General features: G+C 45.3%; 8 protein-coding genes across 12 annotated transcripts; 4 read left to right on the top strand and 4 right to left on the bottom strand.

Moving 5' to 3' along the window:
* Positions 1-3,252: 3,252 nt before the first annotated feature.
* PPME1 (protein phosphatase methylesterase 1) lies at positions 3,253-49,761 on the bottom strand. 2 transcript variants are annotated; one of them, XM_074954765.1, is made up of 14 exons: positions 49,601-49,761; positions 29,197-29,291; positions 25,577-25,668; positions 21,624-21,681; positions 20,923-20,974; positions 16,098-16,252; positions 15,274-15,364; positions 14,748-14,813; positions 13,824-13,956; positions 12,809-12,938; positions 12,083-12,127; positions 10,807-10,871; positions 9,672-9,739; positions 3,253-8,060 (listed from the first exon to the last, which is right to left on the bottom strand). In XM_074954765.1, the coding sequence occupies exons 1-14, from the start codon at positions 49,696-49,698 to the stop codon at positions 8,042-8,044; spliced, it is 1,167 nt and encodes a 388-aa protein (XP_074810866.1). In that variant the 5' UTR covers positions 49,699-49,761; the 3' UTR covers positions 3,253-8,041. The 2 variants fall into 2 exon arrangements, with proteins under 2 accessions (XP_074810866.1, XP_074810857.1); XM_074954756.1 differs by having other exon boundaries at positions 13,821-13,956.
* A 51-nt stretch (positions 49,762-49,812) lies between these two features.
* On the top strand, positions 49,813-139,871 carry C2CD3 (C2 domain containing 3 centriole elongation regulator). Its single transcript, XM_074954779.1, has 33 exons — positions 49,813-50,147; positions 55,959-56,228; positions 59,816-59,973; positions 60,330-60,544; positions 61,282-61,517; positions 63,158-63,290; positions 64,121-64,249; positions 66,314-66,458; positions 66,847-67,025; positions 67,463-67,687; positions 73,937-74,049; positions 74,760-74,878; positions 75,944-76,066; positions 77,478-77,945; positions 79,029-79,180; positions 80,875-81,118; positions 84,099-84,282; positions 85,495-85,678; positions 87,639-87,811; positions 92,243-92,366; positions 93,667-93,935; positions 95,233-95,322; positions 96,434-97,054; positions 98,395-98,721; positions 104,272-104,410; positions 106,059-106,123; positions 110,273-110,478; positions 111,258-111,358; positions 112,453-112,614; positions 113,221-113,438; positions 115,438-116,503; positions 118,731-118,839; positions 138,900-139,871. Exons 1-33 carry the CDS (start codon positions 50,084-50,086, stop codon positions 139,050-139,052), a joined length of 7,164 nt encoding a protein of 2,387 aa, XP_074810880.1. The 5' UTR covers positions 49,813-50,083; the 3' UTR covers positions 139,053-139,871.
* A 13,637-nt stretch (positions 139,872-153,508) lies between these two features.
* Positions 153,509-168,052, top strand: UCP3 (uncoupling protein 3). Its single transcript, XM_074942892.1, has 8 exons — positions 153,509-153,557; positions 156,028-156,250; positions 157,679-157,889; positions 158,849-159,046; positions 160,445-160,546; positions 161,446-161,626; positions 163,460-163,999; positions 166,329-168,052. Exons 2-7 carry the CDS (start codon positions 156,125-156,127, stop codon positions 163,572-163,574), a joined length of 933 nt encoding a protein of 310 aa, XP_074798993.1. The 5' UTR covers positions 153,509-153,557; positions 156,028-156,124; the 3' UTR covers positions 163,575-163,999; positions 166,329-168,052.
* Positions 168,053-172,070: 4,018 nt separating this feature from the next.
* On the top strand, positions 172,071-183,221 carry LOC141988807 (dicarboxylate carrier UCP2-like). Of its 2 annotated transcripts, none has more exons than XM_074954791.1 (8): positions 172,071-172,205; positions 173,030-173,184; positions 177,036-177,272; positions 178,382-178,589; positions 179,434-179,628; positions 179,944-180,045; positions 180,853-181,033; positions 182,076-183,221. In XM_074954791.1, exons 3-8 carry the CDS (start codon positions 177,147-177,149, stop codon positions 182,188-182,190), a joined length of 927 nt encoding a protein of 308 aa, XP_074810892.1. In that variant the 5' UTR covers positions 172,071-172,205; positions 173,030-173,184; positions 177,036-177,146; the 3' UTR covers positions 182,191-183,221. The 2 variants fall into 2 exon arrangements, with proteins under 2 accessions (XP_074810892.1, XP_074810903.1); XM_074954802.1 differs by having other exon boundaries at positions 177,077-177,272.
* Positions 183,222-184,925: 1,704 nt separating this feature from the next.
* DNAJB13 (DnaJ heat shock protein family (Hsp40) member B13) lies at positions 184,926-201,780 on the bottom strand. Its single transcript, XM_074954815.1, has 8 exons — positions 201,657-201,780; positions 200,859-200,962; positions 197,904-198,065; positions 195,180-195,337; positions 193,890-194,003; positions 189,251-189,364; positions 186,253-186,329; positions 184,926-185,108 (listed from the first exon to the last, which is right to left on the bottom strand). The coding sequence occupies exons 1-8, from the start codon at positions 201,722-201,724 to the stop codon at positions 184,955-184,957; spliced, it is 951 nt and encodes a 316-aa protein (XP_074810916.1). The 5' UTR covers positions 201,725-201,780; the 3' UTR covers positions 184,926-184,954.
* Positions 201,781-203,384: 1,604 nt separating this feature from the next.
* Positions 203,385-230,470, bottom strand: PAAF1 (proteasomal ATPase associated factor 1). The gene is made up of 12 exons (XM_074954828.1): positions 230,400-230,470; positions 230,036-230,076; positions 227,671-227,774; positions 226,228-226,317; positions 221,142-221,240; positions 220,512-220,662; positions 218,626-218,820; positions 213,359-213,450; positions 210,783-210,898; positions 208,452-208,534; positions 207,137-207,219; positions 203,385-203,884 (listed from the first exon to the last, which is right to left on the bottom strand). Exons 1-12 carry the CDS (start codon positions 230,444-230,446, stop codon positions 203,807-203,809), a joined length of 1,179 nt encoding a protein of 392 aa, XP_074810929.1. The 5' UTR covers positions 230,447-230,470; the 3' UTR covers positions 203,385-203,806.
* A 53-nt stretch (positions 230,471-230,523) lies between these two features.
* On the top strand, positions 230,524-233,261 carry COA4 (cytochrome c oxidase assembly factor 4 homolog). 2 transcript variants are annotated; one of them, XM_074942895.1, is made up of 2 exons: positions 230,524-230,612; positions 232,768-233,256. In XM_074942895.1, exon 2 carries the CDS (start codon positions 232,778-232,780, stop codon positions 233,030-233,032), a length of 255 nt encoding a protein of 84 aa, XP_074798996.1. In that variant the 5' UTR covers positions 230,524-230,612; positions 232,768-232,777; the 3' UTR covers positions 233,033-233,256. The 2 variants fall into 2 exon arrangements, with proteins under 2 accessions (XP_074798996.1, XP_074798997.1); XM_074942896.1 differs by having other exon boundaries at positions 230,525-230,647; positions 232,768-233,261.
* A 7,977-nt stretch (positions 233,262-241,238) lies between these two features.
* MRPL48 (mitochondrial ribosomal protein L48) lies at positions 241,239-259,318 on the bottom strand. Of its 2 annotated transcripts, none has more exons than XM_074942906.1 (8): positions 259,259-259,318; positions 256,540-256,592; positions 255,276-255,313; positions 251,751-251,836; positions 250,806-250,978; positions 246,712-246,814; positions 245,549-245,638; positions 241,239-242,203 (listed from the first exon to the last, which is right to left on the bottom strand). In XM_074942906.1, exons 1-8 carry the CDS (start codon positions 259,277-259,279, stop codon positions 242,129-242,131), a joined length of 639 nt encoding a protein of 212 aa, XP_074799007.1. In that variant the 5' UTR covers positions 259,280-259,318; the 3' UTR covers positions 241,239-242,128. The 2 variants fall into 2 exon arrangements, with proteins under 2 accessions (XP_074799007.1, XP_074799014.1); XM_074942913.1 differs by lacking the exon at positions 259,259-259,318 and adding an exon at positions 259,109-259,177.
* Between the last annotated feature and the right edge of the window lie 24,654 nt (positions 259,319-283,972).

Consider the following 283,972-nt stretch of genomic DNA (forward strand, 5'->3'; position numbering starts at 1 on the left):
AAACTGGGTGCCTAGGAGGTGGCTCCTAGAGTCCGTATTTAGGCAACACAACAGCCGTGACTGGGTTTTACAAGCGCTGCTGAGCATCCCCAGCTCCTGTTTGGCTGCAATGCGATCGAGGCGTGCTGAGCACCTCTGGAAAAAAAAAATCAGCTCACTTCTCCGAGGTGCCTAAATCCAGACTTCAGAGCCTCCATTTGGGAGAATCGGAGTGCGGGTCCCTATGGATTAGATAAGCGTGTGACAGTGAGGCAAGCTAGGAGATGTGGAAAGTCGCTGGAAAAAAAGCACATCCTGAAAAACATGCCCATTGGACCTAACCTATCTCATCTCTTATTATTCAGTGTTCATATCGTGGGAGTCAAAGAGGCCAACCAAGATCGGTGCCCAATCGTGCTAGGCACTGCACAAACATAAATGAGCCAGCTACTTGGCTATTAGCCAAGATGGTCAAGGATGCAGTCCTGTGCTCTGGGTGTCCCTTAACCTCTGACTGCCAGAAGTTGCGACTGGATGACAAGGGATGGATCACTTGATAATTGCCCTGTTCTGTTCATTCTCTCTGAAGTACCTGGCATTAGCCACTATTGGAAGATAGGATAGGATACATTGGTCTGACCCAGTATGGCCGTTCTTTTGTTCTTACTCTTTCACAATGGCAGTTCAGTAGCTAATGGAGAATCAATAGTCCTTTTGTTTAAAACGTTGCCAAAAACAAACTAATTATCTCTATGTTTACAGCTAGGAAATCTGGGTTATTCAATGCATCCTGCCTGCCAACCTGAACTGAGCTAACACATCAATTGCAAGGAGAAGTCTAACAAGCAGGAGGGTAGTGCCACCTCGTGGCCACATTACATATGCTAGAGAAAGGAAGAAATGTCTAAGTTCATCTACGTGACAAGAGGAAGGTCCCAGCTATGATCTATGGGTGGAGAGCTGGCTGGGCCCATGGTGCTGTGATCTGTGGATGATGGAGAGTTGGCTGGTGCCATGATGGTGGTTTTCCTTATTTACAGCTGTTTACCACACATTTCCCCCCCTTGATTTGACTTTTCCCTGTAAGGAACAGCTGCTGTTGCAGCAGCAGGCCCACTGTATATTTGTAAAGGGGGTGGGCAGGTGGCCCCTACGATGGTGAATGGCAGGAGGGGAAGTGAGGCCCATTCACTCACAAATGGGAAGAAAGGCGGGGTCTGTACAGTTATGAATAGCAGAGATGCTCCATGATACAATTTCTCTATCCTCATTAAGCTTGTGGTATCACTCACCCCATGACACTCCATTCAGAGGGACACAGTGGTCCATGCTATGGAGAAAGTTTAAGATCCCATTCTAATCCAACTGCTCTGAATGCAGAAGGCTCTGCCAGATGTTTGTAATGCTTTGTCAAAGCTAGTTTTCAATCATGGTTGCGGGCTGGAAAGTAACACTAACAAGGGCAGAGGTCGGCCCTGTTTGCTGCATTTAGATATGCAGTGATGTGCTTTCTAACTGGCAGCCCAAGCACACTCAACCTGCGATAGGAAAGGCAGGCTAGGGACTACCTGGCTGTGCATCACTAAGGATGGAGATCCTGCAATCAGAACTTAGCGAACAATTCGGTGGAGGTGGGAACCAGAAGAAAATCTAGCTCCTTTTCCCCATGCCACGTTGATTCTGCAGGCCAACACCTTATGTTACTCACTGAAGCACCCAGCAGCTGCTCCGACTGGGTATACCCAACACGCCGGGCTATTGAGGCAGTGGGGCCTGTTTCTACAGACACTTTTTTGAGGATTCCCTACATGCTGTACAACAAACAAGGTCTAGTGCATAGGACACTGGACTGGGGGTCAAAAGGTAGAAGCCACCTCATTACTCTTGGAATACAGCTGTCATTCTGGATTCAATGGCGACTAAGAATTGGAACTCTCCCCATTATCACAGAAACTGAAACGTCGCCAGTTACAAACAACCTACCCAACGTAGCATGTCCCCACAGCGAATTTTGCTTAGACTTCTACAGAGTTTGGCTGTCCAGCACAGGCAGGGAGAATGAGAAGATGTAGCCTGTAGCTGCTTGCTCTCTTAGAAAGAAAAGGAGTACTTGAGGCACCTTAGAGACTAACCAATTTATTTGAGCATAAGCTTTCGTGAGCTACAGCTCACTTCATTCGTTGCTCTTAGGGGAGGGGTAATTCCAAATTGTCCTAGCAACACACGGGTGAGTGCACCAGAGGACACAATAGCTTGAGTGGGTTTGCAGTGTGGCTTCCCACATCCAGCTGAGGCTGACCTGGGTGCTCCTCTAATTCCGCAGTGAAGACACACCCTAAATTGCTGGCGAGTTACCAATGTGACTGGAGTGGCGGTGGGGCAAAGTTTGGATTCTCCTTGTGGTTTAGTGCTACATCTTTATTGTTCTACAGTACTTACAGTGAGTAGTGCTGAAGAATTCTGTAGGATAACAGAACAGGCCAAGTGGTTTGAGCACAGGACTGAAATCACGAGATATAGACTCTACTCCCAGTTCTTCCACAGACTCATTCGGGGACCACATGTGAGTCGCTCAACCTATGTGCCTCCCTTTTCCCTTCCTGTAAAATGGGGTTAACTCTTCCCAACCTGAACTCAGTACTGTCTATAATGTTCTCAAGACCCTCAGAGAGACGGCGCAATGCAAGCGCATAGGGTGTTGAGAGAGACACAAGCCAACACACCACAGTACAGGTAACTTAACAGCCAGAGAGCCACATTTATTACTTTCAGATGTTTCTATACAGATGGGGATAACCAATCAGGGGAGTGGAAGAAAAGCACAAATTATGTGGAGAATTAATTTCTCCCTTGATACATCCCTGTCACATTGGATCATGGATAGAGAAGGAAACTCAGAACATTTACAAACACAAGAGACTTCCATGAGTTACTAGAAAATAACTAAGTCTGACAAGTAATGAGAGTGATTTGAGGGCAGACAAGACACACATCCATCCTCTTTAGGCAGTTAAAGAAAAGAAGCAAACATACCACAACTGAATGGAAACAAGGGAGGTTTTTAAACAGAGGCTTTTCACAATGCTTTATTGTTTATACACAAGAGTAATGGGACACTGAACAGGATACAAACAGAATGAAGCTCATACAAACTATAGGACACAGAGGGCATTCAGGAACTTCTCAGGAAGTTAGCAGATAGACACGGCCATTTTTTAAAAGGAAAAAGGTAAACGATGAGAGGTCACAAAGCTCCCCCCCCCACCCCCCCAGCTAGAACTGAATGTAGCTTTATGAGCTCCCAAGTTTGAGCTCCAATGGCTATACACCCAATAAGGCTTGTTCCAAATAGTCAAAAGGCCAAGCACCTACCACCCTCCTGCAGGCTCATACCAGCTTGCAGGCCTGGGTGCTAGACGTGCAGTGTAAACCCACCCGGAGGAACAATGAACAAACCAGACCAGGGCAGACCATACAGCCAGGAGAAAGAGGCAGACGTGTGCACAGTCGAGGGGCAACGGGCAGCACAAACCGGCAATTGCTGCTCATCAGCAGGGCACCAGGCTTTGGGACTATACCAGGGCCAAAAAAAATCATTTAAAGGGGCAGTACCGTACCTAACGCACTCATGGTAGGTTTGTGAAGTGAGATTTATTTCGGCCTTATGTGAGGATCTACGGCCAGATTTTCAGGGGCTCAGTTCCCACTGAGAACAGCGTTCGCAGCTGGATGCTGAACATTTGTGAAAATCTGGCCTCTGGAGCTTTACACTATTTATTTTTAAGTGAACCTAAAAGTAGCAATGGAGCAGAGGGAAGCTCTCTGTGCTGGATGGCCCCACTAGTCAGCACAAACACTCGTTACTTCCTTTTCCACCATGCACCTGCTCTGTGAAATCCACACAGAACTTCCCTGGTTCAGTGACGATAGCCCTGAACGTGAGATCACAAACACCACTGTCCCACTGCAACTCATCCAAGCCACAGCAGTTGTGATGTCACAGGATGATGCATTCCCAGAACGTCTTCATTGAACCAGAAAGTACCAAGTCACAACGTAGGTTTGTGCTGAATTTCTGCCGAGCACAGCACAATCATCTGGCTGGCCTGGAGACGGAAGCTGTCTAGTCCCCGAATGGATATGGCATATGGAGTAATGCAAGCGCAAGTCTCCCCCCTGCCCTTGAGCGATCTTTAGGAGGCGAGAGGGTAGGTCATTCTGCAATGCCGCAGTTCAAGTCTTAGCCCAGTACTGACACATCATCAACAAGGGAGCCAACTTGATGTGTGATACAGAGAAGTCGTCTAAGAACAGGTGCAAGACCACAAACGTTTCACAGCCAGCAGATAGGAACTTTGTCACCACTACCATTGGCTCCATTGGGCAACTGAGTAGGGTTTGTGCTCCCACCACTGAGCTATCCACTTCTTCCCCTGCTTTTTACCCAGCTGGTGTATTCTGATAAACACGACTAGCTTCAGGGATTCTACTCCTCAATTCTAATGACAGGTCACAACCTTAATGTAATGCTGTAGGGTTTGGGATTTTTACTGGAGGGGTCTTATTATTCAGAACAGTTGCTTCCATTTAGGGTGGACAAAATATTTAGTTGGCTTTGGTCTAATCTCCAGCCCACTGTGGTTTTGAAAGTGTGTGTGACAAGGCCAGGTTGAGAGGAAAAGGAAAAAAAAAGAGACAAGCCTTAAAAGAAAATCCAGCTCCAGACAGCAGCCCAAGTCAGCAAGCGTGTTAATGTAAAGAGACAGCCCTTTGATTTTCAGCTGTGCACACTCCTCCTCCAGACTACAGTGTTTCCAAACACCAGACTAGTGTAACTTCCATTAAGATAGAAGTATGTGTAAATGAGCAGCATGCAACTCTATTCCCAGGAACAAAGCAGGGCTGCACATTCCTGGAATACCAGAGAGGTTTGGGTTTTTAAACAAACAAACCTTCTGTGGTCCTCAAGGCTCCTATATTTGGTTCAGATAACCCTGGGCGTTTAGCAAGACTGCTCCTGCATTAAGTCCGATTTAAAAAACCCCCAACCTTAAATAAACCAGACTCTCAAATAAACAAATTGTATCTTGTGTTAGTTAAGACACGAGATTTTTTCCATGGTTAAAGGCTCCATTGATCCTAAATCTAATGCAACCTGAACAGAGGCAAGAGAGATCTCTAAATAGTTAAAGATGCAATATAGAAATGGTACCCCTTTTCATTAATGTCCCCTTCCTCCCCCATATGTTTGCCTTTTACACAGGGGCATTAAAAATGTCACTAAGAAAATGCTGCAGGTGTGTTAGATTCACAAAAGTTGATGTAGTTCAACCAAAGTAGTCACCCCTGCACACAATTTTCTCCCCTGCCCTTTGAATCTGCTTTCCGCAAACCTAAAGCTAGTTGGATCCTCGCAAAGAACATCCATTCTCTGCTACAAGTCAGGACTTGGAGAGCTTGGCGTAAAACATAGCCACACCAGAAGAGGTTGTGAAATATTTATTTTTCATAAAACAAGGTCATAATTGCCAAGGTGTAACAATCAAAAAACATTTCCAGGGAGCCAATGGCACAGTGCATGGAAATGTAGCCCCTCACCTCCCTTGTGGTGTGATAGCAAAGGCTGAAATAGAAGGTATTTTACTCTTTGTGGGGCCATCTGATAAACCAGTTCCCTTCTCTAGAAAGGGAGAGGACAGCACAAGAGGTGAACATGGGGTGTTATCTAATGTAGTAACCCACAAGAGATTTAAGCACATGACAGAATTTGACTCTAAGGAGACTATTCACATGCTTGAAATTAAACAACGAGGGCCTTGGTTAACGCTGCATTCCACTGCTTTGGTTCCCGCCCCTACAAACAGTTTGACAACCAGAGTAATCTGAAAAGGGTCAAGAACCTTGCAAGACTGCCAAGATATGCAGTGGGGGAAATGGAGTTTTTTGTTGGGTTTTCCAATTATAAACTGACTTTTCAATTATTGGAAGCCATGAAACTAATCAGCAGACAAACTGGAATGGACTTAGTCCAGGGTCCGTATTGGTCAGTGAGCAGAATCACATGGTGAAGCAATGCCAGGTTGTGACTGATAGGGAGGGCTATACAAGGAGCCAAAAAATCGCTTGTTTAGTACCTCAGCATCAGTTGCCTAAGTGTTGCATTGGATGCAGAACTCACCTGGAATTGCAAATTCTCGTTTCTAATCCAGCGGTTTCAGGCTCTGGTGGTGGTGGGAGTGAAATACGCAGCCAGGCCACAGCTGAAAAGTCCACCACTGAGGGCTTGTCTACACAACCGTGCGGGGTCGATCTAAGATACGCAACTTCAGCTACGGGAAGTTCGTCACTGAAGTCGACGTACTTAAATCTACTTCCTGCGGTGTCTTCACTGCGGTAAGTCGATGGCTGATGCTCTCCCGTCAACTCCGCTTGCACTTTTCGTTCTGGTAGAGTACCAGAGTCGACGGGAGAGTGCTCAGCCGTCGATTTATCGCGTCTAGACTAGACGCGATAAATCGACCCTCGCTGGATCGATCGCAGTCCGCCAATCCGGTGGGTAGCGCACACAAGCCCTTAGTGTGTGTGTGAATCAGATTGAGGGAGAACTATTGTTCTCCCTCATGGTAAACATTATGCTTGACTGGGCTTTACCTACTATTTGTGCCATTTCCCCCTCATCCCTACCAGCACAGCACAAACGTAAAGGATTGACCAGGACTGTCACAGGATACACCCGCCACCATTACATCTCCATGACCAGGCGAGCAACAGAGCTATGCTTCAACTAGCAGAGTCACTTCATCACGTGGCATGAAACGATCAAAGAATAAAGCCTCATTTTTATTAGTTCAAGAACATCAGGATATTGTTGCAAATAGCTCCAAGTGCAACTGTTCTATTACTCCCGTGGGGGATTTCATAGGAGGTGAAAAGGATCTAACAAATTATCCCGGGCTGGCCTGTGCCCTGAAGAAACTCTCTCATAGTAACTGCATTAATAAAAGACCTGAACCTGATCAGTGCTAAACATCAAATACAGAACAGTGACTTTCCTACACTGAGCAGGGCCTCACATGGCAAGCAACTGCTTGGGCCAGGGTCAGACTGTTGGTGGGATTTCCCCCCAAGTCCCTATCTCTCCCTACTGCTGGCTAGCTCAGCATTCCATCCACTGCCCGGTCTGTCTACTTGCCTCCTAAAAACTGCCCGAGGTGCCAATCTCCACTCACTTGTGTGCGGTGACAAGAGGTGCAGAACCAGGTAGGCAGAAACTCCACAAGCAGAGAATGGCCACTGGCCTGTTTCTGACAGATCATGATGTTACTGGTGATATTGTGGCTTCCCCTTTAAATGTAGAGCCCCAGGCCACTGAGTGCCTGCCATAGAGTGAAGTGCTGAGGCCGGAGACCCCCGGAGTGAACTTGTCAAGGAAGCAGCAGGACCCCTCAAAGGAGCTCATGGTCCCATTTTCCCAGTCCTGCCCTTAGTGGAACTGGAAGGGAAGGTAATTCATAGTGCAGTCTGTTCTCTCCCCCACAATTTACAGGCCCTAAAAATCATGCAGCCGGCCCTGGGGAGATGAAAAAACTCAAAAGAAGCTGGTTCCTCAGGCTTAAAAAAAAAAAAAAAAAAAAAAAAAAAAACCGCAAAAGCTCGAGGGGCCTTTCCCATATAGTTCCACGAAGAAATCCTGACGCCTTCAGATTTGCTGCAATGCCCCTTGGGGAATCCAATCTGCCTGAAGTCCCTTAGTGATTGTGTCCAACAAAGCCTGGGGATTCGCAGAGATAAGAGTGATGTTCTACTGCTCGGGGTTTCAGGTTGTCTTTCCTTGAGGCAGCGGAGAGGAGCCCATGTCCAAGAGACCGACGAGCTTCACAAGGACTCCAATACGAGCTGTCTGCCGGCAAGGAAACTCCTAGAAACCAGCTCTACGGGACTGATCTCCTGCCAATTTCTTGTGATTGCTGAACTGGATAGATGAGAAGGATATGGATACATCACAGTGGCCTCTGGTGCAGTTTATTTACAATGGAACTCAGTGCTGGAGAACATCAGGATATTAACAAGCAGGAAACACACTGGCAGGGGAGAGAAGAATATCACTGTACATTAAATCTCAATGATCCTCTGTAAAATTCAAATCCACACCACCCAAGGTAACTCGCTAATGCTAATAACGCTGAAACTTAAAGGATCTAAAATGTAGGTTAAGTCTTCATGGGCAATATCCCAGTTAGGTGCATGCAGGTAGAACAGCAATTATAGATACACAGCTCTCACTATTACTAGTTTTATCCTGCTCTCTATGGCTTAAAGCAGCAGACCGCAGTAGGTATAACAAACTGCCCATTCCTCAGATGCACCTCTCTCGAAGCTGCTGTCAAGTACAACCATGATAGCAGCAGCAGCAGCAAGCTAATGCCTTATAATCCTCAGCAATAACTTGCCAAAGCCTGCTACAGACTTAGACGCAGCGTAATGTTGCCCTGGCGACTTCTCCCGCTTCCACTGCTTTAAAACATACCCACACCCTGTACCCTTTCCTCAGGCTTCCGATTCATATTGTTAATCGTTCTACATTCCTCCCGCCTTTCACCCTGAAGAGCATGGGATGGGTTCACCCACTCATCGATACCACTTCCCCTAAGAACAGTCACCTCAGGGGTGGAACACGATAACTTTTGTGGCCTAGTAACTCTGAACCAAAGTTTTTCTTCATTAAATCTTCAGGCGGAATTTTGGGACAGAGGAATTATTGCCCATGACATGTGGGTTAACCCGCCTTTTCTTACAGATCTGTAATGACAGGTGGCCAGAACAACACTGTTTCACACCTCATCTGAATTTTGTCCCTCCAGCAGCTCAATGCCCCCTCCCAATAGGTCAGTATTGCCTGCTGTAAATATGATTAGGAGATACTGGGAGTCGACATGCAGCAGCCTGCAGAGTTCATTCACCTTCAGTGTTTCTTCTACATTATCTCGGTTCATCCACCGCACTGCCAGGAGAGGAGCTTTGGCTCCTGAAGTTCATTATGATGGGAGACTACTTTAGACTATTGTGGGTGACACAGCCATGAGATTTGAGAAGCAAAGGATGCAGCTTTAAGCTTTAAATGTATGTTCTTGCTAATGTTTCTTAGCAGGAGGAAACATGCTGGAAATTGCATTTTTCCATGACAGAGATCCAGATTACAAGAACAGCCATAGCGATGCTTAGAAATTGGAAGATCTTCTCCACCACATTACGTAGGTTATTCTTGGGTCCTAAACTATTTACAGTGACTGGGTCTGTTTAACAAAATTCAATGCAATTGCTAGTTTTGCCCCATCAGGGATAAGGATTTCCACCACAAAGAAATAAATCAGCTAGGTCAGGCCCACATCTTCTCCTCCCTCCAAGTCTGAGTGTTTTATTATCACAATTAGTAAGTTCAAATATGAGACGTTTAGAGACGGTGACAGCTTTACACACTGAACATGAAACACAATACTGCCTGTGATCTAGGCTGCATACTGACATGCTGCTTTTAATGTTACATTAAAGCTCCAAGTTGATCCTTACTTCCCTTTCCACCCAACCACTTGTTATACTCATCTCTCCCCACCCTGGATGCACACAAGGAATGCAAGGCTTCCTGCAGGAGTCAGGAAGAGAATCATGCAGCCTGAGGACTCAGAGATCCTTACCACTGAAATCCACCAATTGGTTCTGTAAACCGGTGACGGATCAAGAAAGTTGCAACAGCTTCAGCAACCTGAAGGGAGGTAGGGGGGGAAGGAATCAGAGTTTAAAGGGACATAGTCTACTTGAAGCCTGGTCAGTTTCAAAATTTAAAGTAGTTCAAAGTACTACATCTTCCTCCCATTGTTTTAAACTGTTCCCCCCCCCCCCCCACCTCTGTGTGAAACATCTCACAAAGGGGATAAATGTCTATATAATACCAAGGACCCAGTGAAACTGACCATGCATCAAGTGCACAATTAAAAAAAAATGTTTTTTTCACCATCTTCTTCAGTTACAGTAATTTAGGCATGTACTATAGTAGGTAAAAAAAAGACAATTGTGATTTAAGTTGGTGTCCCTTTAAGGATTAGCTCAGAGCAGCAAATTACTTGTATCACGCTTTACAAATAACTTTTCTTCCAAACATCTCATGGAGATAGGTAAAAATATCCCCATTTTACAAGGGTGAGGCACAGAGTGGGTAAGTGACTCAAAGCCACACAAACAGTTAATAATAGAGCCGAGATAAGAATTCGGCCGTTCATTTCCAGACGTTCTCAGTCCACACCACCATTCTATTTACTGGCACACTAGCGTGAGTGAAATACTAAAGTGTCACTGTTTGTCAGTATGTAAACTGCTACAATAATGTTTATACGACGTTTTCTAAATTTTAAACTACTTAGTTTTAATAAGACATTATCCCTCTACGAAAGCAGCCACCTGCACTGAAGGCTGGAGGGGGAAGGGAAAAGCTGAGGTAACCTAAGAGAAGTTAAGGATGGAAAATCCCATGCCGCATTATAACTACTGTATCATTGAGTCAGTTATATACCACCACTGGCCCCCCGACGCAGGTAAAGCTGTAACGCAGGTGGGACCTGTCTCCCCACAAGCAGACTAAAGTCTTGGCCAGTCCAGGCTCTCAAGGCAGCTTCAGGGATATGATTTAGTCCCATCTGCTCCATCAGTAACCAGGTCCCCTTATAGGTGTGGTGCACATAAGGCCTATGAGGTTTGCCCTCGGTTTTGTATTAGCGATGGACCCATTTTGCATGTAGCTCGTAAACGGACTGCTACCAAAGCTTTGCGGCTCACCTTGTCTGGAGCATCTTCGTGGACTGCATGGCCACACTGAGGGAGGACTTGCATCTGGAACTTTCCTGCAGACCAAACAGTCACTGCAGCTACTTTTAGAGTGAACGTATCCCTCCCTGGCAATGACTCAGACATGTGTTACATGCGACCACAGAAGCCAACCCCTATAAAGGCTAAAGGCAGGGACCGAACTTGTTAAGGTGCAAAAATATTCTGCGCTTTTATGGGCATTTCTACTAGAGATCTCAAACTCTTTACAAGTTAGCCCCACTGTCGTATCTAGCAGATGAGGACTCAAGAAGCTATGTTTGACACCAGATGTCTAACAGCAGCATATGGAGAACACAAAGCTTCTGCAGGAGGCAAGAACTTGCCTTCTTACTTGTGCAGGAGCTCTGAATTAACTACAACCATGTTCACTCACTATCTTCCTAATCCTTAATTCCCTAGAGCTTTGTATTAAATGCTATCCCATCTTCCTGACATGAATGTAGCTGTCAAACCTACCACACCAGGACCTTTATCCAATCATCCATTTTCCCTTCCAATATCCAATTTCCAAAGAAAACAGTGATGGGGATTGGACGGGGAAAGATGCTAATGTAACTGTCAAGCATTATTAGAGGTGGTTGTTGTAGCCGTGCTGGTCCCAGGACATTATACAGACAATGGGCGAGGGAATATTGTTTATTGGACCAACTTCTGTTGGAGAGAGACAAGCTTTCGTGCTTACACAGAACTCCTCTTCAGGTCGTAAGCTCGAAAGCTGGTCCAGTAAAAGATATTACCTCCCCTGCCATGTCTCTCAAGCATTAGCAGAAGTCTGCCAGCACCAGAAAGAGAGATTGTTTCAGGTGGCACCAGGTGGTGCAACTAGGCACAATGGGATGGAATTAAAAGAAAACAGACTGAAAAATCAGGAAAAGCTTCCTAATGGCAAAACTGAAAATCACAGAATGATCCCCACGAGACATGACAAAGCCCCATCACTTGAATATTTAATACCAGACTGAACAAAAGCAATATCACAGCCCTGCATTAGCACCAGGGTGATTGGCAAGATCTAATAACTCCTCTAGCTTCCATTAGAGAGAATCATAGACAAGGGATCACACTGTTACGCCACGGATTAACTACATTCTTTAATGCTGGTTTGTCTCAATACAGATTGCCCTGGCCAGGACCATTTCAGCCTTCTTCTCCAGCTCTCTTTCACTCTCTGCAACATAAGCTATCCCCTGAAAGAGCATTATAGCTAGCAGTATTAAATATTTACCTTGCATCTGTCCAATTGTTAGATCTTTATCCAGCCTGTCAACACCTGGAATAAAGCAAACGGATGTGTTGGGGAGAAGCCAGGGAGAGAGCGTCTAGTCAGGTCCTGCTAAGACTTTGCAAAAGATGTTTGGTGTGAAAAAATGGAATAGAAACAGCATCTTGACACTCACTAGAATGTTTCCCTGCTGCATATCAGGAGCATACAGTGACAGGAGAGGATCGCTGCCAAAAACTTGAAGGAACATTCATCCATCCATCTTCCCAGACATCTTTAAATGACACTCAACTATGGGAGACTCAGTGTTCCCTATCACAGGGGACTGGAGGGAGATAGGGATTGGTCTTGGAATACTGATCCTTTCAACTTCAGGTCACGAGTTCAAATCCAGCCCAGGTCTGCAGTAACTAAGTGATTACTCCCGTGGGTTGGCTTAGGTCTCAATCCTGTTCCTAGCAGAACATTAGCTCAATTCTACAACTGCAACACCTGCCAGACAGCTGGGGCATAGTATCACAATACGCATATCTAATCCCACAATTCCCATGTGCATGTTGCAGAGAGACTAAAATGACTTGCCCAGTCTCTCAAAGTACATAGAAGGGCCAGGACAGAATCCAGACCAGTATCTTAGCCACAGTTTTGCCCTTCCCTCCTCTAAAACACAGGCTGAATGTAATCAAAGTGAACGACAGCTCGAACTAAGGAGAAAAAGGAAACACCTACCCGCTAAAAGCAGCAGCTTTGGAGTAGAACAACTGAGGAAGAGGTTCGATAAGCCCCTGAACCACCCTTCCCAGTACTTTTCAGTTTTCGACAGTTCGATTCGCCATGTATACAGATGTTCTTTCTTTGTCTACAGGGGGGACGAAGAGCTCAGCATTAGTATTCAACCGAAACGAGCGTAGAATAAACTCAGCAAAGCGCCACTTGGAAGACAAAAGTAGAAGCACAGAGTCAAATGCGGACGTGACTCTAACGTCAGTTTGCCCCCCATGTGTGGCCCTAACTAGGCAACCTTGCTCACAAAGACTGGATCACCCTCTTAACCCTGAACGTGCTCGCTCCATGTCACAGTAAGTTAACGGAGCTGCACATGCTGTACCTGGGGCGTTGAGCAAGAGAGGCCTTCCATTTCCAGACTGTCAGTCTGCCCTCTTTCACCGGAACTAAAAATTCACGCAGAAAGACACCTGGACCTGTCCTTCCACGAAGCCTGGGCAAGACACAGTTTTGCAGCACCATGCACGAGTAGCTTTACATGTGGGAAAAAGTCTGTTAGGTCACGTGGTTTACACCACCCAGCAGAAACTGATGAGCCTTTATAATACGATGAAAGAGTCAGGACCCAGCACATAGTGACTTACTGGACAAGAGAGTAGTTCCTTTCTAGACCATGTACAATGGCCACGTTCATGAACATCTAGAAACACTTTCAAGTGGTAACTCACAATGTAGCCAGCAGTCCGAGACCAAGGCCCAAACTCAGACCTGGGGCAAGCAATGAGGTCGCAGGAGTTACTCCTGTTTACACTGAGGCCCTGAATGAGAGCTGAACAATTGCTCACTGTTCCTTCTTTGGAGAACTTTTACATGTCCCATAGGCACCTAGCTCCATGGAAGCATCTCCTTTGCTGGCTGCATGGTTGCTTTCTTGCTCCCTATAGATCGCCAGATACCCTAGAGAGGAAGAGGCTAGTGAAGACATTAGTTCCAGCAGAACACAGTGAAAACTCCCCACCTCTGTATCATCTTCCTTCTTCCTTTTGTTAACAGATCCTCTTCCTTCATAGTCTTCTTCCTCTTCCTCCTCCTCCTCAATAATCCCTTCTACTATAGCTTTAGGGACCTCAGGACTAGCAGCATCTTCACACCTGGTAAAATAGGACTGGAAATTGATTCCTTTTCCATTGTGAAAAGCAACATCTTAACGATTCTAGGAGAGACCACCTGCACCTAAAGGATAGAATTGGCTTTCTCAGAGAGACTGGCTGATCTGAGGCTCTACCACATCAAGGAGAAAGAAAGGAAGTGTCCAGGTCAAATGAGCAAAATTAGGTTTTTTTATGACAATACTGGAATATAAACAATAGAAACACCTGATGCTGCTGGCAAGCATCATGTGTTGTATAGGATTACAGTGCAATACACAGATTACTTTCATCACCACTCAACTCCACCACCTTTGGAGTGCAATGGACAGCTATTTAACAATGCACAGCAGCAGGAGGACAGCAAGTGAAAAGTACTATATTCAGTTGAATTGTCAGGAGGAATTTAGGGGCCAAATTTCTGAAGGGGCATCCAGCTATTCTACTGGTGTGAGCACATCTTTGCATGGGCCATTGCACACCCATTGTTTTGCACTCTATCATTTGCATGTACAATGGCTTTTGCACAGTAAAAAAAAAAAGTATCCTTGATGGGTAATTACATTCTACCCTAGTGAAATTTTGACTGACATTCCTAACCATAGGAACGTGGATGGTTGTAAATGGTTTAGTACTACTTTCCTCACCCTCTGTGGTCAGTCTTGGCAGGTAAGTTCAAGGAGGACCAGATAGCTGCTAGAAGATGGATTTGATTTTTTTTAAAGTACACTTATGCTCTGTTACCGATTTGGGATCTTAAAACATTTAAGAAGGTTTTAGAAAACAAAACCTACTGTTTGATTTGGCCAACCATAGAAACTCTGGCCGATTCGAGATTTCTTATCTGTCCACTTTTTACACTAGAAAAAAAAAAGGGAAAGGGGGAATCAAAATGGTCAAACATCAAGGGTCAATTGCATACGTTAATCTAGTATCATTCAATATTTAATAGGTCCAGTAATAATAGGAGCACTCCCAAGTTCACCCTGCGAGCACTCATCTCGAATACAGAGATGTGTATGTACAGAGATGTGGCATACAAACACTGGAGTTCCCAGCATGCTATGATTATCGAGATGTTTATATGGCTCTCACATCACTGTGATCGAGCATCTCATAATCATTAATGACTATCTTTGGCAGTGAAGTATAATGCCCACTCTGAAGATGGGGGAATTGCATTGGTAGTCAGGAACAGAACTCAGGCCTCTGGTGCGCCAATCCAATGCCTTAACCACAAGACCATCCTTCTTCCAAGATCAATTGCAGAATTAACAATACAATGAAGATTTTTGAAGAGTATACAAACTTGCACATTACCTCCACTCAATTGCATTCTCAATTGACTTGAACGTTTTGGGACGACCCCGTAAGAAATTCTGCATGCTGTTCAACGCGTCCATGGCTGTGCCTAAAAACAAACGTTTTGACTTAAATGAACCCAAACATCTGACAACATCCTTGCAACAGTTCTCAAAGATCTTGGTGTATGACAGTGTGAACTATGTGAGGGAGAGAACTGAGGCAAATTTCATGATTTAAGATAAGTTGATTAACAGAGTTATAGTCGTGAACTATACACAGCTGCTCCAAACCAGCTTTCACACAGTTTTCCCAAAAAACTGGTTTCCAGGTCAGCAACTCTAAATTCTTTGCTTCCCGCATCCACGTTAACAGCTCTTACAGGTATTCTATCATTACAATAAATCTATCAGCAAAACCTCCATTAGCTGTAACAGTATCCGGGCTTGTATAGTTTTGTACACTGCTGCCATTAGAGGGTGAACAGGTCTGATATTTTAGGCAGAGAGCAGTGGTGACACTATATGGTTCAGTAAGACACTCCCCAGCAATCGTGGTCCTGGTTATAAGAATGGGTGTTGCACAGCAATCGTGATAAACAAAATCAAATGGAAAAGTCCAGCTGGGAAAACCAAAACAAAAGGCTAAGGTGATGCTAACTATACCATACAATAGCTGGCGTAAGAGAAGAGAAAGCTTCATACGGTTAACACAACTGAGAAAGACCTCCCAGGCCCAACAAAGTTAATAGGGAAGGAGAGAGGAAGACAGAACATAACAGATGATACTGTCCAAGGAGATAAAAAAACAAAAAACAACAACAACAACAAAAAAAACCTTACCTTCCACGACATCAATCATGCAAAGACCCAATAAACTGGGTACCAAATTGGATGCTGCTGTGTGCACTGCAATGGCCCCACCCATACTGTGCCCAATCAGCATGATTGGAGGTGGGAGGTCCCCGTACATAGCTTCAACCACGTTTCCAACATCTCTGGCAAAGGAAGAGAGACAGAAGGTTGGCATTCTTTCCCAATGTGTTTCTGAAGCAGATTTGTAAAAACACACCAGCAGGGGAATTGAAAAATTCAATATGAAAAACTTACGCTGAACCCTCTGCTTTTATTTCCTACTCTTCCCTAATACGGAGTTTCTTTGCACATTTGCCTTTTAAGTTAGATCATCTGCCCCAATGGTAATACATATGGAAGTCTAGTCTCTTATCAGTGGCCAGGGATTCATGAAAGACCTCAAAGCACATGCTTAACATTAAATAAGTGCTTTCCTGAATCAGGGATAAGGATGTAATTCCCATTTCTGTTAACAGGAGATGCTGTCTAAAGTGGGAGACTAGACCACCCTGCCCCAGGTCTGTGGAGCACAAAACAAACTACAGGTGAGGTGAGGGAACTAATCAATTCTCCTGCTTTCTCAGCCCTAATCATTGAGAACCTAAACAAACAAAAGCCACCAGGATTGCAAGAGGTTGGGCATATAGAACAGAAGCAAAACGTTCTCTCTCTCTGGAAGATAAGCTCTTTGGGGCAGGGACACTATGAACCAGTATGAAGCCAAAGAACCAAGCATATTGTTATATTCAGGTTCTTATAACACTTGTCACTGCAGTATCGGAGCACCTTTTGGAAAGAGTATAGTAAGTAGTTTAAGGGACACAAATAAAAAAATGCATACAGGCTTTCTTGGCTGTAACAAAAATTTTGAAGGAGAAGGTAGTTAAGGACATTGAAGTCAATGGTAAATGGGACAAAATACAACATGGTTTTACAAAAGGTAGATCGTGCCAAACCAACCTGATCTCCTTCTTTGAGAAAGTAACAGATTTTTTAGACAAAGGAAACGCAGTGGATCTAATTTACCTAGATTTTAGTAAGGCATTTGATACCATGCCACATGGGGAATTATTAGTTAAATTGGATAAGATGGGGATCAATAGGAAAATTGAAAGGTGGATAAGGAATTGGTTAAAGGGGAGACTACAACGAGTCCTACTGAAAGGTGACCTGTCAGGCTGGAGGGAGGTTACCAGTGGAGTTCCTCAAGGATCGGTTTTGAGACCAATCTTATTTAATCTTTTTATTACTGACCTTGGCACAAAAAGTGGGAGTGTGCTAATAAAGTTTGCGGATGATACAAAGCTGGGAGGTATTGCCAATTTAGAGAAGGACAGGGATACCCTACAGGAGGATCTGGATGACCTTGTAAACTGGAGTAATAGTAATAGGATGAAATTTAATAGTGAGGAGTGTAAGGTCATGCATTTAGGGATTAAGAACAAGAATTTTAGTTATAAGCTAGGGACGCATCAATTAGAAGTAACGGAGGAGGAAAAGGACCTTGGAGTATTGGTTGATCATAGGATGACTATGAGCCGCCAATGTGATATGGCTGTGAAAAAAGCTAATACGGTCTTGGGATGCATCAGGAGACGTATTTCCAGTAGGGATAAGGAGGTTTTAGTACCGTTATACAAGGCACTGGTGAGACCTCACCTGGAATACTGTGTGCAGTTCTGGTCTCCCATCTTTAAGAAGGATGAATTCAAACTGGAGGAATTCAAAGAGGAGTGAAGTTTTGGAATAGCCTTCCAAGGGAAGCAGTGGGGGCAAAAGATCTATCTGGCTTTAAGATTAAACTCGATAAGTTTATGGAGGAGATGGTATGATGGGATAACATGGTTTTGGTAATTAAATATTCATAAATAGGCCCAATGGCCTGTGATGGGCTTTTAGATGGGGTGAGATCCGAGTTACCCAGGAAAGAATTTTCTGTAGTATCTGGCTGATGAATCTTGCCCATATGCTCAGGGTTTAGCTGATCGCCATATTTGGGGTCAGGAAGGAATTTTCCTCCAGGGCAGATTGGAAGAGGCCCTGAAGGCTTTTCGCTTTCCTCTGTAGCATGGGGCACGGGTCACTTGCTGGAGGATTCTCTGCTCCTTGAAGTCTTTAAACTACGATTTGAAGACTTCAATAGCACAGATATAGGTGTGAGGTTTTTTTTGTAGGACTGGTGGGTGAAATTCTGTGGCCTGCGTTGTGCAGGAGGTCAGACTAGATGATCATAATGGTCCCTTCTCACCTAAATATCTATGAATCTATGAATTCACCATATGTATTGGGAATGGGTGACAGGGGATGATAATTATCTGTTCTGTTCATTTCCTTTGGGGCACCTGGGGGAAGACAGGATACTGGACTAGATGGACCTTTGGTCCGACCCAGTATGGCCATTCTTATGTGTTAGGAACACAAAGAGCATTGTGCCTAGTGCATGACAGTCACAAAGCAAGTCTGACTAGCTTGTTTTCTCTGTCCAAGCCGAGAGATTAGAAAAGCAAGCACATATAGCATCAGTGATGAAGAATAATTTAAAGGTATTAACAGGTAAAAAAATTACTTAAATATCTGATTTTTTTTTTAACCATTTCCTTTGAAAATGCAGGAGGATTTACAAATCTGAAAAGTTAGTGACAGTTTAAAACTCCAGTTTAAAGACAAATTGGAAATAGCTTTCAAATCTATCATTAGGAGGGTAGGAAGGTTTAAAATGAAAGGCTGCCTATTTGTTTGGTCCCATATTAGAGCTGCTCGAGATGTGAAAAACGATAATTGCATATGGCAGCTCCTCAGGACACCAACACGCACATCAGGAGCTGACAGGATGTGAGAAACAGCAATAAGGTACACAGTAAGTCAAAATCTATTTCACAGATGGCCTCCCTGGAACAAACCAAGCAGGTCTGTTAGTATGAAGGACTGTAACCTTCAGGAGAATCTCTCTGCACTAAATGTGGGCATTATATAGTATTTCTAGTGGAAGGTAATTGCTTCTCTCACAGCTTGTCACAAAAGAAGGGTTTGCATTAAGAAGCAGGTCACCGCAATTTGATTAAGCAGCTCTCACCATGCCTGAAAGTCTCATTCTGTGCAGGACATGTTTTCTCGATGTAGTGGTTCCAAACTGGGCATGAGTCACACTTCACCTTCACCCAAGGGTGAAGGATAGGTATGGAAAAGGAATCTTTCAAGGGAAAGAAAGCTGACCCACATCAGGATGGATAAGAAGCGTTATTTGAAATACAGGCTGAAATAAAAATGGAAGGAAAGGGGTTTTCCCTGTATTTAAGCCATGCACGGTACACCCAGATACTACAGTGAGTAGAGTAATACAAGAACCAGACCCTGAGCTGGTGTAAATCAGTGTGGCTTCAGTGGAACTACACCCATTTACACCAGCTTTCCATCTGACCCTAATGGTGTGTATTGTGACCTCTTCCAGGAACAATGAATAAAGGAGAATATGAATAACTGTCTCTTCCTGACAAAATTGGTAAGCTATTGGGCAGAGAGGAAAGTTGAGAATACAGGGTTGGAGGCAAAACAGAAGATCAGGAGAAGCAAGGGTGGAATGAAGGAAGTCTATATGCTTGCTGTTCTTTTCTCAGAGGCATTTAAAAGCAACGAAATGAGTCCACGGGAAGGTCAAGGCTGGGGGCTAGGGCTTAGAACAGACAATCATGGGAGTTGGAAGCACAGGCTGAAGTGCAGTGGAGAAGGTGGAGCTGGGGATTGAGACAGTCACAGGGGAGTAAGATTGGTGTGGGAGCTACTGTGCAAGTGGAGAAATCACGCTCACTGCTGTATTTACAAACATCAAATACTAAGAAATAGTGTAAATGCCACATTTAGGATGAAAAATTAAATTATTCCCCCCCCCCCAAAACCATGACATTCCAGAAGATCAGTGCATTCCTGCAGTGTTAAATCTCTCACAGTGCAGAACATGATAGTACAGTAACAAATAGCTCTCCATCAAAATTTGCATTTAACAGAGAAAAATGTAAAGAATACCACACTACATGTAAACAAAAGTGGCTGAGTGAACACTGCAGTAAAAACTCAAATTCAACGGTTAGCTTTGATGTTACATTAATTTTTTTATGGAAAGAGTTGGAGAATTTTTTTAAAAGCTTAATTGCAGATGGCTTTTAACTGAGGGAGTTCTTTAAAAAAAAAAAAGACTAAAAAGGGGAGAAAAATTCTGATGTGGGTCCACAGCATTACCAACTTTAAATGTTCATAACTTTTAAATCACAAAGGGGAATTTCCTCACCAGATTTACCTTTCACTGAGATCTACAGAACAAGTCAGGTCTGAAATATCTAGCATCGACTGTTGGAGTTATGATTTCAACTTGCGCCTAACCTGATGTTGCTCAAACTTTCCAAACAGGAAGGAAAGTTATGATGAACTAAGGGCAGGTCTTCAGTACCCGCCAGATAGTGATCGATCAATCGCGTCTAGACGAGACACGATAATCGATCCCCAAACACACTCCCCGTCGACTCCGGAACTCCAGCTCGCAAGAGGCGGAAGCGGAGTTGACGGGGGAGCGGCAGCGGTCGACTCGCCGCCATCTTCACAGCCAGGTAAGTCGACCTAAGATACACCAACTTCAACTACACTGAAAAGTGGAACTCAGCTTAAGTTCTAGTGCCCCCTTACATGACTGGCGTGTATGATGTCTTCATAGAAGGAAAACTGAAGGTGGGTAAAAAGTTGATAAGAATGAAAGAACAAAGAATTGAGAAGATAAGGATTTGGGAAAGTCTGAAATGGCTAAAGAGATTGTAAACTTCCATACTTTGACATAGTTTCTGCGGACAGATCTTCAGGATTCCTAACTTTTGTTTCACCTGCGAAGCAAAAAACAGGACACATCAATTCAAAAAAAAGACACTATTAAAGCAGATTAAAAATCTTCAGAATCCTCAGGATTTAAATAGGAGTAACTATGAGCCCAGATAATAATTTTTCTGTATATATTTACTCAGTAATCACAACTGTTTTTGCATCATCTTGGATAATTAAAACTACAAAGATTCATAAAAATGCTTGGCACTTTATTACGTTGTAGTTCAGAGGTGGGAAACTATGCCCAAATAAAGGTCATATATTGGCAATTTAAGACTGCGGATCATCCCTAGGTTCCTACGAAGTGGACTACCTACACAGTCATCTTTTACATGGTCGTTGGGCTCACCAGGACTATTGATCCCAGTATGTATGGGGAATCAAGGTGGAGCATCATATGCAGGCATGTGGAATCTCTACTTCTATATAACAGCAAACACTAGCTTTATTGTGGAATTACATGGGCCACATTCTTTTCATCCCTACCATAGTTATAATGTAGCAATGCTTTGATTATTTCATAGGTAGTCTATAAACTCAGTTTTTTGATGGCGTAATTCAGTTAAATCTAATTTAAACACAAATGTAAAATATAACTAGTAAATTGAAATATACTGGAACATGAATTTGATTGTAAGTCTAATTACTTACCATGACTTCTGAGATCTAAAGCCACAGTCCTACACTGAATCCTGTTAATGATTGCAGACTGCAAGAGGGGACAAAGATATACAGTTTGAAAACTGCCACACCTCATTTAAGAAAGGGGATCACAATTTTAAATGAATCAATGCAAAGAAGCAAAAGCCAAGATGGTGTGTCAAAAAGAAACTCAATTGTCAGTGACCGTGCTGAAGCAAGATTGGACATGGGGCACAGAGTAGCCATGAAATCAAAGTTGAAGCAAGAATCTTTAGTATAAGTGATCTTTAAATTAGTAAATAAAAAAAGCACCACCCTTTTCACCATCAGTCAATTGATTACCAAGGATATTCCCCCCACTACATTCCATATCTCAGACAAATGAGAAATCTCTACAACACCTCTGAAAACTGAAGTGCAGCAATACCATTATACACATGGAAGTGATACGTTCCCTTCCAAGCCCCCACATGTTCCAAAATTAGCACTGCCTCCACAGTAGGCAAGAAGATATAGCAGCTGCTTTACAGCACAGACTCGATTCGCTCTCAAAGAATGGAATTTTACAGTAACACTGAAATATACCAAACGGAGTGTTCTTGTCCTCCTCTGGGTTACTAACAAATCATGATGCTTTTTAAAGTAACACCAGGCTGCAATAAGATCACGTCTCATTATTTGTTCCTGCCATCTAAATTTACATAAGTTATTTCACGCACCATGGTGATTAAGTGGCATTCTGTGCTGAATAAAAGGCTTCAAAAATAGGATTGTGTGTTGTGAAATCAATCGCTGAAATCGTGTCCCAGTGGTAGTGGTGAAATCTGTTAAAAGGCTTTTAACAGAAGGAAGAGCAAGAGAGCACCATCTACTTGATAGGCACAGACTGACAGTTACACTGACCCGATGTTTCGGAACTTACTATATTCAAGTCCAGGGAAAATACACTGCTGGACCAAGGGACTAAAGACAGTATCTCATAACCAGTAGGGCTAGAAATGAATGCTTTATACCATTCAGATATGAGAATCCCTTTCTGTCATTGATGTAGAACATTCATTTCTGACCCAGCATGTCACGAGATATTGGCCATTAAAACGGTGTCTTTCCAATTACTTTTTCCAATGGGTTTCCTTTTCCCAATTCTAAAATAATTGTGGCAGCCACAATCTAGAGAACAACTACAGCCAGAAACGATTTTAGACCATTTAAAAATCAACTTGGAACGCCGGTTTGCCAATGGTAAAAAACGAAGCATTAATTTAACGAGCAGTTTGTGAGGTCATCTGCTAAAAATCACATTGTAAGAGAGTAATCTGAATGATGTGATAGTAAGGGAAGTTCTCTCATGACCTTGACTTACCAGAACAGAACTGCTTTGGTGAGACAAGAACAAATACATCCATGACCATTACATTTACCAATAAGTTGTTAGACCAATGAGCAGAGAGAGAAAGATAGGTAGATTCTGCTTGTAGTAATTTTATTTAGTCTTTACCCATACAATTATTTTTAAATCCCCCCCCCCGCCCATCATCCTAAACAGTTAACATATGAGCAAACTTTCATTAAAAAAAAAATACACACAGGGAACAAGTGGATACTGACAGCAGAATGGAATGGACTAACTGTCTTTGTAGTTTTCTCCAGGTACAGTTTTTGTGAGTCTGGGGCAAAGTCAAATGACATGCATGCTATACACTATTTAACTGCCAAGTCCAGAAACTGCATAGATAATTGTCATACTAGAAGTTACAATGGTATAACTCTGGAGTTTCTTCTACTGAATTTAGTGGGGTAACTCCAGATTTGCTGTGCATCATGGTGTAACAGATAGTAGTATTTAAACCGATCAGAAGTAGAATTTTAGAAAGGATGGAAGGTTTCAGAGTAGCAGCCGTGTTAGTCTGTATTCGCAAAAAAAAAAAAAAAAGGAGTACTTGTGGCACCTAGGAGACTAACAAATTTATTTGGGCATAAGCTTTTGTGGGTAAAAAACCCCCACTTCTTCAGATGCATGGATTTCACTCCATGCACCTGAAGAAGTGGGGTTTTTTAATCCACGAAAGCTTATGCCCAAATAAATCTGTTAGTCTTTAAGGTGCCACCGGACTCATCGTTGTTTTTATAGAATTCAATGAGAAAGTGCTGATTTGAAAAACACTTGCCCCACATTGGAGGTCAAACTTCAGTTGACAAGATGTGGGTCAACTCAGCCTATACATGCAAAAGAACTAACCTAGCCTGTCAAATCATTGTGAGGCACCTTGACCCAATACCCCACATATCTCAGAATTTTAACACCCCACCTCTTAGCTGATGACTATAACATGATTCATGGCGAGGCGTACAACCTCTGTTTTATTCAGTGGCGATCATCTTGGGACTCCGAAATGCTTGCAAGCTGTTCATTCCCATTAGTTGTGTGGACCTTTATTCATAGTGTCTAGAGTGTCACTTTGTACCGGCCTAACTGCACGAGGACCAATATCACGGTGAAAACTGCATGTGACTGGCATGTATCTGGGTTACAGTGGACGAGAAGCTGGATATGAGTCAGCAGTGTGCCCTTGTTGCCAAGAAGGCCAATGGCATTTTGGGATGTATAAGTAGGGGCATAGCGAGCAGATCGAGGGACGTGATCGTTCCCCTCTATTCGACATTGGTGAGGCCTCATCTGGAGTACTGTGTCCAGTTTTGGGCCCCACACTACAAGAAGGATGTGGATAAATTGGAGAGAGTCCAGCGAAGGGCAACAAAAATGATTAGGGGTCTGGAACACATGACTTATGAGGAGAGGCTGAGGGAACTGGGATTGTTTAGTCTGCAGAAGAGAAGAATGAGGGGGGATTTGATAGCTGCTTTCAACTACCTGAGAGGTGGTTCCAAAGAGGATGGTTCTAGACTGTTCTCAGTGGTAGAAGAGGACAGGACAAGGAGTAATGGTCTCAAGTTGCAGTGGGGGAGGTTTAGGTTGGATATTAGGAAAAACTTTTTCACTAGGAGGGTGGTGAAACACTGGAATGCGTTGCCTAGGGAGGTGGTAGAATCTCCTTCCTTGGAAGTTTTTAAGGTCAGGCTTGACAAAGCCTTGGCTGGGATGATTTGATTGGGGATTGGTCCTGCTTTGAGCAGGGGGTTGGACCAGATGACCTCCTGAGGTCCCTTCCAACCCTGATATTCTATGATTCTATCTGATCTGTTTAAGGTTTTTATAAAGTTCACAGATACTTCACTAAAAGTTGCCCTAGAAAAACCTTAGACAGACTAGATCAAGAGATGGAGAGAGACCCACCTACCGGACCCAAGGTCTACAACTAGAGTTGCTGGGTTAAAGGTCAGGGTCCCAAGTACAGCCACACATGCTGCTATTGGTTGGGTTTATAGCCTGTAGGCTTTATATATATAAAAAATTTGTTGGAAGGGAAAGAGTTAAGCCATGAAACTTGCTCCCATTGACACAACATCAGGTTGGGTTTCAGTGTTTCTCAAGCATTGAGGCTTTCTGAATTACCATTCAACCTGGTCATAATGTGGCGTCATCAATGACACACCAGTACTCTCAAGGTAAAAAGTCAGATAGCTTAAAACTTATTCCTCTCCATTAAAGGTTGTCAATATCATCTTCCGGTTATCTGTGGGAAGTCAATCTGGGGAAAAAAGGTTGGTTTAATTGTGACGAGCAAGATCCTGGCATCTCAGATTAAAACAGGTCAGAGGCACGGAGACTGCTGTTGCTTTGATGAAGCTCCAGATCCTAATTGTTGGCAGATGCTCGGCCTTTGATGCGTTTTGTTCATAAAATATATTTATTGCTTGTGATAAAGAGTCCAAATGCATGAGTTGGACAGGCAGATTAAAAGGACCTTTCTGAATGATCTATCCCATGCTTAGCAGGACTTCATATTTTCATGTCATTCATGGATGGAAGACGCAACATTTGTATATATCAACTTACTTACATTGAACACAGCCCAGGAAAGAGCAGAATGGCCTCCGCCATGCAACAGAAGTAAGACAGGGCCCTCTGATCCACTTTTATAAATTCGAAAAGTGTATGAACAGTTAAGGACAATGTTTCTTAATAAAATTACCTGAAACAAACTACTGAGTTAGACCGTTAACAGCACATACAAGGTTGCCACCACTTTATTATTACTCACGGACATAAGAAAGCCCCAATTCTGCCCTTGGTTCAACTTCAATAGGTTTGTACAGAATGATGGCCACTGATGAGGAGGAGGAAGGTGATGGTGATGAGGAAGATAATTGCTAACATTTCAGGTTGTTCAACAAGGGATGGTGTGAGTATATGGATGTTCAGATGTACATTCTGTGTTATCGTCATCTACCTGGCTGGGTTAGAATGTTTGCTAAATGTATTAATAAACTACTGTAAATACAGAAGGGTTCCTACAGTGCGAGTGTTGCAACTGTGCACATCAGGGTTCACAACTGAACAGTAATTTTAATACTGGGCCTGATCTTGGGACAAGAACCTGTCACATCTCAGAGTGATAACTAGGAATTCTTAAGTAATCATATTAATACATAATCTATAGATCAAGCTACAAGTAGGGGCAAAGTTTAGCCCATGCTATCCACCTACCTTCAGTGCCTACCTCCCCATCATCCCATACTCTATTATATTCCTTACCTCCTCATCACACCCCCTCTTCTCCATGAAAATAGTAACTGTACGTAACGTGTATCAAAGAAAGCAAATCAACAGGAAAAAATGAAGTTAAAAGCTTGGAATGCTCAGGATATTGTTGGGGACCACAAACTGGCATTCTGTCTACTACACTCTTCCATCACTTGTCAGAGGAAACAGACAAACCTATACATGTCACTCTGGGCAATAAAATTACCCTTGTGAATCCATGAGTTAGTATAGTGTCTTTGTTAAGGTAGCTGATGTCTCCCTACAGCATATCTGCATATGCTGGAAAGCCAGCTAAAAAAGCAGCAATCACGAGAGCAGTGGTTTTCAACCTGTGGTCTGCGGATCCCAGGGGGTCCCACAGACTACGTCTAAGATTTCCAAAGGGATCCACACCTCCATTCAAAATTGTGTAGGGGTCCGCAAATGGAGAAAAAAAGGTTAAAACCCACCGATCTCGAGGTAGTGTGCGCCAGGGATAGGACACTGGACTGGGAGTCAGGAGCTCTGGGCTCTAATACCCAGCTCTGCCCCAGATTGATTGGACAAGTCACTTCACCAGAGCTGGCTAAAATACAAAATTTCTGTTTCAAGAGAAATCCTGACACTTTGAAAAAGTTTTTTTTTTTTTTTTTTGGGGGGGGGGGGGCGGATTGGAACAAAAAGTAGAAATAAAAAATGAAATGGAGCAGCCAGCGGCACCTGACTCCCAGGGACCTGCCAGAGAGCAGGGAGCTAGAATCCGACAGCCCTGGCACCTGGCTGCATGGCAGGGAGCCTGACAACTGTGAGAGCTCCAGTTTGAGAGGCTCCCAGACTCCCAGCTGCTGAGGAGCTGGGGAGATTACCACTGGAATGTTTCAATTTCAATGAATTGGCATATTCTGTCAAAAAATTTCCAGCCAGCTCTACATTTCACCTCTGCTCTTTTCCCTTCTACCCTTTGAATGTCTCATCTATTTAGAACGCCACCTGCAGGCCAGGGACTGCGTTTACTATGTTTTTGTGCACTGCCTAGCGTAACAGGGCTCCAATTTTGGTTAGAGGCTGTAGGTGCTACTGTAATACAAATAAGTCAGTAGGAACTCTGAAACCTGGGAGAGCTACCTAATCTATGCAGAACACGATTCAAGAGAAAACAATGGACAGTAGTGACAAGTGAAGTAAGTAAAGTCACTATGGAAGCAACCTGAGTAATATTCCTTAATCACCCTGGATTTGTGCTGGAAATGGCCCACCTTGATTATCATACACATTGTAAGGAGAGTGATCACTTTAGATAAGCTATTACCAGCAGGAGAGTGGGGTGGGGGGAAAGAAAACCTTTTGAAGTGATAAACACCCATTTTTTCACGGTCTGTGTGTATAAAAAACATCCTCACTGCATTTTCCACTTTTATGCACCCGATGAAGTGAGCTGTAGCTCACGAAAGCTTATGCTCAAATAAATTGGTTAGTCTCTAAGGTGCCACAAGTATTCCTTTTCTTTTAATCATCTCATGCACCACACACACTTCCGGACCTACAGAAATAATGGCTCTTGGCTTTGGATTGTAATTTGACTTCCTATCAGCCTGGAAAGGATTTACTTTTCCTGTCTCACTTCGCAGCTGAGACCTGTTTAAGTTATACTAATTTGTACAAAGTTTAACCTATAGAAATGCTACTTTGCAGGTCTCCAGCACGTCTTATTCAAGGATCTCAAAGCACTTTATGAACAATAAGTAAGGTTCACAAGAGCCCTGACCGGCAGGTGTTGTTCCCATTTTATAAATGGGGAACCTGAGGTAGAGAGAGAAATAGCTTGGCTAAGGTCATTCAGAGCATCTGTGGCAGAGCCAGGTAAAGAACTCAGAGCTCCTTATTCCTGTGCATTAGCCTTCTTTTTGTTCCCCTTGCTCCTGAAACTGAATGGTTCAAGGGATTTCCTTGGCAGTTGGACAGATTCATCACTTGGCTCCCAATGGACAACCAGAGTGGGCAGAGTAAGAGAAGGCACTCAGGAAATGTACTGTTTCAGAGCATCTCTCAGGCAGTCTCTACTGGCAAGGTTTTTCAGAATCCTGGGCAGAATTTAAAGGTGTCTTCGTTCCAGGAGAAGGATGAGGCAGCACCAGAGAAGCTCTCAACCTAGCTACGGATCTCCTCTCTCTATGGAAAGTGAGTTCCTCCCCCATTCCCAATTAGCATGCAGCCAGTAGTACATTGCTAAAGGGCATCACTCATCCACAGGCTGGATGAACATAGTGAAGCGTAAGAGGAGTTAAGCGTCTTTTACAGAAGAGAGGTTTTCCCCTGGTGAATTTGGTGCTAGTGAAACAGTGTCTCCAGATGCCTGGCTCGCTCTCATCCCAGTACACATACATACTGTAACCTCTCCCACACAGCTGTGCCAATGCACCTCAATCCTGACCTGCACCTAATCGTGTTATCCTTGTCATGGCCTGGACTCAACAGAATGATGATTGTACTAAAAACTGCAAGGTTCTTATGCGATGTTGACAAACCCGCACTAGAAGAGTGGCCATCCCAGGAACTTGAACTAACCCGACAGTCAACTCATTGTGTGCGCGTGTATTAGAATTTGATCTCACATCTTCAGAGGAGAAAGGCTAGAGCATTAATACACTATTACCTAGGTCCCACGGACACTGTTTTGAATGACCAAACATTAACTGAGGTGAGAAAGCAATACCAAGAAGCCAACTTTTCTAGATATTTTCCCTCTGCAACCTAATTGTTGGCACACAGATGTTGCCTGGGGCAGTAGCATTGATTAGCACAAAGGAAAAGATGGGTAATAGAGGGAACAGTTAAAAAAAAAAATGTAAAAGAATCCCTGATAACCTCCAAGATACACAATCCCACCAGTCACTTGAGATCAGGAAGAATTCAGTCTGGGAACAAAATAAAAGGATATATCCTTGCCATTTTCGTTTTCAACCACAACATCTTCCATAGATTCAAAGTACTGGCTCCAAGGGACTGGGGAAAAGTCTCGTTTCCTTCCAGGACTGCAAAACAAAATTTTTGCAAGAGTATAAGTATTTTATAATGCTTCACTTAGAAATTGCCATAAGCTGATGAAACAGCATGTTTTAACAATATACATGTCACAGCAACACTAGACAGAGGGTCAGGATAGAAAATGAAGGATACTTTGCCGTAGTTCCCTCATACAGTATTAACAGTTTTATAGTCATTAGCCAATCCCATTTACCTCCCATTAGGTTTCTTTGTGGCAAATCAGAGAGAAACAAAGGACAGAAATAGGGGAAGCTGTGAAGGTGAGAATGCTTTCCCACTAAGTGATACTGAACAAGACTTCTTAGGATAATGAAAAGGTTACTACAGACAGGTCAGAGTCTATCCTTGATCTTTGTGCAAAGTTCCACTAACATCAGGAGTTCCACTGTTGATCGAGAGTGGCATACAGTCCTAATTTTATGCTTCAGCCCAAGGACCATAATTAAAAATGGAATTTGGCCATCTACAAAAACCGTCTTGATGCTTTTGGCTTGAACAGTAAAGAGTCAGCCACTTAGCAAGGGTGGTCTTTAATCTAGCATGGCATCTAAATCAGGGGTTCTCAAACTTTTGTATTGGTGACCCCTTTCAAATAACAAGCCTCTGAGTGCAACCCCCCCTATAAATTAAAAACACTTTTTAATATATTTAACACCATTATAAATGCTGGATGCAAAGCAGGGTTAGGTTGGTGGCTGACAGCTCGTGACCCCCCCATGTAATAACCTCTCAACCCCTGAAGGGTCCCGACCCCCAGCTTGAGAACCCCTGATCTAAATAAAAATATTCTACATCTGATAAATCAGCGTTTGTGATGAGATCAGAATTGTGCCAACAACAGTCTCCTCTTGTTATACAGTGTAGTTAGTACCAATGAAGATAATCTAGAAAGAGGATGCAAATTTCACTGTGGCTGACAAGATAGTGCAGAAACTATGGAATGAAAAGTTAAATATAGTGAGGTATATGGGGATTTACCTATTTAATGCCTATTAACATTAATGGGAATAGAACAGCTAAATCCCAGGCTGGAAGTTTACACAAGACATAGGCGCTGACTCCGTGGGTGCTCCGGGGCTGGAGCACCCACAGTGAAAAATTTGTGGGTGCACTGCATCTACTGGCAGCCAAGCTCCTCTTACCCCGCCGCTTGGCAGCATTAGCATGTTCGGGGGGGGGGGGCCACGAAGGAGAGGGAACGTGGTGCGCTCAGGGGAGGAGGGCCGAGCGCTTACAAGAAAAAGAGGGAAAGTCGCGGCCTATGACACAAGAGAGAGTTTTAATAAAAAAAAGTTCTCTGGAATCTATTATAATCACATAAAACAAACATGTACGTACACAGGTCAAATATCTAAATGCTGTATGTACTGCAGCATTACCAAAAGTTATACTGAAGTAAAATATGATTAACTCCACAAGAACCAGCAAATTCAGAGTCTATGTTTCCACTTATATATTGTCCTGCTGAGCTTTTGGACTGTGAGAATTTGATCAGTGTGTTAGTAAGTACTCTCCCAACTGCTTCTTTGCCTGTTATTGGAGTGTTATCACAGGAGTAGCATAGATGAAACTAATAGTGAGATAAAAATCAAGCTGTCAACATCTTGCCTAGATTGTTTAGGCAAAGAGATATTACAGGGGCACTCTGTACTAATGGAAAATACCAAAACTTTATTTTTCAAATAATTGGTTTCCCCTGGTTGACAAATAGAACATTCCATAATACAACATACCATTAGGAAGGATATTACTCTAAAAGTGTTCCTCAACCTTTTCAGATTATTCGAAGTAAAAAAAAAATCTTCATGACTCACATAAAAGAATAAAAAAAATATACGGAAGAGTATCAATGCTAAGCCGATATAATTAGTGTGTGTTTTGAGAGGCTGAAAGAATACTTGACATTGAAGGGCAAGGGAATGTCGAAGCAAGTTTTTGTTTTAGATTTTAATAGAGTTTTAAATGTCTTGCAAGCCCCTGGATTACCTTTTGTGAATCCCCTGGAGGTCAAGACCCACTGCTTGAGAAACACAGTTCTAGCTTCACCAAAAAATTGAATGGCCAATTGAGTGATCCAGTTGGCTGAATATTCCTAGGTATTTAATAGCACACATGGGAGAAATATAGCCCAGAAAACAGATGGTTTCACAATTAGATATCTGCAATCACTGTGAAAGTACTCCATGAAAGAGCATTGTACTGCGTAACCGGCACTACGTATACCTGAGAGATTCATAAGGGAGCGGTCATCGGTACAGGGAACAAGAAAGGGTCTCTTTTCATGCTAACACTATTGGCTTAGAAAGCTGTTCTCTAATAGTGGACTAAGAACAGAAGCCCAGACATCAATGGCTGGATTGAACAGATTCAGATAATGTATACAGGAAATCGTCTGTTCCATCAGGTCCAAAGAGACCTTACATATTATTAAAGTGCCAGTCAACTTTGTATGTAAGTAACTGACTCCTTTGGTGGTTTTCTCTCTGGTGAGGGAGATAAGGCATGTCAGCAAGGCAGTGTGTACTACTGATGCCTCTGTGGAATCCTCTTTGTCGCTAGAAAAGACTTGATCACTTGGGCTATTCAGCATTATATTCACACCAAAACATTAAATACGAAATGCCGCCATCTCTCTGGAGCATTCAGCACATAGCACTCCAGAGGCAAAGGTGTTGGGAGGCACTACAGCTCCCTTCTAATGTATGCATTTTCGTTCCTGTCCACCATGCACAGTCCCTTTTGCTGCCCACTCAATCATGGCTCTCAGTTGGTGCAACTTTATGTGGCCAGTTGGTGACTTCCTACCCAGCACTGAACAGCCCCAGAGACTGGAGCCTGAACACAGGCAATAAAGCAAAGCTTGCTCTTTTGCAGTACTGTACTTTTTCAAAATGTGAATATTGTCCTTTATTCCCTAGAGGGAATAACACAATATTAGAGCAAGCAGACTTACTTCCCCCCCTTATAACAAGGATCTAGCCTCCAGCCCTGCTTATTGACAGGTATATCACTAGGAATAGCAAGCAGCAAGAACTAGCAATTGCACTGAGTAAGAACTACACTTTGTGACCTGAAATTGGTAACAATACACTCTGAGGTGCCGAGCTGCTACACAAAATGCAGCCTATTCTGAGTATGAAGCTGTAAAAGAGACACTGCGGGAACGTTACACAGCACAGTAATGCCCAGTTTACAAATCTGAAGAGGATTCCCCCCCCCCCCCCCCAACTGCCATAACAGAAAACTCAACCACGAAACTAGAAATTCAGCTGAGCTCAAGGCCTTTCTCGGTCTCTCTCACCCTTACATCACCACTAAGAATAAGAGAACCTAGAAAGGAAACTTTGCTGACAATTCTGTTGATGATGCATAGGACAAAAATCTCTCTCTGTGTTAAACTCATTCAACAGGACCAACAAGGCTTTGCTTTTGCAAAGACAAAAGCAGCAGAGAGGATGAGTACCAGACAACCATTTTTAACTGTCTTTTTTCCCCTGCTTCTATTCTGGGAAGGGTAATCAGCAGAGAACATTAACAACAGGGCTTGAAACATCCACTTCCCACATTTAGAAGGAAATCTTCCCTGTTGAATGTGGGACATTTCTACAGAATTTTAACTTTTTGTTTTGTTTTTTAAATGAAAAAGACCTGGAGAGGCAGCTTGAGGTTTTGTAAAAATAAAATCTATTTTCCATTCTATTTCTAGATGTATTTCTCTGGATTTCCAGGCTTCAGTATTATTCGCTGTCAAGCGTCAATTAAGAGAGGATACAATCACACACCTATTTTTACGATAATGTGAAATCCTGTTATCTCAGCTTCCTCTCATTTTCTGAATGTGAAAAACAAGATTTGAATGCTGATGTTGAGGATCCAGCTGGCTGAATGAAGCAGAGAGGCGCACACCACACATCTGTGGATGACTGCTCAGCCCAACCTGTAAAAAAGTCAGGTGAACCCATAAAGATCTCCATTCATCCAAGGAAGAAAGACTATCCTTTTTGGGGACTCTATACCAACGGCATGTCTAAATGATGAGTTAGTGCATGGCAAGGTAGGGTGCAAATCTACAGTTCATAGCATGTAGGAGTGCTAACTCAGTCTAGGTGTACCCTGCTGCTATGTGCTAAAAGTTCCCTGGTGCTTTGAAAGAAAATTCTGCAAAAGCAATAAGCAGACAAGGACCCACTGGTCTCAGTGCATATCAGCACTAATGACATTGCTTTATGGGATACTTGACAGATTATAGATGACTTCAGGGAACTCTGAAGGAGAAGAATGGCTAAGTGATAGTCACAGAAACCCTTCTTGTCCCACAAGTGAAGATAACAGAAGGCAGAAGATTTTGGAAGTGAATTGCTGCCTAGGTAAGTGGCATAAGGTGGTTTGGATTTTGTGGAACACTGGTCTACTTTCTGTACAGTTTGTCTGGCTTCCATCTCAGTGGAAGGGGAACCAATCTTCTAGAGGGCTAGACCAGTCAGAGCTTTAAACCAAGAACAAGAGAGGGTGAAAAGAGGGAACAAATGAGCATTCATTTAGCACAAAATCATTATGATGTGAACAAAAACAATCAAGATACAAAAGGATGTGAAGAAAATTAATTATTTACTTGCTTATACACCAATAATAGGAGCCTGGCTAACAAACAGAAGGAATTGGAAGTTCATAGTAAGGAGTATAAATCAAAAGCTAGGAACTGTAGAAAACTGATAAGGAAAGCAAAAAAGGACACAAGGAGAAATCTATGGTCACCAAGATTAAAGAGAATAAGAGTTTTTTTTAAAGTATATTAGGAACAAAAGGAATCCTAACAATGATACTGGTCTGTTACTAGATGGAAATTACGCCATTGTCAATAACGCAAAAAAGACAGAAGCGTTCAATAAAAGTGTTTTTTAAACCAGGAAGTCTGGATAACTTGCATTCAAGAGTTTTAAAAGAAATGGCCACGGAGCTCTCTGGACCATTAATGCTGATTTTCTGTAAGTCTTGGAACACTGGGGACGTTCCAGAAGACTGGAAGAAAGGTAATGTTATGCCAATATTTCAAAAGGATAAACAAGGTGAGGTGGGTAATTATAAGTCTGCCAGCCAGCCATCAATCCAGGGCAAAATAATGGAACAGCCATTATGGAACTCTTAATAAAGAATTACAGGAGGATAGTATAATGAATGTCAATCAACATGGGTTTATGGAAAATAAGTTAGCTTGACAAGATCTGATATCAAAGAGATGGTTAAGGGGTGATAGTCTATAAGTATCTACACAACATCAATTTGATAATAGAGGGTTCGGCTCGTCAATCTAGCAGACAATGGCATAAGAAGATTCAACGAGTGGAAGCTAGATGAATTCAGACTAGAAACCTGGGGGTTTGTGAAATGTTACAGGGGGTTCTCAGGGAAAAATTCCCTAACGGTGGACAGAGCTGTCCCTAAGGTCCCCAGGCAGCACGGGGCCAGCAGCCCAGAGCCCCTGGACTTCCAAGAGCTACGCAGATCAAAGCAAGCATATCTATTATATTGGGAAGATTTAAACTTCAAGACTCCTCATAAGAAATGGAAAGGGAGGTGGATATTTTTTGCTGCTTTTAAAATTAAATAGGCAGCTAGTTTTGTTTTTAAAATTGTTACGAAGAACAAGTTTAAGCTTTGTTGTAACGTGCATTGTTTGCCTGGACTGTTCAAGACCTGAATGCTTGTGCAGGAGGAACTCTTGGAGCTGGCTTCTTAAATACCTATATGCTGTTTCACATCTGATACTCCTTGATGAAACATAAGAGCCTTGTCTTATAACAGGCTTATTCAAAGTGATACAAGCTACGAATGTGAGATCTTGGAAGAGTGTTGCTGTTTTCATAATGTAATAAAAATACTGTAATGATCAAATTAGTAATAAATAGTATCTAATAAGCATGTCATAAAAACAAATTTTATATTTCCAAGATCACTGCTTTTATAATTTATACTCAGGTAAAGGAGAAACATCCCCGGAAATATTTATTTTTAGGAGGGGGTTTGCAAGACTTGACATTTTAGTGAAAGGGGTTCACAGGTTGCTAAAGTTTGGGAACCACTGGTCTAGCATTAAGGCACAAATGTTTAACAGTTCAGATAATTAACCACTGGAATAATTTACCAAAGGTTGTGGTGGATTCTCCATGACGGGAAATTTTTAACATCAGGACTGAATGTTTTTTCTAAAAGATCTGCTTTCGTTCAAATTAATTCACAGAAGTCCTCTGGTGTGCGTTATACTGCAGATCAGACTAGATGATCAGAATAGTCCCTTTTGGCCTTATATCTACAAATACATATTCCAGATAAATCATTGATTCTTGACTAGTAAGACAATTTTATGAAGTTGACTTTATATTTGTGGGGGTTTTTTACATGCCAAGAACTCCTAAATGGTTTTTGATAAATGTTAGCTAAAAATGGTTGGTTGTTTTTTTTTTGCCCTGTCTCTATAGCATTTTCTACTGTGCACTTTCTTTGGCTGGATTGGATATTTTTGGTCAATAGAGAATCCTGTGTGTGACTGCTGCCATCAGTCCTTTTAAATAATATTTATAACTGTGGGATTTAATAAAATTTTAAAAAGAGACATCTCTAACAATTATGGTAGCAAAGAAAACCCTTCTGGAGTGACCTGATGCAATCCCATCTCCTGGAATCTGCAGACAAAAAGCACCACCCTCTGTCCAGCTACTGTGAGCTTTCTCAAGCAGGGCCAGGTTGCAATTTACAAAAAACTCTAGTCAGTTTCATGCCTGCTATTTACAACCTACAAATAACACTGAAACAGCCCAATTTTCAGTGTCTGCTTGGGAAAACTGATGGTGGTGTCCCTAGCCTCTTCGCCAGAAGCTGAGAATGGGCGACAAGGGATGGATCACTTGATGATTACCCTGTTCTGTTCATTTCCTCTGAAGCACCTGGCATTGGCCACTGTTGGAAGACAGGATACTGGGCTAGATGGACCTTTGGTCTGACCCGATATGGCTGCTCTTATGTTCTGAACTATGAGCAGGGAGAACTGGAGCTTTTCATGAGGAAAAGAGGATCAAAGAAACCAAGGTCAGGAGGAAGGGATAGCAATACTTCCTTCCCGACCCCAAACCTGCTGCAGGCAGCAATCAGAAGATGAAGTGAGCTGTAGCTCACGAAAGCTCATGCTCAAATAAATTGGTTAGTCTCTAAGGTGCCACAAGTCCTCCTTTTCTTTTTGCGAATACAGACTAACACGGCTGTTACTCTGAAACCAGTGCAATTTAAGCTAGCAAAAGAGAAAGTTCCTTCTTCCTTCCAACAATCAAGGGAGGTGGGCCTTCAGATTTTTCCAGATGCCTATTAACCAGAGGCTAATATGAAAGACTGAACATCTGAGCAGGACCCAGGGAGAACAGTATGGTAGGAAACCTATTACTTTGACTTTAGTACTGGGCTCTTCGCCAGGAAGTTGCCCTGCATCTCACTGGAGGGGGTCACCTCATCTTTTGCAACTGCCTCTGACTAGGTGAGCTTTTTAAAATGTTAACGTTTAGATAGAGAGTTTTCCAAGGGAAGCAGTGGAAGCCCCACCATTTGAGACATTTAAAATGTGATGGGACAACATATTCTAGCAATCCTCTATTAGCAGGGGGAATGGGACAGAAAAGAGTAGATGTCCTAGGAGTTAATGGGTCCTTCCATCTCTAACGAAGATATATATCTGCAGCTTACTTACTTTTATTAAAAAAAAAAGATTTGTTAAAACAATATTATAGCAGGATTAAGATCTGATACTGGGCTCTCTTACTAGGAGTGAGAAGCAGTATGAAATTTTTCACTAGATGGCTGGGGCCTGCAGAAGGCTGAAAAATATCTTATTTCAAGCGAACACTTGTGTATTACACAGGAGGAAGATGTATCGGCGAGATGGAGCAAACAAGCAAATATTTTACAAAATGGACTGCACAAAAGCAACGGAGAACATGCAGCAGAGAATTAATCTCCACAGGTCTCTGAAAGAATATACTAGATAGAATCCAATACGTCTTTTCCTTCTCTATTTTCCTTAGTGACATATCAAGCAGGCATCCAAAAATCAGATGCAAGCGCAACAACAGCTGTGATTTTGCACCTTTTCATGTTGAAACAGAATTTTTCTGGCCAAATAGTTAAACTGTGATGGAGAATAACTAATTACTGCTTTTTAACAGGTCCAACAAACTAAAACAGTAAATAAAAATGGATCCAATGTAATAACATTTGTAGATTGATCTGAGAACTTAAATAATAAACCAAGCCAACTAACACACGCTATGAATTAAATCAGAATCAAAGAACTAGTTCTGGGCACTTTCGACAGCTAATTTTAACCTACTGTGTGGCTTATCCTCGCCATTGTATAATGAACATGTGCACGTACCACGAGTGAAGCAGCAGACATAACAGGAGTTACTTCTATTCCTATGCAATACTCCATTCCCCAGCAAGAAGCATCCATCTCCTTTTTGACAAATCCTAGGATACATGTTAAAAGGAACACAGTGTGCTAGTCAAATATGCACCACCTACAGTCAAATCCTGTTGTGACAAAAGATGATAAATGGTCCTGGAAATAGTTTGATTCAGTTAATAAAAAGCATGTGACAAATCCTTGTTTTCAGTATTAAACTTGCTATCAAATAACGGATCTGAGTATTCAGTGAATACTTAAAATACAAATAGTGGGGGGGAGGAGGTTAACTAGAACAAGGGGTCTGTCTCTGGAAGGAGCTAGTTAGCAGAAAGAGATGCAGCGCACTCTAAGATGTGAGAAAAATCAAATGTACATCTTGTAGCTCTGTTAAAGCCAGCCAGCACTATGTTGCAGCAGCCATTTTAACCTTTCAGTACTCAGGTTATTATTTAAAATACTAATACGAGCATTATTCATAAATTAAAGTACAGATCAAAGATTCATTTCATTCCTGCTACAGGGCTGTGCTCATTTGTAGTCTCACAGGGCCAAATACTGTTCTTATGACACTGCTGTAAATTTGGAGTAACTCCACCGACACCCGCTGAGTTGTTAGATTTACACTTCCGTCGCACAGCAGAATTCAGCCTCATGTGGCATCACATGTGGATACAGCACCATGGTTTTCCTTTCCCTACCACTCTGAATATCATGTGCTAGGCAACACGAGGGCGCCATCATGCTGGAACACAGCATAGCAATACAAGCAAACCTATTTCCTGACTGTTCTCTTAGTCTCCCTGAATTCAGATACAGTGTAACATCACATTACACACAACCCACTGAGACGCCTCATAAAAAGGCTTTACTGTCCTCCTTGCCTGAGAAATCATCCGTACAAATGGCAGCAACAACTCCTTCGCAGGATGGATAACGTCAGAGTCAGAGGAAGATGTTACGAAGAAAGCATCCGACCACTATTTAAAGGGCGGCTGATTTAGAAATCTCAGTTCCCTCGTAAATCATTTTTCTATTTGCTTGGAGTGATCCAAGTCACTCCACTTCTACCTCCCATGATCTGCTCCACAACGCCTCAGAAGTCACACCCGACAGACTGGGTGACTGATGATAGGCAAGTCAGCACTCCCTCATCAAAGGTCTAGCGGGAGCAAACCGGTCTGCTAACACAGGGGCGGGCAAACTTTTTGGCTTGAGTGCCACATTGGGTTTCAGAAATTGTATAGAGGGCCGGTTAGGGGAGGCTGTGCCCCTGCCCCCTATGCGCCGCGCCCCCCCCCCCCCGGGACTCCTGCCCCATCCAACCCCCTGTTCCCTGACAGTCCCCCCAGGACCCCTGCCCCATCCACGCCCCCCGCTCCCTGGCCACTGACCGCCCCCACCACCCCATCCAAGCCCCCCTCCTTCCTGACTGCCCCCATACAACTCCCCCGCCCCCTGACAGCCCCGACCCCATCCACACCCCCACCCCCTGACCACCACCCTGAATGCCCCTGCCCTCTATCCAACCCCCCCCCCACCCCCTTACTGCGCAGCACAGAGGACCTGTGGCTGACGGCACTACAGCCTCGCTGCCCAGAGCATTGCGCCAGTGTAGTGTAGTAAATTGTTGCACATTCCCACACGGAGCAGTTTAATACACTACACCAGCAGCATGGCGCAGAGGCTACGGGGGAGAGGGACAGCAGGGGAGGGGACGGGGGCTAGCCTCCCGGGTCGGGCACTCAGGGGCCCGGCAGGAGGGTTCTGCAGGCCAGATGTGGCCCACGGGCCGTAGTTTGCCCACCTCTGTGCTAACATTTTAAGCTACTAAATCTAACCAGATTCCATTGGGCCTATTCCCAAGTTTGAAAAAAATTAAACCCAACTCTTCTCCAGGTGAACAGATGCATGAACATGATGGAAGAAGGTATCATATCAACTTAGAATTAAAAAAAAAAAAAAAAAAAAACACATTCCTGTCTATTTTTTGTTCCAAGTAATATCTAAGATGATTATAAACAAAAGATTAGAGAAAAATGTTTCTTTAGATTTACTTTGCACATCTGACAGCACTTTCTTTATGCAGTTTAGTTGTTGCCATGTCTGCCACAGGATATTAGAGAGACAAGATGGGTGAGGTAATATAATAGAATCATAGAAATATAGGGCTGGAAGGGACCTCAAGAGGTCATCAAATCCAGCCCCTTGCACTGATGCATATTTTTATTTATAGTCAGTTTTACTATTATAATAGAATCATAGAAATATAGGGCTGGAAGGGACCTCAAGAGGTCATCAAATCCAGCCCCTTGCACTGATGCATATTTTTATTTATAGTCAGTTTTACTATTTCCCTGTGTGGTCAGTCGTTTTCTCCTTGTTTGCGTGGGCCTTTCACACAGCAACAGGAGACAGAAAAACACAACAGCAAATTGTGACTGTGAAATCTTAAAAACTGGCAGGGGGTGTTGGTAACTACACATTTTACAGCTTCAAAATGTTTACTGTTCCACTAGCCAGAGCATATACAGAGGAGATTTGAAAGCTCTTTGAAGATGGGAAGAAGTGCTAAGCAGTATTATTACTAAGAAGCACTCCATCTATATTATCTAACTGCAAAACTTAACCAGGAACAAACAGCAAGTATTTTCAATCCATGTGAAATTACTAGATATATTCATTGCAATTTTGATCTCTGTTAATCTGTGATGAATGAAGTGAAGCAAGAAACACTAAAAAAGCCAACATGACATCAACTAAAGGATAAGAAGCAACCAGAACTTACTAGGCTTTCATTTTGTGTATTGTTCCAAGTCAAAAATTTTTAAAAAGGGGTCAGTAAGTTGGGTATTTAGGAATCTGTTGTACTGATGTAAAGGATACATCACACAATGTACCAGTATTTTGCAAAAGAACTCAAGGAAATTGTTATCAAAAGAAATTGTAGCCACTTTGGTCTGTAGGCTGAAAGGTCCCATGACATCAAGCATATATCACCCCATGTATGAAGGAAAATGTTTCTGAATATTATGTTCATTAAAAAGAAACATTTTGGAGCCACCTGTCTTCAGGAACCACATGACAGAAGTGGACACTGACAGCACAACAGACCAACATAGGATTGCAAATTGATTTCCATCCTGCTTTTAAGACAGACTTAACTCCAGAAAAATATTGGTGTATAAATATTTTACTTAAATATTAAAGTAGGATAACAGCACTAACTACACACGTTTTTATGAGTATCTCAGAGTGACTACTTAACATTTGTTTATAGTGCCATAGGTGTGCACAGTGCTTTAACTGAAATAATTAAGACAGGTTCCCTGCCAAAGTGCTTACAGTACGTGGACCCAATACAAGGTCCTGTATAGGACGAGACTCCAAGTTATATTTAATGTAAATACAAGAAGAGATGATGGACAAGAAATGGGAAGGTTTACATAAAATAAGGCTGAAAGATCATTTTTGCAAATTGTGTATGTTAGGGTGGGTTTTTTTAAAAAACAAATTACCATAATTAATCTAAATAAAAGGTTGATGGGGGAATGGGTTTAAGTGTTATAAACATTAATCCTCAGAACATCCCTATGAAGTAGGTAAGCAGCTCTATTTTATACATGGGGAAATTGGTGGTTAAGGGACTTGCTCAAAAGTCTTACAACTCCGTGGAATGTCCGAGAATAGAACGCAGCAATCCTGACCACGAGCTAGGAGAGAGAGAGCTCTCAAAGCCAGGTGCACTCTCCAGACAGATATCCTCCTCTGATAAGTCACTCAGTTCTACTCATTTTATTAAAACCTCTTGTCAAAAAGACTTCACAGCAGATACATACAAACACTTCTCTAATAGGTGGACTGCATTTTCAGACTTTTGTTTAGTAAAGTTGTGGCAGTTTTTAATTTACTCCACAGTGCTTCTGTGCTGCAGTAGAACATTTGATACAAACACATATTGCTCAATGTCCTAAGACCTCCGCAGTAACTAAACAAAACATACCACAGATTTTTTCATTATCTCATTTCTACTTCTGTGAAAAGTAGAAGGCAATTCTTAACTCTGATATTCCTTGCTTTAGGTCCAAAGCCATGTCATTAAACACTTCAACGCAATTCAGTTTTTAAAAGAATTATGAAAAAATATTAACAAGGAGTATAGCTTATTGTTTTAAAAGTTTCAAATAAACAAAGTAATTAAGATCTAGAGTAAGTTTTATTGCACATCATTCATTTATATCGAATGGAATAAGTTGAAAGTTACTGAGCCATTTAAAACTATGTGAAAAGTTTCTGCAGAGGTAAAAATAAAAAAAAATACTAATTTTCAAGAAGTAACAAACTATCCACTTAAACATTCCCTCCACCTGCAGATGCCAAAAGAATTTGGTTAATATCACAGAGGAGCAGCTTACAAAATTAAATTTTGTAAGTTATCTGATCTCATGCTTCAGGGTAAAGCTGATTTCCTGTACTCGTCTGATAAGATATTTCATCCAATAAATGGCATTGAACCTCACAGAATCAGGCCTTGGGCATTGTACCTATGCCCTCAACTCACACTGAAGTCAACGCAAGTTGATGATGCTAGCACAGAGGTGGGCAAACTATGGCGCTCAGGCCACATCCGGCCAGCGGCACTCTCCTGCCCGACCCCTGAACTCCTGGCCCAGGAGGCTAGCCCCCGGCCCCTCCCCTGCTGTTCCCCCTCCCCTACAGCCTCAGCTCACTGTGCCTCCGTGTGCCAGCAATGCCCCTTTGCCTTGTATATTGGTCAAACTGGACAGTCTCTACGTAAAAGAATAAATGGACACAAATCAGATGTCAAGAATTATAACATTCATAAACCAGTCGGAGAACACTTCAATCTCCCTGGTCACACGATTACAGACATGAAAGTTGCGATATTACAACAGAAAAACTTGAGAAACAGACTCCAAAGAGAGATTGCTGAATTGGAATTAATTTACAAATTGGATACAATTAACTTGGGCTCGAATAGAGACTGGGAATGGTTGAGTCATTATAAAAAGTAACCTATCTCCCCATGTTTATTCCTCCCCCCCCCCCCCCACTGTTCCTCAGACGTTCTTGTTAAACCCTGGATTTGTGCTGGAAATGGCCCACCTTGATTATCATACACATTGTAAGGAGCGTGATCACTTTAGATAAGCTATTACCAGCAGGAGAGTGGGGTGGGGGGAGAGAAAGCCTTTTGTAGTGATAAACACCCATTTTTTCATGGTCTGTGTGTATAAAAACATCTTCTGTATTTTCCACAGTGTGCATCTGATGAAGTGAGCTGTAGCTCACGAAAGCTTATGCTCAAATAAATTGGTTAGTCTCTGAGGTGCCACAAGTACTCCTGATCTCTTTCAGTGTGGCAAGTCTTACATTCCTAAAAACCAGTGGTTTGTTTCTCTCCAAATTTAACAATCTTGAGTTAGCAACAATTTTTTCCCCCTGAGATGATACATGCCAGCTCCTGCAGAGAGGACATTTTTATAGCATAGTTTAAGCTTCTAAAAATATACAAGACTTTGGCAGAACTTTATAGGAGTGGCAATAGACCTTCTAACAAGTTTCATTCAACAGTTATGCTGTTAAACTTTTTGAGACTAGTAAAAGTTGTTTCAATAGAAACAGCTAGTGCACATCAGGGTGAATGATCTTTCTGTTCATCTGACTAGTGTATGAAAAGGGTAGAGAGTCTCACTATCTGTACTTTTGAACAGCCCATCACCACAATACCTAGGCTGCAGGATTAAGAATCACTACAAGTTACATCCAAAGTAGGATTAGATCCTTTGCACTCCCCTTGTTAACCACTATTTAACATCCTTTTAAAGAATGTAATGTTACCTTAAACATGGGACTAATAGCTAAATTCGAAAATATGGGTGCAGAAGCTGAAGTTATTGAGAGTGATCACTAAGAAATGGTTAGATCCAGGGTTGTCAGGACCTCTGTGTTATATTTATGACGGTCATTAACTCACTATAAGACTATGGGCCTACCATTTAACTACTCTCTGCTATGGTTTCCCCATATGCAAAACTTGGAATAATGGTACTTTCCATCTGCATAAAGCATTGCCAGTTTTTTTTAGAGAAAAGATGGTAGAGAAGTACAAAACACTACTTCTCATACTCTGGGTTTCATTCTGTACCATCATTTTCTACCCGATTTTGTGCCATCATTTCAAATTCCAACTAAATTCATCCTTGGCCTAAGTGAAAGCAACATGCACCCACTTTGGTTTGGAGGTGAATCTGAGACAGTAATGTGCACACCCAAACATATTACCTTTCCATAAGCCCTCTACTTTTCCATTAGTCTGTCACTGTTACCAGCACCATCCTCCCCAGCGCCCAAACCTTGTCTCTGGCCTTTCATATCTGGGTCCTCACCAAATTCTGCTGCTTTACTTTACAACATCTCCACATACAGCCTGCGCAGTGGTGTGATTACTGCTAACCTCCCCTTCTCCAAATCTGCACATCTATAATCTCTCCCCTCCAGGTCATCTAGAACCCCGCTGCCAAGACCACGTTCCTCTGTGACCGCTATAATCATCTCCTTACCTTGGACGCCTCCTTTTCTACCATATAAAAATTCAAGCTGCTTCTCCTCACCTTCAAAACTGTCCTTAACTCCAGCCCATCGCCTCCCCCTCTGTCACTATGCTCCTGCCAAGCTGCTTTCCTGGCCATTTCCTTTCTTTCATCCCTCCTCCTACACCTGGAACAGCCTCACAATTAACATTGGCCAATCTTTCTCTCTCTCAGGGCACATCTACACTACAGCAGTACAGCTGCATCTCCATACTGTAGACACTTCTTGTGTCGACGGAAGGTTTTTTCCATTGATGTAGGTAAACCACCTCCTTAAGGAGCAGCAGCTAAGTTGACAGAAGAATTCTTCTGTCAACCTAACTGTACCTACCCTGGGAATTAGGTCAGCTTAGCCATAGGGCTCAGGGGGTGAATTTTTCACACCCAGGAGTGAGGTAGCCAGGATGCTCTAAATGTTAAGTGTTGACCAGGCCTTCGCTCTCAAATGATACACTTAGACTGGTTTATAAAGCTCACTACCTGTTTGTTCTGTGTTCTGCCATCCCAGACGGCACATTATCACTTCCCAGGAGCAAGGACTTACTCGCCTGGCTGAGTTCACCTACTGCTCAGTGTAGTAAGAGGAGGGCCTGAAACAAAAATTCTTGTATCAGAGGACCAGTCCAAGGCCTGAAGCCTGAACCAAAGTAAATCCTGAACCAAAGTACTTCCAGGTAGCGATAAGCAAAGCTGGGCTGTGAGCCAGAGGCAGGTCCCACTCACAGAAGTTGGCAAGAAAAGGTTGTTAGAGGCAAGTGCACACACACACATAAGTGCTAATGAGAGGAAATTGTGCCAAGACGGCGGCAAGACACTCCATAGACATAACAAGGAACAGGCAGGTGCATCTTAAAGACAGGGTCAAAAGGACAACATGATGGATAGATTCGTTTGAACTATGATGAATTATCTGTCCTGCAATGGTATAAAAGTAGATCCCGAAGCGTGTATCTTTGACCAGCCTAGGGGGCAGTGGAGTGTCCCGCCACTGACTGAGCGGTGTCCATTGCCAGGGAGCACAAATTCGTAGTATGCCCTGTCGAGTCTATAGGGAACTATTACTGTGCTTCATTTGACAATAAACGTGGCTTGGGTTCCTTTGTACCTTACTAGAGTCTGTGGTTTTTGGGGGTTCTCTCGGGGTCTGCTGAGTTAGCTACCTGCGCAGAGCTGGGGCAGCACGCAGAGGGAACACGCATGCAGCCGACTGTTATCATCGAACAAGAGCAGAGCACCACACTGGTAGCTACCGACAACACCCAGCTTCACGTAGACTCCTGCTGGGTAATAATATTTAAGCTAAACTTGCACAGAGTTTGCACCGGTTAAAAGAGCATTTCTTCATTCACAAATAAACACAGCTTCAGAGAAGAATCATAGTTGAAAATGAAGAGATGCCCTGAAATATTTATCTTCACCAGGCTCTGTCCATGAGAGAAGGATGTTGAGGGATCTTAATAATAAAGTGTATTCAATTAGACCAGTGAGTTAAAGGAAAAGGCAGCAGGTAGGCCCCAGTTTCAAACGATGACTATTTCAAGTCATCATTGTCAGTTGGGTAGAAGGAACACTACTTCCCACTTAGACAATGTGCATTAATTAATAGAATCTCTTTGAGTAGGAGTCAAATCAGCTGTCTATGCCAAGCTAAGGAGATGCTCTTTACCGTAAATAGGCGTTCATCTGTCTAGTTCTCTTCATATAGACAGACAGATGGTCTGACAAGTTAGGTCCAGACACATCTCATAAGCATTTGTGAACGCCCTGGTTCGAAACTGAATTTGCAACAAAAACACACAAGAAACACCAAAATTATTAGCGTAAAGTAACCCTCCAGAGAAACTATTCAATCTGCTGAAATACATCTCAAATTAACATGTTAGAATTCCCATCCCATGCCTGAGACCAATGTCCCAGATGTCCCCTCGCCCACAACCGGCATCCTTGCCTCTCCTGCCAATCCCCACCCACCCTGCAATGGGCACCTTCACCTCCTCTGTTAATCCCTACCACCACCACACAACCAGCACCCACGCCTCCTCTGCCAATCCCCCCACAGGATAAGTATAAAATTAAAGAATTAAAGTTAGCTTCAGTTTGGTTAAGTGTTTGTGTGTTGTAAAGAAGGCCCCAGCCAGCAAATTAAAGAAGGCTGTGAGAATAACAAGTAGGATTACTTGTAGTGCAAGAAGGATGTATGGTTTCAAACCTAACTAATAAAATAAAGAGCTACAGTAACAAGACAAAGAAAAACTGTCTTAAAAGAAACAAGCTCAAACCTTCCCTCTGTTCTGCTGGGGAGGGGAGGGATGGCGGGGAAAGGAGAAGATAAGAAAGGCCTTGGGGAAAAAGGAGGCTGTAAATCTTAACTGGATTAAGATTGGAAATAAGGATGAATTGTCTTAAATTGGTTTTTAGCTGAAGTCAGTAATTGGTGATGACATCACTTGTTTGTTAAAGAGTATAAAAGTAAAGTCTTAAAAGGGTTCATTGGTCAGACAGGTTTTAGCACTTTGGAGCCAACCAATAGGTGTCTAAGCACCCCAGGGTTTAGCCCACTTGTAAATATCTCGATCAAATGCTTACAAATGTTTTGTTACTGTTTGGATGTAGTAACTTGCTTATTAGTTAGGCTTTTAAGGCATGTTTAAAGCAATGGTATAAATACCATTTGGCCTTTGGATTTAACAAAGGAATTTATGGTTAAATTAGCATTTCGTGGTTTCCCATATCAATATTAATAATTTCAATTATTATTGCCACCACCAACACCCCCGCCCCGCAACGGGCGCCCTCGCCTCCCCCGTCGATCCCCCCCCTTCCCCGCCCTCCGCCCCGCAACGGGCGCCCTCGCCTCCCCCGTCGATCCCCCCCCTTCCCCGCCCTCCGCCCCGCAACGGGCGCCCTCGCCTCCCCCGTCGATCCCCCCCCTTCCCCGCCCTCCGCCCCGCAACGGGCGCCCTCGCCTCCCCCGTCGATCCCTCCCCTTCCCCGCCCCGCAACGGGCGCCCTCGCCTCCCCCGTCGATCCCTCCCCCCCCCGCCCCGCAACGGGCGCCCTCGCCTCCCCCGTCGATCCCCCCCCTTCCCCGCCCCGCAACGGGCGCCCTCGCCTCCCCCGTCGATCCCCCCCCTTCCCCGCCCCGCAACGGGCGCCCTCGCCTCCCCCGTCGATCCCCCCCCTCCCCGCAACGGGCGCCCTCGCCTCCCCCGTCGATCCCCCCCCTTCCCCGCCCCGCAACGGGCGCCCTCGCCTCCCCCGTCGATCCCTCCCCCCGCCCCGCAACGGGCGCCCTCCCCTCCCCCGTCGATCCCCCCCGCCCCGCCCCGCAACGGGCGCCCTCCCCTCCCCCGTCGATCCCCCCCGCCCCGCCCCGCAACGGGCGCCCTCCCCTCCCCCGTCGATCCCCCCCCCTTCCCCGCCCCGCAACGGGCGCCCTCTCCTCCCCCGTCGATCCCCCCCCCTTCCCCGCCCCGCAACGGGCGCCCTCGCCTCCCCCGTCGATCCCCCCCCTTCCCCGCCCTCCGCCCCGCAACGGGCGCCCTCGCCTCCCCCGTCGATCCCTCCCCTTCCCCGCCCCGCAACGGGCGCCCTCGCCTCCCCCGTCGATCCCTCCCCCCCCCGCCCCGCAACGGGCGCCCTCGCCTCCCCCGTCGATCCCCCCCCTTCCCCGCCCCGCAACGGGCGCCCTCGCCTCCCCCGTCGATCCCCCCCCTTCCCCGCCCCGCAACAGGCGCCCTCGCCTCCCCCGTCGATCCCCCCCCTTCCCCGCCCCGCAACGGGCGCCCTCGCCTCCCCCGTCGATCCCCCCCCTTCCCCGCCCCGCAACGGGCGCCCTCGCCTCCCCCGTCGATCCCTCCCCCCGCCCCGCAACGGGCGCCCTCCCCTCCCCCGTCGATCCCCCCCGCCCCGCCCCGCAACGGGCGCCCTCCCCTCCCCCGTCGATCCCCCCCGCCCCGCCCCGCAACGGGCGCCCTCCCCTCCCCCGTCGATCCCCCCCCCTTCCCCGCCCCGCAACGGGCGCCCTCTCCTCCCCCGTCGATCCCCCCCCCTTCCCCGCCCCGCAACGGGCGCCCTCTCCTCCCCCGTCGATCCCCCCCCTTCCCCGCCCCGCAACGGGCGCCCTCGCCTCCCCCGTCGATCCCCCCCTTCCCCGCCCCGCAACGGGCGCCCTCGCCTCCCCCGTCGATCCCCCCCTTCCCCGCCCCGCAACGGGCGCCCTCGCCTCCCCCGTCGATCCCCCCCTTCCCCGCCCCGCAACGGGCGCCCTCGCCTCCCCCGTCGATCCCCCCCCTTCCCCGCCCCGCAACGGGCGCCCTCGCCTCCCCCGTCGATCCCCCCCCCTTCCCCGCCCCGCAACGGGCGCCCTCGCCTCCCCCGTCGATCCCCCCCCCTTCCCCGCCCCGCAACGGGCGCCCTCGCCTCCCCCGTCGATCCCCCCCCCTTCCCCGCCCCGCAACGGGCGCCCTCGCCTCCCCCGTCGATCCCCCCCCCTTCCCCGCCCCGCAACGGGCGCCCTCGCCTCCCCTGTCGATCCCCCCCCCTTCCCCGCCCCGCAACGGGCGCCCTCGCCTCCCCTGTCGATCCCCCCCCCTTCCCCGCCCCGCAACGGGCGCCCTCGCCTCCCCTGTCGATCCCCCCCGCCCCCCAACGGGCGCCCTCGCCTCCCCTCCCCTGTCGATCCCCCCCCGCCCCGCAACGGGCGCCCTCGCCTCCCCTCCCCTGTCGATCCCCCCCCGCCCCGCCCCGCCCCGCAACGGGCGCCTTCGCCTCCCCTCCCCTGTCGATCCCCCCCCCGCCCCGCCCCGCCCCGCCCCGCCCCGCAACGGGCGCCTTCGCCTCCCCTGTCGATCCCCCCCCCGCCCCGCCCCGCAACGGGCGCCTTCGCCTCCCCTGTCGATCCCCCCCCCGCCCCGCCCCGCAACGGGCGCCTTCGCCTCCCCTGTCGATCCCCCCCCGCCCCGCCCCGCCCCGCAACGGGCGCCTTCGCCTCCCCTGTCGATCCCCCCCCGCCCCGCCCCGCCCCGCCCCGCAACGGGCGCCTTCGCCTCCCCTGTCGATCCCCCCCGCCCCTCAACGGGCGCCTTCGCCTCCCCTGTCGATCCCCCCCCGCCCCGCCCCGCCCCGGGCGCCCTCGCCTCCCCTGTCGATCCCCCCCCGCCCCGGGCGCCCTGGCCCCCTCGGCCGATCCCCAACGTCCCCGCGGTAAAATGCCCGGCTCCCCTCCCCCACCTACCCCATGCGCATCTTGGAGCCGGACTGGCCGCCCCCGCCGGGCACGGCGGGCCTGGGGGGCAGGCGGCCCAGGTGCAGGTGCTTCTCCAGAGTCGACATGACGGGGAGAGGCCGAGACAGAACGGCAGGTACCGCCCCCGCCGAGCCAGCAGCAACTGCACCCACCCCCCACCGGAAGTACCCCCTGCCGCGCCGCGCTGCACCACGGGAAATAGAGTCCACCCCCACTCCGACTCACGGCCGGGGGAGCGCGTCCTCTGCCGGAAGCGTCTGCCCTCGCGCAGCCTCCCCTCGTCGGAAGCGGGGCCGCAGCGCCCCCTGGGAATTGTAGTTCATCTCGGCGGGCTGTGCGCGGCTCTCCCGGGGCTGGCTGACTCTCCCGCCGTGTCCCAGGGGGCCCCGCGGCGAGCTGAGGCGGCGGCGACGGTTGCCGGGCAGCAGCGGTGGCTGAGAGCCGGGCCCGGCGCGGGGGAGCGGCGGAGGGATGAAGCAGAAGAGGCCGAAGGGCCCCGCTCCCAAGGTGGGCGGCGGCGCCCGCAAGAGGCGAGGTGAGAGCCCCGGGGAGCGCCCAGCGGTACCCGGGGGGGGGCGGGAGTACCCGGGGGACGGGGCAGATACCCTGGCTGCGGGGGGGGGGGGGGGCGCGGGAGTACCCGGGGGATGGGGCAGATACCCTGGCTGCGGGGGGGGGGGGCGCGGGGCGCGGGAGTACCCGGGGGATGGGGCAGATACCCTGGCTGCGGGGGGGGGGGCAGGGCTTGGTACCCCGTAGATACCCGGGGCAGGGATCTGGTAGCAGTTGGTGGCAGTAGGGCATGCAGTGGTGGGTGCTCTGGGGCCCATAAGAGGCAGCAGATCCTGTGATGGGCATCTGAAGGGGTGGGGTGGTAGCACCCTCCATAGCATGATTCGCACCCTAAGCACTGTGTGGGATTGGGATAATGGGGTGGCAGTACCTTGGGCACCCTGTCGGGAGGTGGTAGTTGCCTGTGTTGGTGCTGTAGGTGTATGGTGGCTTTGGGGATTATAATGTGGTGCCTCGTGCCCTTGAGGTGCAACAGAGGGCTGGGAGCCCCGTATGGGTCTTGGTGATTACTTAAAGACACTTAGGGTATGTCTACACTACGATATTAGGTTGAATGTATAGAAGTCGGTTTTTTAGAAATCATTTTTATATATTCGAGTGTGTGTCCCCCCACAGAAAATGCTCTAAGTGCATTAAGTGCATTAACTCGGCGGAGTGCTTCCACAGTACCGAGGCAAGCGTCGACTTCTGGAGTATTGCACTGTGGGTAGCTATCCCACAGTTCCCGCAGTCTCCGCTGCCCGTTGGAATTCTGGGTTGAGATCCCAATGCCTGATGGGGCTAAAACATTGTCGCGGGTGGTTCTGGTTACGTATCGTCAGGCCCCCGTTCCCTCCCTCCCTCCGTGAAAGCAGCAGCAGACAATCGTTTCATGCCTTTTTTCTTGAGTTACCTGTGCAGACGCCATACCACGGCAAGCATGGAGCCCGCTCAGGTAACCGTCACCGTACGTCTCCTGGGTGCTGGCAGACGTGGTACTGCATTGCTACACAGCAGCAGCAACCCCTTGCCTTGTGGCAGCAGACGGTACAATAGGACTGGCAGCCGTCATCGTCATGTCCGAGGTGCTCCTGGCCGCGTCGGCCAGGAGTGCCTGGCCAGACGTGGGTGCAGGGACTACATTAGAAGTGACTTGACCAGGTCATTCTCTTTAGTCCTGCAGTCAGTCCTATTGAACCATCTTATGGTGAGCAGGCAGGCGATACGGATTGCTAGCAGTCCTACTGTACCATCTTCTGCCGAGCAGCCATGAGATGTGGATGGCTTGCAGTCCTTCTGCACCGTCTGCTGCCAGCCAAAGATGTAAAAGATAGAAGAAGTGGATCAAAACAAGAAATAGACCAGATTTGTTTTGTACTCATTTGCTTCCCTCCCCCCCCCGGTCTAGAGGACTCATTCCTCTAAGTCACACTGCAGTCACTCACAGAGAAGGTGCAGCGAGGTAAATCTAGCCATGTATCAATCAGAGGCCAGACCAACCTGCTTGTTCCGATAAGAACAATTACTTAGGTGCACCATTTCTTATTGGAACCCTCCGTGAAGTCCTGCCTGAAATACTCCTCGATGTAAAGTCACCCCCTTTGCTGATTTTAATTCCCTGTAAGCCAACCCTGTAAGCCATGTTGTCAGTCGCCCCTCCCTCCGTCAGAGCAACGGCAGACAATCGTTCTGCGCCTTTTTTCTGTGCAGACGCCATACCAAGGCAAGCATGGAGGCCGCTCAGCTCACTTTGGCAATTAGGAGCACATTAAACACCACACGCATTATCCAGCAGTATATCCAGCACCAGAACCTGGCAGAGCGATACTGGGCGAGGAGGCAACGTCAGCGCGGTCACGTGAGTGATCAGGACATGGACACAGATTTCTCTGAAAACATGGGCCCTGCCAATGCATGCATCATGGTGCTAATGGGGCAGGTTCATGCGGTGGAATGCCGATTCTGGGCTCGGGAAACAAGCACAGACTGGTGGGACCGCATAGTGTTGCAGGTCTGGGACGATTCCCAGTGGCTGCGAAACTTTTGCATGCGTAAGGGCACTTTCATGGAACTTTGTGACTTGCTTTCCCCTGCCCTGAAGCGCATGAATACCAAGATGAGAGCAGCCCTCACAGTTGAGAAGCAAGTGGCGATAGCCCTGTGGAAGCTTGCAACGCTAGACAGTTACCGGTCAGTTGGGAATCAATTTGGAGTGGGCAAATCTACTGTGGGGGCTGCTGTGATGCAAGTAGCCCACGCAATCAAAGATCTGCTGATACCAAGGGTAGTGACCCTGGGAAATGTGCAGGTCATAGTGGATGGCTTTGCTGCAATGGGATTCCCTAACTGTGGTGAGGCCATAGACGGAACCCATATCCCTGTCTTGGCACCGGAGCACCAAGCCGGCGAGTACATAAACCGCAAGGGGTACTTTTCAATAGTGCTGCAAGCTCTGGTGGATCACAAGGGACATTTCACCAACATCAACGTGGGATGGCCGGGAAAGGTACATGACGCTCGCATCTTCAGGAATTCTGGTCTGTTTCAAAAGCTGCAGCAAGGGACTTTATTCCCAGACCAGAAAATAACTGTTGGGGATGTTGAAATGCCTATAGACCCAGCCTACCCCTTAATGCCCTGGCTCATGAAGCCGTACACAGACAGCCTGGATGGTAGTCAGGAGCTCTTCAACTACAGGCTGAGCAAGTGCAGAATGGTGGTAGAATGTGCATTTGGATGTTTAAAGGTGCGCTGGTGCAGTTTACTGACTCGCTTAGACCTCAGCGAAACCAATATTTCCACTGTTATTACTGCTTGCTGTGCACTCCACAATATCTGTGAGAGTAAGGGGGAGACGTTTATGGCTGGGTGGGAGGTTGAGGCAAATCGCCTGGCTGCTGGTTACACGCAGCCAGACATCAGGGCAATTAGAAGAGCACAGGAGGGCACGATACACATCAGAGAAGCTTTGAAAACCAGTTTCATGACTGGACAAGCTACAGTGTGAAAGTTCTGTTTGTTTCTCCTTGATGAAACCCCCCACCCCTTGGTTCACTCTACTTCCCTGTAAGCTAACCACCCTCCCCTCTTCCCTTCGATCACCGCTTGCAGAGGCAATAAAGTCATTGTTGCTTCACATTCATGCATTCTTTATTTATTCATCACACAAACAGGGGGATGACTACCAAGGTAGCCCAGGAGGGGTGGTGGAGGAGGGAAGGAAAATGCCACACAGCACTTTAAAAGTTTACAACTTTAACATTTATTGAATGCCAGCCTTCTGTTTTTTGGGCAATCCTCTGGGGTGGAGTGGCTGGTTGGCCGGAGGCCCCCCTACTGTGTTCTTGGGCATCTGGGTGAGGAGGCTATGGAACTTGGGGAGGAGGGTGGTTGGTTACACAGGGGCTGTAGCGGCAGTCTGTGCTCTAGCTGCCTTTGCTGCAGCTCAACCATACACTGGAGCATATTGGTTTGATCCTCCAGCAGCCTGAGCATTGAATCCTGCCTCCTCTCATCACACTGCTGCCACATTTGAGCTTCAGCCCTATCTTCAGCCCACCACCTCTCCTCCCGGTCATTTTGTGCTTTCCTGCACTCTGACATTATTTGCCTCCACGCATTCATCTGTGCTCTGTCAGTGTGGGAGGACAGCATGAGCTCAGAGAACATTTCATCACGAGTGCATTTTTTTTTCTTTCTAATCTTCACTGGCCTCTGGGAAGGAGAAGATCCTGTGATCATTGAAACACATGCAGCTGGTGGAGAAAAAAAAGGGACAGCGGTATTTAAAAAGACACATTTTATAAAACAATGGTTACACTCTTTCAGGGTAAACCTTGCTCTTAACATTACATACATAGCACATGTGCTTTCGTTCCAAGGTCGCATTTTGCCTCCCCCCACCGCGTGGCTACCCCCTCAGCTCTCCCCGTGGCTAACAGCAGGGAACATTTCTGTTCAGCCACAGGCAAACAGCCTAGCAGGAACGGGCATCTCTGAGTGTCCCCTGAAGAAAAGCACCCTATTTCAACCAGGTGACCATGAATGATATCTCACTCTCCTGAGGATAACACAGAGATAAAGAACAGATGTTGTTTGAACGCCAGCAAACATACACTGCAATGCTTTGTTGTACAATGATTCCCGAGTACGTGCTACTGGCCTGGAGTGGTAAAGTGTCCTACCATGGAGGACGCAATAAGGCTGCCCTCCCCAGAAACCTTTTGCAAAGGCTTTGGGAGTACATCCAGGAGAGCCACGAATGCCAGGGCAAATTAATCCTTTCACATGCTTGCTTTTAAACCATGTATAGTATTTTAAAAGGTACACTCACCGGAGGTCCCTTCTCCGCCTGCCGGGTCCAGGAGGCAGCCTTGGGTGGGTTCGGGGGGTACTGGCTCCAGGTCCAGGGTGAGAAACAGTTCCTGGCTGTCGGGAAAACCGGTTTCTCCGCTTGCTTGCTGTGAGCTATCTACAACCTCATCATCATCATCTTCTTCTTCGTCCCTAAAACCTGTTTCCATGTTGCCTCCATCTCCATTGAAGGAGTCAAACAACACGGCTGGGGTAGTGGTGGCTGAACCCCCTAAAATGGCATGCAGCTCATCATAGAAGCGGCATGTTTGGGGCTCTGACCTGGAGCGACCATTCGCCTCTCTGGTTTTCTGGTAGGCTTGCCTCAGCTCCTTAAGTTTCATGCGGCACTGCTTCAGGTCCCTGTTATGGCCTCTGTCCTTCATGCCCTGGGAGATTTTGACAAAGGTTTTGGCATTTCGAAAACTGGAACGGAGTTCTGATAGCACGGATTCCTCTCCCCATACAGCGATCAGATCCCGTACCTCCCGTTCGGTCCATGCTGGAGCTCTTTTGCAATTCTGGGACTCCATCATGGTCACCTCTGCTGATGAGCTCAGCATGGTCACCTGCAGCTTGCCACGCTGGCCAAACAGGAAATAAGATTCAAAAGTTCACGGTTCTTTTCCAGTCTACCTGGCCAGTGTATCTTAGTTGAGAGTGCTGTCCAGAGCGGTCACAATGGAGCACTCTGGGATAGCTCCCGGAGGCCAGTGCCGTCGAATTGTGTCCACAGTACCCCAAATTCGACCCAGCAAGGCCGATTTAAGAGCTAATCCACTTGTCGGGGTGGAGTAAGGAAATCGATTTTAAGAGCCCTTTAAGTCGAAAAAAGGGCTTCATCGTGTGGACGGGTGCAGGTTTACATCGATTTAACGCTGCTAAATTCGACTTAAAGTCCTAGTGTAGACCAGGGCTTAGGTAATAGGGAGTACCTTTATTGGAGCAACAGGTACCCTAAGGGCACGCTTGGGTCAAGACAGTCTCCATGCATACGGTGGGCCCCCTGGAGATGCAGAAGGGATCTGGAGGATGTCATGCTATCATCCAGGGAGGTCATTCACTGAAGGATGGTGGGGGGCATTGCAGGGCAGTGTTGAACAGACCAGTTGCAACAGCAGCACTTTCCGGCTTCCTTGGCACTAATGTTTGCACGGAACAATCATAGTGTCAGTGGTGGTGTGAATGTTAATTGTTGCAACAAATTTTGTATGTGAACACCAGGTGTGTTACAGTCATGCCAAGAATCTGCAATGCACAAATGTTGTAGGCTATAATGTTCTAAATATCTATAGGGTAACCCTAAGTATAGCACAGAATGTTAGACATATCTGCAGAATAAACACCAAGTATTTTTTTAACTCTGTAAAGTGATCTGCATCTCAAATATACTACTTGCATTTATATTTTCGAGAAATAATACTGTGTTATATCTCCACAGGTGTCAGTGATATCTCCCCTTCTACAAGTTTACCACCTCTTGTTGAAGGCCAGTTGCGTTGTTTTCTCAAGTTAACAGTCAGTAAAATCTTATGGATGGTCTCTAAACCGCCTACTTCTGTTCTCATCCGGGTGAGGTGGTGGGGGGAGACATCAGATGGTACGCTGTTTAATCCCAGGAATACTTCACAGACTGAGCAAAAAGCAATGAAAACCACCACCCGCTATGCAATTCGCTGTGGGCCAAAACAGTTTGCCTCCTACCTGACAGGTACAATAGTTGTATCCTCTGTATTAATTTTGCAGTTGAAATTGTTTGTATTATGGCAACTATTCAGTAGACTTTAGCAGGAATTGGGAAGTGCATTAATAAGTAATAAAACATAACTTAATTTTATTTTTACTGAATCTAAAAGATGGTTTTATGTAGTGTCTTATGTTTGATATTTCAAAGGGCATTGCATGTTTATAACCCTCAGGAGAATCATCAAAATAAAAAGCTATCCCATACTACTAGATGTTCTTAAATATACTTTGTAGACTGATCATGGCAAAAGTGTTCAAGAGACAGAGTGAGAGCTCTGTGTCTTCTAGCCAAAGAATTGTCACAATAAGCATCCTGTGTTTCTGCAGCTGAAATGTCATGAAGACAAAACGATCCCATCAAGTGCCTTTTAAAAAAAACAAAAACTTTAAGGCCCCAATCCTCCAGCAAGCTCTGTATCACCTTACACTTGTATGAACCTTTATTGGAGGATTGGGGTCTTAAGTAGTTTAAGTGCTTCTGTGTGATATTATTACTTGTAAGTATGTAAACCATATTTATAGTAATTTCTTAGCAGTATAACATTTCTCTACCTGTTACATGTCCTAGTAATAATACTTTTTATCTAGTGCTTTTCATCCCTAGAGCTCAGTGCTTTACAAAGGAGGCCAAGTATCATCTCTGTTTTACAGATGGGGAAACTGAGGCATACAGGGGAAAGTGACTTGCCTGTTGTCACCCATCAAACCAGAGCCAAGGATTGAATCCAGGTCCCCAGAATCCTTATCAAGTGCTCCATCCACTAGACCTCATTGTCTCGCATATAGTCCCCCTCTCCCTATTTTAATTATGCTTTTTTGTTTTGTTTTTTCGCATTTCATTCTGGTTTTTAATTTTGAAGTTTTAATTATATTTTAACTAGGGCTATCAAGTCATTAAAACAATCACAATTGTGTGATTAAATAAATGAATTGCCATTAATCATGTGATTAATCGTGCAGTTAATAATAGAATACCATTTATTTAAATATATTTGGATGCTTTCTACATTTTCACATATATTTAAATTACAACAGAATACAGAGTGTACAATGATCACTTTATATTTATTTTTTATTACAAATATTTTCACTGTAAAAAACAAAAGAAATAGTATTTTTCAATTCACCTCAGACGCATATTGTAGCGCAATCTCTTTATCATGAAAGTTGAACTTACAAATGCAGAATTATGTACAAAAAAAAACCTGCATTCAAAAATAAAACAATGTAAAACTTTAGAGCCTGCAAGTCCACTCAGTCCTACATGTTCAGCCAATCACTCAGACAAACAAGTTTGTTTACATTTGCAGAAGATAATGCTGATTACAAGGTCATCTGAAAGTGAGAGCAGGCATTCACAATACACTGTTGGAGCTGGTGTCGCAAGATATTGACGTGCTAGATGCACTAAAGATTCATATGTGCTTTCATGATTCCACAGGACATGCATGCACGCTGATGATGGTTCTGCTCGATAATGATCCAAAGCAGTGCAGACCGATGTGTGTTCATCTTCATCATCTGAGACAAATGCCACCAGCAGACGGTTGATTTTCTTTTTTGATGGTTCAGGTTCTATAGTTTCTGCATCAGAGTGTTGCTCTTTTAAGACTTCTGAAAGCATGCTCTGCCCCTTGTCCCTCTCTGATTTTGGAAGGCACTTCAGATTCTTAAACCTTGGGTCGAGTGCTGTAACTATCTTTAGAAATCTCACATTGGTACCTTCTTTGCGTTTTGTCAGATCTGCAGTGAAAGTGTTCTTAAAACGAACAACATGTGCTCGGTCATCATCTGTCATAAATATAAAGGGAAGGGTAAACCCCTTTAAAATCCCTCCTGGCCAGAGGAAATCTCCTCTCACCTGTAAAGGGTTAAGAAGCTAAAGGTAACCTCGCTGGCACCTGACCAAAATGACCAATGAGGAGACAAGATACTTTCAAAAGCTGGGAGGAGGGAGAGAAACAAAGGGTCTGTGTGTCTGTCTATATTCTGTCTTTGCCGGGGATAGATCAGGAATGGAGTCTTAGAACTTTTAGTAAGTAATCTAGCTAGGTACGTGTTAGATTGATTTCTTTAAATGACTGAGAAAAGAATTGTGCTGAATAGAATAACTATTTCTGTCTGTGTATCTTTTTTGTAACTTAAGGTTTTGCCTAGAGGGGTTCTCTATGTTTGAATCTAATTACCCTGTAAGGTATCTACCATCCTGATTTTACAGGGGGGATTTCTTATTTCTAATTACTTCTATTTTTATTAAAAGTCTTCTTGTAAGAAAACTGAATGCTTTTTCATTGTTCTCAGATCCAAGGGTTTGGGTCTGTGGTCACCTATGCAAATTGGTGAGGCTTTTTATCCAACATTTGCCAGGAAAGGGGGGGTGCAAGTGTTGGGAGGATTGTTCATTGTTCTTAGGATCCAAGGGTCTGGGTCTGTAGTCACCTAGGCAAATTGGTGAGGCTTTTTACCAAACCTTGTCCAGAAAGTGGGGTGCAAGGTTTTGGGAAGTATTTTGGGGGGAAAGACGTGTCCAAACAGCTCTTCCCCAGTAACCAGTATTTGTTTGGTGGTGGTAGTGGCCAATCCAAGGACAAAGGGTGGAATATTTTGTACCTTGGGGAAGTTTTGACCTAAGCTGGTAAAGATAAGCTTAGGAGGTTTTTCATGCAGGTCCCCACATCTGTACCCTAGAGTTCAGAGTGGGGGAGGAACCTTGACATCATTCGAGACTGCTACAATGTGAAATATATGGCAGAACGCGGGTAAAACAGAGTAGGAGACATACAATTATCCCCTAAGGAATTCAGTCACAAATTTAATTAACGCATTATTTTTTTAACAAGCGTCATCAGCATGGAAGCATGTCCTCTGGAATGGTGGCCAAAGCATGAAGGGGCACACAAATATTTAGCATATCTGGCATATAAATACCTTGCAATGCCAGGTACAAAAGTGCCATGGGAATGCCTGTTCTCGCTTTCAGGTGACGTAAATAAGAAGCAGGCAGCATTATCTCCCGTAAATGTAAACAAACTTGTTTGTCTGAGCGATTGGCTGAACAAGAAGTAAGACTGAGTGAACTTGTAGACTCTAAAGTTTTGTATTGTTTTGTTTTTGAGTGCAGTTATGTAACAAAAAATCTATATTTGTAAATTGCACTTTCATGATAAAGAGATTGCACTACTACGCTACTTGTAAAATACTATTTTTGTTTATCATTTTTACAGTGCAAATATTTGTAATCAAAGTAATAATATAAAGTGAGCACTGTACACTTTGTATTCTGTGTTGTAATTTAAATCAATATATTTGAAAATGTAGAAAAGCATCCAAAAATATTTAATAAATTTCAATTGGTATTCTGTTGTTTAGCCTTGCGATTAAAACTGCAATTAATTTTTTTAATCACGATTAATTTTTTTGAGTTAATCTCATGAGGTAAATGCGATTAATTGACAGCCCTAATTTTAACTGCAATATTATTGTTGTTCACAAAGGGTTTTTTAATATGTTGTCTTATGCCAGATCTAAGTTAGCTGTTCCTGTCTCCTATAGATATGGGTGTTCTTGTGTTGGAGGTAATGACCAAACCTGACCATCTTCCAATTGGTAGAGCTCAAATCAGTGGACTATCACAACTATCTCCAAGCCACCCAATCAGTGGATTTTTCACTGTTATTTCACCAACATCTGAGAAACTAGGAGAACTGCAGGTAGTACTGAAATCTCTTTCTCCACAACTCACCTGAGCCAGCCAAGATTTTAAGAAATTGGTGCCTAGAATTAGACTTGTAAACCTGTATTTAACCTTAAGTATTTGTTTTTGAAAGTCCTGCTTCTGGGCTATATTCCCTTGAAGAAACTGATTCCTTTGATTGAAAATGTGTAATGTGAACTAACTGCTTGTAAATATTCCAGAGATTAAGCTAGTATCTAACATAACTGTATCAAATACATAGCCTCTTGTACGGGAAATGCAGCATGCTATGTAATACGGAAAGAAAAACAACTGTAGAATGTTTGGCACATTTAATTAAAAAGCACATTCTTCTTACATTGTGTCTTTCAGGTATCTCTAGTCTTAGAGCCCTTGTCTGAAACCTATGACAGTAGCAGCTCCATCCCAGCCACAGATGTGAGTTTAGACATTGCTGCTTCTGCTCAGGGAACCAGAGGAATGACTGAATCCAGCAAGACTCTGTTTCTTGCTCCTGCACAACTGCATGGACCACCTGGTATGGCTGGAAGAGAGTCTGTTAACAGTAGCAGGGCCGCTACTCCAAGGTAGCTTTTTTTTTTCCAGATAAAATAAAGGAATGTCTTTTCATTTCAAATGTTTTATTAAGCATCAGCAATGTGTTTATGACTAAGGCTGTAAGAAAATCATGGGCCGCAATTTTGTTGTGGAAACAGCAACTTTATAAAGCTTCCACAAATTCGAGTGGTGGTGTGACCCCGTGCTCCAGGTCACACCGCCGCTCACTCAGATTTGGACCAACTGACCCTCCATCACACTTACCTTCAAGAGCGAAGCGGGAACACACGGCGTGTCTTTTGTGCTGACCACCCCACAACCACAACTCTAACAAACCAGCTGCTATTTTTGAACCAAACAATCAAAACTTTTTTTACAGCTTTATATATGACTCATGGATTAAGAAGTACATCCATGTGTAGTCTAAATCATGTTGTAATTAGGCATGTAAGAAAAGAATAAAGGGCCAGATCCTCAGCTGGTATAAATCTGCAAAGCCCCATTGACTTCACTGGAGCTATGTAGTTTACATAAGCTGAAGATGTGGCCCATAATGTTTGAATTATAATTTGAGTCAGCATATTTCATAGTTCGAATGTAAGAACGGAAGTCAGGATTTCCTCTGTGCAGCCAAATACAAATATGTCATGTTTTTCTTTGAGGTGGGGGATACAGTACTCTGATTAAGGAATGTGCATAAGAATTTGAGGAGCACTATATTTACAAATCAACTTTGGGTTTTACTAAACTTTATCTTTTTAAATAGAGGAATAGACCACTTGCTCTTTCAAGAGAATTCTGAGAACATAAAGAACAGTTTCTCTGGGTCTCAGCATCGTCTGATTTTACCAGATGAAAATTTAAAAGTGAATCCTCCAAAGAAACAGGCATCATTTCCCAACAGTTCTGATCTTGAATTGCAAGCAGGAACTCTTGTGGGGAGCCACAGTAATGCACATGTGCTGTCTTTGCACAACCCAACTACAAAAGACCTCCTTTCAGGTTTGTAAATATTTGCCATCAGGGTTTAGGTTTCATTTGAAACTGTACAAGCTCATTAATATTTCAGCTAGCTGGCATGTGATACAAGTTGGTGCTCTTGTAAGACTCAAGGCTTCAGGATAAGTGTTTCTTGTAATGTTCTAGAGACAGTATTTGGAACTTAAACTGACAGTCAAAACACTTTTTGTATTTAATATATAAAGATTTAATTTAGTGCTGGTCCTATTGGGATCCAGGAAGTGGGCGGGCGGAAGCCCACCCACTGCTAAAGGACCCCCCTCAGCTTAAGGGGAGGATCCACAGGACCTGGAAGCCAAGTGATTCTGGGGAATAACTAATGAAATAACAGGGACAGGAGTGTGGTCAAAGGGTAAAACGAAGGGAACCTGACGGGGACATCGAGCAGAGAACCCCGGACAGCGCCCACTGCTCCTCGAAGGCGTCAAGGGAGCCAGTGGACGCCACCCAGAGGAACTCTGGCCCAGATGCGTGAACGGACGGAGGGTCGGAAATAGGCCCCACAGTCACAGGAGGCCCCGTTGGCCAACTTCCTCTCCCTGGTTTTATAGATGGCCACTTTAGCCAAGGCCAGGAGGAGGTTGACCAGATGGTCCCTTGACTGTGGGGCCATGGATAGGGAGTGCGTAGATAAGGAGGTGAGGGGAAAAGTACAACCAGAAACGTAACAGGATATCTGTGAGGAGCTGGAATAGAGGCTGCAGCCTGGCGCAATCCAGGTAAACATGCGCCAGGGTCTCCCTCACGCTGCAGAAAGGGGCAGGTGTCTGGGACGGGGTAAACCGCGCCAAGTACACACCCGTGCTCATGGCCCTGTGAAGGAGCAGCCAACTGATATCCCCGGCAGGCTTCGGGACTGGTGGCAGGTGGCCTGATTATCCATAGAACAGGTATAGTATGGGCAGCAGCTGTTCAAACTACCTCATCCTGCCCTACCTCATACTGCCTCATCTCTGACCTGGAGGAACAAGAAGGGAATATCAGTCTCCTAGGCTATTTAATCCTTGATCTTATCTGCTGAGATGGCTATCAAGAGTGCAAACTGTGTTAGTGGGATTTTGTTTTTTCTATGCGATCAGCACTTGTTTGATAAGAATTGGACTTAGATCACTAACTTAGTTGCTATAGGCCACCAAATTAGCTGTCAGGCTTTAGTATTATTAGCTCACTGTCATCCTGAGCTGGATTTAGATGAGTAAACTAGCAATGGAAGCTTCCCATATCCTATTGCCAATTTTCTGAGCCGTCCATTGTATTTACTGAGAAATCTTGAAATTGGACTGCTAGTGAGGAACCTTTGGATGTCAAGCCAACCTTCCATGGGTTAATCTGGCTACCATACCTACCATACCTTCTCCCCACCATCTGGTTCAGTCTATCTAGCACAAGTGAGTTGTGCCTCATACTGCCCTGTGCTCAAGACTGAAGTAGGCTCCCTCTTACTCCCCGTTGTGTTATATGTTTTATGGTATATAGCAAGTTTAATCTCCAATATGTCAAGGGCTCTTTATAATGACAGACATAGATATAAAATTTACATCTGGCATATTTACTTTGTGTGCACATGGCTTTTCTGTTTTAAGTTACATTTTAATTTTGAGTTTTTATTCTTTATTTTCCAGCTCTTCTGGATCAAGGCAATAAACTCCGCAATGCCATGGCTGTTTCTGCATTGAAATCCAGCCCAGATACTGACGTTGAGTTGAATGAAGTGCATCCTTCTGTAAAGAGAGACACTTTCAAAGCAACAGCAAAGTGAGCTTGAAGGAAGGAGTGTGTTTTACTTCCAAGCCATAAATTTCAAGGCATTATCATATTTTCCTATAATGCTGTGATTTGTCTCACATCTTTCAGAATTCTTATTCAAACAGTTGTAAATAAGTGCCTATATTTCACCTCACCAGTTCCAGTCCATATTGATAATGACTTAACGTCAGTGCCATCTGAAGGTCATTAAGTGATCTGTCTGATATGAGTGAGTAGGTCTCTTCGTGATGTACAGGTATCCACAATTGGCAACCTTGCTGGTAGTTTAAGCAGAGTCAAAAGGTTACCTGAGTTTAGAGGCTGAGATACCCAGTCAGACCTAAAAGAGGTACCACAGTTTGAGGCATGTTTGGTAGGGAGACAGTTTCAGCGCTGCTGCCTATGCTATATTTGATTTGTAAATAAGTAGAGGATTTCAGTCTCCCCAGGAATGTTGATCAGGCACCTTTCATGAGCACTTTAAAAAAATAAAAAGAGAAAGAATGAGAAAAAGCATAGAGAGCCTGCAGCTGCTATGTTTATATTGCAGGATTGGGCTGCACTTTTGGCACATTATAAACTATACTTACAGTTTTTGATCCAAACTTTTAACTTTAAGTCAAATCTACCTAGTGTTTTATAACAGAATTTGTCCTTTTTGTACTTAGGGAGTTAAAATGCAAATAGAAACACACTGTATATAGGTTTTTATTTGTGCTAAATGAGAGAAAATCTGTTTATTTGATAGCTGAAATGAATAAAATCTAGAACAAACCAGAAACACTTATTATCCTTATTCCTCCTCCTGATCCCTCTTCACTGGAATAACTGTTATCCAGGAACCTTAAAACCTTGGACCCTGATGTTATATCCACTGCTGAAGATCCACTTCTCCTAGCATCTGAATACACAGTTCAAGAATTTGACTCCCATGCTGAAAAAAGAGCAATACAACTACTACTGGGCAGGTGAGTGCCATGGCATGCATTGAGATGTTATCGTAAACATTCCCAAAATGACCCAGTTATCTATTTCTTGTATTATATGGGATACTTGTTGAGTCAGTGCATCCTCTCCCTCATTTCTGGAAATATTTTGGAGTACTGGGTTATCGGGTGGTGGTAAGAGAAAATATTTTACACTTCGAGTTTGTGCCCACTTTTGTGAGGGTTTTTTGTTCAAGCAATATAGCTGATGTTATTGGAAGACTAAGCACTGTTTCTAGTGCAAATTGATTTGTAGTTACTTATTACTTATATATTGCCTGCAGAGATACTAGGCAAATGTTAGGCAAAAAATATACAATCTAGACTTTAAGCAAAATAGAGAGTGGCACTAGTTATATTTACCCTTTGCCCAATTATTAATTTGCCTCTTCTCCACTCTTAATCCAAAGAGTTGCTTACATTTTTATGTGGCTTTTAAGTGGCTTTTCAAGATAGTATATTCACATGTACACAATATATATATATTTTTAAAACACCATCCTTAACTGTTGTTGATACCTAAATTAACTTTTTTTTTTTAATTACTTTTCCCCTTTATAATTGCTTCCTTTTTGCATTTCACTCAGTTAAATAGTGAAGCCAAGTTAGGCCCTCATCCTGCAAAGATTTATATATTTTAGTACATTTAATAACTTAGAAGTTAAATTAAGTAAAAACTTAATAGACATGAGTGGTGCCATTGACTTCACTGGAGCTACTTGCACACACAAAGTTAAGAATGTGCTTAAATCTTTGCAGATTCAGAATCCTAATCAGTTTCCCTTTCTGGTTTTCTTGCCATTGTGTTCTTGTATTTTCCCGCTTTGAGGGAAAGTTAAAATTTTTTTTTTTATTTTATTTTTTTTTGGTGCCAGCAAAATCAGTGAAAATCTGTCTTTTCACTTTTTTTGTAAACTCCTCTTCTTTTTATTTAACAGTCTAACGTATTGGAGGAATATCCAGTTTTTAGATTGACGCTTGTGAATGGTACCATATTGACAGCCTTGGAAAATGCAGTTGTTGCTCTGTTCCAAAGCTAGGAGCACAAGAAGTGTTCCACTAATGTACCTTTACCCTGTTCCCAATGAACAATGTGAGAGTTGGCTCTCCATGCCCATCCAAATCTGGGTGTCTGAGTGCTATCCTGACGTTCAGATGTGGTGGTGAAGCTGTGTGCTGAAATTGAGAACTTCCTAATGGGAATTGGACTGACATTCACCAGCTCATCTCAGAAAAGGGGCAGGTTTAAAATACCACTTTGTGAAAACTTTTTAAAAAGTAGGTTATTAATAATGTTTTTTGGGGAAAAGGGATGCTTTTTAATTCAGGGCATTGGTAATGGGGTATGAAGCCTTTCACTTCTACAGTAGGTCACTAGCAGATAGCCAGCCAGGTTGGTAGTAACTGAAAGTTGTTGTTGTTATCTGGTAGCTATTCAGTGACTTATTCAACTTGCCACTCCTAAGTCCTGCCCCCTTTTGACAGTTTTAGAAGCAGGGCCAATGGAAAGCAGGCTACCCATTAATCCCTTTAGGACAGTGATACTCAGACCTCAATGGATCAAATTAGCGATCAACATTACCCAAAAGAGCCACAGGAGTTATCTCACAGCAAAATTACTGACCAACTATTCTGTAATTGGTTAATAACATAGCAAATGAATCCTGATTAGTTAATAAGTTAGATTAGTTAATAATTAAATCACGCAGTGTTTTAATATCATGTGCTGCAAAAAGCTGCAGGAGACACATTAAAGAGACACTTGTGGCTCCCAAGCCTCAGCCTGCTTTAGGAGGCTTTAGGAGTTCTATTCAGATCAGGTCTGAGACACATTGTGAGGGAAGCTTGTTTTGTTTCTGCCTGTGCCATATCTCTTACCTGGACTCTTCATTACTGTCAAGCACTATCTTCACTGTTGCTAGTTTGAACATCACAACTAAGTTCAAATCTGGATATAAAGGTGGCTGTTCTATAAACAATGCCATTAGAATTTATATGAAACTGCTATATTAAGAGGGATATTTTTTCCTCCTCTTGTGTCCACAGTGCTGATTTATCCCCTGTGCATATCTGGGATGGGACAGGTTCCCCTCCAGAATCTCTCTCTGCAGGAAGTGAGGTGTATGACAGTGAGCTGAATGATCCTCACTATGATCAGAGTCTCCTGGAGAATTTGTTTTACACAGCTCATGTAAGTGGGGGACGAGGGGAAGATGCTTAGGCCACAGTGCTATAGTAAAAGAAAATCAAGACATCCGATGAGAAGGAAGATAGATGTCTTAGTATCTATAAGGCATTTTTGTAATGTAGCCTATAGAAGTTTGCCAATATATTAAAAATTACATTAAAAACTGATAAAAGAACATTATTAAGATGACAGTCAAGCACTCACGTCGGGAAATGCCAGAACAAAGAATGCCCATGCAGCGTTAATTCTGTCCCCTTGTGAGTATGCTTTTTGATAGTCTGATTACATGATCACATGCTATTTTTCCCAACCTCATTTATTGTGGCTGTTGTGTACCTTTTGTTGGCGTTGATAATAATAAATTTTTATTTTTTCTGATGTCTCTTTTTAGAAGTCTGATACCAGTTTAAGTGACTTCCTCAGTGATGATGAGGATGTTATATCATCTAAAAAAGTAATCAGGACAAAAAAGCTTGTGAAAGGTGACCACGAAAACCACCAGAGGTCACAAAAAACTTTGGATTCTAGCATCTGTGATCAGAAAGAAAAGGCAACAGAAATGAAACCCAGGTGAACAATTCAGTTACAGACTCCTTTGTGCAGTAGCCGCCAATCATAAGTTGCCATTAGCAATAGTCATGCAGTGGTTCTCAACCCACGGCTTGTTGCAGAGCTCAGTTGGGAGGGTATCCTGTCTTATGCAGTTAGAATTGCATGGAAAGAAAACGTCTGCACTTTTCCTTCTTTACTGTAAGTAAATAACACATTTTAATTTAGAAGCCACCTTCTTTATCTGCAACTTACATACTTTGACTGTAAAGGGTGAGTAAAAAACTTTTGTGATGAAAAGTGCAGTACAGTGAAAAAACAAATGTGCGTATTCACGTATTATGAACCATTTAAAAAAAATAAAACAACCACCCCCCTGCCAGCCTACAGTTTTCCCTTAGGGTTTTGCTGCAATGAATGTTTGTCTAAACTGGATTCTCTGCTTTAACCCTTTTCAGCTGTTCTCCTGCTAGACCGCTACCACTTTCTGAAGCTCCCACAGAATACACAGAGGAAGGTCAAGCCATAACCTTAAATGTGGATAGGCTGGCTTTGCTGGGTCGAATACACTTAGCCAGAGTCATAATTGAAAGCTTGAGAATTCCTCCTGAAAGCACCCAGACTACACCAGGCAAGAAAAGCTTTACAGGGAAACCACCAAGACCAGCATTAGCTAAAAAGCGGTAAGAATTATTTTTAGGATTTTTTTTTTTTTCCCCCCAGAGTAGCAGCCGTGTTAGTCTGTATCAGCAAAAAGAACAGGAGTACTTGTGGCACCTTAGAGACTAACAAATTTATTAGAGCATAAGCTTTCGTGAGCTACAGCTCACTTCATCGGATCCAAAGAATGGAACGTATAGTAAGAGAGAGATACATACATACATACATACAGATAAGTTAGAAGTTACCATACAAACTGTGAGAGGCTAATTAGTTAAGATGAGCTATTATCAGCAGGAAAAAAAAACTTTTGTAGTGATGATCAAGATGGCCCATTTAGACAGTTGACAAGAAGGTGTGAGGATACTTAACTTAAGGAAATAGATTCAATATGTCACATCTAGATGTCAAGATGGCCCATCTAAACAGACTCCAATGAGAAACTGCTGAGCTTGAATTAATATGCAAACTAGATACCATTAACTTGGGTTTGAATAGAGACTGGGAGTGGCTGGGTCATTACACATATTAAATCTATTTCCTTAAGTTAAGTATCCTCACACCTTCTTGTCAACTGTCTAAATGGCAGGTTTTAGAGTAGCAGCCGTGTTAGTCTGTATTCGCAAAAAGAAAAGGAGTACTTGTGGCACCTTAGAGACTAACAAATTTATTTGAGCATAAGCTTTCGTGAGCTACAGCTCACTTCATCGGATGCCATCTTGATTATCACTACAAAAGTTTTTTTTTTTTCTTCTGCTAATAATAGTTCATCTTAACTAATTAGCCTCTCACAGTTTGTATGGTAACTTCTAACTTATCTGTGTGTGTGTGTGTGTGTGTGTGTGTACATAGTATGATTATGTGTGTGTGTGTATATATATATGTATATAATCACACTATATGTTCCATTCTATGCATCCGATGAAGTGAGCTGTAGCTCATGAAAGCTTATGCTCTAAGAAATTTGTTAATCTCTAAGGTGCCACAAGTACTCCTGTAATTTTTTTTTTTGGATGCCTTTGTTTGATTTTGGAACCAGGGTTCTCTGAATGCTGGTGCTTTGTTCAATTGACCTTATCTCAACAGGGTCCTGAGGTTCTTTCCTCCTCTTCTCCTTGTCTTAAAAAGTAACACATCTTAGACTTCTAAACAAAATACAATGATAAAATATGCAGCATGGTAGCCGTGTTGGTCCCAGGATATTAGAGAGACAAGATGGTTGAGGAGTGCTGGGTACGATCAAAATAGTGTCTCTCTCACCAACAGAAGTTGGTCAAATAAAAGGTATTACTGTGACGGGATCCCCCCGGGGTGCAGCCTGAGACTGTGGGACCGCTGTGCCCCCTTAACTCTCTCCAGCCTGGGCTGTCTCTCTCAATGCCTTGCTAGTGACCAGCAGCAAGCCCCTCCAGGCGCTGTGATCACTCAGCACAACAGCATGTGGAGCCCCACACCCGGCTATATTGCATGAATGCTCCCAGAGCCACTCAGGAATCACACAGAAAGGCACCAGCCCAACCCCTCCTAGCTCCCGGCGCTGTACTTCAGGAATGTACCGTCTAATTTATTAATTGGTTTACCACTTCAACAACAGAAAGGGGATATACACCAGCCTTTGTCAAACCTGAGCAGATTTGCCCTCACACTTCATACCAACTCACTGGTAAAGATAAACAGTTAAATTAATTTATGGACTATAAAAGATAGATTTTAAGTGATAGGCAAAAAGTCAGAGTTAGTTACCAAAAGAAATAAAATCTAAGCACGCAGTCTAAACTCTCCACCCTATTAGACTGGGCAGCAACTAGAAGCAGTTTTTCCTCACCCCACTGGATATTGCAGTCCATAGTATACAGATTTCACCTTTGAAATCTGGTCCAGTCCCCCCAGTTGGAGTTTCAAGTCTTCAGCATCCTTGTTGCTTGCAGTGTAGGTGGGTGAAGGAGAAAGGCCGAGTATGTGTCCACTCTGTTTTATACCCTCAGTTCATGTGCTTGGAAAACACAAGTCCAGGCATGTCTGGGGGTATTGCTGAGTCTCTCCAAGCAAGGTTGAGCAATTCCCTGGTGTGGCCTCATGCAGGTGAGTCATTGAATTGTAGCTCCCTTGCTGGACAATACACTGTTGATGGGTTGTTTCACACCCTGCCCGGGCATTGGTTACTTTCCTAGCTGTTGCCTCTGGGAAGCTAATAGCTGGCTGATACCCAAAAACATGCTGTAGGTTGGGGAATGTCTACACTGGCAGAGTTACAGCACTGGCAGTTACAGTGCCACTCAGAGAGTGCTGAAGGGAAACCGCTGTTGTGTGTTCACACTGTCAGCTGCCTGTGCAATAGCGTGTTCACACTTGCGACACTTGCAGCGGTATTTGGAGCGGTGCACTCTGAACAGCTGTCCCACAGAGCACCTATTCCTCTTCTGCAGCTAAGAGTTGTGGGAAGGTGGAGGGGGTCACGGGGCATCCTGAGTCCTGTCTCAATGACCCATAATGCATTGGTTCGCATCCCAGCAATCCCTGTGCTTCCGTCCGCATTTGGCGCCGTCTTTCAACGGTTTGTGTGCTGCGTGCTCTGCCTCTTCCATCTGCAGGGATGGATCTTGCACTGTTGACCATTATGCTGCTTGCTCTCACTAACACGTGGTAGTGGAGTTATTCCTTAAACTACAAAGGCAAGAGGAGTGCGGCATAGATCTCGCCATGTGTACTAGCTACTACACAAGATTGCTTGTGGCATTCACGGAGGTGCTGACCGCAGTGGAATACCACTTTTGGGCTCGGGAAACAAGCACCGAGTGGTGGGATCACATCCTCGTGCACGTCTGGGATGTCAAGGAGTGGCTGCAGAACTTTCGGATGAGGAAAGCCACATTCATGGAACTGTGTGAGGAGCTCACCCCAGCCATGCGGCGCAAGGACACAAGAATGAGAGCTGCCCTGTTGTTGCAGAAGCTTGTGGCTATTGCACTGTGGAAGCTGGCTACTCCAGACTGCTACCAATCGGTTGCTAACCAGTTCGGAGTGGGAAAGTTGACCGCTGGACTCATGTTGACAGAAGTGTGCAGGGCCATTAATCGCATCCTGCTCTGAAAGACCGTGACTCTGGGCAACGTGCGTGACAGTTTAGATGGCTTTGCACAAATGGTCTTCCCTAACTGCCGAGGGGCGATAGATGGCATGCATGTTCCAATTCTGGCACCAGACCATCTAGCCACTGAGTACATTAATCGGAAGGGGTATTTCTCAATGGTTCTCCAGGAGCTTACGGATCACCGTGAGTGTTTCATGGACATTAACGCAAGCTGGTTCGGAAAGGTGCATGACGCATGCATCTTTCAGAACACTTACCTGTTCAGGAAGCTGCAAGCAGGGACTTTCTTCCCGGACCAGAAGATCACCGTAGGGGAAGTCAAAATGCTCATTGTGTATTGAGTGCAGTGGGTACTGGGAGTCTGCAGGGCTGGATTGTGACAGGGCAGGAGTGGAATGCTGCGGGTACAGACTGGAGTGAGGAGGTTGATAAGAGTGTGTTGGTGGTGTCTGGGGAGTGCATGGGAAAGAGTTTTGTGATAGTGGCTGCAGGGGAGGGCAGGCATGGAGTTGCTTGGTTTGCAGTGCTAGTAGCGCCTGGACCATGTCCGCTTGGCGCTCCATAAGATTTAAGAGCTGCTCTGTGGCTTCGTTCTGGTGTGCCGCATTCTCCTTTCGGTCCTTCTTCTCACTGTTCCGTCACTCCCTCAATTCTTGTTTTTCAGCTGCGGAGTGCATCATGGCATCACTCAGAAAGTCCTCTAATTCTTTGTGGCCGCTTTCTAAGTCTGTGCCGCCGTTCAGCCGGCGATAACAAAGAGGGAGGCTGGGCTCCCAAGGTCATATATGTGAAGCCAAAATGCAACATTTTACAGAAGCAGCATTGTTTGCAACACACAGACCACTGATTCAGTGATTAAAAAACACAGCCACTTTTCACATACCTGTCACTAACTGGCTGATCCTAGGCAAGCACACATGAGCTAGAAGACCCCCAAAATGGTGAGTAATCGCAGTGGGAGGGGAAATCAGTGTTCCAGGACCATACTGTACACTGGGCACGTGGCTCTTGGGAAGAGCCAGTGCTGTAGAGGGGGCCTTATAATCATTCCTGTCCCCACATTTTCCACAGACTGTGTTCATTATGGAAGATATTTTGCTGCTGAGGGTGAGCAGGGAATCAAGGGAGGGTCTTCTCCAAGACTGCGGCTTCTGCCCTGTGGCTTCTGCGGCTCGTCTGTGTGCAGCAATGGTGTCCCCCCCCCCCCAGTGATGGCAGAGTGGCGTGGAGAAGTTACCCTTAATGGGGCAAGAAACAAAGCAGGTCTGCCAAAGAACCTGCGGCAGCGGATTGCCCAGTATCTCCATGAGAGTTTCCTGGAGATCTCTAAAGCAGATTCCTGTGAAGTGAGGGATTCAATCAACACCCTGTTCCGTTGCTCAGACTAGGCATGTGGGTATGCGCATCATACAGATACAAGCCTGGTTTCTGCAACCCTCCTGTCCCCAACAACTCACTTCAGTGATTCCCAAAATCAAAGCCACTTACCAGGGGCCTCCTCTCCTGTTTGTGCTTCGCCAAGATCCGACAGCTGTGACTGGCTAGCCTCCTCCGGGGTAGAGAAGAGCTCCTGGCTGCATGCATCTCTGACCTCCGAGTCATCCTCTGCCTCTGCTCCCCCTCATATCCTCATCCAAGATTTCCTCCTCCTGGCTCCGTCCACTCTCGATTGGCATCGCGAGCCACCAAAGTATCCACAGTGGCTTTTGCAGTGAAGGTGGAGTCACCACCGAATATCGTGTCCGGCTCTTTGTAGAACCAGCAGCTTGTGGTCGCAGCACTGGAGCAGTGGTTTCCCTCCCGCCCCTTGTGTTAGGCATTCCACAGCTCATTCCCTTTGACCCTGCACTGCAGCGTATCCTGGTCATGGCCCCTTTCTGTCATGCATCGTGAAATCTGTCCGTAGGTATCCTCATTCTTACGGCTGGAGCGCAGCTGGGAATGGACAGCCTCCTCTCCCCAAATGCTGATGAGGTCCAGCAGCTTGGCATTGCTCCAAGCAGGGGATCGCCTGGTGCATAGAGCAGGCATGGGCACCTGGAAAGATGCACCGAGACCACTGCATGTGTCACTGAGCAAACAGGAAGGGGACTTTCAAAATTCCCAAGGAATTTAAGGGGTGGGGCTCACAGTTGCTCATCTGAGGGCAGGGAAGTAGAGTTAAAACCGATGACCAGAGAGGCGAGAACAGGCATTGTGGGACACCTCCCAGAGGCCAATCGCAGCGCTGTAATCGACCAGGGTGTTTACACGGCCAGTGCAGAAAGCTCTACGGCTCTTGTCAGGGTGGTTGGTTGTTTTTTTTACAGCACTGCAACTGCGCAGTTTCTGTGCATTAAGTGGCTTGGCAGTGTGTACACCTCGGGAGTTACAATGCAGAAACTTGCCAGTGTAGACAAGGCCTTAATAACAACCATACAACACAATTCTTATAACTTCACATACATTAATGATCTATATATATACAGGTAAATGACTTTCAGCAGGTCATAACATTTTCCTTGATACTTTACAAGGCATGCTTTATATGTAATATCACAAATATGTACAAATGAGGAATATGGGGGGTTACAGGGTGCTCCCCCAAGGTACAAAACGTCTCAGTTACCTCACCCACCTTGTCTCATTGATAGACTTCAACAAGATCAAGATATTTTAAGGTCAGGTTGTGTATTTCTCTATGGTTTTGAGGAACTGTATGTGTGTATTGTGGGTGTTTGCATCCTGGAAATGAAAGCAAGTTTGTGGAGAAGAAGAATCTCTGAGGGCATTTGGATAATCTGATGTTTGCAGGGTAAAGCATATGAATTGAGATTAGTCTGGGTAATAAAGTTGTCTTAATTGGTTATTTCCTTGATAGAAAATGCATTTAAGCAATCTTAACTCTAATTTAAGAAATGTTGTTCTTGGATATTGTGTAAGTAACAATATTGCATTACATTGAAGAATAAATTCTTTTTCATCTCTTTAGTTCTTTAACCGAGTCACAGTAGCAACGGCGCTCGGATAAAACGTGCAATAAAAAAAAACGGTGGTCCCCTAATATTGAAGGACCTGTGAGCCCAATAACGTGGGCTTGTGGACACTGTGGCTGCAAAGTTTACTCCTGTTGTGTATGGCCTTATTAGGGGCACTACACCACTGTTAGCCTAGGATCTTTAATTCACTTTTTCATTTGTAGCACTTTCTTTGTTGAGTACCACTTTCCAGTGGGAGTCTCCAAAAATGGAACAGGACAGATTTCCCTAACAACAGAAGTGATTCGCATAGCTTCAAGTAAAATCACAGGTGAAGGTAAGAGTTTTATTTTTTCTTAATCTTAATTGTATTGAATTCTACACTTTTTAGAAATTTATTAGCTCTTTCTGATATTTTATTATGCTTTGTGGAAGGAAGACCCAAAACATTCACTTGTGAACCTGCATAGGTTGCATCTGACCCAGGATAGGTGGTCGGTGCATAGGACCACAGGGGCTTTGGAGATGAAATGCTCTCCTGCAGGGAGAAGGGATCTAAACATAATTGAGTTTAATATTAAAAATGAATGAATGAATAAATGAGATGGCAATAGCAGACTTTCCCCCAACGGAAAACTTTCTTAACGCACAGGTATGGCTGAGCATTTGTTACTCCTCCTAAAAGGTAAGGTAAGTTTCCGTTATAACAGAATTGAATAGCTAAAAACTCAAGATAGTCTATTTTAAGGTTCCAGCAAGAACCCTTGACTCTGATCCTCATACTCCATCCATCATAGCTGTCAAAAACAACAAGGAGTCTGGTGGCACCTTAAAGACTAACAGATTTATTTGGGCATAAGCTTTCGTGGGTAAAAGACCACTTCTTCAGATGCAAAAGAAGTGTTTTTTTAACCCACAAAAGCTTATGCCCAAATAAATGTGTTAGTCTTTAAGATGCCACCGGATTCCTTGTGGTTGTTGTTGTGGATACAGACTAACACGGCTACCCCCTCATACTTGACTCATAGCTGTCAATCTTCCTTACAGTGGTGAAATTTCAACAGCGGTTTGTGTTCCCTATTCACTTTGGTGGAATGATGATAGAGCACTGGTGGAACTCTGATCTTGCTTTCAAAATCTACATGAGAAAAAGCACACAGAAAAAGGTACTTGCCACAAGTTAATCTGTGTAAGCAAAACTTTATGTGTTTGGGCACCCAAATACTTTTGTACAATCTGATGTCCTTTGTACATTATCTACAGTGCTGTATTGGAATTGCTCTAATCTCAATCACAAGAGAAAGACAGACAAAATTGATGGCATCCAAATGGGCTGCTGCTTTAAAATATCTCAGTACTTATTACTTAAAAGGGGTTGAGGTATGTGCAGCTGCTTTTAGGGGAATAATATGGTGTTCATCTTGCTATCTCAGTTCAAGACTGAAAAGCCCAAATATGTTTCTCCTTCACCCTTCTCTAAAATCACAATATTGCCGTTTAAGGAGTAGAGGGTGGATTTAAGCATTAACCATCAAACAGACATGAGTAATCCAGCATAACCCGGTGCCGCTGCATGGAAGATGTATACATTAAGTTGAGTAGGCCTTTAAGAACACAGCAAGGTTGAAAGGGGGCATGGTTGGTTTCATTTTCCTGAAGGAGGGGCTCAGCTGCCAAAAGCTTGGAAAACATTAGAGTAACCTGTGCATTTGAAAAAAAATAAAATGTATATTCCTTTTGGATAAATGAGTACACGTAAGTAATCACATTCACGTAATCTGCTGCCTACAGAAAGTCAGGGAGTGGGTTTAACTCAGTTCAGATATTGTTATAATCGGCAATAACATTAAACATATCATTCTCCATTTGCCCTAATAATCATTTTCTAATGGAAAATGATGAATAATTTGTCTCCTTGGTAAGTGTAAAATCATATTCTATCCCTGGAATCTGGGACGCTTATCTTGCAGTGATCCAAAATTCTCACAGAAATTGAGATCTCCCCTTTACCATCATCCCATGCTGATACCTGGATGAGGAACTAATAGAAACCTTAGTTCTATACAAGCTGGGTTTGTATTAATATAACATTGAGACTTTGTGCTGAAAAGGAGAACAATGGTGTAAAGGCTCCTTCAGAAGTTGTCACTTCACAATAACTCCTGGGTTTCTTCCTGATGAGAAAATCTTTCAGAAATCTTAGAATTAATTTATTTTTTTTCTGTCCTCAGCCAGTGCTTATTGGCTCAGCAACTCTTACACTGCAGAAGGTTATTCAGTCTGAATTGCTCACTGTCAGCTGTGAACTACCTGTGGAGGAAGAGGGAGGTCAGATGCAGCTTGGACCTATTAAGGTAAATAAATTCCCATACAATGTTTGAGTTAAATCATCTTTTACGGTTATATTTTGGTGGCTGAATATCTTTTCTTTTCTTTTCTTTTTTCTTAACTTTGATGCCACATCTTAAAGCTGGAGGTTTGTGGCTACAGTAGAGTAGAACCCTGATATATATATTTTACAAAGGCTTTGGGGAGACACCTGTAACTGTCTTAAAATCAGGAGTTCTAATTGTAGTTCCGCTGAGTACAGTGTAGAACCATCCAGTTCAGGTGAAGGGGAGGGGGAGGAGGAGGAGGAGTCTACCTGGGAATTTCAGCCTTGTAGAGTTGGGGAATCCCTGGGGAATGTAAGCAAAGGTTGGTTCAGTACTTTTGTAGTCCACCAGAATGGCAAGTCTTCTATTATAACACTTGAAAAACCCACTGACCAGGGTGAGTGGGCAGATTCCCTTCTCCCAAGAGCAGGGGAAGCTATGGAGCAGAGTGGCCAGGGAACTGATCTACTTGCCACTCAGTAGCAGTGTAGAGATTGAGACCATTGTGTATGGGCTGAGTTAGTGAATGGAAGGATAAGCATGACTGTGTTGGTTACAGGGGAGAATGGAATGGGATAGTGTGAGAAAGGAGAAGAATGGAGGGATGGATGAGAAAGGAGGAATAGCATGGCGGGGGGGAGGAATGCAGTGGATTGTGCAAATGACGAGAAAGAGAGGGAATGGAGCCTGAGGAGGGAGAGATTTGGAGACAAGTAAAATGAATGGGGAAATCAGTGGTGAAAGAGGAAGAGACCGAGAACAGGAGGAAAGGAAGGAGTGTAGAGGTGGCTTAAATGAAGGGGGAAAGAAATAAAGGGAAGGAAATATTACAAAACAGAAAAATTAAACTGGAATAGTCATTGAAAGATGAAGGAAAAGACAAAGAATACCGTAGCAGGAGAGGAAAAAATGAAGGGAAGAGATAGGAAGAGAGAAGGAAGTACAAATGAAAGGGAGGAATTCAATGCCAAAGTATTGTGATCAAATAATGCTATATAATGTGGACAAAAATAATATATAGACATGTCCAGAAAAAGTGCCCAATGAGAGGTAATCTTTTTTCCCTTGGCTAGTTGGTATCAAGTACATTTTTCAAGCTGTATTATTGCATAAGTTTGAAATTGTACAGGTTTTCTTCATGGCTGGGCGGGGGGGGGGCGTATTAGAGAGGCATCGCTTTATTTAGCAAATCTTTCTATAGGATTTCTTGCAGTAAGGGTTGAGATTCATGATCAACACATATCCATAAATGAGCTTTTAGGGTTCTGGAAGGAAAATTAATGTAGTTGTTAAACCAAGTATGCTATATATTTCTGACTTGATATTTCTGGGCCTGTTCTTCATAGAGGGCAGATATTCTGATTAAATATTTTCTCGTTATATAATGCAGGTATCATTGGAGCTAGCAGCTGATAACAAAGACTTTAGCGGTGCCAATGCCAGGTCAGCTAGTACTGTCCAGCAAGCCCCAGTTTATGCCATCAGAAGTCCAGGGATTAAGTTACAAGAAGCTGACAGAAATGTTATACATGCAAAAAGCCCTCGACTTTTGAAAGAAAGCAACCAGGAAACCTCAAAGAGAACAGAAGTACACAGCACAGGGGCGCTGCAGTCACCACCATCCATTCCATTGTCTGCATCCCGTAACTTGATGACACAAATCAATGCATCGGAAGAGGATGGATTATTATTGCATGTATTGTTAATGGTGCCTGATGGAAAGGATTTTATTGCTGGAAACTCTGGAATCCATGGTTCCTGTAATGTGTATTTAAACTGCAAACTGTTCAGCACAGAGGAGGCAACAAGATCTGCTGTCATGTGGGGCACAACACAACCTGCCTTTAGCTTTTCTCAGGCAAGTCACACACCTCTCCTGTTATGCTGTCTAAATTGCATATTCCTGTGAGGGCAAACTTTTTCCCAAGCCCAAGTTTTTATCTTAATACAAGCCATAAGGACTTCTCTGTCTGTCTTTTTTTGATGTGTTAAAGTGCTCTTATTACTACTTTGATCATACCACAGACCATGAAAAATGCAGGTCAGTGGGTCCTGGAATTGCCCAAACAAGACCTTTAAAATTCCAGAGGAAAGTAGGCAGGGAAGCCCGTATATAATAAAGCAAGGAAAAGAAGGCAACTACTCTTTGCGGGGAAGGGAAAGAGATGCTTAGAATGTTGTGTCCAATGTTGTATGGTTGGAGGGATGACTTTATTTCTTTATAATCCAGTATTTTTTTATCTTCACATTAGTCATTAGTCAGCACAAAAGCTAGTTAATGCAATGTTAAGGGGAAGAATACTCAGCCAGGAAATTCCAAAAGTTTTGACTTCTGTTGTTACACAAACTCATTCATGTTTCACATACTGTTGTATTTACATCACTTTGACCAAATTGTTATAGCAGAAATCCCTTTTTTGTTGTTGTTATTTTTTGTTTTGTTTTTCTTGGGTTTTTTTCTTTAAAAATATCAAGAATGTCAAATCTGTTTTCCCCAGTTTTATTGCAGGATTCATTGGGAGTCTTAGAGATGTGAATTGTGGGGGTCCTCAGGCCTTAACTGAAGGTGTTGTTCCACTGAAAGATGTATCAAAGACATATTTTTATCCCAAGTCACTTCACTGGTATTTATGATAAATAGGTGTTACTCCCCCCTGCCCCCCCCCCCAAACAAAAAAGGTTAAAACAATCTAAATACAAATCACTTGCCATCTCAATCACACTTTTTTTTGTATGGTACGTTTTCTAAATCTACCAAAACTGGGTAGACAAGCCTGAACTGAATTTTTTATTTGGGTCTCCAACTAACAGTACTCGGACCACTAGGCAAATCTTCCTCTGTTAAAACAGAATACTCTGTATTTGACAGACAGCTTCCCCTTCTGTTTTAATGCAGTTTGCTTCATTTACTAGTTGTGCAGTAAACTCTCTCCCATACTAGGTGATACCTATTTCATTGACTCCCAAACATCTGGAGAGACTCAAGAACAATGTAATGGTTATTGAAGCTTGGAACAAGATGCGAACCCCTGGATGCGACAGACTACTAGGACTGGTGAAGCTTCCTCTGCATCAGTTTTACATGTCATTCAAGTAAACAGGCTCTTGAACTTTTTGTTCTGTTTTTGACCAGAGTGTGGAGTATGTGCTGACCAGTGGCAGGGGAAAGAAAGGGAATGTATGTCCTTACAGCAAGAGTCTGCTCTGCATTGTAGGATGCAAGAATTGAGGGCCAGACTCTAAAACACGTGTCCTTGGTCAGACTGGAAGGGCTTTGTCAACAGTGCAAAATGTCTGATCCAAATTATTGTTAACCTATATTCTCCACTGGAACTTTGCTAAAGTAGCATTGGCATTAAGTCCCTGATCCTGCAATCAGATCGTTGGAGGTGGATTCAGAAGTCTGTGCAGAGCCCACTTTAAAGGGGCCATACATGAGTGCAGGAGTCTGCCATAGCTGATGATTGCAAGGTCAGGCCCTAGATTTGTAACAAGAAAATCTACAAGACAAGCAACTGTGGTCCCACTGATGTTCACTAATGTGAAGTGTGTGACTTTCACTAGTTTAAATCCACCATTTGCACAGCACTGTTGTGGTGCAGAAACGAGCCCATAGAAATGAAGACTGCTGCAGTGCTGTCCAACTAAACCAACTTAACTTATCTTGTTTGTAAGAAAATATATCTGTAGCAGATCAACCTGACCATTCTCAAATAGCAAGCCATGGGTTTCATAGTTATCATCAGTTACATTGGATTAGCATAGAAATTGGTATGTGCATTATAAACAGTATTCGGTGCCTTCCACTTGTTTCAATCTGTCCTTTCCCAAACTGTGACTGAAATAAGCAGGTGATCTTATCCGTAAGACTACCATGGAACTGTCAGTTTACATAGCACAGGTTAGTGCTTCTTACATAAAAATATTGTCTGAATAGCTCAACTTTTAGTTGTAATTGTCTCATTATCAGGTGGTCTTTCCTGAATGTTTCTTTTTTCCTCTTTTGTTCAGGATTTTGATTCCTTCCTTCCTTCCTTAATTTAATGGTAGCTTTTTTCAATCAATGCCTGCCTAAAGTGATTTAAAATTGACCAAAATAAAGGCCACAAAATATATTATTTTTAATTCAAGTTACTGGTTCATGACATTTCGGTCAAATTAAACAGAGGAGCAAATCCAGTTAGTGCCTCAGTTAGGTGGAAGGTGCTTTATTATTCAATTCAGTGCACATTAGACACTGGGATTTATCAAGAAGTAATACATGTTGCTATGTCTTCCGACTACTAGCACTAAAGGCCTTGGTGTTTCTGTGGAACACTCCATTGTACCCATCTTTTTGTTCTTTTTCAATGGTTTTTAACGAGTAAAATCATACACTCAATGGCTGTTTTTGTAGTCTAGTGGCAGTATGTTGTGCTCCCAAATGGGGATCTTTGGACAGGTCCCTAGCTCTCATCGTTCATTTGCTGGGCTGGCAGTAGCTGGGAGCATTTACCTCATTTCCCAGAGACCACTGCTCACTAGCTGGTGAAGGTAGTTTCTCCTATCCACCAGAAGGGGTATCAGTATGATGTGAAGTCCACAGGTTGAGGGGTGGGGGAAAGCAGGGTCTCCTTATCTGTGATGGGTAATTGTAAGACCAAAGTTTTTTGATTTTTGTTGTTTGTTTTTTTTTAAAGGGTAATAGATTGGCTTGTCTCGTTGCATTGAGGGCTTCAGGTGAAATGAGTTGTCTAAACATGTGATACCCTAGCGGCTTGTTCTGATACCTGTTTTTTCATCTCCAGAGACCCCAAGATTTCTCGCCTGCTACTTCAAGCTCAGTATCCAGTGGTTGCAGTGGACAGCTATATGTCTGTGATAGATGTTTTTACAGGCAATAAAAATGGGAGCCTGAGGGTCATTCTGGCAATGGGTTCAGCTGATCAAATAGTGGCCCTGCAGAGACTAAAAAATGAAGAAGGAACTGTACCTCCCATCATGCTGCGGCCTCCCCACTCTCTGGATCCTCCCTCTGTGAGTCACTCAATGGTATGCTCCCATAACTACTGTTTTAGCTTTTAGAGACTCATTACATAAGAACATAAGAACGGCCATACTGGGTCAGACCAAAGGTCCATCTAGCCCTGTCTTCCGACAGGGGCCAATCTCACCTTGTTCAGTTTATCTTTGATAAACCAGGCGTCCCTCATCTTTCTTTTTTGTCGGAGCCCATCTTACAGTAGGTTGTCACCCCTCATTCCAAACAATGGCACAATTGCTGTGTCTATACTCTACTTTTTTTTCCCTATCCTTTCCCTCCTCCCCTTTTTGTCTCCATTCCCTTTTATCCCATTCTCTTGTTTTCTCCCTCTTTTTTTTCTTTGTTTTAGTTTATTGTTACATAGATACATACATAGATATTAAGGTCAGAAGGAACCATTATGATCATCTAGTCTGACCTTCTGCACAATGCAGGCCACAGAATCTCACCCACCCACTCCTGCAATAAACTTCTCACCTATGTCTGTGCTTATTGAAGTCCTCAAACCATGGTTTAAAAACTTCAAGGAGCAGAGAATCCTCCAGCTAGTGACCCATGCCCCACGCTACAGAGGAAGGTGAAAAACCTCCAGGGCCTCTTCCAATTTGCCCTGGAGGAAAATTCCTTCCCAACCCCAAATATGGCGATCAGCTGAACCCTGAGCATATGGGCAAGATTCACCAGCCAGATACTCAGGAAAGAATTCTCTGTAGTAACTCAGATCCCACCCCATCTAACATCCCATCACAGGCCATTGGGCCTATTTCCCATGAATATTTAAAGGTCAATTAATTGCCAAAATCATGTTATCCCATCATACCTTCTCCTCCATAAACTTATCGAGTTTAATCTTGAAGCCAGATAGGTCATTTGCCCCCACTGCTTCCCTTGGAATGCTATTCAACTTCACTCCTCTGATGGTTAGAAACCTTCGTCTAATTTCAAGTCTAAACTTCCCAATTATATATTTTTATCCATTTGTTCTTGTGTTCACATTGGTACTGAGCTTAAATAATTCCTCTCCCTCTCCGGTATTTACCCCTCTGATATATTTATAGAGAGCAATCATATGACGAGATAACTGGCTCTGTGGATGAAGGGAAAGCAGTGGACGTGTTGTTCCTTGACTTTAGCAAAGCTTTTGACACTGTCTCCCACAGTATTCTTGCTAGCAAGTTAAAGAAGTATGGGCTGGATGAATGGACTATAACGTGAATAGAAAGCTGGCTAGATTGTCTGTCTGGCTCAACGGGTAGTGATCAATGGCTCCATGTCTAGTTGGCAGCCGGTATCAAGTGGAGTGCCACAGGGGTCGGTCCTGGGGCCGGTTTTGTTCAATATCTTCATAAATGATCTGGAGGATGGTGTGGATTGCACCCTCAGCAAGTTTGCAGATGTCACTAAACTGGGAGGAGTGGTAGGTACACTGGAGGGTAGGGCTAGGATACAGAGGGACCTAGACAAATTGGAGGATTGGGCCAAAAGAAATCTGATGAGGTTCAGCAAGGACAAGTGCAGAGTCCTGCACTTAAGACGGAAGAATCCAATGCACCGCTACAGACTAGGGACCGAAAGGCTAGGCAGCAGTTCTGCAGAAAAGGACCTAGGGGTTACAGTGGACGAGAAGTTGGATATGAGTCAACAGTGTTCCCTTGTTGCCAAGAAGGCCAATGGCATTTTGGGATGTATAAGTAGGGGCATTGCCAGCAGATCGAGGAATGTGATCGTTCCCCTCTATTTGACATTGGTGAAGCCTCATCTGGAGTACTGTGTCCAGTTTTGGGCCCCACACTACAAGAAGGATGTGGAAAAATTGGAAAGAGTCCAGTGGAGGGCAACAAAAATGATTACGGGACTGGAACACATGACTTATGAGGAGAGGCTGAGGGAACTAGGGATGTTTAGTCTTAAGAAGAGAAGAATGAGGGGGGATTTGATAGCTGCTTTCAACTACCTGAAAGGGGGTTCCAAAGAGGATGGCTCTAGACTGTTCTCAGTGATAGCAGATGACAGAACAAGGAGTAATGGTCTCAAGTTGCAGTGGGGGAGATTTAGGTTGGATATTAGGAAAAACTTTTTCACTATGAGGGTGGTAAAACACTGGAATGCGTTACCTAGGGAGGTGGTGGAATCTCCTTCCCTAGAAGTTTTTAAGGTCAGGCTTGACAAAGCCCTGGCTGGGATGATTTAGTCGGGGATCGGCCCTGCTTTGAGCAGGGGGTTGGACTAGATGACCTCCTGAGGTCCCTTCCAACCCTGATATTCTATGATTCTATGATCCATATCTCCCCTCAACCTTCTTTTAGTTAGGCTAAACAAGCCAAGCAGGCTCACTACCAGAAAACCATATTTTTGTGTCCATTGGTGGTTCTCTAAGGCCTGGTCATGGACTCTTGCAGCTGAACTGTGTTCTGAGAGGAGACACATGCAACCTGGGCTGGTGAACTGCTATTTTGAGCCTGTAGCCCTCTATGTATGATGCTTTGTCCAGCTGTCTTATGGACCATGTGCCTCAGGAGCAGGGAGGGAAGGAGAACTTAAAGAAGCTGCCCACAACAGCATGAAATCAGAGCAGATCCAGGGTCATATAGCTTCCCCCCAAACCAGTGCTGACCCTCTCCTACATCGCCACTGCTTCCATCTAGATTAGAATTGTCTATATTGTCCATCATTATAATGTCTAAGCCCTGACCCTCCGCACCATGTGCACCTAACACAAGTCTGGTATTCTCCCAGGGGACTCGCCCCGAGTTTGGGAAAGACTTGTATGAACAGTTAGAATTGGGGGGGGGGAGGGGTGTTTCTCATTTTCTAAACAAAAGTTGCTACCATGTTTTAAATGTTTATATAAATTATAGAGGAAATGACTTAATGCAATTTCAGTGTCAGGGTGATGAACCTCATCTTCTCATTCCTTTAGGAATGTAGCTCTTGTACACTATTGCCAGAGGTGCTCTTGTTCACAAAAATTCCCTTTATCGTATTTAGCAGTTGGAGAGAGAAGTGGAAGGACTGATGGAGCATGTATTTGAGATTCATGTGGAGAATGTTAAAGGGCTCACTCCCCTACAGTCCACAGTCTGGGGAGAGGCTGACTGTTATGTGCAGTACTATTTTCCAGTTCAGGAGCCTGACTCCAGTGTGTTACAAGGGACTGAATTATATGAAAATGGTAAGTTTGCTTTGTGATAGGACATTGTTTAAAGCATTGCTTTAGCTAAGTGTTGTTTATTTCTGTTCTAGCTCCCTAGGTACAGTGTCTGTATCTCTGTGCTTCCCTGATATGACTAGTGCTTTCTTTACACAGCAGAAAGCCAATGTACAGCTAGCTTTGGGTCAGCTCAACAAACTAAAAGCTGCACCCTTTGAGGTAGATGGTAAGACTCCCATTGATTTTCAATAAAAGGTATCGGGTCCTATGTCCGTTGATTTTAGCACCTTTCACCTAAAGATCCGAAAGCACTTTACAAACTTTGACCTCAATCCTGCAAAGATATAAGCATATGCTTAACTTTACACACTGTGAGTAATCCAGACTTCATGTGCATAAGACTTTGTAGGAAACAGTTCATAAGCTGACTTACTTACAGACTATATAGGTTTCAGAGTAACAGCCGTGTTAGTCTGTATTCGCAAAAAGAAAAGGAGTACTTGTGGCACCTTAGAGACTAACCAATTTATTTGAGCATAAGCTTTCGTGAGCTACAGCTCACTTCATCGGATGCATACTCATATGCATCGGATGCATATGCATCCGATGAAGTGAGCTGTAGCTCACGAAAGCTTATGATCAAATAAATTGGTTAGTCTCTAAGGTGCCACAAGTACTCCTTTTCTTTAGACTATATAGGGCTTATTTCAGCTGCTGCAGAAGTGAAATATGGCACTTGCTTTAACTGGAACACTATACAAAGTCTTAGGACTGAATGATATATGCAGTTGAAACTGCAGGGGAATTTTAAGTATAGATAATTCCTGAAGGGGAAATCGGGACAGGATACCTGGGTTAATCTCTCTTTTTCTTGCTAAAAGAGCCATGGGCTAATGCTTCTGGCAGTCAGAGGTTTAGGGTTATTAGTGCTTTGTACCTCTGATTTCTGTCTCATCCAAAAGACAGCACTTCCTGCAGCACACTGAAGAACAATTGCTGTGGAATTAGTTCAGTGCTACTTTTGAATCACCAGCACTACATTCTGTAGCATCCAGGTGTTTCTTTTGAGAGTTCCATGGGGAGAAAGTTTGGACAATGAGCTTTTAAGCAAAGTCACTTGAGGTTGTTTTCAGATTACAATCTGAGTGCTTGCCATCTCGTTCCTTGGATATATAAAGTTGGGATCAAATATTTAAGGATCAAATATTTAACTGGCTTTGTTTGACTTTGTAGGAATTAGGTTAAAGCCTTTCCGCTCAGCGACTACTTTGTGCATCCCTGATCCCATTTTTAATGATGAGCATCATCATTCCCTGTTGTTACCTGCTGATGTCCCAGTACAGAGGCTCCTGCTCAGTGCATTCTCTTCACAAGGATTAGCAGGAGGAGGAGGAATCCAGTTTGAAATCTGGTGCAGGTACAGAATAAAGATCCATTTCCTCACAGCTCAGAAAACAAACTAGAGGAGTGACTAACAGTGAAATTCTCTTGTCAAGCAGTAAGTTAGTGATGTCTCTATGGTGTATGCATTTTATTCCTCTGAAACCTGTTTACAGAGATTTTTTGATCTGATTTTTTTCCAGAGACACAGATCACCTGACTCTCTTTGACATCACTGGGAAATTTTACTTTCGCTTTATAACTAGTTTAATGATCTGTTCGTTGGGTTTAAATAATCCGTGTGTCCTTAGGTTCCATTTCTTAATAAAGTGGCAGTATGTGTTGTTTTATGCTGCTATTTTATTGTTTCTTTCCACTATGAGCCACTGGTTTTTAGGAGAATATGGTGTGAATGTTTGCATATGGTGAGTTTTGTCTTCTGTATATCTCACATGCTGTATGACCCTGTACTGCTCATCACAGTCTGAAGAAAATGCTTGGCTAATACATAAGCTTTGCTGCAGCAAACTCAGGTCTCTTGTGAGCCAAATGAGTGTGTGTTAGAGCCAAGGACCCTTCACTGCAAGCATCCTGTGGCCTTTCTCCAAGTTTCAAATCTAGAAACTGTCAAGAAGAACCTATCAGCAGATCTCCACTGTTGGCGCAGTGCTCAGGCACAGAGACTGCTAGGCAGCTAGGTGCCAGACAGAATAGGTCTTTCTGTAATAAAATCAGCACCTCAAGAATACATCCAGAAGCAGATGGGAAGCCAGCACAGAAGAACAGATATAATGTCCCTGTGAGAGTGTGGATTGCTAACCACGCCAAGATTGTTATTTTCTCCCTCAGCTGAATTTTCAGTTGACAGGACCTAGCACAAGTGTAAAGGGAAGCACAAATTTATAATAATTACCACTTCATCCAGCCTCATTCAGACACTCATACTTAGAGCCCTACCAAATTCGTGGCCATGAAAAACGCATCACAGACAGTGAAATCTGGTCTTTTGTGTGCTTTTACCCTATACTATACAGATTTCACAGGGGAGACCAGCATTTCTCAAATTGGTGGGCCTGACCCAAAAGGGAGTTGCAGGGGGATCACAAGGTTATTTTAAGGGGGTCACAGTATTGCCAACCTTACTTCTGCACTGCCTGCAGAGTTTAGGCAGCCGGAGAGCGGTGGCTCTTTGCTGGGTGCCCAGCCAGCAGCAGTGCAGAAGTAAGGGTGGCAGTACCGCAACCCCCCCTAAAATAACCTTGCACCCCTCCTCCCCCACCCCCACACACCTCCTTTTTTGGTAAGGACCCCTACAATTACAACACCATGAAATTTCAGATTTAAATAGCTGAAATCCATGAAATTTATAATTTTTAAAATCCTATGACTGTGAAATTGACCAAAGTGGACCATGAATTTGGTAGGCCCTACTCATACTGAAAGCACAGTTACGTGTGTGTATGTGGTTACCTTTCTCCTGATTTAATCATTATTCACTAAATGGAACGCATTGGCTTTAAAACTGTAATTCATAGCTATAGAGCACAGTTAAAAACTGTCTAGTCATTATTTTCAAATCTTCTTTATTGTTGGTAAACCGGTGCTCCGAGAATAAACTTCATGGTATTGTTACTGATTTTTAAATCCTTTTTCATTGTCCTGCATCAGGCTGTCTTAGTAATTTACATACATTTTATTGTTTGGTCTATATTGTGCTAGTCCCTTCTCTTGTTTTCTTTTAGATGCCAGTTTTTAGTTGCAATATTGATAGGTGACCTTCTGTGTCTGTCACATCAATACAGCTGTAGAACTGTCATCTCTGGAGTATTCAGACTATTCACCTTTTTGTAAAATTGCCGTTGTGTGGGTTTCTATAAATGTAGGAAAGTATCTGAAGATGTGTGAATTAAAGCTGACCAGTATTCAATCTTGAGAGCCAGTAATCACTACAGCTTGTCCAAAACGTCATGGTTGATGTGTCTGTGTGTCTTCCGCAGGTACTATTATCCTAATGTTAGAGATCAGATGGTTGCAAAAGGGACCTTGCCGTTGTCACGCCTGTGTGCCATGGTAACAATGCAACACCGCGAAGAAGTAGGGATACAGACCTTTACTCTTCCTTTAGTCCCAAGAACCGAATGCTCAGAAGAACTTCGTCCACGATCCTCAGGTAAGTGAAGACAGTCTTTTCTTTTAAAAAGTGATGTGTGTGTATCCACTGCCAAGGAGAACAAGAGAAACTCACCTTGATTGAAGCCTAATAATAATCCAGCATGTTGGTCCTACCAGTCCAAGATGTCTAAACTCACTGTTGGAAATCAATGATAAAAACTTCCACTGACTTCAGTGGGTGTAGGGTTGGGCTTATATTGTATTTATTTACTTACTAGAAAACTGTTTGAATGAGCCAGCCCTGGGCCTACCACGTCTCACTGCCACATGAGAGTCTCCAGTTTGGTCTCCCACTTCTCAGACCAGAAGGGAGGAGAGAATTGAAGCAACATGCTTAGCCTGCGGAGCAGGAAGGAGCCTGTCTACCCTGCAGAGGTTCTTCCAGATGATGCAAAAGTAGCACTGAAAAGACTTTTAGGGAAATCCTTTTAGGAATCTTCAGTCAGAACAAAAGTGGTTGTTGTGATGGGTTGCCCCCCCTTAGGATTCCACCTGATGTTCTGAGATACCACTGAATCTGTCTATTATGCCAGCCTGGGTACCCTTTTTACCTGTCTTGCTGAGCCAAGCAATTCTATTAAGCCTCCTCCAGCACACAGGCAGGACCGCACCAAACTGCAGAATGAAACACTGAGATAAGTTCTGTGAAGGCTCAGCTTAAGGGTCTTGCCCCCACACTCAGCTGTCCATCTCCCTTGGGGTGCAGACCCAAAGATTTATTGTGAAATCCGCCTCCTCCCTCACTGTGGAGGAAGGTATGCACAGCCTCTTATCCCCCCCCCTTCAATTATAAATTATAAAACACACAGGGTTATGTTATAAACAAGAAATAAGCTTATTAACTATTAAAGGTGAATTTTAAGTGAATATAAGAGATAACAGACAGAACAAAAACAACGTGGAGTCCGGTGGCACCTTAAAGGCCAACAGATTTATTTGGGCAAAAGATTTCGTGGGTAAAAATGGGCTTTTTACCCATGAAAGCTTATGCCCAAATAAATCTGTTAGTCTTGAAGGTGCCACCACTCCTCATTGTTTTTGTGGATACAGACTAACACAGCTACCCCTCTGATACTAGACAGAACAAAGCAGATTACTGAGCAAATAAAACAGAATACTCAAGCTAAGCTCAATATACTTAAGAAACAGGTTACAAAATGTAATTTCTTATCCTAAATGTTATTTTAGGCAAGTTGCAAAGTTTCTGTGGTTCAGAGTTCCAGTTATTTCTCTTCAGACTGGACACCTGTCTCAGTATGGACCCCTCGCCTTTAGCAGTCTTTCTTCTTGGACAGACAGGCCATGGAGAGGAGGAGTCCTGTTTGCCTTCTTCCCCACCCTTAAATAGGATTTACATAAGGCGGGAATCCTTTGTTTCCCAAACTTTTTTTTTTTCCTCTCTCTGTCTCTCTCTCCCCTCTCCCCCCCCCCCCCCCCCGGGAAGTTACAAGAAGTCCCAGATAATGTTTAGTATCCGGTGACAAGACCACCTGACCTATTAGTGTCACAGTTACATCTCCGGACACTTCCCAAGGGGGAGAGAGATCTTCATGGTTTTGTTGTCCCTTCCTGATGGCTCATCAAATTTGATGGCCTGTCGTCTGGTGGGTGTCTTCCCAATACACACCCAGTTGTGATTGTTACACAGTCTGTATTCCTAGCATAGGCGTGCGCAGCACATTTCATTAGGGTGTGCACCCAGGGAATTTTTTTTTTTCAAAGGCGAACATTTATTGAATACTCAATCATAAAGGACATTATTTTTTTCATCAAACTAAAGAAACTAAAACTTAACTAAACTTAATTTTTTTTTAAATTAACAACTAAACTTTACTTAAAAAATGAGACACAAAATACCAAATTTTTGCTGTAGTGATAACCAGGCATATACAAAGATACAGTCAATTTTCATGATCTTTATCTTTAACCAGATAATAAGCTAACCCAAATTGACCAAAACAGATTAAGGTTTCTTCATCTTCCTGTCCTAGAGAATGAGATGTCGCTCACCAGGTGTTATGGACTTAAATTCCTCAATCACATCATTGTAATTAACTGACGAAGCCAATTCTCGTTCAATGTACAAAATCATGAGTGAGTCGAGGCGCTGTTGGGACATTGTACTTCTTAGTTTGTTTTTTACATATGCTAGTTTCGAAAAGGCTCTTTCACGTGAACAGCTTGTCTGCTCCTTTTCTTATCTTAACAACGAACCGATCCATATTTTAAAAGGGGGTATCATACGATTGAATTAAAACGTAAAGCCACGGGCTTGTTATGCTATTTCAGTAGAGTACACGCGACAAAGATTACAAACCCTGTAGACGCTGCGCTGGGCACACCTGATGCGGTCGCTTATATAGGTCAAAGAATTTTCCAGAATAGTAGTCGGAGGGGATGGGAGGGGAGGACCAATGGTAATGCGGCGCCGCAGTAGTGGGGATGCATGTGGCGAGCGAGCGCGGGCTTTCTATGTAGAGCGTATCAAGTGATTAAATTAAAACGCAAAGCCACCTTTTTTTTTTTTTTTTTTTTTTTTTTTTTTTGAGACATTAGGGCAGGCATGGGCAAACTTTTTGGCCTGAGGGCCACATCGAGGTTCCAAAATTGTATGAAGGGCCAGGTAGGGAAGGCTGTGCTTCCCCAAACAGTTTGGCCCTGCCCCCATCTGACCCCCACCCACTTCCTGCCCCCCCGACTGCCCCCCTCAGAATCCCCGACCCATCCGGCTCCTTGTCCCCTGACCCCACCCCACCCCACCCCCGAGATCCCCCCCAACCACCACGTCGGGATGCCACCCCCCACCAACCCCCCCCCCGTCCCCTGACTGCCCCAACCCCTATCCATCCCCGTGCCTCCTGACAGACCCCTGGAACTCCCACGATCCAATCCCCCATTCCCCGTCCCCTGACCGTCCCCCCCCCCCGAACCTCTGCCCCATCCACCCCCGCGCCCTGTCCCCTGACTGTCCCCGGGGCTCCCTGCCCCTTATCCAACCCCCCCAGCCCAGGCCCCCGTTACCATGCCGCTTACCCCCGCCTCCCCCTCTCCTGGAGCCTCGGCACGCTGCGTCCAGGAGCAGCCCTGGACAGCGCTGCAGCTGCATGGCTCCGGCGGGACCTGAGCTCCTGCCGCTCGGCCCGCCAGAGCTCGCAGCCCCACCCCCTTACCACACGGCCCCAAGCGGCAGGAGCTCAGGTCCCGCCGGAGCCGTGCCGCTGCAGCGCTGTCCAGGGCCACTGCTGGACGTGGCACACTGAGGCGGCGGACGATGGGGGAAGGCGGGGCCGAGGGTGGGAGCCTCCCTGGCCAGGAGCTCAGGCAGGAAGAGCTTGCCAACCCCTGCATTAGGGTGTGCCGGGGCACACCCCATACACACGCCTATGATTCCTAGCTTTAGATACAGAAATGATACATGCATACAAATTGGATAATCACATTCAGTAAATTGTAACCTTTCCAATGATATCTTACAAGACCCATCTTGCATAAAGTATATCTCAGTTATGTCATACCCACATCATAAGAATATTTCCATAAAGAATATGGAGTGCAATGTCACAGTTGTGACATGGAGTCTGAGAGGAGTAAACCACAAGAATAAAGGAGAGGGATTCTTGGAGGGAGTGACCAAGGAGAAAAAAAACAGAGGTTTGCTGGTATGGTGGAGTGAGCTTCTTGCAGAACATATACTTGCATTGGCAAAAGGGAATCTGATAACTTTGAGAGTATTGTAGATGTTAAAATCTTCAGAGGATTTTATATTTCATTTTACTCCCATCCCCCTGTTTGTAAGCAACTGTCTGATATAATCACAACATCTTGGTATTATATAAGTAGTGGGGGAGGGATAGCTCAGTGGTTTGAGCATTGCCTTGCTAAACCCAGGGTTACGAGTTCAACCCTTGAGGGGACCATTTAGGGATCTGGGGCAAAAATTGGGGATTTGTCCTGCTTTGAGCAGGGGTTGGACTAGATGATCTCCTGAGGTCCCTTCCAACCCTGATATTCTGTGATTCTAAATGAGGACTGAATCATAACGAATTCACACAAAAGGGCAGAGTTAAGGTTGTGCAGCTGCAACCTTAACTTTCATTTTATAGATTCATACATTTGAAGGTCAGAAGGAGCCATTAGGATTATCTAGATGGACCTCCTGCATAACACAGGCCGTAGAATTTCATGCGGTAACTCCTGTATCAAGGCAATAACTGGTGGTTGAACTAAAGTGCATCTAGACATTCAATCCTGACTTATTTTAATTCTTAACTATGCAACGATAATGCTGCCTTTTCATAGATTTTTTTTTTATATGAAATTATTTATGTTAATAGAATAAATCTTGGTTAACCTTGGCTGTAATTTAAAAAAAAAATAGATGGATGTTTTTCTTTTCTTTTCTTTTCTTTTTTTTTTTTTTTAAATCCAGGCTTGCTTGATGTGAGTGTGAGGTACAGACATTCACTAAAAACAGCAGGGGGAGTAATAGCTGCTCGAGCCATTTCTATTTCTGTACAAATACACAGAGCAGCTGGTTTGCAAGCAGCAGCCAGGTAATATCTAATTCTAAGACAAGATTTTCTCTTAACATAACTTTTGGGGGTGGGGGGGATAGCGTGCCATGGTGGTGGAACAAATTGTCACTTGTGAACCTTTCATCTGTGGAGATCTAGATTCAAATCTTGTTCTGTTCAGAAGTGAAGATAACTATGAAAAGAACATCGGTGGCTATTTTTGTCCACCGAACCACTGGAGAGTTTAGTACAGTTTGCTCAAGAGAGGCCTGGAACTGAAATAACAGGCAGTGGTGTAGTTCAAGACTGTGGTGCATTAGCAAAGGTCGGCTAGGGAGGAAGCTTGTACAATACCTGCCTATAACAGATGTGGCTCTAGCCATTCCTTTTGGCCCCTCATTTTACTGAGCAGAGCTAAATTCAGCCACGGTTTTTCCAGTATAAAAGACTTTGTATTAAAGGGAAAAGAGGTTGTGCCAACCTTTGTGCTTTGGATCCTCTTCTCATTGATTGGGATTTTGCACTACAGCACATAAACTAAATTAATTAGTAAACTGAACATTCCTTTTTAAAGGAATGCTACTTTAAGAGAACTAAATTGCTTGAAGGTTAGTCTCAGCAGTCTTAGTGCATTATATAAGGAAGGGTTAAAACAGAGTAGTCAGCTCTTTAAGGACAAGAGTGGTTCCCAGCATTCCTGAGCAATGTCCTTTGGCCTGTTCTCTGAGCAGCACTGATGGGCTCCTCAATCAGGCCCTGATTCAAAGCCATTGGACAGACTCCCTTTGACTTCAGTGAGCTTTGGATCAGCTAATCAAAGTTTAAAAAGAGTTTTGGTCTTGCTCTTTGCTTCCTTCTGGAGCAGCTGCTCTGAGGAGTGTTCCTGCTGCCCCCTTTACAAAAGGGGATGTTCTGGTAGCGCTCGTGGACCTGATTTTCAGAGGCACTGAGTACCCACATTCCTGCTGTAGTCACTGGTGTGAGCAATGGTAGGGGCACTAGTATAGACAGGCCACAGCAGTTTTGGCCGCCATTTCATTACTGATCATAGTAGGTCTAGATAAAAAAGAGCTGAAAATTATCAGCAGCCAGTCTACACTAGAATTCCTGCCTTTACTCTCACTGATGGAGCTGCTACAGTGCTAGATCAAGGATGGGAGATTCCCAAAAAGTCTCTGTGTAAACAAGACCTGAGAGCACAGATTGAATCCACTGTTTTGTTCTTATCGTTGTTCAGCTAGGGGTTAAAAACCCCTTCGTTTTGGTGGCATACATATGTACTTCTAACTAGATTACCTGGTGCGTCTCCCTCTCTTTTTTTTTTCCTTATTACTTGAAGAGCTGTGGCAGAAAAGAACCCTTCACTTCAATCCAGTGCAGAAGTGGGAGTTAATGCCTATGTGTCTGTGCACCTCTCCTTCCTACCTGAGGGGGAGAAGCGCACTACCCGAGCTGTGGCTCGGACTTTCTGCCCGGAGTTTGATCACCACACTGAGTTCCCTTGTAACCTCGTCGTCCAGAGAAGCAGCGGAGAAGCATGTTGTCTGGGGGAGCTCTTGCAATCTGCACAGATAGTCTTCTGCATCTACCACCAGAGCATCAAGTCAGGTAAACAAAACACAAATGAGTAGGAATCCTAGGTGACTATTGGTAATGGTGTTATTGACATTAGCTTCTCAGGTATAGGACACACAGTGAATATTCACTGTGTAACTGAAATTTAGGTAAATGTATTTATTCCACTTATACTTTGGCCAAGCCCTTGGGGCTACAGCTGGTTTTCAAGGGGATTTTCAGTGACCACAAGTGGTCGGGATGTCAATTTTACATCTCATCCAAAAGAAGGTAATACAGTAGTGATGCTGCCTGCACTTACATAGCACCTTTCATATGAGGATTTCAGGACCCATTACAAAGGCACGTTAGCCTTGTTACCCGCATTTTATAGATGAGGAAACAAGAGAAGGAAATTAAGTGACTTGCTTAAAGTCCTGCAATGATATTACCTCCCCCACCTTGTCTCTCTAATATCCTGGGATCAACACAGCTACAACAACACCGCATTCCTCCTGAAACATCAGTATTGTTTCCTGCAGCCCCCTGGGTTTCCCCTGGAGGTCTTCCACTGAACTAATGACATTGCCTGACCTTGCTTAGATTGAAATGTGATGAGATCACAGCCTGAAATGGTAACTTTTTGTAAAGAAGGTTACAGATTATTTCTAAAAGTGGAAGATATGTTTCGAAAGTGGTATTAAGTGTCATTGTTTACATCTTATTTAAACGGATTAATTGATTGTTTTCCTCTGGCTGCATTAAGGCACTAGTATCTCAAAAATAGCATGCAATTTTATGATGGCAACTTTTCCTGTTGTCTCCATAGACAGCGGAGACCTCTTCAAGCTTTTTATAGCATTATGTTGTAGAATATTCTAATAATACAATTTAATTAAAGATATCAGTCTTCAGTGATAGGCAAAAAAACTCAACTGTTGGCATGAGTAAGCTACTCAGTTACTCTGTGGACAGTACAATAGCTCTTTGATGCTTATTTTAGAGCACGTTGGTAGTGGAAGTACTCCCTAGAATGCTCCCAAAACGCGACAGTGCTGGAGCACACATCCTATAAGTAGAGTGCACTACTTGTGGATTTCCAACAACTGTGGTTATTTACTCCACCGTTTTTCACTCTGAGTTTGACCAAATATGTGTTGTGCCTCCTTGGTGGACTTTCACATTTCTTTTTTTCATGGAGGGAAGTATATGCCAATGTTATGACCTTAGATCTCTTCTAACAAAATGATATAGCTCTCACTAGGAGACTAATGCTTTATGAATTACTTGTGCATGTTTTAAATCAACCCCAGCTCGATGTGTCTGGATATCTTTGATTTTGATTCTACAGCCACTGGTTCAATGAAAACTCAAACATCAGGAGACTACCTGCTTGGAACAGTCAGGGTGCCAACAAAAGACCTGTTGATCAAAAGATCAGGTAAAGTGGAAATGCCATATTACTGACATTATCAATATAAACAGTACTTCAGTAGTAACATACTGTATTGCTTATGTGGGTTACATGTGTTGCTTCCTATTTTCTGAAGCCAAAGTTCTCTCATAAGCATTAGGGTTTTTTTAATTAGATTCCTTATTAAAATCACATTTAACTGAAGTTCATTGAAAATCATCTGCTGGGATATGCTATGATCTGCTGATCTGCTAGGTAGCCCATGTGAAAATGAGATTCATTCTTGAAGTTGGGAATAGCTATTATATTAGACTATGAATATGTGTTGCACAGCTCTTTGGCTTCTCTCTCATCAGACGTGCACTATCAGCCCTTATTATCTAGAAGTATGTGCAGGACATAAGAAGAAAATGGAAAAATACACACCCACAGTGAACTGACCCAGTAAATATTAATTGCCTGAATTTTTTGGTGCAAGTGCTATGTATTAACCACTCTAGGGACTGAAAACTACACTGGCCTGAAATCTAGAACTTGCAATATTCAGTCAGGGATGTGTGAGATGCAGCAGCTATAAACAAACGCTCATACAATGAGAAAACAACAGGTTGGATTCCCAGATTTCCATAGTGTAAAATGACCACTTCTGGCACTGACAGGTTGGAAACTATCAGGCCTTGAAATCAAGAGATTCTGATTATAATCTTGTTTATTTCCACTTCAGTCTGAATATGATTTTAGCAACCACTTTCTCAAACCTTAAGAGTTTAAAAAACAGTTGGTTTGTATATTCCATCTGGAAGCTAAGAATTCCAGCTTTATTGACTAGAGCTTCATGAGATATTCACTTGTAAAACCATATCATTAATTAAGTGGAAAATAAAGTAAAATGGTAATCCGGATCATGAGATTTTTTTTTTATTTTATTATTATTATTATTATTATTTTTAAGGCCGGATAATTTTTAACCTTGGCAGGTGGCAAATACTTATATAAACCAAACGCTTTCAAGAGGAATAAACTTTTCCAAGTATTGGTTCTGGAACAGTGATCCAGGAGGGAGAAAATCCCTTTTTCTATTTGCATTTCTCAAAAATGTAATGACTGAGTCTGATTACTCTCTGTTGTTCTGCTGAAGGTATTACAGGATGGTACTCAGTAACCCTACCTGAGGATTTGGTGCTTTCTCATTGCACAAACATCATGGAAAACATAGTAGGAGGGCTGGAGCTTTCTATTACTTTTGCTCATCATGGTGACAGAGAACGAGTTGTGGAGGCTGCTAAGCTTTTAGGCTGGAATCATGAGGAAAGCCATGAAGATAGTATGGATGATGATGACGAATGGCATCTGAGCAAAAATCCCGCCACTGTAACCATTTCTACCCCCAGAGTGTGGTTACCGATGCATTGCATGCTACTTGCAGGCCAGACGCACATAAATAAAAGCACTTACTGCTATCTCCGATATAAATTGTACGATCAGGAAGCCATTTTGACTTTACTTCAGAGGCCAAAATTAACTGAAGATGAAAAACATGTTACAGTGATGTTTAAGAAAACAAAAGAGATGGAACTTACAAGGAGCCAAGCACTGTTGTGGTACTTCAGAGAGGAGAAGCTAGAAATCCAAGTGTGGCGGGCTTATGGGAAAGAAAACAACGTTGAAAGACCACTTGATACAGATCGCCTTATCGGCTCTGCTTTTGTGGACCTTGCAGCACTTGGACAGAAGTCAAGGAGAACGCTCACAGTCAGTGGTCAGTCTATAAAGAAAATTCTTACACTTCATTCCTTCTTTTATTCCATTTCTTTATGTACTTTTTAGCTGGTTTAACCTCATCCATATGTAGTTGTCTGAAGCAAACCAGTTGCAGCCTTGTTTTGTCCTTTCTATGTTGTTGGCTCATGTTGTTTTCTTGAAAAGATGAGCAAGGTTAAAACACTTACGTCAAAGTTCAAAGCTTAGTGAGTTATACTGGTGAAGAATTTGGTAATGGTGATCAATAAATGGGTGAAGAATTAGTGTTAGTGACTTGAGGAAGGATTCCTCATTAGAATCTGAATCACTGAACTAGTATTAATGATGATCAGGCACAATAGCACAGCAAAGGAGCCACTGGTTAGAGTTCACACAAGAAACCTGTATTGTCTGCTAGTAGTTAAAGTAAAGGACTAGAAAATTGGAAGAACCCTTGGAGTTTTCTATTCTGTTCTGTTCTGGTTCTATATTTCATACATCACTATGATATCAATTCCAGGTCACCCAACAACTTGCAGTCTGATCTTCTAGACCAATGGTTCTCAACCAGGGGTCCAGGGCCCCCCGTGAGCAGGTTTCAGGGGGTCCTCCAAGCAGGGCCAGCGTTAGACTTGCTAGGGCCCAGGGCAGAAAGCCGAAGCCCCACTGCATGAGGCTGAAACCTGGGGCCCTGAGCCCCACCACCTGGGGCTGAAGCCAAAGCCTGAGCAACTTAGATTCGCAGGGACCCCTGTGGCATGGGCCCCAGGCAATTGCCCTGCTTGCTACCTCCTAATGTCAGCCCTGGCTTTCATATGCAGAAAACCAGTTGTTGTGGCACAGGTGGGCCGGGGAGTTTTTTTATCATGTTGCGGGGGGGGCGGCCTTAGAAAGAAAGAGGTTGAGAACCCCTGTTCTAGACAAGTTATTTGATCCTCATTTGGCCAGGCTTGAACCTGGTGCGGTTAAAACTAGAAACTGCAGGTAAAAAACCCTCAGAATAAAAACTCTGCACAGGCTGTATCTGAATTTTGTTTCCTGGATACGGTCACAAAATCATGCCAAAGGCAGCGTTTCCAGTTCACATATGAAGTTGAGAGAAAAGTGCAGTATATCTTAATTTCAGCTGTCCATGGGAAAATGAAAAATTAACTTTTCTAGAGCTGCCCATTGCTTTTTTCCTTTACAGACTGATGTTACTAACAACTCCTGGGGGATCTGTTTGTGTAGAGATGACATTACCAGATTTGAGATCCACCCCACAGATCTGAAAACAGACTTTTGTCTTCATGAAATATAACCGCTCTTTCCAAGATACTAAATTTTGTCTTTTGTTTGTTTGTAAATACCCTGTTACAGGTATCTATCCAGTGTTCAGGCGCAATGCTTCAAACCTGTCAGGAGCTGCTGTACGAGTTCACCTTACACTTGCTTCTACTCATTCTCATATTAATTCTGCTCATGGATTTGACTGTGCTGAAGATGTCAGTAACAGTGAAGATGAAGGTGCAGAGAAGGTTCCTGACACAGGCCAGCAAGTCTTGAAGAGCCACAATCACAAACTGAATTCCTCAAGCTCAGAAATCCCTGTTGTGAAACCATCTGAGGAGACTAACGCAAAGGATCTGGAAAACACATTTGCTGTCACTATCCTTGTGGAAAGAGCAATGCACTTAAGTTTAAAAGGTAAGAAATTTTCTTGCAAAATATATGTTCTTTTAAAAGATATTGTCAGCTATTTTACAGCAATTTAAAAAAAAGCAATTCCCAAGAGATTTTACAAAACTTAATATTAACAGGAATGTTTTCATTATGTTTTGAATTTCAATCAGAACAATTTTCATTTGGATTTAAATATTCCCCTGCAGAGTTGCAGCCCCATACCACTACATCATCATGTTAGTTCATGAGCATCAGAAAGTGAACCTGCCCATTCTATTTCTATTCTCCATGCAAAATGGACATGGGCAAAATGTAAACAAGCAGCGTAATGTTAAAAAAATACACTTGTTGAAATGACTACTGAATTCTGGAGTCAGAGGCACATCCGAATAGCGGCCTATTTGCCCATCCTTAATTCTAGGCAATGTTAATAGAAGACATTCTTTCAGACTAGCAATTTTCAGCTTATTCATTTCTGGAACTAAGCTAGTGACACAAAACTAGAAATCTGGGAACTGCCAGAATCTGTGGTGATAAGGGGTGATGTAAGAATCTATAAAGATTAGAATGAACTCACGGTAACCTTGAGGAAGTCATTTTGTGTCAGTTTTCCACTTTGTTAAATGAGAATGATATTTAGATGCCCAGTTACCGTGATGATGAGCACCAATAATTACTTTTTAATATATCTTCCAATCTGTTAATTCTGAACATATTTTAAAATATTCCATTTTAGTGAGATTATACTTAGCACTTGGTGTGCTCCTAAGGTGACACGCTTGCTGGCTTTTTAATTTTTTTTAAGCTGTCTGCTATTCCTGCCACCTGCAGTCAGTACTAAATGAAGGTCTTTTTGTTGAAAAAGAAGTGAATCAATCCCTTGAGATTTCCACATACATCCCAGTGCACCTTCACTCCTCCACATCTTGGCCCCTCTGTGTGTGCGCGCATGCACACGCGCATGTGTGTGTTTAGCACTTAGCACAGTGGGCCCTTAGTCCTGATTGGAGCCTTTAGGGTCTAGGCAATACCTGAATGCAAACAATAAATATTAATAATAAAAGCAATACTGCCAGGAAGGACTGTGCAGGAAGGCCCAGATTAGCTAAAGCTTTGAAGTTTTTCCTAGAAATGGTCCAGTTACAATCTGCTGTGTAACAATGTAGATGAATAAATTTAAATGATTGCCCACCAGAGTTTACTGGCATGAGGTATTGCAAAAGCAAGAATAAAATGATCATCCACCAACCGTGCTTTAAGCACAAGTGCTGCTGGTACACTCGGAGTCCAACTTGTTTTTTTGAACGAACAATGATTCTATAATCTTCTGAAGGTCGTAGTCTGTGTGTGTGTTCAGGAACTTGATGCAATACTATTTGCTACTAAAAGGATTTTGGAACACAATAAACAATGTTTCTTTTGTGTAAGGAATTGTTTGTGAATACCGAGAGAGATGCTCGCAAACGGAAAAGAGTTGGAGAAACTATTTTATGCCTGTTTCAGCAACAATATTTATCTTAATAAGGAAAAGTTCATTGTGATACTATAGATAACAAGGGTAGAATGAATGTTACTGTCTAGTACATTAAGGATGACAATTTTTTCTGGAACTTTAATGAAACATTGTCAACTTAATAGCTAGTCAGTTTCAAAAAATTAGCTAAACCTAGCTGCAGGTAGTAACCCTGTCTCTGAGCCTCCTGCAATTTTTGTGGTTTTACAATCAGATTTTCCCATTTTAATGGGGGAACCAGTTAAACTGACTATACATAAAGTGCTACCAAACACAAAGTAAACTGGAAAAAAATAGTTTTTTTTTCTCTAACATCATTTTAGTTACAATAATATTGGGTGTCACTTGTAACAATAATAGCTCCTTGCAAGTTCAGCAGGAAAAATACATTCAACTTTTCTTCCAGTGGACTGAACTGAAACCCTTACCACAGGATTTCCAATGAAGGATCAGAAAGAGGGCTGTGTGAGAAGCATCTCATTAGGATCCACTGACTATTATGGTAACAACAAGGTAAGCAGCTACTGCACTATGCCCCTGATTTTATTAAAGTGAAGAAAGTGATTTAAAATCAGGGGCATAGTGCAGTAGCTGCTTACCTTGTTGTTACCATGATAGTCAGTGGATCCTAATGAGATGCTTCTCACACAGCCCTCTTTCTGATCCTTCATTGGGAATCCTGTGGTAAGGGTTTCAGTTCAGTCCACTGGAAGAAAAGTTGAATGTATTTTTCCTGCTGAACTTGCCAGGAGCCCAAGTGCTGCATCTAATTTGTGTAAAATGCAGCAGGCTGCTTAAACCACCCTTATTTTTTTTATATGGAGTGCAGCCCACAGAGGCACTCCAATAGCATACTGGAGGAAGTGATCAATAGCAACCTCTCTGGCTGATAGAGGAGTGGTATTTGGTTCCAAAGAGAGTCCTATCCACCCCACCTCCTTGATTAAAGCCTCACCTACCAGAAAATCGCGTAGCTGTAATTCATCACCGGAACAGCTCCGCTGGCAATTAGACAGCACAGTGGTAAAAATACCAAAATTCTCTTTCTACTACAGCTGCTACCACTGTTAGAACTATAGCATAGTGAATTATGGCTGCAAAGCTTGCTAGTGTTGACACCACCTAAGAAGAAGAATTGCAAAGCAGAGAGAAAATTGGGGGGTGGGAATCCTCTGTTGAAGGACCCTCCCAAAGGGCACAAATCAGGCCAGACTCATAGCTCCTCATTTTTCCAATATAATTCAGTGCAGATGGCCACAGAATATATAGCACCCAATGCTTTCTGAGGTACTTAATATTCCATGTCTTCCAGTTTTTGGAAAGTGTCCAGATTCCTAGATATGACCTTGTGTTACTGTGAATGCACATTGTCTGCCAGGGGAGCCAAACTAGGTCAAGCCAATTAACTGATTACTTTATCTTTTTTCTCACAAGACTTCTTCCAGGTTTTTAGAAAACAAAAAATTAGGGGGAAGTGTTTGTGTTTCCAGTCCCGAACTGTTTTTATACAAGTCATAATAATCGGCTTCTAACAAAAGCCTTGCAAAGCTTTCTCCTCTACGTTGCAAAATGTATGGCGTCTGTGGTAGATCAGCTTTGTTATTAAGCCTCTGTCTGCACTTGTATTAAAAACAGTGTTTCCTAAAGCTTTTAGAATCCGATTTTACAACCACTGTAGGGAAGACCAGTCAGAGTCCATTATCTATGGCCTTGTGGTTAAGAAAAGGGACTGGGCCTCAGGAGATCAGTAGTTCTTTGCTGTGGGGTGGACTGTTTCCTCGAGCAAATCACTTGGCTCAGGGGTTCTCAAGCTGCGGGACGTGACCCCGAGGGGTCATGAGGTTATTACATGTGGGGTCATGAGCTGTCAGCCTCCACCCCCGAGCCTCGCTTCGCCTCCAGCATTTATAATAGTGTTAAATATAAAAAAATGTGTTTTCAATTTATGAGGGGGTCGCGCTCAGAGGCTTGCTGTGTGAAAGGAGTCATCAATACAAAGGTTTGAGAGCCAATGACTTAGGCCTTTTATGCACTACTTTTTTCCCCCTAAAATTTCCCACTGGTGCTGCTCCACCAGTGATAGGACCCGTGGGAGAACAAGTGCAGGTGAGGTGCCAGTGGCCACCAGTGCTCTAACCACCATATTCATCCCTGCTCAGAGAATGTCTAGATGACACTATGGCAAAAACCCCAGAGGCTGCCAGCACCTTAGTAGGTCAAGAAGTCCCACGTATTGCTGCCATGGGAGCTGACTGGTGGTAGAAGTGGGGGGAAGGTTTCTTTTGGGGGGGCGAGTATAGTGTAGACAGAGCTTATTTCTCTCTCTGCCTCCATTCTTTATCTATACATGGGGTTAATACCTTACCGGGATGTTCTGAGCCTAAATCCCTGTTATGTAATGTTTGTGAGACATTACATTAAAAAAAACTTACTAACCCTTGGACATCTTTGGCACCTTGCATTTGTCTGTAAGTTAGTGCACATTTCCTTATTTCAAGCCTGACAGGAGATGGGTTCCTGTGTTGTAATCGTTCTAAATAGCTGTGCTTGGTACAGGAACGTATTCGGTCACCGATCAGTATGAGGGCCCTGCAGAGCCAACACACATCTCATAGAATTTAAGGCCAGAAGATACCATCATGATCATCTAGTCTGACCTCCCGATACACTGCAGGCCACAGAACCTCGCCCACCCACTCCTGCAATAGGCCCCCACAACTTCTGGCTGAGTTACTGAAGTCCTCAGATCTTGATTTAAAGACTTCAAGTTACAGAGAATCCACCATTTACTCTAGTTCAAACCAGCAAGTGACTCATGCAACACTCTGCAGAGGAAGGCGAAAAAACCGCCAGGGTCTCTGCCAGTCTGACCTGGGGGAAAATTTCTTCCTGAACCCAAATATGGTGATCAGTTACACCCTGAGCATGTGCAAGACCCACCAGCCAGACACCTGGGAAAGAGTTCTCTGTAGTCACAGCCCTCCCCCTCAGTCTATTGGAGATATTTGCAGACAGCAGTCATGAATGGGCCATATGCAGTTGTAGTCAATCTCATTGTGCCATCTTCTCCATAAACTTACCCAGCTCAGTCTTAAAACAAGTTAGGTTTTTTGCCCCCACTACTCCCTTGGAAGGCTGTTCCAATCTTCACTCCTCTAATGGGTAGAAAACATTGTCTAATTTCAAGCCTAAACTTATCGATGGACGGTTTATACATTTGTTCTTCTGCCAACATTGGCCCTTAACTTAATTTAAATAACTCCTCTCCCTCTCTGGTATTTATCCCTCTGATGTATTTATAGAAAGCAATCATATCTCCTCTCAGCCTTCATTTAGTCAGGCTAAACAAGACAGGCTCCTTAAGTCTCCTCTCGTACGGTAGGTTCTCCATTCCTCTGATCATCCTGGCAGCCGTTCTCTGGACCTATTCCAGATCTGGGAGAGTGAGTTAGGTTCTATTTTGGGTTGTGCATTATCCACAAAATTGCTGTATAATTTCTAACTATGTGACCAGTTCTGCCCCTAGTTATACCTACAAAACCCTATTGATGAGAATGGTGTTGCTCAGGTGTAACTGAAAGCAAAATTTGTCAGGAGGAATTTTTAATACTGGTTACTGGTGAGATGAGCCAGAAATAACCCAGTTTGACTTTTGGATCCTGAGATACATTTGCAAGGCTGATAATATTTATTTAAAAAAAAAAAAAACACCCTTAACTGAGCAAATTTTTATATGTAATCAACAATCACAGAACCCCAATGTCATTTTTAGAGTTACTTTCATAGTAAAGGTACACGCTAGTATTTTGCACTCCACTCATATCCTGACTGGAGCTAGTGAAAGTCAGCAGCTTCCTGGGCTTGCTCTGCTACCCTAAGGAAACCAACAGCTGTCAGGCTGAGCTGGCCTTTGCCATGATACACAGGTTTTATCTTTGTCACAAGGTGAAACCATTATTATCTCTAGCTAATAGGTTTGTTCTGTTGTAACACAATACTTAATTTTTTTATGAAATAATTAATCATCTGCCTTATTCTAACCACAATTCATTATATTTTAGGGAGTCCTCTCACTGAACGTGGAGTGACAGCACCCAGTAGCTATGTGACGTTTGCGGTTGCTGATGCAGATGCTCCAATAGCCACTGCAATAATAGAAAACGCTGACTCACCAGTTTGGGACTTTCAGCAGCAAACAAGGTATGTAATGCCTTTCAGAGGCAGACACTTTCATAGCCATGGTGTCTGGCAGCCAGGGGCCAGACACTGAATGAATAGATGCATTTAGCAAAGTGGTCCTCCAGTAATTGGACCTGTTCTGTTATGATTCCTACGTGTTATTTTATCACCACTCACAGTTTTATGCAAGTCCCCTTGTGGTCCAGAAGCAGCAGCTTTAACCAAGTAAACAGAGAGAGGCTTTCTCCGGCCAAAGCAGTAGGAGCCTTGCTAAGCTTGTCACAGCTGAAAATCCGTGTTTGCATATCTTGCAGTAGCTCTAGTGCCTATAATGTCTGGATTGAGTTGTAAGAGGGAAGGTATGGTCTGGGCTAAAACACAGGACCAGGAGTCAGACCTCTATTGTATTTCTGGCTATACCATAGACTTCTCAGGTGATGTTAGGTAAGACATTTAACATCTCTGTGCTTCAGTTTCCCCACCTGTAAAATGGAGCTGATAACATTTTCTACCTCACAGGGCTGTCGTGAGGATTAATTCATTAATGTTAGCGAAGTTCTTTGCACTTTCATGTCTTTTTATTAAGTTTGTATGGTGTCCAGAACAGTGGGGTCCTGGTCCATGGCTGGGGTTCTTGGTCCACAATACAATTAATAAATAACTTACACTAGTATGTCTGTGGTGGGGATCTCATGGTTTCTGCAAAGTTTTGCAGTCAGGTGTTTGAATTAAATCTGAAGCAGTTGCCATTAGGATTTTCTAAACTAAAAGAGACCGACCACTGTGAATCAGTAAATAAAATATCTTCCATTGTTGTACACAGTGTTGTTGTAACTGAGTTGGTCCCAAAATATTAGAGAGAGAAGGTGGGTGAGGTAATATCTTGTATTGGACCAACTTCTGTTAGTGTGAGAGACAAGCTTTGGTGCTTACACAGAGCTCTCTGGATAAATTCATCTCTCTCTCCAACAGAAGTTGGTCCAATAAAAGACGTTATCTCTCCCACATTGTTTCTCAATAAATAAACTGTATTTAGCATGTTCGGCACTAACTTGTCAGTCATAGACTGCTTGGAAATTATACCAGTAACTGCACAGAGACAGGTTTGCCGGCTAGACAGTTGTTTTTATAATGCAGAGACCAATCATTCAGACACTGATAGCTGCAGTTACAAGTTTTTTTCTCTAAGGTTATTTGTGCTCAGAGCCAATCTTGAATACTAGAAATATGCCAAGTGACTTGAAAATGCTTTGGGGGAAGTAAAGGATTTTGTCTCATCACTATTTTGGAGAGGTGTTTTTTCAGAAATTAGGTTACAGTGTTTCAGGTGGCCATCTTAATCTTTATTAAAAGTTTGTTACTGTAGTGCTTGATAGTATTTTCACAGTTATCTCTCTCTCCTTTTTTCCCTGCTGTTTTCACTACCCTAATTTAAAAATATTTTAGAATAAGAAAGGAAAAAAAAAAAGCAGAAAACAAACCTATGTAGTGGTAATTATGTACATTGCACTTTTAAGGACCTACACTGTTGTTTTTCCCCATTACTCAGATAATACTTTTCATAAGGTAGACAAAATGTTATTGAAATTCCAGAGACACTTTGCCTTGCTAGCTTCTGACAAATATTATTGTTCTGCATAACAGATTATGATGATTTTATTCTTAATAGGCTATCCAAAGAACTTCTGTTGGATCCACAACAAACCCTGGTCTTCAAAGTGTGGCATAAAGCAGGTAAACCACCATGATGCAATGCAGAGAAGCCCCTGGTTCAGTGTATACAGTGGGTAATTTGGCTCCTTCCAACAGATGGAGTTAGGAATTTCAACGACATTAGTGGCCTGTCCCTAGGAGAGGGCTATACTAGCTAAGCAGTCCCCTTCATTTCCTGTCTTGCCAAAGTCCCTCCAACTGTGAGACGCTTTTAGCTAGTTTTAGTTAAGTTTAGGTTTAAAACCTTGCTTCTCACCAAGTTTAAATTGACAGGATTTTAGAAGTCAGATTTTCCTGGGGCGGGGAGATGGATTATTATTTCTCTTTTTCCTTCTATTTGTTCCTTCCAGAGTTAGCTGAAGAGTGTTCTGCAATGGCTTACAAACTCCAGTGTCTTCTGCTATCAGCAGAGGCAGGTATCATCCTGCTAATTTATGGCCTCAGTCCCATTTCTCTCCAGAGCCTCATTTTAGGCTTTTTCATGGGCCTTCCCCTAATCCTTTGGAAAGCATGTAAGGCCAGGTTCTTACCAGCTCCCATATGTGCCAGGCTCATCTCATCAGGCTGAGAGCCTTTAACCCAGCAGCCCACAAATCCTTACAAGTCTAAGCAATTCTAACAGGAGATGTTTCTGTGATTCCCCTGGTTTACTTCTTACAGACATTATTTAAAATAGAATCTGATTTACAGATAAAGATTTCAGCTCTGTCAGAAGGTAAACTACTTTGATCCTCTGCCACAGCTACTCAGGGCTGGACTCCTTTGCCCATTATTACCAAAATGTAACCAAATACTTTTATAGCAGCATGAACATACTTTAAAAAATGACGTTATAGCCAATATTCGCATTTATTGGGACAGTTGGAAGCATTTGGCCATAGGCCTTATGCCTAGCAACGTACCTATCCACACTTCCTGTTTGTTGTTACAATGGTAAAGGTACTCATTCGCCATATTACTGTTTGCTCATGTCATTGTTAAACTAGATCCTCCAATGTTTAATTGCTACAAAACAAATTTAAGTTAACAAAATATGCTGTGATGTTGGGAAGATAGCTGTATTTTATTATTTTTCTCTCCAGTGCTGATTCAAAGTACTAATTTTTAAAAATGTATTAAAGTTTAGCTGGCTGATTTTTGCCAGAGAAACTTTTATTTTGAGTCTACAATAAGTGTATAAGTCTGATAGACTTTTGTCTTATTGTTAAAAAAAAAAAATCTCCATTAGCCATTGACACAATTTCTGCTAAAAGTTTTCTTCAAAAAAAAAAACAAAACAAAACACTTGAACTGCTGGAGTAACCCAAACAATGTTCTCTTTTGTGTTTACTGGTAGGATTGTTTGTCTCTGTACCTGCTGACGTGCAGGAGAGAACAGACAAGTTATTGCAATCAACATAACAGTGTAACAGTAATCACACACAGGCATTTTAAAAGGTCTTTGGAAAGGGAATATGAGTTGGTGAATAGAAACAAAAGAAATCCTAGAGGGAGGTCATGGAGCTACACAAATTGGCCTTAAGTTTTTTTTTTTTTTTTTTCCCAACTCTCTCATTTTCCTTTACTCCCCTGTCTTTTTCAAAATGTGTTTACTTTTCCCTCCAACTGTTCAAGCTATCCATGTCTCTTGTATCACTAGCCTTTCTGGTGTCTCAGTTCATAAGTGTATAACCCTTCATGTAATAACAGAGGTGAAGTGAAGGCATTGTACCTGCCAAAGCGTGAGTTCGGGCCTTCAAGTTACTTTAAATTCTTACACTGATCTAAGTGCTGGTAATATCAACAACTGCAATAGCAACAATGAGTTTTGGCAGCTAAGGAAAAGAGGGAAGAACTGGTTTTAAAATGCATTTGGGATTTTTCAAGTCTAAACATGTCTCTAACTAATGATTAGAGATCTTGAATGGCTTCTGGTACATCTGTTTTAAAAATAATTTCAATGGGGCTCAAGTTAATGGGTATAGTTATTTGGTATTTCAAACCTATGCCTCCACCACTGCTCATTTCCTTATGTTTTTGGCTTCTGATTCCTTGGTAGCCTGCTGAGGTGTCCCACAGCATCATTCCAACTGTTCCTACCTGAAGTGAAGTAGAAATGCACAGGCCTATGTCATAAATATAAAGGGAAGGGTAAACCTCTTTAAAATCCCTCCTGGCCAGAGGAAAAATCCTCTCACCTGTAAAGGGTTAAGAAGCTAAAGGTAACCTCGCTGGCACCTGACCAAAATGACCAATGAGGAGACAAGATACTTTCAAAAGCTGGGAGGAGGGAGAGAAACAAAGGGGTCTGTGTCTGTCTGTATGCTGCTTTTGCCAGGGACAGAACAGGAATGGAGTCTTAGAACTTTTAGTAAGTAATCTAGCTAGGTATGTGTTAGATTATGATTTCTTTAAATGGCTGAGAAAAGAACTGTGCTGAATAGAATGACTATCCCTGTCTGTGTGTCTTTTTTGTAACTTAAGGTTTTGCCTAGAGGGATTCTCTATGTTTTGAATCTAATTACCCTGTAAGGTATCTACCATCCTGATTTTACAGAGGTGATTCCTTTACTTCTATTAAAAGTCTACTTGTAAGAAAACTGAATACTTTTTCATTGTTCTAAGATCCAAGGGTTTGGGTCTGTGGTCACCTATGCAAATTGGTGAGGATTTTTACCAAACCTTTCCCAGGAAGTGGGGTGCAAGGGTTGGGAGGATTTTGGGGGGAAAGACGTGTCCAAACTACGTTTCCCAGTAAACCCAGTTAAAGTTTGGTGGTGGCAGTGGAAATTCCAAGGGCAAAGGGTAAAATTAATTTGTAGCTTGGGGAAGTTTTAACCTAAGCTGGTGAAAGTCAGTTTAGGAGGTTTTCATGCAGGTCCCCACATCTGTACCCTAGAGTTCAGAGTGGGGGAGGAACCTTGACAGCCTACAACTCTCATATCACTAACTATCTATGTTACTTGCAGCCTTAATACACTTCTATGTAAACAAATCATTTATAGGTGTTTTGGAACTGTGGCATGCTGTGTGACACTGTTAGCCCACCACAGAGTGAAACCTGGGATGGAGTAGGAAAGCTGGACTTTCTTTTGGACTAAATCTGCAAGACCCTAGAGCCTCACCTAGACTTTCTGCCAGGCAGGGAAAGGGTTTGTGAGTGCGATAGCATTTATTACGTAATCCTTAATGCATTGGGTCCTTCACCGTGTCTGTTTTAATTTCTTTAACACTGCTGCTATTTTGAACAAGGGAAATATTTAATAGAATAATTAACGTGATGTTAAACTAGACAGAAGGAGAGAATTATTATAGTCTCCAGATGCCTCTCTGACTATTCCTCTTGGATGTGCCCCCTGCAACTCAAACTCAATCTCTCCAGAACTGAATCCCTGATTTTTGCCTCCCTTCTCTATCACTGTCACCAGCTCCACAGCTTTGGTTTAATCTTGGCATCTCTCTTCTCCTCCCCCTTTATAACTGATTTCTTGCTAGGTCCCATTACTCCTCATCACCATAGTCTGCCCTTTCCTCACTGTCCCCACCACTAAAACCACTTGTCTGGGCCTGGGTCACTTTCTTCTTGATTACTGTAACTTGCTTTCTGACCACCCTGCTTATTTGCTCATTCTTGCGTTCTATCCAAAAGTCTACTTCTTTCCCTGACCACTCCAGTCACATCATTGCTTCCTCACACACCTTCCTTGTCCTTCTGTTTTTAAGAACATCAAATTCAGGCTCCTTGTCCTCAACTTTAAGGCTTTATGTAATCTTGCTACCACATATGTCTCTGACATTTCGCCCTCCATTCATCCCTATATTGTTGCTTTACAGCTTCCGTCTTTTCCTCCTTCACCATCTTGGTTTTATGTCAACACTCCTATTCTCTCCTACATTTGAAACCTTTTTCCTCTTCTTGTCCTGTCTCCTCCTTCAATCCCTCCTAAAAACCCATTTCTTCCAGGTGCCATTTCTACTTTGTTCTCAGACTCCATAGTCCCCACTTCCTTTTTACCTGAACTTGTCCTTTGCCTTTTAGGTGTTCTCTGCTTACTATATGCTTTTTGAGGTTTGCTCTGTAAAGCTGTGTAAAGTTTCAGGGCTGTGTAACTGATTGTTTTAAAACGTGCAGATGTTACGCTTGCACACCTTAGTTTTAACTGCATGATTTACCCTCTTCTTTCCCCACAGATGTTGAACGAGTGATAGGATTTGCATCTGTGGATCTCTCGCCCCTTCTTTCTGGCTTCCAGTTAGTCTGTGGGTGGTACAATATTACAGATTTCAGTGGACAATGCAGAGGGCAGATTAAAGTAGCTATTTCCCCTCTGGAAAGTATAATTCATCTCAAAGAAGTAAGACAGGCAAGGATTCGGACCAGAACACCAGGTTCTTCAGTATGTACTCCAGTTTCTTTCTATTCACAAGTCTGATTTAGTTCCTAATAACCAACAGTGAATCTTCTGGATTCACACAGTGAAAAGTTAACTGTACATATAGCAGATTGGCAGCATTGTGTAGTGGATTGAGCATGGCTTTACAAATGCTGGAAAGTCCTGAATTCTCAATTTTAAAAATTTATTTATATTACAATAAATTTACCTAGAGGCCAGAGCCCCATTATTGTAGGTGTTGTACAAACATATATCAGAGAGAATCCCTGCCCCACAGAGCTTGAAATTTAAGTGAAGAGACACACCTGTATGAAATTATTACATGTAACATATAAGATGACTATAAATTAAAAACATCATTTTTCTCTATTTTCAGTTTCTTTACCGGTATATTTGATAGCACTCTGCATGTAGTCAGTTTCACAGTTTCCCCTGCATAGTCGGTTAGTAAGTTTCTCCTATTGTTTGTGTGGAACTTTTCACACAGCAGCAGGGGAGAGAGACATTTTTTTTTAACTCTGAAGGTATGATTCTAAACCATAAAAAATGGCCACAGGACTTGCTGGTGCTAGAACCTGCCTCACTTTTAACTAAAGTCTATAAAACAATCCAGATTTTAAGTTGGTTTGTCCCGTTGGTCAGTCTTTGTAAAGTGCTTTGAAAATGTAAATCAGTATATAAAGTTAAGTTTATGCTATTGGTTAGCTCAGTGAAGTCTCACATTTTATTTCTCCTTAATCTTGCTGTTGCAGATTCCTGCACACAGTCCTTTTTCATTCCAGGCAAGGGCCTTGTATACTGCATTCCCCAGCTATGTTACAAGACACTCTGGACAATTGTTTAATACTTCATCAAAGGATGTTGATTTTACTACTCAGGAGCGGTAAGAAAACTGATAAAAGAATATCTTTGGAATAAAATAATAGTAAAAGTAAATATTTATTGTTTCCAGAGTTTGAAAATTTTACCTGACACCTACCAGCCCAAATACTAAGTCTACTGACCAGGGTGAAATAGACCTGTGCCACGCCTCTCGCTCCAGATCCACGGCCCTGCAATTTAAAGGACTAAAACAGTTGTGTGTGGTACTTGCATTTAATTGTAAGACTGTCAATCAATTTTGTACGAAATATACTTTTGAGTGAATGTCCCAAGAGATGCCAATCTCCTAATGTTCTGATACCGATTCCTTACCACAACATCATGGTCTCTCCCCAAAGAGGCACCCAGCTGCTTCTTTCACTCCCTGTACCCTAGATATAATGTAGTACCACTGTCAATACTCGCTATTGTTTTCCTCTGCCCTGCTTAGTGGGAAGTGGGGTAGGGATGTGTGTCTGTGACATCTCTATGTATTTTGTCATACTTCTTTTCATTGTCACCAAATAAGGGATGAAGAGGCATGCCCATATTGCACATCCCTGAGACCAGCTTTTATAGAAACCCTGCAGTAATTTCTGCTTACTCTTGCTAAAAACAGATGCTATGGGGACATCCCTTTTGTTCATAGCTGTTACTGGCAGTAACTGCAGCTCACAGTGAGCGACATGTAAGAAAGAGGATTAATTCATGGCTTGCTTGTTTAGAGTATGTGGAAGGCAATCCTTCTACATAGACCCTAGAAGCAGCCTGCCAGGCAAGGTTTTATTAGCTCTGTCTGTTGAAATTTGCAAAGAGTACCAGCACCAGCATATAGTGCTCCATCTTCAACTGAACAACCGCTGGCACCTATATCTGTGGGCACTTCTGTGTTAAAAAGGAGGATGCCTGCAATATACTCTATCATGATGCAAATTAGGTGCAGTTCTCAGGCTTTTTGTGAATTACTAATGTCATTCTTGCCAAATTTTGCATGCTTTGGGCTTAATCCATTAATGCTTCTTTAATGATGCAGGGGGAGTATTTTTAACAGATGTTGGCAGATCTTTTCATAGATATGCTGGTGCATGTATATAAATATATACCCATTTTTAGCAGAATTAGTCCCACAGAAACATGGACACCTCGTCATGAAGAGCACATGCAAAATGTCCGCAGATTTCATGAGTCCTTGCAGCAGGTGGAAGGGAATGCACAAAGGGCTGGAAGATTAGATTCCCTGTCACATTCATCACGTACTTCACTTCTAACTGCTCTCAGGTAAAGCAAACCCATGGCTACCAGTATGGTATATGGCTTTAGGTTCACAAAGTAAATCTTGAAATTTTGCAATTCTTGCATCCTCTTTTCAAATAAACTAAAATTAATATAGTAATCTTATGAAACTGGGTGTTAGTGGTATAGTAGTGTAACTTAACAGCAGTATTAAAACAAGACTGGAATAGTGAGGGTGGCTACAGGTTAGATTTGTCCCGCTTTGGCAGAGCTGTGAGAAGCCCCAGGACTGGATAGCAGCAGTGATTGCAAATTAAGACTGAATACTTAGCACTACCCATCTCTGTCATCCTGTAACTTAACTTACTCTGTTACCAAAAGACCTCTCTGAGCTAAGACAGGAAACTGAACAAACCCCTGTAATCATTTTGATCTCTCACAAAATTCAAAGCATTAACTGATTTACATGAGGTTCCCTTTATTTTTTCCTGTTTGGCTCAGAAAGAATCATTTCTAGGCTGGGATCTTATGGATTAAATTTTTGGCTGGATAATAGTTTTTTAGCCTAGTTCTAAACCTTAGGAAAACCAAGGTTAATTAGTCAGGTATTTATACATTATGAATCTTTATGTTCTCTTACATGGCTTACAGAAGCAACTTGACTGAGCTGGATGAGATTCAGAGATACTTCAGTCAGAAATTAACCAGCTCGTTCCCCGACAATGGCTATGGCAGCACATTAAAGAGAAATCTGGAACAGCAGGATGGGGATTGCCAAGAGTTTGGGACCAGAATGGTAGATCCTGATGGACACCATCTTTTGGAAAAATCTAGTCACTTGATCTCTCAAGTCAGCACTCTGATCAATGGTAAGAAGTTACCTTGTTTGGAATACTTTACCAAGAGCCAGGGGCACTAGGTAATCCCTTGTTTTAAATCCCCTCTTTAAAGTAGCCCCAAAACTCCTGACAGTTTTTCCCAATCTTTAATTTTAAGAAGACCAACCTCTAACAGACAACTAATTTGTGCTGGTCCCTGAGGCGAGTGCTCCAGTTCTTTAGTGGTGGTGTTGGAATCTTACCTGACACGCCCATTAAGTAACATATATTTAAATATAACATTAGGAAGATGAGATTAAATAGTAGTTAGTGATTGGTTTCTGTCCTGTTAATTATATGCTAGCCTACCTAAATTTCCCTACATAATTTCACGTGCATCTGTTCTTCACTAGTAGTGCTGATAAATTTTGTGCCACATTTATCTACAGAAGTGGATATGTAGCAGTAGTGAATCAAGTGAAATATCTTTGCTTCCCATGGTGATTTTAAAGTCTCCATCTCCTCATTCCACCCTGCCCCTTAAACCACCTATCGACTTACTGCCCTTCCTTGGCACTAGCCTGTTTGCAGTTAATTTCATATTAGCCTAGTCGTCTGTGACCATTCTGATCCAGCTCCAGTACATTGTGATTAGCAAGTTGGCTGGGAATCCCAAGTGTCTGTTGTGCCTTTTTATAATAAAGTAGTGGGTAGAAGAGAGACTGTCATCAGTATGAAGCAGGCTGTCTGCAGTATCTACCTCTGTCTACCCTCTAGGATTCGTACTGTGCCACCATCTCCCGTGGTACAGGGCCATTCCTTCTGGTATACAGTATTAGCATCTTGATTCTGATGCCACTTATTCCTGTTCTCTAGACTTTGCCATCTTTGTCCTGCTCACCTCAGTGTACTATTTTCTTTGCTTCTCTTGCCCCCTCTCCTCCACATATCTATCTGAAACTCTCTTCTTATCCTTTTTCCCAGTGCCGCCACCCCCGCCACTTACTGCATCCTCTTTAACTCTTATTTTAAACCTGTTGTTTGTCTCCAAGAGCACTAATTTGACATTTACCTTGATGGTGAGTTCAGCTAAATACCAATGGCCTAATTCCTGAAAGATTTTGATGAAATAAGGTACATCTGACTGGAAACTAGAAACTAAAAATAGATTTCCTTATTATTAAAATAAATTGTAAATGGCCAAGACATGGCTGTATCACAGGAGGCTATTTATATTTAGACTCCTAGGGCAATCAACCTTTCCTTTCCCCTGCTTCCTACATTATATAGAGGACACATGCAACTCTTCATTTTTAATATTGAAATATATATATTTTGCAACTTTTGCACTGTAACAAATCAGTGTTCTCTAGTGCCTTTCAGTTGGTATAAATATTTGACAATCATGTAAGTGGGTTCTCATATGATTTTTAATATAGAAATAGATAGAAGCATGCAGATTACCATCAGATATGCAAAACTAAAGAGTGTCAGTGAGAGCTATGTCCTCTAGCCCTGTTCCATAGGATTGTCGAAGCTACTGATAGAAAAAGTATCTAGTTCCCATCTCCTGTTTCTGTCCAATGTAGGATTGTTCCCTTGTTGCTCGTGGTTTTTGTCCAGACTGGTTTTAAATGTCCCAGCAATGGAGGCTGTTCAGTTTCTCTTGGGGGACTGTTCCACTAAAAGGTCTCGAAGTCAGTGAGTAAAAAAGTATAGAAACTTTTCCTCATAGTCAACTTTTCTCTTCCTCAATTTCATCACAGTACTTTTCATTATTCTGCCTTACACCACCCTAAACAAATTCCTTCCCCTTCTCAGTGTTTGCGCCCTTCTGACATTTGTGAACTGTTATCAAGCACCATCCCCTTCCAGTTGTCCCCATTTTTATTTGACCCAAGCTTTACATATTTAGCTCCTTTAATCATTCATTGCATATGTGGTTATTCACAAGTAGTGCAGCTATAGCACTACTATAGTTATAAAGAGTAACAATCAGAGTTGAAGCCTTCATCTCTTGTATGTACTGATGCTGTTTACCATCAATCAGATTTACAGACTATAACGAAAAATACCAAAGAATCTTCAAATGTGCTTCAAGACAATATCAGAAATTCAGGCACTAAACATGCCCTTCATGTTGCATCGGATCAAAAGGATGGAGCAGTGAGAACTGAGATGCACCAAGACCAATCAAGAATGGAATCGCCAAATGTCCACACAGATACATCACCTGTATTCTCTCTTGGAAGGTCTGCATTTAGAAGAGGTATGCTCTATGAATTTCTAGACCAAGCAGTCACTGAAAATGAGCATCCTGTGTCATTGGACCACATCCAGACAGAGGAGGATACACATGTCATCCGGTCCAACAGCGATGAAGAGTATGAAGAGGATGTCATAGAACCAAGGACTCTGAATGAAATAACTACTGTAACTGACAAAACCAGTCCCTGGTCCAGCATTGTATCTGAAGGGGAGCAGGGCCCTGACAGACAGCCAATAGACTTGAGAAATGAGAACCAATACTCAGTGGCTACTGAATATTTACAAAAAGGAGAGAGTATAAGAAGTAGCTCTTTGTCCAGTATACCAGAGAACAACCACCCAAGTATGCCCAGCACTGCTAGATCCTATGCTAGTCCCTATATTGAAGAGAATGCTGCATGTGTAATGAAAAAAGGCGTTGAAGGTCCAAATAACGATACTGAAGCAACTGATTCAGAGAGGTTTCAGCCTGCACATTTACCCAAAATGCATCAAGCAAATGTTGGGTCATTAGAAAAAGAGAATGTCAATCACAATGGAGCAATTGAAGCCCAAGAAGCAGAACAAGACAAAGAGTTCCATGCTATATCTGGAGAACCATTGGATTTACCAGGCAGTGGAGATTTTGGTGTGGTCAAGACCATTGCCAGAGAAAGAAAGGAGGAAAGTAGTGAGTATTTAGATGCAGACTATCAAGGTGAGGAAGGAAATGAGTCTGATGAAGGGATGCATATTCAGAATTTATCTGCGCAGTCAGAGTCTACAAGAAATAGCGGGAGCTGCTCTGATGAGAGCCATGAGGACCTGCCTGAAGAGTCAGAAAAGTCTGTGAAATCTAGTATTGTGTTGTATCCTTTTTTGTCTTTTTCATCAAGTGCAGTTTGCATGCTAAGAAATAGTGAGTGGCTCTGTTAGAACGTAATTGGTGATCACCACTATGACTGGGTTACATTTTCCTTTTAAACCTCTCTTTTTGGGGGGTGGGGGAGGGATTGTAAAAGTATCTGCTGGTGTAAAACTTAACAGGCAAGGATTCAACCTAACCAGAATTGTGTGTTTTACCAATTTTTGTGTGTGAACTTTCAAGCTCTTGTTTCAGCCATTGTCTGGCAAAATGCTTCTTGTTTAAACTGTTCCATTTTTTCTGATTGATTTAAACTAATGTTAAAGCTGGATGGAAACTGATGGATCCCCGAACACTGAGATCCCATGTTGGTCTGTCACTTGTAAGCAAATTAGTGTTAGTTAACCAGAGGGTTAGTCCATTTTAATCAAAAACTTAATTTTCAGTTACAGTTGGCAATTAATACATGATCAATTCCACCCCTTTCTGCCCCCTCCCACCGGTATCTTCCCAAACACTACATGGAGCAAACTGGATGCAGCTTTCTTTAACTGGAAAATTGTGTCTCGAACAACTCTGTTGTGCATAGGTTTAGCAATAGTCCCCCAATTAAGGGTCATCTTACAAACTGCATGTGTTGTAATACTTGGGCACAATTGAATGGATTAAGGTCACAGTTTTAGTCCTAACTTGTATTACTTTTGGAAGTGTCAAAATTATCAAATTTAGTTTTATTGCAGCCAGTACCACCTTGTGTTGTGATCCCAGGAGACTTCACAATTTGGACCTGGCCATTATTTGAATGGGAATACTTAGGGGCTGTAGGAAGTGGGGATTCAGTATGTAGCATTCTTCCCTCTTAAACCAGAATTGATGGCCCAGCAGCGTATTAGGAAGCATTGTTCTGCTATCAGTCAAGTGATCTGTAATTGGGTTCCTGACCATTTGTGGCCATTAATTCCCATGACACTTTGTGCAGGGATTAGGCGTATTAATCACAGTGTCTCGATCACATTTCAGTCTGGCTAATTACATTCTGCCTACGTGCATTTTTCTGAACAGCTTGAACTGAAAGCTATTTTTCACTTCTTGCCAACAAAACAATTGTGTAATGTTGGTGTGCACTATTGCAGCTTGCCATGTTTCCTTTCTGCAGTTCTTCAGAAAAGGCAGCAGTTCTGCAGAAAAGGACCTAGGGGTTACAGTGGATGAGAAGCTGGATATGAGTCAACAGTGTGCCCTTGTTGCCAAGAAGTCTAACAACATTTTGGCCTGTATATGTAGGGGCATTGCCAGCAGATCTAGGGACATGATCATTCCCCTCTATTCGGCATTGGTGAGGCCTCATCTGGAGTACTCTGTCCAGTTCTGGGCCCCACATTACAAAAACGATGTGGAAAAATTGGAAAGAGTCCAGTGGAGGGCAACAAAAAGGATGAGAGGGCTGGAGCACATGACTTATGAGGAGAGGCTGAGGGAACTGGGATTATTTAGTCTGCAGAAGAGAAGAATGAGGGGGGGATTTGATAGCTGTTTTCAACTACCTGAAAGGGGGTTCCAAAGAGGATGGATCTAAACTGTTCTCAGTGGTACCAGATGACAGAACGAGGAGTAATGGTCTCAAGTTGAAGTGTGGGAGGTTTAGGTTGGATATTAGGAAAAACGTTTTTATTAGGAGGGTGGTGAAGCAGTGGAATGGGTTACCTCAGGAGGTGGTGGAATCTCCTTCCTTAGAGGTTTTTAAGGCCCGGCTTGACAAAGCCCTGGCTGGGATGATTTAGTTGGGGATTGGTCCTGCTTTGAGCAGGGGGTTGGACTAGATGACCTCCTGAGGTCCCCACCAACCCTGATTCTATGATTCCATTTTAAAAGAGACTTAGATAACTTTATTGTTTTAATTAATTAAAGAGAATTGCCACATTTCAGTAATGGTCAAACTAATACCTATATTTCACATATCACCTTTTGTAAAGCATGTTGGATTTTTCAGAATAAGGATCTACAGGAGTGTCATATTACGTTAATGTTCTGTACTCTGTGGAACTATGCAGCAGAGCTGAGTGATCTGAATTATCTAACGTTCAGAGATTAAAAATAAATAGGATTATTTAGAAAATCATGGATCCATTAAGAACAGCTTTTGTGATAATGCTGAATCTAAATGCATAACTACGGAGTTTTCTATCATTGTAAAACACTGCAAAATGTTATTGCTTAACAGCTCTGTTCAGACCAGATCCTATTGTCCTCCCTAACTTTTTTCTTCCACCCCAACATTTGGAAGTCTCCATGAGAATGCTCAATATTTCTTCTTCTTGCCCATCTGCCACAGCTAATAAAGTAAGTATGGTGAACTCTTAATCTTTTACAGTCCTATCTAAATGACTGCCCTCCTCCCAGAGAAGATATTAAATGGAAGTTCCTTCCGCCTTCTTTGGCTTTCAGGTTTTACATAAGAGATCCCATAGCAGTTTTCAAAAAGGGTAGGTGCGAACCTTGTTGTTCATGATGAACATTTCCCCTCTCAGTGAAACCAGTTTCCAGTGTTCAAGGCTGTGTTAGTTATGGTAGTCTAGCATATATCATAGCTGCTGTATTTGCCTATGTAGTCACTGGATCTGATTCTCCTGTCCCCTGGGGGCAAACCAGAAATAACTCCATTGAAGTTTGAGATCTGCAGGTGCTCAGCACTTCTTAAAATCAGACCATTCCTACTTATGTGTCTTAGTATGAATTTAGGTGCCTAACTTTAAATACCCAGCTCTGAAAATTGGGTGCTTTTGCTGTGTTTTCAAAATTCTATGCACAAAAACGTATTTGCTTGCGATGTTCTGCTTTGTTAGGGAATAGGGGCATTATAATTTTCAGAAATTTTTAGGGTGTCAGTTTTTATGGGGACTAAATATTGTTTGCATCTCGCAGTGAACACAAGAAATCAGTGTTAGTTTCACTGGTGCAGATCTTGGTATTGCAACAGATGGGCTATTTGCTACCACTTCCAGCAGAAGTAATGTGTTCATTCCTCTCCCTTTGAAACCAATGCGGAACAGAACGTTTACGTAACAAGGAACATCTTGCTTAGTTAAACAGAACAAAAACAGGCAGAACCTAATGGCCCTGAAGTAATAAACTACCTGAAATTGGCAAACATGTTTACAGTATTGTCACTACACCTGCGATTGCTGATTTGAGTATTTATTTTTTCTGAATTTTGCTCTCTATGTATTAGCCTATTTTTAGGAGTAAAATTTTATTTACCAGTGTTACAAACATTGTTTCCCTGAAGTAATTAAAAATTCTCCTTCTCTGGAGCTTTCAGAAGTTTTTAGGGTCAGGTATCCTTTGATTTGACTTTCTGTTTCTGTAATTAATGAATGACTTGAATGCAAGCTGTTTGCATTCAGCTAAGCACTCTTTTTACTCTCCAGAGTAACTCATTCCTGATCGTAATATAAATAAATATCAAAGAAGCCTCTCAGTTATAGGATGCTTCAAGGACTCAAACTTAGAGTTTGATTGTAATGAGCGGGCATGAATTTCCCCTTATTGTTTAACAAGATTACTTTTTGTGTTGTTTATGTATATTCTGGATGAAATCTGGAAGAATCTTAATGATATTCTGCTCAGAATCCATCCCCAAAACTCTCTTTCACTTAGCTTTCTGTTGCTAATCTCTGATTCAGTTTTCAGAGTAGCAGCCGTGTTAGTCTGTATCTGCAAAAAGAAAAGGAGTACTTGTGGCACCTTAGAGACTAACACACTTATTTGAGCATAAGCTTTCTTGAGCTACAGCTCACTTTATCGGATGCATTCAGTGGAAAATACAGTGGGGAGATTTATATACATAGAGAACATGATACAATGGGTGTTACGATACACGCTGTAATGAGAGTGATCCTGTAAGGTGAGCTATTACCAGCAGGAGAGCGGGGGCGGGGAACCTTTTGTAGTGATAATCAAGGTGGGCCATTTCCAGCAGTTGACAAGAACATCTGAGGAACAGTCGGGGTTGGAGGGGGGGGGGAGGGAATAAACATGGGGAAATAGTTTTACTTTGTGTAATGACCCATCCACTCCCAGTCTCTATTCAAGCCTAAGTTAATTGTATCCAGTTTGCAAATTAATTCCAATTCAGCAGTCTCTCGTTGGAGTCTGTTTTTGAACTTTTTTTGTTGAAGAATTGCAACTTTTAGGTCTGTAATCAAGTGACCAAAGAGATTGAAATGTTCTCCGACTGGTTTTTGAATGTTATAATTCTTGACATCTGATTTGTGTCCATTTATTCTTTTACGTAGAGACTGTCCAGTTTGACCAATGTACATGGCAGAGGGGCATTGCTGGCACATATCCCATTGGTAGATGTGCAGGTGAACGAGCCTCTGATAGTGTGGCTGATGTGATTAGGCCCTATGATGGTGTCCCCTGAATAGATATGTGGACACAGTTGGCAACGGGCTTTGTTGCAAGGATAGGTTCCAGGGTTGGTGGTTCTGTTATGTGGTGTGTGGTTGCTGGTGAGTATTTGCTTCAGGTTGGGGAGCTGTCTGTAAGCAAGGACTGTCTCCCAAGATCTGTGAGAGTGATGGGTCATCCTTCAGGATAGGTTGTAGATCTTTGATGATGCGTTGGAGAGGTTTTAGTTGGGGGCTGAAGGTGATGGCTAGTGGCGTTCTGTTATTTTCTTTGTTGGGCCTGTCCTATAGTAGGTAACTTCTGGGTAATCTTCTGGCTCTGTCAATCTGTTTCTTCACTTCAGCAGGTGGGTATTGTAGTTGTAAGAATGCTTGATAGAGATCTTGTAGGTGTTTGTCTCTGTCTGAGGGGTTAGAGCAAATGCAGTTGTACCAAAGAGCTTGGCTGTGGATAATGGATTGTGTGGTGTGGTCTGGATGAAAGCTGGAGGCATGTAGGTAGGCATAGCGGTTGGTAGGTTTCCGGTATAGGGTGGTGTTTATGTGATCATCGCTTATTAGCACCGTAGTGTCCAGGAAGTGGATCTTTTCTGTGGACTGGTCCAGGCTGAGGTTGATGGTGGGATGGAAATTGAAGAACTGCTCTCTACTCAGCTGTTGCCCCTAACCCACCTCCTGTCAACATACATGATCTCTCATCCCAGTTTGATGTTGCTTTAAACTCAGGCTGGCTGGCTCGGCTGGGGATGCAGCTTTCACTCCTTTTGGTAACCCATCATTTTGCAGTAAGGACGCCGGCTAAATCATTTGAGTGCTGGTGGTTCTCCAGTGCCTTCCCACAAATGCCACTATGTGCCCAGATGGACAAACAAGTTCTCCCACATTTCACTGGGAAAGAATCAGTGGTTAATGCTGAGCACCCCTGGGAAGTGCTGAATACCTGCAACACCAATGCAAATCAGTGAGGGCTTAGGGGATTCCTGTCTTCACAGGATCAGACCCTTAGGCAGTAAATTCCTCAGGGGAACGCCCTTGGTGATTTACAAATACATAGAGAGAGATCCACAACTTTGGCTTCATAAATAATAAAATACTGTTTGAATCTCCTCTTTATCCAGCTACTAAATGAGTAGTTAAAGTTAGAACATAAAAACTCAAGCCTGAATGAGTCCTTTCAGCCACTACAGTTCTAGAAATGACTAATAATAATAAGGAAGGGTGTTAACCAAATAGTGTTGAATTAGTCATTTTTCTCACTTTAAACAAGGTTAATTCCAGGGGTATTTTATTATTAGCATTAACAGTAGTATTTCTATATTACAGTAAGCATGCAGGCTGCACCCGATTGTGCTCTATACTATCTAAGCACTTAGTAACAGAAAGTCCCTGCCCCAGAGAGCTTACAATCTAAATAGAAAAGGAGTACTTGTGGCACCTTAGAGACTAACCAATTTATTTGAGCATAAGCTTTCGTGAGCTACAGCTCACTTCATCGGATGCAGCTGTAGCTCACGAAAGCTTATGCTCAAATAAATGTGTTAGTCTCTAAGGTGCCACAAGTACTCCTTTTCTTTTTGCGAATACAGACTAACACGGCTGTTATTCTGAAACCAATCTAAATAGACAAGACAGACAAAAGGGTTGCAGAAAAGAAGCATTGTACCCATTTTATAGATTGGGGATGGAGCCCAAGAGAAAGTGACTTGCAGAGGGGTCACACAGAAAGTCTATGGCGGAGCTGGGAATTGAACCCAGTTATCCTGAGTCCAGTGCCTTAACCACAAGATCATCCCTCTCCTTCCTCCACTGGAATTTAGCAAGAGTGAAAACGTAACTATAGGGTATGTAAACCAATGACAAAATTAGCTTCTGTAACAAGGGAGGATGTCAGTTTTACACCATAGAATATTGGTTGAAATTTGTAAATAAAGAGGGAAAAAAAGATTAGTATTTTTTTCAGATTTTCAAAGTTCTGACCCAGTCCTTCTCCCTAATGTTTACAAAAGCTTTGCCATTTACTACAGTGGGAGCAAATTTGGGCCCTTAAACATAAAGGTCCTTTCAGTTAACAGTATAGGAATTACAGTGCAAGTTCAGAACCTGTGACCAGTATGAGTAAAACCAAACTTTTCTAAATGTAGGTTGAATTCATATAAAGGTGAACTGCAGAGCTTGAAACATTGGGGTTTCTGCATTTTTGTGTGGTCTTGATTAGGATATTCGGAATGTCAGTTTTGAACTCTAGCTTTGTTTTAGGTTTTTTTCAGAATTCATCAAACTTCAGAGACACAAATATAAGCTGCAGGTGTGGCTTTCTACTGAAGATCAACACCCCCCCACCCCCACCCCCCGCTTCTCTCACATGGCAGCTGGCAAACACCCCCTACCCAGCCTCTTAAGTGCCTCTGCCGCCATCCGTTCCCCTGATTGAGCTGCTTTTTGCCTTCCTGCCCAAAGTGGTGGTGATATAAGAGAGTAGATGAGCAGGTAGAGGGACTTGACTGTCAATATGGAAGGAGGCAAAGGCACTATAGGAGGAGTCTGTCCAAGGACAGGTTGGTGATCTTTACTGAGTGGAGGCTGCAGCTCAGATTTCAGCCTGAAGCCTGGCATCACGGGCCAGGTGTCTGAATTTTGCTGAGCCATATAAAAAAATTTAAAAAACACTGTGTCAAGGTTCCTCCCCCACTCTGAACTCTAGGGTACAGATGTGGGGACCTGCATGAAAAACCTCCTAAGCTTATCTTTACCAGCTTAGGTCAAAACTTCCCCAAGGTACAAAATATTCCACCCTTTTGTCCTTGGATTGGCCGCTACCACCACCAAACAAATACTGGTTACTGGGGAAGAGCTGTCTGGACACGTCTTTCCCCCCAAAATACTTCCCAAAACCTTGCACCCCACTTCCTGGACAAGGTTTGGTAAAAAGCCTCACCAATTTGCCTAGGTGACTACAGACCCAGACCCTTGGATCTTAAGAACAATGAACAATCCTCCCAACACTTGCACCCCCCCCTTTCCAGGGAAATGTTGGATAAAAAGCCTCACCAATTTGCATAGGTGACCACAGACCCAAACCCTTGGATCTGAGAACAATGAAAAAGCATTCAGTTTTCTTACAAAAAGACTTTTAATAGAAATAGAAGTAAATAGAAATAAGAAAAAAAAATCCCCCCTGTAAAATCAGGATGGTAAATACCTTACAGGGTAATTAGATTCAAAACATAGAGAACCCCTCTAGGCAAAAAACCTTAAGTTACAAAAAAGATACACAGACAGAAATAGTTATTCTATTCAGCACAATTCTTTTCTCAGCCATTTAAAGAAATCATAATCTAACACGTACCTAGCTAGATTACTTACTAAAAGTTCTAAGGCTTCATTCCTGGTCTATCCCCGGCAAAGACAAAATATAGACAGATCACATATACCCTTTGTTTCTCTCCCTCCTCCCAGCTTTTGAAAGTATCTTGTCTCCTCATTGGTCATTTTGGTCAGGTGCCAGCGAGGTTACCTTTAGCTTCTTAACCCTTTACAGGTGAGAGGAGATTTCCTCTGGCCAGGAGGGATTTTAAAGGGGTTTACCCTTCCCTTTATATTTATGACACACTGAATTCAGATTTTCACCACATCAGGCTCCAGCTTCCAGTCTTCAAGGCCCTTCCCAAGTCTTCTCCTCCATGCTTCTCTGGTCTTCTCTTACCAGTTCATCCTCTGCCCCTCTGATCTACCAACAATGCCAGCTTTGACCCCCCATTTGTCAACTTCTGCATCTCCATGCCTTCTTCCACTCTGCCTCAACATAGTATGAACTGATCTATGTCATATGCTCTCCTTCAAATCCTTTCTCAAGACCATTTCTGATGACCTGCAAGTTGAGCAACAGCCAGTGTTGCCTGATATTTGTTTACTTTAAACATTTAACTACTTTTTAAATGACTCAGAACCATTAAGTTTTGCACATATCCAGTCTGCATAACCACATAAACATTTATTCTTGACTTCCCTTCCCTCCTTTTCTTTCTTGCATTCGCTTGCTCCATCTTCTCTTAAGTTGGATCGGAAACTCTTCCAGACAGGAATCATGCATTCCTATAAGCTTGGGCAGCATCTACCACACTGCAGCTTTTTTGATGCTGTTGTGATAGAATAATAAAAAATAAGGAGATTCCAGAATAGGATCTGAGCTATGAAATGCAAACTGAAGTTCTCTTCCTTTCATAGTTAACTGATCACCCCATCAGTATGAGGCCTTATTGAAAACATATTTTAAAAGCCGGACAGTTAAATAAGCTTTGTTATTTTTAAACTATCAAGATTTGTTGTTTTTGCCTCCAAGAATGTCCCAACGGGGTAGGTAATTTATACTGAAAGCAGAATTCTACCCAGGATATATCTTTTCCATTCATATTCTAAACCCATTTACCATCAAAGCAACACAGCCTCTTGTGTCTCTTGCCAGACCCTCAAGATATTATATTCCTATTCATGACGAGGATGGAACTCCTTAGCAATAATATAATCAGCCTTTCTTGCCTCTTATGATTATTCCTAGTTTAATGCTTCCATACCAATTACCACTTCCTGCCCCCACTTCTCTACAACTAGGGACTTATTTTCCTATGCTCAAGATATTTAGAGAGTCTGGGCTAGGGGACTTATACTTGTCAAAATTGTCATCATAGTGTATTGGAGACAAATGTTGACATTCTTTCCCTTGTTGCCAAGGAAAGGATGCCCAGAAAGAAAGAGTAGAAAGGGTTGCGCTACGGTCCATGCAGATGATTGTAATCAATCTGAATTCAGAAGGCATAACACACACCAAGACTCATAGCTTCACGCAAACCTTCTACTGCACAGGCACCAAAAGTGTGTGCAATGTCACTTTTCTGAACATGTAATTGTGCAGTCTAGAACTGTTTTCACACTTTTACTAATGCAAGAATAAAATCAGCTGCCAAACAAACTCACAGCACCAAGGTACATAATGTTTTTAAAGTTCTCTCTGTTATCCAGACTTCTTTGACATTTAAACAGCCTGAGCCTCAAGATTTGAATAAAATATTCATAAGGGTGTTCACTTTACTTGTATCCCTGGCACACCGTCATTACATAATCCTGAGTTCTCCTGCAGTGTCCTGGAAAATCGTGGTCATTTCTATAAAAGGAAAATCAAAGCATGATCTTTTTATACATGAGCCTCTTTCCTCTTACTGTTTTGCGGATTAAAGATGTACACTAATAAGGCTGTGCATCAGGTATTCACAGATCATGTGTGATTTTATTGGCTCAGAGACCTAGAAAGAGGAAACCAGAGCAGGTGTCAACCAACATTCAGGCCATGAACTGAACTGGCACAGGCAGTTTCTCTGGACAGGAATGGAGTAAACATAGCGTGGTTTCAAGTGTGTGCTCTGGAAACTATGCAGGAGGTTAAAATTGTTTTTATAGGGGGTTTTTGATGTCAAAGGTGCATCATAAAAATGCCACATTGGTTCAGTATGCTTCACTAAGTTGCGTACTCGTTGCAAGGCACTAACATATTTTAAACAGTAAATATTTTTGTGCAGAGCTAGCTATAAAAGTAGATACCTTGTCTATATGCTTATCCCCAAAAGTACAATGAAGCTAAACCACCCTGCTTAACCTAATACTCAAACTTCTAGTATATTATGTGAGTTGAGAACATCTTTACTGTGCTCTTCATTTCTCAGGGTTTGAGTCAGATCTGCACATGTATAGCAACAAATATGGAACTTCTTCATCTCAGAAGATGCCACCTCTGCACCACAACTGTACCTATGGCAGGATGTGTGCCCTCCAAAAGGTGCATTAGTACAGATACATGTATCTGACACATCTCAAAAGGGGCATAGTATGACCTACCCAGCAGTAATTTATGTACATCTCTCTGAAATTCACATATCAGTGGCATGTTTTACAAGCATAATATAGTCCATATACTCTCAGAAACACACAAGTTAATCTCACCACATAGCCCAATAGGGAATGGTCAGCCTACATATGATTTCTATCATTCTTCAGCTCTGAGTTGTGTTCTCTTTTGGGCAATTTTAATCTATTAATGACTTGTCCTAAATGTGACCAAGAATATTAGTCTTTTGTGATGTGTAACAGCAGACCTGCAGCATCTTGTACTGTATTTTTCTGCTGAGGCAGCTACCTCTCCTAGGTGATGACATGTCAGTTGAAACGGCTGTTTGTGACATGCCTTTCACTTCAGGACACACACATGTTGCAAACCTAACAGTTACATGTTGGGCTACATGTTGGATGCATGTGTCGGGCTGTCTGGAGTGATTTGTGCGCTGATATGTAACAGTCTGCCCTGAGGTTGGCACTCACATTCATGAGTGGTCTGCCAGCATAACAGGGTAACTTTTAAGGTCTATTTGCATGCAGAATAAGGTTTTTCCAGTGGTCTTTGGGTTACTTTTAAGCAAAAAAAGTCTTTAAATAATTTTCTCTACACTCTTTAATAATTTAACAAAGAATTTAAAAAACTTGCTTCACTTTCTAAAAAGAAATTACTTCGGGGCTAAGCTCTAACGTGGAAAACTTCAGCCCCAAAGGAGAGTTTTTCAGAATGATTACAACCCTGTTTTCAGATACTCAACAAAGTCCCCCTGTAATTGTAACAATTGTCACTATCATAAAAGCTATAATAATGGAATGACTTTAGAATTTTGGGCACAGCTAGTGATTTCTGAGTCAGCCATTTCTGTCATGTCCAAGAAATGAACAGGTCTAAAAAGTATAAAGTCCATTGCATAATAGCAATGAGGCATTCCAGATAACAATTTCAAGATAATCATATCCTTTTATGCCTTTATAACATCACCTAAGGTTTACTATCCTGCCTTAGGGTGAGATCCTGCTCTTAGCAGAGTCAGTGGCAAAATTCCTTTTGGCTTCAGTGGGAGCAGGCTGTAGTTGTTGCTTAAGTACAAGATGAGAGTTCGTATGTTTGGGATCACTAAACTGACCTGCGTCAGTTGTAATGTACTCACAAAAATGGCAAACGCAGCGGAAAGCTAAAAATCCTTTAACACCAAGTGGATGAAATTCTGCAGCCAGTCTCGATATATATTTTTTTAAGACCGAGCCTATATACCTGGTGTTCTCTTTCAGCTACAGAACAGGTTCTAAAGCTGAGTAAGGGAATGCATTTCTGAAGGCCTTGCCATTTAGATCAACAGAGAATATGGACAAGAGTTAACATTTGTAGGGAGAACTATCATGAAAATCGTTGTTTTTACACAGTAATACTGTTTCATTGGAACTTGACATGGGGATGGGTTGATGGCTCACTGGGAATGCCACAGATGCTAAGAAGCAGGCTCAGCTCTGGGAGCAAATTGGAGTTAGCCTCACAGTGTCCTACATTGGCCTCTGTTGATAAAGAGCTATTTACCTGGAGACAAAGGTGTTAGAAGCACAGATTTTAAAAAGGAATTTTTTTTTTCCTTTGGGCTGCTGGAAAGCAGGTTTTCGGCTGAAAGCAGTTAGAGTTTTTTTTGTCTCTGCTTTGGGGCCAGAGCAGAGACAAAAGGGAATTGCCTTTTGTGAGCTGGAGTTTTCTCTACCTAAAGGCAGGGTAGTTAACCTCCTGCAGGGAAATTCACAAGTCTTCACAGACCTGAAGAAGTTTTTTTTTTCCTAAGAGCAACTAGAGGGGTTTTCTGTCTATTTGCCTGGAGACAAAGGTGTTAGGTTTTGTGTTTGTTTTTTTTAAGGATTTTTCTGTAGGATGACAATCACTATCAGAGAACATAGGTATCCAGTTACAGCACAGCAAAATTTTACAAGCCAAGTTTTTTGTTTGTTTTATTTCTAACTCTCGGTTGTAAAGTTAGTTACAAACAGAGAGGCAAACATGACAGAAACCAAGATACAACACAAATTGGAGTTAACCAGACTGGAGGCAGTGAAAGAGGCAGAAAAAGCCCTAGAAGCTGCCCACAGGAGAGCTATGGAGGCAAAGGACAAAGAAATAGAGGCAGCGAAAGAGGCAGAAAAAAAACAAGAGGCTGCCCACCAGAGAGCTATGGAGGTAGAAAAGAACCAAGAGGCTGCTCACAGGAGAGCTATGGAGGCAAGGGAAAAAAACTGGAGGAAAAGGAAAAAGAGAGGAAGCATGCACTGGAGATGGAGAAGGCAAAGGCTCAGCAGAATAGCAATCCTTCTCCAGGTACCGCTTCACATCCCAGGCAATGATACTGAGGCCTTCTTAGAAAACTTCGAAAGGGCCTGCACTGGGTACAGCATCTATACAGACCAAGACATGGTAGAACTGAGGCCGCAGCTCAGTGGACCCTTAGCTGAGGTGGCGGCTGAAATGCCTAAAGAACACATGAACAAGTATGAACTGTTTAAAACCAAGGCGAGAGTCAAAATGGGGCTAGCACCCGAGCATTCCCTTCGGCGGTTCAGAGCCCTAAGGTGGAAATCAGACGTGTCATTTACCCGACATGCCTACCACATTGTGAAACATTGGGATGCCTGGATATCAGGAGTGAGTGTTAAATCTCCGGAAGATTTGCCCTTTCTAATGCAAATGGAGCAGTTCTTAGAGGGTGTTCCTGAGGAAATAGAAAGATACATCCTAGATGGGAAGCCCAAAACTGTAATCGAGGCGAGGGAGATTGGAGCCAAATGGGTGGAGGTGGCAGAAAAGAAAAAGCTGGTCGCAGTTGGAGCGGATACCAGAAGGGACAACCTCAGACCACACCCTACTACCAGGGGCAGCCCAAGGCCCTAAGGAACCCTCCAGACAGATTATCGTTCCACCACACCGTTCTCCAGCAACCCACCTCGCCCCAGTGACCCGTCAGCTGGACGATGTTTTAAATGTAACGAGACGGGGCATGTGAAGGCCAGCTGCCCCAAGAACCCCAACAGATTACAGTTCATTGCACCAGAATCACACCAGAGGTCCTCAGGCCCAGATACCCTCGGAGCGAAGGGAAACTGTGAGTGTGGGCGGGAAGAAGATCACCGCTTGGAGGGACACCGGAGCACAAGTGTCGGCTATCCATGCTTCCTTAGTGGACCCCAATTTAATGAACCCAGAGATCCAAGTGACGATTCAACCCTTCAAGTCAGACTCTTTCAATTTGCCTACAGCCAAGTTGCCCGTCCAGTACAAGGGCTGGTCAGGAACGTGGACTTTTGCAGTCTATGATGATTATCCCATCCCCATGCTGTTGGGGGAAGACTTGGACAATCAGGTGAAGGTAGCCAAGAGGGTGGGAATGATCACCCGCAGCCAGGCTAAACAAGCCGTGAGGCCTAGCTCTGTTCCGGAAACTTCTACCAGGACCCGGTCAGAGGTGATGGACCCGGACCCCAGGCCAATGTCTGCAACAGCAGTAGTGGATTCAGTCCCAGAGACCCAGACAGAGCCAGTCCCAGAACCGGAGGAACAACTAGCACCAGAACCATTGCCAGAACTGAATCCAGTACTTGCAACCCCAACACCAGAGAGCCCCACTGAACCTGAACCGGCAGCAGCCGATAACCCTACACAAGAGGCTCAGCTGGAGCCTGAACCCCAACATAGTGCCCTAGCGGAGAGCAGTTCACAGTCAATGGAAACAGCCCCATCCCCTACATCGCTTCCAGAGGGACCAAGCATAGGTCCACAATCCAGTGAGGAACTGATGTCTCCAGCATCAAGGGAACAGTTCGAAACTGAACAGGAAGCAGATGAAAGCCTCCAGAGAGCTTGGACGGCGGCACAGAGCAACCCACCATCTCTCAGCTCTTCTAATTGATCCAGGTTTGTTGTCGAAAGAGGACTTTTATACAAGGAAACTCTTTCTGGTGGAGACCAGAAAGACTGGCATCCTCAGAGACAGTTGGTAGTTCCAACTAAGTACCAGGTCCAGCTCTTGAGCTTAGCCCATGATCATCCTAGTCGCCATGCTGGGGTGAACAGGACCAAAGACCATTTGGGGAGGTCATTCCACTGGGAGGGAATGGGCAAGGATGTTTCTACCTATGTCCGGTCTTGTGAGGTATGCCAAAAAGTGGGAAAACCCCAAGACCAGGTCAAAGTCCCTCTTCAGCCACTCCCCATCATTGAAGTTCCGCCAGTATTAACTGAGTTTTGCAGGGAGCTCAGCTGATTCCTCGTACTTGGGCACAGTGAGGTGAGGTCTTTGTGTAGGGAGGAGAAATGTTCCATTAAGTGGGGATGCAAGGACTTCTTGAACAGGCAGATTTTCACAGCCCCCTGCTGCCAGATCCCAGGTTACATGAAGGGAACATAGGATTTTTTGCCTTCTTCTACAACCTGGGGCACGAGTCACTTGCTGGGAACATCTGCATAGATCTCATTTAATCCGTTCCCTGCCACTGCAGGGTCTTCGGATATTGGTGTCCCTTGGTTCCTCCTGTTCTCTGCCTATGGCACACAATAGTTTAGTCTCCTGAGGGCTGCAATACTTAGGTATAATTCTGGTTGTCAGTTTTGGTGCAGAGATGCTGGGTGGTGTTTAGTGGCCTGTGATATGCAGGAGGTCAGACTAGATGATCTGGTAGTCCCTTCTGACATTAAACTTTGTGACTCTGAGTTTCTGTACTGGATCAGAAATTCACAATTCAGCTAGTCTAGTATCTTGTCTCCAGTGATGGCCAACACCAGATACTTCAGAAGAAGGCTCCAGAAACCCTACAGCAGGCAAATGTACGATAACATGTTCCCCGTGAAGGTCTCTTCCTGTTCCCTAATAATTAGATTGGCTTAAGTGCTGAAGCATGAGGTTTGACATCCCTTCCAAAATTTTTGTTAGCGCTATTATAGCTCTGGATATTCTTGTTATCGATATAAATGTCCAGGCCTCCTTTGAATCTTGCTACATTCTTGGCCTCAACATCTAGTGGCAATGAGTTCCACAGTCTAATCACACATCATTTGAAACATCAGTTTTGAATTTGCCATCTTTCAGTTTCATTGAATGCAGCTTTTTTTTCTTTTTGCTGAGAGAACAGAAGCTCCCAATCTACCTTCTTTATACTATTCATTATTCTGTAAACTCTGATCATATCCCCTCTTAATCTGGTTGCGTTATTACCAGCCTTTTTGCAGCTTTGGAGTTAATAAAAGGAATACATTGGGAAGCAGGCATGCTGGCTGAGGAGTTACAGCATTTTAAGGGAGGGGAGATACCAAAGTAGAAAGGTAAATGCAATAGAAATAGAAGTTCTGTACATACCAGATCCACAGATAGCGCATGTTGAATTCATTATAAGAAGTGGAATGACAGAGTATTAAATGGGACTGTTATCATTCTGACACTTCTTAAAATAAATATAAATTAGAGACGATATAGGAACAAATGGGGTAAGATTTGAGAAGGTTTAAAGAGAAATATTCTCATGAAGCCTGTACTCAAATCTTACTTATTTGTTACCTATATCTCCGACCACACAACATATTCAGTAATGTGGAATCATAGCCTTGGCTTGAGAACTCACTAGAAAAACCCATTGCCATTATTATAGTGTAAATCCACTTCTTCAATATTCTTACATTTAGTTCCTTTCATTCTTAAGGTTCCATAAGCACTTCAAAATGTAAAGTGATGTACAAACTATATATAAAAGATGATGGAACCCACCCCTGAAATGCAGGCACCTCTAGGTTAGAAACAGGCCAATTGTCAAACAGCCCACAGTAACATTACAATTTAGAACAGGAAGTGAACAATATTGCATCCACTTGAAGCTACAGAAGAAATTTAGGGAAGCACACTATAGTTATCCAAGGTGGAATTTGGCCAGAACAGTAGGGTTAATACCCCAGATTGCCATGGGTTCTTTAATAATAGCTGAAGGACCTGTATGAACTGATCAAACTAATTTACATAGGAGTGGGGTAGGGTGACATCCTGACAAGCTATTTTTGAGAAAGAAACTTAACACTTTTCAAATATGTAACTTTTGTGGTAAGACATTAATCTGGAGTCAGAGCAACAGCACCACTTATGCTTTCCATTTTACATTTCAGGATAACTTGCTTACTAATCGTGTGCATAGGTCAAAAGAGTTAGCGCAGAGCCAGTTTGAACTGGTTACGGTTTCTCCAGCCAGTGTTAATGTTTCAGCTGTTTCACAGACACTTGGCAGGGGGAGGAGAGCTAGGCGAATAAGCTGCTGATTTGGTCTTTGAGCAACCTTGAGAGGGACATAGAGCAGACAGGAAGCTGTATATGGGTGGTATTAGCAGAAATAATCTATCACCCCTTTGAATATTTGTTCTTCAGTATGTTTAAAGAGGACATCATTTGAAGGTTTGGCAGAGCTGTAACATTATTACCTGACACTGGTCCCCTTCAGAGTAAATGTTCTGATCTGGTGCAACACAGTTGGGAAGCTGCAGTGTTATAACAAAGGCCCTGTATAAAGCACAATTTTCTTTCAGAAAATTGACAGTGTAAATGGCAAAGTATTGAATTTCATTGAGTTTGCATAGAATTAATTTTACAAGTAACAGTCAAAACAGAATGAAAATTCATTCTGTCCTTTAATAGAAAATACCTACTCAATTTCAAGACTTTGTAGACATTTTCCTTTTTTTTTTTAAAGTGTTTAAAAGATCACAGTTTGGGGGCATTTTGACAATTTCCATGTCCTCCATGACATAGTGATTGGCACAAGGGTCTAGTATAACTTGGTAAATGTCTAATCTTTAAGTGCAATCATGTTATAATTGAGTCTTGACACTTATCTTCAATAACACAAGAACTAAGGGGTCACCCAATGAAATTATTGGCAGCAGGTTTAAAAGAAACATAAGGAAGTACTTCTTCAGAGAATGCACCGTCAGCCTTTGGAACTTGTTGCTAGGGGATATTATGAAAGCCAAAAGTATAACTGTGTCAAAAAAGAATTAGATAAATTTCTGGAGGATAAGTCCATCAATGACTATTAGCCAAGATGGTCAGGGACACAACCCCATGTTCCAGGTGTTTCTAAAGCTTCTGCTTTCAGAAGCTGGAACTGGATGACAGAGGATGCATCACTCGATATTGCCCTGTTCTGTTAATTCCCTCCGAATCATCCGGCACGAGCCACTCTTGGAAGACAGGATACTGGGCTAGATGGAGCATTGGTCTGACCCAGCATGGCCATTGTTATGTTCACTGGTTGCAGAAAAAGAATTCAGTTTGCGTTCACATAACAGCTTTTTTCTTTTTTTTTTTTTACCATACAACTAAAGAATGCATGAATGTGAAGCAACAATTACTTTATTGCCTCTGCAATCGGTGATTGAAGCAGGGAGGGGAGGGTGCTTAGCTTACAGGAAAATAGAGTGAACTGGGCCGGGGGGAGGGGGGGGTTCCATCAAGGAGAAACAAACAGAACTTTCACACCATAGCCTGGCCATTCCTGAAACTGGTTTTCAAAGCTTCTCTGATGCGCACCACGCCCTCCTGTACTCTTCTAACAGCCCTGGTGTCTGGCGGCGCGTAATCAGCGGCCAGGCTATTTGCCTCAACCTGCCACCCCGCCATAAACGTCTCCCCTTTACTCTCACAGATATTATGGAGCGCACAACAAGCAGTAATAACAATGGGAATATTGGTTTAGCTGAGTTTACCAAGTCAGTAAACTGTGCTAGCACACTTTTAAACGTCCAAATGTACATTCTACCACCATTCTGCACTTGCTCAGCCTAGTTGAACAGCTCCTGACTACTGTCCAGGGTGCCTGAGCATGGCATTAAGGGGTAGGCTGGGTCCCCAAGGATAGCTATAGGCATTTCAACATCCCCAACGGTTATTTTCTGGTCTGGAAAGTAAGTCCCTTGCTGCAGCTGTTGAAACAGACCAGAGTTCCTGAAGATGTGAGCGTCATGTACCTTTCCCGGCCATCTCACGTGGATGTTGGTGAAACATCCCTTGTGATCCACCAATGCTTGCAGCACCATTGAAAGGTACCCCTTTCGGTTTATATACTCGCTGCCTTGGTGCTCTGGTGCCAAGATAGGGATATGGGTTCCGTCTGAGGCCCCACCACAGTGAGGGAATCCCATTGCAGCAAAGCCATCCACCATGATCTGCACATTTTTCAGAGTCACTACCCTTGATATCAGCAGCTCCGTGATAGCATTGCCTACTTGCATCACAGCAGCCCCCACAGTAGATTTGCCCACTCCGAATTGATTCCCGACTGACCGGTAGCTGTCTGACGTTGCAAGCTTCCACAGGGCTATTGCCACTCGCCTCTCAACTGTGAGGGCTGCTCTTATCTTGGTATTCTTGCACTTCAGGGCAGGGGAAAGCAAGTCACAAAGTTCCATGAAAGTGCACTTACGCATGCGAAAGTTTCACAGCCACTAGGAATCGTCCCAGACCTGCAACACTATGCGGTCCCACCACTCTGTGCTTGTTTCCCGGGCCCAGAATCGGCGTTCCACACCATGAACCTGCCCAACTGACACCATGATGTGCACATTGCAGGGGACTGTACTTTGTGAGAAGTCTGTCCATGTCCTCATCACTCTCGTCACCACGCTGCAGTCGCCGCCTCCTCGCCTGGTTTCGCTTTTCTTGCAGGTTATGGTTCTGCATATCCTGCTGGATAATGCGCACAGTGTTTATAGTGCTCACAATTGCCGCGGTGATCTGAGCGGGCTCCATGTTCCCAGTGCTATGGCGTTTGCGCTGGAAAAAGACGCGAAATGATTGCCATTGCTCTGACAGAGGGTGTGGCGACTGACAGCATGGCTTACAGGGTTGGCTTACAGGGAATTAAAATCAACGAAGGGGGTGGCTTTACATCAAGGAGAAACAGAATGGCCGCCTCAAGGATAGAACTCAAAACTCTGGGTTTAGCAGGCTGTTGATTTCACAGAGGGAAGGAGGAGAAAATGAATACAAAACAAATCTGGTCTATTTCTTGTTTTGATACACTTCATCTATCTTTATACATCTTGCTCGCAGCAGACGGTGCAGTACGACTGCTGGCCATCATCATCTCCTGGCTGTTCATTAGAAGACGGTGCACTAGGACTGCTGGCAGGACTGAATCGCCATGAGATGAAACTTAAAAGGGAAATGACCTGGCTGAGTCACTCCCATGTTTGCCCAGGCGCCCCGACCGACCTCACCGAGGTCGGCTCAAAGAGCACTGTGGAGTACGGCGACGATGGCTACCAGTCATACTGCACTGTCCGCTGCCAAAAGGCAATGAGCTGCTACTGTGTAGCAATGCAGTACCACGTCTGCCAGCACCCAGGAGACATACGGTGAGCTGAGCGGGCTCCATGCTTGCCGTGGTATGGTGTCTGCACGGGTAACCCAGGAAAAAAGGCGCGAAACGATTGTCTGCCCTTGCTTTCACGGAGGGAGGGAGGGAAGGGGGTTCCTGACGATATGTACCCAGAACCACCCGCGACAATGTTTTTGTCCCATCAGGAATTGGGATTTCTACCCAGAATTCAAATGGGCGGCGGAGACTGCGGGAACTGTGGGATAGCTACCCACAGTGCAATGCTCTGGAAGTCGGCGGTTGCCTCGGTACTGTGGGCCACTCCGCCAACTAAATGCCGACTAAATGCACTTAGAGCATTTGTGTGGAGACACACATAATCAACTGTATAAAAACGCTTTCTACAAAACCGACTTCTATAAATTCGACTTAATTTCGTAGCGTAGACATAGCCTAAGTCTGCAAAACCTTCCTCAAGAGAGACAGCCCAGCTATGTGGGTGAAAGGTCACGGGCTGGTCTGTGCTTAGAGTATGATAAGTCTATCTTCAACCAGTGTTAAGAGAAGTGCAGTTTATGCCAAGCTATGTGCTCCTAAAGCACTCAGTTTTACTTCCAATTCCTAATGTTCAATAGTGGACAAACTCTGATCTCTTAATATCTCTGTGGTTGCCAGAATTGACCTAGTTCTGAACTTATTGGAGAGAGAAAGTTTTCCTAAGTCCCTCTGCTAGTGTTCAGCTTTTCGGTGTGTATAATGGGGCTGAGTGAAGGAGGAAGGCCCCAGAGGGGTCAATGTTAACCATGTGTTTTAATGTATGCTGCTTTTTAAAATAATTTAAATGAATATGCATGTTATGTCTAAAGGGTTTCTTCAAACTTCGAGGGTCTCTGTTACTAGACTAATTTCTGTGTGGAGAGGTCTGACTACAGGAAAGGAAGTATAGCAGGTGTGTCTAGGGATTATAATGCTAGTTTTTACAGTCTGGACCATCTGTCCTCACTCCACTGACTTCAGTAGCAGAGGGTTTTGCATAGAGAGAGACCGGAACCCACAGATGTGCCATCCACAAACTTCTGAGAGTTAAAATCCATATCTGAATTTTGTAGCTCAGACTCTTATCTAGTTCTAGGCCCAAGCTTTGAGCTCCTGAAATATTTTGTTGGGGGAAATACTGCCGACCCTAAATCATTTTGGGCAGGAAGAAATAGGCTCTTCCATTGTGAAGTAATTTTCAAAAACTGAGTTAAGAAACAAATATGCCTTTGGCGGAGGGTCCTCCCTAATCCCACAGCAGTTAATTGCCAGATACAGTTACCCTATGCTGACCTAAATGAACAGTTGCTGATGCACAGAGATAAGCGGACATTTGGCAAGTGGAGATGCTGTATAAGCTGAAGATGTTTACAAAAAAACTATCCATTTGAGTTTTAACTATTTAAAACATGGGGGGACCATTGCTTCCCAAGTGAGAAAAGAATAAGATGGGTAAGGAGTTTTATTAGAGTGTATTACTCATAATGGAGAGGACCAAGTGTAGCGCTTGGAGACCAACTATTGTAAGTGTAACATTCAGAGAGCAAATACTTTGAGAAGGGCTCAAGATCTGGAGAGGACACTTGTTCTTAGGATCCATGAGTGGACAGCTTGAATGCAGCTCACAGGTGGCATTAGTTCCAAAGGAGACATAGATGCTGGAACTAGGGGTGCTGCCGCACCCCCTGGCTTGAAGTGGTTTCCATTATATACAGAATTTATAGTTTGGTTCAATGGCTCTCAGCATCCCCACTATACAAATTGTTCCAGCAACCCTGAAAGGAGAACAAGTGGATTTTTGAGAATCCTAGAAATTAGAGATGGGAAAGACTTAATAAACCCCCATATAGTGGATCCTCCACCCACTTACAGGGTTGCTGTCCACCGTAAAATCCTTGGTGTTTTGTTTTCTGAGCAGTCGTCCACCACTACCTGGATGTGATACTAACACACACTAGAGCTAAGCCATCTTCCTAAAGAATCTAATAACTCAAGCCACTGAAGGGGGCCACTGACAGCTCACATTTGGCCCCCTATTGAGAAATCATAGACATGTTTCCATTTCTTTTTAATCCCAATGTCTATAGCATTTTTAAAACAAATACATTCCCTTATCCACTCCTCAGATATGGTTTCCAACCCAGATAGTGCAGCACTGTGTTAATATGTGAGAACCGTAAAGTGACATTGACTAAACTGTGCAACATCAAGAAATGCAGAAAGTAAGCAAGCAACAGCAATAGAGAAAATATGACTATAATTTTAAAAATTTTTCAGATTTTGTAATCTAAGATGTTAGTAACAAAGGTCAGGAAATGTCTTTATAATATATTTTTAACCTAGCAGTGTCCCTTTAAAGTTAATCGTTTTTGTGGGGGAGGGGGAAAGGGAGGTGTTAAAAGCTTTTTTAGAAGCTACAGGAAGATGGATAACTTGGGCTCCTGTCCGCCATACTGAGCCATTATGCTTGTTGGTGTGTGGAATGTGAGGAAAATCATTTAAAGGATAATGAGAGATCAATGGAAAATACAGCACGTCCAGTAGGTTATATCCTCCATGGAAGCAAGAAGAGCAGGAAAGGTAATCTCTTTGGATTCCCAAGTATCAGCCATGCACTTCCCAGACGCATTGCTGTGCTTCCTCATGATCAGTAAAGCATTTCAGTGTAAGTTCTAAGTGGTGTCTAATATTATGTCACTGTCTTTTCCTTAGACAGGAGATGGTGCCACAGCCAGGGGAATTCCCTATCGAAGACAGAACCGTCACAAACCAAACCTGACATCAACTGATCTGCCAGAAGAAGAAACAAAAAGAATCGCCAGGATATTTTCTGCACAATTGTCCAAAAAAGAACAGCAGAAGTAACCAGAGTAACTGTGTAGAGAGGAACTGCTTTAGTGCTCATGCTCTACATTTTGGGGAAACTATGACACTTTCAATAGGAGGGGGAGAGGAAATTACTTTAACTCTCCTGACTTCAAAAGAAAAATGTCATCCTACCTGCCCCCACCATGTCAGCAGAGAACCACTCTCCTAAAAGAGAAGTAGATTCTACTCTCAATGATTTAATGTGTGTAATTGCCCCTCATTTAAATGGGAGTTAACTACCCATGTCAAACAGGGAATCTTAGATGCAGAATATCCTCTATTCCCCTGGGTCTGTTGGAAGTTGAGGGTGCTGTGCATCTTGCAAGATCAGATCACTGGAGTAAGGCACTGATAGACTTTAGTAACCTGAACAGTGTCATCTCATCTGTGGGAAATTCGTCTTATTACCCTTTTTTGCCTGCTAGATAATGGAACATCCCATTGTTTGGGAACACTACTTTTTTCTTGACACACGGAGGGAAAGTTAGAAGCTGTTTCAGTTTTAAGAAAAATGAAATATCCATTTATTTTTTTTCCCTGAGAGAAACTGCATTAGAATCCTTTGCAACAAGACACACAATTGCAGTCTCCATGCAAATGTGCACAGACAACCCAGACTTGGGAAGCTGCAGTCACTGTTTTGTATGCTAATGACCTTTTTAAAAAACATGTTGATTTGTAAGACAAATCTGTTGCCTTGAATGCTGAAGTAAGGCTTATTTTTATATGGGTTGGGTAGACTGTAAGTAAAATGTACAGATACTGTAAAATAAATTATCTACGCAAGACTGTTTTGCTAGTAAGTATGGAATTTTGTGGACAAATTATTTTTCTTATTTTTATTAATTTATGTAGTCATTTCTAATTTTAAAAAAATCACAAGTTTCAAGTGTCTCTGGATAACTGACCTAAACACAAACCATGCTAACTTATTTTGAATGATAAAGTTTGTTTCAGTAAAATAAAACTTGTATTTTTATGCCTTCCCTCTGTTTAAGATGTTGTTTTAGAAATGTTATTTGTCACATGTTAAAAAGTTAGAGCCTGATCCTGCTCCCAGTGGAGTCACTGATAAAACGCCCATTGACTTCAGTGGTGCAGGATTGTGCCTTTAAGCCCAGAACCTTAAAGACACCTAAGTCCCATGGGCATTGAAATCAATGGAAGTTAGGTGCCTGAATACCTTTGAGGGTCTGGGCCTTAGTAACTTTGCTGGGAGAGGATTTTGTAAAAGTCATCTGTCTGTGGGAGCCTTTCCCTGAAAATGTTTAGCCCCAGGGAACTGGTTAGCTTGGAAACAAGCAATGACGACTCCTTTGAAGTCTAATTTAGGTCCATAGTATTCAAAAGCTACTATATGATGAAGTTTGGGTGTCTACAAGGAATGAGTCTGTGACCCTCAGAGTTCCCAGTGGACACATGTCCAGGTCTCCAAACTAATCTGAACTGCCACGAAGGACCCCCTTGTTGGCAGTCTCAGTAAGGAGGCCAAGGACTGAATGGGCCAAAAAGGCAGGAATCCCCTCTCCTCACCTCTAGCACTTTGTCTACACCAGAAAAAATCAGCTGTGTAATTCATCACTGTTTCAGGTCTCCAGGTTAGATAATAGGCCACGGCTCTATTGGGACTTAGTCCCTATTTCTGCAATCGCCAGCTAGCAACCAGTGGAACTGCACTACTGCAAACCTGCCGTGTTTTGCACTGGTGACACTTACCCAGGTTACACACAGGGACAAGCTTTCCCCAGTCAAATGGTGTTTTTTCTTGTCTACAGCTGAGGTTTGCTCTGGTTTATCCCAAGCGGTCATAGGTGCTGGAACTAGGGGCGCTGCCAAACCCCTTGGCTTGAAGTGGTTTCCGTTACATACAGGGTTTACAGTTTGGTTCAATGGCTCTCAGCACCCCCATTATAAAAGTTGTTCCAGCACCCCTGTAAGCGGTCACTAGTGACCTGTGGCCTGTTTGCATTACTTCTTCCACTGGGGGATGGTTACAGGTGTAACGATTTTGGCCCGTGTGGAGGCACCCTAGCAGGATGTGGTTTAGGCACAATGTGCAAGGGAGCGCGTAGGGAGCTGGCATTGCTGCTGCCTACATAGTACCTGTTCCGATGGAGAAATGTCCGGACATTTAATCTTCAAGGCGAGCGCTTCTTATCAGCACTGAGTTCAATGCATAGAACAAGCACAGAGAGGAATCTAAATGCCTATTTCACAGTGCATCAGGTTGGCCTTTCTACTCTGAGCCAACCTTGCCCTGGTCCTTTGTAAAATGAATTCCAAGTCCCAACCATTCCAATCCCCTGTCCTACACACACTTCCGTTTTCCAGATTACCAGCCACAATGAATGGGTAGGAGGTCGAGAGGGAGCATAGCTGTGTAAATATCTGATACGCACAACCCTCTCCTCCTCCTCCTCCTCCTCCATGAGAGCAACAGCCATGCAACAGCTTCTTGCTCAGCTCCTGTAACACTGGGCAGCACCAGGAAAACCTGGCTACGTTGTGCACAGAGATCTGAGCCTCTGCATCCCATTCACACAACATGCTTGGTGCAATTGTGTTTACATTTTTGGATGTCTTTGGTGCTGTTGTGGACACAGGTGAATAATCCAGATGGAGTATTGTGGAGTTCTGTAAACCGGTGACTTTCCTTACCCTGAACTAAATGTCCTGAACCTAGCAACTCAATAGCTGCTGGCTGGACAAATGTTGGCTGTGTGTGTCCTGAGAGGCTGCTAAATACCAGTTGGAACAGGAGCACCGTCACTGAGCAAAGGACCAGAGGAAGGTTGACAGTGTGTGCAAGGACGGCTGTGTTGCCGTAGCCACTGTTACAAACGTTCCTCCTCTTTATATCATCAGCTGTAACCTGTAGAGCAAGCGGTTCCTGTTGCTTGCCTGAGCTAAATTCGCGGAAATACATGCAGCAGGACCGAGCGCAGGGGGCAGCCGGTAATTGCTTGACGGCAGGTGCATGTGCTACTCTTGGAGAGGCCGAGGGCTGCAGTGCGTGCAGCGTTTGTGAGGAAAAGCTCTGCGTGTGCTCATCAGGCTGAGACGGGGGCGTCAGGCACAAATGCGATCCAGGCTCTCTGCACTACAAAAGTAGACTAACCCCTATTAAATGTGAGCTGCAAAGGGGAATAAATGGGTTAATGCCCCTTGAGGGGTATAAAAAGAGCCAGAAAGTCCATTTCCCACCATATGCACACAAGTGGGGGGGTTTTCCCCTGCTAGTTTTTTTGGGGTGTTGAATCTTTAACAATGACATCTTTTCTCCCTAATGCTTCTCCTGCATGTGAGAGGTAGGTGTTAACAGCATCGCTGCGTAAACGTTAAGCTGTCTGAATAAAAAGCGCTCCTCTCAATCAGGTTCCACTTGTGTGACATCTCTCTGGTTTCCTTGATGATTCTCCAGGGCTTGTCATTGTACTAAATCAGTGTGCATTGCTGAGGTGATACATGGCAGTGAGCTGTCTGCAGCAAAGCCATAGGAAGAGGCTGCCGCTCTCATTCACCTGAATGGAAGCCTGGGGCCAGCCTCCAGTGGCATGACCTTCTGTCCCAACTGGATTCTTGTTCTAACCCGCTCTGTTTGAATGGGCAGAAGGAGAGGAGTGTTTTTCCTGGCCTAAATCCTCCCAGCAACAAGCCCTTGGCAGGTTAGAGACTAGCGAGGGTTCTCTTGTCTCTCCATCTTCTGCACTTGAACAGAGATTGGGCAGCGGGGACTTCTCACTGCCTGCCACCCTGCCCCCAGCAGCGAAGAGGGCTCCCTCTCAAACCAGCTTCCTCCCCTGAGTAGTGACCAACAGAGCCCCAACCAGCTGAGCCCTTGGACAGACTTTCATTTTTCCCAAACAGAAGCTCGAGGGAGAATACACCACCAGGGCTGGAAATCAGCAGAGGAGCATGCTCTTATAGCCTGACAAACCCTCACACCCCCCGCCCCTTCTGATTGGCACAGCTGGCCACACATGGGGTCAGAGAGAACATTACATCGTAGTGGTTCTTTCCCTGGAGTGAACCCAGGAGCTGAAATGTGCACATGCCCATGTGGGAAATAGCTCCCAAAGCAGCCTCCCATAAATAAACAGCAGGGTTAACCTAGGACTGGGACAGGTGGCCAGACTTTGACATGTGGGTTTCATGCTGAATGTCTGCATCATCACAGGCACAAGACTGCTAGTGCCCTTTCGCTGCCCTGGCCCACTGACAGTTTGGTCTTGCCATCTATTTCCTTTGCTGTCCCTGCCCTGCTCCCCACTGGGGGGCAAAGTGGTCTGTCATGTCTGCTTTCTCTGGGGTTTGGCTCTTAGCTCCTGTTAGGATATAGATATTCAGGCCTGTCTGCAAAGGCCTGTACTTTAAGAATTTAGGTGTATTCTTATCACTTGGCTAGTTCTAGAGGTATAAAAGAATCAAAATCACTGTCTGCTGGTGTAAGGGCCTTCTCTTACTGTGACAGTCTGAGGCCCTGTTCTTAGGCCAAGGCCTTTGGCTAAGCAGCAGAGGCAGCCATAAGCTAGGAAGCAACCGGTCACATCCTCACATTCCAAACTAGTCACATTGAAAGAAGGTGCTATTGGGCTGTTAGGAATACAATCCTGTCCTGATAATGCCTATCCCCTCCAGAGAAAGGGAAGTGCCTAGAAAATGTAAAAGGAAACAGCATCCTGTCTGGCAAGAACTCACTTATCAATATTGGGATGTGAAATCCTCACTTCTGTATTGTTTTGTCATTATAGTTCCCACTTTGCTATTGTTTGTCTGTATAATCTCCCTCTGGTTCTGTGATTGTTCCTGTCTGCTGTATAATTAATTTTGCTGGGTGTAAACTAATTAAGGTGGTGGGATATAATTGGTTACATAATCATGTTACAATATGTTAGGATTGGTTAGTTAAATTTCAGGAAAATGATTGGTTAAGGTATAGCTAAGCTGAACTCAAGTTTTACTATATAATCTGTAGTCAACGAGGCAGTGAGTGGGCGTGGGTGGGAGGAGGGGTGGGGGTGGGGGTGGGGGAGATGGGAACAGGGAATGGGGTAAGGAAATTGGAATAATGTTTGGCTAAGGGCAGGAATGGGAACAGGGACACAGGTGTAAGGCTCTGTGGTGTCAGAGCTGGGAAGGAGGATACTAAGGAAGGAAACTGGAATCATGCTTGCTGGAAGTTCACCCCAATAAACATTGAATTGTTTGCACCTTTGGACTTCGGGTATTGTTGCTCTCTGTTCATGCGAGAAGGACCAGGGAAGTAAGTGGGTGAAGGAATAAGCCCCCTAACATCTTGGTGCCGTGACTGACTCGGATGCATCGCATTGGATAGGTGAGTGGCAGCCTGTAAGTCCCCCTCCTCAACAGTCCGCGCAGCTGCTTGGAGGGGGTATCGCGAACTCTCGTGATGGTAGTTGCGGGTTCTGGCAAGTCAGGGTAAAGGATTTTTTGGATAAATGGATAAGGAAGAACCAGGGCCCATACCAGGTGCAGGGGTCAACCTGGGATGAGATTAAAAAGGAAATGGAGGAAGTGTTCGGGGACCCAGAGGTATGGGGGGTGGCTGAGGAGCCCACCCTCCTTGGTATATGGGTAGTGGAAGAAGGTCCCTGCCCATGGGGACTGAATGCCTTCCAGGGAAAGGAGGCACTTCAGTCTGCTTGTGAGAGGTTTGAAGTAAGGGCAGCATTATGGGAAGCTGCCAGGAATCTTTCAAGTTTGGTGCTGCTTCAGCAAGGGCTGCTGAAGGGTTGTAAATTAGTTAGGGGTAGTGAAAGATGATTTGGCACAAAAGGGTTTATGGTCAAAAGCAGAGTTAACAGACCACCTTTAGAGACTGGATCTGGGACTTGGTCCTGGGGGAGTGGGGGGAAAAAAAAAAAGTTTCAAAGTGCAACCTGCCTTTCCACACTCTTTTGTTTTTCTGAAGTTTTAATGGAGGGTACTTTGGATACTTATGTGAGATGTCCAGAAGGAAGTTTTTGTTTAATGATAAAACCCAGTTATATAAATGTAACTGTATGTGCAACTCCGTGCAGTCACATTGGATGGAAGCTTGGTAATTAAATTATCCAAGGGGGTCAGGTAGAATGGCTACTAGCACCACTTTGCTTCTGTCCACAGAAGCCTTTACAGCTATTCTGAAGGAAAATGGGCCCTTTTCCCACAGAAATGGTCTATAAGGGGCTGCTGCAGGCAGCAGGCGGAGAGAGAATCTGATCAAAATTATTTGACTTTTGGGAAATGTAATCAAAATCACTAAAGGATGGAAGGGGTTTCTATTGGAACTTAACTTGGCTGCCCCTGGTTGTGTCTAGTTGTACAAGATGGAAGGGTAATCGGGGTACAGTTGTGTAAAAGAGTAATCACAGTGCAAGGGATGTTAGGCAAAAGAGAATTTTGTGTGTGCGCACAGGTAAAAGGAAAAGGGGAGGAACGATGGGAACACTGAGCCTTGGGGTGGCTCTGGGGGATCAGATTGTTGCTTTGGTGGGTGCATGAAAACTCTGTGGGCATAGGGGAGGCAGTTACACCTTGTGTAAAATTAATATGGCTAATATAATGTTATGGAGGTTAAACTATATGGAAGGAATGTGCATATTCCCAGGACGTGTGCAGTGTATATTGGAGATGGGGTAAAAGAAATGCAAATAAAACATGGTACTTCATTAAAATCCTATTAGGGCTCCAAAGGGGGCCACAATAGGTTGTGCTTTCTTTTTCAGATCTCTTTGTGTTTTGGAGCAGAAGATGAAAGTGGAAAGTAATCAGAACTCTGGTGGAAGTAAAATGTTTCCCTTTTAAGACAGTATCTGAGCTGCTAACAGCTTTGGATCCAGAAGCAAGCTAGTAAGCCTCTGTGTAAATGCAAATTACCTAGCTGATGGGCACAAAGGAGCTGCAAATAATGAATACATCTGATCAGCAAACAAGCTACTAGAAGACTCAGATTTTGGCCCTCCAGGAAAGGGAGGTGAAAAAAAAACAAGTCAAGCCTGAAAATAAGGGGGACAGGTTAACCTTAAGGGGGGGGTGTGTGTGTGTGTGTGTGTACAGTGCTAAAATCTGAAGCTGTGTCTCAGCTATTACCTGAGAATAAACTTAAAGCTTGGTACAGCAGAGAAACTATTGCAAACTTGGTCTGTTGTACAAGAGGGGAAACTGAGGTACACCACCTCATGAATTTCATAAATGACCAGTGAGTGGGGTAATTCACTAGCCTGACTATAGAACAAAATAAGGACAGCCTGGAGGTAATTCTTCTGTTTTTCCTGCAATTAGCAAGGAAATTTCTAAAAGAAAGTGGTATTATTATTAAGCAACAGTCTGTCCCCACCATGGGGACGGAAATTGTTTCTTTTGTTTTTCAGACACTCTACAAGCAACCTGGCGCCAGCGGGAAAAATAACCCACAATACCATGGATCTGTGTTTTGTGTTTGTCTGTGGTGTTTGTCTTGTTGCTAGCATTGTAGTGTTTTAATGAACAGAAAACCTCATGACTTGGGTGGGGGATGGCTTCAAAAGGCTGACCTTGGCGGGGGAAGATGTGTATGGGAATGCAAAATGCTCAACTAGGAGGCCAGCATCTGTGTAATAGCTACCATGGTACCTGGAAATGGAACGGCAACTAAGGTGGCCCCCACAAGCCCTATGGAACTAATGAGAAGGGGAGGAGCTCACTGGGAATCAATGGAGGGGTGTGTAAAATAGTATAAATCAACAGAAGATGTTTGGATGTGCCCCTCTCCTGTGACTATAGAGGAGCCTATGCAAGGGGTGGACAATTGGGTGTACTGTGTATAAGGTGTTTTGCTGTGAATGTACATATTACTGGGGGCACAATTACACCAGTCCATAACCAAACTACACCCATCTATATGCTGCTATCTGGACTTTGGTGCACAAATGCTGTGAATGCTGTGAATAAGCCAGGGCATACTGCCTGATTCCATGCCAAGTGGTCAAGCTGGTTTGGACAATATCCCATTTCTCTGTGAACATTCAATGGATTTATGATATGGACAAAAGCAAGCAAAACCTCCAGGGGCAGCTTGTTGCAACTGCCAGCAACTGGACACAAGATCGTGACCCTGTCGAAGGAGGAGAGGCAGTGTTTTGGGGGTGTCTCGAATGTTGGACCATACTGCAGTGGTCAGGACTCGGTGTTGCTGTGGATTTTGTATTGTTAACTGTACTTGTGTTACGTTGCACATGGAGATAACCTATAAGTAATGTAATAAGCCCTCCAAACCCTGCAGTGTACTAGACAACCCGGACCCAACCTTCTCGGGCCCACTGTAATGGGAAGTCTGGAACACTAATTGGAATAGGTGTGGTATGCCCGTACGAGAGAAGGTGCAGGGCACTGTACTACACAAGGGGCAGTGGGACAGATGGAGCATCGACACCTTCCACCTTGATGCCTGGCCCTATCAGGAAATGTGTTGCTATATGTCCTAAGCTTTTGCAGGGATACCTGGGCAGGAGGATCCCAAAAGAAAAAGAAAAAAAAAGGGGTGGAGTGTTAGGATATAGATATTCAGGCCTGTCTGCAAAGGCCTGTACTCTAAGAATTTAGGTGTATTCTTATCACTTGGCTAGTTCTAGAGGTATAAAAGAATCAAAATCACTGTCTGCTGGTGTAAGGGCCTTCTCTTACTGTGACAGTCTGAGGCCCTGTTCTTAGGCTAAGGCCTTTGGCTAAGCAGCAGAGGCAGCCATAAGCTAGGAAGCGACCGGTCACATCCTCACATTCCAAACTAGTCACATTGAAAGAAGGTGCTATTGGGCTGTTAGGAATACAATCCTGTCCTGATAATGCCTATCCCCTCCAGAGAAAGGGAAGTGCCTAGAAAATGTAAAAGGAAACAGCATCCTGTCTGGCAAGAACTCACTTATCAATACTGGGATGTGAAATCCTCACTTCTGTATTGTTTTGTCATTATAGTTCCCACTTTGCTATTGTTTGTCTGTATAATCTCTCTCTGGTTCTGTGATTGTTCCTGTCTGCTGTATAATTAATTTTGCTGGATGTAAACTAATTAAGGTGGTGGGATATAATTGGTTACATAATCATGTTACAATATGTTAGGATTGGTTAGTTAAATTTCAGGAAAATGATTGGTTAAGGTATAGCTAAGCTGAACTCAAGTTTTACTATATAATCTGTAGTCAATGAGGCAGTGAGTGGGCGTGGGTGGGAGGGGATGGGTGTGTGTGCGGGGGGGAGATGGGAACAGGGAATGGGGTAAAGAAATTGCAATCATGTTTTGCTAAAGGGGGAAATAGGAACAGGGAATGGGAGTAAGGAAATTGGAATAATGTTTGGCTAAGGGCAGGAATGGGAACAGGGACACAGGTGTAAGGCTCTGTGGTGTCAGAGCTGGGAAGGAGGATACTAAGGAAGGAAACTGGAATCATGCTTGCTGGAAGTTCACCCCAATAAACATTGAATTGTTTGCACCTTTGGACTTCGGGTATTGTTGCTCTCTGTTCATGCGAGAAGGACCAGGGAAGTAAGTGGGTGAAGGAATAAGCCCCCTAACAGCTCCATCCTGTGATGGGTTGGGTCAGAGAAACCCCCTTGGGACTGCTACCTGATGTGCTGGGACTACCTCTGAGTCCATTTTCCCTGGCAGCTTGGGACTTCAGTACCTTACCTTGTGAAGCCAGACGCACTAGCCTGCTACAAACACAGACCCAGGTCCGAACCACATTCCCCCTAAAGCTGCAGGCTTAACTGAAAACAGCTTAAGAACTGTTCCTGTCTCCACCACCCAGATGCCCAGCTCCCAGTGGGATCCAAACCCAAATAAATCCATTTTATTCTATATAAAGTTTATACAGGGTAAACTCATAAATTGTTCGCCTTCTATAACACTGATAGAGAGATATACACAGCTGTTTGCTCCCCCAGGAATTAATTAATTGCTCTGGGTTAATTAATAAGTAAAAAGTGATTTTATTAAATATTAAAAAGTAGGGTTTAAGTGGTTCCAAGTAATAACAGACAGAATTAAGTTACCATGCAAAATAAAATAAAATATGCAAGTCTAAGCCTAATACAGTAGGAAACTAAATGCAGGTAAATCTCACCCTCAGAGATGTTCCAATAAGCTTCTTTTACAGACTATACTTCCTCCTAGTCTGGGTCCAGCAATCACTCACACCCCTGTAGTTACTGTCCTTTGTTCCAGTTTCTTTCAGGCATCTCTTTGGGGTGGAGAGATTACCTTTTGAGCCAGCTAAAGACAAAATGGAGGAATTTCCCAGGGCCTTATATAGTCTTTCTCTGGTGCAACATCACAGCCACAAGCAGGAGTCTCTAGCCACCTGGGCAAGTCACATTCTATGAATGATTCAGTTTTTTGCAGGCCAACGCCATTGTTTACATGTTAGTTTGAATGTTCCCAGGAAAGCTCAGATGTGGATTGGAGTCTCTCAATGTCCATTGTTAGTTAAGTACTCCCAATTACTTGAATACCCCTTCATGCTGTGTTGACCAAATTAGCCTTATGTGCTTCCTACAGCAAACACTTTTAATATAAGTATAGAGCCAATGCTCATAACTTCAAATATTAAAATGATACATGCATACAAATAGGATGAATATATTCAGTAGATCATAACCTTTGCAAATATATGTTACATGGCATATCTAGCATAAAACATATTCCAGTTATGTCATATTTACACTCATAAGCATATTTTTATAAAGCATTATGGAGTGCAACATCACACATCCCTCAACCTCTTGCACCAATGAAAGGAGCAAACAGGTGCGTGACTGCCTGGTTAGCTGCTAACAACATCCTAAGAAATTAGTTGTCACCTATGAGCTTCATCATTGTCCTTAAGCTACACCCCCAATTGGTGTGTTGCAGTGACAGCAGGGATGGAACCCAGTTCCTCCTCCTAAAGCTTAGGCCCCTACCACTTGACATAAAGGAGAATCTCCATTAGCAGTATATGGGCATTGACTCACAGTTATGCAATTCTGATTCTCTCCAGTAATCAGAGGTGGTGAATTTATTACCATTTCAGGAAAGAGGGAGAAATCAAACTCCACGTTATCTTCACCCTTGGATTTCCCAGTAAAATATCTGTTACTTTAGTATTTGTAATTGATAGTGGCCAGAGAGTGCTAAGTGCTGTACAAACATAAAAGAACTGTCCCTGCCCCAGAACATAGAGGCCATTTTTCTATTTAGAATACTATGTGTCTGTCTTCTGGACTGTAAGTTCTTGGGGCAGAGAGTGACTTTCCTTCTCATATTGTAGTGATGAGCAACATATAATAAATCCATCTGAGGGCAGTGGTACAGATGTACCCTAGCCCATTCGTCTAGAGCAACTTCCATCAAAGTGCTTTACAAACATCAGTGAATTTAGTCTCACACTGTGAGGTGGGCAAGTATTATTCTCCTGAATTTAAAAATGGGGAAACTGAGGCACAGATGGACAACCACAACTCACCCAACATCACATAGCAAGTCAGCAGCAGAGTCAGGATTAGAACTCAGCTCTCCTGATCCTCTCCTCTGTGCTTTAGGCACAAGACCACCTTTCCCCTGTACTGTGTGCTCGCATGCCACATCAGCATCCACATGTGCTTCGGTTAATTTCACAGCACCCATAGGGTAATAATAACAACACCTAGCTCTCATATAGCACTTTTCAGCAGCAGACCTCAAAGCATGTTCCCATTTTACAGATGTGGAAACTGAGGCAGGGGCAGCTGAGCTGCATTAGCATTACATGGAACGCTGGCCGGCCCCTGGGATGCAGTATTTATGTTCCTTTAAGTTACCTGCAGTGTTTTAGTTGGAAGCTCAAGTGTCCCCAGCTGTCCCCTCCCCAGGCCAGGAGAGCAGGTGACTGGTGTGAATGTTCACACATGGCCCTGTTGACACTTGTAGCCCTTTGCAGTTTCTCTCCCCTCCCTTGTGAGTTGGGGTCACTTGATCCATTTTGAATAGTACATCATCCGTAGGCTTCTTAGCTCACTTTACAGAAACAGCTTCTGCAAATAGCTGAAACAGTTGCTGGGGTGAGTCCTTGCTTAACTCCAGGCTCACTTGCTATGAAAGTATCTATTTTCATACAACTAGAGGCTACCCCAGCCCAGTCAGGCCGCTCTGGTTTCAAGCTGCAGACGGAGAGATGCAACGTAGACATTCCAACTCAGGCTCCGAGCCAGCTGTCGTCACCAGAGAGTTAAATTCACAAGGGTTCACGTAAACCCAAACCCACCAAGGTTTGCAAAGCCGAAACAGCTGCACTGTACGCTAGTTCCACCAGAGACTATGTACTACCCTGCTTTACATAGGAACCTACGACTGGAAGGGGCCGCTTGGGTCACTGAGTCCAATCTCAGCTATTGCAGGCAATCCCATTATATCATCCAATTCATATACTGATCAAGTTCCATCTTAAAACTAGTTTGGTTGTTTGCCCCTTCCCTCCTGCTACTTTCGGGGGGGGAAGGGGGGGCTGTTCCATACCCTGATTCCTCTGATGGTTAGGAACCTTCTAATTGACAACCTCAATTTATTTGTGGCCAGTTTATCCCCATTTGTTCTTGTGCTAACATTATCCTTTAGCCTCAATAGCTCTTCTCCCCCCCTGGTGTTGCCCCCCCCCCATGTATTTATAGAGAGCAATCAGTTCCCTGCTGAATCTTCAGGTTTGTCAGCATCAGAAGCTGTGCTGTTTGTCTACCTTGTGTGTTTCATTGACCTCACGCAGAGAACTGAGGCAGGTCAGTTTCCCTTTGGCTGTTAGTTTCCCTTCCTGGGTTTCATGCACTACCACAAGGCTGCAATGTTTCTGCTGCGAAGATAGCAGCAGAAAGTTTAAACCAAAACAAAAATGTTTTATTGTTGTTTTTTTAATGGCATCAGATGTCTAATAATTTTAGGTTTGGCTAAAAACCTCACTTTTGGGGGCAAGAAGGGGTGATTGGGCATTATACACAAAACCAGAATTTGTAGCCTAAAGAGTGTTGCTAACTCATGATTTTATCATGAATCTCACACTATTTAGTGTTTTCTTTAAAGCCCCAACTCCTGGAATCATGTGATTGTATGAAAACCTCAGCCATCATTTAAAAGAAAAGGCAATGTTCTAGCCCTGATGCTTGCAGAGAGAACTTGGAAATGTGACACAAATGCATCCTAAAGGGTTGAAAACCAGAGGGAAAATAAAAACCACACCACATTATTTTAGGTTTAAAAATCCTGAGATTTAAAACAATCTCATGATTTCTGGGGCCTTACTCGTGATTTTTGAATGCTTGAGGTTAACTGTGCTGCCGGACAGCAGGCACTTGTGACTCACTTTGGGCCCCAAATCTAGAGGTCCAAAACCTAAAGTTGTGGAAACGTTTTCCTGATATTTTTAAATGGCAGTGACATTGTATTCTGCTTAGCACAACTAGCTCGTGAGGTGCTCTCTGGCCAGGAAAAGACAAGAGGCCAAATTCAGTAGTGATGCATAAGGGGGTATAAATTAGATCCATACACCCTGCCTATTCCGCTAACTCAGCTTCCCAATGGAGCTAATTACACTGAATTGCTTGGATGTGTTCTTATATAGCCCACACCTTAGTGCCTGAGCACCTCACAGACAGTGACAAGCTTGTATTCACAACACCGTTGCACAGTGCGGTTACAGTAGACTGACACAGGCAGGGGAGCTGTGACTGCACCAGCCCAGCAGCAGGGCGAGTGCTGCTTACCCACCCCTGAGAGCGAGGCGGAGCCATGCTTCGCTGCAAGGAAAGGGAAGTTATTATCCCCATTATACAGATAGGGGAAGTGAGGCACAGAGAGGCTAACGCCAAGATCCACAAAGGTATTTAGGCTCCCAGTTCCCCTAATTTCAATGGAAAGAAGCCTAAATACCTTTGTGGGTCTGGACTGCAGTGACTTGCCCAAGGTCTCACACACACACAGGCTGTGATGAAGCAGAATTGAATGCCAATTTTCTGAGGCCCAGCCCAGGATTTTCACCACAAAATCATCCTTGGGAAAGACCGTGTAAGCTAGGCAGCCCACCTTAACACAACACGAGATGGCTGGGCAGCAAGTGAGTACATGAGCTTTTAAAAATATACCATATATCTCTAATGTGCTGCTCTCTTCACTTGCTTGTGGCCCCTCCAGATCACTTTCCCCATCACGTCTCTCACTTTAGCCCTGCACTCGCACACCAGGACTACCACCGTTGCTGCCTCCCAGCGGTGGAGCGGCACTGTCCAGCCTGAGGCTTTTTGAAAAACACCAGGGTCTCATGACTTTTCTTCTCTGATCTATTTTAAACCTCGGGAGGGAGGCTGGTACTTGTGAACTTGCTGATGGTAAATGATCTCTGTCCTTATCCTTTGCCATTCAGCGAAGAGTGCAGCCCACGAGGGATATATAAATCAGGAGCCAAGACAATCGGCTCACAGAGGATGGCAAGAAGCGGAGTGCACTCAGCCTGCTGCATCTCTAAGGTAAGGCTAAGCGTTCACAGTTGCTGTGGGTTATTAGGAGTGGGCCGAACCCTGCAGGTCTTGCTCTGCGTCCTCATTCCTCACCCATTGCCACCAGGATCTATCTACCTAGGTGCGGGTGCTGCTCTCGGTCCCGTGAGAGCGTTGCCTATGTGAAGGCTGACTAAATAAGTGCCCCCATTTACATCTCAGCAGCCCCACTGCAGAAAGGGCCGGCTCCAAAGCCCCCTGAAGGCAATGGAGATTTGAAGGAGCCCATTGATTTGAAGGAGCTTTTGACCAGGTCCTAAGAGTGACCGTGCAGGGCAGAGGCTGGCTTAGTGTTTGTGCTGCATGCAGCTCCCTTTCTGTCATCCCCAAACACGGCACCTCGTCCCTCCGAGCACCCAGGTGTGAGAAGCCTCATGCTGTCTGTCCCGTTTGGAGTGAGTGCATCACTGGCTTTGGCCACACCCACATTAGTCTTCACATCTCACTGCTCCAGCCTGCCGCCGAGAGTCACCAATGCTGCATCTGCTTCCACCAGTGGGGAATCTGGAGCAGGATTTCTCTGGCTCTCCAGAGGGCTAAGAGCAAGAGTAGTTGCAGTAACCAGGTCAGATGAGGGTCTCATAGCCCGGGTGGTTATAAAAACAAGCTGGTACTGCTAGTGTGGATGGGGATCTGTTCTCACGAGCAATCCCATTGGCTTCATAAGAACATAAGAGCAGCCACACTGGATCAGACCAATGGTCCATCTAGCTCAGCATCCAGTCTTCCAACTGTGGCCAATACCAGGTGCTTTAGCGGGAATGAACAGAACAGAGAAATTATTGAGTGATTGAGTGATTCATCCTCCGTTGTCTAGTCCCAGCCTCTGGCAGTCAGAGGCTTAGGGATACCCAAAGCATGCGATTACATCCCTGACCATCTTGGCTTATAGCCATTGACTGACCTATCCTCCAGGAACTTCTCTAATTCTTTTTAAAACCCCGTTGTACTTCTGGTCTTCACATCATCCCCGGGCAACAAGTGCCACAGGTTGACTGGGCATTGTGTGAAGTATTTCCTTATGTTTGTTTTAACCTGCTGCCTATTAATTTCATTGGGTGACCACTGGTTCTTGTAATACATGAAGGGGTAAATAACACTCCTTATTTACTTTCTTCACGCCATTCTTCAATGAGCACCATAGGAAGGGAAAAGGATGGTCCAGAGCTTAGGACACTAGCTGTGGTTTGGGGAGACGTGGGTGCAATCCTCTGCTCTGCAACAGACTTCTTGTCTGATCTTGGGTATGTCACCTAGCCTCTCTGTGCCTCAGTTCCCTGTTAGCACGATGGGGTTAATAGCCCGGCCCTGCCTCGCCTCACAGGTATGTTGGGCTGTGAGGATAAATACAATCAAGATTGTGAGGTGCTCAGATGCCATAGTGATGGGGGCCACAAACATCCCTAAGCTCAATAGTATCTGGGACAGTAGTAATTTGTCCAAATCCATCCAGTGTGTAGGTAGCTGAGATAGAAAACTCCAAAGGATGCTCCCCCTAAATGCAGAGTTAAGCGACGATCAATCATTGTTGTTAAATAAATAAATGGGTGTAAAATATTTTCTCTCCTTATCCATCTATTATTATCCATTTGACTGAGATCCAGAGAGGCATTATATATATTTTGGGGCTGTAAATTAACTGCAGTTAACTCAAGCAATTAACTCAAAAGAAATTAACTTGATTAAAAAAATTAATGATGATTAAAAACATTCATCATGATTAATCAGTTTTAATCCCACTGTTAAATAATAATAGAATACCAACTTAAATTTTTGATAAATATTTTTGGTTGTTTTTCTACATTTTCAAATATATTGATTTCCGTTACAACACAGAATACAAAGGGTACAGTGCTCACTTTATATTATTTTTAATTACAAATATTTACACTGTAAAAAAGATAAACAAAAGAAATAATATTTCTCAGTTCACCTCATACCAGTACTGTAGTACAATCTCTGTATTGTGGAAGTGCAACTTACAAATGTAGGAATTTTCTTTGTTATATAACTGCACTCAAAAAAAAAATGTCAAACTTCAGAGCCTACAAGTCCACCCAGTCCTACTTCTTGTTCAGCCAATTGCTAAGACACAGAGGTTTGTTTACATTTGCAGGAGATAATACTGCCCATGTCTTATTTACAATGTCACCTAAAAATGAAAACAGATGTTCACATGGCACTTTTGTAGCTGGCATTGCAAAATATTTACGTGCCAGATATGCTAAACATTTGTACGCCTCTCAAGCTTCGGCCACCATGCCATTCTGTACATTTTGTATTCTGCGTTGTAATTGAAATCAAGATATTTGAAAATGTAGAAAACATCCAAAAATATTTAAATAAATGGTATCCTATTATTGTTTAACAGGGCGATTAAAACTGCAATTAATCGTTTGACAGCCCTAATATATTTACAGCTTCATTCATATCTTCCAAGGAGAATATCACTGCTGGTCCATCGCTTGCTGATTGAACGCTGCTTCCAGAGGAGCATCTATTTGCTGAACTGTGATTCCTGCTAACCCAGGGAAGCAATGGTCGGACTGAAGCCCACAGAAATCCCTCCAACTGCTACTGTTAAGTTCCTGGGTGCTGGGACAGCAGCATGCATAGCAGATCTCTGCACCTTCCCTCTGGACACTGCGAAAGTCAGACTGCAGGTAAACGTTCTTGTTGGTATTACTATAGTACAAGGATACTGGGACTCAGCTGTGTCAGGCACAGTGTATAGATGCGTAGTGGGAGACAGTTCCTGCTCCAAAGAGACAACAGTCGAAATAGTCAAGACAAAGAGATTTGTTCTGAGTCATATAGCAGGTCAGCAGCAGAGCTGGGCACAGAATCGAGCGCTCCCAAGTCCCAATCCAAGTCCCAATCCTCTGACCCATGTGGTCTCTCAAATTGAGTGAAAGGCATTTTATATTAAATCATTGGACAAATCCAGCGCTTGCTGAGAAACAGACTAGGTCTTTTTTCCTCCCATCTGTTACCTTTAAGGGTCAATCCAATTCCCATTAAAAGTTAATGTAAAGACATCAGTGGGAGTTGGATCAGGCTCTAACATATCTGGTTTGATTTCAGATGATGTTTGTTGTGTACCCTGAAGATCTGTGGGTGCCTAGAGACATCTCAGTAGTATTCTTCTCAGCAAGTCCAGGTTGTTTTTCTGCTGTAATGTGATTAACAGAAACCAGGGATAACTTTTTTTACAGACACGACTTGATTATAGTTCTGAGTGAAATCCACCCCATGCAGAGGCCCCAGCACAAGAGCTAGGGACCACTTAAGAGAGCAGAACCTCGGCCGGGGTAGACTGTCACTTGGAAGCCAATGAGCCTGTGAGAGTTTACCCCAGCTGAGGATCTGCCCCGAGCCCTCAAAGTGGATCTGAAATGGTACCCAGGCCTTGTGTTGTCCCCCTGCACCAGGGTGAATTTCACCCTCTTTGCATTGATACTGGAGAACATTTTCTATCTGATCTCAAAGCACTTTACGAACATGAATTAATTTAGCCTCCCACCATCACTCTGGCATTCTGGCCAAATTCCATCATTGATAATTACATCTAGGCTACTTATGTGCTCCACCATTTTCAGCTGGATACGGTAGGCCTCTTCAGTTCCTGACTTGATTTGGCCTGTAACGTTGCTGTAGACTGATAAACAGCTGCCACACTCTACCCCAGAGGTGGCTGCATTTCAGTGGTGAGCAAAGAGATAACGACGGTATTGCACAGTCCTTTTGCAAAGTGCTTTGGTATCCAGCTGGATGGAATCTGATGTGTAAATGTATGACAATTATAGCCTTGCAACTAGTTCACTGATCAAAAACGCAACTGCAGGTTGAATGCATATATAAATGACAATTTAATACCTTCCTAGTTCAGTACATGCCCCAAACTACCATGAACTGAGCTTACAGCTTATGAACTCTCCTAGATAATGGGCCCATCTCTGCAAACCCTTACTCATGGATGACTTTACTTGAACTACTCACATGAATAAAGGTTTCAGGAGCAGGATCTAGCTGGCTGCACTAGAGGTGAATTGCCATCTGCTAATAATGATGTCTGTCTGTCCGTCTTGAAGATCCAGGGAGAGTCCAAGCCTACCAAGAGCATGAAGACCATCCACTATAAGGGTGTCTTTGGCACAATCACCACCATGGTGAAGACGGAAGGTCCCAAGAGCCTTTACAATGGCCTGGTGGCTGGGCTCCAGCGTCAGATGAGCTTTGCTTCCATTCGTATCGGGCTGTACGACTCCGTGAAACAATTCTACACCTCCACGGGATCGGAGAGTGAGTGTCGGCACCACATGCTTCCAGGGGCGGTGTTCTCAGCCTCTATTTCAGAACGTCGAGCCGCATCCTCAGCTGGCGTGAATCAGCTCATGGAAGTCGATGAACTACACGAATGGAGCTACGCTGATTCACACCAGCTGAGGCTCTGGCCCATTGTCCTAGATGTTGCCACTTAAAAAAAAAAAATTACAGGCAACCAGTCTCTAGAGTGAGCTGAATAACCTGAGATCCCAAATGACAAATGGGGTAAACATGCTACACGTAGGATCCCAGTCTCATCCAGGTCCTGCAGTGCCCTGAGCACAGCTAACCTAGATGTTTGAGCACTTGCTTTGGGGCATGATCAGAAACCTCAATGTCTAGTTGACAGCCACTGCCCCGTCAAACAATGGCAGGCCCAAAAATCCAGGCCAGGTTTAGAGAGCATGGTCCTTCCAATTTAAAAACTACTTATTAGAACCAAATGTGTGACAAGCAGTTCCCTCCCTTTGGAGCCAGAGTCTGCAGCTGGATCAGCGCGGGGGCGGGAGGCCTAGGTCAGTGTTCTCAGGGTGCAAAGGGACGGTGTAGTGGGACAAGGTGAGCAGAGCCTTCTCTTACCCTACTCACAACCTCCTGATGCTTGCTATTTCTGGTGCTGCTCAGCACCTCTAAAAACCAGACCAGGAGAGTTTAAAGTTGGGTATCCAGAAAACTGAGGCCAACCCCCAAATTAGAGGCCACCTGAAAAGTTAGGCTAAGTGACTTCCCTGAGGCCATGCAGGGAGTCGGCCTTCGCCTATGGCCTCAGTGCTGGATAGAGGGGACATGCTCACACCCAGTCCTAGCGAGGCGGATGAAAGGCACTCTGGTTTAGTGGGGAGGCTGAGAAAAACTCAGCTCTGTGCGTTGCTACTTAGCTTTCGATCCTAGAGACAAACCAGAGATTGCTACCCAGTTTATTCGCTCCCATTCAGATGCTGGTATTCTCACCCGGTTGCTGGCTGGCTGCACCACCGGAGCTATGGCAGTCACATGTGCCCAGCCGACCGACGTGGTCAAGGTGCGATTCCAAGCCCAAGTGAGGCTGACAGAGGGAACCAAGAAATACAGCGGGACTGTGGATGCCTACAAAACCATCGCCAAGGAGGAAGGGGTCAGAGGCCTCTGGAAAGGTACAGGATTTATATGTGTGGAGCGAGAGAGCCTTCCAGACCAATCGCCCGCTGGTGTAAAGCGGGGTGGCTCCACTGAGGTCAGTCTCTGGAAGTCAATGGAGCTGAGCCAAATTACACCAGTTAAGAATCTGGGCCCAGTGCCTCAAAAGTGTTTAGGCCCCTAATTCCCATGGCCCTTAGTGAACAGAGCAAGCCCAGCTAACAGAATTCAGCTCTGGCCCCTCGGGTTCTGCAGATATCCCTGGAGGACAGGGCCAGCTGGTTTAAAGTGGCCATGCGACAGCTCTGGCAGCAGGTCCATGTGACCAGACAGCATTCCCTTCCCTGCTTCCCAGATCTTCATTTCTGCTCCAGCACAGTGGGGAGGAGGCCTGCTCCTCTATCCTGGGGCTGGCTGCCCCTGTGCAGGTTAGGGCAGCCCTAAAGGGCTTAAAATAGGACCTGAGTGGTACCTAACCCTCATCCTGGCTCGGCACAGGCTGGGACTTTCATGTATAATCCACTGTGTAGTATTTTTAAGGTGAGACAAGAGAGAGGGATGCATTTCCCAGACTGGCTCATCCCAGCATAAGCCACAACAAACGCACTGACTATTAGACCCAAAAGGGCAGATCACAACCAATCACGGACCAGAGCAAACCAAACCAAAATGCCACCCCCCCTCCCAAATGTGGGGGCTGGTTGGTCAGAAAAAGGAAATTGAGGTGCTCTATTCAGGCCCTGCTCACAACCCCCGACTCCACCCCGACCCCAGAATAGTGGGATGCTTCTGCCCAAATGATCAGAGATTAAATCATAAACAATGTTGACATAAAATCATCATTAGCGTCACCACTCACCTGCGATGGATGGGGGACACATCCCATCCAGGGCAAGGGCAAATGTCCTTTTTCCTCTTGCATCACAGAAGTAAGGTTCGTGGCGAGCCCACAGACCTGCAATAAACAGGTTTGCCTCGTCACTTACTCTCTCCCCATTTCCTTGTGTTCTGGAGATGGAACGGTGATCCAACTATCCGAGCCCAGCACTGAGTCAAGGGCTCTCAGGTTCCATTGTTTGCTCTGCCATTGAATTGCTGTGCAACTCTGGACTTCTCTCTCCCCAGCTGTATAATGGGGATAATGAGTCTTGGCCATTTTTGTAAAGTGCTTTGACCGCTGTGGATAAATAATGCCACGCAATGGCAAGTATTATTCTTATTATCCCTTAAAATCCTGGTATCATAGAACTCCTGTTACCTAGCAGAGCTCCTTTAGGCACAGGTGTAATAAACACGATTAATAATAATACAGACATGGTCATCACCTGCCCTACTCTGCTTTCAGAAGAGCAGTGTGATCTCATATGGTCAGAGTCACTCTCTAAACCATTCATCCTTTGTGTCTTCTGCCTCAGGGACGTTACCCAACATCACCCGCAACGCCATCGTGAACTGCGGAGAGATGGTTACCTATGACCTCCTCAAGGAGATGCTGCTGAAATATCATCTAATGACAGGTGAGGAGGGGACCAAAGCCTTGAGTGAGTGAGGGTGTCCTTCCTTCGTCCTTTCCGTCTGGGGAGCCTGGTGGTTAGAGCTCTGTCTCACTGAGCCCTCTCCATTGCTTCTCCTTCCCTGATGGCCTTCCACAATGGGTCATGCTCACTCTGGCAAAGAGGGCTGGAGCCAGCTACCAATGCTGCTTCAGACATCAGGTGGAGGTTTCAGCAGCATGGTGGTAAGGATGGTCTAGTACAGAGCACTAGACCTTAGAAGACCTAAGACCTATTCGCAGCTCTGCCACAGACTCCCTGCATGACCTTGGGCAAGTCACTTAGGGCCAGATTTTCAAAGGGATTCAGGCACCTGGGGTGCAGATGGGCACCTAGTTGGATTTCCAAAAACCCCCATTGGGAGTTAGGTGCCTACACGCTTTAGGCAATCCCACTACATGCCTAAATCCCTTTGGGAACCTGGCACTTAGGCCCATATTTTCAGAAGTGCTCATTGATTTTACGTACTTCAGTTTGGGGGCATCCAGCTTGGGGCATCTTGGGCCTGATTTTCAGGGGTGCGGAGACCTCGCAGCTCTCATGGACTTCAGCTGGCATTACAACTGGCTCTGTAGCTTTGAAAATCAAGCCCAAAGAGTCTCAAGGTATGTGTCCCAAAGTTAGTAGCAAACCTCCCATGGCTCAGTTTTCCCCATGTGGGGAATGGAGATACTTACCACTCTCTCGGGGAGAGGATCAGTTTATTGATGTCTGTAAATTGAACTGAGGTCCTTGGGTGGCATGCGCTCTAGCTGGGCATGGCACTGATGACTAATTGCAAGTGGCTCGTAAAGGCGAAATCATCCCGTTGGCAATGGAAAATTCCACTACCCCAAAACCCATTACCCACATTCCACCCCCAGACACTTTTCCTTGCCATTTCGTCGCTGCTTTCGGAGCTGGCTTCTGCGCCACTGTGGTGGCTTCTCCTGTCGACGTCGTGAAGACGAGATACATGAATTCCACCCCTGGCCAATACAGAAATGCCTTGAACTGTATGCTCACCATGGTGATCCTGGAAGGACCCACAGCATTTTACAAGGGGTAAGCGGCGCTTAAGCACTGAGACAGCTACAAATCTGTATCCAGGCCTGTACCATGCCCAAAGCCTACTCAAGGAGCAGCGCAGGTGTTCCTGTAACAAGTCTACAGAGGAGACTGACAGTGACAGAGCACTGGGCTGAGAGTCAGGAGACCTGGGTTCTCGTCCTCACTCTACTACCAGCTCGTGTGACCGTGGGCAAGTCACTTTGGGCCAGTTTTTCCAAAGCAGCCTCTAATGGGTGGCTTGGTCTGTGGCCCCTCAGCCTGCGATTTTCAAAGGTGATAAGCAGCACAGGGCAGGGCAACTCCACCTCTAGTTCCCCTCAGTCATCCCGCAAGGGCCCGCTCACAGGCTTCCAGCTCCCCTGGCTGTCCCCTCTCTTGGGTGGAGATGCATCTCTTTCCCTTCTGCCAGGCGGAGCTGTTCCCTGCCTTCACTGTGTTATTCCCAGCCTGCCCAAACAGGCCTGCTTGCTTTCTCTTCAGAGATGCTTAACAGTGTGACGGCCCCATTACAGATATCCCACCGCTCTTTCTGTGCATGTCTATTTTATTCTTAAGGTAAAAGCACTACAGAGAAAACACATTAAAAACAAGGGAACAACCTGCACACATGCTAAGAAGCTCATCAGAGATCACCCCAGCCCTTGCTTGGGCTCGGGCAGGAGCAGTCCTGCAACACCCCACCTGTGGGGTTTCCTTGGGGTTTCAAGTTCATCACAGCTTTACCTCAGAACAAGCGCCCAATAGGCCCAACCCTCCCCAAAGGATTGGGGCCTCCGCTTGCTGGATCAGGAAGACGGCCCTGAGCCGGTTTGTAACAGGCTATTTATCCCCAAACCCTTCCTTTGTCTGTGGGTCCCTGGGGAATCCCGTCTGAACTCCACTTCCCCGGGGTAGCTCCAAACACCCAGCTGGAGGAATGACGTTAGCATCCTCCTCCTCCTCGAGGAGCACCACACAGTGCCAGACACCATTGCCTTTTTAACACAATGCCCCCAAAGGCATTAACCCTCATCCAGTCTGCTATACACTTATCTTCATTCCACAAGGTTGGTCCAGGACATTGTCAGTCTGTCCCATAAGCACCTGTTGGCTTCAGCTGGCTTGTGGTGGATGCTTAGTACCTTTGCAGAGCAGGCGTGAGACTCTCACCACGGGCATCTGAAACACAAGACGCCCAGAAGCCTTTACAACATGGGAGCCTGGAGCTCTCTGCACCTCCACTTCCCTGTGTATAAAATGGGGAGAATTATACCTACCCACCTCCGTAAGGTGCTTTGAGATCTGCAGCTGATGAGCGCAAGGGCCCAGATGCTCACAGGTATAGAGAGGCGCCTGACTTCCATTGACATCGGTGGGAGTTCGGTGCCTTTGCGAATCTGGGCCTAGACCAGGGCTAAGTATTACAGATTAGTCTGGTTTCATATTCTGCTGTGCTTGCAAAACACGGGAAAGAGTCGAGCCCACCTGACTCGGTCTCATTATTTACAGAGCACCATATGTGCGCAGAGCAACTGGTAAGGTGTCTCTAGCCAGGGGTGGGTGCAATGTCAGGTCAGGCAGGAATCAAGGCTACTGTTAAAGAATAGGAGTGGCAGGGGGAGCTGTCTGAGGGTGTGTGATGCCAGGCAGGAGAGAACAGAGGGGAACCCATGGATAGCAGGGATCATGAGGGAGCTAATGGATGGGGGATCCACCAGCCAAGGGCAGGAAGAGATACAGCTTGTTGTTGGTTGCCAGGGGCATGGAGTACCCTGGCTGGGGATGAAGGGGAAATTCCTTAGCCTCTGTGCTATTGGATCTCTTAATATCTATTGTCCCCTCCCTCAGGTTCATGCCCTCGTTCCTGCGGCTGGGATCCTGGAACGTGGTGATGTTTGTGACCTACGAGCAGCTGAAACGCGCCATGATGCTGGCCCAGGAGACATGGGCGTCTCCATCCTAAGCCCCAGGGAGGTCTCTGGGATGAGACGACAGAGGACAGCATGGGGGCTCCCATGGATTCTCCTCTCCCAGGCAAAGCTTGCAGAGCTGGCTCTTGCTGCTGAACTTTGACTGGGACATACGCTCCCAGCCACTGAGGTGGGGGCATGCAGCTTTGGATGGACTGTCAGGAGACAGCTGGCTTTTCAAAACCCACTTGTCACAATTGGTGAGATGCCAACGTAAATTACCTTATTTAAACATGCCCAAGGGATGCACGATATTGAAGTGACGAAAAAGGACTTGAAAAAACAAAACCATCAATGAAGCCAAACTTTAGTAAAGCTTTCGATACGGCCTCTGAGCTCTTCGAACCATCTTGGATCCAGGTGCTGCCATGTGGACAGGAAACTGGAGCATAATCCAAGGGTGATGATAGAGGGCCAGGTACACTCTGAGGCATGGGAGAGCAGTTTGATGGGGAAGCACAGGGGTCAGGATTAGGTTTAGTCTTATTAACTATCTTCAGAAGGAGTAAACAGCCTTCATGAGTGATAGCAAATAGGGAGGAAATTGCCAATGTAGTTAAAGAAAGTGATCTGGGGTTTAGCTTTTTACAGATTGGTGGGTTCTTTACCCAAGTGGGTTTTTCTGCTTAACTCTAGGTGCCACTTTTTCTCTGGGCTTTTTATTTTCATGGCGCACGCGGCATGGTCTATGCTCTGCCCCCTGCCCAGCCTGATGACACAAACCCTGCCCCATGCTGCTCTCTAGCCCTGGCCCCCCACCAGTTGGGCTGGTTTTTAGAACATTTTATGCTTATTTCTTTTAAGTTTTCTGGCAAGCCACAAGGTCAGAGCAATAACTCAAAGGAACTTAGAGACACTTGGGACATGGGAAGAAATAAATAGTCAAAAAATATTCATCCAAACTTTTTGAAGAAATGGAAATTTTTGCAAAAAAACCAATTGTTTTTGTGAAAAAAAATTGTGGGTTTTATCAAAACAATAGTTTTTTTGGGAAAAAACCTTAAAAATCTTCTAGTGGAAAAAAGTCATTTCCTGACAGCTCTAGAAAGAAATACCCCAATGAGATTCAAGGTGGGTTCAATTCCCTGGTCTGCTGCGGATGCGGGGATAATTCTTCCTGAGCCTCACAGGGGTGTGGTGAGATGTTACTGTGCTGGGGGCCGGGAGCTGGATAACACCATCGAGGGGATGATTTGGTAAGGGTGGTCTGAGAGGAGTAGGTAACTGAGTGAGGGGATGAAATTAAACCCAGGAAAACGTAGGAGGAAAATCAGGAAAGGTTTCCTAACAGTGAGGGTCAAGATTGGCTCCCAAGTGGTGGAAGCCCCGTCCTTCAAGTTGTTTAAAGGTAGGCTTGGTCTACACGTAGAAATAGTGCTAGCCTAATTATATTGAATAGAGCCAAGTTGTCAAGGTTCCTTCCCCATTCTGAACTCTAAGGTACAGATGTGGGGACCTGCATGAAAGACACCCTCAGCTTATTCTTACTAGCTTAGGTTAAAAACTTCCCCAAGGTACAAACTTTGCCTTGTCCTTGAACAGTATGCTGCCACCACCAAGCGTTTTAAACAAAGAACAGGGGAAGAGCCCACTTGGAGACTTCTTCCCCCCAAAATACCCCCCAAGCCCTACACCCCCTTTCCTGGGGAAGGCTTGATAATAATCCTCATCAATTGGTACACATGAACACAGACCCAAACCCTTGGATCTTAAGAACAATGAAAAATCAATCAGGTTCTTAAAAGATGAATTTTAATTAAAGAAAAGGTAAAAGAATCACCTCTGTAAAATCAGGATGGTAAATACCTTACAGGGTAATCAGATTCAAAACATAGAGAATCCCTCTAGGCAAAACCTAAAGTTACAAAAAGACACAAAATCAGGAATATACATTCCCTCCAGCACAGCTTATTTTACCAGCCATTAAACAAAAGGAAATCTAACGCATTTTCTAGCTAGATTACTTACTAACTTAACAGGAGTTGGAAGGCTTGCATTTCTGATCTGTTCCCAGCAAAAGCATCACACAGACAGACAGACCCTTTGTCCCCCCCACTTTCAAAGTAACTTGTCTCCTCATTGGTCATTTTGGTCAGGTGCCAGCGAGGTTATTCTAGCTTCTTAACCCTTTACAGGTGAAGGGGTTTTGCCTCTGGCCAGGAGGGATTTTATAGCCCTGTGGACAGAAAGGTGGTTACCCTTCCCTTTATAGTTATGACACAAGTCAACGCCTGGAAGGCTTTACCGGCACAGGTATACCAGCGTACTAGATCAGCAAAGCGCTCTTAGGGTGGAGGCAGCAAAATTATGCCTTGGCAGCGTAGCTTACTCCAGTGCCCCCAGCTCTCCTCCCAGCTAAATCACTGGCCAGGAAAAGCCCCAGCGCAGATACAGTTTTACCAGCCAAAAAAGTCCTGTTGCTCGTATAGTTGATTTTCTTTGGAGAATAGGTATCAGGTGTACTGGGAAAAGAACTCTCTTGCTGGTCTACCGGCATAGCTCTGCTGGCAAACCCTTTGCAGTGTAGCCAAGGCCTTAGGCTGGATTATTCACTGATGAATAGACTTTAGGGAACAAGCCCAGTGAAAGGACCAACCAGCTGGGACCTGCCAGGTCTTTTCCATCTCTGGTCTCTGTATGATTCAGACAGCCCAGCTGATGTGCCGGGAAGCAGAAGTGGGATAAATAATGCAAAAGAAACGCCTACCAAGACACAGGTAACTTTAGATCCTCTCTCCCTCCCACAGAGCCGACCGCCCACAGATGGATCTGCAGCAGGACACCGGCCCGAGCTGCCTGCGGTGCATACTAGTCAGTGTTCTGGAGCTGCACTGAGAGGGAATTATTGGAGGAGCATTGCCCGCCTCACCTGGATCACTTGTGTCACAGGGGACGAGTGGCCATTAAACTGTGTCATGGTTATTGCTGCCTTGCAGCCATTGCTAATAAAAGGACTCAGACAGCCCCCAGGGGATCTCGTTGCAGGTCTTCTGTCTTTTCCTTGGCAGATTTAGTTCTTTCTCTCTTCTCCCGACCTGGCCCATGCTGAAAGGTCTGTGGTGCAAACCCAGAGGGGACGGCGGAAGGATCTAAGCATCGGGTTAGAAATACCTAGAATGATCCCAGTGCTTGAATCCGAGTGGGATCAGCTCACCCTGCATCTTTCTGAGCTGGACGAATGAGCCCCCGTGCTTCACCGAAAGCACTAATCTGAGACAAAAGCAACGGCATCGCTCTGGTCAGTGAACGACAATGGCAACTACAGCACTCCCGAGCAATGGAGTGGAATTCACCCCGGTCCAGGTGCAGAAACCTTGTGCTGAATTTCCCCTTCAGTGCTGAGCTCACAGGAGTGATTTGGGGAAGTCTCATCCAGCAGCACCGGCCCCTTTCCAGTTTCCTTGGTTCACATCCTAAAGGATCAACAAGGGATACACGGTCTGTCTTTTAAAAACACCCTTCACAGGTCGCCTTTAACTGTCCCGGTGGAGCAGTTAATGGCATCCCAAATGATACAGGGCTTTGCAGAGCAGAATCACCAGCTTGAGCTACACCTAATAGCAATGCTATCTCAGAGCTTGCAGCCAGAGCAGGGCATCCCTGTGCAGTCAGTACAAGGTTTATGCAGCACTCATCTGGGATGGATGCACCCTCCAGCCAAGTGGGATACGTGCTGCGTACCCTGCGGTGATTTGCTGCGCAGAGGTGAATTTCGCCCTCCGTGCACAGCTGCTCTGTAGCCACAGCCCCATGCTCTTTGCAAGCACTGAAATTCATAACACATAAAGATTAGCCCAGCACAGCCCACTGGTGCAGACGCAGCCTAACCAACGGATGGAGTTTTTCTGTCGGTGCAGGAACACCACCTCCCACCATGACATTAGCTATGTCAACAGAAGCATTCTTCTGTTGACATAGCTGCATCGACCCTGGGGGTTAGGTGGGCATCAGTCGGGGTGTTTTCTTCATACCCCTGACTGATGTAACTCTGCTGATATAACTTTCAAGGGCAGACCATGCCTTAGATCAGTGGCTCTCAACCTTTCCAGACTACTGTACCCCTTTCAAGAGTCTGATTTGTCTTGCGTACCCCCAAGTTTCACCTCACTTAAAAACTACTTGCTTACAAAATCAGACATAAAAATACAGAAGTGTCACAGCCACACTGTTACTGAACGATTGCCGACTTTCGCATTTTTACCATATAATTATAAACTAAATCAATTGGAATATAAACATTGTGCTTACATTTCAGTGTATCATATATAAGTCATTGTCTGTATGAAATTTTACTTGGTACTGACTTTGCTAGTGCTTTTTACCTAGCATGGTCTAAAACTAGGCAAATATGTAGATGAGTTGATGTACCTCCTGGAAGACCTCTGCGTACCCCTGGTTGAGAACCACTACCTTAGATACGACAGTGATGGGCACAATAGAAAACTTTAAGACAGATACATCAACATTCAATTCTACTTCTAACTGGACTATGATTATAGCATTAAAGAATTAAGCCACACCAGAGTGTGTCTTTTATTGGTGCCCTCTTCTGCAGCGGTGGGAAGCAGTATAACAGATAGCATCAAACCATTCAAAGAAGCATTGAGGAGTTAACAGATGTGATGGGATCTGGTCCCTTTTCCTTGTGGAGCAAAGTGATGCTTTTTAGAAGGTTTCTTCAAAATGTAGCAGTGGGGGGATATTTTGGCTGAAACTAAACAAAGCGCTAGTGAGTCCCAGCTCATTTGTGGCCCTTTTCAGTGATCAGTCCCCAGATGTGAGCCTCTGGGTGTTGGAGCCAACCAGCCAATCAGAACTCTAATTCTGAGGCAGAGGTTGGGTCAGAGACTGGAACCAGAGTCTGGTCAGCAAGGGTTAAAGTCCCAAGTGTGCTATGCTATTACTTTGGACAAATCACCTGCTCTGTGCCTCAGTTTCTCCATTTGTGGAATTCAAGTGGAATAAGATTCCCTCGTTTTTTAAAGTGTCGCCTGTTTTTTGAAATCCCTCACTCCGCTGCACTCTGCTGGGTGTGTTTCAATGCACATTCTTTAATTCACCCTTTTTAAAACACAAAGCTCCTTTGTGCAATTTATTCCAGCTCTGCTTAGGCCCAACTTTCACAGAACCAGAGAAATGCGGGGCTGGAAAGGATGTCAGGAGGTCAGCTAGTCCTTTGCCTGCGCTGAGGCACGATGAAGTAACCTTCCAATCCAGTATTCCTCAACGAATCCCAGCAGAGAGGCTACTAAAGTCCTGAGTTCAAAGGAAAAGGCAAAAGAAGCCAGAATACTCAAGAGGGGTTCCAATCTCCTGGTTTCTACGGCATCAAACCTTATACATTGTCCAGCCCTTCTGGTTGTAAAGGGAACCTTCAAATGCAACCACTGCCTTTTAGGGGATCAGGAAAGAGAATGAAACAGCACAAAGAAATGAGAACACTCCTTATTCAACCCAAAGGGCTGTTCATTGTCAAGCCTCAGACTTCATGAGCCCTTGTTCACCTTGACAATGCTGATCCATGGACCGGGAAACTCCAGCTCGTTTTATCCCATTATCGTGTCCTGATGGTGCAGTCGTTTGACAGGCTATTTCATAGGACTAGATTGGAATATGCAAATGATTGAATATTCCTTTGAGGATTCAGTTAATTAAAACAATTGCTATTGTTCTTAACGACTGGGTGGAAAGGCCAATAGTCTCAAATTTGTGAATGCAGCTAAGGCACTCGAACTGATTAAAGAGTGTCCACACTGGCATGGATTTAACTGAATGAATGTAGAAACCAATTTAGTTAAACTGATGCCATTTCTGGATGTAGAGCAGGGCGAGGCATCTAAAGTGAGGCACCCAAATCCATACTTAGGCATCTAAAAAAGGAACCAGGTGCTGAACGCATGCAGTTCATATTGTCTTCCACCTTTATGTCAGGGCTGATTTTGGTCCAAGCTCAATGAAAAGGTTCACAGATGTCTCAAAATCATTTTGTTTTTCGGGGACTGGTCTTAGCAGGGGTTGTTTCTGGTGATTAGAAAGTTGCAGTTAGTTGAACATAAGCCTCCACTTCTTGCCTGTGTCTCATGTAGCGTGAAACAAATCATTTTAAATGGCTAATGGAATCTTACCTCCATTTTCAGGCAATTCTGTAACAGCAATCCCCTGGAAACCAATCTTTCCCAGATCTCTTAAACAGGGAAAGTGTGTGAGCAAATAAATCCTCTCCACTTGGAAGATACCCGATTAGGACTGTGTTTTGACCAAGGGTTATTTGAGCCACAGAAGCTCAGCCAAAAGCACAGTCTAGAAATAAGAACAGCGTGGGTGCGTTTTATAATTGAAGAGACTGACGGAAAACAGAGAGATCTTATCCCATAAGGATGAATTGTATAGAAAGGTGGGTACATTTGGGAAGTCTCCATAGCATAGACTATTAGTCATTTTTAGTCTTTTTGCCTCTGGTGCCCGTTTTACACACAGAACTCTAGTTGACATTGGTTTATGGTGCCACATTTGTATCAAGGAGACAATCCACAAGGAAACAGAAGTGTACTCTGAGGATCTGGAATAACAGCAGAAATAAGAATTTAGAGGCTGCCGGCTACACAGTCCCTTATCTCCATTCTGTCCCCTCCCTTTTCATTTTGTTTGGGGTTTCAAGTGAATTTCATGTTCCTGAAAAGTGCTGGGTCCCCTACTGAACAATAGACCAAGGGAAGCAGCAGTGCAGGCTTCATCTGCAGAAGCATCACCTCCCACCTCCACAGCTGACTTTGAAAGGACCATTTCCAGGGTTCAAAGGAGCATCTATCCCCCATGTCTGTTCAGCCTTTTGGTTAGTATCACCATCTCGCTGGGGCCTCCAGCTGAAGTTGAATAGTTCCGATCACTGGGGGTTTTTAAGAATAGCTTGGACAAACACCTGTGAGGTCTAGGTTTACTTGGGCCTGTCTCATTACAAGGGACTGGACTAGTTGACCTCTCATGGTCCCTTGGGTTCTTTGTCCACTGCATAGGCCACTGAGTAGCCATCAGATGGTGGCAACTTTGGGGGCCTACCAATCTACACCAAATCTGCACCAGTGCTGTAGGGCAAAAGACTTATTGTCCCACTAGCAGCCCCCTGAGCCAGCCAAGCCTCAGGGCAAAAAGTTCCTGACCATTGTTTTGTTGTTCTTTGTGGGATGTTTTCATTTTTGCTTGGTTGGTTGAACTCTCCCGCTGACTATGAGGAACCGAGAAAGAGAGAGAGGCCACACTCCGTGTCAGGGTCAGTTAGTTTCTGACTTCAGCCGCAGCACTGCGGGGCCCAGGGGAGCAGCTGAGCAGGGCCTTTCCCTGCCAGGGACTTACTGCTTCCCGCTGGTTCACCTGTTTGCCTCACGGACCGGTTGCCCTCTGCAACCTTTGATCGCCAACTCAGCTGTGCTGACAGATAACACTCGCCCCACCTCGCACCAGGGAGGGGCCATCAGCCTCCTAACCTTCATCAGAGCCCCTGCTGCTCCCAGCAAGGGTGGGGGGGGAATCCCTTCCTAGCACTGCTCCCCCATTGGCTAGGGCAGTGGGTGGGGGTAACGCGAGGGCAGGGAGTGGGGCGATCGGTGGGGTGGGGGTAACGCGAGGGCAGGGAACGGGGCGACCGGTGGGGTGGGGGTAACGCGAGGGCAGGGAGAGGGGCGATCGGTGGGGTGGGGGTAATGCAGGGCAGGGAGAGGGGCGACCGGTGGGGTGGGAGTAACGCGAGGGCAGGGAACGGGGCGATCGGTGGGGTGGGGGTAACGCGAGGGCAGGGAACGGGGCGATCCGTGGGGTGGGGGTAACGCGAGGGCAGGGAACGGGGCGATCCGTGGGGTGGGGGTAACGCGAGGGCAGGGAACGGGGCGACCGGTGGGGTGGGGGTAACCCGAGGACAGGGAACGGGGCGATCGGTGGGGTGGGGGTAACGCGAGGGCAGGGAACGGGGCGACCGGTGGGGTGGGGGTAACCCGAGGGCAGGGAGAGGGGCGATCCGTGGGGTGGGGGTAACCCGAGGGCAGGGAATGGGGCGATCGGTGGGGTGGGGGTAACGCGAGGGCAGGGAGAGGGGCGATCGGTGGGGTGGGGGTAACGCGAGGGCAGGGAGTGGGGCGATCCGTGGGGTGGGGGTAACGCGAGGGCAGGGAGAGGGGCGATCCGTGGGGTGGGGGTAACGCGAGGGCAGGGAGTGGGGCGATCGGTGGGGTGGGGGTAACGCGAGGGCAGGGAGTGGGGCGCTGGGGGTCAGACGGCCTCTTGCGGCGCACGTGGGGGACTTGCAGCCCTGGGGCGGGGCACCCCGCTCCCCCCGCACACACCCCGCGTGGAAGGGGGTTTCTCACCGGCCCCTTCGCCGCCTCTTATGGGGGGGGGTTAGTCCCTGAGGCCCCGCCCACGGGGACCAGGCTCATGGGGGGATCCCCTGTCGGGGGGGGGGGTTGCGCCAGCTCGGTCGGGACGGAGCTGCCGCGACCCCCCCGCGGGTGCGGCCGCCGGGGCGGGGCGGGGCGGCTGATGCCGGCTCCCGGGCGCTATAAAGCGGCAGCGACCGGCGTGTTCCTCCTCCTGCGACCGGTGCCGCTGCCCCCGCGTCTCTTCCCCGGACTCAGGTCAGTCCCCGCAGATCCCCCCTGGGAGCCGGCACCGCTGGGGGGCTCCGGCCTCTGCAGCGCTTCGCTGCCTCTGCCCTGGTGACCCGAGACCCGGGGGGCGGCGAGTTGCCCCCGGGCCCCATTCGCTGTCGTGTCTTGCTGCGGGGGGGGCTCCGGGAGGGGCGCGGGGGGCTCCCCGCAGGGCGTTTTCCGGGGCGCAGCTTCACATCTGCAGCGCGCCGCCCCGCGGGGTTCCGGCCTCTGCCTGCGGGTAGCTGCTGGGGGGAGAGACTTCCCCGCGCGCCGAGAGGGTTTAGGAGCATCCATACCCCTCGACCCTAAATCTCCCCGCACGCCTCCAGGGGACTAGCCCAAGTCCTGGCTCTCAAAGCAGGGCCGTCTGCGGGAGAGACGATCCCCCCCCGCCCCCAGCGTGCCCAAGGATGGCCGGTTGTGGCTCGAAGCGACTGGCCTTGCGCTCCAAACCCCTGCTCCCACGGTAGAGACGGGCCAGGGGCTGAGCCGCTACCCCTGGTCCACACTGGGCACGGGGCGGGGGGGCCCTTTCCTTGCTCCTGGCTTGGCTTTTTCATGCTGCCCGAAAAGCGCTTTCGGATTCCCGGCCGGACTCCGGCCCCGGGGGCCGCCCGAGCTGTAGACCCAGGTCGGTGTCTCCGCGCAGATCAGCACGCAGCGGCTCCGCAGAGCGGCTGGATGCGCTGCCTTTGCGCGGGGGCCGCAGTTCGGCTCCCGCTCCTGCGTCACTAGGCCACCTTGACTACGGGCAAAAACTCCGCCTGTAACACGTACTCTGCTCCCATGTGCCCCCCCTCTCCCCGCAGGCTAGGGAGTATGATTATCAGGTGTCTCGCTTCTAAACGACCGTCTATGGAAAACCAGGGGGATCAGATAGTCCTTGCCGTAAGCAAATTTGACGAGCGGGATACCTTCAGAGAACCCTGATCGAAGCGCAGTCGCCCTGAAATACTTGACTAAGGTAACGCTTCAATGTACCGTCTTCCCTAATGCTCTTCGGTTGCATCGATCAGGTTTGGCGGCGCTCTTGCCTCTGGGACTGAAGCCTGAGCATTGGTTTCATAAAACGAATTGGGCCAAGACCTAATTCTGGCTTGGCAGATCGGTGCTAGGTGCTGATCTGTTAAAGGGATCCTCTTCCAGGTGGGATTGTTAAATGGAGTCACCTGCTGAAATTAACTCCCCAAAGAGCAGCCTAACCGGGTTTGAGGTTGGTGGTCTGATTGCCCTTGCTGATCACAAAATGAGGGCTGCATTACTGGTCTCTAAGTTGTTACACTGTAAATCTCTTTAATACGTGAAGTCCATAAATCCAAAGTCTAATCTCCTCCAGTGACTAGATGGCTGTATGTGTCTGTAACTCTGAGAAATGGTCCTTCTGCAAGATCTTGGACCCCATGGTCTATCCTAGCTTGACCAGCAGCCGTGTTTCTAGAGCGACTTCAGAAGGCCGTAAAGCAGTGCCCTTCTCTCACCCTTCTAACTGGTGGAAATATTAATTTAGGGCGGTAGTTACCCTGTTTAGGAGAGATCTCTCCTAAACAGGGTAACAGTTCTCCTTTCCTGTCGCTGCCTCTCCAGCCGTGACAGGGTTACAATTGGGAACCCCACCCATGTAGGAAAAGCTTAGTGAAGTCCAATGCAGATCCTGTCCACACTGGGACCAGAAATGGCCTACCCTAGCTATGACTGTGCTCAAGCATGGTGGCTACTAGCAGGCTGTTACTGCAGCTTTCTCCACTGGACTGGCTTGTCTGAGAACCTCCTTTGAAACAGTTTTATAAAACTACACGTGTGGCTGTGATTTGTTCTTTTTTTAAAGACAGCATTCACTGTTGCCCTAGTTCTGCTCCCATTAGTCCCGGGAGCCTTGCTACAGGAGCAGAGAGAGGCCAGTGCTGAGGGATTTGGAAAACTGCCACTCATAGTTAACACTAAAATTCCTCCCATGCCAGGAACAGTCACCTGGCGGCTTGATCTTCCAGAGTGCATGGGACCAAACTTACTGCGATCTTGTCCCAGCTCTGCCTAAGTCCCTTCAGAAACACTGTTGAAATGCAGTTTGTTGCTATCTGCTCAGATAAAGATAAAGACAGGTTTTATCCATCATGGGGGATTCCTATATCTGTTGCTGGCCTCCCAGCTGCGTAGCCACTGGTCCCATCTACATCAGTTTCTGTCTAGGGGAGAGAGTCTACAGCTTGGTTCTGGGACAGAAAGTGCATTAGTCATGGAAACGCAGCCAGCAGAAACTGTACTCAAATACAGATGTTATCCTGATGTCAGTGTGTATTGGACTACAGAGCCCTACAGCCAGAAATGCCTATGTGTGTATGCAACATTGGAGGGTTTTCTTTTAGGGACACAGAATTGCCATAGCAGGGTGGGCCAGTATTGGGTCCACTTACTGGACCCAGACACTTGTTTATAGATCAGCATCCAGTGCTCTGGAGCAAGATACAAAAACCTGATAATGGACAATAACTGTGACATTCCTGTCAGTATTAACAAACTGTAACATTTTCCATCTAATGACAGGTTTCAGAGTAGCAGCCGTGTTAGTCTGTATTCACAAAATGAAAAGGAGTACTTGTGGCACCTTAGAGACTAACCACTTTATTTGAGCATGAGCTTTCGTGAGCTACAGCTCACTTGCATCCGATGAAGTGAGCTGTAGCTCACGAAAGCTCATGCTCAAATAAAGTGGTTAGTCTCTAAGGTGCCACAAGTACTCCTTTTCATTTTCCATCTAAGGCTCTCAAAGCACTTCACAGGCCACAACATTCAAATCTGTGTCTAAATACTACAGCTCTATCTAGGTGCCTCAATCTGGATCTGTTTCGATGCCTGTTTAGGGGCACTTTAGACTGAACTGTTCTTTACAGCACCCATGAGAAGTTGTTCCAGTTCTGCACCTTGGTTTCCCCATCCGCAGGGTGGCTGGGGGTACGTCTACACTGCAGCTGCAAGCCTGCTTCCCAGCACAGGCGCTAGCTCCATTGGTGTCAGCGTGCTAAAAATAGCAGCGAGGGTGGCTAGCATCAGATGGGGCCAGGCTATTTTCAATGCGCTAGGTTGAGCAGCATGGTGCTGCCCTTGAGCACTGCACCAGCTATAGTGTAGACACCTCCCAAGGGACTTCTCTGGCAGAACTGAGACTAGAGCCCAGACTGTGAGATTTCTGGCCTTAACTTTAACCCCACGATCATCCTTCCCTTGCTGGATAGGAATCTTCTACCACCTCTTGTAGCAGGCTGCTTTGCGAGCAGACTCCCTGCAGTCAAACTTTAATGACGGGATCACTCCATCATGGAGTAGGGCTGCTTTCTCCTCCAGATCCCTGTGGGGAGCAGTTCTCCCATGGTCACAGTTAATCCAGTCTTCGGTGCTCCTGGATTTTTATGAAGGCTCACATTGGTGTATGCTTGTTTTGTGGGAGTTCTCCCTACACCCCTCTGAAGTTTCCAGGCTCATTATTCATCTATCTGTGCTTCTTAAAATGACTTGGATCTGTGCAAAGTCAAGCTGTGGAATTTTGATTCCTTATATTGATTGCTGTCCCACAAGGGAGGGGCTGCATGCTTTAAAGCTGTCTGTCCACCACGTGGCAACCACATCCTGGACAATGGCAGCTAGGTTTCTTTGCTGGTCACAGCCTAGCAACAGGTGCACCCAGTCAGATCTGAGCTCCATGCTTGGCTGAGGCATGTTGTATCTACCCCCGTCAGTCACTAGGACAACAGTCTTTCAGCTGAACAAAACAAGCCTTTAGAATCTAGCTGGGGATGGCGGGGTGGTGGTTAGTGATGTTACCCCCAACTGGTGAAACACATCGCCTTCATCTCCAGCTTTCAGCGTGTGGGGGTTACCGGGCTTGACTTACACCGAATCCTGAATGGTGCCCTACCAGCACATCTGTCTCCTCCGCAGCTGGTTTTGCGCTGAGGCTGTGCACCTCAGTCATGCATCCAGGGGCTTCATAAAAACAAAGTTGGAAGAACTCGCCTCCTGTTTTTTAAGGAACTAAAAATGTCATTACCGTTGAATGAAAACCTGACCAGAGCGACCCAGAATGCGGGTTGGGTTAGTGATGAAATTGCCTGCTAATCCTCCAACTCCCTCAAACTTGTGGTGTTAAACACATGGTGGTTGCCTAGTGACAACTTCCCTATTTGCAGCATTTCTAAAACTCCTGCTCCAAGTGGGGAAATGGACCGCTCAGGGCAGGTTTTGCATGGCCCAGACAATAAACACAAATGTACCAAATGCTGAGTACTACCTATTTCAGTACTGCCTAATCTCTAAGGAACAGTATTTGGTGAGGGTCTGTGTGTCTCTCACCCCCACCCCAAGAGGTGGGAAATGCACACAGGATAGGTTAAATTTAACTAGCCGGCTAGTCACCTATTTAAGCAGCAATGCCTTAACACTTCTCCATGCCAGACATTTAAATGTGTTTAATCCAAGTTTAGCATGGAAGCTGAATTGAGAAGGCAGTGTGGTCTAGTGGTTAGAGCAGGGAATGTGTAGCCAGGTTTCCTCTCTCTCCTAGCCTCTGCCATAGTCTGACTCAATTTGCCCATCTGAAAAATGAGTGTTATGAATGGCAAAAGCCCCCTGCCTGCGGATAGAAGCATCTCCTCTTGGAATACATGGGTGTTGCTTGTATCCCGTGATGGAGAACCAGATGCCAGGGATGGAGTGTTGCTTAATGTGTGTGGTGATCCTTGCCTGATGTAATGTAGAAAGTGGTAGGGTGTGGCCCAGATTTTAGAGCTCTGTTTACCACTCTCTTGTTTCTGTCCCATCTAGACTGGGATTGAGTCCATTTGTCTTGCCCTTTGCTACATCAGAACGCAACTCGCTTCCTTTCCGCTCCTCGGGCGCACTTGGCTTCTCCAGAGCCGCTCAGAAGCTTGCAAAATGGTTGGATTCAAGCCCACCGATGTCCCCCCGACAGCCATGGTGAAGTTCCTAGGGGCTGGGACAGCCGCGTGCATAGCTGATCTGATCACCTTCCCCCTGGACACGGCGAAAGTCAGACTGCAGGTGAGAACTTCTGCAGGCACGTGGACAGGGGTCTCGGGGTCCACGCTGAGCTCAGCATCCTTGTGGCTTGAGCTGCTGTTGCTGCATGATGCTGAGCAATGGCAGACGTGCCTTCATATTTAATCTTCAATGACGTGCATTCTCAGCCAGCCCCCGGCCGGTCCAGTGAGCGTGCTAGTGTGGGCCCAACCAATGATGCTGCCACCACTTTCCTTAGCTAGTACTTCCACAGTCAAATACACTTCAGTGTAGATCCCAGGCCTCTCCTCGATTTTTCCTTTATTTCTTCCCATTGCTCCTAGTTACACACCTTTGTACTGCCCCCTCCTTGGTGCGTCCCTCTAACAATGGGTAGACTCACCCCGTCCACTCCCCACCCCTTAGCCATTGCATAGCTAAGCTGGGCATCTCTAGCCCTGCAGCTCTTCCCTCCAGCCATGGGGCTGATCCTGCAAGGGGCTGACCGCTTCTTGTGGAGCGCTGAGCACACTCACAAACTCCGCCACCAGGGAGTGGGGGGAGCGCCGCGCCTCTCCAAACGCAGCCCTTGGATTGGCAGAGGGGGAAACGGAAGCAGCTGTGATGCATCGAAAGCCTGAGCCAGCTTTCATGGACACCCAAGAGGTCCATGCAGCCCTTCCTTCGGCAGCTCTTCATGCAAACCTGGCTTGGGTCAGTGTGGCTGTGAGACTGGCTTTTACACTTGGCCCAGATTTGGGGTGATGGGGTTTTGTTCATAATTTAAGGCCAGCAATGGGGGTGTTGCTCCCCCAGACTTTTCAGAGTTCATTTAAATTTAACCCTCAGCCCCTTTGTATGGGGCACTGGAAATTGGCCCAGACCCAGGGTGCTGGGACACAGCCCATTCTGGCTGTAAGTTTGTGCTGCCGTCTGATGCTTTAGGCAGCTGGTGCCACCCTGACTCACAGCTCTTCGTTGTTAAAACACAAATTGCAAACAAAGGACCCGAAGGGGCAGTAAAGCCCCCAGTCTCCAGGATGGGAATCCAGATTACACTTCAATGCAGGCCACTCGTGGGCTGGAGTAGTGAGTTGGGCCAGGGCCCCAAATCACTGTCAAGCCTCTTCATCCCATTCTCTCCTGTACAGATCCAAGGAGAGACCAAGTCGGCAGCTAACACAAAAGCTGCTCAGTACAAAGGTGTCTTTGGCACCATTGCCACCATGGTGAAGACGGAGGGTCCCACCAGCCTGTACAATGGCCTGGTGGCTGGGCTCCAGCGTCAGATGAGCTTCGCGTCCGTCCGTATCGGGCTGTACGACTCCGTGAAGCAGTTCTACACCAGGGGATCAGAGCGTGAGTGCCTGTTATGTGGGCCTTTGACTCCCTCTTGTGGCTGGAGTGGGTAAAGGTTTGCAGCTGCTATGGCTTCCAAGCTAATGGCCTGGGTCCTCCAGCTCACGCAATAAAGGCTCATGCTCTTCCATCCAAAGGTTGCGGGTTCAGTCCCCGTGATGTGCCCTGGAGGGTCTCCCATGCATCCATTGCAGTGAGTTTAGCTGGGCTGAAATTTAATTTCTGTTGGGGTCAGGTGGCAGTTGGGACCTGACGAGATCCCCAAGAGAGGCCTGTGTATTTCCGGGCCCTGTGCTAGACAGCCAAAAATGGAGCCTTTTAGAGGCTCCACTGCGCACCTGGCTGCTTGTGGTGACAGCAGCAGTCGCAACCCGAGGGTTTGGTCTGGATCTGACATCCCCAGGGGAAGGCCAGCTTTGTGGGCAAGGCCCAGGGAAGTAGGAGGTTTGGGAGCCATTCTCTATGGCATTGGGGTGAGTCGGTTAATGGGGATAATACTCCATGGGCAAGGGGCTCCACTCCTGGGGTAGAGCAGGCTAGCAAAGGCTGGAGAGGAAGCACTTCCCAGTGGTTAGAGGGCTAGCCTGGGCTGTGGGAGACCAGGGTTCAGTTCCTCCTTCTGCACCAGGCTCTGGGTGTGACATCTACCCATAGGGTAACTGCCCTGCCCCACAGGGGTGCTGGGGGAGAGACCCTAGATTGCGAGGGGCTCAGATACTAAAGCACTGACTGGGGGCATGTGAGGACCCAGGACAGAGGCTAAAACCCTGTAGAGTCCACAGCTCCCCTGGGTGAACTGACTTTCCTCTTTCTGGCTCACTCTGTTCCCTGCTCTCTTTGCTAGGTGTCAGCATCAGTAGCCGACTCCTGGCTGGATGTACCACCGGCGCGATGGCTGTGGCCATTGCCCAGCCAACGGACGTGGTGAAAGTGAGGTTCCAGGCCCAGGCCCGAGTGGAGGGTGGCAGGCGATACCAGGGGACGCTGGATGCCTATAAGACCATTGCCAAGGAGGAGGGACTCAAAGGGCTGTGGAAAGGTTGGTGCGGTTCCAGAACCCTGCATGGGAGGGGCCGGTTCTAAAGCAACACTTGTTACGTCTACACTGCCAAAAACCTGGGGCAGCAACTCTCAGCCTGGGTCAACTGACAGGCTTGTGCTACAGGGCTAAAAATAGCAGTGTAGACATTCTCTGGGTTTCGGCGCTTGAGCAGGAGCATTTACATGCCTGCTTTTAGCCTTGTTGCCAGTCAGGCAGCCTGGGCTCTGAGTCTTGCTGTCATTAGCTTCCGCTGTGTAGACATACCCAGAGCATCCATTTTGCTGACCACTTCTTTCTTCCCTTGTTCTACAGGAACTTCCCCCAACGTGGCCCGTAACGCGATTGTGACTTGCACGGAATTGGTGACCTATGACCTGATAAAGGACATGCTGCTCAAACACAACCTCATGACCGGTGGGTGTCTGGCTTGCCCGTGCAGGATGCTGACCTTGTGTCTGATTATTGCCAGGTGCTGAGTGCTTTCAGTTCAGATGCCACAGGGCAGTGGGCGGGCAACGGCCATCCAGGACTAGATACATACAGACCCAATTCTGACCGAGAACGTGGGCTCCTACTCCTAAAGTGAGATTGTGACAGTCCTAAGTGAGAGCTGGGAAGTCACGCCGGAGTAACCCCTGCTAGCGCATTCCTGCCTGCACTGAGCCATCGCTGGAAGATCAGCCAGCTCTTCTTGGGCACTGTAAATACTGCACCGATGGAATGACCCACCCATCTCCTATTGCCTTGGCCCGAAGAGTTGCCTGGCTTATTCTCCCCTGCACAGCCAGAATAGAGGGACTGCTGCTGGCTCTCAGAGGATGGAGTGGGAAGAAATATTCCCAGGCCACGAGGGGCTAGTGGAGCCAGTCCTTGGCTGTCGTGCAGGGGGCAATGGCAGGTGGATCTAGGTAGCAGCAGATCCATTGGCTCTAGCCTGGTCTGTGTGACAGCCTGCTGGAGATCCCACAGAGGTTTGCATCTGATATGTAGGGATGCTGTCTCCTGGACAGGCTCCCAGAAAGTCCTGCACCAGGAGGGAGGGGGTCAGGGTTCACACCCTCCCTCCCTGCCCCCAAGCATGGTTTGCTGCCTGGCCTGACGCTGCATGTTGTCCCCTCATGAGCACTCTGGCAATAGCGGTGCTAGATTAGCCCCTAAGCAGCTGAGAATCTGGTTACTGACCTGCATGCTCAGGGACCCATCCCCTCTCCTGTCTGGCAGATAACCTCCCATGTCACTTCACCTCTGCCTTCGGGGCCGGCTTCTGCACCACGCTCATTGCTTCCCCCGTCGATGTAGTGAAGACCAGATACATGAACTCTGCCCCCGGCCACTATGGAAGTGCCGTCAGCTGTGCCCTTACCATGCTGAGGAAGGAGGGGCCCAGGGCTTTCTACAAGGGGTGAGTAGAGCTCCTATTGCTAGGATTCTCTACGCCAGCGACCTCGCATGGTATGCCCAGCACAGTCCTAGCATCCCTGCACCTGCCACTGAAATGCAACCACCCCTGAGGTGGAGCCCCAGCAGCTGATCTGTGCATGGCAAAGCTCTGGACTGAGACAGCAAGCAAAAATACCCCAGGCTAAGGAAGCTGCAAGTGATGGGGAGGATTTTAAAACCTTGTGCTACAGAATGGCTCTGCTTGGAGGATCTGAAGCCCATGGCTTAAGTGTGGGGCTCCCTGGCCCAGGCTAGCACATCAGGGCTGAACTGATACCCACAGGGGCACTGGGAGGGGGAAGGGAAGAGGATGGAGCCATCCTTGGATGGCTCCATTCCTAGCAGTGACCAGCCCTTCGGAGGTGAATCTGGACACCAGTGACTGAGTTGATGGGGCAGTTGTATTTTCAAAGGAAGGGCCCCTTCCTGATTGCGGATCTGTTCCTGTGTGGTCCAGGGGCAGCTCTGCTGATTCTGTAATAAATGAGTAAACTAGCAGTGTGAGCCCTGCAGCGCTGGCTGCCCTGGTCTCCTCACACGTCATCAACAGAGCCCCAGGTTGGGCCACAAACACCTGGAGGCAAAGGGCTGCCACTAGTGTGACAGGGAATAACTCAGCCCTGCAGAGCCCTCCTTGCTGGTGAGGTATAAGGAGGGAAGGGTCCAGCTTGACTGATTCCAGGCTAGCTGTCAGCATGGCAAACTCAGACCATCTTGCTTATAAACTGAACCTGTTTGACCTGAAAATTAAGATCTGTGGAGCCCCATCCCCTGTTCTAGTCTGTTTGCTGCTGAACTGCACACATAGGTTAGACTGATCTGGCTGAATCCAGCTGTCCAGTTCCCTGCTGAAGAAGCACTTTAATTCACATCCGCTTCACTCTCACTAGCTTATCTCCTTGTGGGGCTGTCCCAGGTGCGGGGGAGTGAACCAAAGGCAAAGACATGGGAAGTCTCAACCCACAGACCTAGCTGTGACTCTTCTCCCCTCTTGCTGGCTCTAGGTTCATGCCCTCGTTCCTGCGGCTGGGATCCTGGAATGTGGTGATGTTTGTGACCTACGAACAGCTGAAACGTGCCATGATGGCTGCCCGCAGTTCCTGGGAGGCCCCTTTTTGAGCCTGCCATGGGTGCAGCTTACAGATGTGGTGTGAGCCCTTGCTAGCACTGACTGTCCTGTCTGTGATCTGAGATTGGCTCCAGACTCTTCCAAGCTGCCTCCAGTCACTAATGTGTCAGCCTCTAGTCTCTGATCTCTGCTCCTCTTCTGGAACAAAGCTGGGCCTGCAGGGAGGAGCTGTAGCTGTAGTCCCCTGGGAGTGGGAGCAGGAGCCTCTGCCCTAGTAGGGAATGTGACCCTTTAAATTGGGCTTTGTTTTTTAATGGCAAGTTTGCTTCTTCCAAATTAGAAGGGCAAATGTATATTTCCCCCCCTGGTTCCAAGATCTGATGGACCTAGGCTGATGAGACACTACAGCTCAGAGGGTAAGAGACAGGAATTGGAGTTAGCACCTGGGACGTGGCAAAGCCCTGTATCAGCAGTCTGGTAGCTGGCAGTAAAATCCCTCGATCAGGGAGTGAGATCCTTCCCTGATGGCAAGACAGGGAAACAACCTTCAGCTGGATCATTCCAAGGGCTAATCACTAGAGCCTACGTGTTCAGACTGGCAGGCCTGGCCTGAACATTAGGCTGCCTTACTCTGTATTTCAGTGACTTGACTTTTCTAGCTGCAGAGCTCTGAACTCCCCTCAGCTCAGCAGAAGGGGCAGATTCTTGGTGCCTTTTTGAAGACCAAGCCACTTATTTACATGCCTTAATATGGATTAGGGGACCTGACTTCTAGGCACCCAACACTTTAAACGGCTGGCCTAGAGCTTTATGTAGCAGCTGTTCCAAGGTCTAGTCAAGGAATAAGGATTCTGGTACAGTGATGCTGGAAGTTTGAGGGTGGGTCAGGCAGGTTGATGGGGATTTTTTTAAAGTCCTAGTAACTATTTATTTTTTAATTTTAAGTGGAAAGAATGTTGTTGGCCCCCAAGTTTCCTGCTGTTAACACTGTTTTGATGAGACAGCAGGTGTGTGGAGGAGCAACAGTGACCTTGTGGTAGGGGTGAGTTCAGGTCTTAAAATAAAGCTGGAGTCAAACTCATAGCCTGCTCCTTGTGTGAACTTGCTTTCTGAGGGGGAGATTGATCTGCTGCTTTTTGCTCATAATGCTTTGAACTGAATGGGCCTTCACACCTTGGCACTGGTTTGTGGCTGCAATGAGCTCTGGCTTTGGGTGCCTGATCAGAGCACTTCCTGAAATGGGGCCCCTTGAAGGTGGGTGTCCATCTGGGCATCTTAAAATCACCAACTGGTCTACTGAGCCCTTTTCACTACCAACCAGCCTAGCTCTCTGGGCACAAAGGGAGGGTTACAATTTGAAAGGAGAGGATAGTGGGTTTTTTCTTCTTGCTGACACTTCTTCAGTCCTTAAGGACAATCCAACAGTGACAGGAGCTGAAGTCAGGAACTAGATCCGAGCTAAGGCCCAGCTAGCTCTGTATCCTAGCTCCAACAGTGGCTAACATCAGATGGTTCAGAGGAAGGTTTAAAAACCACACGGTAGCAGAAGTGCAATTCCACCCAACATCCTGCTCTCTACTAGTTAGAAACTGGCTTAAACATGAAGCATGAGGTTACATTTGGGAAGGGAGATTATGTTGCTATCATTGGTTATAGCATCTCCTATATCAAGCAATCCGACCAAGTTCTTGGTCTCAGTGAGTTCCAGTTTAACTATGTCTGTGGAAACCTTTATTTCTTCTGATCAGTTTTGACTTTGCCCCCTTTTCTACTGTCTCCTTCTGAGAGAGGCAGGAAGTTCTATTCTGTTAGTAACCATCCCTTTAGCCCTACCCCTTTACCTGGCAGGGCCCAGGGCAAAGGAAGTAGAGTGGGAGCTGTGTAGGGTAGGAGGGGGGGAGAGCAGCCTTCTGTTGCCACTAAGCAGAATTCCCACTGACTCAAAGGCCCCTGAGTATATGTCCCTTCCCGCCCCCCCCCCTCCAACTTTTGGCCTGTGACCTAGCAAAACATTATTGCCTCCATTAAGCAGTATTACTTTCCCCTTCCAGCAGCAGTAACTGCTCTTAAGTATCTGTGAGGAAGTGGAAACTCTCCCCTAACCATGTCTGCTTCATCTTCACCCCTATGAGTAAAACCCCCTAGCAGATCCCTGCTGATGCCCAAGAGCCACACATGGGGAGGTGGGACAGAATGGAAACTAAGCAATGAGAAATCAGCCCATTGCTTGGTGCTGGACAGAGGGAGACAGTGGGTGAGGAGGATTTCCAGTGCTCAGGCCAGCACTAGGCACAGGGATGGGCAGTAGGGCTCCTGCCCCTTAGGTCAGAAGTCTCCCAGCCAGGGGAATGAAAGGTATTTCTTTCTCTACATGTGGCTGTATTTTGCACAAGGCTGGTCAATTACATTTTTCTAGCCTCTTTCATCCCCAAAGGCTTTCCCCATTGCCTCTGGCACTGCAGCCACCGGGGGGGGGGGGAACACGGCAGCTCTGTGGCAGAGCACAGTGTTGCTACAAACTGCTGGAAGTGAGGAACATCAGCCTCCAGCTGAACTGCAGGGAGGAATGTAATGGGGCCAGGACAGCAGGGTTCCATGCTGAGCTTTAACCAGTACAGATCTCAGGTCAGTCAATAACCCCAGCTGATTCTTTCATTGCCCTTCACTGCAGTCATTACAGAGACTGTTTCAAAGACACCATGCAATGGGGGAGCCATCTCTAACACCAATAACATACACCCAGTGACACAATCTGTACAAATAGCTAGAAAGCTTTATTCCCCTGGGTCCCATGGAGCTGAAGTCACAGCATGCTTAAGTCAGGAGTGCTTGTCTCAGGAGCTGCTTCTTGGCCGGTGTGAGCCTTTCGGGGAAGCGGACATCAAAATACATGATGAGATCCCCTTTGCGCGTGGGGTCACTAGGCAGAGGCATCCCTTCCCCTGGCACGATTTTGAAGTACTTGGGGCTGGAAGAGCAAAGGCCAGCATTATGCAGGAGGGTGCAGGGAGTAACCTTCCTAAGGCTGCAGTGAGAACACACCCGGCAGTGCTGCCTGGAGTGCACGGGAGGGATAATCTATTAAGGAGCAAATTGTGCCTCTGTGCAGCTCCCTCCGAGGGCAGGAGCTGGCCCTAACGAGCTTGCTGGGAGGGATGTACGGAGCTTGGAAAAACACAGGTAACAATTTCTGTAAAGTGCTGTTCTCTGAAAAATGATGCTAAAAATGGGCTTTGGGGCTGTCTCTTCCCTTTGTCTCAGTGACTCCTGATTGGATTTCCTCAGCTGGTTTTTCTAACGGCCACCCTGGGATCATAGAATCATAGAATATCAGGGTTGGAAGGGACCTCAGGAGGTCATCTAGTCCAACCCCCTGCTCAAAGCAGGACCAATCCCCAATTCAATCATCCCAGCCAGGGCTTTGTCAAGCCTGACCTTAAAAACTTCTAAGGAAGGAGATTCTACCACCTCCCTAGGTAACGCATCTGAAAGGCCAGCTGGGTTCATTCTGGCTCAGGCACTGCAGTTGGTCAGAGAGAGTCTGCAAAGCTGAAGTCTGCCCTGAGTGACCTCAGTGCAAGGGGTTTGTGCGGGTGCAGCGAGCTGCCTCCAGTGGAGGGGTCTGTGTGGGCAGAATTCAGCTCTGCAAGCGGAACTGAGCTAACAGTCCTGTTAATGAGCCGGGTCTCTCTCCTGGAGCTGTGTGGGCGCTGCAGGGCTGGCAGGACTATAAAACAGTAAGCCCCTGGGGGTGTCTGTGATGTAACTAGATCTTACTCTGCAGACACAGGAGAAGCAGAGCTGGTTAGTATGAAGAGGCCATTTTTACAGTCAGGCCAAGACTTTCAAAAGCGACTAGTGATTTGGGGCACCCAATCTAAGACCTCTTAAAGGGGCCTGATTCCCAGAGAGCACTGAGCCCCCACCCTCGGATGGTCTCGAGGTGCTTCCCTTTGAGCATCCCAAATCACTGTTGAAAAGTTCGCCTTCCCTTGTGAGAGCAGACCCACGCTTTACTAAAAGCGCCACAAAACAGCCTTTCCAAACACTAGGCAAGCAGGGTAGTTTGCCTTGCTGATTGCATACGGGGCTATTTCTGCTCCGGCACTTACTGGACTATGTCATTGATGGGAATATTAAGCAGTCTGTCATCTAGGGTTCTCACATCCACTGTACAGCCAATCAAAGCCTGCAAAAGACAGAGCGAGGCACTGAGCGAAGATGTTTGTTGATTCTGTTATTCCAAATAACAGGCACAGGCTGAAGCAAATTGTGATCCATGGGAGCCTGGGTAAGGCTACTACAAAGGGGCCTTTACACCCTGAGCGTTCCTCCAGGCACAAGAGGATCATCCCAGTGTAGAGGGATCTTCTGAGTTCTGACAGTGCAGAGCCAGCGTACGGGCTCCTCTGCCACATGCACCCACATGTCCAACTGCCAACTAGGGGGTGTGCCCAGAGAAAAGTGGGGTGTGGCTGAGGCACTGCTGTAACCCCGGGTGGCCTCCAGCTATTTGTGCAGCCCTCCAAGCTGATCTCCATTACGCTGGGGGGGATCAGATCAAGCCACAACCCACCTAAAACTGAGGGGCTTAACACCACCTTTGCACACCCCGTCCCTCGAGTTGCACTGTGACGCCTCTGGGCCAGATCAGAGGATCTGGTGTGAAGAGTGGCAAAGTACCCGTGAGCTCATTCGTGTGAGCAATGGGGAGAGAAGCTGAAGGAATTTCGAAATCACCCGCCTTTGCTGAGGAAGAAGCTGAGAGTAGTGAGGCCATTGTCCTTAAAAGGCCTGGTGAGCAAAGAGAAATGCAATGCACGAAGGGACAAGCTTGTCCCAAAGGGTGCAGGGGCCAGAGCAAGTGTGGAACCCCTAAGAACAGAGCATTGTGACTTAACAATAATCCCTAGCTCTTCCACAGTGCTTTTCATCTGTAGCTCTCGAAGCGCTCGACAAAGGGCAGTGTCATTCTCCCCATTTTACAGATGGAAAACTGAGGCAGAGAGACGTGAAGTGACTTGCTCAAGATCACCCAACAAACCAGTGGCAGGGCTGGGAACAGAACCCAAAGCTCCTGAGTCCTGGTCCAGTGTTCTAGCCACTAGGCAACATTGCCACCCGTGTCATTAATGAACACCACGTTCAAGACTACCTAGCAGTGGATATTTTAAATAAGGAACTTTTTGGAAAAATTATAGTTAATGTCTGAGCTAACTCTAGCACCTGACACCCTGAGTGGAATTCTAGCTGTAAGGACCTGTTTCCTTATAGAAACTGGATACTGGTTGGCAGCACAGTAGAATTACAGTTGCTCCTTGTGTTGTTGTTCTGGCTTGTTGCAGACTGACCAATCCATAGGACATTGTAACTGGAGTTTTAAGAGCGCTGGGTAACATTATGACCAATAACACCACCAGTAATCATACTTTCAGCTGAGATCAGGGTCACCTAAGACCATGCTTCAGGGCATGAACGGACAATGGTAAGGGTCAGGAAGGAATTCTCCCTCCACCTACCATGTATGACATTGCAAAACTGGTGAGGTGCCCTGTTTCGGGTTGGTGTGGGCAGTGCCAATTCAGAAGCAAAAGGCATTAGCCATAAATTGATAATCAATTTGATGGTTAGCTCTTAGGACAGGGGTGGGCAAACTTTTTGGCCCGAGGGCCACATCGGGGTTGCAAAACTGTAGGGAAGGCTGTGCCTCCCCAAACAGCCTGGCCCCCACCCCCTATCCGCGCCCTCCCACTTCCCGCCCCCTGACTGCTCCCCTCTGAACCTCCAACCCATCCAACCCCCCCTGCTCCTTGTCCCCTGACCGCCCCCTCCTGGGACCCCACCCCCCTATCCAACCCCCCCACTCCCTGTCCCCTGACTGCCCCGACCCCTATCCACATCCCCACCCCCTGACAGCTCCCCTCCCAGGACTCCCACGCCTATCCAACCCCCCTGCTCCCCGTCCCCTGATCGCCCCCTGAAGAACCTCCGCTCCATCCAACCGCCCCCTGCTACCTGTCCCCTGACTGCCCCCAAGACCCCCTGCCCTTATACAACCCCCCACCCCTTACCATGCCACTCAGAGCAGCAGGAGCTCGCAGCCTCGCCGGCCGGCTGGAACCAGCCACACCACCGCGCTGCCCAGAAGGAGCAGCGGGCCAGAGCGCTGGCGGCGCAGCAAGTTGAAGCTGTGGGGGAGGGGGGACAACAGGGGAGGGGCCGGGGGCTAGCCTCCCCAGCCGGGAGCTCAAGGGCCGGGCAGGATGGTCCCGTGGGCCGCATATGGTTTGCCCACCTGTCTTAGGACAAGGACCAAGTCTTTGTTCTGAAAAGAGCCGAGCACACTTTGGGGCACTAAATAAATAAAAACTACTGGAGATGTTGAATTCTTGGGGCCTGGTTTTTATACAGTTGAGACGTGTGATTGCACATCTAACTGGTATGCACAGTTACCATGACGGGGTGTGTGCATTCACACAGACACACACCAGGTAACTGCGTGCACAGAGGGATAAGTAGGTGCATTTGCAGGCATGATGGTCATATCTACAGATGCAAAATTCCATACCTCAAACGCATTAAAATCAGGCCCACAGCTCTTCTGTTTTCAGCGGAATGAAGTCAGCCAATTCAAGAGCGGCTAATCCATAAATACTGAGGATTAAGATGATAAATAATAGGCAGCCTCCCAGCAGTCTGACTGGCTGGCCCAGACTCTGTTTGGTTCAATTATAAACTGGCAATTCCTTTCATCCCCAATGCAGTTTGTTGTCATGCTGCAAAACCTCGCTGCCTTATGGGAAGGTAAGAAAGGAGAAGACACCGTCCAACTCCACTGAAGTCAATGTGCATCTCTTCCTTTTCCTGCATGCAGGTTGGATCAGGCCCCAAGTGCACTAATCATAGAATATCAGGCTTGGTGGGGACCTCAGGAGGTCATCTAGTCCAAACCCCTGCTCAAAGCAGGACCAATCCCCAACTAAATCATCCCAGCCAGGGCTTTGCCAAGCTGGGCCTTAAAAACCTCTAAGGATGGAGATTCCACCACCTCCCTAGGGAACCCATTCCAGTGCTTCAACACCGTCCTAGTGAAATAATCAACATCCTTACCTTCCCTAGGGGGATGGTGGCTACATAGAGCAGGTCATCATCCTCCCTTTTAAACCTTGGGTGGAGTTTCTCTCGTACAATGAAGATAATATCAGCTGGGATAATGTTCGGGCCCTAAAGTACAAGAAATAAACCAGGGAATGAGTCAGTATCTAGCAGAGACAGGCACTGTTTACAGGGAAAGATAATCAGGTCTTTGCCATTTTTTTTTTGTTTTTTTGGGTTTTTTTGCTTCTTTCTGATGTCTCCAGAAGGCCTGGGAAGTGTGTTTTTTAACAAAATATTTTTTCCCTGATTGCCTTTACACTGGATGCTCAGGTTCTTAGCATGCTGTATTTCCTGGAAGATAGAAGTAGTAAGGTCATGACATTACAACTCCCAAGGAAGTGAAACCTCAGCAACAGAGAATGGGAAAGGATTTTAATCAGATTGTTTAAAATGCTTTTTCTTTGTTTATATTCATGCCTTTTAAACTCAAACATCAGACACACATTTGGGACAAAAGCGGTCTTTGTTAAAGCCCCGGGTTCTTGGCTGGCTGGTTCTTGCTCACATGCTCAGGGTCTGATTGGCATATGTGGGATCAGGAAATAATTTTCCCCCAGGTCAGATGGGCAATGACCTTGGGGGTTTTTCACCTTTCCCTGCAATGTGGTAGGTGGGTCACTTGCTGGGATTATTTCATTTAATCAATTCCCTGCCATTGCAGGAGCCTTGGGCACTGGTGCACCTCGGTCCCTCCTATTCTTTGCCTGTGGCACATCATAGTTTAGTCCAGTGGGCTGGAATACTTTGGTCTCATTTCAGTTGTTGGGTTAGCGTGTGGGTATTGGGGGATATTGGTGGCTTGTGCGATACAGGAGGTCAGACTAGATGATCTGGTGGTCCCTGCTTGCCTTAAGCTCTATGACTAATACTCCCCCCTCCATTAAAGGCTAAGAAAGTCCCCACTGAGCCCTTCAGCGAGTCCTCCTGCTAGACCAGATTTGACATTCCTGGGATTCTTGCGGTAAAAACAAATAGAAAAAAAACTAGGGCTGTCAAGCGATTAAAAAAATTACTTGCGATTAATTGCACTGTTAAACAATAATAGAATACCCTTTATTTAAATATTTTCTGATGTTGTCTACATTTTCAAATCTGTTGATTTCAATTACAACAGAGAATACAAAGTCTACAGTGCTCACTTTATATTTATTTTTTATTACAAATATTTGCACTGTAAAAAAACAGAAGAAATAGTATTTTTAAGTTCACCTAATACACATACTGTAGTGCAATCTCTTTATCATTAAAGTTGAACTTACAAATGTAGAATTATGTAAAAAAAAAATAACTGCATTCAAAAATAAAACAATGGAAAACTTTAGAGCCTACAAGTCCACTCAGTCCTACTTCAGCCAATCGCTCAGACAAACAAGTTTGTTTACATTTGTGCCCTCTTCTTGTTTACAGTGTCACCTGAACATGAGAACAGGCGTTTGCATGGCACTATTGCAGCTGGCGTCGCAAGGTATTTACATGCCAGATGCGCTAAAGATTCATATGTCCCTTCAAGCTTCAACCACCATTCTAATGGACATGTGTCCATGCTCATGACAGGTTCTGCTTGATAATGATCCAAAGTGGAGCGGTCCGACGCATGTTGATTTTCATCATCTGAGTCAGATGCCACCAGCAGAAAGTTATTTTTCTTTTTTGGTGGTTCGGGTTCTGTAGTTTTTGCATCTGAGTGTTGTTCTTTTAAGACTTCTGAAACCATGCTCCACACCTCATCTCTCTCAGATTTTTGAAGGCACTTCAGATTCTTAAACCTTGGGCCGAGTGCTGTAGCTATTTTTAGAAATCTCACATTGGTACCTTCTTTGCATTTTGTCAAATCTGTGGTGAAAGTGTACTTAAAACGAACATGTGCTGGGTCATCATCCGAGACTGCTACGACATGAAATATACGGCAGAATGCAGGTAAAACAGAGCAGGAGACATTCAATTCTCTCCACCAAGGAGTCACAAATTTAATTAACTCATTATTTTTTTAAACGAGCGTCATCACAAGGAAGCATGTCCTCTGGATTGGTGGCCGAAGCATGAAGGGGTACACAAATGTTTAACATATCTGGCACGTAAATACCTTGCAACGCCAGCTACAAAAGTGCCCTGCAAACGCCTGTTCTCACTTTCAGGTGACATAAACAAGAAGCAGGCAGCATTATCTCCCGTAAATGTAAACAAACTTGTTTGTCTTAGCTGAACAAGAAGTAGGACTGAGTGGACTTGTAGACTCTAAAGTTTTGCTTTTGTTTTGTTTTTGAGTGCAGTTATGTAACAAAGAAAATCTATATTTGTAAATTGCACTTTCACGATAAAGAGATTGCACTACAGTATTTGTATGAGGTGAACTGAAAAATAGTTTCTTTTGTTTACATATATTTGCACTGTAAAAATGATAATCAAAAATAATATAAAGTGAGCAGTGTACATTTTGTATTCTGTGTTGTAACTGAAATCAATATATTTGAAAATGTATAAAAACATCCAAAAATATTTAATAAATTTCAGTTGGTATTCTGTTGTTTAACAGTGAGATTAAAACTGCGATGAACTGTGATTAACTTTTTTAATCGTGATTAATTTTTTTGATCTAGTCGCATGAGTTAACTGCGATTAATTGACAGCCCTATTGCAAAGTCATGCCTTGCCATCTGTTCCAACAGTATACCCCCTGAAGGCAGCGTAGGCCAGCATACCCAAGGGAAGAGTTTGGCTCTAAAGTTTTACATTGTTGTGATTTTTTGAGTGCAGTTACATAACAAAAAAAAAATCTACATTCGTAAATTGCACTTTCACAATAAAGAGATTGCACTACACTACTTGTATGAGGTGAGTTGAAAAATACTATTTCTTTTGTTTATCATTTTTACAGTGCAAATATTTGAAATCAAAAATAATAATTTAAAGTGAGCACTGTGCACTTTGTATTCTGTATTGTAATAGAAATCGATATATTTGAAAATGTATAAAAACATCCAAAATATTTAATAAATTTCAATTGGTGTACTGTTGTTTAATAGTGCTATTAATCGCAATTCATATTTTTGAGTTAATCACGTGAGTTAACTGCAATTAACTGACAGCCCTAAAAAAACCCTCCCAAACCTCCGTTGTGCATCCCAAAGAAGCAAAGTGAGATAAGAACCCTTTTGTTTTCCCTTGTTGCAGGACTCTTTAAAATATTTCTAAATATCATAAAGTAAGACGACCGCTTCAGCTATAGGAGAACTGGGCACTTCCCCAGTACTAGTTACACGAGAGATCACAGAAAGCAAAAAGCCAATTATTCGAGCCGCCAAAAGAACATTCTTGCACAGGCAACTTTAACTGTGGAATTGCCGAGCTACTGAGTGCTTAACATAAGAACGGCCATCCTGGGTCAGACCAACGGTCCATCTGGCTCAGTATCCTGTCTTCCCACAGTGGCCAATACCAGGTGCCCCAGAGGGAATGAACAGAACAGGTAATCACCAAGTGATCCATCCCCTGTTATCCACGCCCAGCTTCTGGCAATCAGAGGCTAGGGACACTCAGAGCATGCGGTTGCATCCCTGATCATCTTGGCTAATAGCTTGATTTTGCAACCTTAAGAATGTTCTTTTAACGGAGCTTTTTGGGTGTAACTTTGGTACTGAGCACTGCTGCGTGCGCTCCCTCGGGCGTAAAATTCACCCCTGTGCTGAGGGCCAGCACAAGGCACATGCTCTAGCTAAGTCCCACTTAAGCCCTCAAATAGGGTGTAAAGCAATGCCTCGGCCTGGTACTCGCCCTGTGCACAGGAGTGAATTTCACCTGACAATATTAACATTCTGCATATTTGGGGCCTGATTCTCAGTTACGGCTCTCTGATCCTGAGGGCTGATCTGCGCCGGCCCCAACCCCAGCGGGAGTGACAGCAGCCAAGAGACTGCTCTAATCTGTCCCACCGGCATGGCTCCCCTATCTCCTGTGCTGGGGGCAGGGGATGCAGGGGCCACCTCCGTCAGCTGTTTGCCAGCGGTTTTAGTTCTGTGATTCTCCACTGCCAGGGGAGCCTGGCTGGCTACGTACGATTGAATTCTGGGCCCTCGATACTGCCTGAGCAGAGCCCCGAGCTGGATCGCAGTGGAGAATCAGGCCCCTCATCTTCAAAGCACTCTACAAACATTAACTAGTTAATCATCACAATGCCCTGCAGAGGAAGTGGAGGGTTATCAGATGGGGAAACTGAGGCAGGGAAGTTATATGATTTGCTCAATGCCATGGCAGGAGTCCCTGTCAGAGCTAAGACTTGTGCTCCTAAATCCCTTAGGCAATGTAGAAAATCTCCCCCTTAGCCTCTCTGTGCCTCATCTTAAAATATGCATCATTACTCAGGCACGTTTTGTGTGGCTTGTTGATTAGTGTCTGTCAAGCACTTTGAGATCTTCAGATGGAAGGCGCAACAGAAACACAAGATCCCATTACAGCAAACAATGAATGAGCCAGTCAGTACTGGTGAAATCTTGCTGGGCGACAGTCACTACAAGCCCAGCCTGGAGCAACTGTTCTGTCCCATGTGTGTGGTGACAGGTCAGGTAAACCAAAGCCAATTGCAGGAGAAACTTACCTGGTCGCCTTCTTTTTGAAAGGTAATCCTGGTGCCTGGCTTCCACCCGGGCTGCACATCGATTGTTAAGATCTTATCTCTGATGGTGGACGTGTGACCGTCTTCATTCATCACCTGGGGTTTGAAACAGCTGATTGGGGCAGTCGGGTTTGGTCTGTATCTAGGAGAGATACCTGGGCCTTTGATTGGCTAGGATGCCAGTGATACTGCACCAGCCTTGTGGGCAACTGCCTTTAGGAAACGAAATCAGTTCTGGCTTGAATTGCAGAGCTTCTGTGCCCAGGCAGCTCTGCAAACCATGGTTATTACAGGAGTGCCTAGGGACCAACCAAGATTGGGCCCCAAGACAAACAAAGGGTGGGGGAAAGGGGCAAAACACACAGAGGGAACAATGGGATGGAAAAATCAGGCCACCTGGAGACAAATGCGGCTCCTAGTTACCCCTGTTCTACCTCACTGGAGTCTGCCAGGGAGATTAATATTTGCATTTAATTTCCGTCTGACTTTAGTGGGGTAGCCATGGGGTCACTGGCCCTATATATTTGGCTTAATGTTTGAGGATTGTATTTTGTTCATTTCAAGACAGTCTGATTGCCAGCACAACCCACCAACCCCCCAGAGCCCTGCTGATGGCAGAGGCCACATAGCTAAGATCAAGGCAGGCAAAGAGACCCGAACCTGTTACGTTAACACTATAGAAGGCCAAGCTTTTCCTGCACCCTGCTCAATGCTGTGTAAGACAGTGTCAACTTCCAGCAGGGCCTCCTGTGCTCTGGCAGCGGGGCTGGGTCCCATGGCACCAGAGAGAGCACGGAAACTTTGGCTGTCGGGGTCCTGCCCGAACTTGTTGCTCTGTCCAGCACACGTGAGCTGCTGCTGTGGCTGGCTGTGAAAGAGAGGCCACTGCAGGAGCAAGAATGGATCCCTGGCTGCTCTCTGCACAGCCACAGGAGCACAGTTGCCATGGAGATGGAGTGGGGTTGGGGCCATGCACTTTCACCCCACCCTACTCTTCTCAACTGCCCTGCCCCACTGCCTGGAGCAGGTTACTCCCCACCTGTCCATTCCCCTATCGGCTGGGACTCGGGAGATGCTATCACAGAATATAGTGATCAGTCACATCCACTAATTTCAGTGAAACTTCCAGTGCCCTCCTAGTGAAACATACAACCCAGCCCAACCCAACAGCTCTTCCATGACAGGCTCCCTTCGGGCAGCTGTCCCGCTCCAAACGCCACCGATTCGGGCTCACGTCTCACCACTCCTAATTCAGTCCCCCTCTTTCCTTACCCTGCGAGAAATCTTAATTTTCTTGGTGCATCCGTAGAACAGGTCCTCCAGTGACAGGTAGAGATCTCGCTCAATTGGCGGGTCCTGCTTCGCCACCCCTTTTCCCCGCAGCCCCCCGAATGCCATGTTCACCTCAGACCCATCTGGGGCAAAGAACTCTGTGCATATCAAAAAACAGAATCCCAGCTGTGCATATAAAATGATGGGGTCTAAATTAGCTGTTACCGCTCAAGAGAGAGCTCTAGGGGTCATCAGGCATAGCTCTTTGACAACGTCCACTCAATGTGCAGCAGCAGTCAAAAGAACGAACAGAACATTCGGAACAATTAGGAAAGGGATAGATAATAAAACAGTAAATATCATAATGACACTATATAAATCCATGGTGCGCCCGCATCTTGACTTCTGCATGCAGTTCTGGTCGCCCCACCTCAAAAAAGATATATTCGAAAAGGAAAAGGGACAGAGAAGGGCAACAAAAATGATTAGGGGTATGGAACAGCTTTTATACAAGGACAGATTAAACAGGCTGGGACTGGTCAGCTTGGAAAAGAGATGATTAAAGGGGAATATGATAGAGGTCTATAAAATCATGACTGGTGTAGAGAAAGTGAATAAGGAAGTGTTATTTACCCCTTCTCATAACACCAGAACCAGGGGTCACCCAATGAAATTAATAGGCAGCAGGTTTAAAACAAACAAAAGGAAGTATTTCTTCACACAACGCAGTCAACCTGTGGAACTCCTTGCCTGAGGATGTTGTGAAGGCCAAGACTATAACTGGGTTCAAAAAAGAATTAGAGAAGTTCTTGGAGGATAAGTCCATCAGTGTCTATTAGCCAAGATGGTCACAGATGCAACCCCATGCTCTGGGTATCCCTAAGCCTCTGACTGCCAGAGGCTGGGACTGCATGACAGGGAATGGTGTCTTGATGATTGCCCTGTTCTGTTCATTCCTTTGGAAGCTCTGGCATTGGCCACTGTCGGACGACAGGATACTGGGCTAAATGGACCACTGCTCTGACTCAGTATGGCCATTCTTATGTTCAATGACCCAGAAAAAGGTTAGATGCAATCACACCATCAGCTGAGAGTGGCATGAACTAGTGGCCTGAGCACAGGTCTGGGAACCAGGCATTCCTAGTTCTAGTCCCAGCTCTGACACTGACTCCCCTCTCTGTCCTTGGCAAGTCACTCAGGTCAGAAGTGTGTCAGTTTTTCAATGCCCCGCTTGAGACATGCTGGGCTGAACATGGGCACTCACAAACCTTCCCCCTGCCCAGTTCTTGCTGATTTCAACAGCTGTTGTGGGTGCTCGGTGCCTCTGAAAATCAGGATCAAGATGGCTCACATCAGCCACCCAGCAAGTGAGACATTCCAAGACACTGACAGCTTTTGGCAATTTCCAAAAAGGCCTCCTTGTGCCTCAGTTTCCCCATTTGTAAAATGGGGGTGATCTCACCACTCTACCAGCTGGGATAACTTTGTGAATGTTTGCAAAATGTTCTGACCATGAAAAGCATGAATTATTATTTATTTATTACGTGTTTATTACCACGCTAAAGGAATTCCTGCTTTCCTCCAGGAATCCCTGAAGTTGTTGTCACTATCTTTGTTTGAAGGAGTTTTTTACTCCCCCTTTTTTTAACCAACATAAACATAAAAAGTTTCCATTCTACCTCCTAAACTCTAAAATCAATAATTGGACTTTGCTCTCCTCTGGTGCCTTCCATCCAAGGACCGAAGACATTTATGAAGTAAGCCTCCCAACCCTGCTATGAGGTGGCACACTAATAATTATTAACCTCATTTTACAGACAGAGAAACTGAGCCATAAAGAAGTTAAGTAACTTGTCCAAGGCTGTCAAGTGAGTCAGTGGCAGACTAGGAAATAGAGCCTAGGTCACCTGACTGCCAGACATGTGCCGTGCCCCTAAGACCACCCTTCTTGTTTCCAACATGGTAGTTTGTTGCAAGTTCTTTGGGACCTGATCCTGTGATCTCCCCAAACAGAATGTAAATTCACTCCTGCAGACTTACAATATTAAGCCTTTAATTAGTTTGAAAACTTCACCAAGCGTCCAGATTGGGAAGAAACCTTTCAATCAGATTTTGTGAGTGTCCTGAGCTCCACTCAGAGCACAATGTGCTCCCAGATATCCAGGGACACAGGTCCAGAGTAACCTGGTGCTAGGAATGTCTCAGTGCTGATGGTCCCAGTCTCTGGAGAAATAGACGAGGCAGGTTGTATCACTCTTCACCACCACCTAATGGCTGACTGCAGCATGGCATTAAAATCTCAGTGAAGGCTGCCTGCTCTTTGGGTCTCCAGGTTCTGGTGCAGTTGCCATTATTTGAGCCAGGGGATTTTCAAGAGGAGAAAGTGACAGGCTCAGGGGAAGACACTACAAGCCCAGCCTGGAGCGACTGTTCTGTCCCATGTGTGTGGTTTAAAGCACTGCCCAGCAACGCTCCCATGGAGACATGGGGTGGGGTGACAGGTCAGGTAAACCAAAGCCAATTGCAGGAGAAACAACCCTCAAACTGGGGTTCGAGGGCTGATGGTGGCAAAGGCACAAAGGCAGGGTCTGGTTTTCAGGTGACTGTACAAAACTTTAACCTACTTCCTGCCAACCACAGGGTTGGTTCTGTTGAAGAGACTATGCTTGGGGCAATCACCATAAAAACAAAACAAGAAGCATCACAGGAAGGAATTATACCTACCAGCAAAGGGATTATCGCCTCCAAAGAACTCCTTGAAGACTTTATCAGCATTGCCATGAAACACATAGCCAACAGACCAGGGGTTTTCACTCCCAAATTCCAGGGGGATCCCACCTTTGAGACCCTCTTCTCCAAATTTATCATAGATGCCCCTCTTCACAGCTAAGGGAGAAAGAGGCATCAGTAGATGTGCATATGCTTCGATCATTTGTGTGTCAGATGAAAGTATATAGTTCTAAACCCAGGTCTTTGCTTGATCCTGGGATGTGTCACCCAAAGCTGTCATTAAGCATTCTCCTTGCCATAAGAAAATCTGAAGTAGTAGAAAGGATGCTACTGCATCAGTCTGGTAGCAACTATCTATAGGAGTCTCATACTTAGAAGCAATCCCAAAGGCTCACCCTTCCAGCTGGGGAAGGTGATACACTGAGTGATCCAGGGGAAGGTGGCTGATCCCCTCCTGTCCCTACCCAGCCAGTCATCCAATACACAGAATGGAAACCACAGAGAAGACTGTTACAAATCATTTTCCTAATAAGCTCATTAAGGTTTCCCATGACTCAGTTTCCACACAAGGATTCCTTTATTAGTCCCAAAAGCCACCTGGTGTTAGTTACATCCAAAATACAAACTTAAGCATATACATGCCTATATTCTATATCCCAATGCCAATAGTTACAAGCACTGGTCAAAATGCTCACAACAAGATCAAGTACCTGGGAGGTACCTTGCCATCATAGCATGACTCCAGAGGAAAAGCTCTGACAAAGAACCCCTCGAAAACTTTTCTTTTTTATACACTGTAATAAACAGGTAGTGTGGGACCTGAGCTAAGGACAGATAAAGCAGCTAGGGCTGAACAATGTCTTCTGCCCCAGTCAAGACAAGATTAATGACTGGGCCTCTTTCTTCAAGGCTTTCTTCTTATCTCATTTGGCCATATTTGTTTCTAACTACTAAACTACACATTTTTTAAATAATAAACTAAACAAACCAAATATATACAGCACCTGGTACCCAATTATCCAAGTTGTCTTTATTTCTGTGATCTCAACCCAAACTTTACATAAGATGACACTGATATTTAAGTGTCACCACGAGTTTAACACAAACAACTTTTGTTTCTCTTCAACCCATCCTTTTACATGCTTCGGGCCTATCACTCATGCTAAAATCCAAACTCAATTTAACACCATAGTTTGCTTAGGCCTGATGTGGGACTATATTCCCACAAAGACTACGATCTTCTCTATCTCCAGTCTTTACAGTCTAGAGAGATCCCAGAGAGATTACAAACATACAGCAACCCACAAGGAAGACTGGGGGGCGGGGTCATGGAAGGTCTGATTTAGATGTCTATAGGTGCAATCTGCCAACAAAAGCAGAGAGAAAGAGAACTACAACTTTCAGCCATTAGATTTTCTTGTGCCTGTGCATTGTGGTGGATTCTCCTTCACTGTATATTTTTAAATCAAGATTGGGTGTTGTTCTGAAACCTATGTCCAATTCAAACAGGAATTAATTCAAAGGAGTCCAAGGACTTGTGTTCTACAGAGGGTCTGACTAGACGATCACAGTGGTCCCATCTGGTTTTTATAATCTAAGACTCTTATGCTATATTAAAGAGAAATATTTTCTTCACATGTAAGTACTTATAGATCAGTGGTCCTCAACCAGGGGCACACGTCCCCCTGGGGTACACAGAGGTATTCCAAGGGGTACATCAACTCATCTAGATGTTTGCCTAGTTTTACCACAGGCTACAAAAAAAGCACAGCGAAGTCAGTACAAACTAAAATTTCACACAGACAATGACTTGTTTATACTGCTCTATATACTATACACTGAAATGTAAGTACAATATTTATATTCCAATTGGTTTATTTTATAATTATATGGTAAAAATGAGAAAGTCGGCAATTTTTCAGTAATAGTGTGCTGTGACACTTCTGTATTTTTATGTCTGATGTTGAGTACTATACTAAGCAAGTGGTTGTTAAGTGAGGTGAAACTTGGGGTACGCAAGACGAATCAGACTCTTGAAAGGGGTACAGTAGTCTGGAAAGGTTGAGAGACACTGTTATACACCATGATCAAGTCACCTCTTAACCCTCTCTTTGATAAATCTAAACCGATTAAAATATATTTACTCTCACCGTAAGGCATATTTTTCAGACCTTGAATTGTTCTTATAGTTCTTTTCTGCACTCTCTCCAATTTTTCAACATGCTTTTTGAAGCGTGGACACCAGACCTGGAGGTGGTTTTCCAGGAATGGTCTCTCCGATGCTGTAAACAGAGGTAATATAACCTCCCTACTTCTATTTAATATTCCCCTGCTTATATATCCAAGGATCATGCTAGTTCTCTTGGCCACAGCATTGCATTGGCTCCCTGCTCCTGCAATCCGACTGGCACAGGTCACCGTGACCCTTACACCCATGCTAGCGATGTCAGTGGGGCTCCAAACACACACAGACCTTCCCCAGCCTGGATCAGACTGCAGGAGCAGGGATCAGTGCTGCATGCAATAGATAAACAATTAAGTAACTGGTTTCAGAGTAGCAGCCGTGTTAGCCTGTATCCGCAAAAAGAAAAGGAGTACGTGTGGCACCTTCGAGACTAACCCATTTATTTGAGCATAAGCTTTCGTGAGCTACAGCTCACTTCATCGGATGCATCCGATGAAGTGAGCTGTAGCTCACGAAAGCTTATGCTCAAATAAATGGGTTAGTCTCGAAGGTGCCACAAGTACTCCTTTTGTAATTAAGTAACTGACGTTAATAGCCAGACAGAGGATACGCCAGCTAACCAGCATGGCAGCAAAGCAGACGATATGATGTGCCTAATGAAATCCCCCTGCAGAAAGTACACTCTGTACTTGGATATGACTTTCCAGACCTTATCCCTGAACTGCACAGTTTATCTGTGGGAAGAGAAACGTGTTCCTACTTACGATCACTTAACACTTCATAGGCTTCTGCGAGCTGCCTGAATTTATCCAGCGCCCAAGGTTCTTTATTTTTTAAAGGATGGTTCTTCAAGGCTAGTTTCCGGTAGCTGCAAAAGAGAAGCCAGGGAGGTCCAGCCCCACGGTGGGCACAGTTAGATCCTGTTCTGACATGCAATCTGAAGCGCTTTTCAACTAAGTGCATTTGTCTGATGTTTAAGATCCCAAAACACCAGTGGAGTGGATGTGTGGGATTGGGGCCCGACCCTGCCCTCCTGAGTTCCTCTCTGGCACATTGCAAGGTCTGGTTCCAAGGCTGGGTGTCTGCCCTGCTGTGGCTGAGGAAATCAGTAGCACCTAAACACAACTGGTAACGGCTCACCGTACCGGATCACTCTGGTTACAGGGTGTATGGTAACGCCCATTGCGGCATGTTCTCTGTGTATATAAATCTCCCCACTATATTTTCCACTGCATGCATCCGATGAAGCGAGCTGTCGCTCAGGAAAGCTTATGCTCAGATAAATTGGTTAGTCTCGAGGGTGCCACAAGTCCTCCTGCTCTGTTTGCATTGCTTTGCGGCCTGCCCCCCCAAAGTGCTGGCCATTCAGAGGGAGTGGAGGGTGTGTCCGCACTCTCGCCGCGCCACTCAAGGCGCAGAGCCTACAAGGTCTGTGGGCATCTAATTCCCATTGGTTTCTAAGGGAGTTAGGCACCCCCCGAGGCCGACGGGCCCCTGGGGGAGCTGCGGCCGGGGCGGGGCACCCGGGACCCGGCGGGGCGCACCCCCCGACCCCCGCTCACGCTTGTTTGATGTCGGCGTCCCTGGCGCTGCGGCGGAGCTCCAGCACCGCGTAGTAATCCTGCCCCATGGCACCCGGCCCGCTCGGCCCCGCTCGCCCGTTGCTATGGACGCCGCCGCGCGGGGCAGTGTGGGAGTTGTAGTTCTTTTCACCCACACACCACTTCCGGACTACACGCCCCTCCCCCCCCCTCCGGGGCCTGGCCGTTCCCTGCCCCACCGTGTGGGTGTGTTTAGGGGAGGGGGTAAGAGACACCGCCCTCACCCACGGCAGGCCTCTGCGCACCCCCCCCCCAGCTCCTGGGGCAGTGGCCCAGCTGGCTCAGTATGGTTTGGGAGCCCCCTCGGGTAGACACTGCAGCCCCAGGGCCCCCATCCCCCCACCAGCTCGACCCCACTCCTTTCCCCACCCAGGGGTGCCACAGGTGGTTGGAGGGATTCCTGGAGGTTTCATCACATGACAATTTTTAATTTAAAATTTATCTTGAATTCCTGGAGACTCCAGGCCAATCCTGGAGGGTTGGCAACCCTACCTCCGCCCTGCCCCACCTTCTCTTGTCTCACTTCCCCTCTCCATTTCTTCTGCAGAGCCTTCACCCATGAGCCCTGCCAAACGCCTGGCCTACTGAAGCGGATGTGTGAATGTCTGCGCTGTGGGGTATTCCTTGCATTAGGGAGTGCCGAGCGCACTTCCCCGTGTGCATTCATTTACCAACAATGCACAGCTTAGCACCCACTGTGCCATCATCCCCATTAGCAGTATTGGGGTATGATGGTATTTCATTTTCACAAATATCGGGAGGGAGGACAAAAGTCTTACAGGTGAACAGGGAACTGGTATGGATGGAGCCTTGTTGCATTCTGATAAGCCAATCCTATATTCCTAAATGCTCCCTGACACTATGGCATGCACTGTGATAGTTATTTAAGAGTAAATGGTTACTTGTCTTCAGAGTACTTTACACATGTTAACTCAGCCATCAGAAATTCTGCTGGGGCTGGTGGTTTTTATTAGCAGATTTTCAGGAGTAAAAGGTGGGAGAGTAGATTTTGTACATGGGCTTAATTCTTATGACAATTTTGATTTGCTAAAAGGTAGTTACGGATCACCCCCTTTTTACAGATGGGGAAACAAGGCATAGAGAGATTAAGTGATTTGCTCAAGGTCACATAGTGAATCAGTGTCAGAGCTGAATTAGCTCTCTGGAGTTCCTAAATCTTATCCCGCTGTTCACTCTAATACCATGTGACAGCACAGGAATTTACAAACACACGCACACAAATTATGGGGGTAGATCAGAGTCCACATGACTGAACATTTGTCCCTTAAACTTAACATTTAGATGAAAATGACAGTCTGCCATTATTATTCGAATCCTATGGCAAAAAGATGCTTTTCACCATACCCTAAGAGCTATATAATTACTGATTTAACAAAAACTGGTGGAATTTTAATGTGGCCTTCACTACAATGGCTATATTTTTAAACTGCACAACAACATATGTATTTCATTCAAGTGGAGATCAAACTGAAATCTCAAATTTAGTCTGAGATCAAATCATGGCTGCTCACTAAATTCACAAAATAGTCACACTTTGTTGTAGAATAGTCACAAGAAAGATTATGAGGCATTGAATGTGACATGGACATATCAGAGTCGTTTTGCTTTTAAATTAACTGTCTTGAAAATACACAAACTTCTCTAGACAGAGGTGATCAAAAGTCAATCCCTTTATTTCAATCAATTCTGCAGTATGGTCACCTCCCTGTCTCTTGTCTCTCCAGCCCCAAGATCATAGTCTTGTTAGAAATACCAAAAATGTCCACTGAATGCTGAAAACAGTTCTGTAAATATATTGCAGATACAAAGGGTCTTGCATTAACATCTTCTATAAGCTGCTTACTGGAAGAGAATGGTCTAAACTTTGGTTGTAATAAGCAGCACAAGATCAAGAATTCTATGTACAGCCTTGTTCTTAGACTTTATCACAACAATGTTCTCAAAGCTTATATATACACTTCATACATACTGTACAGTCCTAGAAAGGTAGCTTTGCTTTTATTGGGAAGTGCTACATAGCCTAGGTTCCAAACCTAGCTAGACTTTAGCCTTGGTTCTTAGTTCATCTGTTTTCCACACACCACAAGTGGTCAGAGGTCAGAAAGCTGGTATCTCCTCACCATCCCATCTCTGCAACATGTATAGACTTGTTTCTCCCATGTCGCTACCTAGAAGAGGGAAATGAAAATATTATTTAAAAATAAAACCTCTTATATGAACATCGTCCTCATCTGCTTTTCCCACAAGCGCCTTAGTGCTTTCTCCTATGCAACCCCATATGAGTAGTGAAAAACTCCCATCCTCTTAAATCCATCCTTAAAAACACACCTCTCCCATGAGGCCGACAAATCACAATAACTGGCCACTGGCAAGGTGAAAGACCAGCTGCGGCTGCTTGACAACTCACAATAGAAACATATCCATATTAAGCTAGCTCATCTTAATTAATTAGCCTCTTACAGAGAAAATGAAAAACTGGAGTATGTTCCATTCTATGCATCCGATGAAGTGGGCTGTAGCCCACGAAAGCTTATGCTCAAATAAATCTGGTATCTCTGTGTTAACAATTGGAAATCCTATTGGTACCGCCATGGATAGGGCAGTTTGCTACTGACAGAAGCTCATGTACTTCCCCAAATGCTATATTATAGTGGATTCTGAACTCAGCAAAAGCCTGAAGAGAAATGGGAACATTTGAAAATGCAGCAGTTTCCCTGAAGGAAAACTGGAGAAAGAGGGAAGAAGACACATTAGTAAATGGTGAGCGGTCCTGTTGAACAGCACTGTTGGGCATGTTTCCTGGTCCACTAGGTATGTCCATTTTTCTTCAGATTTGCCATTATAAAGATGACTTTGTACCAGCGCTTGGGGTTTATAATGTGACAGCTAAATGCTTTATAGTTATTCAGCAACGACTCTTAGAAACAAGTTTTTTGGGGGGATTTTGAATTGTTTCAAAGATGACCGATCAAATGAACTCCGTTTACAAGATGGGCTTTTCTGTCAGATCTGAGAGAAAAGATGGATTTCTTTTGCTCACGGATCACCACCAGTTAAAAGTCTGCAGGCCAAACTCTGCCCTTGGGTATGCTGGCCTATGCTGCCTTCAGGGGGTATACTGTTGGAACAGATGGCAAGATATGACTTTGCAATAGGGCTGTCAATTAATCTCAGTTAACTCATGTGACTAGATCAAAAATTTAATCGCGATTAAAAAAATTAATCACAATTCATCCCAGTTTTAATCGCACTGTTAAACAGAATACCAACTGAAATTTATTAAATATTTTTGGATGTTTTTATACATTTTCAAATATATTGATTTCAATTACAACACAGAATACAAAATGTACACTGCTCACTTTATATTATTTTTGATTATCATTTTTACAGTGCAAATATATGTAAACAAAAGAAACTATTTTTCAATTCACCTCATACAAATACTGTAATGCAATCTCTTTATCATGAAAGTGCAATTTACAAATATAGATTTTCTTTGTTACATAACTGCACTCAAAAACAAAACAAAAGCAAAACTTTAGAGTCTGCAAGTCCACTCAGTCCTACTTTTCGTTCAGCCAATCACTAAGACAAACTAGTTTGTTTACATTTACAGGAGATAATGCTCCCCTCTTCTTATTTACAACGTCACCAGAAAGTGAGAACAGGTTTTCGCATGGGACTTCTGTAGCCGGCAATGCAAGGTATTTATGTGCTACATATGCTAAACATTCATATGCCCCTTCATGCTTTGGCCGCCATTCCAGAGGACATGCTTCCATGCTGATAATGCTCGCTAAAAAAAATGATGCGTTAATTAAATTTGTGACTGAACTCCTTGCGGAAGAATTGCATGTCTCCGGCTCTATTTTACCTGCATTCTGCCATATATTTCATGCTGTAGCAGTCTCAGATGACGACTCAGCACATGTTGTTCATTTTAAGAACACTTTTGCTGCAGATTTCACAAAACGCAAAGAAGGTACCAATGTGAGATTTCTAAAGATAGCTACAGCACTCAACCCAAGATTAAAGAATCTGAAGTGCCTTCCAAAATCTGAGAGGGATGAGGTGTGGAGTATGCTTTCAAAAATCTTAAAAGAGCCACACTGTGATGCAGAAAATACAGAACCCAAACCACCAAAAAAGAAAATCAACCTTCTGCTGGTAGCATCTGACTCAGATGATGAAAATGAAAATGCGTCGGTCTGCACTGCTTTGGATTGTTATCGAGCAGAACCCGTCATCAGCATGTACATGTCCTCTGGCATGGTGGTTGAAGTATGAAGGACATATGAATCTTTAGCGCATCTAGCATGTAAATATCTTGCGACGATGGCTACAACAGTGCCATGCGAACACCTGTTCTCACTTTCAGGTGACACTCTGAACAAGAAGCAGGTAGCATTATCTCCTGAAAATGTAAACAAATTGTTTTTCCTCTGAGCGTTTGGCTGAACAAGAAAAAAGGACTGAGTGGACTTGTAGGCTCTAAAGTTTTACATTGTTTTATTTTTGAAGGCAGTTTTTTTTGTACATAATTCTACATTTGTAAGTTCAACTTTCATGATAAAGAGATTGCACTACAGTACTTGTATGAGGTGAACTGAAAAATACTATTTCTTTTTTTCTTACAGTGCAAATATTTGTGGTCAAAAATAAATATAAAGTGAGCACTTTACACTTTGTATTCTGTGTTGTAATTGAAATCTACATTTTCAAATATATTGAAAAACAACCAAAAATATTTAAATAAATGGTATTCTATTATTAACACTGCGATTAATCGAGCAATTAATTTTTTTAATCGCTTGACAGCCATACTTTGCAACTGGAACCTGGTTACAAGGAGCGCTAAGCATCATCATCATCAACACTGTGGCTGTACGGAGCTGGATCCTAATCCAGTGCTCTCCCCCAGAGCTGTGTTGACTCAGCAGGGTTTATGGGAATAAAGAGTAGCAAAAACTTACTCTGATTTCTGAAATCAACAGATGTGATTCAGAAGATGCGCAGTGGGCAGCTCAGCTGGGTAAGAACGATGCCATTTTTACAGTCACTTTTCTAAACAGAATTGCCCTTTAAAATAAACAGGCTTGAATGCAGAGGCAGGAGCCCCTAAGTTCTAATCAGAGCTCTCTCTGACAATGGACAAGTTACTTAACCTCTCTGCCTCAGTTTCCCCATCTGAGAGAGGAGAAATTACGCTATTGTTCCTCAGACACATGACAGGAGGAATTGTTTTTGTAAAGTGTTAAAACTATTCGAATAAAAAAGTAAATTTAAAAATTCACTTTTCAAAAAGGTGCCAGCTCTGCCGGTTGCCAAATCACCAGACAATGGCAGCCATTGCAGAGTGGCACCTTCATTCCCCCTCGCTGTTACTCAGGACAATAGTGAGCAGACTTAGCCATTACCTTGTATACAGGGTCACAGTCTGCTTCTGTGAGGTCAATTACGTGATCAAGATCTTGCTGAATAATAAAGCAGGTTCCATCACCTAGAAAAAACAAAACAGGTAAGGAACACAGAACTGCTTGCAAGATAAGACAGTCTCACAACTACAAACAGATGCAGATTGGCATAATACAGGCACCATTTTGTATCAGAGCCCAATCATTGCTTTAAATCATAAGATTGCAGAAGAACTGCACTTGTTACACAAAGCCAACAGAGTCCTTTGAATAGGGGTTGTGGGCTGCCAGTTTGGCCAGACAGACGCTCAGAAGATTGGGGTACTTCATGGAAGAGTTAGTTGTTTTGGGAGACCACTGCGGAATGATGACAGAAGAACATGAGATGTTAGGAAGTTAATGAAACACTGATTAACACTGTTCCCATTGTGTCACTTGTCATCCATTTGCAGTGGATATGTTCTCAAAGGGTATGTCTACTCTTGAGCTGGAAGATGTAATTTCCACCTTGAGCAGATATGTCCACGCTAGCTCTGATCGAGCTACTGCGCTAAAAACAGAAACATAGCCACGGGGATGTGAACAGCGGTAGGGATTAGCCACCTGGTTATGATCCCACCGCTTGCACCCCTGCAGCTACACTCCTATTTCTAGTAAGCCAGTGCAGATATATCTCCTCGAGCTGGAAATTACATCTCCAGCTCCTGCGTAGACCAAAACGTCACTTGGACAGCCAGCTATCACCTTGCACCACAACCCAGGAATTCACAGAGAAAGCAGAGCTGCATGATCGCAGTGAGACGTTGACTGATCATATGGAGGGATGTGAACATAACCAAGAGGAGAGACAAGAGCAACTCCAGCTAGCCCTTTGGAAGCTCCCCTCCAGCACCAGACTGGAAACAGGTCAAGAGGTTAAAAAAAAAAAAAAAAATAGATACGATCTAAAAGCTCTGGTCTTTGGTCAGAACATACTCATCACATCCTCTTAATTCACTGGGGGCCTGCTTCTGAACAGCCTGGTATAGTGATTTATACCTCTGCAAAGTGGGTGGGAAACGCTCCCAACTCAGAACAGTAGCATTACACACCCATTTTGCAGAGCCGTAAGAGACTCCATGAGGAGCAAGGAAATGGAGAATCAGGCCCTTGTTTTATAAAGTGCCTTTAACAGTTCTTCTCCGCTTCAGGGAACCGCAAGCAGAAGCTGACGTGTCCACACGCTGCAGAGAAATGTGCAGAAGTGTCTTACGAGGATGATGATTAAGGTAACCACATTGCAAAGTAAACACTGTTGCCTCAGGAACTCTTGTACTACCTTGGCTGGCAATAAATCCGTCTCTATAAGGGAGTAGACAAAGCACTGGTGCTCCTGATCTATGAATGATCTGAACTGGAGCCCTAGAAAAACCAGCAGAAACAAGGTCAAAGTATTATAATCAAAGACCACACTGTTGTACTAATTTAGATGGAATATATGGGCCAAAGGTGTTAACATAACCCGGTCACTGTTTAACATTAAATAGTGTTAAACAAGGCTCGGTATAGACCTCAGCTTTCTTAGTACCAGGGCAGACACACCATTAAATATCCTTTTAACCTCTTATTAAAGATAAAGAAAAGAAGGAAACACAGTCAACGCATTTGAAAGGTAAATTATTAAATAAGACTTTCATTTTAACAACATCCCTTGTTCCCTTTCTCTTTAGCTGAAGAGAGTTTGTAAAAGGAAAACTCCTTGTGTTTGACAGTCTCTTAGATTATATGAAAGACGGCAACAACTGTCCTTTGGGGAAAAGAGACGTTAGCTGAGATGGGCTAGAGGTGTTGTTGTTAAGCTCTGATCCCGTTTCATCCCACGTGATGATTGCGATTCAGCTGGAGCTGATGGTGATAGTGATGTCATCTGGGTCCCTCTCTCTGCCTTGGTCTGGTCAGGACAGGACATCTCTCGAGGTTAGCATAACAAAGACCCAGGGCCCCAGGACACGGCGAGGGTGGCAGCCATGATGGTGAAGCTTGCTTCAGTACCCTGTTCTCTCATTTCCCCCAAAAAGTTTCTTTCTTCAAGGATCCAAAAAGGGAGTGGTGGGTAGAACAGACCAACCCCTCATTTTGTCTACCAATTAGGCCTAGTTTCTGAAACACCAATTTTGGTTCATTAATTTGCAGACCCACATTTTCTTGTTTACAAACCCTGACTTCAACACAGTCCTTGAGTTATACCAGTAGGCTTTTTTGTTGAACTAATTCAGTTTTTGTGTCTGGTTTTCTTGCACCTGTTTATAACATTCTTTACTAAAAATAAACTTGATCTATTTTTCACAGTTAATTCCCAAGCAGGCAAAAAGGTATAGGCCCAACTGTCAGAACAATGCCCATATGCAATATAATAAAGAACAAGCAAACAGAACAGAGCAAGAAAGTTATTTAAAGATTAAAGTCATTACAGTCACATGAATTATACAGAGTGAGATTGGAAAGCTGGTGGTTAGTCACCATGGACAAGGGATAAAACTGGAAAGATAGAGATGCATCCAGTCTGTAAAGCTCAATATTTTATCCTTCAGTGGATAGATCAGGGCAATGATTTCTCCAAAGGCAATTCCAGAAGATATAAAGGGATCTAAATTCTAGTTAGTTTGTGGGCATGCACCATGATTCCCTCTGTACAGAATTTAAAGAGATTATCCTTAATGAAACAGATGAAAGCTTGGAGATTTTCCAATAACAGAAAAGGAATTTTCAGAAATTGAATGCTAAATTCTCGTGTCATCATCTGAAAGTACCATCTTGACAACCTCCCAAGTGGAATGTGCATTTGGCACGAATATAAACAAAGTTAATCATTGCATTGTACGTACGAGCTTGATGAAGAGCTTTCAGAAAAAGGAAACACTTGGCAGTGGGCAGATCAATTCAGAAATACTAAATTGGAACGGAGAATCATATTGCAAGAGGAATTCGCCACTTATAAGGCATGTTATATCGAAGGCCTAAAGAATTAAGCTCATTGTCAGAGGCAGTGGGGGATGGGATTTCCGTCTGGTGGAAGGTGTTTTAAGCTGTACTGGTTGTAGAACAGCTGATAAAATGATGTGGTAGGAAAAAGTGCTGGTTTATATTTAACTCCTACATTATTGTGATTTTCAGTGCATGTCCAGAGCATCCAAAGCTCTGGATGGGCACGCACACAGCATACAACCAAAATCTATATAAAGCAAGACAAATTCCATTCTTCAGTATCTCAGCAGTCTATAGAAAATGAATCCGTGTTGTAGTCTCAGTCCAGTTCCTAGTGGAAGAGAGTCTACAACAAAACCACCACAAAACACAAGTGGCATCCTCATTGGTCATCTCTGTAGAGATGCCAAGGGCTGAATAGGCCAGAGAGACCAAGTTATTCTCTCACGTCTAGCAGGAGTCCCTTCAGATCAGGCCTGAAGCACAGAGGTAGGGCACGAAGAAAAAGACTGAACTGTAACTGACTCTGATACACCTGTTCTGTGGCTAAATATAGGAGCCAGGGATACCTGCACTACTGGCGCTTGTGTTGTACCTGCTCTACAGTCACCATGGCTGTCAATTTAGCTCCTTTCACCAACGCTGAATTCACTGCTTTAAACACTTCACCACACTTGCCACTCACTTTGTATTTCTCACATCCAGCTGATATATATTTCCATCCTGAGTCCCTGCTAGGAGATAGATGCTTGAGAGGAAGGTACAGCAGTTAAATGCATCAGATCCAACAAAGAGAAACACCTGGGAATGAAAGGAGAGAAGACTTTAAATATCAGTTTATTCACAGATAGCGTGAAAGACAAAACCCACCAGCTTTATTCTTAATAGGAGTCCCAGGAAAAAGGGAATGAGTGATTTATTTAGGAAGTCATGGATACGGTCACTTCCGTGAGTTATCACAGACAATTATACACAACCTGTCAGAGGCAACATGGGGCTAACAGCTCTTTGCTCCATCCCAAGACATCCAGAGGCAATAATGCAAAGAAAGCCTCCAGGAATGAGCCTGTCACACTAGCATTGGCAATATATGTAGTTAACACTGCTGGGATTCCCCTGGAGAGATAAGGTAGCACATTATACAGAGACAGCAGGGACAATACTGGGCATATAATACCCTCCATGGTCTTCCTCCAGCCTTCATTGCAGGGCCTAGAAATCTCACTTCTCTCCCTGCTAATCTTGCAGCAACCTCCCTCTGTTTCAGGCACAACTGTGTTACAGTTGGTGGAAGAGTCTTCTCCAATGCAGCATTTGCCATCTCTCCATTACTTTTCCAAACTCAGATGTTCTCCCATGACTCTACCTCTTCAGTCTCTGTCCTCTATTTAAACTCTATAAGAGGATTTAAATCTGGCCCATGTTTTGGAAGTGTGTGTACAGGAGATACTATACAAGAAAGGAACCTGTACTGTGTAAGGCAAACATCTGTCCCAATACCAGAGACTATACTTGTATAAGATCATTGCTACCAGTCTTAACACTTTGTGCAGAGGATCCACTGCCTCAATTTAGTCACTGGCGTGTAAGAGAACAAATATTTAAAGCCAAGTAAGATCATCAGACCTTATAAACCCATTCTTGATGCTTTATGGAGTACACTGGTATTTTAGCCCTTTGCTGCTTACATTCATCACTCTCTAGACAGAACTAGAGGAGTTGTCAAGGCAGCGTTTGCTCTGTGGCAGCAGTACTTGGTTTATGGATATATTCTGACCACTGTTTAAACCTTGGAAAGAAGAGTTAAAATTTGGATTATAACTACTGAGTTCATTAAGGGAGATGCAGTCTGAGATTTGTTCACTCCATAGATGGAGCTATTATGAAGAAGTCTTGCACAGCTACTCCCACTTGCTTCTCCACATGTCATTACTGGTATGTCTGGCTTTTGGCACAAGCATATTCTAGGCCCCCACCTTCTTGAGGCTCTATCATAGGCCCTGCTATGCCATTACTACACACTTCCCATTCCTATTCCAGTTTGGGCTGCTCCAAGCCTGTCTCGCAAGTGAGAGAGAATCCCAGGCTCCCAGCTGGTTAGACCAGACCACCCACAGTTGACAGGAAGGCAGAAGGTACTGGTTGGTAGACCACAGGTCTCCATCTGGTAAGATGGCACAAGTGCTCGATAAGGCAGCTCTAGTAAGGACATTTTGGGGAAGGCGGCGTTATTGTAAAAATGAGACCTACTACAAATTCGTTGTTGCTGACCAGAGAAGAAGCCATCGCTTGGAGTGATCTCATATAGATTGTATGGAGGGTGAGTCAGATCGAATACATTTTTCCAACGAATTTTTGAAAATAATGTAATCCTTTTATGAAGGATTTTTTTTTTTATTAAATGTAAGAGATGGTTGCAAATTAACAAGATTATGCTAGGCTGATTTTACACTGGGCTTTCAAATGGAACAACAGTTTTTAGAGAGATTGTACCCATGTTTTTCTTTTTCTAGTATTACAACACAAAACCAAACATCACCATGCAGTTGAAAGGGGAGGCCTTAAAATCCAAGGGAAAATGTGTGTGGACATTAAGAATTCCAGGGTGCTTTTCGTAAAACTAGGGTTTGCTGTGGTGTCCTTGGCCAAAATTCCACTACCGCTCCCCACACCTCCCCTACTTATATACTGTGTCAGTGACACTTTCCCAGAGAAGGCTGTATTTCAATGGTGCTGTCTGTATAATTTGCAAAGCATTTTGGGATTAGACACATGATAAAAAGACCATTTTGAATCTCTGCATTAAAATCTAGAACACAATATATGAAAGGGAGAAAATGCAAAGTTATAGCTCCTACCACACCTCTGCCCCTTTAGTGTTAAATTTATGTCTTAATTTACAGGTGTAATAGCCACATTTTCTGAATTTTGTAGTTAAAAATTGCAAACTTCTACTAGCAGTCTTTGCATTTAATTTCCTTTAGAAAAAGAAATGATTATACACTGAATGGAATTTGCTACATATCCTCATTTCAATGTGTAATCACTGCATTGGTTTCAACGCATCACACTCCCGATATGCATGCTCCAATACTGAACTGGTGCATTGCACACCTGTATGTTATGAAGTCAGGAGAAAAAGTGTATTGCAAACAGACATTAAATGAGTTCCAGATGCTTGTTAACATTTCATCTTATAGGTCAAAAGGTGCTAAGAGGTTTGGAATGGACAGTAGTGAATGCGTCTCATGAGATCCTTACCGGCTGCCTGCTCTGTAATCCCACACCTTGAAGCCTTTTGTCTTCCCGAGCCAACAGCAGGATTTTCCCTTCTGTCCCAATTTCACGTTCACCTGTTAAAATTCTAATTGTTATCATCATTGGCAGTGATGCAAGGCATCTTGGCAACAGAATTGGGGATGCTTATGCTGATGGTACCAAAATCTCTACCAGACGCTCATAGGACATACCTCTTTCTACATGGAAATCCAGCAGGTCCCTTTGAGGTTCAGACCAGGACTTGGTGTGGCAAAATGTCTAATGCTTTTGGGGTGGGAAAGGGGAAGAAAACACCCTTTTAACTAGGGAGGGAAAGGCAAGGAGATTCATGTACCAACAGACAATATACTTATTTCCAAAGGCCTCAATTATATAGGGCCTAATCTTACTCCTGCTGAAACCCACGACAAAGCTCCCTGTGGAGCAGAAGCATACCCCTAAACACCAAGAATGGCAGGGTGGACCAATAATCACACAGATCCTAGAGCCAGTGGAACCTCCTGCTAATTTTAGCCAATACATACATGTTAGATGTAATATACACCACATTAAATGAGTATTATGCACATGGTATGAATATAATACCCGTTATAGATATATAGATATTGTGACGAAGTTCCTCCTCTGCCTTGGTGGGTCTTGCGCTTATTGGCAGATTTGCTTACCTTAGAGATTCACGGCAGCCCTCAGTTTGGCCGTTTTCATGAACCCACAGTCCAGGTCAACTCCTCCTGTGTCTGACCAGGAGTTGGGAGGTTTGGGGGGAACCCGGGCCCTCCCTCTACTCCGGGTTCCAGCCCAGGGCCCTGTGGAATGCAGCTGTCTAGAGTGCCTCCTGGAACAGCTGTGCGACAGCAACAACTCCCTGGGCTACTTCCCCATGGCCTCCTCCCAACACCTTCTTTATCCTCACCATTGGACCTTCCTCCTGGTGTCTGATAATGCTTGTACTCCTCAGGCCTCCAGCAGTACATGTTCTCATTCTCAGCTACTAGTGCCTCTAGCTCCCAGCTCTTCACACACACGCCACAAACTGAAGTGAGGTCCTTTTTAAACTCAGGTGCCCTGATTAGCCAGCCTTAATTGATTCTAACAGCTTCTTGATTGGCTGCAGGTGTTCTAATCAGCCTGACTGTCTTAATTGTTTTCAGAAAGTTCCTGATTGTTCTGGAACCTTCCCTGTTGCCTTACCCAGGGAAAGGGACCTACTCAACCTGGGGCTAATATATCTGCCTTCTATCACTCTCCTGTAGCCAAGGAAACATCTATACACGCTCGTGCTCCACACCCTTCACCCTTGCGTCCCGCCCCCATACAAAATGGTGGGACCTCCTGCCACTTCTGGAGGGTGAGGAGCCCCGATGGGCCAGCCTATACTCCACCTTGGTCCCGAGGCCCGTCGGGGACATCAGTTGGCGGCTCCTTCACGGGGCCGTGAGCACGGGCGTGTTTTTGACACGTTTTACCTCCGTTCCAGAGACTTGCCCCTTCTGTAATGTGAGGGAAACCCTGGCGCACGTCTATTTAGAGTGTGCCAGATTGCAGCCTCTTTTTCGGCTCCTCACAAATATTCTTTTGCGCTTTTGGCTTCATTTTTCCCCTCACCTCTTTATCTATACACTCCCCATCCGTGGCCCCACCAAGTCGCGGGATCTCCTGGTTAGCCTCCTCCTAGCCTTGGCTAAGACAGCCATTTATAAGACCAGAGAGCGGAGGTTGGCTCATGAGGCGTCCTGCGATTGTAGGGCCGTTTTCCGATCCTCAGTACATTCACGCATCCGGGCGGAGTTCCTCTGGGCGGCGTCCACCGACTCCCTTGACACCTTCGAGGAACGGTGGGCGCTGTCCGGGGTTCTCTGCTCGGTGACCCCGTCCGGTTCCCTCCGTCTGACCCTCTGATTGAGGGACAGAGCGAGAGACGCCAGCCACAGCCGTTAGCTGCTGTGAATACCATCATTATTGTTATTTAGGAGGGGTCTTATAATACATGGATGTGCCCCCCTCCCTCCCAGCCACCCACCCCGCAGCCGTGCCCATCTTGTCGGGCACTCTCAGGAGAGGGAGGGTCGGTGACCCTGGGCGCGGCACTAGGTAACTCGAGGGGGTGGAAGACCACGAGTGTCGAGGAAGCCCCCCCGCTCTAGGCCACCAGGTAACTCAGGAGGGTGGAAGACCACGAGTGTCGAGGAAGCCCCCCCGCTCTGGGCCTGGGCTAGCCTGAACACCTCTCCCTCCTGAAAGCTGTTGTGTTATACCTTCTGATTGCGTTGTTTTGTTGCTAAGTTTTTCTTTATCTTTTTGTAATCTCTGTAACTGTTACAAATAAATTTCTTTTCTGTTTCAAAAAAAAAAAAAAAAAACCTTCCCTGTTGCCTTACCCAGGGAAAGGGACCTACTCAACCTGGGGCTAATATATCTGCCTTCTATCACTCTCCTGTAGCCAAGAAAACATCTATACACGCTCGTGCTCCACACCCTTCACCCTTGCGTCCCGCCCCCATACAAAATGGTGGGACCTCCTGCCACTTCTGGAGGGTGAGGAGCCCCGATGGGCCAGCCTATACTCCACCTTGGTCCCGAGGCCCGTCGGGGACATCAGTTGGCGGCTCCTTCACGGGGCCGTGAGCACGGGCGTGTTTTTGACACGTTTTACCTCCGTTCCGGAGACTTGCCCCTTCTGTAATGTGAGGGAAACCCTGGCGCACGTCTATTTAGAGTGTGCCAGATTGCAGCCTCTTTTTCGGCTCCTCACAAATATTCTTTTGCGCTTTTGGCTTCATTTCTCCCCTCACCTCTTTATCTATACACTCCCCATCCGTGGCCCCACCAAGTCGCGGGATCTCCTGGTTAGCCTCCTCCTAGCCTTGGCTAAGACAGCCATTTATAAGACCAGAGAGCGGAGGTTGGCTCATGAGGCGTCCTGCGATTGTAGGGCCGTTTTCCGATCCTCAGTACATTCACGCATCCGGGCGGAGTTCCTCTGGGCGGCGTCCACCGACTCCCTTGACACCTTCGAGGAGCGGTGGGCGCTGTCCGGGGTTCTCTGCTCGGTGACCCCGTCCGGTTCCCTCCGTCTGACCCTCTGATTGAGGGACAGAGCGAGAGACGCCAGCCACAGCCGTTAGTTGCTGTGAATACCATCATTATTGTTATTTAGGAGGGATCTTATAATACATGGATGTGCCCCCCTCCCTCCCAGCCACCCACCCCGCAGCCGTGCCCATCTTGTCGGGCACTCTCAGGAGAGGGAGGGTCGGTGACCCTGGGCGCGGCACTAGGTAACTCGAGGGGGTGGAAGACCACGAGTGTCGAGGAAGCCCCCCCGCTCTAGGCCACCAGGTAACTCAGGAGGGTGGAAGACCACGAGTGTCGAGGAAGCCCCCCCGCTCTGGGCCTGGGCTAGCCTGAACACCTCTCCCTCCTGAAAGCTGTTGTGTTATACCTTCTGATTGCGTTGTTTTGTTGCTAAGTTTTTCCTTATCTTTTTGTAATCTTTGTAACTGTTACGAATAAATTTCTTTTCTGTTTCAAAAAAAAAAAAAAAAAAAAAAAACCTTCCCTGTTGCCTTACCCAGGGAAAGGGACCTACTCAACCTGGGGCTAATATATCTGCCTTCTATCACTCTCCTGTAGCCAAGGAAACATCTATACACGCTCGTGCTCCACACCCTTCACCCTTGCGTCCCGCCCCCATACAAAATGGTGGGACCTCCTGCCACTTCTGGAGGGTGAGGAGCCCCGATGGGCCAGCCTATACTCCACCTTGGTCCCGAGGCCCGCCGGGGATATCAGTTGGTGACTCCTTCATGGAGCAGTGAGCACGGGCGTGTACTTGGCGCGGTTCACCCCATTCCAGACACCTACCCCTTTTGTGGCGTGAGGGAAACCCTGGCACACATATACTTGGAGTGTGCCAGGCTGCAGCCCCTATTCCAGCTCCTAACAAATATTTTGTTGCGCTTTTGGTTACACTTTTCCCCTTTTTATTTATGCACTCCCTATCCGCAGCCCCACAAAATCACGGGACCTCCTGGTCAACCTCCTCCTGGCCCTGGCTAAAATGGCTATCTATAAAACCAGGGTGAGGAGGTTGGCCGATGGAATCTCCTGTGACTGTGGGGCCTATTTCCGATCCTCCGTCCGTTCACGTATCCGGGCAGAGTTCCTCTGGGCGGCGTCCACTGACTCCCTTGATGCCTTTGAGGAGCAGTGGGCGCTGTCCGGGGTTCTCTGCTCGGTGTCCCCGTCCGGTTCCCTTCGTTTGACCCTTTGACCACACTCCTGTCCCTGTTATTTCATTAGTTGTCCCCCGTAATCATTTGTGTCCAGGTCCTGTGGATCCTCCTCTTAAGCTCGGGGGGGGGGATCCTTTAGCAGTGGGCAGGCGAAGCGCTTCCCGGATCCCAATAGAATCACTCTCCTGTAGCCATCTGGCCTGACCCTGTCACAATATGCACCCACAAATAAATAAGTGTTGGGAAATTATGTTAACTAAATGTATTACGTTCTCCCTATAGTTCCGTTCATCCATGTCAAAAATCCCACTGCACTTTGCAAAGCTGAAGTCAGCTCTGGCATTAAAAAATGGGAAGCCTGTCAAAGCTAAGAGACATGAATGTTGTGTCCTAGCATAGGCTGGGATGTCGCTCTACACCCAACTGATTTGGAGTGTAGTATCTAGAACAGAGATAAGAAAAGTATAGAACAAAACAACAACTGTTGTGAACTGATGGGCTGGATTTTAGTACAGACTTTTGTAACTTGTAAAATCATACTAGAAATACTGCTAGCTGAAATGCCTGTCTTTGAAGCACACTTCTGTGTAAACATAAAGGTCATACTGTGAGATAAGAATTCCTTCCCAGAAGGAGGATATGTATGTTTGCTTTTCATACTGTACTGCTTTGTCTTTAGACAATAAATTTGGCTAAGTTCAGTTATTTGGTCTCAGACATTTTTAATAATGAACTAGGAGTGTAGTCAAATAATTGGCTACACCTTTTAGTCTATATCATCCTCTGAAAAGGAACTGTATTCTTCAGCTTCTCTCAGGACTCCAGTGAGCAACCCTGATGGCCCGCTTCCCTTCCTCCTGAGAGTTTATGCTGTCAGAAGAGACCACTGAGGATGGAACTGCTGCCCTAGCGATGACGGATTCCCCTCTCATAACAGCAGTTACGTATTTTCCCTAGAGTCTGCACATGGTACATCTTTTTAAGGGAAAAAGAAAACCTCTCTATATTACTTACTAGGTGCTTTTTCAGGTGAGCCCAGATTTATTGTATTGTCAGCAACGCCCAGAGCAATGCCATTCACAGGAGAACCACAATCTGCAACAACGCCTAGGCATGCAGATTTCCCACAATCCCAGAGGCGGGCAGTGCCATCTCTAGAACTGGAAATGACATTTCTTCCCCGATCCACAATGGCTGTGTCCAGGATACCTACACCAAAGCAAAGAAACTTCTCAGAAGGGTAGAAGCGAGGAAGTTACAGCAAGGTTGGAAAAAGCACCTATCTTGCTTTAAAAAGCTGGAAGGCAAGCACCAGAATCTCACAGGCACTAGGCCAGTTGGGTGAAATCCCACTGGAGTTACATCTGCTTACACCAGAACTGAATCTGGCCCCTGAGCTAGATAACCCCATCATGAATTTGGACAGGTCAGTGATACTTGTGTATTCCAGAAACAACAACCTGGAAAGCATGTTTCTTACCAGCTGTTAACATTCCCTTACAATTTTATAAAAAGAAAAGGAGTACTTGTGGCACCTTAGAGACTAACCAATTTATTTGAGCATAAGCTTCCGTGAGCTACAGCTCACTTCATCGGATGCATAAAGTGGAAAATACAGTGAGGAGATTTATATACACACAGACCATGAAAAAATGGGTGTTTATCATACACATTGTAAGGAGAGTGATCACTTAAGATGAGCTATTACCAGCAGGAGAGTGGGGTGGGGGGAGAGAAAACCTACTCTGAAACCTTACAATTTTATATCACTGTTGTTTCTAACATTTAAAGAGGTATATTTGAATAGTTACAAGGTTTAATTAACAGTCTGCATACAGAAACAAAGTTCAAATGCCAGGGCTGTTTTTCAAACAAAAGTCAACTGCAACCAGACAAAACCAAATTTAATTATTCTAGCTGACTGCTGCTACTGAGACTCCTTGCGATCCAATTATGTACACAACGGATTAAGTCAATTTTGGAGACAACAGAAATCTGCTAGATTTCCTCTCACTGAAGCTCTCCTACATTTCCTGTCAGATTAATTTACAACATTGTTGCAATACATCCACAAAGCCTTTTACACGTTTTAAAAATCCAAAAAAAGGTCAAGTGAAAATTACGGTAGGTTCACTGCAGGAGTCCAGAAAGATACTGCATTAATATTTTGCTCAACTATTTCGACAGATGCCACTTAGGCTATGTCTACACTACAGCTTGAGTCAGCCTAACTGAAGTCACTCGGAGGCGTGAATAAACCAGCCCTACAAGTGACATAAGCACTAGTGTGCACAGCGCTATGTTGGAGGGAGAGCTTCTCCCACCCACATAGCTACCATGGCTCACGGAGGTGGTTTTATTTTGCTATTCCTGTCCCCTGCCCTCTTGTCAGGTAATCACCCTCCCCTAAATTCAGCACGATCCAACAGACTTTGTGCTCTGAGGCACGAACAGTGTCTTTACTTGTTTTATGAGGCACCTACAACATTGCTGGACATTTGAAAAAATAACAAATCATCTGAAGCAACAGCAGTACAACCTTTATTATCTGAATGTCTTGATTAATGCTGAATAACCATTTATAATGGAAGGAATTTTCAGTGTAATCCATATAACCAGGGGATATCAGCCTATTTAGGACAGCAAGGAGTTCGACAGTCAACTATACAGAGAAGGAATAAAATGCTACCCGACAGGAACAACTTCAGGTGTTTAGAATAGCAGCTGTTTTTGTCTGTGTTTTATATACAAATGCTGGGAAGTCTGAAGAAGAGATTTGAAGCATCTAATGTTAACGCACAGCACAAAAACGTAATAGGTTGATGCTTGAACTTTAGCCCTCTGCTGTGATGTAATTATATAGGCAGCGGATTAAGCATTTTAAAGGCTAGTTTGTGTACCTCCTTTGTGACCTTTAAATGTTACTACACAGCTGGCATCTTCTGCTGACCAGATCTTTAGCTGGGCATCCATTCCCCCACTCAGAACCACAAGGCCCGACGGGAAAAACCTGCAACAATTCACATCATACACATGGCCTTCCAATAGTCTCTGGAAAAACAAAGAACTGCATGCTAGTTCCACTGTTATCACCCCGATGCCATCCTGTATGAAGTTATTCAGTACTAGGAAAGCACACAGTGTTTCTACCTAAATCGTGGACATGGTCAAATCCCCCACGAACACAGCCAATCTTCTACAGTGGGATAAGTTCAAAAGCAGACAGCGAACAACTGCGCCGTAGCTACCATCACTTTTAACTATCCCTCCATGTTTTAATATTGGCACTCATCACCATATCCTCTGAGCATCACTTCCCTTGGGAGATTATGCCACAGTCTATTAGATCTTTGACCTCAGAAGTGAAATTTACGCTAATGTCTCACTCAAAGGAGAACACCGTAACCACACTGGACCTCAGTGCACAGTCACTATTAGTTAGGAGCCAAAGCTAGGGCCGGGACACTATAATCTATGAACTTGAGACAAAGAAACGTATAAGAACCCAAAGATAGAGCCAAAGTTCTTACTCTTATTTCTCCATTAGCCGCCTGCCAGACTTTCATGGTTCCATCGGTGCTCGAAGAGACGCCAAGGCCCCCGCCACTGGAAATATCAATGCAGAGTATCTGTTTGGAAAGACAGCACCAAATAGTTTGAGCATTTTACGTGACCCTACGAACACATGCTTATTTTGCTCACTCCTGCAAGGGAATTTTGCATTGAAGGAGACCTGCTAACCAAAGCATTCAGTAATAACACCTATATAGAGATAGATATTGCAGATTTCACCATAGCACCTGAGCAATCATAGTCAATCACTTCACATGCATAACTGAACAATTTTGGTCTGATAATACTCTCCACATACAAAGCACCTTTCATTTGAGGACCTCAAGACCTTTTACAGACATTGGTCTCAGAGATGTTAGGAGGCACTCATCGAGAAATGTTAAGAATATGTTTAACAAGGTCTTGGCTTTCTCATTTAGTCTAACCAGAAAAAAGGGTTGTCTCCCTTTTGGGAGGGAAGGGGGCTTGACAGAAGGGAGTAGGTAGCTTAAATGAGTGTTTTCTGATTAAGTTGTATTATACAGACAGACATTCTGTGTCTCTCCCTCAAGGACAAGCTGTTGGTATGATCTGACGTGAACCCAGGATTCAGACATGTTGACTGACTGGATTATCTGACTTGAATCACCTCGATTTCTTACAATTTGGTGGCATTTACAAGCAGAGACTTTGCTAAATTTTTCCTCTGGCTCAGCTCAGAATTCTGCATGGGCAAGGAGATGGAGTGGATTTTGAAGGGCAGGTCAGCAGCATCTATAGATAGCAATAATTACATTTCAATTGGCCAGACCAAGTTTTTGGTTGCCCTGGGTTGAACAGGGGCCAGAATTTTTCTAGACTGTAGGCATAAGCCCCTTTTTGCAAATAAGAAACTGAAGTAATGAGGTTACACAACTGGCCCAAAATAACAGTCAGTAGCAGAGCTTAGACTAGAACCCTGACGCAGACCTTTGCTCTAATTACTAGACAATATTCCCTTCCTTACACTATACGGTACCTAAGTGTAGCCTCTTCTGCTCAACTCCCAGTGCCATGAAAGGGCATTGTGTTTGCGAGCATAGGAAAACAGATCCAAACCTGCAAAACATCAGGTTTGAAATACTCAGACACCCAGCAGCCACAGCCTTAAATTCCAGTAGGGCTGACTTCATCCTCATTAAGTAGATAAACTGACTCCCACACAATTTACCACTTTTTGTGACAGCAAACATTTGCCTTATATCCTTTCACAAATTTCTCTTTCCCCAAAATATTGTGCATCACTGCTGTGATCTGGTAAATAGATTTCTTCTACTCTGAAGGGGGCTGCATTTTAGTTGTGGATGAAGTAATTTTGTAAGGCATTGTGTAATCATATCACTTCACCCACTTATAAAGTACAGCTACTCCTGGGGTGGAATATGACAGCTGGGTAACAGATTGTATCAACAGTGAACAGTTAAGGACAAAACTGTAAGAACAGTCTTCAGCTGAAGGAAAACAGAACATAATTACTCAACCTGAAACTCTGATAGAGTAAGGCCTTCGCTCTAGCATCCCAGTAGAAAAGGATATGGGATCCTTACTACTCACAAGTGGTCAGCACTCAGGTTTTATGTCTTATCTAAAATAAAAGCTCATCTAGTGGCATCATACTGAGGCATCAGTTCGATACCAACTCAGAATGAAGAATGCCACCTAATGATTTGCCACCAAGTTTTCCCTGGTTTCCTATCCAAGCAATGACCAGGTCAAACTCTGTTTAGCTCATGAGCTCTGACAAGCAAGACCACAGCTAGGGGTGACATGGCTGCACACCAACAGTACTCCATTACCCATTTTAAAGAAAAAAGTGAATTTGTGGATTGCTTTTGTGTTTAAAACTATTTAAAACTCATATAAGAGCTCTGCTGGCTGGGGCTATTCACTGAAAGCACAAGTCAAATCAGACAATAATTTAGCACGATTTGATCACAGAAATGTAAGACGACAACAGAATAACTTCACAGATAATTCCAATCCTCTCAGCAGTAATACACTGCCTCACAATGAAAGGATTAGAAATTGCAAAGCACTCTCAGCAGACACTAAAAGGCACAGTGTTAATGTTTGACTAATTCAGAAACTAACAAGGGATCAACAAGCAGGCTGAGGTAATGTGTGTTAACTCAGACCCAGATGCAGAGGTAGAAGTGATAACTGTAGCTTATAGTGTATCTGCTTGAAACTCACCTACCTAATAATAGACATTTACCTCAGTCTGTTTTCCAGAGCCAGCAATCTGCAGCTCATCACCCTCATTCAGTAACATTCAAAGTACAGTGGGACAAAACATCAGGCAATCCCATTTACATTGCGAAAGGATGAAGGGCTTCTGGAGATACTTATGTATTCATGGAAATCAGGAAAAGCAATTCCCCTCTGCTTATGTAGCTGACATTACTAATCTGATTATCTCTTAACACAACCTCACTTTCTTTTAATACACCGTTGTAGAGATGTGAAAATGCTACTTTACCCAAACATACTGTGCATCAAGATGTATTTTCACAAAGATGGAGAACATTTATTTTTCAGCTTCTACTATAGCATTTTCTATAGCACCCATTATCATAGTATCTAAGTACCTCACAAGTAAGTTAGATCTGTATAGCCAAGTCCCTCGCAGACTGTACAGGTTTCTGCTCTTCTCCCTTCTGTGGCAGAACAGGTTTCATTTGGGATACATAGGTTTTTTAGTTTCTTTGGGTAAGCTTTATGTACAGTTAGAAAGTCAGCCAAATCAAAGGCTGATGTTCCCAGCCATGTGCTCCTTTCCAATGCCAAAAGGCAAGTCCCAGATGAAATTCAGCTTTGCCATGTCACTTAAGAATGTGAGCAGCTCCCCAAAATAGAGACTGCAGAACAGGGAGGTGCAGGTACTATATGGGAGTAGAGGAGGGGGAGGAGCAAATTAAAAAGCAGAAATATCCCACAAAAATAAGAATTATGTTTAAATAAAGAACAAAGCTGGGGCAAGGAGATGGACTGGAAGCCCAGGAAAGTGAGGAGTCCTCTGTTTATCCACAGAGCAGACACAGCAGAGCAGGCAGCAGTAGTGTGACCTTACCCAAACTGCCCTGCCCTCACGCCTCGCCCCGGAACTGGAGGGTACACTTTAAGGGGTGAAAGTAACTCATTATTCATAAACTATTCAACCCTAGCCTCTCTGCTGAGTCTGCCAACAAGGGGATTAAGTACAGCTGTTACACCATGGGCACTAGAAAGGCCAAGTTCATTTTCTCTAGGACAAACAGCCACCAATTCAGCAGCTTTGCCACGACAAACTTGGTCTGGCCTTGAATTAGAGACCTAGAGTTGAAGAGCTCCATACCATTACTAGCCCCCTAGCCCAGCCTGTCATGCTCTCTAGTGTTGTAATGATTTCTGCTGTAATTCACCCATCTTTTCCCTTTATGATGGAACCTGCTGGGGGACTGGAGTGAGCAGAGACTGGAGTTAAAGTGCAGGATAGAGGAAAACAGAGAAAACAAGAGCCAGCCAGAGGAGACTGTGGGAGAAGGGCATCCTTCCCACATTTTGGGCAGGTACCATGTCACCCCGTATGTTTGTACAGGGCCTGTCACATTGGTCCCCTGTTCTCACTGGGGTCTCTGAGTGCTACTAGAACAAATAAAGCATCTCAATCTCCCCTTTTACTGACATGCAAAACAAGGCACCGAGGTGAAGTGACTTTCCCCATGGTCACACAGGAACTGTGGCCCAGTCAAAAACCAAATGCTTGTTGCCTGATTCAGTCTTGTCCTTTAACCACTAGACCATGCTGCCTCCATGGGAAAGTAGGCCAAAAGTGATATTTTTGGACCCCAGTTATTGAAGGAAGGGATATGGAGTAGCATGGTCACTGTGTAGGGCGAATATAGTGCCATCGTTGTAGTTACTTCAGGAATCATTGCAGTAAATCCAGTGGCACTCTGCTGATCCACAGAACTGCTCCTGTCAAAGAGGTGAAGGATCCAGCTGTCAAAGAGCAATGCTTTCCTATTATTTATGATAGGTACTGTAGTTGTACTCAGAGGCCGCTGTTAGGACCAGAGCCCCTTTGTGCGAAGCACTGTACAAACAAGCATACAGGAAGACATGGCCCCTGCCCTGATGACATTATTTGAGTTTTGTTGCATATTAATGTAATGTAACAATAGGGAAAGTGAAAATCTGATGGTTCTACGAAAGCGGCAAAGAGTCCCTTAGCACCTTATAGACTAACAGATGTATTGGAGTATAAGCTTTTCTTCAGATGCATGTAGTGGAAATTTCCAGAGGAAGGCATAAATAAATAAATATATGTATGCCTGCCTCTGGAAATTTCCACTAAATGCATCTGAAGAAGTGGGTATTCACCCACGAAAGCTTATGCTCCAATATGTCTATTAGTCTATAAGGTGCCACAGCACTATCTGCAGCTTTCACAGATCCAGACTAACACAGCTACCCCTCTGATACTTGACGGTTCTACGTCACTGGAAAGTTTGTTTTTTCCTTCTTCATTATAACTGGCCAGTTCCTTGTAGCTGTCACAGTAGAATTGGATCTCGAGAAGGATTCCAGGGACCAAAGTTTCCAGAGACTTTTACCAAGAAAACCAAATGCCTCTCTGTATCATATGTGACTGCTTCATGTATTTTTTAGGGGTGTTGGATGGAATTTAACCACAATTAGATTAGATTTACAGGTGACCCAAAAAACAGCAAAATGCAACAGCACCCTATTCTTCCATGTAACTAAAGGGAATCTCTATTTTAAGCTGCCCAAAGGATTGCAGAATTTACTTTGGATTGTTTTCATACACCACCCCTTTAATGAACTGGAGAGACCAAGTTTAAAGCTAGAAAGTGGAAATACTAACTTAATTCCAACCTGATTAGAATAGTTTGTTGCTAAGTTTCTATGCAAAGGCATGTTTTACTCCATTTGCTTAACTGGTCTGCAACAATTACAGACAGACAAAGAATGTTATTAACATTCAGCTCCGTGTATCTCTAATCACTCAGCAAGATTACTTACGCTTTTTTGATGAACTCTGCAAAAGCTTGTGTATGGTGCCAAAAATTTTGTGGAAACATTTTCATGAGGGCAAGAAACAAGTATGCTTTTCTAAAGGAGGGGACGGAAAAACATTACAATATTGTTAGAATTAATTGTACAGAACTATAACATTTACAGTCATCTTACATTCATGTACAGATGGAAAACAATCTTTACTATCCCTTTACCGCCTATCTGCTCATTTTACTGACTCAAAAACGTGCTTGTTCCCATTAGTATTGCAGAGGCAAGTCAGTTATAGGAGAACACGCCTGATGTGATCAATTTACCTCATCACTGCCTACTGCAGGGTTTCTTGCACCTTCCTCTGAAACAGCCAATACTGGCTACTGTTGGAGCCAAAATATGGGGCTAGATGGACCACTGGCCTGAGCCAGTCTGGCAACCACTATGACTTTTTGTTCTGCTTTATGCACCAGAAACATCAGCTGACTTCCAGTTGGAGGATTTTTGTCATCAATGACATAAAAAGCAGAAAAAACATCTGGATTTTCAGATTCCTAGCTTAATCTGTGGAACTGGCGGACAAAAATATTTCTTGATTAGTAAAACCTAGTACATTTAGAATCTTGATCATGAAAGGCATTGAGTATCCTCAACTAGCACCTCTCAATATCGGACATTGGATCTGGATCAGTGAAATAAGAGAAAGCCTCCAGATTTTGTTTTTATGCAGTTATGTATCTAACCAATCCATATTTACAGTAAAATTGCAGATAAAGCCATGTAGGTGGCTTTGCAAAGCAATTGCTGACATATGAAGATACAAAAGGCTCTGATTTAAGGACAGTCATGATTTGTGCATAAAGTGCAAGTGACTTCAGTCTATAGGAAAACCTGAAGAATGACTCTTACTAAAGCTTGAAGTTGCATTTTCAGCAAACGGTTTTCTTTCCATGCATGCTTCAAATACAGATTAATCTGACTGGAGGATAGCAGCAAGCACAGCCAGGGATCAAGATCCATCAAGCCACAGAAGATATATAATCCACAGCCTGGTCACACACCACCAAACTTCAGTATATTTAGAGAGCATTCCTCATAGTAGTAGCTAAGTGCCAGTACACCTCAGTGGACAAAGTACTTGGCCTTTCACTTTTCAGATCATATTTTAAGATTAAAGATTTTAAATGAAAAAAAGTTTGATGGCCTCTTTTCATGTCTAGAAGTTATTGGTCCAAAACCCACCACGTGCAACTAAATTCAACTGGTGCAGTTACTATGTCTAATCAGGACAAATTGTTAAGCACTTTCTATGCGAAGGTTCAGATAATAAGGCAGTACATGGAACAGCACACTGTATTGCTGGCATCACACTAGTGAATGACTGTAGCGTTTTAATTTTGAGTAGTAGCTACTTGCTGACCCTTCAAACATACAAATACACTGAAATAAGAGTACCTTGGTTATTTCATTTACAACAAATCCTTCAGAGGCTGAGATCTCTGGAATCCCATCTGAGCCTACTCCCTGGCATGTCAGGCTGCCATACAAAGTAGGTTTCCCTGCAGTACAAAGACATATTAAAGATCAGAGAAAATGGTGATTTAGCATTTTACACACTTCACATGTAACTATAACCCTGTGTTTATTTTTGGCCTTCAGCAATTTCAGTGACACACAGGCAGCCTATTCAGATACAAAATCTAATCTTCCTTTACGAGGTTTTTTTTTTTTTTTTAATTAAACATTCAATCACCAAGTGAGATTCAATTTGGACAAAGGCACTGAATATATCTGGGAGAAAATTCATGAATATGATTGATATTCTCTGTCTATCAGGCAGAGAGGAAGGTTTAGAATTCACGGATCATAACAGGCGAACAAGGAGGGTAAGAATGGGAGCTTTTGCTTAACTCAAATGGTCTGACGGGTTAGTAAAGAATAAATTTGACCAGACAAGCTTAAATGCTTTTTTGAATCACAAAGTTAGTAGATTAAAAGAATGCAGTAGATATATTTTAATTTAACTAAAGCAGTTGATAGTATGTCAGGAACACTTACTTGAAAAATTAATTCACTTTAGCTTAGATAGGAACCATGTCATATGGTCTGAAGTCTGCAGATGACATTAAAAAAGGAGGAGCTGGACACAAGAGTAAACACTGACCTAACAAAAAGGGCCTGGACACAGGCAAAAAATAAAACAGGATTCTGCTTGGAAAACTGGGGAAAACCCCACAAAACAGATAATGATCAGAGATGCAAGAGTGAAGCCTGACAGCAAATAAGACAAGTGTGGCAACAAGGAGAAGGTTATGAGTTCAGGCTGCATACAAAGCAGCATCACATCATATCACAAAAGGCAATAGCTGTTCTCTATAAAGACACAATATGACCACACCTGGAACACCATGATCAGTTCTGGGTATCTTCCAACTAAGATATTGACAAATTGGAGGGTGCTATGGAAGAGCAATATGAACATGGGGTGGGAGGGAGAAACATTCTTAAGGGTCCCATTCTAAAGTAAGTTCTTATATTACCCTCCTCTCACCGTCATAGCTGAGCACTCTCCAGACTGCATGAAGTGATGTAACTAACACCTATTACATGTGATTCATTCTCTCTCACTTCCTTTCACCAGGAAAAGAAGCATGTGCAGTACAGGGCTGTGGTTTATTAGGACTTTTTACTTATAAATCATACATGCTGCTATGTGTTTATGTTAGAGATGGCAGATCAAAGCAGCATACACGACACTTGAAATAGAAGGTGGGCAGGTCTGTAATAGTCCTTAGTTTCTGGGGGAGTTTATTCCACAATCTGAGACCAGCCCCTGGGAAAGCACAGTCCCATACACAGATGAGCTTCACTCTTATAGTAGAAAGTTCCATTGTGTCAGAAAAGAAGAGTTGTTGACTACTCTCTTCATCCCTGAACTTTAGGCTTTTAGATATCCAAGGCCTAGACCTTGAAGATATGGACCAAGATCTTGTACTTGATCCCACATTCTATAGACAGAAAATGCAAAGAGTGGAGGACAGATGCAATGGGCTTGCAGTTGCCCCTGTTGATGAGGAAGTGTCCTGAAGCCTTCTGTACTACTTGAAGTTTTCTAAGGGTTGATGGCTTCATGTCCAGGTATATTGCACTACTGTAGATCAAATGAGAGATGACAAAGGCATGTATAATGGAGGTCAAGTTATTGCCACTAGATAGCATTACTTGCGGATGCTGCTGTGTGAGGTAAGCAATGAAGAGAAATCCAGGTACACACCTAAACTACAGACTCAACTGACCAATTGTAAGTTTGTACCTTGAACGAACCAAAAGGACTACACTATGGCTGCAAACTCTGATGTAACAGGGCTTTTCCCCTCTCTAAGATTTATTCTTAAGAGCTCAGCAGAAACATGCTGTGGTTCACCCCAGCTCCAACTCCCTTGAAGGAGAGCAGGAGGGCTTCATGTGTGCATCCAGACACCCAGCTCTGAGTTTCTTGGGTCAGGACAGGACTCCAGGTGTTTATACAGTCTTCCTTTGGGGCCACTCTCCCGGAACACAGAACAATTGGGCAGGGCAAGAGGTGAAATCTGGCTGCAGAGAGCTTGGTGGGGGTTTCATACCAGGATGGAGATCTCACCACCCACACATTCCCATTTTCCTGGTCAGGTAAAGTGCTTCACAGAGAGAAGACACACCCCTACATGGCCCCCCAACTCCATGTATGATGCATCATGTTACGTGCATCACCCAGCTCAGAGCCAGGAAGTCTCTTCCAGTGGCAGGAGAGGGATGCTGAAGCCGGGGAGTCGCCACTCACCTGGGCTCCTGCAGCTCAGCCAGGCTTCACCTTCGTTCCTCCTGCAGAGAGGCACAAAGGGCCCGTTAGCTACGCACAGGACCAGCAGCACCGGGGAGGGGACAGGGCAGCCAGGAAGCACAGAGGGAGGATAAGGAGAGGGGGGCGGCTGTAGGGCGGCGGAACGGGATGCCGCCCCCAGGACAGACGGGCTCCGGCGTAGGAAGTGTCGCTGGCGGGGGGGGGTGTCTCTGGGGCGGGGGAGAGTTGGGGGTCGCCGCCCGGGAGCGGGGGGGATATCTGGGGCGGGAGGGGTCGCTCCCCGGAAGGGGTCTCTGGGGAGGGTACCGCGGGAGTCATTCCGGGGGGAGGGGCCAGCTCCCACCTCAGCACCTGGTTCCAGTCACTCTGGATCCGCATCGTCGCCGCCATCTTCCCTCGGCACCGGAAACGCCACCTCCTGACCCGGAAGCGCTGGGGGAGGCTCACCCAATAGGAACGCGCCTCCCCCCCTTCCCTCCCCACCGAATCCTTAAAGGGGCCGCGAGGCGGCGGCGGCGGCGAAGGTGCCTGGTCCTGAGGCTGCTGTCGGGCTCAGGTCAGAGGTGGCTGCTCGCACCCCTCCCCCGCCCGGTGCGTGCCCGTGACCTGGCCCGGGGGTTGCTGTGGGGGGCGCCGCTCTGGGCTGGCGCAGGGGGCTCGGGCCTGTGCTGGGCGGGGCCGCCCCCGGGGGAGGGGAGCGGTGCCGGGGGGAGCCCTCAGTGCTGGCCGCGGGGGGGCTGTGCTGGGGGCCTCTTGGGGGTGCGGGCGGGGGGGAGTTTTAAGCCGGGCTCTCCTGGTTCAGTTTCTACTCGGCCAGCTGGGCTCTGGCTCCCCAAATCTCCCTCCCCTGGGATTTCAATGAGGCAGCAAATGAATCCTCCCTTTCGGTCCTAAGCTGCTGTGAGATGCCACCGTGCGCTGTTAACCAGCGGCCACGTCTCACCCCAGCCATGGCCGCGTGCGCGCCTGGGGTTCGGTGAGCCTGACTTCAGGACCGGGCAAACTGGTTGAAACTATAGTAAAGAACTAAATTGTCAGACACGCAGGGGAGCATAATTTGTTGGGGAAGAGTCAACATGGTTTTTGTAAAGGGAAATCATGTCTCACCAATCTACTCGAATTCTTTGAGGGGGTCAACAAGCATGCGGACAAGGGGGATCCAGTGGATATAGTGTACTTAGATTTTCAGAAAGCCTATGACAATGTTCCTCACCAAGGCTCTTAAGCAAAGTAAGCTGTCATGGAATAAGAGGGAAGGTGCTCTCATGGATTGATAACTGGTTAAAAGGTTGGAAACAACCTCAGAGTGTAGACCAGCCCAAAGGGTAGGAATAAAAGGTCAGTTTTCAGAATGGAGAGAGGTAAATAGTGGTGTGTCCCCGCAGGTCTGTACTGGTCCAGTCCTATTCAACATATTCATAAATGATCTGGGAAAAGGGGTAAACAGTGAAGGGGCAACATTTGCAGATGATACAAAACTACTCAAGATAGTTAGTTCCAGGCAGACTGCGAAGAGCTACAAAGGGATCTCTCAAAACTGGGTGACTGGGCAACAAAAATGGCAGATGAAATTCAGTGTTGATAAATGCAAAGTAATGCACATTGGAAAACATAATCCCAACTATACATATAAAATTATGGGGTCTAAATTAGCTTTTACGGCTCAGGAAAGAGATCTTGGAATCATTGTGAATAGTTCTCTGAACACATCCACTCAGTGTGCAGCGGCAGTCAAAAAAGCAAACAGAATGTTGGGAATCATTGAGAAAGGGATAGGTAAGACAAAATATCATACTGCCTCTATATAAATCCATGGTACGCCCACATCTTGAATGCTGCATGCAGATGTGGTTGCCCCATCTCAAAAAGGATATATTGGAATTGAAAAAGGTTCAGAAAAGGGCAACAAAAATAATTAGGGGTATGGAATGTCTTCCATATGAGGAGAGATTAATAAGACTGGGACTTTTCAGCTTGGAAAAGAGATGACTAAGGGGGGGGGATGTTATTGAAGGTCTATAAAATTATAACTGGTGTGGAGAAAGTAAATAAGGAAGTGTTATTTACTACTTCTCAAAACACAAGAAGTAAGGGGTCACCAAATGAAATGAATAGGCAGCAGGTTTAAAACAAACAAAAGGAAGTATTTCTTCACACAATTCACAGTCAACCTGTGGAACTCTTTGCCGGAGGATGTTGTGAAGGCCAAGACTCTAAGAGGGTTTGAAAAAGAACTTGATAGTTCATGGAGGATAGGTCCATCAATGGATGCATCCGATGAAGTGAGCTGTAGCTCACGAAAGCTTATGCTCAAATAAATTTGTTAGTCTCTGAGGTGCCACAAGTCCTCCTTTTCTTTTTGCGGATACAGACTAACACGGCTGCTACTCTGAAACCTGTCATTAAATCTTTAATGTTTGTAAAATTCTTTGAGTTCCCTAGAAGATGCTATAGAAGGGCAAAATATTCACAAGGAGTATGGGAGGTCCCGCCAAGGTGGGGGTGGCAGTAGGGAATGCTGGGAACATGGATATGCAGAGTGAAGGCTGGGAGTACAGTATCTCCACTGGCTCTTCTCCCCTCCTACCCTATCATTTCTTGTTTGTGATTCCCCAGTGGCACAAGCCCTGTGATTGAGTTTTTGTGACAGAGTTTTCTAATGACATTTTCCTCCCCCCTCTGCTACTCTCCTCTGATCGGTTACTCCTTAGATCCAACAAGATGTCTGGTCCCAGCCCTCAAGGTCACAACTGGAGCCAGAAGTCCGAAGACGAGGAGGATCCCTTGGATCAAATGATCTTGCGCACTGGCTGCGCCACTTTCCATTATGCAGTGCAGGAGTGCATGGCCGAACACCAGGACTGGAGGAAGTGTCAGCAGCAGGTTCAGGCCTTCAAGGACTGCATGAAGGAACATCAGAAGCAACGAACAGAGGAACTGCAGAAGAAGCAAAGGTTAGCCCAGGCCAAGAGCTGACAGAAAAGACTCAAGCTTGAAGCTCAAAGGATCCAAGAGTCCAACTCAGCCAGAGCATGGAGAATTTAACTCCTGAGAAATATCCTGCTGAATCAGAGGGATAAAACCTTCTCTCTCGGGACCTGGCACGTGTATTAAGGGGACTGATCACAGTAATTAGGATGGGGGTGGCTTCGCTGATGATGTGTCACTGAATATTTTTTTACAGTACAAATATCAGGTAAAAATTTATTTTAAATTTTCAGGTGAAAAAATAAATGGATTTATTGTTCCTACTTTGGGCAATCCTGTCATTCCTGTTCTGTCTCATGTTGTTCTATAGCGCCCATCGCTGTAATACAGGAGCTGAGGATGATTTAACATTGTACCCAGGGCAGCCACAGGTACATTCTCCATTCAATGCACTCATGCTATGTAAGAAATAAAAAAGGATTATTTGGGTGGCACTGCTTGTATAGGTTTAGTTCAACTAACCCCATGTTGACAGGCTGGGTAATTGCTGGGACATCAAATTTATACCAAACCTTTCAGGCTGACAGGTCCAAAGCATTTCACAAACTGTATACCTACAGAAAGAAAAGGAGGACTTGTGGCACCTTAGAGACTAACAAATTTATTTGAGCATGTTAGTCTCTAAGGTGCCACAAGTCCTCCTTTTCTTTTTGCGGATACAGACTAACACGGCTGCTACTCTGAAACCTGTATACCTACAGGACTCCCTTCACCCAGTCACCTCTAGGGTGGAGGATCAGCAAACGGACACACCCGCTGCTGCACACCCTTGCTAAGGCGGAATTTTGCCTAAGGCCTGGTCTATACTAAAAAGTTAGGTTGACCCAGCTACGTTGCTCAGGAGTGTGAAAAATCCACACCCTTGAGCAATGTGGTAGAGCTGACCTACCCCCCAGCGTAGACAGTGTTGGTTGATGGAAGAATTCTTCCATCCACCTCGCTACTGCCTCTTGGTGAGGTGGATCGGGGGGCGGGGGAGGGATAGCTCAATGGGTTGAGCATTGGCCTGGGTTGTTAGTTCAATCCTTGAGGGGGCCATTTAGGGATCTGGGGCAAAAATTGGGGATTGGCCCTGCTTTGAGCAGGGAGTTGGACTAGATCTCCTGAGGTCACTTCCAAGCCTGATATTCTATGATTAACTACAAGAATGGGAGAACCCCTCCTGTCAGCACTTATAGCTGTGCTGCTGTAGGGTTTAAAGTATAAACAATCCCCGAGGCCATACACAATGTCCTACTCTTGAAGATCCAATGGTACTTTCTATATCATCTGTGCAGAGCGCACACAGTTTTGGTTTGTAAACTGTCATCTGAAAAAAGAAAAGGAGTACTTGTGGCACCTTAGAGACAAAAATTTATTTGAGCATAAGCTTTCGTGAGCTACAGCTCACTTCATCGGATGCATCCAATGAAGTGAGCTGTAGCTCACGAAAGCTTATGCTCAAATAAATTGGTTAGTCTCTAAGGTGCCACAAGTACTCCTTTTCTTTTTGCAAATACAGACTAACACGGCTGCTACTCTGAAACCAGTCATCTGAAAGGCTCTGCATAAACAAAGTGAGTTCTATGTATTTTACTGAGGATGAAGGGTAGAATCAAATGCACTGAGGTTTGAATCTGCTATTCCAAGGAGTTTGTGTACTGTGTACTACAAACGTTAATTACATTTGAAGAACATGATTCAGGTTGCAAAGTCAAGCACTCAAAACGTTAGGAGACACCAGAATTAAGGTTGTCTGTGAAATCTTAATTCAGCCTCCTTGTGCATTGAATAACAGGGTGGCCTGTGCCTTGAAGGGCCTGGGGCCTGCCAACTCTGTTCCCTATTTCAGACCCAGCTGAGAAGGGGTCAGGTATCTTCTATAAAGGGCTGAGGGGGTGAGTGAAAGGGAAACTCGGCAACTCTAGAGCCTGCAGAATGGAAGCTGGAAGGGCCTCGTGACAGCAGAGGATCGGTGGGGAGCCATGTGCATGCACGGGGGGCAGGTGGGACAGAGACTAAGGCTTTAGAAAGCTTCTCTGGCTAGAAGGGGAGAGGATGGGGGGGCTGCTGGGATCAGGCACTAAACTCCTACGAGCAGACTGGCCAGCCTTTGTGGACAGTGGGAAAGGAGGAAATTGAAGGGAGCAGCTGTCCCTAACCACACTCCTGCTGGAAGAGGCTGGCCAAGAGGGTTTAAATGCCTCACCCCTTTCCAGCCCAGTTGGGCTATAGGGGAGAGCTCTCCCGCCCCTGAGGAGGAATGGGGCTGGGGCATTGGGCACCTTCTCAGCCCCCTACATGAGGGGGGGACTCAGGCTTCCTAATCCTCCTCTGGAGGCTCCATCCCTCACAAGGCCCAAACAGTCACGGCCAGTGAGAAGTGTGTGCACATGCGTGGTGGGAGCGCTGAAAATAAATGTCCCCTAAGATGCCTTTGCTGACGGACAAGGGACAAAGGCACTTGTTCAGAGGGGGGTCCCTGGCAGCCTCCTCCAGGCCAGTCTTCTAATGTCATTGTACAGGGGCACATTTAGTGCTCAGGGCAGTCTGGAGCGAGCCAGACCCCTGCAGACCCATCTGCTCTCTCTGTCGTCAGGTGCAATAGGAACAGTAGCAGCAGAAACCTCCCCACCGGCCCTGCAACGTTCCTGCTGGTGAGCCTCAGTTCAGAGTGGCCAGGGGCCTCACTTGGATAGAGTCTGAACCGCTGATCTGGCCCCCTTTGTACCTTGAGGTGCAAACCCTGAGGCTGAGGTGCCACTGGCTGACCTACTCTTGCACGAGCGCTGCCCTCTGCTGGCACTACTGTGCACTGACACAGATTCAAAAGCTCCATGTCTGGGCTGGTTTGTACTGACAATGTCGGTTGCTGTGGGGCAGGAATTGGCTTGGAGCCCTGTGGGCGGTGGGCAGCGGCAGACCCTGGGAGAGGCCTGGCAAACCCAGCCACACTGGAGCTGTTGGAGGAAGTGTACGCCGCAGCAGGAAGAGCCCTTACAAGGCTGCAGCGTGCCCCCTCCCACAGCCCCAGGAGGGATTCAGCCAGGAGTGCCCCATGCATTCAGCACAGTCAGCAGGAGGTGGAGGAACCATGGTGTCACTTGCTTTATGTGCCCCGTTCTAGGTAACAACAGGGGAGGACTCCATGCTTGTTAAACTAAATGGCTCTTTATTACAGCAACTATTTACCAAGCTATTCCAGCCACGCGCACACAGACTGACTTCTTACAGCCTCCTAGGGTGGCCGCTCATGCATCCCCAGACTACTGGACATTGCAGTGCTTCTGGGAATGGTGTGGGCCTACAGGCATGGGCTGCCCTGCCCGGACCTGCATGACCCCACTCCTGCTGACGTGACCTACGCTGCCCAGAGGACATCAATTTGAAAAGCAGTGAGGTCACGCCAGCGAGGGTGGAGTCTGGAGTGGCGTACTCTTCAACATGGCGTCCCCCATCCAATGCCAGACAAAACCACATCTATGACAGGGGGCACAACTTAGAAAAGCAGAACTGTCCCAGCTTAAAACTGGACGAATGGCCTGCCTAGTGCCTCCTCCAAACACCTCCATCCTGCAGCACGTGCTCTTCCTGCCACACTCCATGATATCTGCTCCATCTTTCCAGTATTGCCAACTTCAAGAGATCACAAATCATGAGTCAGACCCCCCAAAATCATGAGATTGGCCCAAAAATCAAGACTTTCTTTTTTAAAAAAAGATTAGATTGTGTTTTTTAGGTCCGTCTCTTGATGTTTGAACTCTCCTTGCCAGTCCCCAGGGTGTGTGGATGTGACAATAGAGTTGCCCACTATTCCACAGGTACTGTCTAAGGTGATTTCTGGCCCCTGCTGCAGGAGCTCTCACCCCCACATCTGCCCATCTCCTGCCCAGTGATTAATTCTGTCCCCCAATCCCCCACCAGTTCTCTCCCCACCCCACTCCCCTCAGTTCAGCCCCCCTACCCCATTGACCTCCGCTGGCCTCAGTTCACCCTCCCATCACTCACCCCATCAGCCCCCACCCGACTCACTTCAGCCTCCCTGCAGCCCTCCCAGCCTCACCTCTGTTCCTCTTAAGGTTCTTCACCCTCCCCAAGCTAGAGGTGGGGGGGAGGGTGCCCAGCAGTAGGGTCCCCTCTCCCATTTCCCAGGCTGGCAGCTAAAGCCCTGGGGCAGATGACAGGATTTCTAAGTAAAATTAAGCCACACTTTTAGAATTCTCAAATGTCTGGGTTTTTTGTTTTTTTCCTTTTCTTTTCAGTTTATTCAACTGCTCATTTGAGGGTAGGCCCTCCTCCTTCTCTCTCAGATGAAGTTTCTCTTCCCTGCTGGGTTGTAGCCACACGGTCTCTTGCCCCCACACTGGTTAGCTGGAGAGCCTTGTTTCTAATATGTAAATGAATTTTCATTGTCTTTCAAGTTTCAGAGTGCTACTTTGGAATTACCTGCCTGGTGGAGAAACCACATTCCTTTGTTTAGGGTGGGGTAATTCCTGTCTGACTGGAAACACATTTGTGCCAGGGCTGGAAAAAAATTTTAAAATCCTGACATTTGAGAGTTGAATCGCAAGATCACGAGCGAGGCTTCATTTTCCTCACAAATCGTGTCTTTCCTGATCAATTTATGAGTTGGCATGTCTGTCTTTCCTTTAAATAAACCAGAGGTTTGGGCCAGAGGCCACTAGCACACAGAGCCTGTGCAGGAACAGGGCCTTTTCCACCAGCTCACTGCAGGCTCATAAATATGCTGGTCTTTGAACGCAGGTGCCATTGCCTCGTTGTGTTCCTGCTAGGTGTATTGCTGCCTTCTTTCTGCTGGGTGGCTTCCTGGTGGTCTTCTGTATTGATGATACACCCCATAGCTTCTGACTCCCCTGCATCCAGCCGGCTAATCAGCATACAGGGCCCCAGTTACAAAGGTGTGAAAAAGCAGGCTAATGAGGTAGAAAGTTGGGGCCCAGATATAAACAATTATTCCATTCCCCTGCCCCATCTTTGTATAGCTCCCCCTGGTGGGACACAGCATGGTAGCTATATGAGTGCTCTGTATAAAGCAGTACTTCTTGACCCACCTTCATTCATCCCTGAGCGCGTCACCTCCATGCTAAATCTACTGCTACGCTCCTGAACTGATTAAACCAGGGCTCGGATTTTAAAACCGAGGGGACTGATTCTCTTTATAAAGTAAGTGCTGGAGAATGGGGGTCATTTGCAACGAGACAAGATGTTTCCAGCCCCAGGTTGGCTCCAACACAGCAGAATGGTGGGGCCCAGTTGCAGACTGGTGAAAAACCAGGGTATAATCAGGAATGACACATGATAGTCTAGCCCCAACACACACAACAGGTTATGGCCCAGTTCTAAACCGTTCTGGGTGAAATCTTTGCCCTGCTAAGTCAATAGGGGTTTTGCTGTTACTTTCAACGGAGCCAGAATTTCACCCTATTACTCCACTAACCCCTAAAATGCTATTGTGTGGATCCACAGGTAGGGCTTAGACTTGAAAGACATGGATGCAGGGAAGCAAACAGCACCTCTTTCCCAACCCCTCCTCACAAGAGCCATCCCTGAGAGGGTCAACTCTATCTTCTCTACTTAATCTACATCTAACATAGTGTTCGGATCCTTCCCCCATGAAAGCAGCACTCAGATTTTAAAACTGGGACATTGGCTTTTCTCCTAATAGAACTAAAAGTGGGGTAATTAAGCAGCAGGTGGGATGGTTCCAACTCAGAGTCAGCTCAAACTCAAAAGCAAATGCTCACCTGGTAGAATATGGGGACTCAAGTCACGGAGCTGGAAAAACCAAGATAATGAGGAATAAAAAAGGACCGTCAGTGCCACTGTCAGTTCAATCCAAAATGTGTGTCAAATCACACAAGCCAAAGGCTCTGCTGTTGGACCAATGCCCTCTGTATTCCTCAGGCCCAAACTAGGAACAGATCGAGCATCTGGAACTTAACAGAAATGCATTTTCCAGGCGGTGCTATCTATCTCCCTTTACTGATGTGGTTGGGGGGAGCGAGGGAGGGAATTGGTTAAATAGAACAACAGATGAATGGAGTCTCTTGTTCTTCATCCCCTCTGCGAATACATGCATACTGGAGATACAGGGTTTTTCATAGGCCAAGGAAGAAAACATCTGTGGGAGCCCCCTGTTAAGATACTGGCAGCTTGTCACAGCTCCTCAGTATTCCTGGGTGAGTGCAGAGCTGTGAGATTCCAGCCTCCGGTCATAGCTTTTGTGTAATGCAGGCGTCAGGGCTTTTTGGACACAACTAGCTTGTTGGCTGCTGTATTACTTTAGTAATTGAGGGCAGCAAGAGAGCGATCTGCCTGGTGCGAGGCCCAGGCAAATGCACCAGAACAAATCCCCCACTTTTCTAGTGGGTTTTAAGTCCAGATGTTCAAAAACAGGTGCCTAAATAAGGACTGAGGAACCTAAATACGCGGCCTGATTTTTCGGAGGGTGCAGCTGGAAGCAGGTTGGAGCTAGCGAGCTAAAAATAGCAGCGTGCATGCTGCGGCTCCGGCAACGGCTGGGGTAGCTGCCCAAGTCCAAGGCCGCCCGACCCCCGGGGTCTGAGCTCAGGTGGCTACCCTGAGCCTCCGCCTGCACTGCCCCAGCCGCACTGCTATTTTTAGCCTGCTCGCTTGAGCAGCGGCAGCCCGTCTAGCCAGGCTGGACACCGCTGCAGTGCGGACACTCTAACCCGCCGAGTGCCCCAGCCGCTTCCGCGGCAGTTAATTGGCGCTACTGGCTGCTCAGCCCGTTTGAAAATCTGGCCACATATCAAGGGGTCTAAATAAGAGCACAGGAGCCGGACTCTAGGCATCTGATTTTGAAAATCTCAGCCTAAAAACCTGCAGATAAATCAGAAAAACAACTTGGATTTAACAAGAGCTTAACAGAACGGCACAGCAAGGGACAACGTTCTGAACTATTCCACCAGACTCACTCCCTCATCCCCCAAACTCCTCAGCAGGCTGTCAGGAGACAACACATGCAACCAACGAAACAGCAAGAAGCATTCTCTCCGAATCAACTCTCATTGGCCGACTGTGCACTGAGGGGATTGGGAAAGCTACTTTTTCCACAGTCAACCTTTCTGTGGCTACTACACCCCATTTACAATTAAAGTCAAAAGGACAACCAGCAGGGACCTTAAAAACGGTCTTGGCAACAACTGCCATGTGAGAAAGCCCAGTTATATTTCTTATTGCTGGTTAAGAGGAGTATCAATATTTACCTCCAAGATCAACAGAGACCTGATTCTCCTCTCTTTTAACCAGTGTAAATATGGAGTAACTCCACTGTAGTAAGAGATTTACATTCTGCTAACCACTGAAACAGGAAGTCAGTGGGCCAAATTCTTTTGTCACTTACCTAGTCTGTAACACATGTGCAGCCCCTGTGTAAAATGTTATGTGGTAAACTCAGGACAAACAGCTACAAAAAAGGGAGGGGTAATAATTAGTCCCAGGAGATTAAAAGGCCCCTCCACTGAGGATATAACAAGGGGGAAATAAGGTTCAGCTGGAAAAGGGGTTGCTAGGGAGCTAATTAGGTTCAGCTGGCTCCAACTGGTGGAGACCTTTTTAAACCCTCCCAGGCTGGAAGGAGAGGGGGGAGGAGAGAAGCTGCCAGTAGGCTCAGGGCAGCAAGACACCGAACCCTTCGAGGAAGGGAGGCTGCACTCCCCTGCCCCGAGGGAAGGGAAAGAAAACAAACACGAGGGGCTAATCAGGGAAAGGAATAACTGGACCCTGTGCTACCTGTAAGGATTTGCCTTGCCTAAGCCAGTGACTCCAAGGCAAAAAGGACTGAGTCGGCTGAGGAGAACAAGGTACTTTGCCACAGTTACCAATCAGAATTCTCCACTCTCACCTCTAGTTTTACACTGACTTTGCACAAGTGAAAGTGACTACAAAGCTCCAGGGCAGTGGAGAACCAGGTCCCAGCTATGTATTGTTATGTAGGTTCTGAATGTTTTTGGAAACTACAAAAAAAAATCATATATGCCTGTTGTCAAGGGCAGATCCAGGGGAAAATTATTCTTCACCAGAGATGGAGAATAAGAGTCAGAAACAAGCCCAGTCGAGTAATTTTCCTGTGTAATCTGATTGGTTGACAGTGGTCCAACCATCACTGTTATTGGCCTTTGACGAGGTCATTTTCTGTTGCTGACTCATCTCATGATTATTCAGCCACTTGTGAATCAGGATCTCTCGTTTGTGATTAGTACTTTCCACCCCTCACAGGGATGTGGAGGCTCCATCCAGGTTGGCAAAATGCTTTGAGAACCTCCCATGAAAGGGGCTATACAAGTGCAAGAAATTATTATAGCCTTCGCTGTAGGAAATTAACTAGACAACTGCGTTAAAACCAGTAGCATTTGGGGGTATATTCTGGATCAAATGTTACCTATAGTGTTTCTGGAACAGGATTAAATTGAGCATCACATCTGAAGTTTGGACGGGATTTTTCCCTGCCGCCTGACAGTCACATTCACCTTTATCCGGCTCATTGAGAATAGACAGACACCACCTCCACAGTGAGGGCAGCTGGTAACAACCGAGGTCCATCACTGCCTCCCATCTTAGCTCTGTCTATCTTCCCTCGATCTGGGCCTGACTCAGCTCCCGCAGCAGTGTATGGAAAGAATCCTATTTCCTCCAGCAAGAACTAGAGCAGGACCTTTGGGCACAAGCCTGCAATTCTAGACCGCGGTGGGAATTTTGACTGAGAAAAGACTGCAGATTGGGCCCTCTATTTTTAAACCAATGTGTAGAAAAGGCACCCAAGGCAGAACAAACAGGAACGAGGGTGAAGGAATCAGACATGCGATCCAGCCTTTTCATCACCACACGGCTGCAAATCTCTCTAGGAAAAAGCACCAGTTGGTCAGATACACAATGGGTACATTTGATTTCATTAAAATAAGCTCCTGAACAGGGCAGTGGAAACATCTTCCAAGCAACAAACATATCAATAAGACCGTATTAAGAGTTGCCTTTGAAGGCTACCAGGAGCCAATTAAGGGACGCTATGGCTTCACAAAGATGGCTTTGAAATGGATTGGATAGTTTTAGCTGGACACTAGCTCAGCTCATTTGCGCCATCAGCTCTTCAAGTTCCGGTCGAGCCTTTAATCGAACCTTGAAGTCTGCCTCTGTATGCTGTGGGGAGGAGAAATGGAGGAAATAGGAATTAGTCTTGATCATGTTCCAAGGTAACAGCAAGACAATTATCTCCTCATATCGGCCGTGCCAATGTTCTGTACTATACCAAGGGCTTGGTGGTAAGTAAGTGTTCGCAGTTCTACTGAGCCAAGCAGTGCTGGAACATTGTCATAAGAACGGCCATACTGGGTCAGACCAAAGGTCCATCTAGCCCAGTATTCTATCTTCCGACAGTGGCCAATGCCAGGTGCCCCAGAGGGAATCAACAGAACAAGTGATCAGTCCCCTGTCGCCCATTTCCTGCTTCTGGCAAACAGAGGCGAGGGACACCATCCCTGCCCTTCCTGGCTAATAGCCATTGATGGACCTATCCTCCATGAAAACAGAACTTGACATGTGGCACTATCATAACTCAGGAACTCAGTATGTTTTAATTTCTAAAATAATATTTTGAACTTGGGCTGTCAAGTGATTAAAAAAATTAATTGCACGATTAATTGTACTGTTAAAAATAACAGAATGCTATTTAAATATTTTTGGATGTTTTCTACATTTTCAAATAAATATATTTCGATTACAACACAGAATACAAAGTGTACAGTGTTCACTTTATATGTTTATTACAAATATTTGCACTGTAAAAGCAAAAGAAATAGTATTTTTCAGTTCACCTCACACAAGTACTGTAGTGCAATCTCTTTATCATGAAAGTGCAACTTATAAATGTAGAATTATGTACAAAAATATCTGCACTCAAAACCAAAACAAGGTAAAACTTTAGAGCCTACAAGTCCACTCAGTCCTACTTCAGCCAATCGCTCAAACAAGTTTATATTTACAGGAGATAATGCTGCCCGCTTCTTGTTTACAATGTCACCTGAAAGTGAAAACAGGCATTCGCATGGCACTGTTGTAGCTGGGGTCGCAAGATATTTACATGCCAGATGCGCTAAAGATTCATAAGTCCCTTCATGCGTCAACCACCATTCCAGAGGACATGCGTCCATGCTGACGGGTTCTGCTCAACAACGATCCAAAGCAGTGCGGACGCACAACTGAATGGACTTGTAGGCTCTGAAGTTTTACATGGTTTTGTTTTTGTGTTGCAGTTATGTAACAAAAAATAAATCTACATTTGTAAATTGCACTTTCAGGATAAAGAGTTTGCACTACAGTATTTGTATAAGGTGAATTAAAAAATACTATTTCTTTTATCACTTTTACAGAGCAAATATTTGTAATCAAAACAATATAAAGTGAGCACTATATACTTTGTATTCTGTGTTGTAACTGAAATCACTATATTTGAAAATATAGAAAAACATCCAAAAATATTTAATAAATTTCAATTGGTATTCTATATTTTAGCAGTGCGATTAAAACTGATTAATCATGATTAATTTTTTAAATTGTGATTAACTTTTTGAGTTAATCACGTGAGTTAACGGTGTTTAATCGACAGCTCTATTTTGAACTAATCTGTAGTATCTTTCATCCAAGGATTCCAAAGCACTTTACATCCATTCACAAATCAAGCATTACATCACTCCTCTAAGGCAGGCTCAGAATCAGTGTTTTACAGATGGGGATATGAAGTCAGAGAGAGGTTAAGAGACTCACCCAAGGACATAGTGAATCAGTGGCAGAGCCAGGAATAGACTTCAAGGGCTCTAATTCTCAGTACCTTGCCCTGAACCACACACTCTTCAGCATCCATTGCATAGTTGGGTATCAGTATTTGTTTGTGCAGCGAGTGACTCATACAGAACTGTGAGGAGAAGTCTTTCCGAGAGCCAAGAATTTATTTCTTCAACAAAATGTGTTATAAAAGGAATCTTAACAGGGACTTAACTGAAGCTGGTGACTGACTGACTGATTCTCCGCCCCCTGAAGATGGTCTAAATCAGGAGTAACTCCACTGAAGTCAATGGAGTTGCATGGGTGTAAGTGAAGAGAATCAGTACACAAGTGCAGAAGTCTTGACTCAGTGAACAAGCAATACAGACACATACATTCACCCTAAATAGCACACACAGACTGGGGCAGCTTACACACTGCCCTGTGAAATGTATCCCTTCCCTAGGTTTCCACACCAACTACCTGTAGCTGTCCTGCTTGGTGAGTTACCTTCTGAGGTTTACAGATCATGAGCTAATGTGGATGCATAAGTTAAGAGTAAACAAAACTGGGCAAACCATTAAACATATGGAGATGGTTAAGTGCAGCTATCAATGTAAATTGTAGAAGTTCATTTTCAGAGGCAGATACAGTTTATTTTATTGGAAGGAGGGGGAAATGGAAGATCTACCTATCTTAGGGCCCGATCCAAAGCTCACCAAAGCCCTTTGATTCAGTCCTTTACTTATTACTATAGTTCCCATCCTCTTAGTATCTAGGCACTATTGTAGAGCTGCCATCTCTTCAGAACTTCACAAGACCATCCGGAGTTCCACACCTCTCTTGTGGGTTACCAAAGGCTAATGTAGTCCACGGATGCAGAAAGCATCACTGACATTGCATATTTTTTGGTCCACAAAAACTACCTTGAGGAAACAGGGCCTCCCAGAGCTGATTTGCTTTTGTAATACAAGGACATACAATGTATAGTGGCTTGAGGGCTTAAATTTTCCTCACCCCACCCCGGTGCAGCAAAGTTTCTCTCTACCCAGAGCCCAGCCAAGGAGTGGGAACTCTGGCTCGCCTCAATGCTCTGGTGAAACAGAATATAAGAATGAGCTTCTGCAGAAAGCAAACAAACCCCCTTCCCAGGAGGAAGTGTGATCTAATAGTTACAGGAGGGCATTTGGCTTCTGGGTTCCATTCCTAGTCTACCACCGACTCAACTCATTAATCTTGCATAAGTCAATTATCAATCTGTTTCTTCACCTGTAAAAGAGGGACGGTATTTCCCTGCTCCATAAAGGGCTTTGTGATCCTTGGATGAAAGGTGCAATATAAGCACTGCGTAGTACTGAAAGGAAAGTATCCTACTCTGAACCCTGGGGATTTTCTACAGGTGCAAAGCCATTTACAATCCACGCTCCTCATGGGTGGTAATGGGAGTTGGTTGGAAAGGTGTTGGTGGCAGGGAAGGCATGTCACAGGATACAGAAGTCCAAATGCTATCCAGGGCATTGGTCAACGAGCAGAGGTGACAGTCTCACGTAGGCCAACTGACCAAGTGGGGGTCTGAGTCTGAGGCGCGTTGGGCACCCACATGTCAATGGGAGAGGCGGGTCTTCTCAGGATCAAGACCTTGTTCTGTGCTGTTGTGAGGCAGATTTCACCACATACATAGTACACACTTTCTAAATGTGAACACGTCAGTAAACTTAAAAGTACCTCTTTCACCAACAGATGGACCCCTTCGGGCTGGTTACTCTGAATAACCTCCAAGAGTACAGGAGCAAACGTTGAACTCAAACCACTGATCTGAAAGAAGAAAGGAAATGCTGCACGAGAAAAGCCAAACACCGAGCGGACCTGTTACATTAATGGCACGGCAAAGGAGTCGATTTCAATGCAAGCCCAAGGTGGAGCCCAAACAAGACCCTTGCAGTCCAATCACTCCAGGCCAATGTGCGTAACTTTAGTTTGCAGGGCATCTTCCATGCACACTGTAAACCAACATGCCCAGTTTTGACATGAACCACCCCACATTCTGCCCACAGTATCCCCACCCTCTGTGCGAGAACCTCCACTGCAGCTGCTGCTGTCTGGAGCATGCATTTTGTATCTCTCCAGCTCACTGTTTTTCTGACTCAGTTGAAAATACACCTCCTGGCCCTTTCCTATACCACTTAACTTCTTTAACTCTGCTACTGAGAAGCAGAAAGATTGACATACAGATGTATGTGTTGGCGTGTGCACGCACTGTAGGTACAGAGACACATTCATGCACAGCATAGTTTTTTTAATTCAGGTTAAATTGTTGCTAATGTCTGGATCCCTACCACAGAACCTGCCATGGAAAACTTGGGACATCAGTGTCAACTCTGAAAGTTCTCAGCATCAGCTCTGTGCCGTGGAAAACTTCTACCTTTTAAAGCTTCGAAAGTTTAACCCAGAAAAGATTTAACCACAAGTCTGAGTGTATGTAGCTATAAGATGAGGGGGAAAGCATCACTGAGGAAACAGATTCTACTTTAAAAACTGCTAAGGGTCAATATAACCAGTGAGCTTAAAAAAATTATTACAAATCACTTCACGGTGATGGAGCCAGTAAAGAGGCGTTTGGACAAATATCTCGTTATGACTTTTCCATCCGTACTGTCGACCATTTAGTGTAAAAGAGATAGTACCTCTAATAATTAGAGCTGGGAGACAAGCCTTCTGGGCTCTCCACTCTGCAAGCGGCTCATTGTGTGACTTTTAGTTAGTTAATTTCTTCGTGCCTCAGTTTCCACATACAAGTGGTTAGAGAGTTAGTTCGGTGCTTTGAGATCCTCAGATGTAAAGTGCTATGCAAGAGCAGAGCTTCATTATAGGCAAACAAAATTTCATACCTGTACAACTCGCTGGTGGGTTGTAAGAATAGCATCTAGGTACAGCCTGGACCCTTGCTCCTGCACAAGCATTACCTCCGTGGTTTTAGTGGGCATCGCATAGCTGTAGAAACAACAATTCAGCTATCAGCAATCGGGGAAATGCTGACAGCCCCTGGCAGGAATGAGTGAACTTTCAGCAGAAGAGAACATGGGATGAGATGAAACATTCATGAGAAATTAACTATGCAAACAAGGTAGACTGCATTAGGGGCTGACACAAGCAGGGCTGTATAATCACTTGTGTGACAGGACAGAGATAAGTCTACAGCATTCCTGCTGCCCAGAAGCTCTTTGGGCACAAATGCTAACACAAGAGGAGATAACTTTATTCAGTGCCTTTGTTGTTGAAAGAGAGATTTAAAGCAAACATCTAGTACATAGTTAAAGTACCTGGTTTAATTTTCATTCGCAGTAACTGACTTGTGTCTTTCACAATGGTTATTAAGAAGAGTAAGAAACGGCTGGTGTAACATGCCAGTTAGAGAGACTTTATTTTCACCAAAATGGGCCTAGTATGTACAAAGGAGAGATACTTGACCAAATTCTGTTCACATTTATATCAGTGTAAATCTACAGATTTCAGTGGTGTTACTCTGGATTTACAATGGTGTAAATGAGAATAGAATTTGGCCCACTGTGCAAACCGCTTGTACTGCAATTCAATTAGCGAGGAGGGATGATCTGGCGGCTAAAGGCACTGGACTCTCACTCAGGAGGTCTGGGTTCAATGGTCAGGTCAGCCACAGACTTCCTGTGTGACCCTGGCCAAATCATTTAATATCTCTGGCCTCAGTCAAAGGTTGCTAATACTTCTTTTCTCCCCTACTTTGTCTGTACTATATGTACAGCCCCTAGCACAATGGGGTCTTGCCCTCAGTTGAGGCATGCAGGCATTACTGCAATACAAGTAACAATCTATGTAAGATCCACAGCCTAGGGTATGAAGCAGTCATCTTGGTTGTGGGCTCTTCCTGTAACTATTCATAGGCACCGAGCAGAAGGCATATTAATTTCCAAGCATCTGTGGGTCTTGTTCTTAAATGTTTAACAGGGGGCTGGAGGACTCGAGGGATTGGTGATCCATAGAGTTTGAGGGCAGACGGGACCATAAGATCATCTAGTCTGATCTCAGTGGGATATCCAAATCGGATCCAAGAGCCTTTTAATTTAAGTCTCTGCCATTTGACAGCTGTTCACTGAATTATATGACATTTGTGAGTGGTCCCAGTTTGTCTAGAGCATCCACATTGCAGAAAGAGACCATCACAACTGGTCTATGCATGCAGGACTTTCAATTCCACGGCTGTTGATGCAGCACCCCATACAAGAGTAGGGGTTCTCAAACTGGGGGTTGGGACCCCTCCAGGGGTCACGAGGTTATTACATGGGGGGTCATGAGCTATCAGCCCCCACCCCAGATCCCGCTTTGCCTCCAGCATTTATAATGGTGTTAAATATATTAAAAAGTGTTTTTAATTTATAAAGGGGAGTGGGGGGTCGCACTGAGAGGCTTGCTACGTGAAAGGGGTCACTGGTACAAAAGTTTGAGAACCACTGTACAAGAGTCTAAAAAAGTCAATTCACCTTCTTTACATTTTTAAATAGGGTTTAAACAGTGAGCATTACGCACCATGCATACGGGCACAGATTCCCATATGTGCTAACATCCTTTCACAGTAGTTATGACAGGTCCCTTGGACAACATCATGAAGGCCCCAAAGGAATCAGCACTTATCACAAGGGATGGTCACGGCTGCACACTTTTACAGATAAGCTTTGTGCATAACCCTCACTGAAGTGAAACAGATGGCATGGTTTCGTCCCACAATTATTGCTCTGCAAAGACACTGCAGGAGTCACACGCCCTGCCACATTATCCACAGAACCATTCAGAACAGCATAATTCGCTTCTCAGATCTAATATTGGAACCATGGTTATAAGAGACCCCCCCACTCTACCTCGAGGAGAGCACCACGACTCTAACCTAGAAGAGAGGGGTGGGGTTAGTATGGATCTGACAAGAAAATACATTCAAAGAACATTTTCTTAATGAAACCCTCTCTGCAGATGCCCACTGCAGGACAGCAGGGAAATGGTTAATGTTGACATGTTAAATGTCATCATTAGCATCCAGAGTTAATATCGTATCGAGATGAACAGGAATAATTCACACATCATAGAACTGTTGTTACAAGTGATCTGCAGACTCAGGCAGACAATGGTGCAGCAGGTCAGATCCTTCACATCTCTAATGTGAAACAAAGTGAAAGCATAAATCCTGGCAACAATATTGGGGTCCCTGGAAAAGAGCTATTCCAACTCTCCCCCCACAACTAGTTCAATCTCATCTCTGCTATTTATAAACTGAAAAAGTGCAGTCCAGCCCCTTCACGAAAGCTGCCTTGTGACAAGCCTTTCCATGTCTTTGGAAAGCAAATTAAAATACAGGCTTTGAAGGGTCTCTTGTCCTATTTTTAGGGAAATTAGAGCTGTGGTGGAACAAAGAATTTGTAGGACAAAGCCCACAAGTCACTGTTCTGCCTGAACCAAGCTCCATGGTGCTACTGTAATTATCAGAGCTTTTAGAGGAGAAAAAGATCAAGACAGAGTGTGTGAAAAGCGACCTTGTCTCTAAATGTGGGGCAGTGAGGAGAGATTCATCCACGCAACAGATGTACGGGAACAAAATCTGACTCAAATCAGCAGAAGCTCTGTCTGCATTACATGCCCCATTTCTTTTCTGAGACACAGACAAAAGTGAAATGTGTCAAGAGGAAAAGAATCCAGCGCAACTGACAGGGCATTTTAACACCTCACAACATGTGGAAAAGACACATGGAGTGCGAGGACTCTAATTAGATTTGTGGCACTTTTCATCTTCAAAGAACTCTACCCACGTCCAGCCATCCTCAAGACCTGTGAGGTAAGCAGGCATTAGTCAACACATTTTGCAGATGGAAAAGCTTGGGCAGAGAGGTGGCAAGTCCATGGAGTAGCCAGGACTGAGAACTCAGAAATTCCCCTTTCCCATTCCTGTGCTCAGACCACTGGCTAATGCCCCTTTCTCCACTGACTGAAAACTGAGAGCTAAATTCTTCATTGTGATGTGCACAGCCAGTCTATTGATACCCATCCTGTGGCTTTTCCTACTTGAACAGAGCTCTCAGTGAGGTCAGTCAAGAGCCCATGGAGACTGAAAGAACAGAATAAATTCAAGAGAATCATTATACAGATCAGAGAGAAAAATTCAGACACACACAAATGTCACAGGGGTGGGAAAACTATGGCCCGTCAGACATTTTAATCCTGCCCCCAAGCTCCCACCGGGGAGTGGGGTCTGGGGCTTGCCCCGTTCCGCACGTGCCGTGACTCTGCGTGGCTCCCAGAAGCAGCAGCATGTCCCCCGCTCCAGCTCCTATGTGTAGCGGCAGCCAGGAGGCTCCGCACACTGCCCCCGCCCCAAGCGCCACCCCTGCAGCTCCCATTGGCCGGGAACCGCGGCCAATGGGAGCTGCAAGGGCAGCGTCTGCAGATGGTGCAGTACGCAGAAGTAAGCGCTGCCCGGAGCCTGCACCCCTGACCTCCTCCCACGCCCCAACCCCCGGCTCAGCCCTGATCCCTCTCCCGCCATCCGAACCCCTTGGTCCCAGCCCGGAGCACCTTCCTGCACACCAAACCCCTCACCCCCAGCCCCACCCCAGAGCCTGCACCCCCAGCCAGAGCCTTCACCCCACTGCACCCCAACCCCCTGCCCCAGGGGGGAGCCCCCTCGTGCACCCTGAACTCATTTCTGGCCTCACCCCGGAGCCCACACCCCCAGCCAGAGCCCTCACTCCCTCCCACACCCCAACCCCAATTTCATGAGCATTCATGGCCCGCCATATAATTTCCATATCCAGATGTGGCCCTCAGGCCAAAAAGTTTGCCCATCCCTGGTGTAACACCTTCACCTGCAAGGCTCTCATTTTTGTACTGTATCCCAGCAAGACCAAAGTACATATGGCATGTCATTTAAACACACAGAGATCACATGCAGGGGTGGCCTTTATACCTTTCGATCACTCTAATGGAGAATCGGTTGCAGAGTTTATGTACATATTGAGCAAAATGCTCCACCAGGCACATGTCGTACGCAGTCATCTGTATGTTCAGGTCTCCATATGCATGATCTGATCCAGCACTAATCTCCTTCATCCGTATCCTGTCCCTTTTCCTCTTTGAAAGCTATAAGAAAGTGAAATACCCTTCAGCATTCTTGGAAATGTCTAACTATATAAGATTTATGCCCAGTAGTGGTTAGAGCAGAGGACTGGTAGCCTGGAGTCTATACCCACCTCTAACGCTGATTTGCTGAATAATCTTAAGCAAGTCAAGGCTTCTCTGTGTTCATTGTCCCAGTTGTAAAATCAGGATAACACCTAATTTACAGAAGTGTTCTGAGGCTTAGTTGGTTGAGGTCCTGGGATGACAGGCCCTCTAGAAGCACCACACTCACCTGGACAATGTATGCTTAGCATGAAAAACTACTTCTTCCAGAAGGAACTAAGGAGTTGGAACAAACTGCTCCTATTTTGGCCTCTGCCTTCGAGGCACCTGTCTAGACGAATTATTGTTTCATTTTTCCAGAAATGTCTCTTTTCCAAATTCCAGGTAAAGTAAAAAGTTCAAAATGGACCAAGACTTTACTCGCTAATATTCAGCAATGGCTTGTGATTGGTTTGGTTAAGTTCAACATAATTAATAGTTTCCATTAGCCGAACCATTTAGAGACTTAAATAAGGAAGTAATGAATGCAAGAAAATATTTGTGCAGTGCTTTGAATAGGATATTTCTCACTGTACAACAATCTCTGCTGGGAGAGGAGGCAGGAAAGCAGCATAATCTTCACTTGGATACTCAGAAGCTCGCAGAATTAGCAGCATCAACATTTTAATTAGTCTGTAAATGTATCCGAATCGATTGAAAGTCAACAGTGTCAGAGCACTGAAATGCCTACCTCCAGTGGAAGCAGGTGTCTGAACCTCCCAATGCCATGCGTAGGCTGGGACCTGTAGTGTCTGTTGCAGCTCAGCAACGTGCTGCCTTTAAAGAGGAAGACAGAACACATACGTTTCAAGTTAAAGGTCAGACAACTCCTCTCCTGACAAAACAGTAACAGTATGGAAACTAGGAGTTCTCCAGGAATCTACTGAGGAGAGGTGGGGCTGGCAGCGGCAGAAACCTGGAAGAAGAGTCTTTCTGTCTGTAATGAGGTGTTTTAGAGCAGTGGTTCTCAACCTTTCCAGACTACTGTACCCCTTTCAGGAGTCTGATTTGTCTTACGTACCCCAAGTTTCACCTTACTTAAAAACTACATGCTTACAAAATCAGACCTAAAGACATAAAAGTGTCACAGCCACACTGTTACTGAACAATTGCTTACTCTCATTTTTATCATGTAATTATAAAATAAATCAATTGGAATATAAATATTGTACTTACATTTCAGTGTATAGTATATAGAGCAGTATAAACCAGTCATTGTATGAAATTTTACTTTCCACTTGCTTTTTATGTAGCCTGTTGTAAAACTAGGTAAATACCTAGATGAGTTGCTGTAAACGCAATATTGCTATTTATATTATATAACAAATATATATTATATATTATATAAATAATATTTCAAGCATATGCATACCCCTGGTTGAGAACCACTGCTTTAGAGTGGCCAGAGGTGGGCAAGATGCTTCACACAGAAGACATGTCCCTGCCCTAGTCTACACTGGAGGTTACTCAGGGTTAGTCATGTACCCAACACACCACAGTGGTTCAGTTAAGTATTGGGGGAGAAGTAAATATTTGTTGCACATAAGGAGGGTTGGAGGGCATGTCCCATTGTCTCTGGTCAAGTTCTCAGGTGAGATATAAATGAGGCAAGGGTAGTGACTTGGCAGACCACAATAGACTGGGAGAAAGGGAAGGGATCCCTAAAAGGAGGACATTCAAGGAGTTCAGCATGGAAAGGGCTGGAGCATGATGGTAGCGGTGAAACTGTGATGGATCCAGGATCCCAGTTATCCTTAAATCCAGTCCCGCTTCAAATATTCATGTATCCAAAGAAAAGACAAGCCCTTGTTTCTTCTCATTACTCTGGGGCAAAGTGCTGTCCCTACAGCCTTAACTTTAATAAGTGCACCCCAGAGTCAGGCAATTTTTTAGACTGAAACACAATACCTTGAACCAGCACGGTTCAAGAACACACTAGTTCCTGTCTACACTTCAAGACCAAACTGTGTTTTAATCACGTCAGAGGACTACTGTGTTGTAACAGAATCCACCAGCACAGTAGATACTGAAGTGTAGATGGAAACTTAAATTGGGTTTAAAACTGGTTCCACTAAGAGTTCCTGATCCAGTGTAGACAGGGAGTATTGGGCTAGACCAGAGGTCTCAAACACGCGGCTCGCCAGCTCCCTGCGGAGCTTTGGGGGAGGTACCTGGAGGCACAGCCAGGGCAACACACAGACCCCTGTGCCCCCCCAGGTCCCGGCCGCTTCCTGGAGCAGCGCAGGGGTAAGGCAAGCAGACAGGGAGGGAGCCTGCCCTGCCCCCAGTGCGTGCCGGGCTGGACCCACCCCCCTGAACCCCTCCTGCAGCCAAACCCCTTGCCCTGAGCCCCCTGCTGCACCCCAACTGCAGCCCAACCCCGTGCCCTGAGCCCCCTGACACACCCTGCCCCCCCGGGGACAGGGAGGGGGCGGAGTTGGGGTGGGGATTTTGGGGAAGGGGTTGGAATGGCGGCGGGGAAGGGGTGGGAAGAGGCGGGGCAGGGCGGGGCCTCATGGAAGGGGTGGAGTGGGGGCGGGGCCAGGGTGGTCAGTGGTGCAGCCTTCAGGCCGATGTACTAGTCCTCATGTGGCCCTCGTGGTCATTTGAGTTTCAGACCCCTGGGCTAGATTCACAAAAGGACTTAGGGGACTGACTGCCATGTTAGGCACCTAAATCTCAGAATCAGGCCCCACTGGGATTCACAAAAAAACCTTCAGCTGCTGACAAACACTGTGGGGTAAATTTGCCTGGCACCTACATTTTTGCAGTAAAAGTTCTGTGGACATCTACAGTTCAGCTTCTGAGCATGTGCACTGCAGCCCCACTCCAGGCATCCAGACACCTAAGCCCCAAAGCGATGCACAATCTGGAGGAAGGACCGGTGTTCCTCCCCCTAACTACTCGCCTGTGGGATCCAATCAGGTAATGTCCAGAGCTTACCTACTGGATCAGGTGCCTGTAGGCAAGCTTACATCAAATGGCTGCCAGGAGAAGGCAGGAAAGGGGAGAACAGGAGGAAGAAGATTCCTTCATAACTTTTAGCCCAGTGGTTAGGATACTCACCTGGGATGTAGGAGACCCCCCATTCAACTTCCCCCTCCACCTGATGAGGAAAAGGGATCTGAACAGGGATCTGCCACCTCTCAGGTGAGTGCCTTAGCCACTGGTCTATTGGATATTCTGATATAGGGCTCCCTCACCCTCTTTGTTTGAAGTTGTTCCTCTGGCAATAAATAATGAAAAAATCATTGGGACAGAGAGAGAGAGCAAGCACAAGCGTGAGAATGACTTCCTAGCCTGGTGGCTGAAACACTCACTTGGGAAGTGGGAGACACAGAGTCCAGTCCCCCTGCTCCAATAAAATTTTAAATTATTTACCCACAGTGGAACAGCTTCAACAGGAGAGCCCCATATCAGAACATCCCATAGCCCAATGGCGAGGGCACTCAGCTAAGTAGCAGATCCCTGTTCAAATCCCTTCTCATCAGGCAGAATTGAACCAGGAGTCTCCCACATCCCAGGTGATAACCTAACCACTGGGCTAAAAGTTATGAGGGAGGTCCTCCTCCTCTCCCCTCCTCCATCCAGCTTTTTCCAAAAATGGGGCAGACACCTAACCCCAAGAGAAGGTTTGCAGATAAGAATCCCAAGCAGAGGACAGTACCTCCCTGCAGTCTGGATTTAGGTTCAGGAAGAGGGGCAGGGCTTAGAACACATCCCTCTCCTTGGCATCTCCCATTGGCGATCTAAGGCGGAGAGCGACCTAGTGTGCTGGCTTCTGTGAATCCCATTCTGAGGCACCTTCCCCCATATTCATTGTACAAGAAGCTGAGATGCCACAATAAACTCTGTGAATCCCAGGAATTTTCTAGGCACCTAAAAGTTAAGTGTGGTGACACTACATTTCTTTGTAAATACAGCCCATAGTCTCTAGCAGATGTTTCTCCACAACATAAAGTCAGTCTGACTAGGACTCTCTGCTTAGCAGAGTCCTAGGAATGGAACAAGAGGAGGATTTTCAGTCAGATCAAAGGTGTGATTGAATGCTGGCCCAGTGCCCATCTGAATTATTTATTATAACACCATCAATCAGCTCAAATTTGGTTTAAAGAATTAAACAGCAAGGTGACATGAGGGCTCAAGTGTGAATATTTGTTTCAGGTACAAGAAGGTTTTTAGTGTATTGTATTCAAAATCTACAGCGAGTTCTTACCTACAGCACAGATGGGGCTCTCTCTGGCTGCTGTTACTCTAAAGGAAAAGCCAGGATGAAAGTTAAAAGCTATTGTTGTTTCATTTATAAAAGTACTATATAGATTTTCAGTCTCGAAATGGAGAGTCATTATTCTTGAGTGACAGGTATTACAGACAGAGAGTGTGGAAAATGGATTATATCTTTACAGAACTGCAGCCCTCGTTCCTGCATTATCTGCGCACCTCACACCCATTAATGGATGTTACCCTCACACCACCGCTGTTAGGTAGGGTAGCATTATCCCCACAGGACAGATTAATTGGCACAGGACAGATTAAATGGCTTGCCCAAGGTCACACGGACCTAGGGCAAGTCTGGGGTTAAGCTGGGAATCAACCCCAGGTATCCCAAGTCACAATTCACTAGATCCAGAGTGTCAAACTCATTTGAGGGAAAGAGAGCCAGATTCCATGTTTCATTATGTTGGGAGCTAGGGTGGGAATTCAGGATGGCATACTCTGCTTGATCCCCATTGGAGACTCCACTGACGTCAGTGGGAGGAGTACACAAAGATAGAGGAGACATAGCTTTTACATAGTAACTAAAACGTTTATCTATCCTTGTATTTCTTTCTCTGCAGCAACTCCCAATTCCCACCCCTTGAGGACTTCACTCCCACCCCTCCAACCTTTCCATCTGCTACAGTGATCCATTAATGCTGACATTACAACACCATTAGTGGGCTTTAGAGATGATACACTGATCAAATTAATAAGGAGTAGGTCACCCCGACTCATTTTTTCAGTTCTCTGCAAATTCAGACAGACATCATGACATTGGTTTACACACCCCCCCCCATCCATTACATTTGGAAGATTATGGCTGCAGCCATGATGTCTAGAACTTTCATTTTAAAAACAAAGTTTAAATTTCGCACAGTCTGAGTATGGCATGTGAGCCACAAATACATCATGCACACTTGATCTGGTCCATGGGTTTTGAGTTTTGACACCCACGCACTAGATCATTCTTCCTACACTGATGGTGCAAGGAACCATCTCTTCTACAGATCCTGCTATTCCATCAGCTTCTAGATGTCAATGAAACATTCCTTTCACTATATCTCAATGTTTTACCTTTCTCCGATATCATTTTTCAACTGTATAGTGATTTTTTTTTTAAATATATATACAAGTTTTCCGGGCCAGTTTGCAAAAGAGACAGGATTTTAAAATGTTATCTTGAATCTTACATTTACTCGGTCAGATTTCAGAATCCTTACCTGCTAAGAGCAAATGCCTGTTTTAGAAACATTTCCTTCCCCAGGCATAGAACCTACAACAAACCAACATTGTTAGAACACAAACAAACATGTAAGAAAAGCATGAAGAAGACTTGCAAAGCAGTCAGTTGTTAGCTTATTCATCTTGGAATGCATCTTCCCTAACAAAATTCGATAAGTTCATAATGTACCAATAAACTTCCCAACCAGTTGTCACATGCCTAAAGCAAAGCATCACTTCTCAGTACACTGCCACAACACAAAAGGGCACAGAATAACAGGAAGATAGATTACTGTAATTTCTCTTTCATACACTCTATCACTTGTACATGTGTATTCCAGTAACTTGATATTAAGGGACCCACTACTAACCAAATTCATCCCTGGTGTCACTCCATTGACTTCAACTTAAACTAACTATATTAATTACCTTCCCATTTACTCCAGCTGTATCTGGTTTGGTAAAGATACAATTCCTCTTCTCTGCGACAATATCTAGCGTCCACCCAAAATATCTGACATAATTTATGATAGGAGGAAAAATATCAAAAGAAAGATAAGACAGACTAAAGTGCTCTAAATATCCATCAAGAGCTCAGTATTTAAGCCTCGTCTACACTAGACATTTTCGGAATATCTCCAAACGGCTCCTCTGATTATAGCCACATTTGGAGTGGTAGCATAGATAAGGCACTAACTTTTACCATACCTTCCCTAGTGTAGGGGAAGACCACACGGTGGTAAGGCTGGTGACCAGCTCACCCTACTGCTCACACTGTTTGCCATTGCTAACACTGGGGGATTTGCACTGGTTTTAGTGCACCACTTGGGATATTTCCATAAAGTTGTCAATGTAGACACATCTTCAGATCCCTCCATTTTACAGATGAAGAAACTGAGGCACAGAGAGAATAAGTGACTTGCTGAGGTCACACAGAACAGAACCAAGTTCTCCTGACTCCCACTATCCTGCTCTAAATAGTGAGCAGTAGTGCTTTCTGATACAAAATGCACTATTGGAAACAATCTCCCACTGGCCTTTGAGGAAAGAAGGGGTGGCCAAAGCATGACCCACAGAGTTCAATAGTGCAGCTCACAGGTCCTTGCATGGTCTCTCCTGATGCAAGCAGAGGATTTGTAATTGGCACAGGAACATGGGACTTTCCATATGAAGGAGAAGGGTGACTATATTCAACTCCTTTTCATAATAAATAAGGCCTGGCCTACACCCAAAACTTAGGTTGACTTTATGGTGCTCAGGGGTGTGAAAATTTCACAGCCAAGAGACATAGTTAAGTCAATCTAAGCCCTGATATAGACACTGCTATGTCAATGGAAATACTGTACCGTCAACTTAGCTACCACCTCTCAGAGAGGTGGATTTATTATAGCAATGGAAAAACCTCTTTCATCACCATAACAAGTGCCTATGCTACTGTGCCACACTAGCAGTTGTTGTGTAGACATCGGCTAAGAGTCTCCCATGTTAAGAAAGATTAATTCAGTCTGGAAGAGCTGCAGAGAAGGGCTACTAGGATGATCAGAGAAATGGAGAACCTACCTTATGAGAAAAAAGAAAAGGAGTACTTGTGGCGCCTTAGAGACTAACAAATTTACGAAAGCTTATGCTCAAATAAATTTGTTAGTCTCTAAGGTGCCACAAGTACTCCTTTTCTTTTTGCGAATACAGACTAACATGGCTGCTACTCTGAAACCTACCTTATGAGAGGAGACTTAAGGAGTTTGTCTCATTTAGCCTAACCAAACGAACGAGAAGAGAAGATATGATTGCTCTCTATAAATACATCACAAAGATAAACACCAGGGAGGGAGAGGAATTATTTAAGTTAAGTGCCGGTGTTGACAAAAGAACAATGGATTTTAACTGGCTCTCAATAAGTTTAGGCTTGAAATTAGGCAAAGGTTTCCAACCATCAGAGGAGTGAAAAATCTGGAACAGCCTTGCAAGGGAAGCAGTGGGGAAAAAAACCCAACTGGCTTCAAGACTGAGCTTGATCAGTTTATGGAGGAGATGGTATGATGAGACTGCCTACCCTGGCATACGGCCCATCTGCAACTGCTATCAGCAAACATGTCTAACAGCTAGAGATGGGACACTGGAGTGGGAGGGCTCCGAGTTACGACAGAGAATTATTTCCCAGGTGTCTGGCCGGCAGGTCTCGTTCACATGCTCAGGGTCTAACTGACCGCACACCATTCGGGGCTGGGAAGGAATTTTCTTCCAGCTCAGCGGGGCGGAGACCCCAGGGACGGGTTCTCTCTGCGCTGTGGGGCACGGGTCACTGGCTAGACTGAATTTGAGCAAGTGGTGGGTTTTCCGTCCTTTGAATCATGATTTGAGGCTGTTTTAGTAACTCAGTCAGAGGCTGGGGGTCTCTTACGGGGGGGGGGTTCTGTGGAGGCAGACGAACACGGCTACCCCTCCGCTACAGGGCTGGGCTAGCGAGGCCCTGGGGGCTCCCAGGTGCAGGAGGCCGGACCAGGCGACCCCGGCGGACTCGCTGGCCGTACCTCCAGGAGCGCCGCGCTTGGGCCCCCCATCACTTACCAGCAAACCCGGCAGCGGGGCGGCTCCTGGCGGAGTGGCCAGGACCGGGGCTAATGACCCCTCATGGCCCGCCGCCAATACCTCCCCCGCCCCTGGGAAACGCCCGCCCCGGCGCCCTCCTGCCCCGCGCCCGACCGCCGGCGCCAATACCTTCCCCAGCGCCGCGCGCATCCCCGCCCGCCGCCCGGCCGGAAGAACGGGGCGCCCCCGGCAGGCAAACGCGTCCCCCGCGCTCCAGGTCCGGCAGCACGTGCATCCCCCTACGCTTCCTGAGTCTCACACCTGCAGTTCCGCAGCAACTCGGTTCCCCCGTCCCCGCCCCGGGCCGCAGGGAGGATACCGACCCCCAGGTGCCCTGAGCCGGGCAGGGCTTGGTCAGGCCAGCCTGGACCCCGCGTGGCTCTTGCTCTGGGCCGGAGGCTGGTTCCCTTGCAGGAGGCATGCAGGGAGGTGGTGTGCCACAGCAGCCGGCAGTGCCCGGAGTGCAGAGCTACCTCAGTGTTGGAGCGTGTCCAATTATTTCCTCTGCACAATATTAGGTGAAGGAAAAATTCCATCACTGAGGTATTAGCCGGGGGCTTCAGAGAAGCAGGAGCAGGTTCAGGTCCCTGCTTCCCCTCCCTCCCCCCACCCGACTTCCTGCGTGGAGGGGTGTTTTGAGGATAAATGCATTACCCATGGGGAAGTGCTCACATACTGAGGTGCCAGGGTCCACATGGCTACCTAAGACGGGGGGGCAACCTGGGGCTCTGGAGCCACATGCGGCTCTTCAGAAGTTAATATGCGGCTCCTTGTACAGGCACCGACTCCGGGGCTGGAGCTACAGGTGCCAACTTTCCAGTGTGCTAGGGGGTGCTCACTGCTCAACCCTTGGCTCTGCCACAGGCCCTGCCCCCACTCCACCCCTTCCCACTCCCTCCCCTAAGCCTGCCGTGCCCTCGCTCCTCCCCCTCCCCGAGTTTCCTGCACGCCACAAAACAGTTGATCAGGAGGTGCGGCAAGGTGCTGATCAGTAGGGCTGCTGGTGGGCGGGAGGTGCCGGGGCGGGGGGAGCTGATGGCGGGCTGATGACGTATTACTGTGGCTCTTTGGCAATGTACATTGGTAAATTCTGGCTCCTTCTCAGGTTGCCCCCCGTGACCTAAGAGATGCATATATGTCCATGTTTCCCTATATCCATGTATCTATGTCTGCATGTGTCCACACTGATGTGCATGTGTTGTGTTGGCAAGTCCTTTAAACAACATGTGGGTTTTCTATACCCACTCATATATGTTCTGGTCTTTTAAGGTGTTCTTAACATCTGTTTTGTTAATTTATTATTGTGATCGTTAGAACTGCTGATGCAGCTCCCACAGTCCTTTATCATAATTATTATTTTTTGTCTCTCCCTCCCCTGCTTTTTGCAAGGTCGCCAGCAGCCAAGGAATAGCGCTAAGCTCAAGCATAAAAGTGCTAAATAAGCAGAATCAGTTGCGGAGGAAAACTGATTAAAATCATGCAATTCCTCTGCAGTCAGCCTTGCTTGTAAAGCACATCATCAACTGTGTTGCATTTTCAATTTCATGTTTTTTCCTCCTGCAGCACTGGAACCCCTAATGCAACAGCCTTATCCTAGTCTAGTGCATAAGAACCAGGAAGTGACCTCCTGAATTTTGATAATCTTCTAATGTTGTTAATTGAAAGATGAACAGGGTATAGACGAGGTGATGTAACAAATCCATCCAACTTCAATGGTTCTATGAATAATGTGTTATATTAGTAACACATATAGAAGGAAATTAATACCAGCCCTGCCAAGTAGCTCACATTTGGTACATAGTAGATGGGAGGAAGCAGTAGACGTGATATATCTTGATTTTAATAAGGCTTTTGACACAGTCCCACATGACATCTCAAAAGCAAACTAGGGAAGTGTGGGCTAGATTAAACTATTATAAGGTGAGTGTGACTTGCTTCCCCTGGGGTGCCACCTGGAACTGGGGTACCACTGAGCCCTCTGACCCACCAGCCTGGGCTCCCTCTCACACTGTGCTGCTGTGACAAGTTGCAAAGTCCTCCAAGCTTGCACTTTCACCAGCATTCACACAGGTATGGACACACCCAGCTGGCAGTCACATGCAGTCTCTCTAACCACCAACCTAGGATCTCAAAGCAGTACCGTTCCGCCCTGGTCAAACCTGCCCTAGTTTAACACCCGGTCTGCCTCTCCCACAATGTGAAGAGGGCCATGCACACTTGTGGTAATCAAACTGAGATTTTCCCCAGATACCTTAGTCCAGTGTTTCTCAAACTTTTGTATTGGTGACCCCTTTCACACAGCAAACCTATGAGTGCGACCCCACCCCCACCCCATCCTTATAAATTACAAATACTTTTTTTGTATTTAACACTATTATAAATGCTGGAGGCAAAGCGGGGCTTGGGGGTGGAGGCTGACAGCTCATGACCCCTCATGTAATAATCTTGTGAGCCCCCCGAGGAGTCACGACCCCCAGTTTGAGAACCCCTGCCTTCTCAATGCACACTGGTTTGGATTAAAACATAAAATAAGTGTATTAACTACAAAAGGGTAGATTTTAAATGATCATAAGTGATAGCAAACGGATCAAAGCAGATTACCTAGTAAATAAACAAAACACACAAGCTAAGCTTAATACACTAGATAGGTAGGATATGAATTAGCAAATTCTCACCCTGAGTGATAAACAGACTGGCAGATTCTTAAGGCATAAGCTACCTTTGCTTTGCAGCTTGGGTTTCCCAGGTTTTCATACACAGGTTAGCAATCCCTTAGCCTGGGACCATCACGTCCCCCGGTTCAGTCTTTATTCCTCAGGTGTTTCCAGGTGAGTTGTTGTAGGGAGAGTGAGGTACCATCATGATGTCATTTTCCCCCTTTTATATATTCTTCCCACTTGCTGGAAAGCTCTTTTACTGTGACCTGGGTCAGAGAGGTCCCAGGGTGTAGTGCTATCTCTGAGAGGTTTCAATTATACACAGTTCCTGTGGTAATCCTTGTTCTTGTGTGCATTTCCTCAATAAGCCATTAACATTGTTTGGCCTTTTTATTGTTGTACCTGAAAGGCTGCTTGCGGGGGTTTTCACAACATGTTTCAGTAACACATACATAGCCAAACTTCATAACTTCACATACAGTGATAGCACATACAATCCAACAAGATATTAATGTCTTAACAGATCAAGACTTTTAGAATGATACTTCACAAAGCATACTTTGTGCAAAACATATCCTAATTACATGACAGTGGTGAATATTGAGTTGCCAGGGTGTCACAGTGGGTCCAAGACTGGTTAAAAGATCATACTGAAAAAGTCGTTATCAATGGTCCACTGTCAACATGGGAGACCATATCTAGTGGGGTCCTGCTGGGGTCTGTTCTGCATTCTGGCTATACAGCAGTACTGCAGAAAAGATTTTGGGGGTTAGAGTGGATCATAAATTGCATATGAGCCACCAATGTGATGCAGCTGTGAAAAAGGCTAATGTTATGGGGTGTATTAACAAGAGTGTTATATGTAAGACATGGGAGGTAATTGTCCCACCGTAATCGGCCCTGGGGAGGTCTTATCTGGAGTACTGTGTTCAGTTCTGGCCACCACACTTTAGGAAAGACGTGGCTAAATTGGAGAGAGTCCAGAGGAGAGCAACAAAAATTATCAAAGATTTAGAAAACCTGACCTATGAAGAAAGCATAAGCAACTGGATATCTTTAGTCTTGAGGAAAGAGGACTGAGAGGGGACCTGATAGTTTTCAAATATGTTAAGGGTTGTTATGAAGAGGATGCTAACCAATTGTTCTCCATGTCCACTGAAGGTAGGAGAAGTAGTAATGGGCTCAATCTGCAGCAAGGGAGATTTGACTTAGATATTAGAAAAAACTTTCTAAACTATAAGGGTAGCTAAGCACTGGAACAGACTTCCAAAGGAGGCTGTAGAAACCCCGTCATTGGAGGTTTTTAAGAACAAGTTGGACAAACACCTGTCAGGGATTGTCTAAGTTTATCTGGTCCTGCCTCAGCACAGGGAGGTGGACTAGATGACCCCTCAAGACCCTTCCAGTCCTACATTCTATAATTTCTTCAAAAACTATACATCACTTGCATGCTAAGAAGAAGAACTTGTACATCTATATGTAACAGCACTATTGGGTGACTACTGCCTTAACAATACTTTGTATACCTCGGTTATCCGAGGATATCAAAGCCCTTTACAGGCATTCGTGAATTAGCCCTCCCAGCCCCCATGAGGTATGTAAGTAATGAAACTCCCACTTTATGGGTAAGGAAACTGAAGCACCGAGGGTCTGATTCTATCCTTGCATAGTCATTTACATGGTCCAAGGGGAATGCAATATGGCTGCAAAATATTACCATTTTGAGCTACAAGCATTCTACACCCACTTTGCCCAGAGGTAAATGACTATGCAGGGTATTAAGGCAGTGGACAGTCAGGCTATTCACACAGAAAGTTGGCTTGGGCATAGAACCCCAATCTTGCACCCGATTCTGGTATAAATCAGGAGTTACTCCACCGAGAGCAATGGATTTATACCAGTGTGATATAAGTGAGAGGAGAATCAGACCCTTTTGTTTATCTACCTGTATCTATAACCTATTATCTAGATCTGTAACCGTAATCTATAAACACACTAAGAACCCCCGCAGTTGCTTCCCCCCTCCTTCCTTTCCTCCCTATGTCGGGAGGAGTGTTATGGGCCACTTCACTTTGAATGGTCCCTTGAAATGTGTGTTAACTACTTATGCTAGACAATCTGTTCCACCTTGTATTTAGCTGTGACACTCAGAGGGCAGGTCTATACTTGAAATGCTGCATTGGCACAGGTGCGTCACTGTAGCGCTTAGTGAAGATGCTCCTAAGCTGATGGGAGAACCCGTCGACATAGTGCTGTCCACCCAAGGGGTTGGGTCGGTAAAACCAAACAGAGGTTGGTCCACTAAAAGATATTACCTCACCCACTTTGTCTCTCTATCTACCTACCTATCAGTCTTAGTCTTTCTAAGGGGCCTGCTACCTGTATCTTGCCACAGCCTCAAGTCAACCCATCCCCTCTTTTCAGATGATTAACCTGTCTCTTGTTAGGAGAAAGTCATCAGCAACAGCATCTGGAGCTCATGGCTATTCTGAGCCAGCACTTTATAGTAATTATTTTTCCCAAGTAACTTTACCAGCCTTGGGCACTTGCTGTCATATTTAATGGGATTTCTCTTTGTTCCCTAGGGAGAGTGGGGTCAGCCTGCAGACTGTCTCGGTCTCCTGGCCGTGTGTGGATGCTCCCACCTATGGCTGGACTAGATTGTCACACCACCAACCACTGTAAGTTATGAAACAAGCCATCATGCGTACATGGTCATAGAGAACTGCAGTATGGTGCAGGGATAGGGCACTGGACTGGAGGTCAGGGGCCCAACCAGCTCTGCTGCTGACCTGCAGTGTGATAGTGGGCAAGTCACTTCGCTTCCTGATACCCCACACCCTTGGTCTGTCTTGTCTGTTTGGACTAATCTCTTCAGGGCAGGGACTGCCTCTCGTGGTCTTTGTACAGCACCCAGCCCCATGGGATCCTGATCTCTGTCAGAGCCTACTGAGTGTAGACACTACAGTAATACAACTAAGTAATAGTAACATGCCCCACTGAGCTCAGCTTTCTTTATGCTCTCCAATGAAAAGCAGGGTCCGGGGACATTGGCTAGCCTTGTGAACATCTGGATTGGGTTCATGAGGTTCTAGAGAGTGGCTGAGATGGATATGCCTCCTCCCCTGGTTCAGGAATTGAGGGAGGAATTGATCTGCAGATAGCTTTGTCCTCACTGAGCATCAAGATTTGGTAGAAAGCTTGCAAAGCAGTTACTCCCCCATGGCATGAATGTGTGGGTGCCTTTTCCTGCCGCTGGAATGAACTGACTGTAGTCAGAAGGGCCACCAACATCTGGATTTCTCTTCTTCATTATCAGATTAATTGATTTGTATAGGTACTTTTAAAAAACTTTGTTCTCCACTGTGCTGGTCTGGCCTTGGATATAAGCAGCCACGGGGAACACTGTGGTCCTGGCCTGATTCAGGAACTCACCACCAGGCCCCATTTCTCCTATCCAACAGCAGATTTTGAGAGGTAAGAAACTCATGGTCCAATCCCTTTTACTGGGACCAAAGGGGGAGAGAAAGTTTATCACTCACAGTCCCATACTCTAACCACTAGGTATATTCTAAAGAAGAGAACATTGTCTAATGGTTACAGCCCAGGACTGGGAAGCTGAGGAGCTGGGTTTCATTCCTGGCTCTGCCGGTGATGTACTGTGTGGCCTTAAGCAAGTCACTTAAGTCCAGATCCTCAAAGGTGTTTAGGCTCCTACCGTCCATTGATTTCAATGGGATCAGGCACCTAAATACCTGTGAGGATGTGGCCCTGAATCTCTCTTCGTGTCAGCTGAGCTATCCACAAGATCCATATAATATTGTCCTACTGACAGGGCAATTGCTAAGCTTGTCCATTAATGATGTAAGAAGCTTTGAGATGCTCAGTGAGGTATTGCTACAGAAGTGCCAAGGATTATCCTAAAAGTTTCTAGTCTGTTTTGTTTTATAGGAAAAAAAGGGGTTGGGGGAGAATCTAGGAAGGCCAATACCTCTGAGGACGTTGCTCAGATTTTCTGTGGAAAGGTTTCTTTACAAAAGCAGGTTATTGGATCCGGCTTGTAGCTACAATCTGAAGTTTCTCCACATTGTTTCCATACTTTATTTTGAAGCCTCAGTTCCCATTAGGAAAAAAAATCACCCTGGAACAATTCTGTGAAACAGAACCAGTATTTAACATGGAATTGTTTGGCAGGGACCCCAAAGTGTCTTCTATCTGTCTGGCCTGCTGAATCCACCGACTTGGGAGTCTAGCACAGGACTAGGACACAGGAGAACTGGGCTCTATGCTCTGCTCAGTCACTAACTCTGGGCCTCAGTTTCCCCATCTGTAAAATGGGGATAATGATACTGAACCACCTTTGTAAATTGCTTTGAGATCGAGGGATGAAAAGCCCAAGGTATGTATTATTTCCTTTCAGGAAGATGACTTTCCATACTTAACCTCATGGAGCCAACCATACCATCTTAGTCATTCCACTTCTGCAATTCCCCCCAAAAGTAACTAGGAAGCTAAAATTCTTTATACTGAAAGGAAAATCTCTGAATGATTTTCTTCACCTGTACCGACGTGAAACCAGCCAGGGGGCCAGTGATACTTAATACTTCTGAAATGTGGTGGCAAGTCATTTATAACATTAACTAATCCACAGCGTCCCAGGCTGTTCTCCCAATTGGCAGGTGGGGAAATGGCGACAGAACTGTTAAGCGACTTAACAAAAGCTACAAAGCAAGTCAGTGTCAAAACCGGGATTATATCTCAGGAATCCCAGCCTGCTACTCACATCAGGCTAGTACATCACATCCCGCTCTCTTTCTGCATTGCTAGCGAACTGACTCCCAGCTCCCCAGCATTGTGCTGGGAGCACCAGGCTGCTGGAGGTGTCTTTTGTCAAATGAGACAAACTCGAGGCCCTGACCTATTGTGATTAACGAAGATTTTTGCCAGAATGAGGTTATGAGCCCTGGTGTCCTGGCCAGATTCCAATTAGAATCATTACAGTCTGCCTCCAGCCTGCCGTTTCATTTGGAGGCTGTATTTTTTCACTTCCTACTTAAAACTTTTGGGCAGTGTTGCTGTTAAGCAGATGCTGCGTTCCACCTCAGAGGTGGCCGCATTACAGTGTTGGGCAAAGTGATTCCTCCACCCTCTGAATAGTTTGGGCAGTCAGTAAAGTTTGTAAGGCGTTTTCACATCCAGGTGGAGGAAGCTCATTGAATTGGGAAGATTTTCAAAACGTGCACTGGAACTGATGTTTGGTAGCATTAGAATTGCCATGAGTTTTGTGTAATGTACTGGATGTGTTGTACAGGCAGGACTGGGATCTGGGTAAAAAAATTCCACCCCAGAGATTCGGGGGAGCAGATGAATCTGTTCAGAAGATGACCAGCAAGGCTAGTCCGAGGAGCCACACTGGCCCTTTGGCTAACAACTACAGCAATGAAGTACATTTGGATAACCCATACCCACTCAGTGTAGCGGTCTGTGTAGGGTGACCAGACAGCAGGTGTGAAAAATTGGGACAGGGGTGGGAGGTAATAGGAGGCTATATAAGAAAAAGACCCCAAAATCAGGACTGTCCCTTTAAAATCGGGCCACCTGGTCACCCTAGGTCTGTCCTCCTCAAGTGGTGGCCGGGCCTATTGCAGCTTTGGCTATCAGAGATGGGTCTTTTAAAGTCAGGCAGTAGTGCCTTCTTATGCTTTGTGATCCAAAGGTCCCTGGTTGAGCCTCACTGCCGGTGACCCACCCAGGGGCCATAGCATTACGTTGACGTGGCGGCTTTCATCTCACAGGATCCCCAGTTGTTTTAAAGGACTATAGAGCTTGACTCAGCAGGCTGCTGAGAGCCTCTTGCAAGTCCCGAGGCCCTCAACTCCCTTGTCTTAAAGTCAGTGGGAGCTGAGGGCTTGCAGGCCCTCTTAGATACTAAAGTGATAGGCACCTCGGAAATGCCACAGAGACACAGACACAAGATGCTTAGTGCCTTGCAGGATTGGGCCTTACATACACACAGGAATCACTTTGTCAGCCGGTGAAATGCAGCGGCCTCTGGGGTGGATTTTAGCTGGGATGTTCTCTGACAGCACACAGCAATGCTACACCCCAGGAAACAAAGAACATTTTCCAATTGAAGCTGCCCTAGGAGTGTAAGGATATAGAATGTAATTTACTCCTTTGGAATTTGGGCAGGATACTTGGACTAACTATTAGGACGTGGGCAAGCATGCCTAGAGGTTGGAGCAGGAATCAGTAGCCAGGAATCAGAGTCAGAGCCAAGGGTCAGAGTCCAGGGTTGGAACCAGGTTACTCAGAGCGAGGCGAGGCGAGGCGAGTGGGTCCAAGGCTAGGATGAGCAGGTGCAAATGCTCTGAGCAGCCAGCAGGCTGCTTCTGCTGCTGGTCTTAAGCACAGGTCTGCTGATCCCCAGCCAATCAGGCAGCTCAATTTAGGCCCAGCTGTGTTCATCAGGAGGTTAAGCTAGCAGCAGGTAAGCAGGCTAGCTGTGGGTCCTTCCCTTACTCCTGACACTAACACCCCTCTCCTGTGTGATGTTTGATGCATGATTTGTCCAGCGACAGACCCATTATTCAATAAAAACCCTGTAGTTCAGCGTTTCCCAAACTGTGTTCTGCACGATGTGACTAGGTGTTCCATGAACAAATCGTAATTAAAAAAAAGGGTCTTGCACTTGATTTTTGTACTACTTTATACGCACTTTCCTGTTAGAAATTGTTAGTTCAAGTTATTTTAAATTTTGTTTTATAAAATAAAATATATTTGAGCATAAATAACACAATTTTTTATTTGAAAACCAAACGACTACCAAATAATATTATAAGTGTTCCATAAATATATACCAGGTGTACCGTGGCCAAAAAAGTTTGGGAAACACTGCTGTAGTTTATTGCTTGGCTGGCATCAAAGGAGACGAACAAACTCGCTCTTCTTTATGGCTTGTCTGGGATGACTTTGGCAGCAACAATTGTTAGTCCACCTTTTCATGTTCTCTGTATGTGTGTATATATAATCTTCTTACTATATATTCCATTCTATGCACATGAAAGCTTATGCTCAAATAAATTTGTTAGTCTCTAAGGTGCCACAAGTACTCCTGTTCTTTTAATGTCGCTAACAGGAAATACTGTAAAAAATCTAGGATTTCATGGCTGCCTGTCGCAGAGCTGCAGCTTGTGAATATTTGGAATTTCACAGCAACAGCAAGAGAACCCAGATCCTCAGCCTCCAGAAAGCGGAATCCTACAATGTTAGCTAAAGGAGACTCTCTAGTAGCTGTTTGCAGTATAGAGGCTAAGACAAACAATTCTGATTCCATCCAGTGGAGCGTAATGACACACACACAGTTTATATGTCTGGGGGCAGGGAGAGAGACAATGCTTCTCTGCATAACACCAATTCTGCCATGGAGACAGACTGAACTAACAATATTTTCAAAAGTCTATTCTATATCTTCAACAGTCACTCAAGCCTTGACAGCACAGAGCTGCTCATCATCTACAATTCCCATTAAAGTCACCTTTGAACGTCAGGCCCTGAACCAATGACATCTTTAAAGCCACAGAGGATTTGGACAAGAACATGAAATGATTTTAATGATTTACCATTAAGCAAGTCATAATACAGGGATGCTGATCTCCAGGCTCTTTCTATAATCTAAACCACAATGACATTTTCCAAGCTATCTTTGTAACTGGCAGAAACCTTCTGTTATGCAGGGTCCCATTTCTAGGCAGAAAGATGAGCCAGTTCTATTTAAGCACTTTTAAAAAATCCTTATTTTACAGAATGCCCAGAAATTATTTTGTCAGGAGTTGGATGCTGTTGCTTTCCTATCTGCAGCCTGCATTTGCAATATTAAGGCATTAGATCACTTCATATAAAAATAATGTGGAAAGAGATCTTGGAGTCATTGTGGATAGTTCTCTGAAAACATCCACTCACACTGCAGCGGCAGTCAAAAAAACGAACAGAATGTTGGGAATCATTAAGAAAGGGATAGATAATAAGACAGAGAATATCATATTGCTTCTCTATAAATCCATGGTACGCCCACATCTTGAACGTGCAGATGTGGTTGCCCCATCTCAAAAAAGATATATTGGACTTGGAAAAGGTTCAGAAAAGGGCAACAAAAATGATTAGGGGTATGGAACAGCTGCCGTATGAGGTGAGATTAATAAGACTGGAACTTTTGAGCTTGGAAAAGAGACAACTAAGGGGGGATATGATAAAGGTCTATAAAATCATGACTGATGTGGAGAAAGTAAATAAGTAAGTGTTATTTACTCCTTCTCATAACACAAGAACTGGGGGGTCACCAAATGAAATTAATAGGCAGCAGGTTTAAAACAAACAAAAGGAAGTATTTTTTCACACAACGCACAGTCAACTTGTGGAACTCCTTGCCAGAGGATGTTTTGAAGGCCAAGAGTATAACAGGGTTAAAAAAAAAACTGGATAAATTCGAAGGTTAGGTCCATCAGTGGCTATTAGCCAGGATGGGCAGGGATGGTGTCCCTAGCCTCTGTTTGCCAGAAGCTGGGAATGGGCAACAGGGGATGGATCACTTGATGATTACCTGTTCTGTTCATTCCCTCTGGGGCACCTGGCATTGGCCACTCTCAGAAGATTGGATACTAGGCTAGATGGACCCTTGGTCTGATCCAGTCTGGCCGTTCTTATGTGATGCAGCACCAGGATTAAGTTGCTGTGACATGAAGTTACACGGACTGCTTCATTTCGTCCAACCCAGCATTGGTCCAAAAGCAGCCTGCAGGTCAAAGGCAGCCCTGACACAGAGATGCAGCCTGCGGAGACGACAAATCCCTTCATTCAAAGCGCCCTCTGGATTCAGTGGAGGCTGCTGGGATGGAGCTGGACTAACTGTGCAGCACCGACCTGTTGTCTCTCTGCACCATCAGGACCAAGACAGACCACTGCCGTTTGCAAGGGGTTGTCTCGGGGTGCGGGGAGGGTCCTGTTCACATGGAAACGGAGCACCACATGCTACCACAAAAATAATAACAATAATACAGCTGGCTGCAGCAGCTTTCTCCACAGGCGGCTTACCTCCAGACCTCTGTGACCCAGGAGGTCAGGCCAGAAGATCACAGGGGTGCCATCGCACCTAGCAAGCCACCAATCTAAGCCAGACTGAGGGCCTGGCCCCTGCTCCCTTTTAGGCCAGGGCAGCCCTGGGCATAGGGGCTGGAACTAGGGGTGGCTGCAGGGGTTTCCATCACATACAGGGTTCACAGCCCCGTTCAGTGGCTCTCAGCACCCCTGGCCCAAGCAGCCCCTGGGCGCCCTAGGGTGGCCCTGGCATCAGTGACTCAGCGGCCGCAGGGCTGGCTGCTGCCTGGGGGGGACGCTCTGCAGCCGGAGGCCTCGCCCCCCCCCAGTGGAGTTCAACCCCCGCGTGCTGACGGTGGCGCCGCCGGGAGCAAAGATCAGGCCGGGGCAGAACTAGACGGGAAACGTGGCAGCCGCTGCACAGCGCAACCACACTCCCCAGGCAGCAGAGGCACCCTAACCTGGCAGCTTTCCACGGCCCCCCACGCCCCGCTCTCGCCCTGATTGGCCCAAGGACCGTCCTCGGTCATTGGACGGTTGCAGCGTCAGTCAAGTCCAGCGGGGCCGGAGGAGGCCGCCCCAGCCGCCGGCTCCGGGCTGGGCCGGCCCGCCCGGGCGGCCATGTTGAGTGTGGCCAAGGCCCCCGGGGGGGCGGGGGAGGCTGGGATGACAGGGTGCGCGTGGCCGATCCCAGCCGCCTGCTGACTCAGGGCTGGGCTGGGCTGGGCTGGAGCGGCCCATGGGAGCGGCAGCCGGGCAGCTCTTGGTGCCCCTAAGGGAGGAATCGGGGTCACCACCCAGCCCCCGTTCTCCTGGGGCATCCCCACAATGGGGGAGCCCCTCAGTCACCAGAGGCCAGGGACCCCCACCACCACTCTGCCCCTCCTCTGGGACTAGGGTGACCAGATGTCCCGATTTTATAGGGATGGCCCCGATATTTGGGGCTTTTTTTTTTTTATATGGGCTCCTATTACCCCCCCTCACCCCCTGTCCCGATTTTTCACACTTGCTGTCTGGTCGCCCTAACTGGGACCCTATTATTTGTAGTACCATAATGCCAAGGGGCCCCCGCACCCTGGGCCGGGACCCCGCACCCTGGGCCGGGACCCCGCTGGGCTAGGTGCTGTACAAACCAGACCCACAGGGGCAGTCCCTTCCCCAGAGAGCTGCCACGTCCAGTGATCTGTCGACCCCACCTCCCCGACCGCGGGGTGTGACCCGGCGGCACACGGTCATGGCGTGGCAGGACGGGCGTGTCCAAGGCGAGGTGATTTACATCAGCACGTTGCCTCAGGATGTGATAAGTGACGCATGAGGGGTATACACTGGCCAGGAGTAAATCCAAGCTGGAAGTTAGAAGAGAAGTGAGGCTCTGGAGCAGCCTCCCTGTAGGAGCAATTGCGGGTAAACAATCAAACTGCAGTAATTATAAGATGGCGCTTGGTAGGTTTATGAACAGGATTTTAGGGAGGGGGTTGCTGGCGGTAGCAGGGACTGGTAGGGTTGCCAGGCGTCCAGGTTTCAAATGGAATGCCCGGCCGAAAAGGAACCCTGGCGGCTCCAGTCAGCACTGCCGACCAGGCCATTAAAAGTCTGGTTAGTGGCGCAGCGGGGGCCTGGGACTAAGGCAGGCTCCCTGTCTGCCCTAGCTCTGCCCGGCTCCTAGAAGCGCTGCTGGGACCCCGCACCCCAAACCCCTTCCTGAAACCCCAACCCCTGCCACAGCCCAGAGTTCCCTTCCACACCCAAACTCTCCTGGAGCCCGCACTCTGCCCCCCCCCAACTCCCTGCCCCAGCCCTGAGCCCCCTCCTGCACCCCAAACCCCTCATCCCCAGTCCCACCCCAGAGTCTGCACCCCCACAGCCAGAGTCCTCACTCACCCCTCCAAACCCCAATCCTCTACCCCTGGCCCAGAGCCCTCTCCTGCATCCTGAATCCCTCATTTCTGGCCCCACCTGGAGCCAACACCCTCAGCCCAGAGCCCATACCCGCCCCCTCCCTCCCACTCCAGCCTGTAGCGCTCTCCCCCACCCCAAACCCCTCAGCCCTAGCCCCAGCCCAGAGCTCGCACTGCCAGTCGGAGCCCTCATCTCCCCTCTCACACCCCAACCCCCTGCCCCAGTCCAATGAAAGTGAGCGAGGGTGGGAGAGAGTGAACGACCAAGGGATGGGGAACAGAGCAAGCGGGGGCTGGGCCTCAGAAAAGGGGCAGGGAAGGGATGTTTCGTTTTGTGCAATTAGAAAGTTGGCAACCCTAGGGACTGGACTTGGTGACCCAAGAGGTCCCTGCCAGTCCTATGATGTGCTGAGAGGCAGTGACTGACCCACACGTGTGTCCCATCAGATACAGTCAGATGGCTGGCAGCCATCAGCAGCTACATATTGTGATGCCAGCTGGTTACACTGTGACTGGTGTTGCCATCTTTTAACATATGGCTCTATCACAGTGTCATAACAGTGTAGAGTTATCACCTGTTGATCATGAGCGAAATCAAGGGGATTTTTGAGTGCTCTGCAGAACCATGTCCATAGGGGCAAATCTGCCCAGTGCATCGCCCAATTCCCAATTATTTCTCTTATACCCAGGCCTTATTTACATTAGAGAGAGAGATGATGATGGTAAGTACCATTAGTTTCCCTTGACTGATCCCAGTGAACCATGTGTCCCCATTCACAACTGCCGCCAGCCATTGATCAGTTGTGCCAAGTAATGCAAGACTCACCCCAATTCTGACAGGTTCCCCTCCTCCTAGACGGCAGGCTTTTGAGAAGTCAGGACCATTGTCTTCTTCATGCCTTTTAATAGTCTTCCTTAGATGTTGAGAAGCTGTTGCTGTTCCTGGAGTGTCCAAATCAGGGGGTGCTGCAGAAGTGAGTGAGTTCAGGACAAAATGAAACACAACAGTCATGAAAGCTGTTCTCTTTCCAGTGTTGGTGGATGGGGTGGAAGCTTTGCTGGAGGTGACCTCCCTCTGGGCTGCACCTTGTCTTCACATTCCCTGCCCTCTTCTGGATGCTGCTGCACAAGGTGTCCTCCCCTGCAGCATTCAGCTCCTCACTGTGTAGTGGTGGGCACTCTGCAGCCTTGTCTGCCTTATGGTGCATCAGAGCCACAGCAGTTTGCCTGCCAAGGGAGCCTCCAGTGGTACAGAGGCAGAGGCAGGATTTGCCCCTGAATAAATAACCATGGAACTCCTAGCCATTACCAGATCAGTCATTCTCACCCGGACATGTGGTCTACTGTGTGTGGCCTCTTTATTAAATGGAGGGTGGGGGGAGGGGATAAGCCTCATAGCATGATGCTACTTGCTACTTCCAACCCCTGCAAAGGGATACGTTGCCATTATTTCTAGAGATTTTACCCACTAAGTTAGCTGAACCAAACTCTTCTTTCAATTATAATCCATCTGACAGTATTATAATATACCTCTAACAACTAGATTTGTACTTGTGAGCTCTTTGGATACAATCCTGCTCCTGTGAAGGTCAATTTCTGACAATGGCTTAAGTAAAAAGCAACCAAAGAGGGCACTTCTATGACCCAACAACATGAACATTTAGTGTTTTAGTGGGAGATGCTGCAGCCTGTATTTCAGGTTCCCAGTCAACCCTTAAAGTGAAGTTCTAGTCTGAAAAAGGACAGGGAATATGTCACCTTCTTTCTCAACAGACTGGATCCCTGGATGTACTAAGTGCATTTGCTAACTTTAGTTACTAATAAGAGTTCTGCAGATTAAATTAAACTCTGAATGGATCTGCACCCTCCCACTCCCCTTGATGTTGGTGGGTTTGCAACTGTAAACCACATTAGTGCATGGGGGAATCTTTGTCTCTCTCTAATGGATGGACCCTGTAAGAGGTTATAGCTGATTGGAGCACAGGCCAAAATGTTCAAGAGTGGCCATTCATTGTTGAGGTCTCACTTTTTGAATGCCCAGCTTGAAACACATCACCCCCCTGAACACACCATCCTGGGCAGTCACCCACTGCGCCCACCCTGCCTGAACTGATCCATAAGGCTGCTACCCTGCCAGTCCTTTTGAGAGCCACCTCTACTAGGGTGCCATAAAAAAACAGCCAGCATATGATGTTTGGGCTGAGATGCAGTTGGGGAAGTCTATAATTTCCTTATTGATTTGTCTCATTACAAACCAAAATAAAAGCCAGCGAACACACAAATACATGTGCATAAAACAGTATAGCTTTGCTGGCATTGTTCTCTCCCACCCTTCAAATGTCATTGGATTAGGGGTTATTGAAAGTCAACTGAAGTTAATGGAAAGACTCCAATTGACTTAAAGGGGTTTGGGTCAGGCTCCTATGTGTTGAAAGCTCTTTGGGGCAGGCAATGGATCTTCCTATTTATTTGTAGAGTACCCAGCACAATGGGATGCTGATCCTTATCAAGACCCTTGGGCACAACAATCAATCAATCAATCAATCATTATTAATAAAAAAAACACACTGGTCCCAGTTCTCCCAATATAAGACACAAAACTTGCTCTGAAGTGAATGGAAGTTACAGGGATCCAATGAGTGAAGAATCAGGGTCAATATCAGCAAATAAGCAAATTAAAAATAAAGAAAATCTGTTCACTTAAAATGATGTTAAATCCATTGAAAACAGTCTTTTAGCTGCCCGGATTCTCCAGCCCCCATCAGAGCAGTAAAGTACACAAGACAAATGTCATTAAGATATTGCACAAGCTGGGAGAGATGAAGGCACTCCACCAGTGCCAAGTACAAAGGAAAATGAGAACACTGGCTCCTGTCCTATTAAAACTTATTTAAGATTAATCTCTTTAATAAAGTTCCATTTCCCCCTCAGTTCACTAGCAGCTCAAGGCCTGAAAGAGCCCCTCAGAGAGGTAGTTAGTCATGTTTCTTGACTTTAGCAAAGCTTTTGACACGGTCTCCCACAGTATTCTTGTCAGCAAGTTAAGGAAGTATGGGCTGGATGAATGCACTATAAGGTGGGTAGAAAGCTGGCTAGATTGTCGGGCTCAACGGGTAGTGATCAATGGCTCCATGTCTAGTTGGCAGCCGGTGTCAAGTGGTGTGCCCCAGGGGTCGGTCCTGGGGCCGGTTTTGTTCAATATCTTCATAAATGATCTGGAGGATGGTGTGGATTGCACTCTCAGCAAATTTGCGGATGATACTAAACTGGGAGGAGTGGTAGATACGCTGGAGGGGAGGGATAGGATACAGAAGGACCTAGACAAATTGGAGGATTGGGCCAAAAGAAATCTGATGAGGTTCAATAAGGATAAGTGCAGGGTCCTGCACTTAGGATGGAAGAATCCAATGCACCGCTACAGACTAGGGACCGAATGGCTAGGCAGCAGTTCTGCAGAAAAGGACCTAGGGGTGACAGTGGATGAGAAGCTGGATATGAGTCAACAGTGTGCCCTTGTTGCCAAGAAGGCCAATGGCATTTTGGGATGTATAAGTAGGGGCATAGCGAGCAGATCGAGGGACGTGATCGTTCCCCTCTATTCGACACTGGTGAGGCCTCATCTGGAGTACTGTGTCCAGTTTTGGGCCCCACACTACAAGAAGGATGTGGATAAATTGGAGAGAGTCCAGCGAAGGGCAACAAAAATGATTAGGGGTCTAGAGCACATGACTTATGACGAGAGGCTGAGGGAGCTGGGATTGTTTAGTCTGCAGAAGAGAAGAATGAGGGGGGATTTGATAGCTGCTTTCAACTACCTGAAAGGGGGTTCCAAAGAGGATGGCTCTAGACTGTTCTCAATGGTAGCAGATGACAGAACGAGGAGTAATGGTCTCAAGTTGCAATGGGGGAGGTTTAGATTGGATATTAGGAAAAACTTTTTCACTAAGAGGGTGGTGAAACACTGGAATGCGTTACCTAGGGAGGTGGTAGAATCTCCTTCTGTCATAAATAGAAAGGGAAGGGTAAACCCCTTTAAAATCCCTCCTGGCCAGAGGAAATCTCCTCTCACCTGTAAAGGGTTAAGAAGCTAAAGGTAACCTCGCTGGCACCTGACCAAAATGACCAATGAGGAGACAAGATACTTTCAAAAGCTGGGAGGAGGGAGAGAAACAAAGGGTTTGTGTGTCTGTCTACATTTTGTCTTTGCCGGAGATAGACCAGGAATGAAGCCTTAGAACTTTTAGTAAGTAATCTAGCTAGGTATGTGTTAGATTATGATTTCTTTAAATGGCTGAGAAAAGAATTGTGCTGAATAGAATAACTATTTCTGTCTGTGTATCTTTTTTGTAACTTAAGGTTTTTGCCTAGAGGGGTTCTCTATGTTTTGAATCTAATTACCCTGTAAGGTATTTACCATCCTGATTTTACAGGGGGGATTTCTTATTTCTAATTACTTCTATTTTTATTAAAAGTCTTCTTGTAAGAAAACTGAATGCTTTTTCATTGTTCTCAGATCCAGGGGTTTGGGTCTGTGGTCACCCATGCAAATTGGTGAGGCTTTTTATCCAACATTTCCCAGGAAAGGGAGGGTGCAAGTGTTGGGAGGATTGTTCATTGTTCTTAAGATCCAAGGGTCTGGGTCTGTAGTCACCTAGGCAAATTGGTGAGGCTTTTTACCAAACCTTGTCCAGGAAGTGGGGTGCAAGGTTTTGGGAAGTATTTTGGGGGGAAAGACGTGTCCAAACAGCTCTTCCCCAGTAACCAGTATTTGTTTGGTGGTGGTAGCGGCCAATCCAAGGACAAAAGGGTGGAATATTTTGTACCTTGGGGAAGTTTTGACCTAAGCTGGTAAAGATAAGCTTAGGAGGTTTTTCATGCAGGTCCCCACATCTGTACCCTAGAGTTCAGAGTGGGGGAGGAACCTTGACATGGTGGCAGAGTGGTGGGATTAACCTGAAATCATTTTGAGATCCAGTTGAGATTTTTTTGAACTAGAAATACAGATTTTAAAAAAAAGGAAGTCCAGAAGCAGCTGAAACTGAAAGCAGCTTGTTTTTCTCTGCTTTGTGGCCAAGCAGAGACAAAAGAGGATTATCTTTGTGAATTGCAGGTTTTCTTTGCCTGGAGGCAGGGTACTTAACTCCTGCAGGGAAATTCACAGTCTTCCAACCCAGAGTTTTTTGTTTCCCTAAAAGTAAATAGAAGGAGGGGTGTTCTACCCATTTGCCTGGAGACAAAAGTGGCAGGGTTTTTTTTTTTTTGGATTTTGATTTTTTACAAGGAGCACAAGTTTAAAAAGGAAACTTGTTTTTTCTTTGGGCTGGGTAAACAGGTTTCAAAGTAGTTGGAAGTTTTTGCTTTGATTTGGGCCCAGAGCAGAGACAAGGGAATTGTCTTTTTCTGTAGGCTGACAATCACTATCAGAGAATAGGTATTCTATTCCAGCACAGCAAAATTTTACAGCCAAGTTTTGTTTGTTTATTTCTAAACCTCGGGTGTAAAGTTAGTTAAAAACAGAGAGGTTAGGATGACAGAATCCACAGCACAACAAAAGATGGAATTAGCCAGATTTCAGGCTGAGGAAAAACAAAAGGAACATGAAAGACAGATAGAACTCATGCGGCTGGAAAAGGAGGTACAGGAGGCTGCCCACAGGAGGGAAATGGAGGCAAGGAAGCATGTGGAGGAGGAGAAGGAAAAAGAGAGGAAGCATGTGGAGGAGGAGAAGGAAAAAGAGAGGAAGCATGTGGAGGAGGAGAAGGAAAAAGAGAGGAAGCATGCACTGGAGATGGAGAAGGTAAAGGCTCAGCAGAATATACCAACAAACCCTAGCAATCCTTCTCCAGGTACCACTCCCCATCCCAGAAAGTTCCCCACCTACAAGGCAGGTGATGATACTGAGGCCTTCTTAGAAAACTTCGAAAGGGCCTGCCTTGGGTACAACATCTCTACTGACCAATACATGGTAGAGCTGAGGCCGCAGCTCAGTGGACCCTTAGCTGAGGTGGCAGCTGAAATGCCTAAAGAACACATGAACAAGTATGAACTGTTTAAATCCAAGGCGAGAGTCAGAATGGGGATAACACCCGAGCAGTCTCGTCGGAGGTTCAGAGCCCTAAGGTGGAAACCAGACGTGTCATTTACCCGACATGCCTACCACATTGTGAAACATTGGGATGCCTGGATATCCGGAGCAAGTGTTGAATCTCCAGTAAATTTGCCCTTCCTAATGCAAATGGAACAATTCTTAGAGGGTGTTCCTGAAGAAATAGAAAGGTACATCCTAGATGGGAAGCCCAAAACTGTAATCGAGGCAGGAGAGATTGGAGCCAGATGGGTGGAGGTGGCAGAGAAGAAAAAAACTGGTCGCAGTTGGAGCGGAGACCAGAAGGGACAACCCCAGGCCACACCCTATTACCGGGGGCCGCCCAAAGCCCCACCTACCTCCCAAAGAACCCTCCAGACCCCTTATCGTCCCACCACCCCGTTCTCCAGCAACCCTCCTCGCCCCAGTGACCCGTCAGCTGGACGATGTTTTAAATGTAACGAGCTGGGGCATGTAAAGGCCAACTGCCCCAAGAACCCCAACAGATTACAGTTCATTGCACCGGAATCGCACCAGAGGTCCACAGGCCCAGATACCTCCCAGATACCCTTGGAGCGGAGGGAAACTGTGAGTGTGGGCGGGAAGAAGGTCACCGCGTGGAGGGACACCGGAGCACAAGTGTCAGCTATCCATGCTTCCTTAGTGGACCCCAAGTTAATCAACCCAGAGATCCAAGTGACGATTCAACCCTTCAAGTCCAACTCTTTCGATTTGCCTACAGCCAAGTTGCCTGTCCAGTACAAGGGCTGGTCAGGAATGTGGACTTTTGCAGTCTATGATGATTATCCCATCCCCATGCTGTTGGGGGAAGACTTGGCCAATCATGTGAAGCAGGCCAAGAGGGTGGGAACGGTCACCCGCAGCCAGGCTAAACAAGCCGTGAGGCCTAGCTCTGTTCCGGAAACTTCTATCAGGACCCGGTCAGAGGTGATGGACCCGGACCCCAGGCCAATGTCTGCAACAGCAGTAGTGGATCCAGTCCCAGAGACCCAGATGGAACCAGTCCCAGAACCGGAACCAGCCGAACAACCAACACCAGACCCATTGCCAGCACTGAATCCAGTACTTGCAACCTCAACACCAGAGGGCCCCACCGACCCTGAACTGGCAGCAGCCGATAACCCGACACAAGAGGCTCAGCCGGAGCCTGAACCCCAACATAGTGCACCAGCGGAGAGCGGTTCACAGTCAACAGAAACAGCTCCATCCCCTATATCGCTTCCAGAGGGACCAAGCCTAGGTCCACAATCCAATGAGGAACTGATGTCTCCAGCATCGAGGGAACAGTTCCAGACCGAACAGGAAGCAGATGAAAGCCTCCAGAGAGCTTGGACGGCGGCACGGAGCAACCCACCGCCTCTCAGCTCTTCTAATCGATCCAGGTTTGTTGTAGAAAGAGGACTTTTATACAAGGAAACTCTTTCTGGTGGACACCAGGAAGACTGGCATCCTCAGAGACAGTTGGTAGTTCCAACTAAATACCGGGCCAAGCTCTTGAGCTTAGCCCATGACCACCCTAGTGGTCATGCTGGGGTGAACCGGACCAAAGACCGTTTGGGGGGGTCATTCCACTGGGAGGGAATGGGCAAGGATGTTTCTACCTATGTCCAGTCTTGTGAGGTGTGCCAAAGAGTGGGAAAGCCCCAAGACCAGGTCAAAGCCCCTCTCCAGCCACTCCCCATCATTGAAGTTCCATTTCAGCGAGTAGCTGTGGATATTCTGGGTCCTTTTCCGAAAAAGACACCCAGAGGAAAGCGGTACATACTGACTTTCATGGATTTTGCCACCCGATGGCCGGAAGCAGTAGCTCTAAGCAACACCAGGGCTAACAGTGTGTGCCAGGCACTAGCAGACATTTTTGCCAGGGTAGGTTGGCCCTCCGACATCCTCACAGATGCAGGGACTAATTTCCTGGCAGGAACTATGAAAAACCTTTGGGAAGCTCATGGGGTAAATCACTTGGTTGCCACTCCTTACCACCATCAAACAAATGGCATGGTGGAGAAGTTTAATGGAACTTTGGGGGCCATGATACGTAAATTCGTAAATGAGCACTCCAATGATTGGGACCTAGTGTTGCAGCAGTTGCTCTTTGCCTACAGAGCTGTACCACACCCCAGTTTAGGGTTTTCCCCATTTGAACTTGTATATGGCCGTGAGGTTAAGGGGCCATTGCAGTTGGTGAAGCAGCAATGGGAGGGATTTACACCTTCTCCAGGAACTAACATTCTGGACTTTGTAACCAACCTACAAAACACCCTCCGAACCTCTTTAGCCCTTGCTAAAGAAAACTTACAGGATGCTCAAAAAGAGCAAAAAGCCTGGTATGATAAACATGCCAGAGAGCGTTCCTTCAAAGTAGGGGACCAGGTCATGGTCTTAAAGGCGCTCCAGGCCCATAAAATGGAAGCATCGTGGGAAGGGCCATTCACGGTCCAGGAGCGCCTGGGAGCTGTTAATTATCTCATAGCATTCCCCACCTTCAACCGAAAGCCTAAGGTGTACCATATTAATTCTCTAAAGCCCTTTTATTCCAGAGAATTAAAGGTTTGTCAGTTTACAGCCCAGGGAGGAGACGACGCTGAGTGGCCTGAAGGTATCTACTACGAAGGGAAATGTGCTGGTGGTGTGGAAGAGGTGAACCTCTCCATGACCCTTGGGCGTATGCAGCGACAGCAGATCCAGGAGCTGTGCACTAGCTACGCGCCAACGTTCTCAGCCACCCCAGGACTGACTGAACGGGCATACCACTCCATTGACACAGGTAATGCTCGCCCAATTAGAGTCCAACCTTACCGAGTGTCTCCTCAAGCTAAAACTGCTATAGAACGGGAGATCCAGGATATGTTACAGATGGGTGTAATCCGCCCCTCTGAAAGTGCATGGGCATCTCCAGTGGTTCTAGTTCCCAAACCAGATGGGGAAATACGTTTTTGCGTGGACTACCGTAAGCTAAATGCTGTAACTCGCCCAGACAACTATCCAATGCCACGCACAGATGAACTATTAGAGAAACTGGGACGGGCCCAGTTCATCTCTACCTTGGACTTAACCAAGGGGTACTGGCAGGTACCGCTAGATGAATCTGCCAAGGAAAGGTCAGCCTTCACCACACATCTCGGGCTGTATGAATTTAATGTACTCCCTTTCGGGCTGCGAAATGCACCCGCCACCTTCCAAAGACTTGTAGATGGTCTCCTAGCGGGATTAGGAGAATATGCAGTCGCCTACCTTGATGATGTGGCCATATTTTCGGATTCCTGGGCAGACCACCTGGAACATCTACAAAAAGTCCTTGAGCGCATAAGGGAGGCAGGACTAACTGTTAAGGCTAAGAAGTGTCAAATAGGCCTAAACAAAGTGACTTACCTTGGACACCAGGGGGGTCAAGGAACTATCAGCCCCCTACAGGCCAAAGTGGATGCTATCCAAAAGTGGCCTGTCCCAAAGTCAAAGAAACAGGTTCAATCCTTTTTAGGCTTGGCCGGTTATTACAGACGATTTGTACCGCACTACAGCCAAATCGCCGCCCCACTGACAGACCTAACCAAAAAGAAACAGCCAAATGCTGTGCAGTGGACCGAAAAGTGTCAGAAGGCCTTTAACAAGCTTAAAGCGACACTCATGTCTGACCCTGTACTAAGGGCCCCAGACTTTGACAAACCGTTCCTAGTAACCACAGATGCGTCCGAGCGTGGTGTGGGAGCAGTTTTAATGCAGAAAGGACCTGATCAAGAATTCCACCCTGTAGTGTTTCTCAGCAAAAAACTGTCTGAGAGGGAAAGCAACTGGTCAATCACTGAAAAAGAATGTTACGCCATTGTCTACGCTCTGGAAAAGCTACGCCCATATGTTTGGGGACGGCGTTTCCACCTGCAAACCGACCATGCTGCACTGAAGTGGCTTCACACCGTCAAAGAAAATAACAAAAAACTTCTTCGGTGGAGTTTAGCTCTCCAAGATTTTGATTTCGACATCCAACACATCTCAGGAGCTTCTAACAAAGTGGCTGATGCACTCTCACGTGAAAGTTTCCCAGACTCAACTGGTTAAAATCGTCCTTGAGATGTGGAAAATATTGTTAGTCTTTATGTACTTGGTAGCATATTTAGAGATGCATGTGTCTTATTAACTCTGTTTTCCTAGAGCTCCAGGAAGAAATCCCAGCCAGTGTTTCACCCTAGCTGAGATTTGGGGGGCGTGTCATAAATAGAAAGGGAAGGGTAAACCCCTTTAAAATCCCTCCTGGCCAGAGGAAATCTCCTCTCACCTGTAAAGGGTTAAGAAGCTAAAGGTAACCTCGCTGGCACCTGACCAAAATGACCAATGAGGAGACAAGATACTTTCAAAAGCTGGGAGGAGGGAGAGAAACAAAGGGTTTGTGTGTCTGTCTACATTTTGTCTTTGCCGGAGATAGACCAGGAATGAAGCCTTAGAACTTTTAGTAAGTAATCTAGCTAGGTATGTGTTAGATTATGATTTCTTTAAATGGCTGAGAAAAGAATTGTGCTGAATAGAATAACTATTTCTGTCTGTGTATCTTTTTTGTAACTTAAGGTTTTTGCCTAGAGGGGTTCTCTATGTTTTGAATCTAATTACCCTGTAAGGTATTTACCATCCTGATTTTACAGGGGGGATTTCTTATTTCTAATTACTTCTATTTTTATTAAAAGTCTTCTTGTAAGAAAACTGAATGCTTTTTCATTGTTCTCAGATCCAGGGGTTTGGGTCTGTGGTCACCCATGCAAATTGGTGAGGCTTTTTATCCAACATTTCCCAGGAAAGGGAGGGTGCAAGTGTTGGGAGGATTGTTCATTGTTCTTAAGATCCAAGGGTCTGGGTCTGTAGTCACCTAGGCAAATTGGTGAGGCTTTTTACCAAACCTTGTCCAGGAAGTGGGGTGCAAGGTTTTGGGAAGTATTTTGGGGGGAAAGACGTGTCCAAACAGCTCTTCCCCAGTAACCAGTATTTGTTTGGTGGTGGTAGCGGCCAATCCAAGGACAAAAGGGTGGAATATTTTGTACCTTGGGGAAGTTTTGACCTAAGCTGGTAAAGATAAGCTTAGGAGGTTTTTCATGCAGGTCCCCAC

This window comes from Natator depressus, chromosome 1 (genome assembly GCF_965152275.1).
Source record: "Natator depressus isolate rNatDep1 chromosome 1, rNatDep2.hap1, whole genome shotgun sequence".
Classification (NCBI taxonomy): Eukaryota; Metazoa; Chordata; order Testudines; family Cheloniidae; genus Natator; species Natator depressus.

What these genes read in the sequence shown, in the direction of transcription:
- C2CD3 (XM_074954779.1), top strand. Translation starts at nt 50,084, where the DNA reads ATGAAGCAGAAGAGGCCGAAGGGCCCCGCTCCCAAGGTGGGCGGCGGC. An exon ending in CCTGTTGATCAAAAGATCAG is followed by an intron (nt 95,323 to 96,433) that starts GTAAAGTGGAAA and finishes GTTCTGCTGAAG; the next exon opens with GTATTACAGGATGGTACTCA. An exon ending in CATCTGCCACAGCTAATAAA is followed by an intron (nt 118,840 to 138,899) that starts GTAAGTATGGTG and finishes TCTTTTCCTTAG; the next exon opens with ACAGGAGATGGTGCCACAGC.
- COA4 (XM_074942895.1), top strand. Translation starts at nt 232,778, where the DNA reads ATGTCTGGTCCCAGCCCTCAAGGTCACAACTGGAGCCAGAAGTCCGAA.
- DNAJB13 (XM_074954815.1), bottom strand. Translation starts at nt 201,724, where the DNA reads ATGGGGCAGGATTACTACGCGGTGCTGGAGCTCCGCCGCAGCGCCAGG. An exon ending in AAATTAAGATTTCTCGCAGG is followed by an intron (nt 194,004 to 195,179) that starts GTAAGGAAAGAG and finishes TTCAAACCCCAG; the next exon opens with GTGATGAATGAAGACGGTCA. An exon ending in CCACCATCCCCCTAGGGAAG is followed by an intron (nt 186,330 to 189,250) that starts GTAAGGATGTTG and finishes TGTCTTTTGCAG; the next exon opens with GCTTTGATTGGCTGTACAGT.
- PPME1 (XM_074954756.1), bottom strand. Translation starts at nt 49,698, where the DNA reads ATGTCGACTCTGGAGAAGCACCTGCACCTGGGCCGCCTGCCCCCCAGG. An exon ending in TTTAGATCTCAGAAGTCATG is followed by an intron (nt 20,975 to 21,623) that starts GTAAGTAATTAG and finishes TTTGCTTCGCAG; the next exon opens with GTGAAACAAAAGTTAGGAAT. An exon ending in AACAATTGGACAGATGCAAG is followed by an intron (nt 10,872 to 12,082) that starts GTAAATATTTAA and finishes TTTGGTCTGCAG; the next exon opens with GAAAGTTCCAGATGCAAGTC.
- MRPL48 (XM_074942906.1), bottom strand. Translation starts at nt 259,279, where the DNA reads ATGCGCGCGGCGCTGGGGAAG. An exon ending in GAGCCCCATCTGTGCTGTAG is followed by an intron (nt 251,837 to 255,275) that starts GTAAGAACTCGC and finishes TCCTCTTTAAAG; the next exon opens with GCAGCACGTTGCTGAGCTGC. An exon ending in TCCATTAGAGTGATCGAAAG is followed by an intron (nt 246,815 to 250,805) that starts GTATAAAGGCCA and finishes TTGTTTCTACAG; the next exon opens with CTATGCGATGCCCACTAAAA.
- UCP3 (XM_074942892.1), top strand. Translation starts at nt 156,125, where the DNA reads ATGGTCGGACTGAAGCCCACAGAAATCCCTCCAACTGCTACTGTTAAG. An exon ending in CACCTCCACGGGATCGGAGA is followed by an intron (nt 157,890 to 158,848) that starts GTGAGTGTCGGC and finishes GCTCCCATTCAG; the next exon opens with ATGCTGGTATTCTCACCCGG. An exon ending in GGTCAGAGGCCTCTGGAAAG is followed by an intron (nt 159,047 to 160,444) that starts GTACAGGATTTA and finishes CTTCTGCCTCAG; the next exon opens with GGACGTTACCCAACATCACC.
- PAAF1 (XM_074954828.1), bottom strand. Translation starts at nt 230,446, where the DNA reads ATGGCGGCGACGATGCGGATCCAGAGTGACTGGAACCAGGTGCTGAG. An exon ending in CGGCTAATGGAGAAATAAGA is followed by an intron (nt 220,663 to 221,141) that starts GTAAGAACTTTG and finishes TTGTTTTTCCAG; the next exon opens with AGACTATTGGAAGGCCATGT. An exon ending in CTGGATGTGAGAAATACAAA is followed by an intron (nt 208,535 to 210,782) that starts GTGAGTGGCAAG and finishes TGGTTTTTCTAG; the next exon opens with GGCTCCAGTTCAGATCATTC.
- LOC141988807 (XM_074954791.1), top strand. Translation starts at nt 177,147, where the DNA reads ATGGTTGGATTCAAGCCCACCGATGTCCCCCCGACAGCCATGGTGAAG. An exon ending in CGGCGAAAGTCAGACTGCAG is followed by an intron (nt 177,273 to 178,381) that starts GTGAGAACTTCT and finishes TCTCCTGTACAG; the next exon opens with ATCCAAGGAGAGACCAAGTC. An exon ending in CAAACACAACCTCATGACCG is followed by an intron (nt 180,046 to 180,852) that starts GTGGGTGTCTGG and finishes CCTGTCTGGCAG; the next exon opens with ATAACCTCCCATGTCACTTC.